Source organism: Calypte anna, chromosome 2 (genome assembly GCF_003957555.1).
Source record: "Calypte anna isolate BGI_N300 chromosome 2, bCalAnn1_v1.p, whole genome shotgun sequence".
Taxonomy (NCBI): domain Eukaryota; kingdom Metazoa; phylum Chordata; class Aves; order Apodiformes; family Trochilidae; genus Calypte; species Calypte anna.
Genome location: NC_044245.1, coordinates 101,743,952 through 102,032,309, shown reverse-complemented (window position 1 = coordinate 102,032,309; position 288,358 = coordinate 101,743,952). Strand labels below are relative to the sequence as shown.

General features: G+C 39.2%; 2 protein-coding genes and 1 long non-coding RNA gene across 9 annotated transcripts; 2 read left to right on the top strand and 1 right to left on the bottom strand.

Moving 5' to 3' along the window:
• Positions 1 to 19,900: 19,900 nt before the first annotated feature.
• On the top strand, positions 19,901 to 30,157 carry TGIF1 (TGFB induced factor homeobox 1). 3 transcript variants are annotated; one of them, XM_030446200.1, is made up of 3 exons: positions 19,901 to 19,989; positions 27,536 to 27,762; positions 29,100 to 30,157. In XM_030446200.1, the coding sequence occupies exons 2-3, from the start codon at positions 27,580 to 27,582 to the stop codon at positions 29,664 to 29,666; spliced, it is 750 nt and encodes a 249-aa protein (XP_030302060.1). In that variant the 5' UTR covers positions 19,901 to 19,989; positions 27,536 to 27,579; the 3' UTR covers positions 29,667 to 30,157. The 3 variants fall into 3 exon arrangements, with proteins under 3 accessions (XP_030302060.1, XP_008503757.1, XP_030302059.1); XM_008505535.2 differs by lacking the exon at positions 19,901 to 19,989 and adding an exon at positions 20,292 to 20,751; XM_030446199.1 differs by lacking the exon at positions 19,901 to 19,989 and adding an exon at positions 22,341 to 22,530.
• A 19,017-nt stretch (positions 30,158 to 49,174) lies between these two features.
• Positions 49,175 to 191,515, bottom strand: DLGAP1 (DLG associated protein 1). Of its 4 annotated transcripts, none has more exons than XM_008505530.2 (11): positions 190,562 to 191,515; positions 176,017 to 176,231; positions 146,431 to 146,608; positions 143,394 to 143,634; positions 138,312 to 138,344; positions 79,083 to 79,456; positions 75,755 to 75,846; positions 65,395 to 65,813; positions 56,074 to 56,165; positions 53,439 to 53,591; positions 49,175 to 50,446 (listed from the first exon to the last, which is right to left on the bottom strand). In XM_008505530.2, the coding sequence occupies exons 1-11, from the start codon at positions 191,513 to 191,515 to the stop codon at positions 50,237 to 50,239; spliced, it is 2,961 nt and encodes a 986-aa protein (XP_008503752.1). In that variant the 3' UTR covers positions 49,175 to 50,236. The 4 variants fall into 4 exon arrangements, with proteins under 4 accessions (XP_008503752.1, XP_008503754.1, XP_008503753.1 ...); XM_008505532.2 differs by lacking the exon at positions 190,562 to 191,515 and adding an exon at positions 182,475 to 182,525; XM_008505531.2 differs by lacking the exon at positions 138,312 to 138,344.
• Positions 99,654 to 118,204, top strand: LOC115597931. 2 transcript variants are annotated; one of them, XR_003987266.1, is made up of 4 exons: positions 99,654 to 99,898; positions 113,254 to 113,416; positions 114,338 to 114,454; positions 117,795 to 118,204. It is a non-coding gene; the product is annotated as an uncharacterized LOC115597931 (long non-coding RNA). The 2 variants fall into 2 exon arrangements; XR_003987265.1 differs by lacking the exon at positions 117,795 to 118,204 and adding an exon at positions 117,389 to 117,449.
• Positions 191,516 to 288,358: the final 96,843 nt, after the last annotated feature.

The window sequence follows — 288,358 nt, the reverse complement described above, 5'->3', positions numbered from 1 at the left end:
GAAACAGTGAATTCTTCCTCTGGAAAATATCAAAACCAATCTCATGCAATTTTAGTTCTTCTAAATCATGGCCTTTTGAATGTGATCTCTAGGTCACAGATCAAGGAGAAAATTAAGTCCAGCACAAAGGCATGTCTGACCCAGACCTCTGGATCACTGATTTTAATCAAATGACCTGTGGGAGAGAGCGGATCACAAGGCACCCAAATGGTTCTAAGCACAATGTAAATAGCTTTCTGTAAACAAGCACATGCAGATACAAAGAAATATGAGGGGTAAGGGGTGATAATAAAAATCATTTTAGATGTATTTTTAATGGGGTTGTAAAGGGATAAACCATTTCTAGCAACATTACATGGAACGTGTGAGCCACCAGAGTAAGATCTGATGTGACTCAGCATTCCCTATGCTGTTCCTTCCGTATGTGACAGCCAGGCAGGGGCTGCTGTGCACACTCTCTGGTTTCCCACTTGCTATGAATGAAAGAACAGGACATAGAGTGCAAGCATATAATTGTGTGCATTCATTCCTTAAAGTAAATTTGCCCCAAGCCTTCCTTGGACAGTCAGTATTAGGGATTAAGCCAGGGCTGACTGCCCAGTCAAACAAATGCCATTGACAAAGCTAGACTTTGCACTTCAGTGAATGTGGGGATGTCCAGCACTAAGAATTCAGGTCACTGGTCCCAAAATACTTTTTAAATTGCATAATCAATCATTTTAACAAGATAACTAGATCTAACTGAAACCTTCCCCATTTAATCCACTGTTTTGAAAACAAATGATGCTGGCACCAAAGAAGAAACATCGCAGGTCCAAGTTTTAATTTCTTTAGCAGGGGAGTTCCACCTCAGGATCTTGACCAGTAGCTGAATTATGACACTTTGCAGAGTACTGCAGGAACACAGTATGTGGCTGCTTTTAGTTTATCAAAGGAGACAGTTTACACCTTTTTCCTGGAAGTTCATGCTAACACATTTTACCTTAGGCTTCCTATAGCCTAGGGGCACATATACAGTGGCAGTTACCACAACACAGTTCACACGAAGCAACTTGGCAGAGAAATTCAAATGTGTCACTTGTACCCAGATCTTCAAATTCTCCTCAGAATACTCCTCAGAAAAAGCTAATTAATTATTTTTAGTAAAAATTTTTCCTTTTTATCCTCTCTTACTTTTTTTTCTTTTTTTTTTTTTTTAATAATGAAACAAGTTCATGAAGGAAATACTAATGCTAATCTGTTGCAAACTGGTACATGATCATAGTAGTCTTATTGTAATACTTGAGCACTGCATATACATATGTCTGTGCCTGTTAAAGCATTCTGTTAACTACAGAAAAAGGGAGTGATTCTTAACAAACCTGAATTTTGGCAGCTAATCCACTATCTTTGTAGCACTTACTGAAAAAGCTATGTTTTAACGAAGTTCCAAAAGAATCTCAGTATTTACACTGAGACGTGACACTTCACAGAACAAAGGAAGACTACAACCAATGTCAAGGTCTGCCCACAGAAGGGCAAAAATTGTGTGTAATAATTTCACTGATATAAAAGTTAAACTCACACCAAATACTACCAGATTGGGAACAGTTCCAATGTGTTTGCAGTGCTCATTATGCAGGATACATATGTCAACTTTTTGTAAGGCACTAAGTAAGAACATACAGTACCTAAATACAGGCACTGTAACATTAACATTTGGAGCAAACTCCTCCATAAGCATCTCCATCTTCCATTCTTAAATAGAGATCATGACTTACCCACAATAACAAGGAAATGAGGACTTGAAAAGAACCACAGCATCACACTGTTCTCATTCCATGAATGCAGACAGGCTAGAAATGCCTGAAAGTTTCCATAGAAGACAACAGCAGCAGTTTCTGCAACTTTTCCTCTTCTGAAAATCAAGATTATTCATGGCATTAAGAGCTGCAGGATCAAAGATTGCTATAACTCTTCACTGAAATCTAAGGCTGAGCCCCCAGGGCTGGGATAACAGCTAACCTGCCAGAAGAGTCAGCTGAATTCAAATTTACCTTTACATAGACTTGGTTATTCTTTCTAGTTCTGGATCAGCATTTCTCATACCTAGGCCCAGATTCCTTGTGTAAACCCTTTCCTGAGCCACAGTGCTTCATGACCCAGCTATCTGAGAGCTCTGAACTGCAGCTTTATCTACCCAAGGCTCCCCTTTCCCCTTCACTAATCTTAAAATTTTCTCAGAACTCCTCCTCAATGCTGTAATTCTAGTTTGACACCTCCAGGCACTCTCTCTCACAAAAAAACCTCCAACCCAAACCACATGGTCCTAAGGCTCAGCAAAGGAATTTCTCAACCAGTTGCTTTATTAAGAAGTGCTGCACAGTTCCAGAATTCTGTGAAGTTTGGCCTTGCCTCCCCAGTAGCCCAAGTTGTGCCAGTGTTTCAAGACAAAGTTTTTCCTGTTTCCTCTCTCTCTGAGCTCCCCTGTTCATGGAGAATCCAAGTCTGCCTCCTACCTATCTCTGGCCAAGCAGGTTCTCACTTGGTTTGCTATGTGATCCTGCTGACAAGCAGCAGGTCTGCCAGCCATGCTGGTTGCCTTCTGTAAAAAAAAAAAGCAAAAAAACCCCACCAAAAAACCCCAAACAAATCTAGAGCCCTCCATTTCAAGGGCCTAGACCATCAGTTCTGAGACTGAACTAAAAATTGTCCTACCAAAAAAATTGTCTCTATTTTGGAGAATGCATAATTCTTCAGCAGAATTATGACAGAAATCTGCCAGGCAGATTATGATACTGATGCATAAAATATAAATATTTTTTAAGTACATAAAGATAATTTTATTAATTATCTATGACACTTCTGTACCCCAGTACATACAACTGTATTTGGAGACACAAACATGTTGTTTATACAAATTAGACTCTCTGGGGACAAGTTTATATAAGTTCATACTGCTCATAATACTGAAATAAGAAATGCTAATTAATTAATTGTTCCCAGTAGACAGGCAGCTTTCAAGGGTCCTGTTTGCATGTTGATAAATTAGGTTATGCCCATAAATCAGAAAGCAAATTGACCATTGACAATTGCAGCAAAAGTCCAAGTCTTGTTCCTGATACATTCTTGTACGGTCTGTGAAATGCCTGATGCATGCCTCTTATTTTTCATTCAAAATAAATCACCTATCACCTCAAATAATTTCAGTACAGACCATCAAAAGCTGAATTAAAGTTGAAATGTAAGCTTTCAGGCTCTAAAGGACAAACTGAGATTATCACTTCAGATGCTTTAAAACGTGAATGTAGAATTTGACCTGAACCAAACTTCAAAGTCATTGAAGGCCAAGTGAAGATAAAAAGAAAAATGGAAAATATTTCAGCAATTACTTAGCACTGGTATTTCAGTAGTAGAGAAACAACAGGTACTTGGGTTAGAAGCAGCTTCCATGCCTCTGATAAATAACCTGATACTGAAAAACAAAACAAAAAAGCAACAACAAACTCCCAAACTGTGAGATGTATTACTTTACAATCTAATTCTTTTCATGTCACAGTAATAATAGCAGTAACAACTATGTTTCTTGTAACACAGATGGTCTTCAGATAAATAAAGGCAGGAAGGAAAATGGGCAAGGGAGGGGGAATGGTAGCAAGGGGCCAAAAGAGGAAAAATTATTTTTGCACCCTACCACTAACTTAGAGACCTACTGACCTGTATATATATGGAGCTGGGAGAGGCAATTTCTTTCCTGAATCCATAAAATCTAGCACAATTATCATTATGGGCCCACTTACATGCATCTCTGCAGAATTTTACTACTTTAAAATAGTGTAACATTTCCTAAAAGAAGAATTACCCAAGTGCCTCATGAAAGGCTAGAGAATTCTCCCAAGCCTATCATTTACTGTAACAGCTAGAAGAGCTTGGAAAATACAGCTAAAGATGTAGTGAGACAGGACCAGGTGCCCTGAGTTATTGATGAGTGGGTGTGGGTTCACTTGTGTCTGGCCTCCCTCCTGAGCATGTGCAGGAGCAGGGGGCCAATAAGAGAGCAGCTGACACCCCCGGAGAGGGCTCTCACTCTTCAGTGAGGATGGAGAAGCCCATAGCTTGAGGAGCCCCAGGAGCAGGCAAGAAGGGGTAGATCCCGAGGCCTCAGGAACAGCCCTAGGACATCGTCCAGGAATGGGCTAAACCCCGAGGCCTCAGGAGCAGCCCTAGGAGCAAGAAAGGCTCCTTCCGCTACATAAAGATTTAAGTAGCACATGGAATCCTCGCCAAAATCAGCTTACTGCCTCCCACTCCTTTCTCCTGCCGCAATCTTCACATCTGCACAGGGTTTTTAGATGATCATTCTACAAACAGTTAAAAATTACTTTTAGATTAGATACTGGCAGCAGCATGGTCAAAACACCTGATTCGGTGGTTTTGGCCCAACAAAGGCTCTCCCAGCAAGAGCTGCCCCAGTCTTCTTGCCATGTTCAAGAGAAAATTAACTAGTAAATCTGTTGGCAGATTAGTAATTACAAAGAACTACTTTCAACTAATCATTATTTAATATTAAATGAGCTCATGATCTCAGGATGGTTCTGGCTATCAGGTGACATTACATCATTCACTCTCAATGTTGACACTGGGGCTTTTGGCATTCAGCAGACAGCACCTGCCTTGCTAGAATTCAGATATGTAATTCATTACTAGCTCAGCTCCCCTGATATACTAATGAGGGAAACCACAGCCCAGATAAGGATAGGCTTTTTTTCTGTTTTGGCTAGCACATCCGTATCTGACTCACCAGAGAACTAGATAGCACAATCATAAAAAAAAGTTCTAGTCTTGTCTCTGCAACAGGTTCTGCATTTACTACTACCTGCAAAAGCTTTTGAGTAAATTATAACTTAGTCACATTTGTGAAGGTAAACCAGCAGAGAGATCACTGACTTACAACTGACAATAGGCAGTAAGGTCAGAATCAGATGCACACCCACATCATCTGACCATGCAAAGTAATCTCTCCCGAGTTCATTTCCTAGGGCAAACACAATCTGTACCCACAAACTCTCTGAGGCATTCAGATATATTTTGCCATCTGATATACTTTTCTTTGTAGCCAGTCTGCAAACCACACATCTTGAAACCAAGGACTCATTACTCTTTGCCCCTGTCTTAAAGATATTCTGCACACTGTCTGCTTTTATTCCTGAGGCTGGGTACTGCTACATAGTTTCAGCCTTTAGTCCTTCATTGTCAGCATGAACAGGCCAGGTGGCAAGCAGGCATGCTGTCTACCCAAGGAGGCACTTTCTTCTGTGACCCTTCATAACTACTTGTATGTCTGCAGTAACACACTGAGCACCATTCCATTGCTACAGTGACACTTCAGAGCTGCACAGATGGCCGGGCTGCCATCCTACCAGATTGAAATGCTCAGAAAACATTAAGCATTTATACTAAGTTTACATGAAGGCAAAAGGATGCATACCAAACCAGCACAAAGTACTCATGTGAGCTTGGACATATTTGGAGCAATGCAAACGGCACCATATTAACTGCAGAGAACTTTTTTCTCAATACTTGCCCAGCACTAAGAGCTTTTCTGCTTTTTCAGGTGTGGTAAGACCATTGCTGGTTTCCCATGTGTTACGATCCGAAGCGTTTACATCACCATGTCAAAACCTTCAGTATCAAGACATAAGAGTCAGGCCCCTCTTCTCCTAATTTCCCTGATCTAATGACAGCTATACACCTATCTAAGGTGTATTTCAAATGTTTTGTAAATGACCAAGTGCAAATATTGCAGTTTGACACTGAAAATACCAGACAAAGCCTAAAAAAGGTTAAAATCTGAGGTCTGGGTGCTAGTGGTTATGTCTTGTCTTCATGACTGGAGGTAATTCTTTTTTCAAGCGGTAACTGCTGTGATCATTGCTATTGACAAAACTTGATCATCAACTCTGCAAGCTTTGATAGCCATGCAAGTACAGGTTAGTAACTGGAGATTCAGAGATCAGAACCTGTTCTCTCCTCAGAGTAAGTATATGGAAATTGTGACATCACTGAATTACGTAATGACATCTAAAATAATCCTCCTAGCTTTTGTGAAGCAACATGAGAAATGAAAAGCCAAACTTCCTTGCCAATATTCACTCCTGTTAATTTTAAAAGATACCAAAATCATCTCCATGGCACTCTCAAGAGAAAGAGAATTTTCTCCATTCTCAGCTCCAAAGCAAGAGGCAAACCCACACAGCTCTGGCAGCTCCTCAATTGCCAGCACCAGAGGTTCACAGATAATCTCTGACTTGGACATTAGAGTCTACTTTAAAGTTTCATAACCATATCCTCTTTGATCTGCAAGTCTTTACAGAGACAGTTCTTTGAATTTATAGGCACAGCCACTGCTTCAACTACTTTGAGAGAGAACCAATTTCCATCACTTAGTCAAAATTAAAAGAAAATACTTCCAACAACATAGTTGAAGGCATCATTCTATTATTAGCAAGTGAAATAAAGCCTTGTCATGTTACCCATTGTTTAAATTCCCCTTGTGATCTGGTGTAATTAAAAAGAAGACTGCAACTAAGATACTACTGATTGCTTTATTCTGGACCCTAGAAATTGCACTCTGCCTAGGGACAGACAAGCCAAGCCATTGATTTAACATCTTTATACAAAAACAACTTAATCTAGACAAACATTTCTTTTGGTGTGGTGGAATTACTTTGTTTGGTTGGTTTGCTTAGGGGTTTATTTTGTGGAGAAAAATCAAGTCGATATCAGATTTGCAGTTACTTACTCATCATCTGATCTGTGCAATCACTGTAGTTACGCTTGTGGGTTTGTAACTGTAAGCAACCCAGCTCTGGCTTTATGAACATAAATGATTCATTAAATCTTTAAAAGGCCCAAGCAGTTCCATAGGGAGTGAAATGCTCTTCATGTCTACCTACAGCCTTGTGTCTCATGTTTGCATTATCCCATTTCAGCTAAGATACAAACTCTCATCATTTTTTCTATTGTGCTTGGAACATGCAAATTTGCCCCCTTCTGGGTTTATGACTAAGAATATAACTGAACTCCTGTCAAAGCTTTGCCTTCTGTAGAGAGATTCAGGTCTTCACCCACTCAATCATTTTCATCAAGAATAAAGCATCTTTAAGACTTTTGTATTCCGTAAAAATTATCTGAAAACAGCCTAAAGTTCAATTCAGGTCCACTGGGTGCCCTCCACTGCTTGCTGCCTTGAAGAGAAGCATTCATTTGTTCCCAAGAGGAATCCTCACGCCAAAGCAGCACCAGTCAGCACCAAACCCTGTCCTGATCCTCCTAAGCCTGTCCTGTTTTCTGACTAAGTCTTATGAGCAAAGCTTCCTGACACAGGCTTTTGGTTTCACCTCTATTCAGCTTCCACGAAGCTCATGGATCCTGCTTCTTTCCTAGCTTGGAACAGGAGCAGTATATGATATTAAGGAACAGACATGCAGTCAACCCAGAAGCAGCTCTGGCTGATCGCATCTGTGAGAGCTTTTTTTTTCCTATCCCTCTGCCCCACTTTTATTGAAATCCCCGAGTTCCAACAGCATTAGATAGTGTTTCAAAACAGCATTAGACACACTCGAGGCCCATCCAAAAAAAAAAAAAAAAAAAAGGTACCGTTGTGATGATTTACAATGCATCAAGCAGTGACTCCTCATATAACGGGCTCCCCTAAGAGCTCTTCAAAGTGTGTATGAGTCAACAGCCTGACAGCAAAGCTCAATATGCCATCACCAGGCATCCATGGGCAGCCTCACTGTTCCTTCTGCAACACGTCTCATTCCCCAGTTTCCAGTACGTCTCTTTTCTGTCTCTCTCTGGATCTGTCAAGGTAACTTGCACTTTATTAATTTTCTAATCAGCTCCACTCATATTGCAGAAATTAATAAGAAGTGCAGCATCTTTGAATGCTAGCAGAACTGAAGTCCATGGAAGTTTTTCCATAAATTTGAACTAGGCTAAAGTCTCACTTCCAGACTCTAAGACCATCTAAGCACTAATTGTGGCTGAGTAATGCTGAGGCCCCTCATTCAAAGAAGCTTACTTGTCCATGCAATCTGCAGACTCATGTGTTCTTGTGTTTACCTGTCTGCACCAATACCTGCCTTAAGCTACTTATGTCATTGGGCCACAAAGAAGCCTTATCTTGGTTAGCCTGTATTTTACATTTTTGAAGTATTAATGGGAATTTCTTACAGGGTTGTTTTCATTTCTGCAACAACAATTAACAAGCTGCTAGGACATTACAGGAGAAGTGCATTGCTGAAAATAATCACCAGCATGGCTTTCTTAACAGTTCTCATGAATAACACTGTGTTATGTGGACATAAAATTCTGAAGTTGGCTTTGAGAGTGAAATGCAGTGTGGCTATACCAGTGTGATGTTTCATCAGCACTAAGCCTTGCATCTCAGCTAATCAGTGAAGCAGGAATGCCACAATGACAAGATCATACTGCCACCAGTGCTCTGAAGTAATTTAGCATGACACATATCACTTGGACAGGACTTAAATTTTGGCCAGTCTACAGAGAACTTTTACAGAGGTGTCTCATTGCTCAACAGATGTTGGCAAAACATGCACACAACAGTGATCATTTCTGCTAGGCATTTCATTCTCTAAGCCTTCAAAAACCAATATTGTTACCAAATTTGCAAAATAGCATCTTCCATCTGCACACGTATTATTACTATATTATTATATTTTTACTATTAGTGTACTAAGACAAGGAAAATCGATAAAATGCCATTGTCAAGAGTCAGCTATATAACTAACAGCATTGTGTGCATATTTACAAATGCACAGATATACAGATATATTCAAACAGTGCTTAATGTTCTCTGCTTTGTATTTTCTTCTAAGACTTACACCAACAGTATAGGTCAGGACAGATTACTATAATGTTAACGTGTTTGTAAGGACATATTTGTAAGCCCAGGACAAATCCTTATGTATGGAACAGAACCTCAGTCTTAAGTGCTCCGTAATATGAGGCAGAAACAGAAATCAGATAAATGCATGTTGTGTTATTTGTCTTTTTCTCTTAGACTAATAGAATCTACCCGTGGCATTACATTTTATTAGCAATGTGCATTTTTTCATACCCAGACTGTATATATTTATTAGCTGTATTATTAAGAAATAAAGCAAGAAATAGTAGAGAACTGTATGAAAGCAATGGTTTGCTATCACTGTTTTATCTCCATAACACAGAACAAGCTTTATTTAAACTTCTGCATTTAACAAAATACTGTGCAACACAACGTAATTTAACACCCATATTGGGAATGGTGAATAGCTATCAGAGGTTTAACTGTTATAAAATTTCATGCTATTCCATATCTGAAAACCAAACAATTTGAGAAAACACATTTTGGAAGATAATGCTTACTACCACCAAATTCATAACCAGGCAATGAGTACCATCTTTTACATCATCCTTATCTCTGTCTGAAAGATGTGTCTGTGTGTGTTAAAGAATCAGATAAAAACTTGTTTAAAGGAAAAAAATTAAACAATAAAAAAGGAGGGGAGGGGCCAAATCTATTTCAGCATTTCCAACTTCTGTAAGTGGAACACAGACTTTAAGCCTATGCATTGCATAAACTTTCTCTTTTCCCCCAAAATCTTTCAAACTCACAGTGAGGGTTAAGTATTTAATGCCACTTTGGCCCTACATTTCATATCCATTTCAGTGCTGTACATCATTTACACTGTAGTGTGTACTCCATTATCACTGCTAGCTAAAAGGCTCTTTATTCTAGAATGAGCACTAAGATTCAGCAGAAGCAGCTATTGCTCTTCTGCCCTCCTGACCAGCACTGCTCATGGCAACTTGGCTTCTGCTAACCACATAACACAACCACACACAGCTGGGCATTTCTGTATTTTAGCATGAGTTAGGCATGTTAACCATGAACAGGTAAACGTTAGCAATTGGACAGTATGGAGTTATATAGCACTTTGTGTCTGCTACAGTTTACTTCATGTATACATGATCTATCTACCATTAAACAAGGCAAAATCCCCTTTCCAGAGAAATTAGTGAGAATGCATTCATTGCTTTAACATTAGTGTTCAGTAAAAAATAAATATGGGATCTTTGAAACTTTCAACAGTTTTGTTTCACATTTCAGGCTAAAATGTTGTCTTCTAAGGGGAAGTTAGTCTTAAACTGCCATGATTTCAGAACAGAAATGCAAGCCAGGACCTAGCTAGACACAGCTTGCTGAGATTTTGTCACTGCTGGCACACTTGCAAGAGGTTGAAACAGATGTCAATCATCTGCCTTAACAGCACACAGGTAAAACAGACAATTAGCACCTTGTAAAGTTGTAAAAAAAACTCAAAACAAAGACTGAAAGTAATTCGAGCTTGGTGTAGGCTTCTGTTACACTTTTCAGGACTAACCAGTTAATCAAAATGCTCCACACCTGAGGTTTCATCTCTGAACAGCTGATGTCAGATCCTCAGCCATTTGAAGATACTACATAAGACTGTTAGCATCCAGGTGATTCAATTTCAGCTCTTCAGGAGACTAATGACCTTACTCAGGCTTGTCAGGCTTTGTTATGCCTCATAAAGAGTACAAAGGTGAGGTAGGCATAAGAGATTCTGGAGTTTTCTGGTATTAGAATGTGTAGCTCTTACTATGCCTCTTAACTGCAAGGGGAGGAAAGACATAAATTTTAGCATTTTAATAGCTAACTGATCAACATACGTTGACAACACAACCACTTTGTAAATTGGTTGTAAAGAGCATTTCCTCCATAAGGATAGCTTGTTCATTTAGCTTCACTTGATCATAAAGTGTCCCAAGACACGTTTTTATAAGAATATAAAATCTCCACTCCATAATTTTAGTATCCAATCCAAGGTTGCTTTCAGTTAGACTGATAATGTACCCACTTTACACTGAAGATCCAGGCAAAACTACTTCAATGCTTTATAATACATTACTATAATATCCCTGAGCTCCTAGGGCAGTCATCCCCCACTCGTCCCAAAGAACAATGTGGCTCTGCATACTTGAGGACAAAGAACAATTAGCTAGATTCTTCTCACCTAGCTAATCATGTAGGCCACAGAGCACCCATTAAGTACTGGCAATGTCCCCAAGATTTCTAGCTGTTAGACTATGTCTTAAGACTCAGGAGAAAGAGCAGAATCACGAAGACTACCACAAAAATATTTCCATGAAGGATGGTTTGATCATTTACTCAAAAAAACAAACCACTGAAATGCCCACATTTTACAAAAGCAAATGCATAGAATACGTGTGATTTTAGGGAGCATCATTCAAAATGTCATCCACAAAAGTTAAGGTTTCTCACACTATTTAAACAGCAGTGTTGTCACATTTCCCATACTGTCTCCAAGATGGATATCCATGGAGTCACTGCATTTTGAAATCCATGAGGCATCATGTTAATTTTCTGACATTCTGAAAGATTATTTGGTGAGAGTAAGCAAGTAACTACTTGGTAACAGAAGGCCTTTACAAAACAAGCTAATGTTCTTAAGACGTTCATGGACTGCCTGGAATACTTGTATCTTTAAATGGCAAGTTCCAAAAACCCAGTTCTGGAGGTGCTCCTAGGTTATAATTCACACTTCACCAACAAGTCATAGTTTAAAAGGCAAACAAACAAACTGAAAATTACAGTTATGCAGGGCTGCATCATTCTACTTCAGCATTCCCAAAGAATAGGCTGATGTAAACAAAACAGGATTTATATAAAAAGCTCTCTCATTTTTCTCATGATAAGTTCTTGTTTTCTTTTTTTTTTTTTCCGTTTTTTTTTGTCTAAACTGGTTCCTTTTTTTCAGTGAGCAATAGCCATTTCCCTACATCAGGCTAGACCCATCCAAAGTCTGTCCAAATTATGGGCTTGAAGACCTTGTGCAGAAAGACCATGCTATATAGAGAACAGAAAACCTCCTGCACAAACCTCAGCATTACCAAAGCACAGAGAATATGTACTCCTGTTTCTCTCCTCTAACTTATCCTCCTTTATCTGCAGACCTTTAGGATATGGGTTTTAAAATCAGTCACAGAAATCTGACCTATTTTCCCTAGTACTGGGGCTGAGTAGAAAGAGTAGAAGCCCTCACCTAATTGTTGTGTGATCCTTCCCAAAAAAATCAACACAACTGTGTTTGCCTCCTGGTATTTACACTCTGATGGGCCACATGCAGGATTAGTGACCTAAAATCATAGGTGCCTTCAGTCCCCTAAATCATAACTGTATACAGGCACAGTCCCAAATCATTACAGCATGTGTTTGCCTTAAGAAGATGAAGGCCTCAGGCTGTATCTGTGATTTTTATAGAAAGGTAGCCAACACCCACTACCTGTCTCTTTAAAAACCTTACATATCTTTTACAACAGTGAAAACTTAACACTTTTTTTTCAGTCAAACATTTTTCATGGCTACACCCAGATGAAAAGAACAGTTCACTGGTAAAATGGGAGATTAACAAAACAATCACAGCAGCAAAAATAATTAAATGGATACAATACCTATAAAAGTACAAAGTTGACAACTTAAAATAAAGCTCCCAACATATATTCAGAGCAGGTACAGCACAGACAGCAGTGAAAGCTTTTTGGAATTCAATATGCAATATTTAATTGCAGCCTGTCATAAACTCTCACTATTTTTAAAATTAGCCTGCATCCTTTTCAATCTTCGTTGAACACAAGGTTATTACCTGAATAGTTTCTGCTATACTATTATACCTAACAAATAATATCCACATCTATAAAAATACATGAAAAAATCTTCAGTGCCTGAAGACATTCTTATTTTTGAAGTCTTCCATCCTAAATAAAGGGAATGGCAACAGTGTATCTTCAGCAAGAACTTTCTTTTCCCCCAAATATTAAGTAAGCTTGCAAGGAGTCAACCTTCTGAGCCTTTTCATCCCTAATAATTGTCTTTGCTTTTATTGGTTTGTGCTACCACCACTTCCTTAGTTCACAAGTCCAAACTAGAATTCCAAGTTAGGTTTTTCTTTTAAAGAAAACTAATCATTATTTATTGTTAGACCAAATAATATTTATCATAATAATAATATATAATACATTACACTCATTATGACTGAATTTCTTTATCCTTCTGCAAGTGTAACATAACTTTGTCTTGTACAGACAAAAATAACTTGAAACTGTTCCTGAAATATAATTCTTAAAAACACAAAACATACTCTTAGCGTAGACTCAACCACACAAACACTTGTGTGACCATTACTTTACTTTGAGTATACTACACTAAACAGAATAAAAGTGTCCAGATAGAGTTAAGACAGTTTCTTAATTTTAAATTAACATTATGCCCTGAAAAAAAATACCAGCTATCAGGTGTAGACATCTCTTAGGCTTTGTTTTTGTTGCTTTACAGGGTGATTTTTGTACAATTACATATACTTTGCTTATGCAAAACCTCTAGTAGAGATAGTCATTCCATTATTTAGACAGATAAGGTCAGCTAAGCAAGGCCACTCTTGCTCTGACCACCTCACAGTAAGCCTCCTGCCTCATCTTCAGGCTAACCTGGCTGTGGTAAAAGCAATTTAGTCACCCCACAATTAAAACAGAACACACACCCCCCTCAACCCACATTTATTTATTTTTTTGGTCAACTATACCTGCTTTACTTGCTTAACTTCTTACAGATAAACAAAAACTGATTACATAAATTGCAAAACTGCCCCCATAGTTTCATATTTCAGGAAAAGGGGATCTCTTTCCTTGCACTCCCCAAGTTGAAGAGGAGACTCAGGGGAGACCTTATCACTCTCTACAACCACCTGAAGGGACATCATAGTCAGGTGGGGTTGGACTCTTCTCCCAGGCAATTAGTCACAGGACGAGAGTACACAGCCCGAAGCTGTGCCAGGGGAAGTTTAGGTTGGATATCAGAAAGTACTTCCTCTTGGAGAGGGTGATCAGACATTGGAAAGCCACTGCCCAGGGAAGGGTGGAGTCACTGTCCCTGGGGGTGTATGTGGCACTTAGTGCTGTGGTCTAGATGATGTGGTGGTGGTAAGTCATAGGCTGGACTTGATGGTCTCAGAGGTCTTTTCCAGCCTCAATAATTCTGTGACTCTTGAGCTAAGCACAGGTTATCAAGGACTGTGTCATTTATCATACTGATTTTTATATGCTCACCAATGTGCCACAAAACAAAAACCAACCAATCAACCAACCAAAGCAAACAAACAAACAAAAAAAAAAACCCAAAAACCCACCAACCATATTCAAACAACAGAGCTAGAGCACCACAGCAGGGTAAAGCAATCACAAGATGCACCTGTGGTAGACAAAAAAAAATAATTTCTGCTTAACTGGATGGCATACATGAGGTCTGTTACTTGTCAAACTTTTACTTTTATTTAAGGTTAAAACCTGAAAGGGAACACAAACACTCCAAGCAAGATTAAACCTATAATTCACTTATAAAAAAATTTTAACTTTACAATGTGGTCTGGCTTCAAACCATAGAGAAGAAATTGCTTTTACGTTAATGCATGTTTCATAAACCGCTCTTCAGAGTATCTGCACAGCTTTAAGTCTCAGAGCATGTGATTACACCACTTATGAAGTTTTTCATTGTCTTATAATCATAACTAACATTATAGCATATAATTAAGTTTCCCCTATAGTAATCATAACATTCTTTTCCCATATGCTTATGTACTGAGGCACAGACACGGGGAATAATCATGTGGAAGTGAGGGAGCAAGGGAAGAGTTGAAGAAGGCCCCAGAGAGACTCAGTGTTAGAATCTGCTTAAAGCAGCCACTGCTCCCATTCACCAGTAAATATGTGGAAACCCCGGCGGCAAGCACAAATCACTTCCATGGCTGATCCTCACTCACCAGTTATAACTACTGCCCATTGCCTTGAGCCTGTACTACAGTCCATGATGAGAACCAAAATCCTGCAAGCTGATGCTGTACCAGTCAAAAGTCAGCGTGATTCTACCATAGGGAATTCCTGGGGCTATTGTTCTCATCTGATCTTTGATAACCACAAGAATGTCCACATAAAAAAGTGAAAAGCATTATCAAGTTGCAGAATCTATTATGCAGAAGTTCTGAAATCTTAGGATACTCTTCACAACTTTGATATACCCTTTTTGCCCTTGCACAAAGGAGTTTTAACTTTAGTTAAATTAGTGAGCTCTAATTATGGGAGCACAGCTGGTTGGCATAATTTTAGATTTCCAAAAGGGTTTCTGACAAGGTTCCATACAAGGAGCTACTGGAGAAACTAAGATGCTAAGGGAAAAATAGGAAGTGATTATCATGAATTAATATCAGGTGCAGCACAAGAATCAAAGTGTTAGATTAAATGGTTGGGTTTTATTATGACAAAAGGAAAACAGCAAGGTGCTTCTGGGTTCTATGCTCACTTTAGTGTTCTTTCATATATTAAACTTAGACCAATGAGAGATGGAGAAATAGAGACAGCTGAGGTGCTAGAGTCCACAGCTATGACAGATACATTTGGGAAAAGGGAGAATTTTGAGTACCAGCAGTGTGATATCTGTTACATGAATGAACAATGCAATGACAAAAGAAATTCAGCACTGTGAACAATATGAAACTTCAAACAAGCTATATAGCCTCTAAAGTTGATAGAGCCCCATGCTCAGTATGTAGCAGCAGACAGATATAAAACCTAACATGATGAATTCAGTAAGAAATAGGTCAGGAAGTAATATAAAATACATATATATATGTATTTTATACATATATAGGTATAACAAGGCATAACCTTGCTTAGAATACTGTATACAGCATAAGTCACCTTTACTGAAAAGATGGAATATTGCAGGACTAAAAACACTTCGGAAAGAACACAGACAATGATCAAATGCTGGGAGTAAAAGAGACTGAGTGAAAAAAAAAAATCTCAGAAAGCAAACACCATGAAAGTGTTTAAATAATGAAGGGTACAAAGGAGGCATAAACCAGGAATTTTTTGTTTTATTGCCTCAAAGCACAGGATGATTTTTAATGAAATAGGTAAGGAAAATATAAAAAGAAATGTGTTGTTTATGTAATTCAGAACTCAACATGCCACTCTGCTACTGACTGTATCACAGAGTTCTCATACTATTTAGATATTTAGCTTTATATCAGTATAAATACCACTAAACTATCTCAATAACAAATGTTGATGTCGTATTCAACTACTGCTTGCATCAAACTACTAAAGGGTTTTTTTTGACATTTGTGGGAAAATATTACCTCGCATTTGCCTTCTGTAGCCTCTTCTTTTCCTCTGATACAACTCAGACTAGTCAAAACCATGAAAAGGTGAAGAAAAAGGGGAAGAATGGGTGTGATCCCACAGTAGTGATTCCTGTTCTTCCATGGATAGAACAGATTTATTAACTGAAAGAATAGTTGTTACATAGCTTTATTCTCATTGCTGAAGGTATCTCCTATTTAGCTTACTGCGTGCTACTCAATTCTGTTCTGAAGAGAAAGGAATAAATTTTCTCACAAACACTTCAATGACATCTGAGCATTCCAGAAAGATCAATCGGTTTATTTTCAGAACATTCTATAAAGTGGGGAAAAAAATATACTCTCCAGTTTAATGGGAAACTGGAACAAACAGACTAAGATAACAATCATCCACAAATCTGAGATGATCCTAGGTCCTGATTTACCTGAGTACTTCCTTTAGGAGTTTCTTCTGTGCCTCAAGCATGGCCTTGGATACTCTAGCAGTAGTTTGGCAAACAGTCCCAGAATCTCAAAGCAAAGTGCACTTGTAAAGCAAGAAACGTATGATTTGTCCCACAAGACATCACGCGTGGCAGTGTGACAGATGAGAACCAATGAATATTGATAACCCTATGACAATCACCGAGCAATTAAAAATGAAGCCCCTCCAGTTTCATTTCTCTCCCTTCTTGGAATCCAGCTTTACAAATACTTACAGCATGTCTATGCAGATGGGCCCTGACAGAGCTGAACTTGCTCTGACTAAAGCAAGCTGTTCAAACCTGTTGGCACAGATGTATCTTGATGCACGTGTAAGCCACTACTTACCCAAGGAGCTGCAAAGTTGCCAAAGTTGCCCAATGAGCAGTAAGAAATGCTTGTGAGACAATGGTTATTAGTGCTGATGCAGCTCCAGCAGATTAAGTAACAGTAAAAACCACAGCATTGCCAACACGCAAAGGGTAAAGAAAAACTGTGGAAAGTTACAGATTACCTTCCATACCACCTACTTTTGCCTGCAAGTGGCAGCCAATACCAACACCCATCCTCAGTTTATGGGTCACTAGGTTACGGCACAATTTGTAAAATCAAGTTGTTCTGTTCCTTAATTTGAGCTCAAGACAGGTGAGAAAAATCGCCTGCCCTCTATCAAGAGACAACCTTATTTCAGGAATGTGGAGGTTTCACGCCATACATCCACGGAGTAACATGGTTAAAAAAACACCCGCCTCTCTGCATTTTGTACCCAGGGAGTTAGGAACGAGTGGACGACTGGTCTGCTCCTACTAGCATTAGAGCTGTCACATTAAATTAAAAACTAATCTTCTGCTACCATCGCTTGAGAAAATTCCTAGGAACCCACGGTCCAGCAGAATTTAAAAGGCTGTTTCTAACAATCTTAAAAGTGAGCCTGAACTCAGTGTGAAAATAAATTTTTTATCTCTCATATGCTACCTAAAGAATCATCGAAAACCAAGCATGCAAACAAAAGAAAAAAACAAACAAAAAATACCCGCACCAACCAACCAAGCCAAACAAACCTAAAAAAAAAAAAAAAAAAAAAAAAAAAAAGTTTTTTTCACAAATTTGCCAGCAGTCTCAAGGACAATAAGCAAGCGTTGGGCGTCTTGGGCGGTGTGGAGAAAGGGAAACCTCTTCAAATCCTTGACGTGTCCTTTGTTAACTTCCCGTAATTACTTTTTTTGGCGTGACCCATCCCTGGACGCTCAAAACACCAGTTTGAAGAGTCAGCCCTCTCAGCTGGCAAACAGGGCTTTCAGCAACAGAAACAACACAGAAAAGCAACAGCAAAAAACAAAACAAGAAAAAAACCCAAAACCCAAAACAAACTGCGGCGTGCGTGCACACCCCCCCCACCCTTGAGTCACCAGCGCCTTGGAGACACAGCTCACTACTTGTCACATTAAACGCCACATGCCCTTGAGCGAGCCCCCGTCCTCCCGAGCTGTCGCCGTAGGGCGGAGCAGCACCGAACTCCCTCACCCGTGCCCGGCGGGCGAACCGAACCGGACTCAACCGAGGGGTGACACCCGCACGGCGGGGGGAATCACAGAATTACCCGGGTTGGAAGGGACCTCAGAGATCATCTAGTCCAACCCTTGACCCACTGGAGCAGTTGCTAGACCATGGCACTGAGTGCCACATCCAGTCTTTTTTTAAATGTCTCCAGGGACGGAGAATCTACCACCTCACCGGGCAGTCCATTCCATAGCCTAATCACCCTCTCCGTGAAGAAATTCTTTCTAATATCTAACCTAGACCTCCCCTGGCACAACTTAAGACTGTGTCCTCTTGTCTTGTTGAAGGTCGTCTGTGAAAAGAGTCCAGTTCCCACCTCGCTACAGCCTCCTTTCAGGTAGTTGTAGACAGCAAGGCGGTTACTCCCCTGCCCTCCCCCCCCCCCCCCCCTACACACACACACACCGGCCGGCGGTTGGAGGGCGGTTGGCCGGCGGGTAACGGGCCCGGCTCCCGCCGCCGCCGGCGGGCGCTCAGTCAGCGCCGCGCAGCTCAACCGCCCTCCTGACTTCAGTCCTGGCTTCACTGCGGTGGCGTGAGTCACTGCCTCCGGTTCGGTTCGGCCCAGCCCCCTGCCCTACAGCCGGGCACGCCGGGACCAGCCACCAACCTAAACAGCCGACACCACTGCTTTGTTAACTGACATGAGTCACCAGCCGCCCTCCCCAACCCCCCAGCAGACGTCTCCCCCCTTCAGGATGTAGCAGCTGTTTTATCTCCAGCAAGGTCGCTGTAATTACGCCACATAAAAATAGTTACAAGGTACTTGGGGAGGATTTGCTGTTAAAGCGCTGGTGCTTTCCCTTCGGCTGTGAATGCGCGTTTGTGTGAATGTGCGTTTGTGTGAATGTCCGCGCCGCCGAGCAGGAAGGGGGGGGAAGGAAGGAGCCGGAGGAATTCATTATTTCATCAGCCGTTTTTAAAGCGCTTGCTTCTCAACCTCCGGCGCTTGCCCCCGCGCCTTCCTCGTCCACTAACAGCCCAGCATGTGGTGGTGCAGTACTATCAATACACACGCTCCCGTGCGTAAGAAAAAAAAACACAAAACACACCGCATCCTTGTGTGTGTTTCGAGGCAAGGCGGCTCATTTTAACTTTCCACGCCAAAGCCTTGACGCGTGAAATCTCAGCCCGCAGCTCAGCGTTGAGGACTGTGAAGTAAACACCCGGCGCCGCGGGGCACCGGGATTTAACAGGGACCGGAGATCGGGGGTGGGGGGGGAAGAGTCGGGACCTAGCGGCTGCCCTCCCGTTCCAGGGGGACTTTCCCCGCCTCACGGTGGGAAGCTAGGCCGAGCCCCCTGCCAAGGGTCGGCTTCCCAGTCCCGCGTTTCTCATCCCGGAGGAAAATAAACTGTTGCTGCACCACGTGGTCGCCTAAGAGGGATGAGTCAAGCTGTGAGACTTCTCTTTTACAGCTATAAGCATGTGCCGTAGCCAAATACACCGGGCTGGGGGAAGGAAAACAACCTTTACGAACTCAAGTAAAAATAACCCCAGAAACGGGGCTCGCCTTCTCCCGCGGGCGAGGCTGCCCAGCGACAGCAGACGGGGCTCTTTTGCTGCCACCGGGAAAGGCTGGGAGGGGAGAGCAGAAGGCAAATCAGCCCTCACCGGGGGAGGAGAGGGGGCCTCCAAGGGAGGCGAGACCCGGCCTACTGCTTTTTGGAGGGCTACTTCTGCCGTACGTACTCTCTTTTCTTTGCCTCTATTCACACGAAGGAGTGGGTGGTTCATCCGGCAGCAACAGGAGGAGGCTAGTCAAGGACAGCTGTCAAAATCCTTTCCCCCCTCCCCCGTCCCCTTCTTCCAGTTTAATGATCAAACGCCTCCCTAGAAGAAAGGCGAGGGAGCGGGGGACACGGAGGACTCCCCCCGCCGCCGCTGTGGTGTGTGCATGAGCGAGTGGATACGGGCCGACACCCCCCACCCCCTCGCCTCTGGCCCGTCCCACCCCTTCTGTCTGACAGAGCCGGAGCAGCCCGAGAGGGGAGGAGAGAGGAGGAGGAGGCAGTGCGGCAGCCGCGAGTGCCAGAGCAGCGCTCGGTTACTCTCCCGTACTCACTGCGGGGAGGAGGGGGAGGGTGGGCGCTGTGTACCTTTTCCTCCCGTGCCTTTCCTCACTTTAGCGAGCCAGGGCCAATCGCCGGCAAAAAGGAACAAAGGGAAGGGGGGAGGGAAGCCCACCCCGGCAGCGGCTGTACTAGAATCCCCCCTACCCCGGGATACAGAGCGTTGCGGCTCACGCTGACAGCAGCGCGGCACTGGACTAGGTGCCTGGCTCTACGGCGGTGTTTCTACTTCGTCGTCGCCTCCCTTCTCCTCCTCGTCGAGTTTCAAGGGGGAGCAGCGTCTCCGGCAAAGGGAGAGAAACTTGGGTCTGTGTGCGGGGTGTCCGGCGGCAGTGGCGCCTCGGTGCTGGCGATCAAGATGAAAAGTAAAAAAGGTAGTTGTAATGGGACGTGCTCACTGTTGGGAGAAAGCGGGGTGCCCTGTGCTGCTCCTCTCCCCAGGGGAATGGTTGGAGGGGTTACGGGGAGTGGGGGTGTGCTTTTGTTAAGCCAGAGACTGTTTTCCTTCTCGGCCGCTTTCTCCTTACTGCCCCCCCCGGCCGAGCTCTCGTTGAAGATGGCAGTGGATGCTCCGCTCCCAGACAAAACATGCGGGTTTGTTGTTTGGAGGCGGCTGCCTCTTCACGCCGCTGGCTCCCTGTCAAAAACGTCCAGCCACCCGCTTTGTGCCTCCGCGAAGTTTTGTTTTCTCTCCCTCCGCCAACCCTCTTGCCCCTAACCTCTGCTAAAAAGCTTTTTAAAATTTTGTTGGTTTTTAGCTTTTCAGTACGGAGTCCCGCCGTCCCGGTAACGGGGGCGGGGGGGCTAGGGTCCGGGTCGTCTTCCCAACTTGGGGCCAGGGAAGTGAGGTTGCCAGCGGCTCCGAGCGTCGCGACTCTTTGTTCGCGGCGGCGAGGGGGGAGCGGGCACGGCAGCCTGGGGCTGGGGGGGCTGGGGGGGGAGCTCGACGAGAGGGTCTCAGACCCTGTCGGCGCCCTTGGCTGCGTTGGTTCGTGAAAGTTGATGCTTTCCCTTTCCCTTTTGTCCCATAAAACAAGGAGAGGGGGGGAAAAGTAGAAAAGTTTCGACACAGGGTTAAAAGGAGGAAGACTTTTTTTTTTTTTCCTTTCCCTCACTGAAAAATAAGACTCTTTGAGTTTTCTTTGTGTTAGTATACAAACTTTCTAGTTAGATGATTGTTACTCTGCGCTTGTGGCGCTTTTAAGTGCCTTTAAATTAGAGCTTGGCCACAAAGACGCGGAGCATGCTTTCAGGTTTAACACATCTGCGGGAGGAAGGCTGAAAAGAAGTTTATAGCAAAGCAGTATCTTTTCACTTGGGATTTACCAACAGTCGGTGGCGCGGATGATGGTGTTTTGCACTGAAAGACCCATTAAACTGCCCAAAGTGGAGGGTTAGTGGGGAACAGTGCGCATGTTCAGTACTCCAGAGTTGTGCTGTTTTTCCCCTAGTACACATTCCTGCAGCTCTAGTAGAGCAACCTCGCTCATTGTTAATATCCTTGGAGCAATTAATGCATATGTAGTTCGTGAAATCATTGGGCTGCTGGAAACGTCATGTACTAGTATGGTTTGTAGCCCTCGTAAGGAGCTTGGGACGTGCAACTCGTCTAAGAAGAGCAAACACACAAAGGGAATTAAGCCACAAAGACGAAGTTTAAAGAGCAGGCAGGGTGGTGTTTAGCAAGGAAGCATTTCGAGTTCCCGTAGGAGAACGCGGCGCGTTTCAGCCTGCGAGCAAACTGCACGGATTTTTAGATTACAACATGTGCTGCATACCAAGCTCGGCCATCTGTGCCTAGAGACAGTGACAGCATTGACTTTAAAATGTTTCGGTCGTCTTAGGTAGGCTGAGATTCTTAACCTCATTGCAGGCAGGGTTGGTTAGTTATTGGTTTGGATTTTTCCCCCCTTTCTTCTTTTTTATGGTTTCACTGAATTAATTTAGCCCAGTTATTTTTAGGACATTCCTATGCTCCCTATTTGCACAGCAGTGGTGAGCTGGTTTCCTGTCTGCTGTTGCTTCCATTGTTCAGACTTCTCTCCCCGAGGGCAGCTGCTGGTTGGTGAAATACCAAACTCCCCGCACTTTCAACTGTTGTTCTTGCCACCCCCGAAATAAATGCGTGTGAAGAACGCTGACGTAGTTTCTAGGTATGCATGTGTAGGGCTTTGTCTCTGTGTGTAGATGTGTGAGGGAAGGGGGAAAAGATCTGCTTTGAGGATTGCAAGTCCTGGGCTGAAACAATGGAAACAATGAAAGGTGACAGGCGGGAGGGAGAACTTTTGAGAGGGGCCATGGGCCTGGGGTTTTCGTGGCAGAAATTAAAAAGTGTCAGGGACAAAGGGAGAAACTTCAAAAAAGGATGTTAAGGCTAGGGTGCATTTGTTTTATTAAAGGTTGGGCTTGTAGTTATTTGTTACCTTCCGGCATTTGAGGCTCCTTCAAGAAGTCTCAAAGAGTGACTTTGTTACTTATACTCCTAGAAAAATACCGTTTTAATAAAAATAAAAAAAAGAGTATAATACAGCCAAGTCAGGTCGTTTTAGAAGTGATAGATCACAAGCTGTAAAATGCAGAGGAAAAGAAACTGGTTCCTCAATTATTAAACTTTTTTCTGAGGAAAAAAATGTCGTGTTTTTCTGTGGAAATTCCCTTCTACGTTCTTGTAGCTCTTGTTGACTTATTAATAATTTTAAAGATTTATTTTTGTTGATGTTTTTTAAAGTAAAATTTAAGTTAGGTTTCTTTGTGTGTTGGACTGGGGGGGAGGGCAGTAGGGTGTTTTTGAGTGTGTGGTTTTTTTTTTTTTCTTTTGCTTAATCTGTGCATTAAACCCCCGAGGAACTCCTCTGTGGATAGTTTCATTTACAAAAAATAAGGTGATAGCAATCACACTGAACATATTCAGCTTGTTAATTAGCTGATTTAGAATACAATCTCGCAAAGACTCAGGCATGTGCTCAAGTTTATACATGTGAGGAATCTTACTGAACTTGGTTACAACAAGATCGGGGCCGTGTACGGGAACTGGTTCTGTTTATCTGTGCTCATAAAAAGAATCCAGCTTAAGAAATTCAGAGAACCCTAAGGGGGTGAGAGGTTTTCTGTAAGGTGATTTTTGTCTGTCTCCTCTCTGGAGGGCAGAGATTGTTCCTTGTGGTATACTTTGTCCTGTTTTGAATAACAATTGCCACTTCTGCCACTTCCTCTGTGAAGCCTTTCCTCGACACAATGGGATGGTTGTTGGTGTGGGCTGTTTTTGTTTGCTTTTTTTTTCCTTTTTTCTTGAGACTCAGTTTAAGTTTTCCATTTGCTTAACTTCCATTTAATTTGTATCAGCCTCTCTAAATACTTTCTCCTCCCCTTGAAAGTATTTCAGCATGCTGTCTTAAGTAGCAGTAGTTAATTTTGAAATCGACTTTAGTCATCACTGTACTTCTACTCAAGTTGTTTCAAGCTGTTAATGGTTGGGTGTTGAGCCTAGACTCGAGATCCTAGGTGTAATCTTCCTTGAGCTGATTACATGTGGACTTGTAAAGTCTTCTGGCCTGTGCAACAGTACATTCACTCATGTACATGACTTCAGCTGGGAAGCCACGAGGATAAATTTATAAAGAAGGGATGCTGATCATGTAGCTCTTCAGTGATCATATGTGTGGACTGCTCATCTAAGTGGCGATGGAAGGAGTGAGAACTGAGTTTTTGTTGCATTTTTTTAAATTATTATTATTGTCCCCCAGTCTTCTCTGGAGATGAATTTGGGCTGCTTTAATTTAGTCCTGTAAAACAATTTTTCTGTTTAGATTAAACCTATTTAGGAGGAGACATAAAATAACCTGGCGCTAGCCTGCTTCCAAGACAAAATAAATTAGTAGGTCAGCTGGGGCTACTCGCGTCCACAAGCCTTTATTCTGGGTGTAAAGAGCAGTAAGCCAATGGTCCAGTCGTGGAGCCCAGCCAGAAGCCTTTTCAGTTGGGCCCTGTTAAAACAGGAAACCAGCAGCGAATAGCCTGATTACTAACAAGACGGAAAAACAAAGCAGGGTTGTAATCAGCAGGAATGCTTTAATGAAAACAGAGCCCTGACAGCAACAACGTGGCTCCTGCTCTAGTAAAAAAATATCAGCTGGGGTAGTGCGAGATTTCTAGCCCTGACTTCCTGTTGCTGCTCGCTCTGTACAGGCGAGGGAGAGACCTTCCACAAGTTCAGAGGGCTGATCGTCTATTTAAATGAGCTCATTTAGATGAGGAGAAGTTGTACTACGCTGGGTTTCCTGCTTAACCAAAACCTGCTTTGTGTCACTTACTGTGTCAATTAATATGACACACTAAGGGAGCGGGTCAAAGGGCAGGCTCAGATATTGACTCATTTCTTGCTAGGTAGGTTATGGTTAGTCAGATGGCAACTTTTACTTTAGCAGAATAACTTGTCTGCAAAATAGAGAAACGTTTTTGTGCTGCTGGCTTTCAGACAGAATTTTGTCACTTTTTTTGAAGGGGGATGTGAAAAAGTGCAACAGTTCTAGAAGTTTTCCTTCCAATCAGTTTTCTCAAGTTCAGAGAGGCTCCTGTGGAATCTTTTAGCTGTGTGTTAGTTGTTGGAGAGGTTACTCCAGATGGGGAGGAGGGGTGTGTTTGTCTGGAGGATTTCTTGTTATGCCACATAAATCTGGATTGCAAACCATTAGACACCCAACTTTCTCACAGGAGTAGGTTTTTTTTTTTTTTTTTGGCTTCTCTTCCCTCTTGTTTCCAGCCCTCACTGCCTCTCCCTGTTTTCTTAAGTCCCGTTTTGTTGCCTATTATATTTAAAAACAAACAAAAAAACCCCAACCCACTGAAGTGCTGCAACACTTCTGGTTTCTGACAAACAAGAACAGCTCACTTGAAAACATTGTCTGAATAGCGTGGGCTAGTTTTAGCTAGTTTTAAAATTAAGTTTAAAAGGGGTGAGCTGCTTTGTAGAGCCATCGTGTTGTCTGTGCAGGATCTTTGTTCCAAGAAGTGCTCCTCGTGGCTGCAGGAGCCCATTGTGCAAGGCATGTTCTCAGGTTGGGTTGCAAGCATGACAGCACTTTCCGTGAAGCATTGATAAATACAAAGCAGTTTTCTCGGAATCATTTTAAAGCAAACTTGACATACTTTCTACATGAAATAAGAACCTGTTTACATAATTTGAAGTTTGTCTGGTGTTGGCTATTTAAATATTGTCCTATTGTTCCTGTTCTATGACTGGATAATTTATGTAGCTAATCATCACAGGAAAAATTTGATATGTCAGTTTGGTGTGTGTTGGTTACATAAATCAGCAATTGGGAGAATGAAAACAATACGAAGTAAGTTACTGAAGTAACTATGCCAGACAAATAGGAGATTGATCATCCTACTGGGAATGCTTGCATATCAAAAATAGGCATTGAAATTTGGACAGCTTAAGCTAAAGTAAGAATGTTTGAGCTATTCATAAATAGAGGAAGGCAAGAATAATTTACCATATCAGCTTTGGATGAAGTTTGAAAGTATGGTCCCCTTCTGATACCTCCTTCCTCAGTATTAAGGAAAACTTGCACACACATTTTTTTTCTTTCTGTGTTGTGGGTCTTTGGTTTCGTTGTTTGTTTTCAAATGGCATTAATTCTGTCTTTACTTAGGCATATAACTGTAGTTTTATATAGTTCTGTACTTTCATGGGCATACTTGTATATTAGGGCTGACTTTGTTTCCTTAAACAGAATTTTTGAATTCTGGGTGATTGCCCACATAAAAAATTTACGTTTGACATTTTACTTGGTTTTACTGTTGAGATTTTTAGTTTTTATATTAGGAATGAGCAAACTTCTACTTCCACCTCCCCCCCATCTAAGTTCAAAGCATAGATAAATTAAGAGCTTGTTTTGCCTCTGTAGTTTATAGCAAATACTTCTGAAAACCTGTATAATTTTCCTGGAAAAAATATTTTTAAATACTACTATTTGAAAATGGGTGGCATCTTACTGGAATTTATACATAGTTTGTAAGATTGCTAAAATTGCTGGTGAGGTAAACACCTGGTAAGTATTTAAAGCATGATTTTCTTCGTCTTTGCAGTACTATTTGTTTCCTCAGTGATGTATATACTCTACAAAAGAAGTATAATTTTGTAGTCTTCCTAACAATAGAATACTTGTTTTTGTTCTACTTGTGTCCCATATCTTGTCACTAGTAGTGTGGTATGTATATATAAGAAGGGATAATCAAACTTTGAAATCTGCTCCTTCCTTGGTATGGAAGGAAAAAGGTTTGCAGCTAACTTGTAAATCTTGAACCTTTGTTGTAACTGTAGGACAAAGCACACATTTCCACATATTAAAATATGAGATGAAAATAATTAAAAATCAGGATGCAAAGTAGCGCATTTAAAACAAACAAACAAACAAGCCTAGCCAAACATGAAGTGATTGTGGTTCTTTGATGCAGAAGTGTAATTAAATTACAGCAGTCTATCTCCTGATAAACTGGTAGACTCTTACATGACTGAAACACCTGGTTCTTTCACCTTCTTGCAATTTTTTTCCCTTCCTAAGTAAAAATCTACTCAACGGTGGGAGCAGATGCATTTCCCCCCTTTTTTCTTACTCCATTAATTCTTCTTACTAGACCTAGGATGAACTTTCAATTTAGAAAATCCACAAGCTCTCTTTCCCAGAAGGGGTGCATCAGCATGTAAGTAAATAACCCATTGCTTGGGGTGTTTTTAACTTAACCAGTGGCTTTTGCCCAGCCACTGGATAGTCAGTTATCCTTGCCACTGGATAGTTATCCTTCAAGAAAAGTGTTGGGTGCATATAATAGAAAGCAAATTTTAACAATATTGGTATTAGATAGAAGCTGTCTGGTAACATGCAGCAGAGAAAAGGTTGCCAGGGGAACAAGTAAAAGAGGGTTTGAAGAGAAGAATTACCCTAGGAACAGCTCATTGGTGCTACTTCTTGTTCAGCTGACAGAAAAGCTACAGCTTGATAAGTTAACACTTCAGGACACATCTCCTGTATGGGAGGCCATACTGTGATTCATAGTAAAGACAGTTAATGTAATAAAAAGGAAACTGTAGAATGCTGGAGCTGAGTAGTTTATGGATATAGGAGGCTGATTGTTCTTGTCTTCTTATAATTGTAGGTGTAGTTGCAATATCAGGCAGTGAAACAGAGGATGACGACACTATGGATGTCCCACTGGATCTTTCCTCATCTGCTGGCTCAGGCAAACGGAGGAGACGTGGCAACCTTCCCAAGGAATCCGTGCAGATTCTTCGGGACTGGCTATATGAGCACCGATACAATGCTTATCCTTCAGAGCAAGAAAAAGCGCTGTTATCCCGACAGACACACCTTTCCACACTACAGGTATTAAAAAAACTAGTTCTTGCATCAAAAGAAGCTGTTTTCTTGTTCATTTATCTGTGTTTAAGTCACTGATACAAATGTTTACACTGCATGTTGAGATTCCTTTTTTATTGTTACTCCTCTTCTGATGGTACTTGTAAGGAAAAATACAAATGAATTATGTGTTACGATTGTCTTTGTTCATTGGGAATAAAAATTCTTCTCTAGGAGAACAGATAGCTGTGAATTTGAGGATGCATGTTAAGCTTCAGAATCGAGATCCAAAAGACATAAAGTATCTGTATAGGGTAATTTACTATGACAAAAAGACTTTATGGTCTGCAGAGATTTTATGGTGATCGATACACAGCTTAACATGTAATTCTTCACTTCTAAAACTGCAACTTAAGGCTCATTCTTGTAGAACATGCACATAAATGATTATGTTTATGGTCACTTTCATTAAGATCAGTGGAACAACCTATATGGGATAGAGCTACTCAAGTGTGTTAGTGTGGGCATGATGAGACTTTTTCTGTGGTTAGTATCAAATCTCATCTTGGGATACTGTTTGCTGCTGTGCAGTCCCTTGGATACATAGTTCTTCTCTTCTGTGATACTCTTTGGTGGAATAGTTGCCCACAGTTGCTGCTTTCCACCCTGGGGACAGGTGGCTTCATAAGAACTTGGATAAACCCAGGTTTGGTTTTGAGAGATGTTAAATATAGAGCACTCCATTCCTCTTCTGGGCTTTTTTTTTTCAGGTTAATTCGTTAGTACAAATTTCATAATTGGCTGTACAGTGAAATTTCCTCACTGTAACATCATAAAGAAAATCTTTATGTAGTAAACAGAAAAAAACCCATGTTAAACTATAAACTATCCTGTATCGCCCAGGAAACTGGTTTGATATTTAAACAAGGACAAACTTAAATGAGGTAATTCATGTTATGTCTGTCGACACAGTCAGTTGAACAAGGAAAATCAGTAACTATTTGTGGGAGGAGTGGCTCTTTTCAGAGAGAAAAGGTTTTCCTGTTGTTAATTAACCTAAGCTAGGGAACAATAGCTAATAGGTTAATGTGTGTGCACAGAGTTAAAAGCTAAACCCCTCTGTTGGAGCTAGCAGTCTTGAGACTTATCCCGGGGCTTTCTGTAACAGGAGTGGGGAGCTGGGGGTAGAGCCTGGAGGAGGGAAGGGCCCTTGCCAGGCATGTCACAACTTGTCAGTAGGTCTCTCTTTTGTTCTGCAGTTAAGGAAACTGCTTGGAGGGATTCATTAATCTAACTCAACGACTCTAATGGCACATAGTTGGAAATGAATGAACGCAGAAATTAAGATGTCATTATATTCCCAGGTCTGCAACTGGTTTATCAATGCACGCCGCAGGCTTTTACCTGACATGCTGAGGAAGGATGGCAAAGACCCGAATCAATTCACTATCTCACGGCGAGGGACCAAGCTTCCTGAGAGCAGCCTGGTGGAGTCTTCCATCAGCACAAAGAACTACATTCCCTTGCTGGAGGAGACTGCCTTCCTTCCCACAGCTGCACCACTCGGCAAGACTGTGCCCTCTTCCAAGCCGGCTTCCCCGGGATCTGTCCTGGCTCGGCCATCAGTGATTTGCCACACGACTGTGACTGCATTGAAGGACGCCCCTTTCCACTTTTGCCAGCCAGCTGATGTAGGCCTGACCACGGACCTGCAGCAGCCCCCAGCCAACAGCTTCACAGATAACTCCCTGCCCTACCATGAGGATGCATCTAAACTGGGACCTGGTGCAAATACACAGAGCGGGCTCTTCAACACTCCTCCTCCAACCCCACCAGACCTTAACCAGGATTTTAGTGGTTTTCAGCTACTGGTGGATGTTGCACTCAAAAGGGCGGCAGAGATGGAGTTGCAGGCAAAACTTATGGCCTAAGTCCCTTTCCTTCTCCTTCCCCGTTTGTTTTTCCAGGCAGGGATCTAACAGCTTGTGTGGTTATTGCCACCCACACGATATCAAGAGACTTCACTGCATTATTATTATTTTTTTTTTATTAATCTTATTTGCACAAGGGATTGCTGAAATGAAGCTTCCTGTCACTGAGATGGTCTTCAGTGGAATATGGTCATTCCAAGAATTATGAACTTAAAGCTACTGTAGAAAGAAAGGATTGTGTGTTGGTTGGTTTTTTTTTTTATGTTTTCTTTGTAGGTTTTTCATAATGTGAGATGGTTCCCAAGATCATGTGATTTGTTTTTGTTTCTTTCAGACTGTGCAATATCTAGTAATGATATAGAGTCTTCTTATCATTCCCAAGCGGAACAGAATATACCGACACGCTGTCTAAAATAAATTTTCAATTTTTTTAACAATATGAACTTTGGATGATTATGCTTTTTTCCCATAATGTAATAAAATATTTTCTTTAAAAATGGATGCATACAGAGTATTTTGTTGAATACAAGCTTTGCAGAATACATAGCTCTGCTCTTAAAATAAAGGGAAGTGAGAAATTTTGGTTTAGAGTGCTATGCTAGCAGTTGTTAACTAGATGTTTAAAGGAATGCTGAAAAGTGGGCCAGAAGTACCTAACCATGTCCTGCTATGTTGAAATGTTTTTAAAGGGGCTAAAGGAAGCCATGTGGGCAACTCTGAATTTCAGAGGAATATCTTAAATCCCCCTAAGAATTCTAGTGACTGCCTCCTAGAAATACTTCAGTGCTGGGAAATGTGATGGCCCATGGGCAAATTCTCCTGCAGATGAAATGAGAAGACCAGATGAGTGTTCTTTGCAGGTGTTTGTGATACAGCTCCTAGACATCACTGGTGACAAATTTTGAGGGGGTAGGACAAGGACACCCACTCCTTACCCTTCTTGGACTAGCAGTGACAAGATTTTGACTCTAAGTCTAGTAGACTGAAATAGAAGAGGTTACATTGGGTTGAAATCCGAGTTCTGGGAGCTAGGTCTTCATAAGATGCTTCAACAGGTGGTTGAATTAAGATTTAGAAGAGATCCCTGAGTGTATTCTGGAAAAGAGAATCTAAGTTACCTTTCAGCAAAGAACTTTGTTATCAAAATAACTTAGTACTAAAAAGTCAGCTCGCATTTCAGTTTACTTGAATGTCAGTAACCCACCATTACCCTTCCAACAGCATGGAAATAAGAGACCTCTGGGAAAAAAAAATAGGTCCAGCTAATCCTTAAAAACAAAACCAGTTGTCAGTTTGGGAGGCTTGGGGAGGAGAGGACTTTGTGGTGAAGAAAAGCTGAGTAATTTGGGGATATCCTGCAAGACTCGGACTGCAATGTGTATGTATTTTGTTTGCTGTGACATTTTTCTTTAGTATCAGAAATAATTTGTTTTCTGGAGTACTCTGGAATTCAGCTGAACTCCTGCCTTTAACCTTCAGGTTTAAAATCTATTTTTTTAAAGGCAAGTATTAAACACTGTGGCTTACTCATGTCTGCATCAGCATCAGTAACAGTCATCCTAATATACTGTATGAATATAGACTTTTTTAAAAAAATACTTTGCATTGAAATTTAGCAAAAATAATTTTGCACATAGCCAGAATTGGCTGTATAATTTGTCTTCAAGGAATAGCATGTAAACCCAGAAAGACCATTATGCTGTACTTCTAGGCTTTTTTCCTGGGATACTCGTATACTGGGTTTTTTTCTTAGTTGTTTGTTTTTTAATGGCTAACTTTAAAATAAAAGGCAAGTACGCGCTTGCGTAACTGTGAGATCAGTGTTGGAGGGAAAAGTCGGTCAATAGACCTCCTTTTGTGGCATGAACAAGTGGGTGCTAGACACTTGAAGAGGAGTATAGTCTTTGGTAATGGTTTAGAAAGTATTTCCTTGTCTGCAGGCAGGAGGGAACTTTATTGCAACAGTCCTTACACCTGTGCCTCAAGCACTGATGAAAGAAAGACAAAAGACAACCTCATGCAAATATGTTTGCATTTTTCCTTTTTTTTTTTTTTTTTTTTTTTTTTTTTTTGCAGGTGGTCAGCAAGTTTATGGAAAAAAAAAACCCTGAGCTTTGCTTGCTGAGCTGACCAGTTCTATAATTCCACTACAACAGCTGCAGTAATGAAAATGAAAAAAGGATGAGGAAGAAAGCTGTTGCCATTCAGGTTAACAGTTTTCATTGAAAGTAAAAGCCTGTGGTCTCTGTGCTGTTTTCATTTACCATTATGCCACACAAAGTGGCATTAGTGTAACTCGGCACCAAAGTCCTGCCCCTGTGATGAGCACTGCATTTCCATTTTGCTGACTTACTTACCCTGGGGACTTGTGACCAGTTTTGCTTAAGGCCAATTATTTAATTTTTTCTAATTATTACTTGTGTTCAGGTTACACCTAGAAGTTCAGCAGTAGTCATAATCCAAACACCTTTGGCTGAGTAGCACCTGGCACACAGTGTAAAAGCTTTTCCCTACCCTGAGGTGTTATTTAACTTGGAGGAAGAAAATGACTCGTATTGAGTACCCACTAAAATAGTATCAAAAGGGAGTTTCTGCTTTCCTGTGATCTAGCACTGGCAGTCTTGGTGCAGACTATTGAAATTTGCCTGTAGCTATTATTTCAGATCAGAAACTTTAAGTAACTCCAGGTAGTTATCAAAGGCAGGTAGGTGTAGGGCATCACATGGAGCTAGGATGCAGATCTGAGGAGTAGTCCAAGTAACAAAGTAAAGGCTTCATGTGTTGGCCACTCATCTCTGCTAGGGTGAAGAAATTGTTCACTTCCAGAAACTTGTTTCACTGTGGAATGAGTTAAAAAAAAAAAAAAAAAAAAAAAGGGAATAGAAATAAACAATGAGAGAACAGGGGCAGTTCTGCTGTTCTTGCTTCAGTGATAAACCTAATTGCATGGCAGCTGTGTCAAAATCCATCTCCTGACTGAAAACACACACTTAAGCCGACTGTGAAGATGAAGGGAAGGCATTGCCGTGTGTGACTGTAGACCACACGGCCAGCCAGGCCATAAATGAGCTCAGAGGTATGACAAATCTGTGCCAGGGAAAACAGCTCACGCAGACTTCGTCAACCTTGTTTTCATGGCTTTTGTGTCTTGTAAACAACTTGTGGCAGCTGCATGTGATAAATCTGTGCAGAGCAAAAATAATTACAATAGGGAGGGGAATCTTGAGGCTGGTGTCACTGCCTGTGTGCATAGAGAGGGGGTGTCTTGGTGCCTCTCTGGGGAGAGGGGGAGCCTGTGGTATCCCACAGGTCTTCTGGCTTCTGCCATGAGGTCAGTGCACACGTCTGTAAGACCAATGAAGCTGTAACAGCTGTTCTCATGTGCTAAGGGGGAGAAAAGGGGCACAAGGAGAACACAAAACCAGGATAACTGGCTTTGGGAGGGCAGGACAGCCAAGTCTGTGAGCTCCTGTGTGGTTCTGGCTCTGTGGCCAGAAAGATGCTGCTGCCTGAGTAAAGCAGTGTAGGGCAACACCCTACTGGAAAAGGGGTGGCAGGAGCAAGTGAGCAGAAACTGGGCAGAGGGAGTCTCTGATGCTGGGGAACAGTTACATTTTTCCTGTTGGAGAAAATGAAAGCCTGCAACAGGAAAGCCAGCCAGGAGAAGGTGCAGTGCAGCTGGATACCCAGGTGCACCATGACCCTGTTAAGTGTCACTTCTGTACCGGTGGTATTTAGGCCATTTGCAGTTATCTGTGTGCTGCCTGTCAAAGTCTGTTTCCATTCATCATTTTCCTCTCAGTGCATATGCAGGTTTTTGTGTGTGTGTTGTTTGTTTTTTTTGTTTTTTTTTCCTTTTACGCTTAAAACATTCCTGGAGTACTTTATAGTTCTTTTAAAGTTCATTTGGGTTTTTTTGTTTTTTTTTTTCTTCTTCTTGGCATCTTGCAGTTGTCAACTTCCCTCCTGGCTTTTGCCAAACAGGGATTACTGGCAAGAATACAGCACATGTTCTCTTTTCAGGACATTACTTGTTTCGAGTCTCTTGTTCACCAACTGCCGGAGTTGTTACATCTCTATCCTGTTTTGCTGGTTCAGTGGGCTCTTCTCCTGTAAACTGCAGTGTTCAGACTGAAGGAAAAGAGATTAAATTAGCCACTCTCTGTAGCAAAACCTCACTTAAAGCTGTTCCAGACATCATAATTACATCCACGTGTTCTGTATGTGGTTCAGTGTCTATTCTGGTCCCTATCATGATAATGAGTGCCTGGAGTTCCGTGCACACAGAAAAATCACACAATCAAAACTCAGACTACCTTTTCCATCTATAAAATTTGCATGCATTCCTTCTGACACCTCAAAGCTGTGGCATTTAGCCATTTTGCTCACCTTTCTCTTCAAAACTGGCTTAACTTGCCTTAAAAGTTCTTTCTGAAGCCTTCTAACGCCTTCAGCTCTGGGGCGTCGGGTCTGGGACTAAAACTGGCAAGTATCACCAGTCCTGCTACACAGGCTTGCAGACTTGGGTAGCTTCCAACAAGAGAGAAACTTCACAGCCCTTTGTAATACTGCAATGCTGCCTTGCTGCATAACGTGAATCACTGTTCCTGAAGCTGATGCAGACATGAATAAGTCACATCTGCCACCCAGCTAATTCCTGTTTCAATGAAGAGCAGCATTTCTGCCAAATTCCATGTGCTTTCACTGACAAACAAACTGTTGATCTTTCAGCTGCTTGCTCCAATGTGTAATAAACATGAGAAGATGCACACAGGTAGCAGTGCTTTGAACTAGGGGTGTGGGGAAGGGTTGCAGGCAGCAGCTTGTTGAATGAGGTAAGTTGAATGAGTGCAGCTGACAACTATTTAACCCTGTTTATTGGACAACTTCTTGGGGACTACAGGCCAGGTTGTGGCTGCTATCTCTAACTGCAGCCTAGTCAGTTCTTATCCTGGGCAATGAGCCCTACCTGTAGGTGTGTAACAACGTGACCTTCTCTCAGCAAAGAACCCTTGTCTGGGCACATGTAAACCAAGCACGTGGTTTTTGCAGTGAGCCTTTCATCAAATCATTCAGCTGATGATGGATCAGCCTGACTGCAGCAGGTGCAGGTCAAGCCCCGTGCTGTGGGTTTTGCAGTAGATGTACGTTTGCCTGGCTCCTCTGAGTTGGGCCCTCTCTGCAGCACTGCCATGCTCCTGGGGGAAACATCACTCTGGCAAGTGCTCCTGGAGCTCCTCCATCAGTGGCATTTCATGGTCTGGCGGAACTGAGATGCTTTTTGAGAATATGGTATTTAGCTGTAGTAAAGAAAGAATCCCAATTGTGAGGCCTCTAAGATTTAGCAGTACAGTATTTAATAAATACAGAGAAAACGTTTAGCCTCATGTCTGAAGTCTCTACAATCTAAGAACTTTTTGGGAAATTTGTCATATGCTTCAGACTTGCTGGTGGTTCCTGCTGAATAAACAAACACTTGAGGCCAGAGTGGCTTATATTACAGATAAAATCTTCAGTTTCTTTAACTGATGTGTCCTATCTAGCTTCAGCATAAAACCGAGCATTTATTTCTTTTGCCTCCAGTGTCCTAAGTTGTTTGCAGGAGCAACATTTTTTTGTTGTTTGGTGAACAGATTTTAGTGTTTGGCTGGGGGCTTTTGGCCTTTTGACCACTCCTTTAGAAGCTATTGATGAAAAAGACAATCTTGATTATAAATGACAATCAATTTATAGATTATACTAGTACACTATATATACATATACACTATATATGTATATTTGTGTATATATATTGTAGTAAGGATACTGTATATATATATATGGTCCTTGTAGTTTTATATATATGTGTATGTCTGAAGAACAAAAATCACTTGATCGGCTGTGGGAAGAACATGATGTCCTCCAGCTTGTGTTAATGAATTTGTGTAGCTTGTCTTGGATGTAGTTCTGGATAGCAGACTCATAACTGATGGTCAGGATCACAACAGTTTTGTAATTTTCCTGAGTAAGGGTTCAGCTGTTTTGCCAGAGCTTGTAATTTCACTTCCTTTTCTAGCCTGCGATATTCTGATTCCTTGACCTTGCTACGAGTGTTTTCTATTGTTTTCTTTTGTACTTTTAGTCTCATTCCTTGTTTGAACTCTCCCTCTATGTAAGAGTGCTTACATAATATCATGCATAGTACATTTAACTAGGTTAGAGATTATTTTGACTAGTTTTGTCTTGTTTTGAAAGTCATCTGATCCTTCTTACCCTGCTAAACTAACCACAACAGCAAATCTTGCCCTAATGCAAACAAATCAGCTTCTGTTCAGGAGAGAAAGCATATCTTCCTTGTGTAGATAGCCTAGCTTTTTTCTAACTTCTGCTTTCCGTGTTGTGACAGGGGTGAGCCAAAGACAGAAGCAATTAATAATAAAATCCATGAGGAATTTTCAAAAAATTCTGTTTTCAGTTTGAGTCGGTGGCATTTCTGGTTTCAGCATGCATTTCTGGCTCTGCTGCCTTCCCAGGTGGATGCCCCACCAGGTGAGGTGTGAAGCAGACATTCCTCTGCCAGCCTTGACTAAAAGGTTAGTTCAGGTTATCATATTAAATACTACTCAGGCAGTTAGTTGCTGCCGTAACTCATTCTTCATGTTAAGTTCAGCTGGCTTGCGTTCAGCCAAGGTATTTTCAGTGATGTGCTGCCAACTTTCTCCAAGGGCTTCCTCAAAAGTCTTTTTTCCTTAGCTGGTGATACATGGAAAAAATCTCCTGCAAATACCTCCTTTTAGTGTGTTGATTTACATCTGCAAAGCACATACCATTGTAAAACTACCAGTCTGTCCACCTCCCTTTCTCTAACAAGCTCCATCTCCTTGATCCTCTGTTTCCTCTGTCCTGCCACAAGCAGCTTCAGCCAACTTCATCTCCTTGCTTGCTGGGACTTGTTACCATATCAGTTGCCCTGGCAGCTGTCTCTGAGTTTCTGGAGGCTGCTCAGATGAGGAAGGCCTCCTTCGTTTCCTGGTTGGTAAAATCATAGAAATGCTCTGGGTGTTTGAGAGACACCTCGTCTCCTTTCTCATCTACTGTGTCCATGGCACATGGGGCAGGGGAATATATCCCAGTCACCCTCTGAAAAGAGAGCAGCATCCCTCTTCGGACCCTAGGAGTAGGTGGTGGGAACCTGGGCATACAGATCTCTTTGAGCTGGAGTTCCTACTCAGTCTTGCAACACCTTACTCCTTTATCTGGGTGTAAGTGTGAGAGCTGTGGAAGGAATGCAGGTCCTGAGGCCAGAAGGATGCTGGTGGTCTCTGGGAGGGCAGGACACAAAGTCCAGCTGGGGAATGTTCCAACAGCCAGCACCACTCTCTGAGCTTCCTCTGATGTGCCAGCATTGGATTTAAATAAGCAGCATTCATGAAGGTTTGTGGGGAGGGGCATAATTTTCCCTCCTATTTACATTGATAAACAACAGGTATTTCCACCATGAGAAACTTCATTTCCTTTCAAAGACAGCGATACAGAAGTCCAGGTTTCCTTTGACAGGGCTGGAGGAACAAGGAAGGGAGCGTGGAACAGTGGATGCCTGTGTAACCAAACTCTTCACTGTGGCAAAGCAACTCATTGGTTGCATGAGCCAGCCCTCCATGATACTCACTGGACACAGAGGGAGCTTGATTTCAGATCTTCTCCTTCCCTGAAGATTTTCCTTTCATCCTTGCCTTACCTCAGCCTTCTTCTGCATTTGCTATCCAGTCTGGGCTGTGGCAGGCTGCCCCAGGCACCTTCTCCAGAGCTGGGCAGGGTGCAGAGAGATGCCATAGCTGAGCTGGAACTGCTCCCCCTGCCTGGGGCTCATTACATGCCACCTCCTCTCCAGGTGGGAAAATCACAGGAGAGGTGCTTGCAAAAGCCACAAGCTGGTCCTTGGGGCCTTGGCCCTTTCTGTCATTGCTGTCTGAGCCTTCTTATCCACCAGATACTCCTCCTATCTCAAAATGCCCAGCTGCAAGGTTGCATGGCAGACCCGGTGTGGGGATTTTAAGTGCTGGCTTGGTACAGGATGAGGACTACAGCTTTTGAGAAAGCCCTAATAAACTATCTGATTATGGATAAGAGAAAATAAATAATGCTTCTCACTTCTCAGCTAAGTGGTTTGCCTCAACTTAGTTCCCTGGCATGCATCAGGATCTTTTAAGGAACTGTATCTAAAGAGCCCATGTGTAATACCTCAACTGTTCTGGTGATAGGATCGTAATCTGCCTTTGATCCCGTAAATTGTTGAACTGTAACTCTATCTGTTGCCCAAGGACTACAGGAAGTGTAGAGAGGCTTATGCAAATTTTCAGGACAGGGAATATTTTGCAGGGCTGGGAGCTTGGGGGATAAGATGGCTTCTGCTGCTACTGGATTGCAGCTGAGTAGTTCAGCAGTCCTGACGTGCTCCTGTGTCACACTCCTGCCAGTTCCCACGGCTTCTACCCCTTGCTGCTTGCAGCCCAGTTGTGCAAGCCTGGAGCAGCAAGATTTTTCTGGAGCTCTTCTCATGTACACCGGTGGCATTTACATGAAGAGTCTGTGAGCTGGGTCCTTTGGCTGCCTTTTTTTTTAAGACAGCCACAGCAACTGCAATGTTCGTGTTTCACCTCTAAATACCCGTGACTTTTGCCAGTTGGGGGATATTTGCATGGGAATCTAATGGTACGAGACAAAACAATTTCTTTGGGAACCTTGAGGGGAGCCAAGGCTGTGCTGAAGCGTGACCAAGGCAGGACGCAGCAACAACACAGTGGGGGCACAGCCCACAGCTGGGGACCTGTAAGGCAAGACTTGAATTTTGTATAAAATAGGAATTTTCCTCTTTCCCAGACTTGTAAAAGAATATTCAAACCCTTGCAAAGAGGAAGGATGGAGACTATAGTGTGGGAGTATGTCCATCACTGCATTTCAAACAACCCTGCTTTACCCTGCTCAGGTTAGCAGATGTGGCTAAAAATAAAAATACAGATCCCTTCACTGTTGTTTTTTTGTTTGTTTGTTTTGGGCTTTTTTTTTGTATGTAAGCCAAGTGACATGACACTGGACTTTGGTACTTCACCTGATTTACTTTAATTTGCATGTTGAAGAAAGCTGTCAAAAGGGCAGGGATGAGGCCTCCATCACTCAGCCACTCTGGCAGGGCTTCCCTGGCAGCTGTGCCGTGGTGCCGTACTGTGCCAGGGGGGACCACGTTGCATCCAGAAGATGGCACAGCATTTTTTTCTAAGCTGTGTGTGTTGCCCAGGTGCTGGGCTGTGCACACCAGAATGTGGGGCAGCACTGCCTCAACTGGGCATGAGTTTATTTTGCTGCTTCTGTTTGGTTTTTTCACCTCGGTGATAACTCTTACCCAATGCGCGATCTCTGCTCTGTGTACTTTACTACTCTTTGTGATAATCAAAATCCGGCCCTGAACTTTTTCACTACAAAGGAAACACGAACTTTGTCCCTTTGGACAAAGCCTTTTCTCACATGAAAAAAAACCAACCCCAAAGTGTGTGGAAATCAAGGTTGCACTGATGTCAGACTGCTTACAGTTTTTTCACCGAGGCGGCTGCAGATTGGCTTTGACACTACACGACACAAGGTTTCTGGTGTCAACCTCCTCTTAAGAAAAAGACAAGGTACCCAACCAGTCGAAACAAACCAACAAACACCAGGCTCGCCAATAACATACCGTATGCAGCTCAAAGTGCAACCTGTGATGGTCAAGTGCTAAAATATTAACCAGACCTTGGGACACTGTCTGTAGTCACTGCCCGGTGCCCACGCCGACACTGCTGGGAGCGTGGAACAAGCGCGGCACTGTTGCTGCTCTCTGTGGAGTCGGGGCACAGACACTGTTTGCACAGCGTGGATGGAAGTGCTGGCGGTGGCCCCGAGGCATCGTGCTTGTGGTAGGGGCAGCAATAAAAAAAAAGGTATGAGCTTCCCCTTGCGGGGCAGTGTGAGAGCCTAGGTCTTGGTTTCTGACTCTCATGGAAGCCCTGTCGCAGGAGATATGATAGAGGTGGTGGCTTGAGGCCATCCTTCCACATATGCTCCCATGTTAGCAGGTGTAACCTTGCCTGAGGGTGAGACCCCCAAACCTTCCCTGGCTCCAAACGAGGTAAGGGTTGTGGGAAGAACAGGAATTATTTATGGAATCGCAGGCTGCAAGGGAATAGGGGAATGCTGGAGATGCTTCTGGACTCGCACCTCAGATGTTTTGGATCTGGGTGGTGTTTTGGTTTTTTTTTAACACTAAAGAGCTGTCCCAGAGATCAGACGAGGAGATATGAGGAACCAGAAAGCGTTTCTGGGCGCGTGAGTGTTGTAATCACATTACTGCTCCCTGAGCTCAGCTGACACAGGAGACTGGTAAACATCTCCCACTGCCTGGGTAGGTGACAGTACATAAATCTTCAGAGCACCCTTAGGAATAACAAGTCTTTTGCAACTTTGCCTTTGAACTCTGAAGGAGTTATTCTGGCATGATGGATGGCGGCAGTGCCTGGCTGTACTCTGAGTTGCAGCACGGCTCCTGACTCCCTTGCAGAGGTTTTATTCTCACCTGGAGCAAGGTTATATCCAGGCTGTGTGCCGGTGCTGACACTCGCAGCTGTGGAGATTGCCATTTCCTTTCCAAACACCGGCACCCTCAGCAAGACCCTCGCAGCTGCCTTGCATGCTTGGAGTCAGGCCAAAAGCCATTCCTTTAGTGTCTGCTCATATATGTGTTATGTTAACTTACCTGATTCCTGCTGTGGGTTTCTCCGTAGCCACTTAGCTGTGTCTTATCAGTGGGGCAGTTTGGGGAGCAGCCTCTTCCGCTAAGGCTTAGCAGGAGTGAGTTTACCTGACAGTGTGTCCCCACACCAGAGCATCAAAGCAATTCCTTGCCCTGCTTGTGCTGAATCACAGTTACCTGGCAGAGGCTTGAGCACCATGAGATAATTTTTTTTGTTGTAGTGTGTTACAGCTTCAGAAAAAGTACTGGATTTTGGGTTTATACCAAAAGACTAGTTCTTAGTTGGGGTAATAAAGTCTTTAGGTATAGGACTTTGCCTTCACAGCTCTTCATAAAATAATTGCTCTCCTAGTAGTGGCAAAAGAAAGTACATGCTCAATTATGATGCTTTATATTATACAATTCCTTTCCAAAGGCAAATAACAAAATCATAGCAGAGAGCTCTGGCACAGTGCTCCTTGGGCTGTAAACACTGCAAGACAGAAACCATCAATATTTGCACAGTTTTCAGCCCAGCCCAGCACAATGTCTCTAGTTCAGGCTTTGGAGGTGTGCTAATAGGGATATCAAATCTCACTGAATACCTTCTTTAGTTATTTGCAGTTTAACAATAACCATGGATGTGTGTGTGCAGGACTGTGAGTTGTGACTATGAAACACCAGAACCAGAAAACACAATGGCTTGGGGCCCTTTCAGGTGCTGTCCATGTTCATCAGAAGCAACTTTTCTTGGAAGGAACAATGTGAGAGTAACTCTGTTACTGTGTGAGCTGTCACCAGATGTGCCAAGGGCTGTGTATTGAGAAGACAGTGGGAAAAAAAAAAAAAGCAGCATTAAAAATACCATGTTGCCCTCTGGGCTTACACAAATGTGACACAGAGAAGAATTAGACTTTTGCAGTTTCACATTTCTTTGACCTTTTGAGAGAGGAAGGAAAAAACGGATCCAACTTCTGCCTCCATTTATAATGCTGAAAGTTCAGAGCAAATATAACACACTGGCTCCTATGGTATGAAACCAGGGCTTCATATTGTGTCTATTGAAAAATCAGAGAGAGCTAGCTGAAGGGTAAAGACATTTGACCAAAGGCCAAGTTGAAAGCTAAACATCTGTCCCATGTAAGTGTATTTATTGGTAGTTAAGAAGATTCGTTCACCCAGCTCTGGTGGCATTTCTGACTTTGCATCAGTGCAGGGTAAAGCAGAAAACATATGGCTCCTACAGCACAGTCCTCTTACTGTGTGAGTGAAGGACATGCCATGAAGGAAGGGATGTTCCCAGACAGCAGCATCTCAGCTGACAGACCGTGGCAGTGGCAGCTACGGCTAATGCGTGTGCCATGGATGCTGTGACAGCACACACCTTGTGCTCACTTGACACTTAGGAAAGACTTGGACCATCACTTTTAACCTCTCACGTGCTACTCGACATGAAAACATTTCCACTTAAAAGTAATTTCAGAATATTGCTATATCAACTCATGCAACTGTTGAAAAGCAAAATTTGCTTGGATTACACTTTAATGACAAATGCTGCGTGCTTCGACAGGTTTTCTTTGTTTTGGCTTGCTTTCCTGATTTTGTTCCCCACCATCTACTAAGAAATATTTTCTCTCCAAGAGGACAAATGCAGAGGGTGGGCTGCCTCCTATCTGAAATCTCAGCATTGCCTGGGAGAAGCTGATCAACACGGCTCATTGCAATGAAACGCGGTACTGCAAACAAGTAGCATTTTCCCACTTTTGTGTACAAGCACGAGGCTATTAAGCAAAGGACGAGAAACGCGTGGAGAACAGTGCAGTTTGCTAGTGCATGGCTGAGTTCCCAGGTCCATGTGCATTCTTGCAGACAGGCTGCAGTTGTCATGATGCTATTGCCAGGAAAGTTGTAAACAAAAGGAAACCTCTTGTCAGTTGAAGAGTTAGGTTAGTAATACAAAAGAGTACTTCACAGTCTTTCGCATTGATACACGCTACCTCTTTATCAAAGATGTTATTTGTTACATGTAGTAATGCAGATTTATTGATGGAAGTCACTGTTTTTTACATTTTTTAAAATCACAGCAGCATTTACTATGTGGTGAATCAGGGCAGTGAGCAAGGTCATAGGATACTCTTGCATAGGATTATAACTTAAAATTCAGGTGTTTTAGGCATAGCTCTCCTGGGTTCACTCAGAGTTTGACAAATGGACATGTTCCCACTGAGGCTGCTGAAGGTTCATATTTATGCCTTAGCTGAATTTCACAGTTGGCAATTAGCCTGAGGTGAAGATCTCCTTTCTCTCCCCACACTGCAAATGCAACTGAAAAGAAATCAAACACTGGTGTTTACGCTGGATTAAAACAGTTGCTGGTGAGATGACAACAGGACTCACCCTTTCAAACTCTTCTTTCCCACCATGACAGCTTAGTTTATGGAAGTAACAGCCATAAACTGACCTGGGTTACTTTTGGGCCTCATTCTTTGTGTTAAATCCATGCTACATTCCCCCAGAGTTGGCATAATTTCAGAAATGCATGACAAAAGCCCTGCCCTGTGCAAGCCCCGGTAGCTGCCCAGGGCCTTGGCGTCTCCTCTGCCCTCAGCTGGGTCACAGGGGCTCCTCAAGAGCACATCTGAAGCTTGTAAATATCACAATGGAAATTGTGGTTATGGTGTCACTGATGCAGTGGGATGGGTTGTAGGAAATTTAGACATGAAGCGATGCTCCAAGATGGGAAGGAATTTCCCCCTTCAGCTGTTGCTATAGATTGTGACAGCAAATGCTTTGGCTGCAGATGAACTTGGTTGCATACAGGCTTTTCTGCCAAGTCCTTCTTCCTCTTGCTTTCCTCCTTCCGTAGGGCCACTGGTGGCACTCCCTGTTTCTGCTCTTGTTACCGTGTCCCCTGTTCTCAGTGCTCATTTCACTCCAGTACCATACCATGGCAAAATACCATAGCAGTTTTGGTGCATCATCTGTGAGCTGCCTGACCAGTACCAGTTTTTTTAACTTTCACTGTCAGTTTTTGTGTGGAGAGATGAAGAATGCACTCTGAAGTGCATCAGTTATTTCAGTTCCCCACCCCCTTTTAGTTTCAGGTGGTAGGAAAGTTTTCTTCCCAAGACCAGCAAAATAGTGAGTTATTGTGACAAATTTTAAAAACCCTGAACATATGATGAATAGCATAGCCCAACTCATGTAGTGCTCATACATCTCAGTGCTACGTACTTTCTGGAGTGCACACAACAAAAGCAGGGATGATCATAACTGTGGTTCAAGGATTTCAGCAATTCATTGATGAACATATGCTTGCAAAGTGATTCCAGATTGCAGTTTTGAGCACTGATAAGCAGTACAATAAGAAAAAAAAAGCCATATTATTTTATGAACAAAAAACATTTAAGGAGAGTCATTATCAAATGACTTTGATAAGTTAATAGCCAGGGAAAAGTGATGGGCTGGACACTCCTGCTGGGTAAATAAGTTAGTTAGATCAAAGGAATTACGTTTACTTCTTTGACATTTTGCCTGCCATCTTACCGTCTCCAAACAAAAAAGTTTGTCTCAGCACATGGGTGTTTACCCAAGTGACTTACCTTACCTGGGTGAGACATTTGATACCTGTAAAACACCCTTCACACTCTGTCCTACTGCTTTTCTTTAACTCCAGGCAAGGCCCATCCCTTTGCCTGAACTTTTGACAGCTCTGAAATGTGGCAGAGCACTGTTGTTGTCAATGTAGCTCTGGGGCTGTACCGTGTTTGCCTTCTTCAGCAGCTCTGCACTGCTCCAGTATTTCTCCTCTTTGAATAGAGCTGGCAAAATCCATAATTGCTTCCATTCTGCTTGGCTATAAATGAGGAAAAACCCGGCACTCTGCCACGGTGATTGTTCAGCACGGAGTCAATACGATGAAGGCCTCTTCACCCAGAGTTGCCCATAATAGGTGGTGGTAATGTCACGGCTCAACTTGTTTTTTAATATCTCTGGTTTTTTTTTTTCTTTCTTCCTTTCAAGTGCTGTTTTTCTTTCCCCCCTGGGTGGAGCACAACCAGGGAGGTGATGACTTACCTGCCACAGCTCAGTAGATTGCAATCTGGAACTGGCAGAGTGTTAACACAATGCCCCAGCAGAGCTTTTCTGTCTCTAATTTCTATGATTATGTTGTTACTGGATCAGTGAAAAGAACCATGAAAAACACAATTACCAGGAAGCCCTGTTCCTTCCCTTGTCCCTTTGTCTTGCTGTGGATCAGGTGTGTGACTCACAGAGCAACAGAGGACCCGCTGTATTCTCCTGCACTACTGAAAAGGGTGCTGCCCACCGGTGGGACCCAAGCGTGGGAAAGCCTGGCTGCTGGCTGGGAAGTGCAGTCACGTCATGTTTTGCAGCAGGCATCCAAATGCATCTTGATGAATGGAGTGATAGCAGCTACCTGCTCCTGCTGCAACAGTGCCCGAGCAGCAGTGCAGGAGAGGGGCTGCATGAACCTCCCCACCGTGTATGAAAGCACAGGGAAAGGAAGGTGGTTGTGAAGGAGCTTGTTGTGGCAGTACAGCAATTTTCTTTTTTTTTTTTTTTTTTGATCACTGGCATAGCATCAGATTAAAGGGAAGAGGGATAAGTATGTTTCAGCAGTGGATGGGTGCTGATATCAGGTTTGCTCAGTGGAAGCCCATCTATGCATCACACATATGTGTGTCACACATAGCAGGAAAGAGCTTCCCTTACTGATTGCACTTAAGATTCTTAAGAAACTTAAGATTCCAATGACTAATGCCAATAGCAGCAGAGTAACCAAAATTTTTGTCATTAATTGCTATAAAAAAATGTCAGCTCAAAATCAACACCAACTCTCAACAGCTCTAATAGGTGAGCATGCTCCAAACCAGTGGTTGAAATGTATTATTTGCCTGTTACGTGCTACAAAAATAAGTGTCTTGCAGGAGAGAACAGACTTTGGCAAACCAACTGACAAGCAGCTGTGCTTGTGGGGAAGGCAAATTATTTGATCTGTAAGGGAACGTTTAGTATGAGTAGGGATAAAGTTTACCTTAAGCATGCATGAAAGGCAGGGCTGAGCCATGGTTTGGACTTCTTCGTTCTTCTGCTGGAGAACGTCTTGAAACATTAGCTGCTATTTTACACCCTCTGATCTGTTCTCATTACAAAAAGATACCAGTCACCTCAGAAAGGTTTTTATATATAAAATATTTTTTTTCCTGTCCCTAGTGTATCAGTTTATCAGTGACCAAAGAGAACATAAATACCATCAGATGAAGAGAAATCCCTTCATCTCGGTGCTAGTAAGCCTTTAGGCAGAATTTTCCCTGGCAGTAGATCACTGGCACAAATCTTTCTGATCTGCCTGTGCTGAGGATCTAAAGTTGGGCAAACGGCACATGGTGGAGCACTGGCAACTGTTAGATTCTATAGACTGAATCAGAATTTGTTTAAATGCTGGTATGTCCATGAACACCATCATCTGGGACATACCTCTCTGAGATCTGGTGACCATCTTTATTTCATGTATGGGGAAAACCCTGTCTGGACGCAAGACTCCAGTGAAGGGAAAGTCATCTATCCCTGCCAGGGACCCTTACACCCCCAGCGTTTCAGCCACCACTGGAGGTAAGTGCAAGATGAAGGGAACGAGTGAGAGGAAAAGAAGAGACAGGCTGGGTGTTCCTTGCTGCTTCTTTTGAAGTCACCAGCCTAACTCCTGACATCTTCAGCAGGGTTTGGCTGGCTCCGTGGACAACTGCCTTTGAAGATTTTGCTAAGGCTCAAGGCCTTGATCACGGCAACATTTGTGCCTGTGAGTAACTCTGTGCAGATGAGCACTTCCAGGGTGCTCAGCAGGACTCTTCGGATGAGACTTTGCAGGATCGCTCTTAAGCAATGAGCGCTTAAGAGAAACATTCTGCTTGTCGCGCTTTTATCCTTGACCACATCAAATGAAACGCTTTTTGCAGCTCTGGAAGAAGGAATTTGTATTGAAAACCCACAGCTCTTACAAGCAGTGCATTAATTATTTTATTAATTTGCTCTTTTTACATTATGGGAAACATTCATCTATTTACATTTTCCTGTCCACACACAAACTAGATAGATAACCCTATGGAAACCCAAATCGTTAATCCATAAAAACACTCTCCTCTGCCTAAAGGCTTTCGAATTTGTGTCTTTTGTTTCAAATCAAAAACATTTCTAAAATCACACTTGGGAATGCAGGTAGGCCAGTGATTTACATTGCAGTTACTTAAAATATGCATGTAACCACTTTCCTAAAAAAACCCCAAAAAACAAACCAAAAAACCAATAAATTCACAAAGATACAGTTTAAAGTAAAGTGATAGTGCACATCTAAGCATCAAGGGAACATCAATAAATAAACTGAAATATATTACAAATAAATTATTTCTATTTATCTTTTGAAATATTAAAAATCTTTAATCCATTTCTTCATCTTTCTTTACAAAAAGATTATGATAATTTTATGGAAACATCTGCAAAAAATATAATAAATACTTCTTTTTTTTCTTTTTTTTTTTTTTAAACTTTTGGAGCAGGAGACAAAAGAACCTTTTCTAAAATTTTTCCCAAGGAAAAAAAAAAAAAGCAATACTTTAGTCCCAAAAGTGAAACAGAATATAGGCATTTTTCATATACACAGGGTAGGTTAGACTAAAACCAAATAATTAAAAATTATGCTAAAACAAATAATAGAGCAAATATATTAGCACTATTGTCAGCACATGAGTCAAGTGGTTAACCAGTGGCATTCTAAGGGCAGAATTATTCTATCTTGTATTTCTTGGTCATGGTTTTACTTTCAATATTTTGCTAAAAAACCTAAGCAAACTTTATAATACTTTCTTCAGGGCCAGATGAACTAACAAGCATTCAGCTAAGAATATATTCATTTAAAATAGATAGGAAAAATATTCTATGATATACAAATACAATAACTCATAATGTACAAGACTAGATAGTCTTTGCTTTTCTGCTTTTTTTTTTTTTTTTTTCTTCTTTTTAAGGGAGGAGAGGGCTGGATATAAATTTCTGTAGCCACTTGTCAACCTAAGTCTTAACTCATCTTCCATGAAACATTCACAAAACTAAATAATTCTGCAACATAGTTGTGAATGTGGACTCTCACCTGGATGCTGCTTTGAATACTTCAGTACAAATGAGTTCCAAAGAATTAATACTTCCTATGACTATATATGCTCAAAAGTGGCAGTTGGCACTATTACATACTGCAAACACGGTGATGTTTCTTTGCTGCTAAAAGTTAAACTCAGTGTTTCAAAACTAGCAAATACACTGGTATTCAAATGCTTACAGGGTCAAACCTTTCAAAGCTCCTGTAACACAAAGCTCTCTAGGGTTACACTGGATTTCTGATTACTCTAGTTAAAAGTCTCTTATATATTAAATTATTAGCCCTTATCTTGTAAACCACAGCAGTAAATATTTGTGCCCTGTTTATAAAGACATAGCTCAGATATCAATGGCTTTGAGAGGTAGCAAATTCTCTAGTGGTTTTAGTATGCTCTCATGAAAATACCTGGTGCCAGAACCTATTACCTCTCCTGTTTTCTTGAATAAAATTAAATTAGCACCTGGCTATGATGTCGTAGGAAAAGAAGCTGTCTAGCATGATCTCAATGAATAGTTTTAGCAAGAGCTTAACTTCTTTTGATGGTGATTTTAAATGCTCTTTGAATGCAAGCTGCAGAATCACGCCACCCGTGCAACGTTGGATCATCCGTAAAAGTTTGACAGCTGTGGGCACAGCCAGACAGAGCTGGCATGGAGCAATGGCTGCACCCTGTGCCCCTCCACGTTGGGGACTGTCCCTGCCCCTGCTCCAGTGTGGAGCAGAAACCAGCCTGCCCTTCTCTCCCACATACCCATGCCCTGGAAGCCAGGGCGAATAGAGCTCGAGGGGAGCAGAGACGGGGTTCAGAAAGCATCACCGTGGGGCCGTGCATGCCCCAGGGGTCACACAGTGCTCCTCTGCCCCGTCCCAGCCCCATCATCCAAACCAGCTCACACTAATTCTGTATTCAGCAGCACATGCCTGCCCAGCACCTGTGTGCATGCACACACACTCACACAACTTTGTTTCAGCAACGTGCCTGATGTAGCTTTCCTAATGTTGGCACAAGAGGTTTGGTAGCAGCGTGGTCAGCATCGTTCCCTGTCAGAGGAGGTGGAGGGCAAGCTCCTGCCTCAGCCTGGGGTGGCTGGGGGGACAGGCACACAAGGGCTGACCTCTCATGCTCCTCTCCATCCCTATTGTCTGCCATTTCTCCCCAGTATTAATGAGCTACTTGGGATGCATATTTTTCGTGGCTGCAAAACAATGGCAGGAGCCAGGTTAGGAAGGCCCGTCATGAAAAAAAGTAAGTTTATATTGATCCCATAACTTGTGAAAAATATTGTATTGTTCCTCTTCATATGGGTATTTTATACTATTAAGAGGAGGCTGAATTAGAAAATTACTCTTAGATATGGACTGTTTGGTGATAAGCAGTCTGAACTGTAGCACACAACTGGCTGTGGATAGAGCAAAGCAAGCCTGGCCTGGAAAAGCATCAGAGGCTCCATGTACAGCAATTCACCTACAGGTGTCTGTGTGTGGCTGCATGGATGTGTGAGATCAGGTGGTCCCACCGAGATTAAGACATCAACAAAACCAGGCTTTTTTTTTTATCTCTCTCTCTCTTTTTTTTTTTTTTTTTTTTTTTTTTTTACCAATATAATCCATACAATACAATACAAGAGGAATTGACAATACAGTACAATTTAAAAAATTCTTAATACTTGGACAAGAAAATCCTTCTTTTATATTATCTCTTCGACTGTCATTGCATCTTATCTCCTTCCTTTTCTCTCTTTTATTGCCTTTCAAAATAGATTATTTCCCTGGAAGATCGAATTTACAATCTTCTGCTGATTGAAATGTTTAAGTAGTGATTGATGAAATAAAAATGAGGCAGTTTGTGCAGCTGCGAGTGTGCAGGTATCTTTCCAAAGGATCTTTTCTATCCCTTACCATCTCACCTGTGGGATATACTTCCATTCTATTACCCCCACAGATCTGTGATTTCTTAATTCCTCCCTCCCCACTCCCTCCCCGACCCCCTCCCCTTGTGTGACTCCTTAAATTGATGTGAGAAGGTGAGATTTGGAGGTTTAGAATAAAGTGCGCCATCTGCTTTAAAAAAAAAATCAGTAATAAAAAGAAGGGAATCCAAGTCATAGCTGCTTTCATCTTTTGTGAGGAAGACGGCAGAGTCCAAAAGGATAACCCTGCGTGACTGAAATTTCCAAAGTCCCCTACAGTTTGATATTGCTGTACACTGGGTAACAGACTATCTTTAGGTCAACTAAAGATCATGAGTAAGTTAATCGGAGCATCTACTGTACAGGTGCGTGGGTGTGTGGAATTCCGAGCGCCGCGTTTATTTGTTTCAAACAGAAAGAAAAAAGGATTGTACTCGTTTACATGAGGCAAAGTGGTAGCATCAGTACATGTGACAAAGCATCGTGATGACATGGGTGAACCTTCAGAAAGCAAGGGTGATTAGAGGACATCTCTCGGAGGACCAACAACTACGCCACGGCAGTGGAGTTCACTGGGAGCATGGGGGTGGCTGTGTATAGAGGGAAGGGAGAGGGAGAGGAGGGAGAGAGAGCGAGAGAGGAGAGGAGGAGGTACAAGTACTTGGTGGTGACCTTGAGCAGGAGCCTAGAGGGGCAGATTATACATGAGGCTTGTCTTGCCAGAGAGAGTCCTCCCGGTTGGATCCCTTCATAGCCTGGTCTGGGCTTCGGGGATGTATATTTCAATGCTTTCGGCGCTCTCAGTAGCTGAGTTCTGTCGGACCGATGCAGCGCGCTTGGCAGCCATCAGCCGTTTCCGGGCCTCCTGACGCTGAGAGCTTTCCAGAGAGCGTTCTCGTATGAGTGGCACCTGACCTTTCGATGGCTTCTTTGGCACTGGAGGAGGGACCCTTCTCTCCTGATCAAAGCAGAAGGTTAATGGCATTATACAGCTTCTCAGGGAAAGGGGGGAAAAACTAGGATACGTCAGTAGTTTAGAACACACATTTTTACCTAAGGTTTGTTAGCTCTTATCTGCCTTTCTGTCTTCAGTGATCTGGCTTTTGTGCTCAGGGGTTCATAAACACAGGGCAAGGGCAAAGGGAAGGGGAGGGCCGGCCGCAGGGCTACTTCTCCTCAGGGATGGTGTGTGTGAAACGCCCGGCGCTACCAGGGCCCAGGCCCCCAACACCAACCGCTTAATGCGGTTCCCTGGGCCTGGGAGGGGGATCCAGGCATCTCCAGGCATCTCTTCCCGGTGCCAGGGACTAGACCGGAGAGCATCTCGGACTCTGCTTCCCGCCGCCAGCCTGCTCGTGTGGCTGGGAAGGAGGGAATGCTGCTCTCAGCAGAGTCACTCTGCGGAGCCCCGGCTCCTGGGACACCCGTGCTCTCCTACCCGTGCTCTGGCCAACACAGACATACTGTGCCCTTGGAGTTCCCAAATGCAGATGGGAAATAGAACTATCCGTCTGTAGCCAGTGCATCAAAAGAAATGGGTTTTTTTTGTTTTTTTTGTTTTTTTTGGTTTTTTTTTTGTAAAAAAACCCACCACCATATATTTAGGTATATTTTTTGTAGTGGCTTAATCGTTGCATGAAAAATCCCAAGCTTTGGGTCTTGCTGTTCAAGTTCATAAAATCTATTATACTGCTAAACAGGCATGACATGCTGTAACCAGCTAAAAATAAGAAAAACAAGGGTAGAAAAAACTTAAAAACCATTAAGAGAACATTAATCATCACAGTGGCACATAGCTCCAGTTACATGATCAGAAAGAAGGACTTTTATGTATATTCTGGTGCATGTACACACACACACACACACACACCCCCCAACAAAAAAAGCCCTCAGAGAAAGATCTCTCCTGAAAAAGAAAAGTGTATTCACGTCTGAATTTCAGGCAACCACAAAGACTTTGTCAAGTTAATTAGATTGTCATTTGAGTTACATCCCCTTCCAACTGTGAACATGGTCTCTGAGCGAAGGGATTTTATCACACTACAAAGGTCCCATTCTGCCCTTTCGTTTTCTCTCATGCTGCTCACAACAGCTTCCATGGCTCGAAATATAAAGGTGCTTAGTTACACTTATTCATACTTTGCTTTTTCTCTCCGTCCAAGGATTAATCTATGCTGTTTAGAAAGGGCCCAGTGGCAAAGGCCAAAGGCAACCGAAAAAATCAATTCCACAGAAAGTTTTTTCATCCTTTTTTTTAAATCCTTTTGGAAAAGATTGTTGGATGATCTGTTTCATCTAAAATTATAGGCAAATGCTGTTGAAAAAAGGTCAGTGTAATGCTTTAAAATCTTTACCTTCCTACTGTAGGTCCCTTTCTTGAGCACTACTTAACTTCCTTTAACCCATTATAGTCTTCTTCTGTTGGAAACTCTTTGAAATGCTTTTCAGAAGCAAAGCAAAGCAAAAAAATTTTTTTTTTTTTTTAAGGAAAGATCTCATATCTTACTGCTGCAATGGCAAACATTCAGTCTACCCGTTTTACTGCAAAACCTAATGAAAGACCATACACCATCATTTCTGTGCAATGCATGTCTGAAGGTTTTAACTTACTTTTCTGACAGATACTGGGAAAAAAATAGAAGATAAGAAAGTTACTTGCCTTCAGTACCTTGGGCTAGGAAAACACATTCCCATTCATTCCCCTACAAAACACAGTAGTTGTGCACAAATGATGTGAACATAGCACTCCTAAGTCAGGAATGAATATTTATTTAGTCTTGATTGGAGGAGAAGAGAGAGAGAGTGCTACCAGCACTGCCTTTGCAAACTTCCTGCTGCAAGATTAAGGGGGTTTGATATTTTTAAAGTTATTTGTCCAAAAGAAAACAATGCTTTGGTCTTTGGCAGCCAGCTGACCGTAAGTTGGGGCAGCCCAGGCTGATGCCTGAGCCAATGTACCTGTAAATCAAGTTCCCCCTTTCTCTGGTGACCCTACCTGTTGTCTCTATTAATTGGTATCAGACCAGCTGCAGTGGAAATTCAGCCAGCAAATTACATACCTATAGAAGTGGGACATTAGACTGTTGATTCCTCTAGGAATGGGTCTGTCTTTTAAGGATTTTGTGAAATATTTGTGTATTTTGGCTCACCCAAGTGCTGTTTGTTTCAACGCAGATGGTAAGGAGAAAAATAAGGCAATGGTGTCAGATGGAAATGGAAAGTGGAATGTGGCTCACATTTAGAGAAGTGGTAGTTTTTCATGGTGACAGAAGACTACATTGAAAGAAAAGTCCAAAGCTCCAGATGATTTTTATGCTGTCTTGGATAAACAACACTACCAGCAAAATGAACCTGGTTATGAAATCACCCATAACCCTCCCTCTCCCCCAAATGAACAAAAAGTCAACCAAACAGACAAAAAAAAAAAAAAAGAAAAAAAGAAAAAAAAAAAAAGAAAAAAAAAGTAGAAGTTCTTTTATGCAACATTTTGGAAGGAATATTTTTGAAATATCTCTATAATCTGGTTACCAAAGCCAGCGATGGTTGCAGTGCTTCCCTAGTTTTTTCAGTAACACAACCTAGAACTCTTGCTATGTGCAATAATATGAACCGTATATGTGATTTATTTAATTTTAAGAATCAATATATAAGGCAGTTCCTTCCAACGATTGATCATCTAATAAGATTAAATGTAAAGCTTAACAAAGTACCACATTCCCATTACCCAATTCACAAAGACAGATTTGGTTTAAAAATATGCCTGAAACATATTACAGATAATATCCCAGATGATTATTATGTAAACATTGTTATTACAACGAAATTAATTTGATATGAGCTTCATTTCACATTTTTTACGTCAACGCTGTATGTAACACAGAGACCTATTTAATCTGTCCAGTATTTGTGCAGGGTTTTAAATGAAGCATACAAAATCTACAATGTTCTACCTTCTTGTCATGAGGATCCATCTGTTTCCAATTATTGGCCTTTAACTGATGAAGTTCATCAAATTTCATACTAATATTTTCTATGGACAACTGCAGCATATCCCAAAACCCTGCTAAATCCTGGGAGGTCGGCCGTGGATGTGCATTAGGATTCTGTACAACAGAAGGAAAAAAAAAACACACATTGGCTTTAGTACTTCTTAATATAAAGCATTTGTGCAAATGGTTATGAATCTTGCCAGCAAAGCACTTTCAGCAGATCCAAGTGACCGGCGAGACACAGGGAGAGAAGCAAAGCAGAGTGTTACTTACTGGTGGGGTTTTTTTTGCAAGGAGTCTGACTCGGAGTCAAGATGCTGTGCCCCTCTGAGCCCTCACTCACTGCAGGCAGCATCTGCCCCCGTGGACCACAGGGAATGGGGAGGTGGAAGATCCCCTGTGGCAGGACCTGCCTAGGGATGTTCCTAGGCACAGCTGGTAAGATCCTAACCCTAACCACACTGAAATTAGTTGACAGCCTCCTCTTCATTTTCGTGAGGAAGGATTCTCTGCCATGCTCACACCTGCAAAGACTGTTACCTGTGCAAGTGTACATTCGCTGCTTGTGCAAGTAATGTTATACTGATGCATGAAATAATGATACTCTGATGCATGAACTATTTTCCACACTTCAAGAATCTAAGGGCTATAAAAAGACATCATTTCAAGTAAAAGTGCCTCTAACACACATCAGGCCAATTTCCTCCTTTTTTTTTTTTTTTTTTTTTTTTTTTACAGTAATAAACTCTGCATGGTGACGAGCTCCTAAGAGAGCATGCAGAAGCCCACTAATACCATTTACTTTATAGTTGCATTTCTGGGAAGACTGAGACTAGGACACAGGTTGGAAGGTTTTCTTTGAATGTGCTAACTCAGATCAGTTTATCACTCCCAGAATATTGCTTGGAAGAGGAGACCCAGACCACTGTCATCTCCAGCACAGTATGGACCAGAAGATGGTCCTGTGTTGTCTTCTGTCCCTTCTGTGCAACCCAGCTCTGAATATTTTGTACATGCAGTGGGTATGAATGAAATGTTCCCAGCTCCACCAGCAAAGATCATTTGAAGGAAAGTTTTCTACAGGTTATGTATCTGTACACTGATTCCCAATTGAAACTCTTCAAATAAAATGAGGGGTTACATATGCTCACTTTGAGCATGTTTTTTTCTTTAATGCAGAGCAGTCCCTGTGGCAATCTGAATCAGAAATGCTTCATGGATTCTGTGGCCTTGTAAGATTATGCTGATATACTTATTCCTGTTCTGTAATCAGGAGGAAAAAGAAATATTTTTAGACCCCTGAATGTTGCTTTACATGGCTCAAGTTCTACTGTGTTTAAGTTTTCTCCCTTACCATAAACTATAAGTACAAAAGTCAGTTGCTTGCCTTAAGAAATTTCTAAGTATTTGTGGTCTTCAAAGCAACACTAACAAATAATTTTGATAGGATGATTATACCACCAAGGCAGCACTTACTGAAAACAATAATGTGTGGATTTTAGAGAACAGAGTTTATACCTGGATTCCTAATTTTTCAGGGCTGGACAAATATTGCCCAGTTGTAAGCTTTTATTTACAAAGATATGCAACCAGAATGTAAAAACTGAAAATGTTTCTATATTAAGAATGGGAGGATTTATACAGACAGAGCCAATTTCTGTTGCATATCTCCACTCAGGCAGATTATAGATTTGGGTCTTGATTTTCTGAGAAGTGGAAGTGAAGTGGAAGATGGTGACCTCACTCCAGTCAGTATCACAGTATTTGTCTTCCCTTCCTTGTTCTATTCTCACACAGCATAATGTCCTATGATTTCTGGGCTTCTAGCAATTTATGCCAAAAAAAAGGTAATTAAATACATTGTATCTACTACGCAAGGATGGATTTAGTGAAAAAATTTGAACACTTTTTCAAGTGCTGGCATTTTTGAAAATACTGCTTAAAATGCATGCTGTGAAATGTATTTTTAATAATCAGGAATATAATTTGGATTCTGTTACTACTAACAGCCTAACAGTAGCAAATAACAGTAACAGTAACAGTGGTAGCACATATAAATTGCATACAATATTAATAGTGATAACATAATGGCTCTTTTCCTCTTTGCCCTTTTAGCTCTCTGGAAAATTATTTTTTTTTTAGTCTTTCACTGCTGTGGTTGTGAAACATGAAGCACCCTCTTCCATTGTTTGATTTCCTGATATTTCAATTTTGTTTAATACAGGCTGCAGGAAGGTTACATGGAAAAGCCCCACTCATGACACTTTTGATCCACCCTGAAAGATGGCAAGGTCTTTTACCCAAACATCTCTGTGTCCATGCAAATTTAACTCAGTGGCACAGGGACAGATCCCTGATGCTCTGAAGTCAGTAGCAGAGCCTCAGGTGTATTTCACCCAAAGCTTTTTGCCTGGCATTATTTTAAGGATGTCAAGCTATTGTAAAAGTCATGCTGACTCCTCCAAGTTTCATAAGGTTACCACCAAATTCTAATCAACGTCTTTACTGGAAAAATTAGCATGTTAGAGAATCTGTCTAGTTTCGGTATGATTATTCACAGGGTCAGTAAAAAGTACACTGCAGAAAAGTTACATACCAGGTTTTCTTCACAAAGCTCTCTGAACTGGTAAAATTTCTGGGCCATGAGAAGCTGTGCACTGCCCACTGCAGTTCGAATTTTCCCTAGAACTGAGAGAAAAAGAAACATAAGTCATGGTGTTTTCTTTGCTGCAGGCAACTAAAAACCTATAAAAAGAGAGGAGAAAGCTGTGCAGTAGTCAGGTCTGGCTTTAACAACAAGCACATTATCTCTCAGTAAAGGATTGGAGACAGGCTGATAAATCTGCACTAGGCAAAAATACTGATCTGTTTCTACATCTTACTCTCATTGCCCCAGTGAGACCTGTTGTAACCAGCAAACAGCACTTTCACGACAGCTTAAGTGTGGCTAAACAAAAGCTTTTGCAACTTGTATAGAAAGCTCCAGAACTTACACCTTTCACTACCACTGTGACCCAGGGTCAGGCTTTGAATGCAAGCCCAGTTCCTGATGCAGGGACATGTGGCTTTCAAACCCTTGAGATGCCCTCTATGCATTTTGGAAAAGACTGCATCTATCAGCATTCATGCCACCTGGCTTAGCATCTCAGTGCTCTGTTTTCAGGTTTAGCTGAGTGTTGCTCGATCTGAGCCCCAGGAAGGGAATCATGATTTTAATGCACACCAATGATCTCATTCGACCCCTCTGAGTATTTTCCCTGCCTACAATTTGAAGTGGTTTCTGCCTTTGAATCCTGATTCCCAGGCATACTTCAGGGAGCAATCACTCCCTGGCCTCTCCTTGCTGGTGACCTGGAGGGAGGCATCAGAGAGTCCCAGCTCAGCTCCTGCAATGTCTGGGGAGTCCTTTGTATAGACAGCTGAGTATTTACAGTCTCTTTAGACAGACTGAGTGCTGCAAAAGAGTGTAGCAAACCAGCCTGTAGCAAATGCCTCTGAATAAAACACAAGCTCATATGGTTTTTGTTGCATTCAACCTCACTGAAGGGGTAGTTTGGGTATATACTACCTGAAAATGAGGCACATATTGGCGCATTCGGAGACCTGCATTTTCCTGGTGCTTTGTTGAGTTCTGGCTGAGGATGGGTGTGTGTGAAAAAAAAACAAAAACAGCAGAAAAAACAAATGTGGTTGTAAGACAGTGAATCCAGAAAAGGGAGTGAGATTTTGGGGACTGCTGATTGAAATAAAATTGATGCTGTGAGCAAGAAAGCAGCTACTGGACTGTTTGACACTTTGAGTGCTCAGGAAAAAATCCCATCAACTATGCTACATGTATGCTCTTCAGATAAATAGGTTGGCATCATGGCTCCATCATTAATTTTTCCTCTCAGTTGAACCAAATCATTATTCTTTGAACTCTGTGGTTACATAGGGATGCAAAAAGAATTTAAATTAATTTTAAAAATTACCACTTCATTAATGAAAACCATGAATGGCAGCTGCTGTGTCACAGTTTTCGCTGTCATTTCTACTCATAGACATTTGCATTTTCACAGCCCTCATACAAACACAGCAACTTTTCCATGACAAATTTACAGTCCAGATACATGAAACAGGTGAGGAAGGAACAAGCAAAACAAACAGATGAAGTGGCCTGTTCAGGGTGAGTGAACTGCTTGGCAGTCTAAAAGAGATACTAGCCCTAAGCTGGCATCTTCTCTACCCTGTCCCTTGGGTACAAACTCTTTTTTCTATACAGCCGCGCACAATATCAGCAGAGCTCCACTGGGAAGCTACTGCTTAGTCTTTTTTTTAGATTTAGATTTACCACAATGAAAAAGAAATAAATAGAAAATGAATAATTAATTAATTAGATAAAACATCAAAAACATTTTTAAGGTCTCACGGTCCTGTGACCTGCTGCAGTGCATGTTGGCAGCTCGCAGTTAGAATGCCATCATGCAGTGCTTGGTAAGAGAAAGGCCTCTCCATGGGATTCACTTGCATGGCCACATGCTAAGCAGCCTCCCACAAACATGCATGATGAGCTGAAACCAGACACACAGTAGTAAAAAAGATGTGTTCTGCTCCTTCAAGGTAAAATGGCTTTTCCTTCAGCTGCCTTAAAGCTTGCTCCTTAAGGCTACTGAAGGAAAAGTGGGATGTGGAGTTCATTTATACTTCAGACATCCAGAGGGAGGGAAAAAAAAAAAAAGAGGAGGGAGGAGGAGAGAGTCTTTTCATTTTTAAACTTTTTAAATTTTTTTTTTTCCCCTCCAGAAATTATAGGAAAAAGCTCTTTGAACACACACAGAGCCCAGACTTTCATTTTGTTCCCAGAACTCAGCTCACCACTGCCAGGAAACAGCCGTGAGCTGGAAGATTCACTAAGCAGAATATTTTCAACATATTGCGCAGGGAGTTTTGCACACAACTCTCATTATTGTTAGCAAGGCTTGCGTGTCTAATTCTATGCGCACAGTGCTGAAAATGGACCCCTTGGTGTGTCTAGTCATTTATGCAACCCGATATGCAAACCACTCAACTGAAAGGACTCTTCAATAGTAGGAGGAGCTACTCCACGAGCTTTCATGTGGTTCCCATTGTTATGAAAACTCTTCCCACTGAGTATATTTGGGAACAGCTGCCTCATCTGGAGCTCGGCCACTCTGATGCTTCCCAAGACTTGAGAAGGAGAGAAAAAAATGGTCTCTCAACTTCTTGGGACAAAAAAAAAAAAAAGAAAAAAAGACAAGGCAAGGTACTTCCTGGAAACCTGCACCACTCGAGTTGGAAATCACATCCCAAGTACATAGAAATGTAAATACACCTTGTTGATGATGGATGGGAATGTGCCCTTTTCTTTGAGGGAAGAAGAGCTTAATATTCAGAGATCTCAGCAGAGGGAAAAGGAAGTCCTTGTCCTCGGCTGCCTAGCGACTGGCTATTTGCCTAAAAACCATCATCCCAGCTGACTGTGGGATGCATGCTGATGCTGTTCTCCATTGTTGCCACTTCTGCTGTAGCTGCGGCTGTATCTAGTCAAGTGTCACTGATTCCTCGCCCCTCAAAAGCAAGCGGTCTGTTAATGTGCAACCCATCAACAACCAACTCTGTCACGGAACTTAAAAAAAAAAAAAGAAAGACAAAGAAGGCAAAAGACTGAAAGGAATCTCTCCAGAAGGCACAAAGCCTTATCAATAGCCTAAGTTTTGTTTCCAAACTCATGTTGCTATTTCTTTTAGTGTTTCAAGACAGAGTACTCATTTTGCTTACTCAGTGAAAACTGGTGCCAAAGAGAAAGTCCAAGGTATAGTAAGGAAACTCAGAAAGTAAAAATAGACTGAGACTTTCTTAGGAGAAAAGCCTGAGAGATTTGAAGCCAAATACTAAGAAAAGAAATAGAATTGCAAAGATAATACTCATAACACATCAGAAAAGAATCAGAGAAATCTTTAACAGCAAGGGAGATGGGGTACAGGAGAAAAACATATAAACATTCAAATTGATGTCTTCAGCTAATAGGATACAAAGAAAATGCATAAACCCAAGGAACAGCAAAAAATAGCACCCCATCAAAATGCAATCATAACAGATTTAAACACCTATATAATGTTATTCATGTCTGCTTTCTATTCCATACTGGGTTACATAGCACACTCAGCACTGCCGGATCTGAATGCCTTCCAGTAATGCATTAAGCAACATTATTAACATCCATCATATGCTTTGCTGTCACCCCTTCCCCAGGGGGAGAAGTGTGTACTGCAGTGTTTTGTTTTTGTAGTTTGATTTTTTCCTTTTTTTTTTTTTTTTTTTTTACCCCTCTCCTTTCTTTGACCTCTCTTCCTTTTAAATCCTCTTCTCTCCTATGATGACTTGTAAGAAATAGACAGTTATATCTATTCTGGAAGAACTGCTTCTGTGTAATTATTTTGATATAATTCAGCTATTGTGGCATGCCTCCTCACCATTATTATTTTTTACTCGGTACAGCAGAAATTTATTCTAGGATTGACATGTGCCAGTTAATTTCCTTGTGTCTTGGCCCCCCCTCCAGCCTCCCTAACCTATTCTCCTTTTAGAATGTTATTAAATATAGACTTGGACTATGTGATAAAGTGAGAAGTTCCTGCTTTTCTTGGTTCTAACTACATAGGACCTACTTTGGGATTGTAGGGCTTTCGTCTCTCTGTCTTCATGCGAAAAAGATGTGAAACAACAAAAAACAATTTGTGAACATAAGCAAAAAATGGTGATATTATCATTTTCTCTACCTTGGAAGGAGACTATGTAATGAGGATAAGAAAATATAAGAAAACAACAACAAAAAACACCTGAACTGATGTGAAAACTCATTGTGTAGAAACAGCAGCATTATTTGACCTTAAAACACCAACTGACCTCTTTGCATTTCAACTTTGACAGGGTCTTTGTTAGACCCCAGGGTCTAACAAGTGACAAAGGAGGCACTTTAGGACTGTAGCTATCAAATGCCCTTAATTAAAAAACACCTGGTTGGTAGGCAGGGCTTAAGCTCGGGAACAGAAAACCAGTGGCTTGCTCATTGCCCCAGGAGCAAGTGTCAGGAACAAAAGCTGAAATTACAGAGACACAGCCTGACATTTGTGTTGCAGATGCTAGATGGGCACTGTGCATATGAAGCAATCCTGCCATAGAGCTGTCACAGTCCATTTCTAAGCCAGGATGGACCAGCATTTTAGCCTGTTCATGATGACAGACATTTAAATAATGCCAAGCATGACAAAACCTGGGAAATTCAAAGTTAAAGCTACAGATAAGGTCTTAAACTTGGCTGTTGAAGAAAAAACAGTCAAATGGAGCAAACTATGGAAGGAGTGTCCTTGTCGAGTCATATATACATATAGAAGTGATGTCATGGAAATTAATAGGGCTGTCTGCTTGAGTAAATGCTGTTCACTGACAGTAAAGCAGTTTCCATGTGTTCTCTGACTTACTTGGCTTTTAATAGCACACTGCATGTTTTTTCCCTGACTGGATTGTTTCCTTGCTTGTGGATTTCCCTTGTTTTCCTTGGTAGCCTTTGGACACTGGTAGGGCTTCCAGCCAGGGGCTGGCTCTCCTTGGAGAAATCCTCGTGTACAGAAAAGTCCCTTCTGGGGAGAAACGAAAACCAGAGCAAGAAAGGGAAGAGTTGGGCACATGGCCAGAGGCACATAGCCAGGGGTATTCCAGCAGGACTCAGCCACGTGCCAGGCTGGTGACCGTCCCCTCTGCAAGGCTGCATCATCCCGCTGTGGGATGAGGCCACCTCGCTCCTCTGAGAGGCAGGGATGAGGATGGCTTGGGGAAGCCCTGCAGAGTACTGGTAAATGTCTTTCCTTGATTGTGGCTGAGTGAACTCATGGAACTCCTTTTCTTTTGCCATGCACAACTATTAAGGAAAATACCTTTTCCTTAACTTTTTGCTCCTGTGTCTAGCCTTAACTCTTCAAGTTTTCCTTTGAAAAAAAATCTAAACAAAAGAAAAGAGCAGAAGGTGTGCAAGCATTGCATCATTTTTCAAAATTGGATGGATGCATTTGCAGACTCTGGTCCTAAGCAGCTAGATTGCTGCAGATTTGAGGTCAACCCTTGTTCATGGACTAGCCCGGAGGAGTATAATATACACACAAGACAGTTATTATGACATGCCTTGTCAGAGCTTTGGTTTCCTAATTTTGTTTTTATTTGATTGGCCTGACTTGTCTTTCCACTAAACCCACATTACACCTGACTTGTGGTTAGCCAGGCCCACTGCTTGCTTCTGGTGGTTATCTCCACGCTGAAGCCACATTACAACCCCACATGAAAGAGAAACAGTGCTGAAGAGGGGGCTAAATTAAGCCCTCTGTTTCTCCCAGATATGTTAATGTCCTGTGTGAAATAAAAACAACAGCATAAAGTCCATCACAAGCCAGGCTGAAGCTGTATGTGTACGTTGCTGTGTCCACCACCGTGGGGAAGAAACGCTGTCAGAGGCTGCTCAGTAGCAGTGCTGCATGGGGACCCAAGGCTGTTACTGATAATTCTGTGTGTAAATGTGTTACTCCAGAGGCCACAGCCAAAGGTCAGCAGCATCAGTAGTAAAGGGGTGAGGATATGAAATTTTGCTGGGAATTGGTATGAGGAGATGGTAAAGGGTTCAGGATAAACAAACAAGCAAACAAAAGTTGAAGTATTTCACTTGAAGTTTGTTCCAAAGCAGCAATCAGTTTTCAGGTGTTTAGCCTTTTTTTTATTTTTATTTTTTTTATGAGAGCCCTAGAGTTTGTAGCCAATGTCTCTGTAACAGGAAAACACATGGAAACCATATCAAGTACCCAAGCTTAAAGTCTGAGTGCTATTCATCTGCCTGTTACACACAGCGGCTTTATCAGAAGATGATTTGAGATAAAACCAGAATATACTATACAATAAATAATTCATGGCGGAAGGGGAGCCACATTTCTCTCTATATTGGCATTTCATCGTGCAGCCACTGAACCACAGCTTGTTTTTATACACAGCAGCAGACTCCATTTCCCAGCTAGAAGCATTCAATCCCATCTGGTAGATTCATTCCCAGCTAGATAATACCCAACGTATCTATGTAACATACAAGCTACTGTCAAACAGCAGCGAGCCGTCTCCCCGAGACAGCTGTTTCGCACAAGGGCCGCATTGTCTGGAGGAAGCAGGGATCGTTTTACGCGCAGCGCCGGGGGGATGAGCCCTCTGTCAGCTGCCATGGCATCGAGAAAACCTCGCTCATCACACGTTCTCTTTATTTTGTTATCTGGCCAAACACACGCTGGGGATGTCAGGTTGAAAACAAACGGGTGCGTTGCCCGTTCTGGTTGCGTTTCATTAGGAAAAGCAAAGTGCGCACGCACCTCTTCTGACCCTTTCCTCCCTCTCTTCAAAGTTTATAGATGCATGAAAAAGATGTATTTTGGGGCAGGGTTTGTAACAGCCAGGCTTTTGTTTCTGGCACTGCTGAGCGGGCAGAGTGGCCCTGACCATATGTTTCTCCTTGGCACCAGGTAGAACGGGGCGTGCTGAGCCACGGCAGAAAGCTCTGCGCAGCCTCCGTGGGAGGCAGCTGCTCTGTTCTGGAGTAGCTGATGGCATCACACCAAAATCAGTACCCCACCAGTGATCACAAAATCTTAGTGACCCCTTTCTTCCTCCTTCTGTTTCCAGAGATCATGAGAAGTGATGGTAGAGAAAACTGAAGAGGAGGAATAATCTGCAAGACGTGTAATTTATGCTGTAAGGAGGCATTGGAATAGCCTGCCTAACCATTCCTTTATCTTCCCCATAATTGACTTCTCCCATTGATTGCTCAAAGAGCCCTTTAAAACTATCACATATCAAATATAGCAAGACACTGGGAGAAAATTCTATACACGGGTACACACGTTCTGTGTAACAGCCTTGTAAAATTCACTTCATGTTCTTTTCCCAAAGTGAATAACTACTTTGGTGCACAAATAAAATATTTGTAGGATTTGTGGGGTTTTTGTTTTTGTTTGTTTTGTTTTTTCATTATTCATAGGAATAGAATAATAGAAAAGGTTTGAGTTGTAAGAGACCTCGAAAATCATCTAGTCACAACCTCCCTGACGTGGGAAGGACACCTCCCACTAAACCCAAAGCACCATCCAACCTAGCCTTGAACAGTTTGAGGGATGCAGCATCCATGGTTTCTCTGGGCAATCTGTTCAAGGCTCTCACCACCCTCATCATAGAAAATGTCTTCCTTATGTCCAACCCAAGTTATTGTGGCAAAGAGAAACCAAGTGGGTTTTGTGGCTTGGACTTAAAAATATATATTTCCTATTTGTTAAGTATTCCCACTTACTTTTCAGTCTCAAGTGTCTTAGTTCATGGGGCTTATTTCCTGCATACTAACAACAGGAAAGTTTTATATATTGATACGTGTTCAAAGATAATTTTGAATGTATTGATGTTGTAAATTAAAGATGAGTTTCAAATACTCCAAAACTTGGGTAACCTGGATCTGCTTTGAAGGATAATCCTTCCATAGTTTTCCCTCAGAAGAAATCATTAGCCTATGATATGGCATAAATTTTGTAGAAATAGAAAACCTAACATTCCCTAATACTAAGTTTATCTCATACTTTCCATTAGAAGTCAATTTCCAGTTTTTACAGTGGTGTTTAAATTTAACTATCTAGCTCAAACTTCTCTATGGCTATTTGTTTCAATGGGCTGAATGGAAAGTTCCAGCAGGAACAGCTTATGTGTTTCGAAGAATTTTATTTATTTTATTATTTTACTTTATTTTATTATATTTTAAAATTTTTTTTGCAAGGAATTATCCTTGCCTTTCATAAATGAAAACCTTCACATCTCAGAAGAATTCTCCCTTCTTGAGATGAAGGATTAGAAATCTGGAAGAAGCAATCCTGGACCTGAAGCTGTCCTTGCTTTGTCAGAAGCTAATTTGGGGGTTGGAAAACTGTTATTTGAATATCCAGGAAAATACACTCAGGTGTTCCTAAATTATACAATATTTATGCCTCTATACACAGCTGCTCCTTAGTGTAGAATTGCTCCTTGATAGAATTTAAAAAAGCTTCATTCAGAGGGAGTGTGCTCCGACGTTCACAGGTGTACATACATGCAACAATAGAAGGAACTGGAAAAAAGCTTCCATTTTTACTGAGAGAAAAATTCTGGACAGGGAGGTACATATTCAGCTCTTCTTCCCAAATTAGAATGAACAAATAAGACGTCAGCTACCCATATTTTCCTACTAATGAGGGCTTACCGGATAGTGCCATTACCTTAGAGGTGGAGTAACACTTCTGGCAGTGGTGACAACTGAGATGCAGTTTACATGTATGGTTTTATCACAGCATATAGAAAGTTTGTTTTACCAGAAAGATCAAAAAGGAATGAGAACTGCAAGGGAGATGAAGGGAGGCTGAAGAGAGAAAGAGGGAGAACTGAAATCTCTTTCAGTTGGGAAAAGCACCTGAAGACTGAGGCCAATCCCCATTTAAAAAGGCAACTAAAATATTAATGAAATGAAAAGTTAATAAAAATCTGTTCAATTATATTCTAAGATTATGAGAAATGATTTCAAACCAAGGAGTTAAGAAGCATTTATACTACAGGGTCCCTAGCCATAATCTCCTAGTTATCTGTTGAACTATGCAACCCCAAATGCTAATATCCCTGGAGTTCCAGAAGTGCCAAGCATTTGCATTACCTGTCAACTTCAATAAGGATTATTATATAGATACATACAGTCATTTTGAGAATTACAACCAAAGCTCCATTAGCTAAATCAGAAAGGGCACAATACAGAAATCACTGGGGTAAATTTGACCTATAGCAAAACTTTTTTGTAGTTGAAATATAATTGGATGCAGTTACTTACTGTCCTCAGGTAAGTTGTTTTCCCGCTCTTCTCTCTCCATCTGTTGGCACCAACCCTCCATACGATCTCTTTCTGCCTGAAGTAGCTTCAGAAACCAGTGGCCATCTCGTGGGCACACTGATCTTTGAACAGCTTCCAGAGTATCTTCGGTGATAGAGTCAATCCAGGGGTCAGGAGGAGGTAAAATTGATGGATCAAAATCTGTATCAAAGTCATCATCCACTGCACATGCATGGTAATGGTTTCCTGACCCTTGTATGCTAACGGTGGAGGTGCTTGCATCTCGGGAAAATTGTCTTGATATTTGTCCTGAACACAGATTGTCCTCTTGAGGGTCAATTATTTCAAAGTTCTCATGGAAGTCCAAGTCCGCTTGCACAGCTGTTGTTACACTATTAGATCGTGTAAACCTGCGAAAGCTTTGGAGAGCACAAATAGAAGGTTTAGAAAGATTTTTCTAGGTAAGAGAGGCCTTCTAAGATTCTGCCATGAACCCTAAGACTGGCAGTCAAGGTTCTCAGTGTTACACTCTGGTGCTTATTCTTGAAATGACCAGGATAACCTTCTTTTCTCATTGCAAGGCAACAAACAAACCTCTCTCTTTTTATTCCATGCAAGTTCACTGTTTATTGAGGCAGGTCCCCCTAACTGTTGTGTAGTTTAACAAAGCCAGAGGCTAGCTCAGGAGACAGCTCATAGTGTCAATACTTCAGGATTTTAGGTTATCAATTAACAAAAAGTTAAAGGGGCCCAATTTTAAGAAGCAGCTTACCTTTCAACTCTTAAAACTCAAATCCTTTTAATTTACACACTCAAACTCAGAAGCCACATTTAAAAATCACACATGCAACATTGATAAGATAGTAACACCAGTGAGTCCACTATCTATGTAATGTTATAGATTCCATTTATAAAGAGCATAAGCATTTTGTATTGCATCTTGTAACTATGTCCCTGCTAATACTTAGAATTCCATGCCATGTACCTGCCATGACTTAGAATTTTAGTGTCCCTTCCCAGTGTTCAGACATTTTGGTTTTTACATTCAGCATTCAGTTTCAAAATGGTCTTCTCTTTTTCACAAAATATAGCATTTTCAAACTGCTGTCTATATTACCCTCATCGTGATGGCTCCTAACTTGTAGGTATCTTCCTTTCATCATCCCTGTGATTTCCCTGTGATGGAGCCTCTGAGGACAGAGACCAAACCCTGAGGGTAAAGGCAAAAGCAGGGGAGGGAGAAGGTTTGGGGTTTGAGGTTTTGGGTTTGTGTGGCTTTTTTTTACATGAACATCATTCCAAGTTCTGAGGCATCTGAGGTAAAGAGGCTGATAGAGAAGGAGGAGAGGGAAGTGTAAAGAGTAAGACACCTAATGCTGCTGTAGGAGGTGGTAGTGAGAACAGATATGGCAAACAGTAAATTGTGGAGGAAATGAGTGGAAAATCTGCAGGCAAATCATTACAAAATCAGGGTAATTCTAGAAGCTGGTGCATTGAGGAACACAAGAAAATAAGCAGAGTATATATCTGTCTTGACTCATGATGAAACCACAAAATAACCAAAGTAGATGGCACCTAAATTAGTAGTATTTAGGGTTCAGAATTAAAATTTTGAATTAAATATGGACAGAATTCCACCCCTTCTTCTTTGTAATCCAGGATGCCTGTGCATTCGTGCAGCTGCTGCTTCATTTCTACTTTGCAATCTCACCTTTACTCTTGAAACCAGTGTTAGGTAGGACCCATTTCCCTGTGATATTTTTGTTGTTTTGCCCTTACCTGTTCTATTATTAGTCTGAGCTCAAGCAGCAATGAAAATGCTGAAGAGCTGGATGCTGAGCATCATTCCACTTCATTTAATTTCATTTCTATTCTACCTTCCATTAAGTAACCAATAGCTGATTGATATCCCATTGACAGCAAAACTTTGTCAGAGGTATTTAGCCTGCAGCTGGAGAGTGAGCAGTTGGAAGGATGTTGAGGGAGCATTTTATGTCCTATATACCTGATACATACAGATACCTCAGGAGGACTGCACCAGACTTCAGGGAGGACTGTATCAAGTCCTACTTATAGAGGGAACTATTGCTGGTTGTTGCTCTGCGGCTTCAAGAGGAGCACAGCAAAGCAAAACAGGAGTTGACAAGGGCTCTCCAACTTGAAAAAAAGGCCAATTGCTCTGCGGCTCAAGTTCACTTCTCAGCCACACCAATTCCAGGAAAACTTTAATAACAGAATGTGTCTATATTTTTTCATAATGGCCTAGAATACAAATATTTTAATGTAGTACCTACTGCTTGCAGTTCTTTTGAAACTAAACATATAGTTTTCCATGATATGCACCAGCAAACTGAAAAATATGGAGTGAGCAGGACTCTTCATCTCAGTAGTATTTAATCTTAGACAAGCAGAGCAAAGCGTTTTGCTACAGACTGATATAGCAGAAAAAGTTCAAAAAGAGAGGACAAGGATCATTGGAGATATTGTGTGGCTTCTATAGGAGGAAAGACATGTCTTGGTTTAGAAAACAGATGGATGAGAAGAGGTATGAGAGACCTATGAAATCCCAACTAGGTGATGCTTCACCATCTCTCAGAGTGCAAGAACTGTGGGGATGAAGGCAGAGAGTTGCAAGGCATAGAGGTCTAAAGATCTACATCCAGCAAAAGGAAGTGTTTCTTCACACAATGTGTAATTAAACTGCCACAGGATCATGGAAAAACCAAAGGTAAAAATAGGTTCAAAGAGGACCTGATCAAATTCACAGGAGATGGGTACAGGAAGGGCTATTACACAGATGTCATATTTGGCTTAGGAAGTCCCTGAACAACAGACTGCTAAATTGGGAAGGTCTACTGGGAGAAGTAGTGCTTTATACACACTCTTTATATTTTTCCTAAGTATCTGCTACTGGTCCCTGGCAGATAAAAGCAATTAGACTGGTATTAGTGATTAGAAAGACTTTCTCTTTATACTTACATTATAATGAAAATATTTTGGTCCAATCTATGCTAGTTTTTGGGTTTTTTTAAGAAAAGCTTTCAATTGGCCACCAACCTGACAAATCCCTTATCTGCACTGAAAGGCATGCACACACACAGACACAAAAGTATGTGTGCTCTTACAGGCACACACGAAGGATTTCTTTGCAGGGATTTAGGCAGAGCTCACTGAGGGCTAAAGCATTATTAGTACTCAGTGTACTTTTCCACACCTTCCATGATACTGGAGAGAAAAGCAAAAGCCTTAATCTAGGTTCCTTCTTTGTGCCCCTACCTCCACATCACAGCTGCCTTCTGCTTTCCCCAGTGCCTTAGACACCGATATCCTTCTGTTTCAAATGACCATTTGTATTTTCAGTTAACACCTTGGCTTTTCAGTGAACACCAAATCCCAAATGTGAACACATCAAGGTCTACTTGCCAAGAGGATGTATTGCTGGAGGCTCTACATTTCAAAGCTTTCAGAAGTGTACTCTTACTGGGTTCAATCTGAGGTAGTACCACCAAAAAACAGACTCTGCTTGACAAATAAAATAGAATGACCTACTTTTTTTGCCTTTGTTTTATCTATATAATAGTATGCTACAAGCTGGCTTGACAGATTCTTGGCACCGGATTGTGTAACCTATCTGTCTTCAAAAGAAAAACAACTTGGCAATAGAATATAGCATCGGTTTAAAATTAAAAAAATATTCCCAAGGAAATGTACGCTGAGTGAAATGGAAATGCAGGAAGGCACCCACTATCTGCCTGCCTCTACCACATCTTTATAAAATGCCTAGTAGGTGGTAATTTTAGTCTCTGACATAGCTTCCATACTCGCTTCCTGGATGTTTTATTCATACAAAATACCATTTGTGTCCCTTTCTTTTCTCTCAGTTAAAACTCCACACCACAGGAGAGCTGCTAAAGCAAATGCCTAAGTTTCCACTATTTCTACACATCCAAAACATTCGCAGGTTTATCTTAAAAAAAAAAAAAAAAAGGTTTTCATAAATTGCAGGTAACTGTTAAAAAGAAAGATTTGCTTCTTCCTATGCTTTCAGGCCTGGCCCTTTTGTACTCATTCATGCCCTGCAGGCACAAGGTGTAATAATTACAGCTTCAGAGAACTGCAGCAGATGCCTGGCCTAAGGTGCAGAAAGCCATGAAACCTCAGACTGGATAAACCAGTACGGAGCACAACAGCAGGATGTTTTTTTGAACAGCAACAACAGGGTCACTTGTTAGCATTCACTAACTCTCCATTCTAAGTCTTCTTTTGCTCTCTTGAAAAACATGTTTACGTTTCAAGTTGGAGAAATTCTTTCTTTCCTAAAACAAAACAAAACAAAACAAACCCAAAATAAAACAAAAAAAACCCCAGAAGAAACCAACTGGTGCATGGTGAATCTCAGATACACACATTAAATTCAGCCCGCCTCACTTTACCCACTGGCTGTATTCTTTCTCTTCTGTGGGCTTCTGTGCCAAGGTTGCAGCTGTTGTCAGCAGAACAAAATAAACCACAGAGGAGTGAGCAGATCTAGTACCATGTCTTCTAGTGTCAGGATCTTTAGTCATACATCTTCAGGCTACACCATCTTGTGTGCTTTGCTCTGTCCTGATTCCTTTTCCCATTCACATGGTCTATTTTCATCACTAAGAGTCTTAGAAAGGAAACTCTAATCCTTTATTGCAAATGTCTATTCCAGACTGTTTTAGTTGGAAGGGACCTAGAATGATCATCTAGTCTGACTGCTTGACCAATTCAGGGCTGACCAACAGCTAAAGCATGTAAGTAAGGGCATTTTCCAAATGCCTTTTTAACATTAACAGACCTAGGGCATTGACCATCTCTCTAGGAAATCTGTTCCAGTGTTTCACCACCCTCCTGGTAGGGAAATGCTTCCTAATGTCCAATCTGATCCCCTGTCATTACTTTGAACTATACCACACATCCTGTCACCTGATCCCAGGAGGAGAGGTCAGAAATTTACAGAAAATTCTGAAGATGCCATGTTTGGAGCCACCAGTAGGTTGAGAGCTCCCAGGGCTGTAAAGGTTTGCTCTGATCATGAGCAGCCATGACTGGGGAAGAAAATACACCGTGTCAGAGCCAGTGGCTGCTTCACCCTCTGCTGATCAGAGTTGCAGTTACTCCCCCAAGCACACATGGGACAGTGGAGGGTGTGGAGAGTGGACCGGGCAGTGGCAGAGCATCCTCAGCCCAGATCACCCTGCTCTTCCTAGGCAGAGGAAGACACCAGATGCTCCTCATCCAAAGGGACCTGCAGTCAGCCATGCACTTGAGTCACCATCACAACAGATTGCTGATGTTAGCTGCCACTGCCTCACTGACTATTGTCCCCCACCCCATAAAATGGGAGTCCTGGCCACCACTCATCAAGCTGTGGTGATGCCTGCAGTGCCAGCAATGGGAGCAGAGGAACTTCAGGCAGTGATTGCCTGATTGCCAGCCTCTGGAGTCCCAGGGAAGCTGACAAAAGTAGTTGAAAGGCAAGTAGAAGAATGGCCAAATGAAAGGGGACAGCTAGGGATTCTGGTTGGTGATCCAAAACTGCAGAGGATGGCATGGAGCCAATTGAGGTTGACCCACTGGAATATCATGTGGAACCTATGGAGGTCAATCCAATTCCAGCAGAACTAGCTGGGTACTGCAATGCTGATCCCAGGCTATACTTGAAGAAGGGAGCCTGTTGTGCTGAGAAGGCCTGGACCCACCCAAGACCATTGGCATGGGCCTAGGTCCTCAGCAGCTGCCAGGCATGCAGTGGGAAGCTGAGGCCTTAGTGCAGCCATGCACATGTCTCCCAGGCATAACTTATTGATTAATCTCCATCCATCACTCTGTCCTGAAAACAGGGTGAAGCTTGAAGTGCTGCTTGGATTCTTCCTTCCCATCCCACACTGCCCTCCAGATGTCCCTAGGTCATCTACCCTGCCCTTTCCAGAGTGTGAGTAGCATCACGGTACAGGGAGGAAAGAGATCTCACTACAAAGATCATCCTTGATAAATACAAACTCTGTGCAGGGCATGTCTCACCAGCAGAGTTTGCAGAAGATGGAGGATCAAAGTGTTCCTGGGATTGATCATTCTCAAACAAACCTGTTGTTTTTGCCTTGTGACAATTTCTGGGCAGCACTGGGTAGGATAGCTGGAACAAGATGGGGCAATACTTTGTTGAAGCCTAACACACAAGATCAGGTCTGGGCCCTTAACTTTAAACAGGGAACATTATTAAACTTTGCTTTTGGGGCTGCTTCTTTTTTCTTCTGAAAAGCAGCTCAGTCACTCACATCCATATTAGAATCATAGAATAGTTTGGGTTGAAAGGGATCTTTAAAGGTCACCTACTCCAAACCCCTGCAGTGACCAGGGACATCCTCAACTTAATCAGATTGCTCAGAGCCCCATCCAACCTGACCTCAAATGTTTCCAGGGATGGGGAAACCAGCTTCAGAATTTCTCAGTGGAATAGCTTCCACTGTGGAGAACACAGATAGCCAGAAAATGCTGCAGACAAAAGCCAAGAAAATATTAGTCCCATCTCAGCTTAATCAAAATAGGTTTCTCCTTCTCTGAAGATATTCAGAACCCTCCTGGACATGATCCTGTGCCACCCGTGCCACACTCTAGGTGAACTTGCTTTAGCAGGGGAGTTGGAAAAATGACACCCACTTCCAACCCCTACCCCTTTTGTGACCCTGTGATTGTTTCAAGATACAGATTTGAAAGTCCTGTCCTAAAGACTAGAGAGTTGAGAAGTTTGACTTAGAGTGTAGTGTTGAGCTGCTGTTCAGGGAAAACCCTAAAACCTGAGTATTATTTGTCAAAACAGTAAGTGATTAAGCCGAAAAACCTAAGTGAAAAATAGACAAATCCATGGCTTTATATAGCAACAAAAGTCAAGGATATGGTTGTCTTTTTTTTTTTTAAGTTACTCCATAATAATTTCAAATAATTTCACTTTATGAAACACCAAGAGATATGGCATGGTAAGCAATACTTTGTACCAAACCAAGAGTTGGGGATACCTTTGCTGACCTCACAGAAGCCAGAGAAAATGTAGAAGGGCCATCTGTCTGTGGTCTTCGTCTCCTATGGCAGTGTTCTTAATTCAGAAACTACCATAGTTTCAGCATTCCTAAATTCTTGTGATGGCAAATCAAGTGCACTTACCAGCTGCTGGTATAACTAGAAGCAATGAGTAAGACAATTTTGGGGGAGAGGATGTAATGGGAGAAGATCTTGGGGAAGACAAGGTAAAATGCAAGGGAAACTAAGTGATTAGAGAGCTATGGGACTGAGAGCCCAATGTTTGATGGGGTTGTGTGCTAATTGGCCTGGCATTAGATAAGGCTTCCTTTCTGGTTCAGTAGAACTGGTTGAATTCCAACAACTCAATTATCTTCTGTAAATAAAGGTGGTCCCTTGAGGTCATGAAGAAGCTGGAAGCAGAGAGAAAGGGCAAACAGAGGTGGACAGAAATGGAAGTGCCCTGAGGATCAGAGTCATTAGATACACATTTAAAAAGTGCACTGGAAGGAGTGGATCATGTGAGGAAAGGGGAGGAACACTTTGGATGGGATTTTGCTGGCATCATGGGGGAGATCATGGGAGATCAGGTGACATAAAAGAGTAACAGCAGGAAGATCATGAGGTTGAAAGAAATGCATATCAGTTCTTTTCCATGAGAAGGACTGGACAGAGCTACTGTATAAATGACAGAAATCACTGGGGAGTGGGTACCACAAAGCTTGAGTTCAGGCAGCATACAGAACTGAGAACAAGCTGAATAGTGGTGATGGATCCAGTTGTAATATGGTCAAGTAGCAGTAAAGCACATTTATCTTTTGAGCAAGACAAGAGGAGGAAGATTCAAAGTCATTTGTCTTGGCAAGAAGCCCAGGTAACAGTAATGAAAGGTCTGAGTTGAGATAGAAGATGGAATGGATAGAGCTGTCCTCTGAAGGTGCTCTGGTTTTGAGCTTCTTAGATCAAGAAACAGAGGCAAAATCTTTTGCTTATTTGGTTCGAGCACAGAAGCAGGAATATTTAGAAGTACACAGGGAGGTAAAACTCCTTAGTGTGAGAATGACTGCCATATGAGGTGAGGGAAAGGGGGAGGAAAGAGTAGGAAGCAAAGAGGAATGAAACTAGTTTTGTATGGTAGGCTTTTGGCCTGTTAAGCAAAGAGTTTTCTTGTTTTACAACAGTGCACCTGATAGCTTAGACTGGCAAGGAAATATGGTAAATTTACTGTATTTATTCTCTTTGATCTTTCATTCTTCTCAATTAATTTTTACTTAATATTTCTAAAGCATGGAATATTTTAAAACCATTGATTTGTCAAATGCTTTTTGGGCTTTTCTGAGGGTCTGCAGATGTTACAGTGCAGGGGCAGGGAAGAATGCACTGTATTTACAATTCTATTCCTTTAACAGATAATCAATACATTGTGCTCTGCTGTTAAGAAAAAAAAAAAAAAAAAAGGAATATGAGTGCCAAACTGTGATGATAAGCCCTTTGTGTCTTGAGTGCACTCATTTTCTAAGGATTAGGGGCTCTCTTTATCAGCTAGTTCACTTCTGAAAGTCCATGATAGATTGCTGCTTGCCTCTCTGCTCCAAACAGCAGCAACCTCAACTTTATCAGCAAGGAAACCTCCAAACACAGCTGTCAGTAGGCAATGCAGAAATATTGCTTTCTTGGGGCAGACCCTCACATGCAAATCTTAACCTTTTTCCTCTGGAGCAATAAAAACTGCAATAGAAAGAGGACTTTGGAAGTAAGGTATTTGCAAACAGCTACTTAATTTTTTCTTTGTTTTTCTAGAGGTTTCTGGTGGTAGTGGTTTTTTTTGTTTGTTTTGATTTTTTTTTACTTTCTTTTTTGTTTTTTTGTTTTTTTTTTTGAGGGGCTGGGGGAGGGTTGGGCTTTTGGGGTGGTTATTTCCTTTGTGCTCAGTCTGAAGGGAAATTGTCCTTCAACATCTATTCTAATGTGCTCATTTATCTAGTGCTGGAAGAGTTGTGGGTAAATGGGGCTAAGGTCTAACACATAAAGAAATGTCTGCAAGCAAGAGATGTTTTAGCAGGTTAATGAGGAACTTGGTAACAGCCTAACAGGGTCATTGCAAAATCACATTTCTATTTGCTGAAATCACTTTAGCCTTTTAAAACCACAGGAAAATACTCTGCTACTTTACAGGGAGATCTTGTTGGATCGAAATGGTGTGGATAACATGTTATTTTTGAGTATTTTTAGCAGAGGGAGGAAAACAGTGTGAAAATGGACATTTCCTCTGCTTGCTACCGCAGACAGCAGACCAGAGGAAAGCAGAGGGCCCTAATTTTGTCAGCTTGGATTTGCTGCACCCACGTTTTCTCCAGAGAGACTGCAAGGGCAACACTTCCCTCACTGACAAGTGATACTGCCCTGAGGCTTCTCCTATGATACAGTACAGTGAATTATCAGACAAGTGTCTCCAGGACTCCAAAAAGTGTTGCTATGCTGTGCCCAAGTGGCTTGCGAAAAATGAATAAAGCCTTGGGTGAGTGCCTGCGGCTGCAAGCATCACTGGGCAGGCCCTGCAGGCTCAAAAGTGAGAGGAGAGTTTGCCTTTTCTTCAGCCACTGAGTCCAGTTTTGGGCAGGAATTAAGATTTGCAGTTGTGGTTGAACACCCAGAAACTTTGTGTCTGGAAAGAGCTATGCACACACAGTGCCCTGCCATGTAACTGCAACTTGTCATCAAAAAGAAACATAACCCTTAAAGACAACAACTTTTATGTATGTATGTATGTATGTATGTATTTGTATTGAAGAAAAATTGTTTATTAATTCAGGTTACACTGCGTATTGGAGAGAGAACTGAGTTTTCAGGATTTTTTTAAGGAAGCAGTTGAATGCAGAGATGTCTAGGTGAGATACCTGAGCAAAAGCAATCAGTTTGGCACTGTCACTGCACTGCTCCACGTGGCTGAAATTATTCTGCTGTAAAACAAGGTAAACTTTCCCATTAACTCTATGCTGCTACAGCCATCTGAAGACTAATATTCCAGCTGCATTGCCTTCCACTGTTTAGGTATATGTTCTCAGGAAAAAGAGCTTGTTAAAAGTATATTGACTTTCAAAATGTAACACTTTTTTTCCAGTTCTCCCACTGGTCCTAAAAAATCCCCTCTGAGAAGTAAGAGCTACAGCATCTTATAAAACTCAGCTTTTCAGATGTGTGATTAAAAGTTTGTCCAGGAAGCAGGTTTATATGGCCATGTGTTCAGGAACTAGGGGTCTTAAAAATTAGTTGTGGCATAATTATTTACTTTGGAAAAACTGTATTAACTTTTACTCACCACTTCTCTTCCTCTACTTGAACTCCTATTGACTGGAACTTACTGGTTGCTTTATTTTCACCTGGTTTAGCGGATTCTTCAGCACCATCAACCTTAAAAAAAACCCAATTAACCAGCTAATTAGAAAGTATGTTAGCAGAGACAGCACCAAGCTACTTACAATTTCTATGCAGGATAGCTACTGCCTGGACACATAGCTTAATACTATAAGTACCTTTATCTAGTCAGATAGTTTATCTGTGGTGTGCCCATTTCTGATGTTATTAGTGCATATTCATCATTCTTGTTAATCTGCACTTCTGGTAAAACAACATTTGGATTGCAGAAAGCAGATGGAGTTTATCCAGTATTTTATGGAGGCTGCCTGCTCACATTTGCCAGACCAAATCTCTGAGCAGCTGTAACACCACTGTGCTCCATCATTTGCTTGATTTGACCTGCTAGTCTCTATGTGAATGCATATATGTGAACTCATTTCAAAATCAGTGCTTATTTTGTTAAATGCTAGTGTCCTGAATCAGAGCACTGTACAGATAAGATTTAAAGAAAGCAGATGTTGCTTTTGGCTGCATTTCTTTTTTTTTTTTTTTTTTTTTTTTGGTGCTGCATCATGCAAATAGGTGGTCCCCAGGAGCACAGGCAGGAACTTTATACTACCTCTCCATCTCCATGATGAGATTTATACCAATGGTATAAAGTGAAAATTTAACCACAGATGTGCCTTTAAGCAAACCCACAAACTTTTGGGTCCAATCAGGGTAGCTGTTAGATTCAAATACTATACATGACACTCTTAGCCATACATGAAAAAATATAATAGTTTTTGGCACGGAGAATTTTTTTACTATGCAGTGTTACCAAAGTGACCTGTGGATCCTGGGTGTACAAGATTTTCCACTGTAGTTAGCATCTGTGTCACCAGTAAATAATCTTGTTGTTGAGAGACAAATAAAAAGCCTATGGAGGAAAAGCACTCAAGGAGGGATGGTAGTTACAGAGCTGTTCAGTGAAGTGCAGCATTTACCTGATACTGAGGCTTTTGGGGAGAAAACTACACCTTAAATCCCATAACTGACAGAGAGAAGCAACCTCTTTATTGCAGGGTTTTTCTTTGCTTTGCTTGTTTGCTAAACAGATTTACAGCAAAATCTTGAAGTATCCTGAAAGTGACTGAGGGATGCAGATGACAGGCATGGAGGTTCATCACAAGTGTATATTAGTTTTTTTTTGTTAGAGGAGGAAGCAAACCAAGAATATACCTCTGGCTAAAGCAGCTTGCCCTGGTCTATAGAGATGGGCCAGACTGTAAGTAAGGTGTATGCCTGGTCTGGGTTCAGTCTCAGCCTTAACAAGGCTCCTTTTACAGTCAGTGGAGAGAGACTGACTTCAGAGAGACTGACTTTAAGATGGCTGACAGCCTACCTACCTACCTATTTCAGGGCAGCTGTTTCTAAGAGAAGTAATTTCTGGCAGCAACAACTATCTTACAGTATTTCCACTCCCACTCTACCCCTTTAGCTGCACCAGCATGACTGCTTGTGCAATGATGCTGCAAAAGAGACCAGACAGCAGAGTGGAAAAGTAATTTTCTTTTATTTTTGAAGCCTGTCTGAGTCTAAAAGTCTCATTGATGGGCACAATTGGGAGGGTAGCACACTGCATGGGTAGGAATCCTGTAAGCATGTATCAGTGCTGGAGGTTTCACTTCATGTAATCCCAGCTGTAGGCATCTCCTTTGGTTTGTACACAAAACCTACCCTGGCAGACCCTCACATGCCATCCCCAGGCAGCTTTCACATATGATTATTTTGGTCATTTGTATTTTTCCAAGCTTTAGAGGGGTATTTTCAAAGGCTTGAGCAGCATTTGGGGATCTATTTTGCTCAGATCTCAGGAAACTGAGGCTCCTGTATCTCTCAAAAGCAGCATTTGTTAGAGCACCACTACCTTAAGCAGAATCATCAGGCAGATGGTGTCTCAAGAGCCACCATTCACATCACTGTTGCTTGTTCTGGCTTCTGCACATGTGGAAATGATTTCTTTCTACTCATTATTTTGCATGGGCCTTTCCTGCTAAGTAGTCTGTGTTGCTTTAATCAGTGAAATGAGGGATTACAGCTGTAAAATGGCACCTTACTCTTCGCTGAGTATTGGAATAAGTAAAAGAAGAGTTTTACTCTATTCTTGTCCCACCTGGATCTTGCTCCCATGTTTAACACTGAACATGGATCTCTTTCCAAAATGTACCCAAAACAAATGGCTGTGAAGAACAAAAAGGCTACAACAAAAGGCAGTGTACTGAACCCACAGGCAATAGCAGTTATTGCCCTTCCAAGAAGAAGTAAGAGAAAAGCCACAGCTTCTCCAGGAGCTGCCCCTGGGATGGCACACTTCTACACAGCACCTCGCATCAGGCTGATGCAGAGATTTCATGGTTAATTCTTAGGCTTTGCTAATCAGATAAGCTTGAACAGGCACATAGTGGTTGTGCTTACAACCTCCATCTGCAAGAAAAAAAATCATGTCTTCTTGTGAAGGCAGATGAGCTGTGGATTGCTGTTCTGTTTGCTTGGGATTCATCTCCCCTCAAAACCTGTCTTGATTCTCAGTTGATTGTAAATTCAAGTACTTCGCTGCAAAAATTAATCCTGCAAGCAGATAGTTGGAGTCTATGCACATTCTTCTGGGGGGGTGGGTATGGGAAAGACTAATTAAGAAAGCAGCTTAAATTGGTCTACTATATTTGCTCTTCTCCTTTCTGTAAATAAGAGTGAACTTTGGTAGTGTTAGTTTTCTTGTTTATTTCCACTAGAGGTAGCAAAATGTAATTCTCTTTAACAAGAGCAAAGCAGAAGGAACTTACTCTCTGCTCTTGAGGCTGAGATAGGAACAATGCTGCCTCATTCAAGTGGCTACCACTCATTATGAAATGCATGAATAAGCATTGACAATTAATTCAGTGAGGCTGGACGAAAATATTTTTTGGGTAATGTAAATCATTGTTTTACACATTCCCTTTCAATGATTTAATTCATGCCTTTCTGACCCCCGCTGTGTTATGATTCATAGATTAGTGCTCATGTGTGCAATTTAACAGGGCTGAATAACAAGCAGCAAGGAGACTTAAACAAATCCTCGCCTCTGATGTTTTTGTGATAAATTAGGAAAACATCATTAGTACCACGCAGAATGATTACATTGCTGCAATTTCTACACGGGTATCTGTCAGGAGAAGAAGAAAAATATACAAAACATTGCATAACAAGCAGTAAAACAGATGTAGAAATCTAAACAATGGCAGCCAGATGATGCATGTCCTGTGCTGTACCTGTATTCCAATAGATAAGCATCTGTTTTTCTTGAAGTGGTCCTTCTTTCTGTCTTCTACTGCAACGGTGGCAATGGTTGTGGTGGTAGTGACAGTGGCAGTATTGTTCCCTACGTGTTGACTTGCAGGGCCATGGATCTGTGCATTGGCAGCTTCAATAGCAGCTGTTAGTGCCTTCATACTGTCCAAGCTCTCAGTGGAGTTGCTAAGTCCAGACTGACTGATGATATCTCCTCTCTGTCCGTGCCCATCCATATATGCATCCTGGGCAGACTCCGTGCTGCTCTGGGCTGTGATGGAAATAAAAGGTTTGGTGGTAGTTCTTGGTGGAACTGGAGGTGGTGTCTTCTTATAGGTGGTAATGCAAGATGACACTGGAAAAAACATACAAGAGTTTTTGATTTGTTGATAATGCACCGAAAATGTATGCCAATAAGGTCTTGAAGCATCAGTGAGCATGGATAGAGCAGATTTAAGGAGGACGCTGTTAGTCAAAGTGTCCCCAAGAGCTCCAGTGTTAAGTGCTGTGGAAATACCTCTGTTATCAGTGTCTGTTACTCCTAATGTGAGTCATGGAGTTGCCAGTAGAAGGAAAGAAATTATCTACTTGCCAATTTCCTCTTAATTTTTTTTTTTTAGGATTGTTTTCTACAGTGTATTTTCTACTAATTGTTCTAAGTCCCACGGGAACATGTCCTTCCATGGAAATTTTTGTTCTGGTCATGGCTTCCAAACAAGATTCAGAAGGATGATGAGTCTCCAACCACTTACCCTATCTAAACAGTACTTCATGCAGTTCTATTGCAATTTTTTTCTGTCTCTCTACCCTGTCCTATTGTAATGTAGCCTATGAAATATTTTAAAACTAAATTTTTTCTGATCAGAGAGAGATCCCCAAACCATCCGAGGTCAAAGTCTGTTAACACTTACCATGCTTAGACTTGTGTATTTCTTGCTACAAAGCATTTCATTTGTTGCAGACTTCTCAAATAAAATGCTTTGTAAGCTGCTGAGGACATATTTAAAACAACACTTTACCATATCTAAATTTCTCATCACAAATATAATGTATCAGCTCTGTATTGCTTTATTTTACACATAGGAAGTTAGCATATTGAGGTCAAAGACTGAAAACCTGTCAGTGAAGCTACTTAAAAGAAAGTATAAGTACAAACATTTGCAACAACAGAGAGTTCAATAACTTTAAGTTCAGGACTCTTCATATTTTGAAAGCCATGCTCTCTTCATAAGTGCTGCTAGATGGATTTAGAAGCTTAGCTTGAAGTTCCAAGGTTAAAAACCATACCTCTATCTACAGAAATACATGCAGAAAGCACCACGTGGATATAAAACATCTTCCTTTAAGGGATAGTTAGCAGTTCTGTGTTACTGAAGTCTTGGAATACTTTCAAATGAGGAAAGAAAGTCCATTAGGAACAAAACCTGATCACAATTTTCTCTGTTTTAAAGAAAATAAATGCAGGCATGAACCTGTGCAAAGTTCAGACACAAACATGTTATTAACAGTAATCATATGGCAAGAAATTATTAAACAGATCATTTTAATTGGCAGACATGTATGCCACCCACATAAAAGATAACTCTATGACAGCTGTTCTCATCTTTGTTTGCACTGTATTTGCTTGTCAAGCCAGAAGCCATTATGGTATTAATTTGACTAGCTCAGATCCAGATGCCTCATATCACCCAGTAACTGTAGGAATACTTAAAAGGTATTTCCAGGGCATGAAATGACATGAGATTTTTTTTTAAGGACTGTAGTATAAGTTTCTGATAACATGTCTGAGCCTAGGTTAAACATGTTGAATGCTAATGGAAAAAGTGTTTCACTAAGGTAGTGAGAGTTTTGAAACTATGATTCACTTCTGAAGAATCAAACAGAAACCACAGCATCTTTGAGAGAAGTGATGGTTAAAAATGAACCTGTCAAATGTTACCCCTGGGGCAGTGACTAGCTGATAGGGGTTAAACATGTTTTTAAAAGTGCTTACAACAAGACCAATAGCTGAAACTAACTGAAAAGATGACAATTAGACAAAAGGGGTTGTGATTTTTGTGCTGTTCTTCATTGGTTCTCATGCTGCCAAAAAGAATTTCTTGGTGACTGTGGACATTCTGGTAAGTCAGCTGCTGTTGCTGCAGCACAAACATTTACTCCGGGACATAGGGAAAATCGTGGAGGCTGCTGCTTGGGGGATGATCCCCCAGATATGACTCCGATGGTTTGTGCTGTGGTAAATATTCTCTCAGTTGTGGAAATGCAAAGTGAAATTCATCCCTGAAGAATCTGAAGCATATATCCACATGTATATCCAGGTAGCACTTTGGGAAGCTGGTGCCAAACTTGCCTGATAGAGGTAAGTATGTAATGCTTTTGCTTTGCAATTCAGCAAGGTATAAATTTCACCATCTAAAATATGCTAGGCAAGGTCATTGTGGAACTCCTAGGGAGATGCCAACACCTTCGGTACATCCTAGCAAGGCACCTGAGTATAATTTTTCCTACATAACAGATAGGCAATTGATGATTAAATTCACTTGAGAAGTGCTCTTAGGTAGAAGAGAGAGCCTTGAAAATGAAAAGCGCACCTTAACAAGACTGGTCTCTACATCACTGGTCATCTTCCACTAGAAAGAGAGTCAATAGCAACTGTCTATAGACAGCTACTGGGAATTCTGGACACTGCAGTACAAATACAGAAAAACCTGATTAAGATGTCTTTCATTCTGTTGGTAAGTGTACTCAATGAGGAGTTTAATCCACACTGCAATGAAAGATGTTTGCACTCAGCTAATTAAATCTGAAGTTATTCTTAAGAGAGGGAGGGAATTGACAAGTCATATGGTGAAATTGTAAAGAGAAACAGCAAACGTTCTTTTAGCAAGTCAAAACAAATCCACAGTTTCCTGGAGTCATGCAGCACATACTGTACAGCCCTGGAGAAGCAGAGTATGCAAGTCATAAAAGAACCCCAGGCACTTCATTACTGGAAATGATGTAAGCTCCTGCCGCTCCTCTGCAGAAACAACAACAAAACAGTGCTCGGGACGCTGCTGGAGGCAGCTGCACTTTAAATGTCATCGCTGGCTGAGCCCTCCCAATGGCTGAAACACAACCACAAAGGGGATTCAGTGCATCAGATTTTATCCGGGCACTTTCAAGGAGCTGGCAACTCGCAACATAGCAACCTGAAGGATCTGCTGGCTTTTTGAGTGGCAAGGGTGTTTCAAATGCTAAACCGCTTGAAAAACAAAACGAGCACACCCCCCCCCCCGTGAAAAATGAGGAAATTGTGGTAATCTCCTTGTGCTGTCAAGAGAGCCCGAGCATTCAGCTGGTGTGGAAAGAGCAGATTTCTGTGCTTGCTGTCCCTGCAGGCAGAGGTGATGCTCCTTCATCCAGCTCTCCTATCAGCAGAGATGGACTCTCTGCTCTGCTCCCTGTAGGAGGACTCTGAGGGAGAAGATCACAGGATCATGGGACACATGAAAAAAAAGGAGAAATCCTCACTTCACACAGAGGGAACTTTCAAGGGGTTTTGCACATGAAAGATAGTTTAATTCACATCAGGAAGTGAATTTAAAGGGCTGTATAAATTTCCTGATAAATACACTCTTGGATAGGGATCAAGGAGCAAAGTTCTATACAGAAACTGATCTGACTGGAGAGTCAAGTCAAAGTAGCCTCATTTTTCATTAAAATCATTTAGACATCGAGTTAATCAGAAATATCTTTCTTCTGAATAGCAAACATGTATCTGAACCCCCAGTTTGTCCCAATATAGACTACCTTTTCATATGATTTTCTGGAGTACACATGCTACAGGAGCAGGTATACATTCCTCTCTTAGGGCATATGTGAGATTTGATCCAGAAACTAGTTAAGTCATGTGCAAGAATTCTCTGATTTCCAAAGAACCTTTAACCAGGCCCACCATTTCCAGCTGTATCAGTCTGCCAAGTAATGCTCTCTTTTGCCTTTTGATCTTTATCCTATTCCTGTGGCCTGCCTTTGGGTTACAGTTTAATCCCAGATGCCTACTGAAAAAGCACTTTCTCCAGATTAAAAAAAAAAAAAAAAGAATAAAATTCACAATGTTTGTCCTCCTAGCCAGTCTTTCCAAACAACTAGCTCATGGAACAGGAATTTGGAACAGGGAGTGTCAACCACCCAGTTCAGAAGGAAGTCTAATGATAAAAAAAATAATCCCAGATTGCATAATAATAAAGGCTCAAATTTGAATGTTTCATTGTATGAGCACTTCAGTTGTTTAAACATGCTCACTAGGGAGATGAGCCCTCAGGAACAAACATGAGCACACAAACACAGATTTCGAGCTCAGTGAATGGGTGCTCAGGGGAACCCCAAAGCAGTTTGGTATTTGTGAAGAGATCAAATTCATGTAGTCCTTTGAACAGGTCAAGGGAGGAGATAGGTGAGCAATAGCTCTCTAATTTGACAGCCTCATAGAAGCCTGGTCAACAAATACGAGAAGTGCAAAGTTAATAAAAATCACAGTAGTTCTTTTGAGAAAAAGGACTAATTCCACAATTTGAGAGGAGCAGCAAAAGATGAAACTTGAACACAACTAAGTATTAAGGAAAAAAGCAGTTTTCCTTCCACCCTGCACAGGTGGACCTCAGCCTTCTGATTTCCCAGTTACACAGGTGTGTTTCCATCAGTGCCCTTGCACCTCACACAACAACACAAAACAAATCAGCCTGAGCTTCACAACTGCAGCCCCCAAGCTCCCCACACAGAGACTCAGTGCTTCACTTGGCTTGCTAGGCTGAAACATTATTCTGTTTACTGTGCACTTACAAACCTTGCTTTGTTGAGGTTTGTAAAGGAATGCTTGGAAATTATTCCTATTTTTATGTGCAAAAAAAATTGGTGTGAAAACAGATCATGCATTTTCTTAGTAAGAAACTTCTCAGGTAGCAGATGGCTTCTGAGGATTCAGAGATTTACTATTAAAAATTGAAATAAAGCTTTTCATACAAAGTTCTAAACTGCCCAAGGGAACGATACCCAAGTGAGTTATGGATGTCATTATCCCAAATGAGAATTACTGAAATCTCTGTACTGTGCCATCTTTATGGTTCTGCCAAGGCCATGCTTTTTCTGCACCCTTCCCCCCTTGCCCCCTGCCGCAAGCCAGACAATTTATCTGACAAAAGCTACACTGGGGTCAGAAATAAGCATAACTGGTAGCCAAAATCCTGCAGAAATCTGAACAGAGTACCTACACGGTCTTTAATGAACACCACAGTCTTTAATATCCCAGATAGTCTGAGGTCTAAAAGCTGTTGCTGGTGACTTTTTTATAAATCTGGATGTTTTTGCTTGCAAGTAGGGTGCTAACTATCCCAGCTGGATATTGCTGTCCCAGGGAAGCTGAAATAGTGTACAGAGAACAGCTGAGACAGCCAAAGCTGTCTGCTAAATGCAGTTTATCACTAGGGTATCACCACAACTCATGGATGCACAGAAAAAAATTCACAGCATGTAGGTTTCCAGTGAGACCCACTTCGCTCCTTTTACTATATAGCCATGGCTGAACTGCTCAATCCATAAAAATTAACAGCATTCATCTTAAGCAATTCAACTCACTTGGCCTCCAAGCCAAGAAGTCTATAAACAACTGAAGCTCTGGAAAAAAACAAAGATATGATATAAACTGCAAGTCATTACCCAAAGTGGATTATTGCTAGGCTTATAATACTTCAGTGCTAAAAGCTGTGATCTTTACTGGTATCAAGAAACTAGGACTCAGCTTTATCTTATCTGAAGACAGAGAAGAATACAACCATGTGCAAATCCTAGATTTCATTTCAGTTAACATACAAGATCCCTTTTAGATGGAGTGAGCAGCTGGAGGAGACAGCAGCAGCATTTGCTTCTGCCATTCCCTTGCCAGCAGCTGTCTCCATGAGATGGATCTGCAGGGTACCTGTGGAGATCCTGCTTTACTGATGGGTTTGGTCCTGGCCCAGTGGCCCATGGGACATGATGAAGCCATATACCCATGAAAGACATATGAATAATTGCTCAAACTCAAATTCAGCTGGGCTAAGAGGGAAGTCAGAAATGAAATTGTTTTGGCTTCATCCTTAAACTCTGGCTACTGACAAAGCATCTGGAAAAACACCATCAAGAACTGCAGGGGTGATGATGTGAGTCTGTTCCAGACAGATGCTCTTTGAGAGCTTTGAAGATTCAAACAGCTTTAAAACAGTCAGGATAGAAGGAATCTGATACAGAACATCAACATCTACATTCAATGAAGTGTGTGGGAGAAGAGAGAAACAGAAAAGAAAAAAAAATACATCACTGTGGTCTTTTTTAGTTAGCATGTGAATTGTTTACCACCTCATTTCATCTGCATAGCATTTTTTTTCCTCAGAAAATCAGGGAAAGACTGATCTACAGCTTAAACTAAGTCCAATGATCCATTCAGATGCCTTCTGTACTTAAATATTTCACCAAATCTTTCATGCTTCTCATGAAAAAAAAAGGATACTTAAAAATATTTTATGTTTCAAAATCACCATGGTAAGAAATTTGTAAGCTTTCTGAATATCAATACATTAATCTTATAAAAGGCATTTCTGGAAAATAGAGGAAACTTTGTGAAACATGGTAGTTTATCCCACTTAAACCAAGTATGTGGAACAGTAAATAAATGTAATAATATGCAGCTTGATGAAATCAGATCCTTTTCCCATGTATTTTCCAGGAAGTAACTTCACTGACGTTTTGATACAACACTTTGTTATGTGTTACTGCAGCACTCTCAAATTCCAGAATTTGCATCTTTTTCCCTCTGGCTAATACTGCTAATAAAACAAAATAGGCTCTTTTTTTCTTTTTTTTTTAATGTCAAGTTGTACTAACCAGATACAGACACCTATATTGGGCAGCTACTTAAGTAAAAACACAGTGCAAGAACCAAAGGCAGGATTTTCAGAAACACAGGGGGCAGAATTTTTTTGCAGGTGTCTAGCCACCTTAGCTATGAAGACATATTTAAAATGTATCAAATCAAAGCATATTTTGAGAAACTAATGATTTTTCTTTTCTTCTACTGAGGAAGTGTTGAATGTAAAGACTTGAGCTGCAATTGCGCATTACAAGTTCTTGGGGCTAACCACTTGAGAACCTGTCTCTTATTTATATTTCTAAATTGGATCTAGATTCTTGAAAACCTACCTGAACTGTGAATACATAACCCAATTTCAGACTACACCAGCAGCTCTTCCAAAATGCATTTGCACAGTAAGAATGCCAAAGTAGATCCATACTGCTGCTCCATTTGGGCATATTGCTGTATTACTGCAGCTGATACTTCTCCAAATTATCTTGTAAGTCTGTAACTACTGGACATAGTAATATACTCTTGTCTGTATGGTTTCCCTTCAGTTGCAAATGGAATATTTAATACCTGAGCATCAGGTGCAGAGGAGACTTGAATCCTCTCACACCTGGAGATGTACCAGGGCAGGTGTGTGGTCATCACCAAGCCCACGTTAGTCATGAAGCAAGCACTGCAGGTCGTGCCCTCATTCCCAGCTCATTAAGAAGCACTGCATTTTGTCCTTCCTGAGAATCTGCTGCCAATCTCTCATCCTCCCTCAGTGGCAACAGAGATGAGTGATGGTAAGGCAAGGTTAGCAGTCAGTCATTTCAGGATGAGCTTGTCATGAATTTGGTGGAGAAATTGCAGGCTGAAGTTTTACAGCTTTTGCCAAGTAGGAAGTCGGGCTATGGAAGAATTTGGATTGCTGTCTTCTAAATGTGTGAATCCCAGATACTAACATGTGAACCTGGAGGAAGCTTAAGCAAACCAATTATCACTGACTAATCTGATCATGTGTCATTTAATTTGGTAGATATTAACATAGTTGGACATCACTGTTTCCAAAATTACTGCCAGATTTTCTTTTTAAGCTCTTCACTGTAAATAACTTTCAAAAAGCAAAATTTGGTTGTGGCATTAACATTTCAAAGCGTGATTCCTCTGTAAGAAAAAATGACTGTAAAAGTTGCTCCCTCTTCCTCAATTTAGAAACGTGCCACCTTCGTTTGCTGCTGATGTTAGCAAGAAAACAAGCTTCTACTGGTTTTTACTCCCAGTGGTTTTCTCAATACTTAATAAAGTTAAGGTAGGGTAAGCAGAATTCTGTATCGTTGCACACGCTGGCATCAAGCTGGTCTCACAGAATTTGATTAGTAGCACATCTAAATTGGCTTAGAAATCAATTAGCTTAAATTGCTATAAATCCAGCCCTGATCTACATTTAACAGTGGATATGACTGGCGAGGTCTTTAAAAAAAACCAAAACAACTTGAATGAAAAGGAATGAAAATGCTGTGTAAATAAGAGTAATTAATCCAGAGAGTTTATTCCAATTAACTGAATGAGTTCAGTGATTTTAAATTGTTTTCCTTTTATGCCATGGTGTGCAAACTGTTAATTTTTATCAATTACATCCAGTTGAATCCACTGAAAACTGTAGGTACAAATTGACCTGCTGACAACTGGTGAAATTTAAAGGCCTTTTTTAATTTTCTGAGTTAAAACTGGATCTTGGCATTGCTCTATTTGAGATCATTCTTACTTGCATGTTTTGGTTACTTTTACATCTTTGATTTTTTTAAAGCTACAACAAAGCAAAGAACACATTGGACAGCTGTGTTACTTTTCAAAGTTGACACGCAGTGGGTAAGCTCTGCACTATGAGACAGGTACATATATATTTATATATACATATGGGACACTTATATTCCCATAGTCATGAGAGGACTGGTACACATGGCAAATACAGAAATGTAGGTTCAAGAGTTTTTCCTGTTATTCAACACCAGGGCTCCCCTGGCTTTTAAGCAGTCAAGAAAGTAATTGCTCTGACATAGACTATTGAAATGTATTTAATACAATCTATATGACATGGATTTTACTATTTTTGGTACAGTGGCCAGCTATTTTCTTAAGCAAACTACCAAATGATGCCTATAAGCTTTGATGCCTCACAGTAGAAGGCACTTCACCAGCTGATCTGGCAAAAAAATCTTATATGCTCAGTCCCTGATGGCATCAAGGTTTTACTGATCTCACTTGGACTCTGTCTATCTTTCAATTTGTTTTGAGAATCTTGTTTTGTGCTACTTGATACCTAAGGTTATATCAAATAGTTTGGCTAAGAGTTAAAAGTTATTCAAATGATAGCAACGATGAAGGGCTGCTGTGTTTTAGTCAAATATATGTGGGGAAGAAACTGTACAAGTGCCAAAGACAAGAAAATAAAAGCCAATACAAACTAAAAGAAGAATGTGATTGATAAAAGCAACGTGAGCAACTTTTAAGCTACTATGAAGCACCACAAGAACTGATTTATGTAATTTCATTATCTGTTTTGATGTAGCTCACTATAACACAAAAGAGCAATGCAGGTATTACGACACACTGTGTTAACCTCATAGAAAATCACTAATAAACACAAATGTAGAAAGCCAGTATTCAGGAAGGAACGCGTCGTGTAGGTGTTGAGCAAGAACATCTGTTCAGCCAGGGAAGTACTAACTTGTTTTTGCACAGCCAGTACTGCATTCTTCAGCACACTTATCGCTTTTGGGGTGTTCCTATCCAAGTAGGAATTCCTGAAACAAGCAACTTCTGCTCAAGGCTTTCCCAGGAAACCAAAACCAAACCAAAACCAAAAGCAAGAGGTGCTTGCAGCAGGAAGCAGGAAGAGAAGAGGGCAAAATACCACAAAATCCATGCTCTGGGCTGAACAGGGACTTGTCACCTGAGAGAATTATGACCCAGATCACAAGTCCTGCCTCCCCTGATAAGGTTATCAGATGACCTGCCATAAGCCACCTGTTGGGACAGATTCTCCAGTGCCGTGGGGTAAAATTCAATCCCTTCTCAGATGACGAGGAAATGTAGGCAAGGGGTTTACACAAGTAATTACTCTTATCTTTGGCCAAATTTCAGGTAAAACAGCAAAAGTGCTTTGAGCTCGAGGACACTAATAATTTTCAAAACCTATTAAAAATGGAATTGTTTTGTGGACACGGCATATGAAGATTGAATATGAAATATGTATTCTGTGTAGACAGGAATTAAAATTACACCACAAACCGATTTCTATCTTACCATTTCACATATAAATTAGTAAATGATGTCCTTGTTTAGTGACAGGCTTGAGGTCACTGTGACCTCATCCTTTTTTTCTATTTGCTAGCTTTTAAGACAAGAGTCCTAGTTCATAATGCAAGAAATCAGCTGAAAGTACTGGCTTGGCATGAGAAATTCCTAATGATAAGCCTGAGTGTAGTGAGCACAGAAAATATTGTCATCTCATTGAAAGTCACCATACTTTAAAGATAATATAATTTCAATAAATCTGAGCACAAAAATAACTTCTTGTGAGTTCTGAAGTGGCAGAAGGACAGCATGAGCTCCTGGAAGATGTTTAGTCAAAGAAAGGTGGTACACATGGCACACCTGAAAGAGGACAGACTGTTGTGTGTCAATTCTAAACAAAAGTTGAGTGCAAGACATTCTAATTTATTTCCATGTATTTGCCATTTATTAAAGAAATACCTGTGAAGCAGGCCTTGAAGAAATTCAGATTCACAGTTTGTAGATGTCAGACAAAAACTCCTGTAAGATCCTTTGAGATGTCAGCTGCATGTTTGATGATAGTTCAACAGCTTTTTTTCCCTATTTTTAATATTTTTTTTAATTTTCAAAAAGCACCAGCTTAGTAGGCATAGAAATTTTAAAACTTGCCAGCATGATCCTGAAACCTAGATGGATGAATTCATATCAGATCATCCCAGTAGCAAAAATCTGCGTTTTTTATTTTACATAAGTTCCCCAAAGACAAAGAAGTGTTGCCACAGTAAAGAACCAATGTGAGTCAACTTTCTCTCCCAAGCACACAGAGAATTTATCTTTCAGTGACAATTTCCCTTTGTCAGAGATTTCAGAATTAGTACTCATTGTCTCAAGCTGGAATAAACCTCCCTTTTCCCTCACCCTTAGACAGTAAAATAATACCATTTCTTACATTTACATAATTGTAAAAAATGAATGATGCATTTTGTTCTAGTTTAGTTAAAAGGTAAACTCAGATGCTAAGTTAAAAGGTAAACCCAGGCCATCCACTTAATATGTAAAAGCAGAAGTCAAACACGCCCAAAGAAATCAAACACTTCAAAGTATTCAGATGCTTTGGATCTCTAGACTACAGAAATGCTTTCTGAAGATCACAAGGCCAACACAGCATCTTTGCAAATGCCAGCAAAGTGAATACTAAAAATCTGTACAATTTCATATGCACTTAGCAAGTCCTCCACATCTCTAAGTGCATGACATGCAGGAAACATCAAATTTTTAACCAAAGCTCCAATTTTTGAGTTCCTACTATTTTCTGCCTCAGCCAGAAATTCCTCCTACAAACTTGGGATTTCTTTGGGAGTAAAAATCTGTCTCTGAGACTTCATTGTCTCACTGAAGGCTGAACCAGAGGGTTCAGGTAACCCAAACCTCTAATTGAAGATGCCCCAACAGGCAGGATCTGCAAGACAGTGGAAGAATCAGATCTGGATCCTCTTGTCCAAACTGGTCAGTTATTAAAAAAAAAAAAAAAAGAGACAACAATAAATAAACTGAAAGAAATAGCTGTTCATGTTCTATGAAAATAAGGATGCTCAGCAGAGCAACAGGCAAGCTGGTTCAACTCAGGCTGTTCAGGTTGGCTCTGTCCACACTGCTTTGCTTGAAAACCTTTCTATGACCTCGATTTCTGGATGTTTGAAGAATGTCTGCCTTAATACCCGCACTTTTATCTGACTGGCTAACATTGCTGGGAACATGTGGTTATTCATTATTTGTTAGTCTCATCAAATTACGGAGTCTGAGCAGTATCACTGGAAAGTGCCAATCACACAGCACAAAAAGCGAATAATTAGAATGGACAGATGATGAATAATCCACAGGTCAGGGTCTGCTTTTCATAAATTGTCTGCTAACAAATGATAAACAAACACGTGTAATAATGAGGACTGTTTGCAAATGACGTGGGAGCTGGGAAAAATTATAAATTCAAGATAAACATCAATTCCAGGGACTAAATCAATCATCTCTTGTTACCAACAGTATTAATGCAATTTATTTTTTATCATGGGGGATCTAAGAGGATATGCAGGCTGTGTTTAGCTGTAGGTCACTGTAGCACTCACTATCCATGGCTGCACTGCAGCCAGCAGAGCGAAGAGTGTCAGGCTGGTTGGATATTTTCCAGGAGGGCTATTACTTTGGAGTAATTATGCATTTTGCAAGTGGTTTAAACTGAATCACTACACCCCCACTTTTTATTTGGGATTAAGGATAGCCAGACAGAGGGTTAATCTGAAATAACCATGGTATTTTTGGAGAATTTCCAGAGTTTGGGAAGAGAGGAGTGTGGCACACTGACTCTTCCCATGACCTTTGTTTTCTTCACAGCCTGTCAAAGTGCTGGCAGGTCCAAATCCCTTCAGCTTTTAAAGACTAAAAAGGGCAATATTCAAAGTACTTTGGCTGAATAACTTGGGTAAAGAAAACAGCAACAAAGTGTGCACAGCCTGCCTCTATCTAAGATTTCTCCAGGAGCAGACTTCCCTATCAAAAAAATGATTAGAAAAAATGTGAACAAGTAGATTTCACTAATTTTGAAAGCATCTTACTACATTCACAATGTCATTCTTCTGTATATACAATCACTGTTTAATTCATGTACCTCAGGAGTGAAATCAACTCATAAAATAAAAAGGAATTTTCTTAACAGTTTTCCTGAATTTAGTGCTTAGGACTGTGGATAAATCGTATTTTCCTTGTTACACCATTCTGTTGACTTTTCTATACATGTTTTGAATGTGCTATGTATTAACAGCCAAGTGGGCCACCACAACAATATTTTTTGAGATTGGGTTAGGAGCCTGCTGATTTGACCTGTTTATCAAGAGAAAAGTGTCATCTCAACCAGATTGCTTTATATTTTTTCCTTCCTGTTTTCCTATCATGAGTAATTTTTTACCCTCATAAAGCCAAGTAAAAAATGAGTCTGGAGGATTTTCTTTTACTTCTTTTCTAATACTTGTACATCATTCAAAGAATAATAAAAAAGCAGAAACAAATGAAAAAATGAAGAAATATTTCTCTTTATATAAAAATTTACACTGAGAAGTTGGAAAAGCATATGCTTCATGTTCTGTACAGAACGTATTTGTGTCTATTTTTAAGCACATTCAGTGGAATTTAGACTCTAAAAGGGAAAAGAAATACCTATATTAATGAACAACCTCGTAATGATGAAGGGAAAAAAAAAACACTGTTATAGCAAAAATGAGAAGGCAATACTTTCAAACCTTGCCAGGCTCACACAACCAAATGGACTTGAGTTCTGTTGAGTGTTAAGAGTCCTTCAGGATAGAAGGCACCATTCACTGTAATTTAAATTAGTATTATGGTCAAAGAGCTTTCAGTTTTAAAAGTGTCCTAAACTTCTCCAAAATGTTCCAGAGTTTTGGTTTCCTCACTTCCACTGATATAAGTTAAAAGTAAGGCCTCCTAGGCTATTGTATTAGCCTCATTATAGGAGAACTGAGCAAAGGGTACTTTCCCCCTCCCCCATAAATTAGATGTTGTTGAAAGAAAAAAATGGGTTAAAACTACTACTTTTCACATTCTTCAGACTGCTGCATGCCACTTGGTCAAGAACTGAGCTTCCCTTCAGCCTTCTGAGCCTGCCATGTGTGAAATCCATCCTACGTGACAACTTTAACATCAGTTGCATCATTAACACATGTTCCTGTCTGCACAATGTTTTTTTGCACTTTGCCACATGAGGCAGAGGCTAGATGAGTTGTTACTGTGCACATGTGATTTTCTAATAGAAACAATATGGGTATTATTATTCTTGGAAATGCATATGGAAAATCTTACTCCACGTTGTCTAATACTCATTAAGGCGACAGGTAGGCGAGGCTCGGGAAGTGGATGCGGAGTGAGAAAGAGGAGTCCACAAGCACAACAAATACCTCTGTGCATGTTCATGTCTGAACACACAAATAGAACCACCCATACAAAAGTATCTTCATTTTGAACTCTGCCTTTGAATTTTGCTTTTGTTCTCATTCTATATGATGCCACACATTTCAAGGCATACTTTTCTCCTGAGCTTGGATTTGTATCTTTGGTTTCTTAGAGGATGCTCCTTTTGGGTAGCATTCCTAGCTTCCTTGGCATATGGCACTGGGAGGGATTGTTTGGTCTATCCATAGCTTCCATGCAATACATCTTAAATCCTGAAGTATCTTGTAACACTACCCATTCTGACTCAAACCACAAAACATCCCAAAACTAAATAAAACCACACAGAACTTGCAGTTCAAAAACTAAAACCTCAAAAATTAAATGCCAGAGGAAGAGAGCAGAAGAGCTTCAAGGGCTCAGCCAGTGTAATAGGCCCTTCTAGCTGAGGGTGAATCTGCCCAGGTGTCCTGGTTTGGGCCAGGATAAAGGTGATTTTCTGTCTTGTACTTTTGCTTTTAGCCAAGTCTCTTGTAAGTAGTTGCACTTGCTGAAATTAACAGCAAGTTTCTCAGACAGTGTCTGCTTCTAGGATTGATAACACTTGATGTTTATAGTTACTGCTAGAGACTGGCATGCAGAGCCAAGGACACTGCTCAGCTCTGAGGAAAACATTTTACCATCCAGGAGGATAAAGAGGTCCCACCTGAGCCCTCCTTTGGGGAGGAACAGACAAGATAGATGCCAGAATTGACCAAACAGAGTATTCCATCCCATATACGTCACACTCAGTATAAATTTGAGGCATCACGAGGGCCGAGCGAGATCTTTTCCGGATTTCCAGATTTCCAGACTTCTGGATTTCCTGATTTCCCTTCCTCCCTTCCTTCACCCGACATCCTTTCCTACAGGTAAACTATTTTATTTCACAACACAGATTGGAGTTAAGAGGTCGATGTCCCCAGAATTAAGTGGGTTGAGTCCAAACACACCTTAGTTCCTTGCTGGGTCTTCACTTCACAGAATGGTGTATGAAGAAATGCTCAGAAAATCTTTTTTTCTGGAAACAGTTTTCTTCAGCTTTAAGGTAAGTGTATATGCATGTGCATATATTTGTATAAAGGTGTTACTGGGACACAGAGGGAATTATAGTTAATAGCACCAGATGTCCTACGGCTTTGTGTCAGAGACAAAAAGCTGCAGCTCGGTTGCTCACACAACCTGCTTGCTATGGGCTAAAAAAATTTCCTGCTTATGTACAAAATAATACACATTATTTCACTGCTCATTCTAGCACCAACCCTATAATTACTGCATTCTCAAATATCTTCCACATTCCCCTTGAGCTGTGAATTACAAGCTTTCAGCATATTGGATACTAGTACTGTGGCATGATTAGATTACCATTTCCACAGGTTGCCAAAGCAGAAGAATAGCTCATCTAAGTATGAATAGAGTCATTTACTTGAAGAGAATTTTCTTTACCTTTCAGACTAATCATCTGTGTCTAACACAGGGTAAAAAGAACAGCAATTCTTTGCAGGTTAGCTTCTTTTAGAAAACAAAATGAGGTCCCTAGTTTTTATATCTCAGCATTTGAAGGCATGCAGGTTTGGGGGTTTCATCTGGCTGTTCAGAGGAGGGCTGTTGTTTGCAGAATGCAGATACAGACCTGTTTTCTGATGTAGGCTGAATGCATTAGTCACTAAGGAGGCCAGAGCATAATGGAAAGTAGCCATTTTGTGCTCATTTGCTCTCCTTGGAGAGGAGAAACACACATACCACATCTATGTCATTTTTGTTGTGCTGTTGAATAGAATATAGATTATAAATATTTTATTAGTCATTTATGGGTTAAAAAGGTAATCTGCACAGAATAAATATTTCCCTTCGGAATTCACGAAAACATAACAGGTTTGAATTTGAAATAAGGACCAGCTTTTGAGGATATTTGTTATCTGCAGGCTGTTTATATAATGTGGAAGTTTAACTGTGTATGTTCAGAAATACTCAGGTCACCAGCATGCCAGTAACAGCCCTTCCAGTGTCACCAAGGAGCCATAGACCCAGCCCAATGGGCAGCACCTGGCAGATCCACAGCTCTCTTGTGCTGCCAGAACTGCAGGTAAAGCAGGCAGGTGAGTCCACTCTACTGTCATTCAAGCATATAGGTAATGGATCATATGGATCATAGTGGCTTTTTATGTGGAAGCTGATACATTGCACGCAGTGAAGCAAATCCAAAGTGGTCTCAGTGGGTCACCATCTCCACTGGCCCATCAGTGATGGAAAAACTGGTTTTTCTCAAATGCATTCACATCCTTGCCCTACAAAATGGCACAAATCAGACAGCTCCACAAATTTGTCCTCTTAGCCTTTTGCATCTTACAAAAGGTTTTTAGAGGATGCAACAGCCGAGCCATGCAGAACCCTGGAGAAGTTGGTTGAAAACTCCTAAGTCTTTCCATCAGTGTGCAGCCTTTGTGGCCCATTCCTTGTGTTTGTAAATGAAATTCCTGCCACACATTTGTGGCCTGCTCAGCACTCTTATCACCCATGTTTTAACTCTCCAGTTTATGATTTTATTATTTTAATATGGTCTCCAGACCATCTGCAAACCACCTACAGGGCCTGGCAGCTCACACAGTTTGGGAAACATTGCCTTATGATACTCTTCTGTGGTTATTACATTAAAAGCTTGTTAAAAAGGCAAATCTAAACAACTTTGGAGATGTTCAAGGATAACCACAGATTTCTTCCTGACATGCATCATTATGTAGGAAAAGAACATTGGGTGAAACACAAGTGTATTTATTATTCAACAGATTACATTCCATTACAGCTTAAGCAAGTTTTGGAAAAAAAAAAAAGACAAAAAATGACAAAAACCCCCCCCCAAAAACCAAAAAAGACAAAAACAAAGACAAAAAACCCCCAGCATTATTTAATTAACAATGGTTTGCAGATTACATCCAGAGAGAGAATAGCTGTCTTTTCAGTTTCTGTTCATGTGACCACATGAGCCCTGCTCACAGAAATACTACTCCCTTCTCCCTTGCTCACACACAGACACACAAATCATTCTCCTGACTTCGTCCTGATTATTCCTGAATGGTTTTAAATTCAAACAGGCATCTCAGCAAACAAAAAAACAGTGCCTGTAGGAAAAAGAAGCCCTTTACCTTGGGCTCCCACGTCTTTCTCCTTGCAGGACAAACACTCACTGTGTTTTCTGCCCTGACCTCTCTCCAAGCTTTCCACCCCCTCCTCAGCCCTGCCTCACGTTGCAGCCTTTCAGATGCTCTTCCTAAGTCTCACTGGCTCCTGCAGACTCCTGTGACTACAGCCAAATTCCTTCTTGCTTACAGCCCCTCAGGTCACCATATTTCTGCCTGGTAGTTCAATAGCATCAGGCTATTTCTGGCCTCTTGTGCATGCTCTGTTTTGCTTTCTGTAACAACATAGTGCTGCACTCCTCATCCAGGAGAATCAAGCACCTGTGTAAGTGCCTGCTCACTGCATAGTCTATGCACAAAACGCCTGAAGCTTTCCAACATGCTGTTTCTGCCCTGTTGCAGTTCTGTGTTTCTGAAACTCCCAATTCTGACCTGACTTCTCTATGCTGGGTAGTTTCGACCTGGCTAATTTCAGTTCCTTGCTGCTAAAGGAAATCTGAAACAACTGCAAAACATGCTCACAGTCCACTTAGCAGCTATTTCAAGAAAACATAAAAAGGAAAAATCTGGAAGAACCTGTATAGATTGGTATAAATGCCTAGAAAACACAGGCATTTTGGGCAAGTCACTTATTCCACCTTCCTTATGATAGCTATATTTGCAAGGGATGAACTACCCTTCCTCAGTGTTTGCCTCTCTCCCTGTATTAAATGGCAGCCCCAGATGACTAATTTTGCAATGGCCAGCTAGGCATGAGGAATCTCAATGCTAAATAACCCCAGCAAGTTGCTGAACAAAGTTGGCCCTATTTGTATTTTGTCCTTTTCCTCCATTTTTGTTGATTTCGGAGATGAAAATCTGTAGTCAGAGATACTATTCTAGCTGCAGTTTATCTTTTCCAGATACAGTGCTTGTAAATGTGCAGAGGGGCTCTGCTTTGCTGTTTGTGTAGTGCTATGCACTGGAAATCAGCAGTTTGTAGACAGCTCTTTCAAAAATCAGTGAGAACAAACACTCCTTTCTTTTCTCTCTGATTTCCTCCAAGTTAATGACAGATATTGACCTTATGGAATCACTATAGCACATTGTGAATTATGTATGAAACACAATTTCCCTGTCTGCTGTGGACAAGTTTGACTGTATTCTTTGCAGTACCCATCATCATCAGAGGGCTCACCGTATACTCAGAGACAACTCAGCCCATCAAAAATGAACTTCTAATTTTAAATTACCCCCCCTCCTTTTACTTTATTAAAATCCTTCCAGCAAGCAGCTTGTCATAGCTGCTCTACCACCTTATAATGCAGTTTAAAAACATGTTTTGTGTTCTCTCAAGGGTTCAATGTATGCTTAAATGTAAAGTGCAATGTTAAGTAAGTAGAGTAGAGTAGAGTAGAGTAGAGTAGAGTAGAGTAGAGTAAAGTAGAGTGGAGTAGAGTAGAGTAGACTGGAATGTAATGTAATGTAATGGAATGGAATGGAATAGAATAGAATAGAATAGAATAGAATAGAATAGAATAGAATAGAATATGTAAGTGTGAAGGGATCTACAATAATCATCTAGTATAACTGTCTGACCAATTCAGGACTGACCAAAAGCTAAAACATGGTATTAAAGGCATTGTCTAAATGCTTCTTAAGCACTGACAAGCATGGGGCATCAATCACCTCTCTAAGAAGCCTATTAAAAAAAACAACACAAGCCAAGAAAGATTTGAAAGTATGGGCAGATGTGTCTCTGGCAAGCCTAGAGTATAGAGTATATTATTAGAGTATACCTATTATTTCTTTCATCAAGCAAAACTTTATTCAGTAAAGATATCACAGATTGCATCAAATGAGTGACCTCAGATAACAGGTTCTATGTAGAGAAAAACTTTCAAGTGTAACACATCTTGTGCTGTTTCCTTGCTCAGCACCTTTCTTGTGCCCTCCTATTTGATCATCAGAGACATTCTGCAAGGTTTACCCATGTGATTCAGGGACTAATTTAGAATTTGTGCTATCTGGAACGGTGTTCCAGAAGTTTTGCAACTTACTAACAAATAAGTGGAGAACAGATTTTTAAAAGTTCTAATCAACATTTCTCCATAGTTGGAAGTTGGAACATAAGCATACTTTCATGGCATTATTCAATTTTCCTTCCTTTTGTACCATTCAGTTTTAAATCTTCTAATAAGTGTTTTCCCCTCACCCTATTTTTTTTCTCATCCTAAAAATAAAATGCCAACATACTAATGAAAAATGAATCGAACACTTGTTAACACTCATTAAAAATATAGATGAGCTGTAGAAGAAGACTGAATTACTGAAATTATTTTGAGTAAATTTCAAGTAGGTGTTTTTTTTCTCTCTGCTCTTGCACAAGCCCCATTAACAATGTACAGTGCGTACATTACCAATGTACACATGGTCCTGGACGTGTACTAGGATAGGAGTCTAGCAGAAGCTTCCAGCACCATGGGAACAGCATCTGGCTCCCCTGCTAGTTTTCTGAGACTCAGATAATTTTTTTTTTTTTTTTTTTGGGTTACAAACTACATTCACACTTGAGCTAGAAACTTAAGAAAATGTAACCAAGCTGCCTTGACCTGCTGACTGCATGGGCAAATCAGGAAGATACTTAAGAACACCAAGTAGATCTGTATTGCCAGTTCCTTCTGCTGGTGCAAGGGTTATCCTGTAAGCTGCACTCAAAAGCATGCAGAGTTGGTTTGGAATGTGTGCTTCTAGAAATAAATAATAAAATGGTTTACTTTAAAAATACAAATATTGATTTCCTTATGGCATATACAATTTGTACTCACGGAAACTGTAGGAGCTTCCTTTTCTTCTGGTCTCAAGTAATTAAAAGTGAAATGACTCAGTCATTTGCATGCAATGAATTCACTGTTCCCTCAGTGATGTTGCTATGTTCTGTTATACATTACACATCCAAGGCTTCTATATTTTATACACGTAATTGCTTTTGATCCTGTGGTGGAAATAAATTTTATAAGCCAGCCAAACTTCTAACCACGTATACATCTGCTGTCTCCCTGAAGCTTGCTGAGAGTTAATTCCCTACATCTCCTGTAGCTGCACAAGAGGTACTGTTCCCCATGCCCCTGTGAGGTTACAGCCTGCTCCCACTCCACATGACTAAATCAAAGCATTCCAAAAAACCAAAGGGACAGTCAAGTCTCTGGAATTTAAAAGCAAACATTTTTCTGTATGCCTGGTGCTTCAGCTCCTGCCAAGTCATTTCTCCTGGTAATCATGTGTTTTGTTTAGCACACCAGCCCAGTTCCTGACTTCTATTTCACTGACAGAGCAGAGTCTTTGATTCTGGTCTGACATACACCTAGATAAATCCACCAAGGTGAGCAGAACTGCACAGGTATCAACCAAAAAGAAATTGACCCGGATCTGGCTTTGTGTACATGAATAACGTGCAGTAAGAATGCACCATGATTTTTGCAGAAAATTGTTCATCCTGTTCAAGAGTGCACATCCACAGGGACCAGAAGTCATACCAGCTCTCTGTACACAGGTAAGTGCTCTGCTGGGAATGGGAGGTCACTGTGCCAAGACAACAGGAGGCTTGTGAAGGATAATGCACCTCTCTTAACTGAGGACAACTCAGATGAAGATTTTTCAATCAAACAGGCAGTCTGGCCAAAGAATTCTAGAGCTCTAAGCGAATGACAGTCCCATGTAACATCACTTAATCAAAATTTAATGGCTTTAAAATGGAAGACAGCAGATTCAGGTTAGATATTAACAAGACATTCCTAACTGTGAGGGTGGTGAGACTCTGGAACAGGTTGCCTGGGGAAGTTGTGGGTGCCCTTTCCCTGGCAGTGTTCAAAGCCAGGTTGGGTGGGGCTGGAAGGTTGAACAGTAAAGTTTGCCAAAGGGTGAGCTGGGTGGGAGCTGTCAGCAATAAAGAAGAGTAAATGGAGTGATCACAGTCAGTCTCAGGTGCTTCTGAATCAATTACACACTGGGATGGCATTGTCTGTGAGGGGTGTGGGATGAAGATGCATCATCATACTGTTCCCCTACCAGGAGTGATAATACAGCCTACTTCTGTGGACAGTTATCCACATCTGGAGACAGCTAGCAAGAGCTGGAAGCCCTTAATGAACCTGCTCTGATTTTTAACACAATGGCTCTCTGGAACCTCCCTTTGCATTCCCAGGAGAAGGAGACCATTCACCACTCCCCCGGTTCAGCCCAGATTAAAAGCACTCTTTTATTCTCTGCTGGTACTACTCCAAACAAAGGCTTTCAGTTAAGAGTCCCTTTTGTTAACATATGTAAATCTAATAAGCCTCCATAAGAATCAATGCAAGTTTTAAATCTAAGCCTGGAGTCTGCTCATGACAGGTGAGAGAAGTTGAAGAAAAGAAAAAAGGAAGGAAAGCAAACAGGTTTAGACATGACACTGGGCTCCACTCACCACAAAGTGTAAGGACAGGTATAATTCCCCCTGCTTTACTCATCTAAGAAAAAGAAACTTGCTCTCTCACACTCTTTGTTTCTCTTTTCCTAATGCTTTCAGAGACTTCTGCCTTCACTCACTCATCCTTGCTCTAAGTTTCTTTAGACTGCATCTGGATACAGGCTCAGAGGAACTCCTTGTCAGAGGGATTACTGGGGATATTGCCCCTATCTGAGGAAATGGGAGTAGCTAAACTGCCAAAGGAGTGACTGAAGGTATGGTTATTTCTTTGTAGTAGAAATCTCCTCTTACCAGCAACTATTTTCAAAGAACCCTGTAACACAATACAAGTGCTGATACATTCATACTCTTGTATTTTATTTTCTGTCAAATAAGATGCTGAATTTCTGAATAGTGTGATCTCTATGTGTATGTCTCATTGGGAATTTGGACCTTAGCCTGTAGACTTGTTACCCTCAGACACAGAGATCCCAAATGTGTAGGCACTATTTGAACTTATTGCCCATTTAATTTTTTCACTCTCTGTGTGTGTATGTGCCTCTTAGTCACACGCAAAAGCCCTGTGAGTAACACACACACACAGAGACAAACCTGCAGCAAATGTAGAGGGGACTGCTTTATCCCTTTAGGTTTCCAGAGTTTTCTCCCTCTGCCCTGAATCATGTCCCACAGTCTTACTTGCTTTAAGCAGTAACCCTCAAAGTGTTTTTCAGGAACTTGGTTAACCTGGCATTACTTATGTCTCTAATATTCCAAGGAAGACCTTGGATGACATTTAGCTAACAGGCAGTGTGTAGCTATGGACATAATTATTTCTGAGGTAAAGACCTTGAGCTGAATGTGCATATGGTTTAAATTTGATTCTTAAGAGAGGTTCCTAATGAAGCACATTCCCTATCCCACAAGGCATAATAGCCTGCAAAAATGGTAGAGATGAAGTCTACCCATAAATAATTAAATCTTTATTGCTACCACAGTGGTAAGCATTAGGCAATTACTTTTTGTCTTTGGAGCTATTTGTTCAGATAGGTTTGTAAATAAATCCCTGCTTTCATGTGTCTGATATGTTAAAAATAAAAAGAGAAAAATAGCAAGCTGCTCCCTGTTCCAGAAGATGCCAAGGACTGCTGCAAATGTAATGGATTCTGCTCCAACCACCATATATTTTACCTGCATTTTGTCCACAGTCTTTGACAGATGTACCAATAAGCAATAAGCAGTAATGAGAGTATTTCTGAAGAAGTATGTAAATCCTGAGTCAATGCAAGGAGTTGTCAAGGCTACCACTGCCAAACAGATGAAGTGCTCAGGACCGCTGTGACTGAGGAGCATGGTTTGTGTCTCAGCCAGGGCGTTCGTCACCTCTGGTAACACAATCTCTCCAACAACCACCTGCACAACTCAGTGTTGTGACCTGATGCACAAAGGACCCAGACAGAAGAGGCAGAGCTCAGGCACAGGTAGTCTTGAGATGTTCTTCCCGCTCCTACCAAAGGGGACACAATGGATGGAACTTGGTGACTGCTACTGGCCAAGTATCTTCAACAAACTTCTCTCTCGGCCTTCTGATGCTGCCTCTTCTTCCAAGGGCAACATCCTCAGCAAATCTTGCTTCCTGGGACCTGAGGCAAGCTAGGGCTCTATACAGGTGCAAGTTCCATACAGGTGCTTGGACCACATACAGTCTGGACTCATCCTGTCTCAGTGTCCTCCCTGCACCTCCATAACAAAACCCAAGTATGAGAACTTGTAGTTTGAAGATGTGCTGATTTGTTTTTGGTTTTTTTTTTTTTTTTTTTTTTCACCGCAAGTTTTCAGACATCAGTAGCATGTTTGAGCTGCTGCTGCTTTTTCCTTTTTGGTTTGCTCTTAAAAGCACATTTTTGTGGTAAGGAAGAATGAGGATGGCTTTCTGTTTTGGAATGTGGATGGCTATGATTGTGTCAGTGAAACTATATTAGGAAGAAGCTTGGGAAAGAGTGTTCATAAGCAGTAATGAATCTAGCCACCCCTTTTCTTATTCACAGAGCTTGCAAAAAGTCTTTTGATATTTTTGGCTACGCGACATCATGCTGTAACAGCTCTTATAGAACTAGGTGAGCTTTTAACACTTATTTATAAACAGCTCACTTCAACTATACCTTGTCATACTCAGTGTTCATGGTGTGTGGCTGAGCAATTTTCACCACACCTGACTCCTACTCTTCTCTGTTTGCTAATGGACACTTTTGTAAAGGGCAGAAAGATTGCCAACTTCAAAATGCCTGTGAGAACAATCTGAGCATCTGAGCAATAAAGAGTGGTCTTTGAACTTTTCATGAAAAACACCCAGAAAGAGCAAAGAATATTGTTCCAAGAGACTTCACATTACTTTTCAGACAAAAATGTATAGAAGGGAGTTGGGGCTAAAAGTCCCTATCGCCATGTCAGCATTTAAAAAATTGAGGTCTGCAGTACTTATTCCTAAACCAAACATTATACCAGGTGGAATTCAACAGCAAAGTTAAATATAAAATAAATCCAACAAGATTATAGAAGGGCACCGTAACCCTGTCCCTGCAGTGACCCATGTAATGGCTCTATGCTGGTGCTTGTGATGACATGTCAGCAATCCCACGTTAAATGTGCTTTAAAGGCACATTAGCTTCTCCTTTCTGCTTCTAGAGGTTTCCTTCACTCCTTTATGAACAAATTTCAGTGCCTTCTGCCTTATTCTCTATCCCCTTGCTATCTGCAAACATCATTATGCTGTTCTCTTTTGACCTTCCTATTCAGCTGATTGCTGCAGTGAGGAAAGTATTTCAAGATACCAGCTCATTTTTTTTCCCTCTTCTGTTTTTAGCAAAAAATTCCTTCACAGCAGCTTGTTCAAAATAGCTGATGTACAAGTGCTTTTGCAGCCACATTTGCTTTAATGCTGGCAAACAGCTAACAATGCTTTCATGAGACAGGGATGTAAAAGAGGCAGATGCAGCCCTAGAGCAGCAGCATCAGGCACAGAGATGAGTCAAGGAACAAGCAGCAGGTCTATGTACCAGGCAAATATTATCTGAGGTAAGGGACAGCAAATATTCTTGACAGACTAGGAGATAGATAGATAGATGACAGATAGTCAGACAGAGATAGAGGGGGGTGGATATTTAACTTGTGAGGTTACATGTTAGACAGCATTTAATATAGGTTATTGTCACTTGATTTCAATTAGCTCTTTCAGAAGATTAGCCCTAAAAATTGTTAGTTTGGGAGAGCTTATAGTACTACAGCTGTTCCACAGATGTTGTGGGTAGGCAGGGGGAGCTTGCCTGAATGAAAAACCACAGACTTCTTATTTTGAGCCCATAATTACAACCTCCAAGTTTGAAGACTGGCAATGCTGGGGACAATTTTTCCATAAGAAACAGAACAGATGAAGCCTGTTTTCCTCTCGATTATTTCTTTCTCAATTCAGCTCCTTCCTCTCTCCATACATCCACCTCCCCTTTGCTAAGTGCCCTGTTGTTTCACCCCTTTTCAGCACCTCCAGGTCCCTCACCCTGGGCCCCTGGTTCCACCGAACAGAACAAGCAGCACCCACCTGCTCTCTTGCTTTGGGGCTGCCAGGGAGGAGCACTCAGGCTCAGCAGCAAGGATGTAAATCCTAGGTGCTCTTTCCTACCCCACCACTGATTTTCACAAATCCCACCAGAACATAAGCACTCCTGGGAGATTCTCCTCACTTAAATTTGGATGAAATGGATGGATGAGTTGAAAAATTATTCATGGAAGAATACAGGTTTAGGAAGCCTAATTTTTTTTTTAATAAAATAAAAGAAAAAAGGCAGAGTGCTTTTAAAAAAAACAAGGACAAATTTTGTTCAGAAGGAGCTGATGCTTCATTTTGCTGTGAGGTGTCAATGATGGGAAGCTTGAAACATGTGTAATGTGTAATTCTGGGCATGGACAGTTCTGGAAGTATCCACTACTAATGAACTGCCATCTCCAAACTTCTAAGCTGTCTTTGGTTGTACATTGTCAGAAACTCCTTCTCTATTCAAGCAGTATGCCTTGTAACAGCAGTCAGGACAGACATCTTTTTAATTAATGAGACCATGAGGATGTATTCCTGCTTTTAGTGCAAAACTCAGTGCTAGGAATTGCATGTGTCACCTGAGGCTAACATTTTAATGAACATTAGCAAATATCACCATTTGCTGCTGTTTGGATCTGGCAGCAAAATGTGGCTGATTATACAGGTCGGATGTAGGAACTTTATTAAAAACCATCAGCTCATACTATGTGCAAATAATAATAATAATAATAATAAAGCTATATTCCACTTACATGTATACCTAGTTTTTCTGTGCATATATTTTTATCTACACATAACTTTTTCTACACTTATTTTTCTTGCTGAAAAATAACACAAAGTTATTCCTTGTGCCAGATGCATTATTCCCTTTCCCCACATGCTAGTATATATGATGGTAAAAGGGCCATGGCCTTGTAGAAAGCAGTAATAGAAATTACCCAAGTTCCCAGGTAGTCCTATTTCTACTGAGCATTGCCAAATCTTGACATTTAATCAGAACATGTTTTGTTAAAATACATTTCTAAAAGCCCTGGTTCTCAAATTAGGTTAATGATCCCATAATAAATCAGTTTCATCTGAACAGTTTGGAAATCAGAATACAAGCTGGAAGACATTGCTTTTTTTTACATCTCATTATTTTTAGGTAGTCATCATACTTCAAGATTTGGAAATGCTGCCGCATATAAATGACAGTAAATGGTTTGTGATATTTTAGACCAGGGAAAACCTCATAACTAATGTACAGAAGTTAAAAGGAATCCTTCTAGAAATCATATATGGTAATTTTATGGGAGTATCTATGGGTAGGGAGACTAGAATTTACACAGTTCCTCCTTTCCTCTCCTTTTTTTTTCCCCTTCATGTTTTAAAATCAGAACCTTTCAAATCACATCTCTGCTTCAAGCTACCAAAGTCAACTAGAACAATTTAGAAGAAAAAAATTCTATATATTATATATTTTATATAGTTTTACATATTTTATATATTTTTATATATCTTTATATATTTTTATACATATATTATACTGCATTTTTCTCATTCAAAAGATAAAAGATGTGGCCCTCCAATATCTCACGCTGTGATAGTACTTGGAGTTTTGTATCGGGTACCACAGAAATATAATTCATAAAGGCAAGCTGAAATGAGAAATGAACAGCCTCACCATCCTGAAGAGTTCACTGAATATTTTTTCAGAGAAGGGAAGCTTTCAAGCTCCCACACGATCAGGCAGAGGCCTACACCTGGTATTACAGAGACTAATATTACTTTTGGGAGGCTCTGCTTAGCATAGTTTGTGTGGGAGTTTTCTGAAAGTTTGCCTCAATAAATGATTTACCAGGACAATAAAAAGATCAAGAAGATCAAGGCACTGAGCCAGCCTATCAAGACAAATTCCACTCTTAACTCACCCTTTGAAATCCTTTAAAAACTTCTTGTAATGATTAATTTTCCAGAATTTAAAAATCTGTTGAAGATCAGGTCCCATAACTACCACAAATATCTCCTGGGATAAAGATATGGCCTGGTCTTGGATCGAATCCCATCTGGTGCATCCACACTTTTGCTTCGGGTATCCATTTATTTTACCCGTTGCCTGAGCTTTCCTGCATCATTAAGGTTTCAATATTTTATAATGCCACACATTTTTCTACTAAACAAAACACAAGAGAGTGGTTTGCTCCCCTTTTTAATATTCATTTTGTCAAAATAATTTGTTTCTGGCATAGTAAAGACAAAACCAGACTCGCAGGGAGGAAGGAAGAGGCAAGTGGCAAGATTTCAATAAAGGCAGAGAAGAGAGATAAGGGAGAGAGAGAGAGAGATAGAAAGAAATGACAGCAGGTACTCGGGGGGCTCCCCTGCCTTTCCACAATACTGATGCCTCACTGGGACCCCTGAGGAGTTTTGCAGTGCACATAATAAAGAAATGGTGGTAGGAGACACGTGGAGAAGAACAATTAAGAACAACAATGAGAAAAAAAAAATTACAAGCATAATTGTTCCTCATTAGAGGTACTTTATGATAATAAACAATGATATGTATTTCTAGTGCTAATAAACCAGCAGTTCTCCCTCTCCACTTATTCTAATTCGCCACTGCAGTCTAATATAGTATATTTGTGTGAAAGCTGAACTAGAAAATTAGATTCCATTATAACAGCATCAGGTATAATATGCAAAGCTATGGAAAATAACCTCTCTTCCTTTACTTCTTCTACATCTGTCATTTCCAGTGGTTTCCACCACCGACCCATGGACAATAAACATTTTGCAAGCATCACTAAGTCTCATATTCTCCTCTTACTGCAGGAGAAACTGAGGCATAGAACAGCTTGCCCACAGACCCAGACCTACCAAGCAGCTGCACTAGGCACCAGGCCAGTCCACAACTGCATGCTTTAAAGGTTTCTGATTTTTCTGTACAGAATATTATTAATTACTGACAATTTTAGTAGGCAAATTCATATGAATGCCTTATTGAAGTTTGCAAAGGCAGCGAGAAAAGGTTCCGCTCCCCAGTGGTGCTCCCAAAGTCATGCAGTTTTAATGGCACATAGAAACTCACATTTGAAACAAAGATCTTTTAAAACATTGCTCCCATAGTAATTTTAATTATGGCATATTATTAGTCAACAAACCCATGCTTGGGGACTGCTTATTGATCAAGGAAAACCTCATATCCACAGTTGTGATTGCAAGCTGGAGTGCCTCGCGGTGCTAACAAAAGCAATTGCAGAAATATTTTCAAGACCCTTAGCAGAACCAGGCAGGACACTTTAGTCACCTACGACTACTAGTCTGATCGACTTGCAAAACCAGGGAGGAGAAAATGTGATGCAGACACTGCCTGGGAGGCAGCCAAAAGTCAGGGGTTTGTCTCCTTTTTAGCAGTAATTTGGTACCTAAAGACTGCGTGTACCTTTGAAGTGTAGTGCAGTTATTTTTGAAGGCCCATCATGTAACTGCAGCAGACATGGTACTGTAATAGCAGCCATAACGTTCTTCTTGCAGAGTCTGCAGTTCTCCTACACATCTGCTTGACTCTCATTTCACAGCAGACAAACCTCCTGGCAAGAACCAGTTAACAGGGATGGTGACCAGCAGTACTGACAAGCAGCAGCTCTGGAGGAAAGCAGTCATGTATTTAAAAAGGGAAAACCACCACCAAGGAGCCCACAAAAAAGCCACATTATTTATTTTTCTGGGAGGTGAGTGGGAAGACTTTCAAAGCATGGCTGTTATGCTCTTCTTGGCACAAAAAGTACTTTTCCAAATTGAAATCTTCCATTGAGCTGGCTTGGAAAACGGTATGTGGTTTATAACCATGGCTTGTTCCTTTTGGCTTTGCCTTCTCTTCCAGGTTAAAGTCAGCATCTGGGAGCATCTCTGGGAGTAGGGAGGAGGGTGTAAGAAACATAGCATTCCCAGCACCTTTCTGCTGTCTGTCCCAGGGATCTGCAGGTAGTAAACATGAGTGTTCTCCCTAAAAGGATCTTGCTTGGCAGGGCAGTGAGGGATAAAAATGAGACTATTGCTGATGTGAGGAGCAAAAAGCAGTTGTTACTTGCTGGCAACGGGGAAAGGAACGGACAATGCTGAAAGGGTACTGGGCAGCTGCTTTTCCGGGCAGCTCTGTGAGCCAAGGGAAGAGCCTTTGATCTGCTGAGCAGGCCTGGGCTTGTTGCCAGGACCTATATCCTTTCTCCAGCACTGACAGCAGGCTTCCTCGGTAGTTCCTCTCTGCTTGCAGAGTCAAAAAAACAAGTGACGTAACTCATGTAGGGACCTTACCGAAATGTTTCTATTGTCACCAGTTCTGCGGAAAACATATGCCACAGACACCTCATTCTGAAATTATCTTTTTGTCTGAGGCAGAGAAAACCCAAAAAGACTATAGAAACCACGAGGTCCTCTGGATTACATCTTGCAAAGCCTCATAAAAACCTTTCTGGCATAACAGTGCATTAAGCAAATCCATTGGTTCTACAACTGTCTGCAAAGCACCTCGGCCAAGCAAACACTACCCCAAATTGTAATGTGCTCTTACCTGCTGTGACTGGGAGATTCAAATAGGAATATGGCTTCCAGACCTGTGTCTCAAATGACGTCATCAAGATAATACTAAAGAATGAGCTGTTTCAAAATAATTGCCAACAATTTTTAGTATAGAGTGATATGAATACCAGCCTCCTGGAGTCATGGTGTTGCCCAAGAAATGGGAAAACGAAGGCAGCTGTGCTTCTCAGCTTTCAGACCAGAACAGCCAGAGTATATAGAATTTCCTCTAGCACCAGCATGACTTTAGTACTTACCACCATAACATGCTGTTGCCATTACTGCAGGTAAATTCTGCTTGGGTGCAATCCAACCTTACCTCTTACCCCAGAATCAGCAAGTATTTTATAGTGTCACCATTTGAAGCATAGAAACTTGCTCACTTCTATTTCTAATGAAGCTGACTCACACATTTTGCATTACATAACTAAAAAGATTCACTTTACCTTCTTTACAGCAAAACACCTTTTGCACTGTCAACTCCCCTTCCTTTTGATGCTCACAATCACTACTGAGAATGCAACTTAAAATGCTGGGAATACTGGCTCAGGATTTTGGATAGTCCCATAAAGTTAACTCAGCCAAGAACTTCTTTTGCCTCAATAATGCTTCCATCTTGGTATCAGGTACTTGCTACTCTGTATTAATGTTACCCACAGAGCAGTGGCAGCTTCTCTCAGGCAGGGTCCCCTGCAGGACCCACTGGATGGCTCTGTATTAGCTCTCTTTCTCTTTCTCAGCTCTCTTTCTTGACCAAGCTCAAGCTCCACTGAACTCATCTGGAGCCTTGATATTTGGGTCAGGTTCTGTCTCCAGCCAGTATCATGCTGACTTCAATTTGCTCTTGATGAAAATCAGTCCCTGTTGCCACATGGGGCACCAGTTTCAATTTGTGATGCTGTTTGCTGCTTTTTTTGTGGACAGAACTTGCTAAGATTTTGTGCATTTTTCCCCTCCAGCTGCTAAGTTATACTAAACCTATCAGACATTGCTACACATGGGAAAATATTTTTAACATGAGCTCATTTATGAAGTTAGGAATTGGCAGTATTAAACACCAGCCAGGCAGGCTGGCAGCAAAGTCTTGTGGCCTTTTGTTTTTTTTTTTAAATTGGTTGGAAACAGAAGTGTTGAGGTACTAACAGGCTGACTCCTGTTCTTACCTCTGCTGTCAGAATGGTTCCAAAGAATGTTATCAATATGGTGACAGGAACTTCATATATATATATATATATATATAAAGGTGTATAATGACAAGAATAAACCACAGAATAGAATCAACGAATTTTTTTATTATTGACTAAATTTTGCCTTCCAGCACATACAATCAGCTCATGAAAAGTTCTTTTTGAACCTATGCAACTGAAAAGTGAAACATTTTCTCAGTTGTGTGCAATTACTTGAAAATAAGGCAACATACACCAGTGGAACTGATCCCCCTCAATGGCAAGGTCACCCACTTAGTGGGTTATAGAAAAGGTGTGGATGTTATGTATCTAGATTTTAGTAAAGCCTTTGACACTGTTTCCCACAGTTTTCTCTAGGAGAAATTGCTCATAATTTAGCCAGGTGTATTCTTTGGTGGATAAAAAAATGGCTGGGTGGCCAGTGCCAAGGAGTTGTGGTGAATGGATTTAAAACCTGTTGGGTGCCAGTCACAAGCAGTGTTCCACAGGGCTCACAGGTGGGGATAGATCTCTTGAGTATCTTTATCAATGACTTGGACAAGGAGATTGTAGTGAGGTAGGGGTTGGGTCTCTTCTGTCAAGTATCAAGTGACAGGACAAGAGGAAATGGCTGCAAGTTGTGCCAAGGAAGGTTAAGATTGGATGTTGGGAAAAAAGGGACATTTCCTGACATTAGAAAAGGGTTGTCAGGCACAGGAACCAGGGAAGTGGTTGAGCTGCCATTCCTGGAGGCATTTTAAAACCACGCAGGTATGGTGCTGAGGGACATGGCTTAGTGGTGGACTTGGCAATTCTGGTTGGACTTCATGATCTTAAAGGTTTCATGATCTTTCCAAGCGAAACAATTCTACAATTATAACTCTAAGCTGGCATAAACTCATGTAGGCATTTAGGATTTCTATCCATTTTAGGAAGTTGTTTTTGCTCACTGCAATGCAGTCAAACCTCCACTTTGTTATGGTGGTCTCAGACAGTGGCTGAGGCAGGATGCTCCAGACAAGAGCATGGCAAGTATGTTCTTTCTCTGCCAGTCACTCTCCCAACTCCAGTTACTTGCAGTTCAGTGATTTCCCTAGTCTGATGTGGTATCCTTCACAATTATAGCCCTTGTGTGGATTTAATTTAATTTATTTGTTGTTTCTTGAACCCATGTATTAACAACAAAATGTCTAAATAGTTTTCCACATTTCATAAACTCAGTGAACTTTCTTTCTTAGCTGTGTGCAGTTCAACTTCTTTTTAGCACACTCGTGTGAATATACCACATAAGCAACTGCCTAGTTGTTTTTTTCTACCTGTATTTGTTCCTCTTCCTGCTGATGACATTGGTTGGTGCAAAGACAAAGGTGTAAACAGAAAGTGAACCCTTACAGATGTGGAGACTGTAAATGCCTGTCAAAATGGAAAATGTCTGTTAAATGGAAAAGGACAACATTGATCAGGAAAGAAATTATGTTTTCTATCTTCCAACTGTGCATATTGCAAAAGATGCAAAGTTTGTTAAAAGGACAGCTTAAAAAAAGTAGACATTCTAATTTTTAAGAGAACTGAACTATGCTATTTTCTGCTGCGTAAATGCTTGAAACTTCATTTTTAATTTGTCATCAGTCATAAACACAGAAGCTGAAGAAATTTCAGTGAGATTTATAGGAACTTAACACTAAGATAACTAGAGATAACTTTGCAAAACAACTGGAAGCACACAGCAGCAAAATCCCTTCATTTTCTGTGCACAGCTGCATAGAGGTAAAGCTGTGACAAGACAGTTGAAGGCCTTGTCAGAATTGTTATATGGCAATGTATTAACATGCTGAAATTTGGCCTAAAGAGAGGATGCAAAGAACATTTTGCCATGACAGATTTTTCTTGCCATTAATTTTTGGAAGCCAAAAGTCCATGATGACTTTGTTTTCCCTGTGGCTGACAAGTAGGTGGCCATGGTCACTACCTGCCACAACCCTGATGCAGCTTCAGCATTAACTATGAGACCCTTCCATCTGGAGCTCAATGCCAAACAGATCAAATTTGGAAATCAAAAGGGAGACCTAATGCCAGTAATTTGTCAGCTAGTAGCTTCTCTTCCTATCCTTTTCCCAAGCCTGTGACTCTGGCAAATGACTCAGTCCCTTAAAGGGCATCACATACTTAGAGCAATTCCTAAATTAGTACCAGTCAGATCTTACTTAGCATAGAAGGCTCTTGGGATGTAGAGCTGGGACTAAGGCTGTTGGAAAACCAGCTCAGGCTATATGCTTTTGCAATCTGATGCTAATAAAAACCAGCAGCATATCCCCTAAGCCTCTTCTTCAGACTGCTGACAGTTCCATGTGTCTTGTATATAGCTGGCATCAGACAAAGGGAGGTAAGCCTATGGAGTCAGAAATAAAAACCTCAGTAAACCAGATGTATTGCAACTATCATAGTTTCCACTTATTTTTGCACATCTTTAATAACTGCCAAAGTGACATGGGATCAGCTGACTGGCTGGGATATATAACAAATGTGTTCATGTTTATATATGTCCCTAGTTTCCTTTCCCACATGTACACATTTCAAAAGCCTCATGTTTTGCAGCCCTCACCCAAACATCTGCAATCATTTATGGAATAAGACAGTCTGCCATCTCAGCCTAGGTTTTTCAGTGCACACTACAGCTGATGTCATTTTGGTATTTTGGGCTTTCAAAAGAATCAAATAGGTTTCCAGGCAAACCACATCACAGAACATGTCATGGTTATCAGTTCAAAGAGCCTTACTGGCTCAGCAGCTAGGGCTGTGTTTCATCACATCTTCCTGAGGTCAGGCAAGGAAATGCTAACCCAGGAATACACATCTGTGTGTATACAAACAGCTTCAGATTTCTGTTGTTCTCTCCCTGCCTGCCCCCTGAAGTAATCCCCTGCAAAGCACAAGAACTGTCAAGTACAGGCTTGGCTAAAGATAGACTTTAAAATGAATCATGCTACATTCTGGAGCATGGGTGTTTTGTATGTCATTTGTAGGGGTGAAGGTAAACTGAGTGACTGAAACTGAGATTGTTACTGCACTGTCCCACCACCTCACTATGAAAAGGACTCTCAAACTTATTTACAAAAGTATATTCGGCTTATGTGTTGCCTCTCCTCTAGCCCACACCAGAGGGAGGGTGAGAAATAAACTTAACAATCCCAGGGCATGGAAGTAAGACTGGATTCAGGATGGACTGTCTAGACCTTCGCTTCTCCAATGTGGACAAAGAAGCTAGATGTATTTTTGGTTTCCCAGGAGGACCCAGCATGGATCCAGGTTCCAGTAAGTGACAGATTAGACCAGACATAGCAGAGGCAAAGCAGAAATGCCTCTGGGGCTGCTCCCAGCTAAGCTTGACATGTTTTCAGCTGGTAGCCTCAGGCAAATCCTGGGCTGATGTCTATGCAACTTTTCTGAAGCAAAATGTGCTGTGTAAATGAAAAAAAGGTGTTGTAGGAAGGGGGATGAGAGCATGCTAACAGCACAACATTGGTTGGTATTGATTAAACACTTTGCTAACTAATCCTGACAGGCTACCAGTGATAAAATTACATCAGACTCTAAAGACATCTGGTAAACTTTCTGACCTAATGTCTTTTAGATAAAATTAGAGGAATAAACTGGTCAAGGGACTCAAAGGAATACCAAATACTTATTAATATGCGAACGCTTTGGAAAAAGACACTATGCTAACCTGGTAAATGGGTGTGAACCTAGGTGAGTTGGGGAAAATACAGTGTAGAAGACACTGTACTTTAGGTAGATGAAGTGTATTTCTGGAACAGCTACAGTTTCAGAAGACCATAAGTGGCAAATTAAGTGTCCCAATACTTTGATGTAAAAACATAATTAGAAATGAAGGAAATGTAAAAGTTGGCTGTAGAGAAAGACACATCTGACTCATGAGCTTCACCTCCGGGAATCAATCTCTGTGTTGTCTCTGGAACTACAGTCCAGTGCTTCTTGTCCCTGTTTGCAGCCTGACATATGCAGGCACATACTGCTGTGGCTAATATTAATTTCTTGTAGGTTATAAGTCCTCATGAAAGGTGCCCCAAAAGGTGAGTGGTGTTCAAAGTAGGCCCTCAGAAGTACAGTTTTTTAAAAATATATTATTAAAGAGGAACTCTGTAAGCTTTGCAAGCCATATCTTCCAAAGGGCAACCTGACCTTTTTTTCCTTGTTTTTATCCCTGAAATGCAGGATTTCTTTTCACAGGCACATATCTGGAAACTTACTATTGAGAAATGATTCTTCACATTACAAATGCCTCCTGTGCTGTCCGTATGTGCTGCCTGGCAAAATCTTCTGAGCTTTAAGGTAACATAAAAATTATTACTTCTGAATATAAGTCATGCTTGGCATTGCAAATTTTAACTGTTTATAGTGCTCCTTTTTCACAAGTGCAATTGCTCCAACAGTTTCAGAGGACTTGTCCTTTCCACAGGCATACTTATCTGATGAATAAATTTAATATTCATAAGTCTGTGGCCTTGCTATACTTTTTTTTTTTACTTGAGATTTTTACTTGAGTAAATTTTGGATTAGATGGTTGCTCTTGCTAGGAAAGCACTGTAGTGATGGAGTAAGCATCAATCTGGGAATCTTTGTAAACAGAGAATAAAGGGAGCCTGACTTCCTTCAGCCCTGGAAGAATCAGAGACACAGATTTCTGTCTCGCAAGTCTAAGCTGCTATCAGCACTTACTTTACAGCTTTTAACAAAAATAGTCACCACATATTCCCACCCACCCTCAGTGTCATGCCCTAAGCTCTTCTGTGCTATATCTAGCATTTTTTGTGTACCTGTGTGAGTTTCTGTGGTTTCTGTCATGCACAGTCAGTACAGCTCAATGAATCAATGCTTCAGCTCCCATGTTTGCTATTAGGCTTTGGCCTTAAGAGATAATCACCATGATTTTATGTATCAGGTGAAGACAACATTTGGCTTGAGGTCTATAAACCAGCTTGTTTTGGATAACTGTGCTCAATGGAGGGCAGCTGCTAGACTCACAACCTTCTGTGAAAATTCTCCCCGTTCCCCATCAAGCCAAAGTTCTCAATAACCAGCAGAATTCATTATCAAAGCTACTTAACTTTTTTTCCCCTTTACTGCAACACCATAATACTGTTGCAGAAGAAACACCAGCACTATTCAGGAGCTGTGAGCAAGTCACACAGAAATGTTTTAGCCTCACATAGAAATGTTACAAGGAATTGTGTAAAAGTCTGTAAAAAGAATGTCCCAAATGAGTGGATTATTTACAAGAGATCATTTCAGCTCCTTTCAGAGCATGTGTAAAGATCAAGCATTGATGGTATTTATCCTCAGTGGTAGTACATGCAGATCCCTTTGCCATTCCTGCTACTTCTCCCTCCCTTTTTTCTTCTTTTATTTTTTTTTTCCCAGAAAGTCAGATTCACAGCACAGCTCCATGAAACAGCCATATTAGCAGTGTTGGGGGGAGCATGAAACTGTGATGTAGTGACAGACATACTGTATGACAGTGCTGGTTATGAAGACACTGCTATCACTACAACCTAACTTTAGGTGCATGGAAGAGCCCCTGTCTCCACTATGAGGTCAGGCCAGGGAGCTGTATTTCCTTAGCTGAAGTTGGTCTTCATATATAACCTTTACTTCTTTCCATCTTGTAGGAAGATACACATTTGTACACTGTTTTTTACCAGTGTAAAAGTAAAAGTAGAAGCAATATATTACCTTGCAACCAGGGTTTCAGATCTGAAGTCATAGAGATACTGATATTTAAAGAGATTTACAAAACCAAGCCTACTTAAACATTTGTTCTGCATAGTGATTTCTGTGAATTTTGCCAAGCACTTATCCATGTCATTAAACACCTAAATGTATTTCTCCTCCTTTACAATTACGCCTGTGTGATTATGATGAAAGTTTTATTCTAGTTCCCTCAGGTTTCTTTTTTACCTATTGGAAGAAAAAGGTTTATTCCCTGGATAATTTTTGTATGGTTCTGACTTAATGAATCAACAATTAAACACCCACCTCCTAGTAACACCCATATCTTTAAAAAGCTCTCCACAATGGAAGTCATCCACCTGAATGTATGAAATCACTTCTATGTTCACCATTATAACAACACAAAGATCCACTTTTTGTGATGGTGAGCTCTGTAAAGCTGACACACCTAAGAAAAGAATAGGCTCATTCCCATTAGGTCTTACACACCTGCAATAAAACTATTAAAAATAAAAAAAGCAGCTTTGTTGCAGAATCCCTCACCTTGGAAGCATTGTGAATGCTAAGGGTGTACAATTTAACATCGGGTACATCCTGGAATTACTTTGATGTTCATTAATGAAAGGATGATCTTTATGGGAAACCCTTTTGAGAACAGAAGAGAACTTTGAAGCCTTCCACTGAAAAGACATCAGGATTGTGCAATGAGCAGATCTGCACTTCATATTCCACAGGTGAACCGTAGTGTAACAGATGTAGAAAGGTAAGCACCATGTAAGTAACAGAAGCTAAAGGCAGCCAGTGCAGAAGCATTAATTACATGTGGGGAATAAGCAGAGAGTGAGTCTCTGCTTCAGACCATTGTCTTCCAAGTTCAGCAGTAAACTGGAGAAGCTTCCCACCTGCCCCAGCTTTTGTGTGAACTGTGATCAGTTTGAGTCAGTTTGATGTGTTTTCTAAAAAAACACTGGCACGGGTTCACCTTGGCACTCTCTGTGTGTTTTCTTTCAATCAGTTATTGAAAATTGAGCAGTAGCAAGAGCCTCTATAAGGAGAGTCCAGGGGATTAATTTTTCCTGGTCCAGCTGAGACTTTGTGGGCAGAAGGACAGACTTCCAGAAGGCAGATACAGGTACAGATGCTGAAAGAGCAGAGCCACAGCCATGGTGGCCTGAATCACAGGGCACTTTGAAGATCATTTTAGGCTCACAGATCTCAGCTGGCACTGTGCCTTTCAGGTCAAGAGTATGTGGTGTACATGAGTTAGGAACCTTTTTACTTACAGGACAAAGTTACAGAAGCAGAACAGTGGTGTTCCTCAGGTATTTGAGATCTAGCTGTGAAACACAGACCTGTGATGTATTATTGCAGAGAATGTCTCCACAACTTTATATCATCTGTGTTTCTCTAAGTAGAAATAGATAGGATCCTGGACAGAAATATAGAGGATCGTATGAAAGTTGTCAAAACCTACGTATGTAGGTAATATGCTTGTTTCCTTCCTGTGTTCCCCACTTTGTTTCAATGAAAAACCAGGACACCTGAGGAGATGGTTGCATCCTAGTCCTTTTCCACCATGCTACACTCTGAAGGTCCATGGACACCAGCTCAGACAGAGATAAAATGTGTGTGGATAGAATGAGAAGAAAGACTCATTTAATAAAGAAATGAAAATATTTTGTTCTTAATTCCTACTCATCTGGCTCTGGAGACTGAGCTGTAAGGCTCTAGTACAGCAGAGAGATATTAATTAAGAGTTATGTGGGTGCTAGACCTTATGTGGGTGTTATTCAGCAGCTTCTTGGTACAAAGAATCAGTATACTGGAGTCAGCATTGAAAAACGATGATGAATGCAAAATCCTCCAAACATGGCTAGAATAAATGGTTCCACCATTTACATTTTTGTAGAGTCATGTCATCTGAGTTTCTGTCTTTGTTTAGAAAACTCAGTCACGCTATTTCCAAGCACCGTACCCCGAGGCTTGCCTTTCCTACATCTCCAGTAGAACAATAACTCCCTCTGGTGTTTGCCTGCTATTGTTACTGCCTCAGTCACAGCCCTCGGAAACCCTGCCAGAGAGATGTGCTTACTCTAAACCCTCTTTCATTCGAGGATGGTATTTGACGCTTTGGACAGGCAGAACGGCGCCCCTCAGGGCCACCCGGCCCCGGAGGAACCCGTGTCTGCAGGGGAACATCCCTGCATCGTGACAAGGGTTTTGCCAAACTGTGTCTGCCAAGTGGTTCACAGTGCCAAAGGCTCATTAACATGCTGCCTGCATTTATTTCATTGCACAAACAGTAAGCTTATTGCAATTTGTCTGGATGCTTTATCTGATGAATACTGGAACTTAGCAAGCCAGTCCCGAGAGGGTCAGGAGACACAGGGATGTGTCAAGTGGCTGGCTGATAGTTCAGAGTTAATGAACTGCTGTGCTCTCCTCTTGGGACAGACAATGAGGAAATGTCATTCAGCTGCAAACTTATTTACAGGAATGCTGTCACAGCTTCAGGGCTCAAAATCTGATCTACAAGCAAGTTTCAAGCCATATATTCGGGCTAAGGAAGCAAAATAGGATGCAAGGGAGTTAACCTCCTGTCCTTAGAGCTAGACCTTACCTACCTATTGCCATAGTAGTGCTGATTGTCAGTTTTTAAAATGAAAAATTTACAAAATATATAACTTTTTTTTTTGATTGTTTAAAATGTATCACACAATAAATTACAAGTAAACACCCAATATTTTTTTTCCAGATTTTTGCTCTAATCAGTTGATGAAAACAAATCTGCAAGACAAGATGAAGGAAACTCAGTGTTTGAGATACGCCTTTTGCCAAAGAGAAAGGCTGTTTTGCTGGGCAGCTAAATGGAAATTCCATCTGAAGGAGCATGTGATCATTCCACAGGGTGCTCTCTCCAACCAGCCCACAGGCTTTTTGTATTTGACCTAAATGTCAGGATTTTTTTTTTCTTCATCGTATCACAGGAAGCTGTAAGCTGATTATTGTTGCTTTTACTTGACTTCTCTGAATGCAAACATCTTTGCATATTTCAAACACTAGCATCTAGAGCTGAAATCAGAAAAGTTAGAAGAGCATGAAAGCTTGTACTAAATCCTGACTGTCTGGCTTCCTCATCCTTGTTACAAACAGTCCTGTGTTCTACCACAGGAGCCTTCTAGAGCTCCCTGGCCAATGTCTTGTATTATACAGTGTGTAACCATACTACACCTCTGATGTAAAACAACTCCCTTTAATGTGCTGTAATCTCTTATCCCCTTTGTCTCTCAGATAATAATCCCCTTGTGCATGGTAATCCTCAAAATCACATATGTTCTTGAAATCTTTTCTTTTGGAAATTATTCATATCAATTTCCTGGGCACTAGGAAACTAAATATTATAGGAAACCTGCTTCTTCTGGTCTTGATCAAGACAGTGATTACTATTATTTTTTTTAGATGCTACACTATTTTAGCATACCTACTTTTTGTTTGGTCAAGACAAAAGGCACTGGAACTGCTAGCAGGAAACAACAGAAATTACATTTTCTATTTGGGTTGTAGGACGGAGAATTAGAAAAGAAAGACTTAATTTTCTAGAATGGTTGAAAAATACCTTCTTCTGGACTACTAAAACAAACTAGAAAAAGAAAAATTCCCTCCTCAGCAGTAAGAATCAGGTTCCCTAGCACTGGCCCCTTGATATTTACAAGCATGCTACTGGCTACTCAAAGTTTCATTATTGCAAGATTAAATGGTTTTTGATATTGCCACCTTAAGTCAGAGGTAGAGGTTGAGACTGGAATTACTTCATTGGATCAGCATGTTTATTTAAATGATCTAATCATGACAATAGGTGATGATGGTTATAATGTGAGTCTCATCAGGTCAGGTGCAAGATCCTAAATGACATAAACTGCATTAACTGCAGGGTATGATAAAAATTAGTCTTAAGAGTTTTTAAATATCTTTTTATTTGCTGACAAACCTGCATGTTGCCATAAGAAATTTGTAGCAAGCTAGGAGGAGTGTTGAGGTATGGCTTGGAATGATATAAGAGCACAACCTGCTGATCACACCATCTCATCTTGTCTGTCCAAGCCCTGCCAGCTTGCCTTGTTCACTCTCCAAAACACCAAACACAGACATTTCTCCAGGTTTGCTTTTTATGGAAGGAAGGGTTGGCTGCCATCAGTACAGACCCTGCTTGTACTGCTGAGGTCTCGAGGCATTTTATTCCTTTTGCACTTGCTGGGAGGCAGTCCCCATCATCCTTGGGCTTGGGCATCATCCATCTGTGATCCCTTTGTGTTGGTCTGTCCTACACAGCCACATCACCCTCCTCTCTCCTGGGCCAGTGGGCAGAGCAAGTGTTCAGCTGTGGGCTGTGGGTCAGCTGCTGGCTCACAGCAGCTGCCCTGGGGATGACAGGTAATTACATCTAAGCTAAATAGCACAGCTCTCTGGCATCCTGATTTAATGTCTTAGCTTTTGTCATTTAATCTTGTGAGTACATGAGGCTTGAAGTTTTTTTCCTGAAGTTCTGTGAACTCACATCCTCGCACAAAACTGCAATTAGCTTGTATTTGCTTCATTCAGATTATAACCTATTCCTCACCAATCACAAGCCTGAATGCAAACTTTTCAGCACCAAGAATTAGTGGGAAGGGGTCTTGGTGGTCTCTTAGGCTAAGTGGCTTTAAACTTTAAACTCTTGGAGATTTAGAGCTGCCCCACAGACCTGCAGGTTCTTCTTTGCAGTGAACTGTGGTAGCACAGAGACTGCCACCCAGGCATGAATGAGAACAATAAATAGTACTGATAAACACTCCAAGCTGAAGAGGGCTGCACGTGGGAATCAGGCTGTACTATTTCTAAAAGAAAGGCAGGAAATTAGGGTCTCTTATGCCATTTCCAATGTTTACAGTAAATCAGCAAAATGAATGGTTCTAGCAGAGAGAAACTCTACTTTCACTGAAAAATTCACTGTACTCCAAGCAAACTAGCCAAATATTAATTTCCTTACAGCTGTTTTTGCCATTTAATTCCTTGATTTGCCAAAATTAAGTCAGCTGAATTTTCTCATGAGTGCAAACATTTGTGTTGCAAAAAATAAGAAACTCAAGCATTTAATCCATTTTTAGGAAATAAAGTTAACTTATCAGTGATAAATGCTAATCTTCCCATCTTAGATGAAAGTCCAGAAACTCCAGATGGTGCATAAAGTTTAGATGTTTAAATGTTTAGTCAGACACCTGTCAAAATGAACCAGTTTTCATTTTGTGAGAAGAACAAAGTGAGGTAAAGCACTAAGGTTACAGCAAGACTCCTAGAAACAATCTAAACAATTTTTCATGTAGATGCATCAACATCAAATGCAGATGCATTTATATATATATAAAAATAAGCACATCTCATCCCTTCCTCTCTGTAAGGAGAATTGCAAATTTAGCTGTAATGGAGGGCACGTTTATTCCCTTTAGTCCTCATTTAATTGATGAAAAACAACTCTAGTTTTCTAAAGCTTAATTAAGTACTCACTTTTCCAAACCTTGTTGGTAGTGTGTTGATTAGAAAAACACAACTTTTAAATGATGAAATACCTTGTCCCATTCAGTTTTTGAATTTTTAAAATCAGCATAATTACTCTTAAATCACTATTTTAATGTTTGTTGATTGAAAAACAAATACTTGAGGTAAGAGCTAACAGTTATAATTAACACTATCTTTCATCTTAATTCTTTTTTGAAGTGAGACTGAGGAAGAATTAAAATAAACCCAATAAAAATCCTCTGCTTATGTTATTGCTATGAGGAGAAGAAAACTTCAGTATTGAAATGAGAAGCTAAGTGTTATCAGCACTTACAAGACTGGAGTCAGAATGTCCAGATTAAAATCCAGGCTCTAATTCCTCTTTTATCTCAGTTTTCTTATCAGTGAGAAAAGCTAATAATCCTTACTTCATGGATTTTTTTAAGGATATAATGTCAGTGTTGAGTATTACAATAATTATTTTTAAAAGTATGAATTAAATCATGAAGATGATATAGCATAAAAGTGAAGAAATAGAGTATTTGAAACAAGAATTGCACAACACTAAATTAATCAGGAAATAATAGCAGTCTGAAAAAAAGAAATTTATTCTTTTTTCTTTGCTGGCAAGGAAACAAAAAATTCAGAAATCACCATATGACTTTTTTTTCACATATTTCCCACTCAAGAGGTCCATTCTGAAAAACTTTATAGAGTAATTTTTGAGAGTTAAATATGGTGCAACTATCTTTTGATATATGTTTGGCTAGAGTCTTTAGAGAAGAGTGGTTGTACAAAGAACAGGAGCAGTTTACTGACTTCCAGTACTAGTTTACAACTAGAAAATGTTGTAATTAAACGGGTTTCAAAACACCTAGTGATACATATAAAAGAAACTACAAAGCCCTATTTAATTACTTAACTGTATTAGAAAAATCCCAACTCCTCCCACTCTAAGAAGTTTATGGAGAACAGAAATGGCATAATGTCTTAACTAACTACAGAAGGAAAGAAAAACTCCTTGAAATATTAAAATTAATGCCAGCAAAAATAATCCATCACAGGTTAAGTGATGACACACATGACAAGTATAATCGGCTTATTATTTTCCCAAGGCATCAGTAGAACATGATGAATGACAGAAATTACAAGCTACAGCAATTTATCATTTGCTTGTAAACTAGTTTAGCTACACTGCTTTAAGAAGTGTATTGCTATATATACCAGGTTAATTCAATTCCTTTTTGACATCAGGGACACGACCTGGTTACCTCTACTGTGGATTTTCTGGACTAACTCTACTGATAAACATGGGAGTGAAATGCTTTGGCAAATTTGGTACTTTATCTTTCTTCTGTTCTCAGTAAAACTTTCCACCAACAAGCATCTGTTAATCATTCAAAACAGTGACACAGTGGCCATTAGTGGGCTCCCTCTCTGAAAAGACAATCAAACCCCAAATCTTATTTACATTTTTGGCCAAAACACAGAAATTCTTACCCTCTTCACACCTCCAGGTATTTCTAAATCAGTATGAAGGCTTAAGTTCCAGTGGGATTTTCAGTAAAAATTCATCCATTTGGGTTGCAGAACACAGAACTGATTTAGTTATTCTTTTAAAGGCAGACTCAGAGTCATCTTATATATACCTTTCAAAAAAACCTTTAGGCTCAGTCAAGGGAATCAGAGTTACAACCTGTGTATATATGCAAACATATATAACCTATGGCAAGGTGTATGCAAAGATCTACCTCTCCACAGTGGTATTTGCCATCAAGACATCACGGTGCTTTTTATGACTTGAGGATCCATCTGTATATTGAGGATGAGACCCAAATGACAGACTTTGCAAAGCAACTGTAAAACTGTAAGATTTTTTGTTCTGACACACTTAATTGTGTGGTGCTAAACTGTTCTGTCCTGTGTGAATAAAATCTGAAATAATTTTAAAATGAATCAACATGGTATCAAAAGCACAACACTATGACACCATCAGTGTGTTTTGTTTTGTTTGTTGTAGAAAATGAATACTTCCTCAATAGCATTCATGGTTAATATGACTGTTATCTGAAGAAAAATATTTTAATGATAGGCACTGGACTAGATACTCAGTTTCCACAGGAAAACAAGGAAGATTGTATGATACTATTTGGCTGTCATAAAATCCATGAAGATGTCATCCTTTGTCATTTCAAAGTAGCTCAAAACCCTTTAGTTAAGACATGCAAGTCTATCATTATGTCAGATCCCCAGCTTTTAACACCAAACACACGATTAGTGTTGTCAGATCTGTCAAAACTCAACAACTTCAGCAGATACTAAAAGCACTGACTTGGGTACTGGCAGCTGGTCGGCTCTAGCAGTGCTTGTTGCTGGACCAGATTGAGATGCTCCTGGCAGCCCCCTGGGGTGACCCTTTGGGCTTTCACCTTCTCTAAAAGACCCTGGGCAAGCCTGAGACCAGGGTGAGCTTTCTCAGCACTGGAGGGACAGTGAAAGGATTTAACAGGTGGCTGGTTGCTTGACTTTCTGTTTAATTGACCATCTTAATGCTGCTGAGATCAAATTATAGTGTTTATAGTGCCTTATGAAACTCTACTTTCGATGGGGTATTTTTTGATATTATTGAAATCAAGTAATTGAAGGCAAAAGCCAGCTATTCAAGAAACATATTTTTTAGCCAACACCTATATGTACTGTATTACATTATACTACCAAAAGCACTGAAAGACTGTCAGATGGTGTAAGTTTTCACTGGCCAAAATCTTCTGTAGCTGCATCTTTCCCGAATGTTATGAGAACAACTTATATTCTGAGAACAACTGAAAAATAGAGTTTCAGTTTTCAAAGAATGATTTAGTGTATAGTCGTTATGTTCCCAAATCTATATGGCTCAAGCTTTGAAAGCATAAAACTAAGTATATGTATAAAACTTATGACAGCTTTTCATGCCAGAAATTGATAATTTCAACTTTGATACATCACGTCCTTACAGGATTTGAAAGAAGCAGCTGCACAGAACAATTAGGCAGCTGGAGATCAACCCTCTGCAGCGATATAAAGCTCCAATTTCTGAGCCTGCAGGGATGTGAGAGATCAGATTTGAAGTAGTGACGTCTGAACATGCAGAAGAGCTGTCACTGCTGTTTTTGGTTTCAAGACGGGAAATTATTTCTGAGGGTAAAGATGAATTTAAAGAGGAAACATTTTAGTGCTGTACTAAGGCAAAGCTGGAAACGGACTAAAATTACAAGTATATTTGAAACAGTGTAGTTTAAGCCTTCCTTTTGAACATAATCTCTAGCTACATTTCCCTTTCCTGATGTTTAGTCTTGTTTACAATATGTTCTAGTGTATTTGTGTGCCATAACTCTCACAAACCAAAGGAAAATGGTAACAGCCTGTGGGATCACTTTGTTCCAGTGTCTCTCAGCCTCAGCCAACACATTTTTAATATTTTTTTTTTTTTTATATTTAGACATTTATTTGTATGATTCATCACACCCATAGACCCTTAAATTCACATGCACAGAAAGCATGTAGAAATGCTTTATATTTGCAGACACTGAATTCTGCAAGCATTCAGAAACTGTGGGGGCTTCTCTCAGAGCTAGATGGTTGCTATAGGATCCCCAGCAGTGCTTAACTCCATTTGCATCTTTTGGCAATAAATTAACTTCATATGATACTTGATATTACTTAGAGTATAAACATCAACCTTCAATATGAATATGAGTGATTATGAAACTTATGTACTGGAGGTTCCAAGTGAAAATGCACATACAGGAGCAGATGCTACAATTGAAATTAAATTCAAGTTAGGGAGAAAACAGAGTAGCTTCCCATGGGTATGACTGTGAGACCATTCTTTTCATCACTGAAGTTCCCTGGTCTTATTTGAAACACATCTGGTTTCTGCAGAAAATTAATCTTGGCCTCAGAGGAGTTTTTAAATTAATTTTAAAATTATATTTAACAATTATTTCAAACAATTAATAATATTATAGTATTATTATTAAGAGTTTATATATCAATAAGTAATAAATAATCAATTAGTATAACACTATTTTCAATAATTAATAATTAACACTATTTTAATAATTAATTACTTGCAATAATTATTTTAATTTAAAGATTATTTCTTTTTTATTTATATACTGTATTTTAAAATTTCTATTCTGCTTTGTTGAGTCACTTTGACTTCTCTGTATCTTAGAGACAATCTGCTTCGGTTATAACCTGGAAAAAACTAACTTTTTGGTTTTAGAAGTTTTTCTGGCTCTTTTTGTTCTCACTATGAGGAATAGGTTGAGGCTATCTACCTCAAAAAATCAACAGCCATTCTGCCTTGCTGATCACCAACCTCCTATCTCTTAGTCCCAGGTTTACTGTCGTGCCATTCTGTCTCCTCATACATCAGAGAATCATCATCAGTTTGTATGTATCCTATGAGGCAACTGCTGTTTTCTCTTCCAGACATGATGCTCTTGTAGCTCACCAGGAGAGATTGCTTGGCCCTTGGGTTGAATATCTGTCTTCCAAGTTTTGAGGTGAAAATCTCAACATAGGCTTTTTTTCTTTAAACAAAGTACATCAGCATGGTGTGGGGTTTGATTTTTTTTCCTCAGCACTAGAAAGAAAACCATCTTCTTGAAAAGTTGTGTATTATATTTCTTTTTTACAGGTGCCCATGGAAGACAGTAAATGTGTGCTTTAGTCTCTTCACTAGGAAGCAATACTTGCTGCAGAATGACTTTTAGGGAACCAGACATCCATACATTAAGTGAAAACCTCTAGAAGCAATAATCAGCGCTTTTTTGCAATCCTCTTTGTTCCAATACTTTATACATAAGCAAAACCAGTTGTCCTCAGGTCTTGTAAAAGTGATCTCCATCTTCAGCAATGGGAAGGGTCAGAGAGCTGCTGCACTGCTTGGTACAGCTTCCTGCTGCTGGAGAACAACCATGTTGGAGGACGAAGGAGTCACGCACGGGTCTTTAGATCTGAAGTCACCTCCACAAAATTCTCATTTACTCATTTTCTTTTGAAATTATCTTTGTCACGACCACAAGCGTGTGTACTTTAGGGGAATATTAATTGAGACTGGATCTTTCTGCCTGGAGACAATTTGTACCCCAAATTAGGGGTAGAAGCAATGAAATTGATTGATGCAAGTCATGTAATTAGGAAGATCCACGAAAAATTCCTTCAAGATTGAAGAAAGTTGAGAAACTAAAAAAATAACAAAATTGAAGCACAACAACAGCTTTCAAGAAAAAAAGGATCATTTAGTAGTAAACTTGCAAGCTTCTGCAATAGAAAGGGAACATTTCACACAGAGCACCTGTTGAAATATTTCATTAGCCTTCCAAATAGAAAAAACATCATTTCACATTCTTTGTTTCCAGGATCAGATGTCAGTCTCCCTGGAAGCAGGAGCTGCAGCAGATCATGGCCTCTGCTACACTTTACACTTTGGTAGTTGTTACTTTCTGTTTTTTATTAAATGTTGTGAGAATAGTTTTCATTTTTGCAAATGATAGGATTGATGGTATTGCAGCAACTGCACAATATCCAGAAAAGTGGAAGACTAAGGGCACGCTGGTGAGATTCGTGCTGGGCTGCAGTTCACACTCAGATGAACTTTACTCCCTGGGACAGTCTGTCCTCAGCACTTGCCACAGCTGTGAAATTCAGAGCTGCATCTTGGCTGCTGCTCCCTACATCATGGCAGTCACACATCACAGCCTGTCAAGCTCTCAGGCTATGAAGGAATTGGTGGTAAACACACCTGCATGATTTTGTTGTGATTTCACAGATGTCCTATGCTGCTCAGCTTCCAAAGATATGAAATAATGGATTTACTTCTGATACCCAAAGACATTTTTATTTCAGGGCAAAATTCACTTTAGCCATGGCAAAAGTGTTGCCTTCAGTGTTTAATAAGATTTTTTTTTAACATTTCAGTTAGAATAAATAAATAAAAAAAAAAAAGGTTAGCTCAACTTTTCAGACATCAGAACTAGACTTGATTCCTGCTACTGTTCTTATTATCAACCTAATTTTTGTAAAGGGAATTGTATTTAGTTTAAACCTAGTTAACAGTTTTGTGTCTTTTGCTGCAATAGATCCTTACAGCCAATTCTGACCCATTTATGAGATGAGGGCTCCCTGAAGGCATCAAATCAGATACATGAGCACTCTCATAAAGAGTTAGTGAAAAACTTGACCCTGTGCCACATAGTCTGTGCATCTGAACAAACTTACAGACCTTACTTGTGCCCATAAATGTTACATTTTTAAATCTATAAGTTGAAAGAACACAATATACTGTAATTGTACTGTATTTTTAACAACTTGTTCAAAGAGAGATTTTTGTGAAAGAACAATCATGAAGTGGAATCGAGCCAGTCAGATTATTGGCAAAGCTTCCTGCTGAATATGATTAGATAAAGGAAAACGGAGACTGGAGAAAATTGATCCTCTCAGCAGAATTTGCCATAATTACATGCAGAATGAGGAATTAGCTATTATTCTACTGTGAAATTCCTCAAGTGGCCAAAAGGAACACTCTTGCACAATCTGCTTTTTCAATCTATTCTATGCAAAATGAAGATCCTGTTAAAAGAAATGGAGATGTCAGAGATTACATTCTATAAACCTGGTAATTTTTCTCCCTAAAGGTTAGGCAGGGGAAGGATGTATTGGAATTGCCTTACCAGCACTTCTCCAGTAGCCCACAAACTTCTGTTTAACAGAAGTTTTCATTTCAAGAAGAACAATCACCAAATTCCACACATGCATTCATCCCTGGCGAGCTGCAATGCAAGAAGCAGCTAAATCTCCAACGCTGTTCTTGTAAGGAGGCCTTTTTGTGATGGTTCATTGCCAGCATGACCTGAACTCTGCCCTGTTGCAAGAGCAGTCACATTGTTGTGAATCAAATTCTTGAGTTTTCATTAACAAAACAGGTGTGTCTGTTAATGCAAAGAACTCATGGGTTATATTTATAATTATATTTATATTTATATATTTATATATATAAAGCGCCTATCACCATATTGATAAACATTCTTTGGAACCACTCTGACAGCAGAAGTTAAGAACAGGAGTCAGCCTGTTAGTACCTCAACACTTCTGTTTCCAACCAATTAAAAAAAAACCAAAACAAAAAGCCACAAGATTTTGCTGCCAGCCTGCCCATGCTACTCATGGGCTGGAGCACAGTTTTCTCATCGCTACCTAATTCAAGTGGAGATAGTACTAATAAGATGAAATATAATTCTGTGGTGATACAAATGACTCAACACAAACAAGGAACAGGCTATGGGGAACAGGGATTGGCTTTAATGTTACCAAGTGCAAGGAAATAGTGACAACGAGACTGTGACAGGCTGAGATTGCTGGCCCAGGGGCCAACAGCTGAGTGAGGCAACAGAGGAATGGAGGAACTGTGAGCACAGCTCCGGGACTGAAAAACTCCTCTGCATTCCTCCTTTCCAAACATCAGAAACTGTTACATAATTATTCAAATCAGCAATGTGAAACAGGATCAAAGAGAAAAGAAACAAATGCAGGAAGCTATGAAAAGGGGAAACTTGTCTGAAAGATAATTACATGCAGTCAAAAAGAGTAAGAAAATAAAAAGGCTGTGTTTTGTATGTCTCTACATGAGCATTACTCCTCCCTTAAATTCAGTCTGCTCTTGTAATTTTCCCGATTTCTTTTATTATAGATGTTGCAGACTCGATGATTTTATAGTTAATGATGAGTGGGCAATCTTTGCTGCAATACACCTACAAGCCACCCATATCCAGTCTGCTGAGATGGACTTACTGTAATTCTAACCACTAAAATAATCAACAATTCAAACTTACAAAGGAAAAGAAGGAAAAAAAAAATCTGTATTACTAGTAGAGGCCCAGAAAAATCTCTCAGGTTATCAGAACTGTAACACTGTCATCTCTGTTCTGCTTCCTGCAGCCTTCCATCCCAAGGATCCAGCAATGATCCTTGTCTGCTGGAACAGCCCAGTTCGCCCAACACTTGACTGTGAATGCTGACCAGAGGAGTGCCAATGGGAGAAACCAGAAAATTAACATACAGGGAAAATTGAAAAGAAATGACTGCTACAGCAATGAGTGATTAATATGTATGTACACAGATAGGAAAGTTGCAGCCCAGTAACATTATGATACAATAATGCATTTAGCAGACATAAAATAGAACTTTAATGGATATAATTCCAGAGAAAGCAGCTGTATTCAAGAGGGACCTATAGAGGTGGAAGTTGAATTAAAGATCTTATAACAACAACATCTCTACTTATATGACATAACTGATGGGTGAAGGGCATCTGGGACACTGTCTGGGACTTGTTTCTTGGGCAAGTCTTGTTTATTATGCACCTACCACCAAAGCAGATGCAGCAAAGAATTTTATGTCATATAATTTTTAGATATTCTAATTTAAGATGGAAGCAGATTAGCAGCACATCTTTAGAGTTTGTCTCAGAATACATAGTTATGCACTACTGGATGGTGGTCCCTCTGTTTTTGTGAAAATGCCAATCACATCGTGTTGGTTCAAAAAAACCCTGTTGTTTGGTGGTGTTTGAAGGTGTTGCTGCCTGAGAAACTAAAAGACAGCTGCATTTTTCCTAGGTAGCTAAAGGTGAAAGATAAAAGGCTATGTGATAAGTATGAAGGTATCATTGGTTCTCTCCAAAGCAGTATTATAGAATTGCTGGAGAACAATTATCTGCAAAAATAAGAATAAAAGGCTGAGGAAAAATGGTGACTAACACAAGTGTGATGAGATGATCAGATACAGTTTACTAAGCAGCAGTTTTTATTGAGTAAATGAGCTAGCCCATTAGCTTCCACTTGGCCCCAAACAGATCTTCACTAAATAACCACTTTTGCCAAGCATGGCAAACAGCTCAGGCTTCATTATTGAGGGGAGCTGTCAGGGACTGAGCCAGAAATCACAATATAAATACAAGTCTAGGAGAAGGCATGCCAGTTGCCTTCAATATCAGCCAAGTATTAAAACATGGATTCAATGGAGATAGAACTGGAAACCTGCGGTGAGAGTAAAGATGATTCAAAGCGCCTGAAATTCAAGGTTCTTTTCAAAAACACATTTTAAGCAGAAAATCTGATAAGAATCAGCAAAGCAGCTGAAGTGAATAGCAGAAAGCTGACTGGCAGACAACTTTTGCAATGGCAGCACATGAAGCATTTGCAGACCTCCAGTCTACAAAATTATTTGACATTACAGCTTTTTTCACGTGAGCTTCTTTTCACTGAGGCATATTTGAGAAATGCAACATATTTCTCCAATTTGATGAAAGCCATGACTTTTCACTCATGACTTACTGCACTTTGAGAAACATCTATGATAACTCAGATTTTGCAAAATTTCTCCAAACTGTCCCAGAAGAAATATATCCACTTCTTCCTGCTACTTTATCAAAAAGAAAACATGCACCAGTTTTATTTTACAAGTGAAATGTTCTTCATAACAATATGAATGAGCTAGGTATTGCTGACACCTTGAATTAATAATTTCCCTGGGCTTCTTTCTCTCTTTTAGGAAACGTAATGTCATGCTCCAATAACAATACAGATTTTTTCAGGAGAAAAAAATTAAATGTAAATGAAGATGCAAGATGATACCAATTCACCCACTGCAGTGCAGCATCAGAACCTGACAATGCCTCAAGACACAGATAAGTTAATATCATACTGAAGGTGAGAAAAAGAAAAGTGGTTTTGAAAGAGCAAGTCTAGAGCAGGGAGGTATGCATAATTCTGCACCCATAATTAACGTCACATATCTTGAATTACAACAGTGATGTTGGACAACCACACTGTTTATTTTTGGACATTAATGATAGTAATTGGCAACACTACAATTATACAGGTTCTGGCCTGGGATAAAAAGACCTTCTTCCCTGTGTTTCTGCATAGGTTTTGGCCAGAATGCCACTCAAAAAGAGGCCCTGACTCCTCCTGATGTGTGCTGGAGAGGCAGATGGCTGACAGGGGAGCAGAGATTCCTTTCCTTGTCAGCAGGAACTGAGCAAGTTAGTTTTGTCCCAATTCAGTTCTTCAAAGGTGACACAAAGAACAGGCGTGTACTAAACTTAATGAGTTGAGGAGGAGAAAACAGATGGTTAGCAGGAAGGGCACATGATTGCAGTTCAAATAGGAATAATTTCTTTAATGAAGACATGTTAGTTTTTTAATGGGTGGTCTTTTAATGTCATCATTTGGGATGTGCCTATGAAATATGCTGGCTGTGGTCAGTTCAACATACAATGTTATGGACAAGAGATTCAAGGCACCTGGGATTGTTCCAGCTTCTTTTCCTGAGCATGATCTCTTTGCTAACTGTGGATGTAGCAAGTAAGATACAACCACCCCTTCTCTGTCATCTATTTATGAATGGGACACAAACAGTCTTAATGTTGCATAAAAATAAAGTTTTCTTGTGCTGCAAATTGGTCTGCTACTACAAGACAGAGAAAGTAAAAACAGTTCATTAATATTTCCTAGGATCTTATCTTTTGTAGCAGCATAATGGAAGAAACTCACAGCATTTGAAAAGAATGCCCAGAAATTATGCTTTCCAAACCATTTCTGTATTATTCCTTAGGATCTGGTTGCAGAACTAAAGCTTTTGACAGAAAAAGGATGAGAAAGCTTAAATATATATCTCGTAAAACAACATCATAAACTTGATTCCAACAGATTCATGCTCCTAACCCAGACTCTTCTGGTTGTAAAGCACCTGCAGTGAAACAGATGAACCAGATTTCTGTGACACCAGGCATATGGAAAATTATGAGCTGATTCTCTGATGCTGGCAGCTGAGGAGACTCAGCACCTTGTACAATTAGACTGTCAAAGAGGAAAGTTTCCTGGAAAAGAAAGATCTGTCTCACTTTAGCAACTTAACAGACTGCTCTGATCTACAATGTTGCACTTAAAATATTAAAAAAAATGTATTTGCAAAACAGATGAGCGAGTTATCTTTCACTGGATGAAATTCCAGCACTGCTGCTGTGATTCCACAACTTCCCAGATCTATTTAAGCTTCCTATCCAGTGCCTAATTTTCCCTGTCATGTTCATTATTCTCCACTCACTAGTTTTGCCAGCCTTTTCAATGCAATAAAAGGATTCTGGATGCCATTAATTTGATGGCCATCTATTACACCTCTATAACTTCTGCCCACAGGGGACCTAAAAACTCATCACAACCTGAAAACATATTCTACAGTAAGTGTCAAAACTGGCTGTGCTGAGGAATCGAACAGCATCAACATCTAGACATTTAGAAAAACCTCAGGTTAAAAGCTCTATGCATCTATTTCTCACCAACAACTATTTACACAGAAAAAGCTGTTACTGATCATTTGCTTTGCTGAAATTAATGATTTTTGAAGTGCAGGACACATTTCTCACTTACGGACCTATTATAGGCCCACTATGCTACTCAAAAAGAGTATGCAGCATGGCAGAACTTCCAAAGCAGGCACAATACTTCCCCTTGCCCAACCTCTACATCTCTGAGTATCTTCTTCCCCAGCTTCCTTAATTTCTTTTTTTTTTTTTTTTTTTTTTTTTTTTTTTTTTTTTATATAAAGGCAAATGGTCGAATATCACATGAGAGTTCAGGGAACTGTGTGAGTTAAGACAATGTTGGGCCACAGCACCAGGTGACAGCTAATTCTGTCACTTGGGTGTAAATTACCCTTCACTCAAGGCAGGCAGTTTGGGACTTGTAGTTCATGGATAGGTCGGGTTTTACTCACAGCTTATTTATTTTTGGTCTACTAAGACCCTGGCCTTTTTCCACCACAGGTGTACATAATTTTATTTGACTGTTAGCAAAGTTAAGGAGAACAGAGCTAAAAGAAATAGAAAGCGTGGAATTTAAGAAGAGAAATAGCCTGCTTTGTTTAAATGAAGAGTCTGACAGCATTTATTTTGTTATACTATTGCAATGTTATGACTTCCATCTAAACCTTCCCAGAGGGATACAGATCTACATTTTACTTTGGGTAAAGACAGAATTAATTTGAAAAATCATTGCAGCAAAAAGAACAGTTATCAAGCCACCCTCAACTTGACTGTTCATAGACAAAAAGGAGATGTCTAGCAGGAGATCTGTCAAAGTAGAGGGTTCTGGGATCTTATTTTACTGCTTTTTTTTTTTTTTTTTTAAATCTTTTCTGATAGTTAAAATCCTTGATCACAGCAACTAAGAACTGTTCTGCTCAGAAGCCTTACTGCATTGCATATTAAGGGTAATGCAATTTAGCACTCTCCCATCTGACCAAAGACAAATTCAGGAAGGGAAAACAATTTCCAAAGATCAACACATCCATTTCCCCCCTTGAGAGGCCAGACAAAGGTTGTGGCATTAGAAGAGATTACCAGCATTTGCCTGCAGTGTGCCTTTGATAAAAGAGAGTATTAGGCTGTAATGGCAGCTAGACTGTCCCTCTTTGCAAACCCACATTAGGCATTTTCCAGATCCCAGTACTGGAATTGCAGTGTGCTTTGTTCCTGAGCATTGTAGGAAGCGGGGCATTATTAGCAAGAAATAAAAAAGAGTAAATCATATCTCTGTGTAAACTTCAGAGCTTCTGGAGGCTTTTTGTTTGTTTGTTTTAATGCACAGATTTCTTTGCTGCCACATTTCCTTTGGGTTTATCTGTGGTATTACTAAAGAAAAAAGCAGTCTCTGTTTCAAAAAGTGGTTAGTAATATACACACCCCATAGTTCACCATAGCTTCAAAGAGCCAATTACTGTGAGACTATTGCATAAACACATATTTAAAAAGCATAAAATGTGTAATTATTTACTGGATCCTGTACCTAATGCATCATATCTAAGCTCTGAAATGGGAATTGCTAACGCGATGAAATAAAACAGCTCCAAATCAACTGCTGTAGTACAAGAGGGGCCCTGCAGAGCTGTACTCATTAAACCCATTTATTAAAAATTCTAACAGTTTTCTGAAAATCCCAAATCACTCTGTCACTTTAAAAAAATCCATCATCAACAAATATCATGTCTGTAACCTCTTGGAATATGCTGTGTCTCAAAAGAATTTTGTAATTATATCTGAGGACAACCAAAATATTCAGGTTTGTCTTACAGGGTTCAGGTGGAACTTACTGGAAGACTGGGCAGTGGCAAACACTAAAAAGAGGAACCTGAGTAATTTTTATGAACTGGATGTATTAATTAAGCATAGCACCTTCAGGGAAGAGGCTTAAGTCTTGCTTCCCAATAGACAGCTTTAGTTAAAAGTGATCACACTTGTCTATTTTGGGAAAATGGCAGGAATTATTTCTGAAAATGTGATTGTATTATACAAATTGGGGCATGTCTTCAGTTTACTGATTCAGCTCATTTCTCTCACTGCCATCACAAAAATACTGCATTGAAAATAAGCCAGAACAAAAGGAAGATTCAGGTCTTTGTTTTATTTCTCCATAAAGTGAAAACTGAATTTGACCTTCTTTTGTTAATGGCATCCCAGTTAAGGACAATGGATCCTTAATGCTCAGAGTTCTGTTGTTTCAGAGCAATGACCAGTTCCTGAGAACAAAATTTTGTATAAAGGTTATACTGTCCTCCCACAACACATCAGTGGAAACGAATGGTGGGTTTACTTTATATTTTGCTGCACATTCTGCTCATTAGTTTGCAATTAAGCAGGCACTGCTATGGGAAACCTGCTTCCTTGTGATGTAATATCAGATATATTTCAAAGGAGGTTGGTTCCTACTATTGCATGCAAGTCAGAAAACATTGTCCCCAGAACCACAGATACACAAGGCTGCTGAGTCAGAATCACCCTGGTCCTGCACTTGAGCTCCCTGCTAGGACACCAGGTCTGAGCTGAACTGCTGCATCTACCTGAGGCACACCAGTCAGCCTTGATGTCACAGGGTAGACAGCAATAAGCAGAAGAGATGGTTGATTTACCCACCATTTCCTGCATGGTGGCAAAATCACTGAGGTTTCATGTTTATTTATAGGCTTATAAAACAGCTTATTCTCAGCTAATGAGACTTGAGGCATTCAGTGCTCAGTCAGCACAGCAATCTTCAAATGACTACTTTGCTTGTAACACCCTCCTGTTTATTTTTTAAAGTGAATCAAGTGGTATTCTGTTTCACCTAGATGGACATTCAGGTGCTTTAGTATACCCTGACAAGCATGACTGCAGGTCCCATCAGGAGTACTTATACAAAGTACATGATCACTAGAAGGAGTGAGATGCACAACCATGGGATCACTGCAGGAGAACACCAGGGGGTCTCCATCTAACCAGGGCTCTGGACACTCCTACAATGTTCTCCAGTTAGTTGTGCATTTGGTACCACACATACCTAGCCTCATGCAAAAGTATAGTTTATATATTTAGGCACATTCCATATAGATCTATACAAAGGGCTTCCATGTAATTTTTCATCACTGTAAAGAAATTAAGAAGAGATTGGAAAATAACAAAACACGACATTTTATGTAACTACCAACCACAATCTCTTTTTGCTGCTACTAGATAAACAATCTCCTTAGAAGGTCTTTTTGTAGATTTCTTTTAAAGATGTACGCCTGGAAAATCATACTTTTTCCTGTTTCATTTGAGACTGTCAAATCTACAGGTCTGATGGCCATCCTGTTCCTAGCATCATAAAGGCCCATGGGGTCCTGCAGACAGACAGCAGGCTGAATATAAGTCACCAGCATATTCTTGCACTAAGGCTGGTTGAATGCATGCCAGGCAGTCTTTGTCAAAGCACAGCTGGCACTATGGGGGAGATGTAGTGCTGCTGAGACCACGTCTCCAGTCTGTGACCAGTGTGCCATTCCCCAAAATTAGATGCGCACGGACATTGACAGAATTAGTGAGGCTGGAGCGTGATGTACTCATTTTCAGCCTTGAAGATGTCCAAGTTTTTTGGGTAACTGGAGAAGACAACCACACAAGTGCTACCTGAAGAAAATAGTGGAGTTGTTCTGTGCTTCTGGAAATGTTCACAAAGACAACATATTCCTTTAAGGCATTTCATGATCCCAGTTTTGAGTGATTAAGAGCTTTCTCATATTCTTACTTGACTAAGAACTTTAGCCTAGAAGTTTAGAAGCATATCAAGCAAACAAAGAGCAAGAATAGTAATCAAAGACTGAATACCAAAGGGTACTACAATTATTTAGTTTCCTGCATTTGAAACACATTCATAACTCCAAAGACAACTTTTAACTCCTCTTCTAAGCTTTATGTTTTCAGAGGTGGAAAAAATAAATAGGCAAACCCTACAAAATTAAATCCTCCTCTCACCTGTTTTTTTAGGAAATTTTGAGCTTTTGCTGTGCCTTTATGCTCACTGATTCACCTTGAGCCATACCTGAAACTGCAAGGATTGAGGACTTTCCAGAAGTCCTATGAAGTAGAGTGGACTTGTCATAAAGAAACCAGAACCACCAAGCTCCTGGGTGAATTCCACAGGTTGTTTCTCTCCAGATCTGGGCAGTGCCTCAAAACAGGATTGAACAGTTTAAATTCAGTACTCATATTTACAGAGAAAAGAGGCAGAACCCAGGAGGATGACAAAAAAATGAAGCAATACATTCCATTACAAGAAAACACTTAAATTGCAAACCAGCTGTAACTATGAAATATTCTTAGAGACCCGTGTATTATTTATTCCAGTAATTCCTATCTTTTGGGCCACAAATTTCCATGTATCTTCAGGACATACAGACTTTACATCCAAAAGGTAAAATGGAATTTATCAAACTTGTTTCCATTCCTCTTCTCAGTGGCCATAAAAATACACCACATGCAAACTATCATGGTGCAACCCACCAAAATTTTGGGCAGCCTTTCCATGTCTGACTCTCTCATGGCTCGGTGCTGCTTCTGCTCAGGCACTTATTACCAGAGCAATTTCCATAAGTGCCTTGCATCATGATTTAAGGCAGTTAGAAATGTTACAGCAAGATCTCTGTTCTGAGTTTCTCTCCTTAAAACTTTCACTGGCTTCAGAAAAATGTGGGGTTTTTTGGTGTAGTGTGGAACTTAACATTCATAAAGCTGCCTTCTCTAATAGACAAGACAAAACTTGTTCCAGCTACAGTCAGATGCTTCTGAAACTAGAAATAGTTTTCTGTTCCAAGGTCAGGTCCTCATTAGTGAAGGAAAACATTTTTAAGAGCTGGTTTAAGCAATTTCATACCATACCCAAAAGCAGACTGCATTTCAGGATTACCCAAGGAAACAGAGGAAATGAACCATATAAATTCTTTGTCAAACAGTTTTCTACACACTTCAAATCTATTTTAAGTTTCAACATCTGCATGAAGGCCTTTACTTAGTTATATTTCTTCAGACCTCTTGCAGAAATACATTAATTTTGGTACAGATCCAGAAACCAATCTTAGCATCAACTAGAAATCAAATTTCAAATCCTAGTTCCTTGTTTCTTTTGGGGTAGAACAATCTCTGAAAGGACAGCTCTGAGTTCAAAAGAGCTTGGACACAGCTGGCATATATTCAGTTACAGCTTCCTTCTTCACAGGATTTGATTTTATTTTTGAATTCTGCCTGGCACAAGTCTATTTTTAAAGTTGCTTGCACTTTTCTTTCTCTCTCTCTCATTTTTTTTTTTTAATTGGCTAGGCAGCCCCTCTGAGATTTTCTACAAAATATCTGACCCCTCTTGGTCAAATGTTCTAACAAACGGAAGGAAAGCAGCTTGCTCAGCTGAAGCACCATAATTAGCATGTGATGTGCTAACTCTCAGTCCTTCTCTAACCTGCTGGCTACACAGCATGGTTTCCCTGGGATTTTTGTTTTTCTTTTAAGTAGAAGTGCAATATTATTTAGAATCACCAGATGGCATTGCTGCAGACAACTTTAATACTCCTGTGTACCTGACTACACGGGTTAGATATTGAGAAAATATTTATTGTTACCTAGTGCAGAGTTTTTGCTGATGTTACTGCTCCAGCTCCATTACAGAGGCATCATTTTCATCTTACTAATCTCAATTATATATTTGTAGCCACATTGCCTGAGCTCTTGCAATGTCCCAAGATTTGCTGGCAGCAAAGGAACATGCACGGCCGCACAGGAATGATTTAGAAACACAGACACAAGAAATGCAGGTGAAAGATGTCCTTTAGACCTCTTTAAAATTTCTTTACTTCTTAACTATTGAATTCTTTAAGCTCATTGAAATGATTTACAGACTTAAAATTGCTAAAATGTTACCTATTTAGTGACTGAATCTGTTGGCTGAAGAGTTTCAGCTACAATGGTTGCATCTGCAAATAACCCAGGATCAAATTATCTCGTAACTCACACCTCATTAAATTCCTCTGAAGGGACCAAATTATATGCGCTGTAATTTTTAGTACAGTTTATGGTGAATAACATACATCAGCATCTCAGAGCTGCTGTAGCCCCCTGTCTGCACAGCTCTGCTCAGGGACAGACACAGCTGGTGCAGGGTGCAGCTGACTCCATGGGTCTTACCCACACCGAGTGAACAAATTCAGGGGTGGATGGACCTTGTCAACAGCTTGGCTTTCAAGGCATGATGAAGTGTACCTGTACTCTTTAATATTTTTATCAATCACGTAGAAAGCAGGATCAACTACACCTTCAGTGAGTTTTCAGAGGACACCAAGCTGAGTGATGCTGTTGATAAGGCTGGGGATGGGATGTCATCCAGAAGGAGCTGGACTAACTGGAGAGGTGAGCCCAGGTGAACCTCGTGAGGTTCAAGAAGAACAATTGCAGGGTCCTGCAGCTGGGTTGGAACAATCCACATTATCAGTTCAGGCTTGGGGAGGAGGTTTTAGAAAGGAGCCCTGCAGAAAAGGACTTTGGGATTCTGGTGGACAAAAAGCTGGACATGAGCCAACAGTGTGAGCCTGCAGCCCAGAAGGCCAATAGCATCCTGGGCTGCATCAAAAGAAGTGTGGCCAGCAGATGGAGAGGGGTGATTCTGCCAATTTGCTCTGGTAAAGCCTCACCTGGAGACCTCAAGACAGAAAGGACATGGACCTGATGGAGAGGGTCCAGAGGAGGGCTATGAAAATTATCAGGAGGCTGGATCACCTCTCCTGTGAAAACAGGCTGCGGGCTGGGTTGTTCAGCCTGGAGAAAAGACGGCTCAGGGGAGACCTAACAGTGACCTTCCAGTGTCTGAAGGGGGCTACAGGAAGGATGGAGATGGACTGTTTGAAGGGCCTGTAGTGATAGGACAAGGGACAATGATTTAAAATTAGAGAAGAGTAGATTTAGATTGGATGTTAAGAAAAAGTTATTTACCATGAGTGTATTAGCAAAATGGAACAGGCTGCTCAGGGAGATAGTCGAGGCCTCATGCCTGGAGAAGTTTAAGGTGAGTCTTGACGAGGCTCTGAGCAACCTCATCAGCTAGAGGGTGTCTCTGCTTACTGCAGGTGGGTTGGACTAGATGAACTTTGTAGGTCCTTTCCAAACCAAATTATTCTATGGTTCTATGACTCTATGATGTTGTGATGTGGCACTTATTTCCCAAATGTCTCTGTTTCCATATAAAGTGGTAAGATTGTATTTTCTCTTCTTCATGTCAAAATCTTTCATTAAAAAAAAAAAGGATAAAAACTCCTTTGATTCACAAGTCTGCTGCATGAACAAAGTACTCACCCTCCAGATACATGCAGAAATTTGACTTGGCGAGGTTAGGATTTTTTTTCCCACTCACAGTATAGCATGTCATCCTGTTGATGACAACAGCTTTGTGCCTACTGTCCCTTTTTCACACTCTGTCATTGCTGTGAGAGCCCTAAGACCAGAGCAAGCTGCAGAGGATACCAGTTTGCCAGGCAACTGTAGATGAACTCTGTGTCACAACCAGAACATTAACACCGTGTTTGTAGATAGATTGAGCGCATCCTCCAGCACTGCTCAGCTACACCAGTAAGAGGTATATTCCTAATTTCAGAACCAAACCTCCAGCAATATATGGCAAAAGGAAACAAAAACCTAAGGCTGCAACCACCATAGAATAGGCTAACAGGCAGAGGAGGTTGTAACCGGGTGGACGTTGGTCTCTTGCCAGATGACTTTCAACAAGACAAGAGGACATGGTTTTAAGTTGTGCCAGGGGAGGTTTAGGTTAGATATTAGAAAGAATTTCTTTACGGAGAGAGTGATCAGGCATTGGAATGGGCTGCCCAGGGAAGTAGTGGACTCTCCGTCCCTGGAGATATTTAAAAAGAGACTGGATGTGGCACTCAGTGCCATGGGCTAGGAACCGCAACGGTGGTTCAAGGGTTGGACTTGATGATCTCTGAGGTCCCTTCCAACCCAGCCAATTCTATGATTCTATGATTCTATGATATATGTGCGATTTTTGTCCACAGTGCTTATTTAACATTTTAATCCAGATGTTCTGTAAAGCCATCTGGAGGAATTAATCTGGAGGAATAATTTTGAATCAAATGGAGAGGCAGCTCTCTTCTCTTTTCCATCATCATCAAGTTGGTATTTCCTGGGCTTCCAGCAAAGATATTCCTAGTATCAGTGTGTGGCCACAGTTTTGTGTGCTAATGATTGAAATGCCAGGTCCCTTAGAGAACTGACAAAATTAATGAAAGGCAATTCAATTGGTAGAACAGGTTGAAGAGGTTTTGGGGCAGGAGAAGAGCTCTCTCATTTGGGCATGTTGAATCTGTAGTTTAGATCATAGCCACCCTTAAGTCTCCCACAAAAGCATTTGAAACCACTTCAGTGTAGCTAACTCTGAGATACAGTTCTCCTTTTGTCACATCTGCATAGCTGTTGTACAAATTCCTATTTTATTGAAGCAGATATTAATAGGAACTACCAAAGACAATTTTCATGTTATTTCTCTTATGTGAGCCAGCCACAGGCAAGGAAGTCAATATAGATGTTTTAGTAAGGAATTAATTTAGTCCTAATCCCCATTAAACCAGTATTAGTATATAGGTCAGGTAGCAGAAGAGACAAGTTCTCTGTAATACTACCAGTGCAAGGGATGACCCTTTGGGAGCCCAAGAATCAAAAAATGACAATGATATCTCAGTGAAATTCCCACAGCAGAAAATGAGTACCTACAGTAGTCTTTAAATGCTTCTATGGATGGCCAAAGAAAGAGCTGCGAATTGCCCTTCTCTGGATATTTTAAGGGGCTGACTATAGAAGCAGTAACCCAAGACAGACCCACTGGGTTACGTTTTTCAGTAACATAGCTTTGTTCACGTGATTTTTTGGTAAAGCCATCTACTCAAAGAACAGACCAGAACTCTTAACATGGCTGTACTAGAAACAAGGAGCATAAACAAGGGACAGTTTAGAACAACTATTTTCCTTGGAAAAAATTACAATCTCTTTTGAGTTTTCAATTCTTTTTTTTGGGAGGTGACACAGCCAGCCTTCTCCATTTATACACCATCATCCCCAAACACAGGCACCAAGTGACAGAAACAATCTCTTGTATAGACATAGTTAAAAATTTAAAAATAGTTACTCTTTTTTAAAATAAGGATCACAGTTATATTTTATACAGAAAAAGTGTTCAAAAAGCAATTCTCAAGGAACTGACAAGACACTGGGTCACCAAAGTGATATAATTAAGGCAAATGCACACTGAAACCCCCCTGAAAACTGTCCTTCAGTTTTTGTCTCAGAATACATTAAATACAAGGTAATACTCTACAATGAAGAAACATATGCCTTAAGGTGGTAAGATGCAAGCTGTGTAAGCATGCAAGAACTACTTTTATAGCAGAAATTTTGTCACATGAATACCATTTCCTTTGATGACATAAACCAATTGAGAGGCAGCTTTAATTTGTCACATGAATACCATTTCCTTTGATGACATAAACCAATTGAGAGGCAGCTTTAAAAAAGACTGGAGTGAGAGACAAGGAACTGACAAGGTAGGGATAACTGCACCTATGAGATAGCACCCCAAAAGACAAAAGTTTGAAGTGCAGAAAATAGAAAATAAAGAATTGTGAAAAGAAATAGTAGGAATAATGAAATACTTATAATAGTCAGTATTAGTTATGAATACAACGAGTACATGAATTGTAAATTAAGCTTGTGTAAAGCACTGGAACAGATGCAGAGAAGTCAAAAGAAAGAGGGCCTCTCTCATCCCCTTGTAGGAAAAATCACACACACATAATGGCTCCTGCCTCTTGCTTTCCTGAATGAGGGGGAAAGATTTGGATTTTGGTTTCTGACTCGCTTTTTCTTCCCCTTAAGCACTTATTTTGGTGGCAGAATCTGAAAAGATGGTCATTTCCAAAAGACAAGCAACTTCAAACATTAAAATGAAGGTTTGTTAGCCTCACGTCTCGACAGAAACTCCCTCTCTTGCAAGGCTTTAATAGTCTGAACTGCAGAAGGAATAGCAGTGGGATGTGAACATGCATGTTTTGACCTGCAGGACTCTTTTTCCCTTTGTCATTCACACCTCTGAGATATGGCATAGAGAGCTGTAGCAGTCTCTTTGATACATTAAATGACACATCCAATAACTTGTAACTTACAGAAATGACAAAAATCACCTCATCTTTGGAGAAAAACTCTCTTCTGCTGTTAAGAGCCAGCAGAGCTGCTAACCCAAAGCCTTCTGGTTCAGCCTTGCCAAATTGTGACTGCTCATGTGGGGAGGAGATTGAGAGAAGACATGACCTTGGATTTTCCTTCTGTGTGCTTTTAGGTCAGAATAAATTAGCTCTGATGTAGGAGGCACCACAACTGCATCAGCCTTGATCTGTGCATAGTTTTAGGTTGATTAAACTGTCCAGCTCCCCGGTGTGACACAGACCCTCTGAGGGGCTTGATGTCTGACAGAGGAGAGTACGCGGTTGATCCGATGGAGCTGCACAGAAAGAACACCTTCCCTTTCTGCCACCCCCATGGATATCCCTTTTTGTTACTCACCAGTACTGCTCTGGATTGTCCTCACTGTGGTGGTTGTACGTGGGGGAGACGAGGACCTCAGGGAGATGCACTCATCATCCTGGGAGCAGCCCTTCTCAATGGCTCTGACGTAGCTGTGGCTCCTCATGCGGAAGCAGCCGGGCATGGGCAGGTCCAGTGCCTCCACTGCCTGAGACTCCAGCTCGCTGAACACCGACTCACAGACAGACTCAAACTGGCCATTCACCTCCATCTCACTCACCTGCAGGCAAAGATGGGGCAGGTTCAGTACATCCCACACCCCAGCCTTCCCAGTACAAGAAGTCATAAGCTGCAGCAGCATGATGGCTGATACGTGCTGGAAGATCCCTTGACGCATGAGGAATAGGTGAATGGCATCTAAATGTCTCCCATTTTACAAAGCAACAATTTCTAGGGGAAAAAAAATATATGCACAAAAAGGGAAGACAGAGGCTTTAGGTAGAGATTCTGCAGGGGTGAGGCTTGTGGTTCCTCTTGAGACAGGTTGGAAGCTGAGAGTCCTTATAGCAGTGCCTGGTTAATGTCACCCTGGGCCCACAGCAGAATCTGAACCTCTGACTATTATGACCATTACATTGAAAAACAAAAATCACTCTTTCTTTGGGGAAATGGAGGAAAAAAAAAAGGTCATCTTAATCCTGGTACACAATCACTGCAGCCCAGAGGCAATCACAGAGATAAACCTGCGGGGCTGGGAAACTCGAGAGAAGTAACAAACAGCTGGAAAGGGGAGGCTCATAAGGGAGCCAACTTTTCTGCAGGGGAAAAATAAAAAATAATCTTAAAACTGCATCTTTGGGCTGACTCCTTTGCCTGAGAGCAAGAGATGCAAGGGAATCCTCAGACCCTTTTTGGACCAGACACTAGGTGGTGACAAAGACCTGCACTCACTCAGATTAAAGGACATTGACAAGCATGTGGTCTTGCGGCAGGTTTTACAGACCAGGAAACCATTTACCACAGCTTAGTAAGTAAAGGCTGCTCATGTTTCTAAAATGAGAATGGAGCCCTGAGCTTGGCATTAGAGAACAATAATTATAAGTGTAGGAAACATGCACGTGGAAACCATCACTTGGGGATTTTTATAGTTTTAAAGCATGCAGAAGGACAAGATTACAAGAGAAACTAAGAATGTGCTAAGATGGTGTAAAAAAAAAAAAGGGTATTATTTTCCAGGGTGAATTTTACCAAGAAAAACATTGTGATGAATATTTTTACAAAGAAATAAAAAGGAAAGTCTCAAAGAGTAGAACATTTCTTTTGTTTGTTTGTTTGGTTGGTTGGTTTTGATTTTTTTTTTCTAAGGGAAACTGCTTAAAAGACTAGTGCATAGTCCCTCATATAGAACATTCCTAAAATGCTAAAATGCCAGATTCCCAAATAAATATCTCTGAATTAATGCTTTTTTGAAAAAAAACCCAACTTCATATTGGCAAATAACACTCAGTCTTTGGCAGATAGATTTGTAAAAGTGTTAAGTGTCGAGTTAAATAAATAAATTAAATCTAATGTTCATACAGCCTGAGACATGAATTTCAGTGATGTTTCCTCCTGGATATATCCTGTCTCTCTTTCTAGAGCATACCCTGTGCAAAGTGCCTCATTGTAACATACAACACTGAGGCTGCAACACTCAGCTACAGGATACTGCAGAAATTCAAACTACAGCTCCATTCTGAACAGCATATATATTTATTAAGGCCATAGCTGAATTCCTGGCATCAATGATGTCCGGTGCTTTTTTTTTTTTTTTTGACATTGTAACGGCCTGACATACCAATAATAAGTGGCCAGTATTTGGCACCACATACCCTGTCCTGATGCACTTTTGGTCTAATGTAAGAAAATTCTTTTATCCAAGTTATTTATCAAAAAAATCCACTTAAGCAAACAGCCAAAAATTGTACCAAAGAGCTATAGAATATAGAAGATGAACTACTGGCCCACTGCCCTGTGGACTGCTGGCACTTTTGCATTTCTTTCAGATCTGTCCCTGACCAATTCATCTGTACAAGCATGTTGTATAAAAGACAGGCTATTTTACAATGTTAAAAATCATTCATCAAACTGAATGCATCAAAAAGCCCTTTGGTTTTTTTTTCCAGTCCAGAGTGAGCATGAAGACATCTTCAGGGCAATAATAAATTTGCATTTAATATTTATATGTTAATATACACACTGTGACGTTCGTACTACTTAGGTGAAAATTTCAGAGGTGCACAGGGTTAAGAATGTACACAAAAGTAATAAAGAAAGCTTGAAAAATCCTAATAGAAATCCCCAAAATTGTGAAATACAAAATACTTTCGACTTATGTGAACATGGTTGTTTGGGTTTTTTTAAGCATTCAAAAAATTTTAGGTGCTAAGAACAAGATCCTCAAGAAAACCCTGCACCTTCTTTTCAAAAAGAAAAATAAAAACTTAGACTGCTCCTTCAAATGAATTGCATGTTGTGCCACTCATCCATTTGCAAAGAACAGGCTAAGGCATTGTCATATTTTACCTTCTCAAAACCAAGGCTGTGTGAAAACATTTCTGCATGCTGAAAAACTTTTTGAAAATGTCTGGCATGCAACAGTCTGGTTCCACTTCGAGCAAAATCATAGAATCATAGAATCATAGAATTGGCTGGGTTGGAAGGGACCTCAGAGATCATCAAGTCCAACCCTTGATCCACTCCCGCTGCAGTTCCCAGCCCATGGCACTGAGTGCCACATCCAGGCTCTTTTGAAATATCTCCAGGGATGGAGAATCCATCACTTCCCTGGGCAGCCCATTCCAATGGCTGATCACCCTCTCCAGAAAGAAATTCTTTCTAATATCCAACCTAAACCTCCCCTGGCACAACTTAAGACCATGCCCTCTTGTCTTGTTGAAAGTCGTTTGGCAAAAGAGCCCAACCCCCCCCGGCTCCAACCTCCTTTCAGGGAGTTGTAGTTTCCTCTATTGCAAGGACTGGTGTTCTGCATGGTGGCTCCTCTCTGGGTGACTGTGGGTGCCTGTCACCCACCTACCTGGCTGATGGTGCTCATGGCTCTCATGTAGCTCTCATTGCGGGAGCGGAACTTGGGGGATGTCAGCAGCCCTGCAGGGTCCAGACTATCCAGGCTCCTGTTGATGGAGACTTCACTCACTGCCCTCAGGTAACTGTGGCTCCGGATCTGAAGCTTTGGTGAATGTTCACTGGATATCCTGGGAGGGTTGGGAAAAAGAGAAAAAAAAAATAAATTAGATATTTCATCATTCTGCATCTAGTCCTGCATCACCAGGACTAGAGAGAAGAAAGGAGAGGCACAATAGTAAGACTGGCTATGTATTTCTAAACACAACAGCTGAACATCTACTTCTTTAAATACTGGTTGTAGGACTGTCTTCTAAAGACTTGTTCTTCTGTGAAAACCTAGTGCTGATGAGACCTGCTGGTGCTGTGACTCTGACACCCATCTATGTATCCATATGATGGGGCTGCTTCTTATGAAGCTCTCAAGGCTGTGTGGGCAAATAGGGCAGGCAGATCATACACAACATGCAAATGCACTCAGTACATTTTAACCTGGGAAATAATTCCAGGAACTTGGGACACCTTGTAAGGTCTGATGTGATTTAAATTTTATTTTATTCATGGCTTAAACTGAAAGTCAAGAAAATATAGGCTAGGAAAGTAGCTTTACTTGACTTGATGTCAAATTAGAAGGTTAAAAAACACACTTGTATTCCTGCAGTTATAACATTTTCCAAATCTCCTACAATAGTTACAGGTGAGATACAAAAGTAGTCAGAAACAAAGAAAACATCCCCCATAATTAATGAGCACAAACTACATTATTACTGCCATACGTGCTTACAGTCAACTAGCAAAGGTTATAATGTGGAGCTACAATCCTCCACCTGTGAGACATTTTATCCTCTGAAAATTTCAGCTAAGTTTTGTCTTCCCAATCTGAGGCATCCTATAAAGATGGATCCATATCATGCTTCTGGAGGACGTTTCTTTTTATATAGTTAATCAATGGATGAAATATTGACAGGGTGATTCTTCAATATTTTTACTGGAGTGTCTTCAATATTCTTTATGTGTTATGAAGTAAAAAATTTAAAATATTAACAAGATTTTCCATTTTTAAGTGTAGATCTCACATGGATGTTTGCAGTTTTATGAAAGAAAAATCTGTCACTTAGGCTTAATCTTGGTTCCCTAGTCTTTAGAGATACATATACAGCTGACCTGAAAGAACAGAAGCCATTTAATGTCTCATTCCTCAAGCATTTTTCAGATGTTTTGTATTCAAGTAGCTAATGATGGTAATTAGTATGAGCAATTTCCCAGTGGCATGCACAATTCTGGTAATTGTCAATGTATTTTAGGAGGACAATTCCACTGTGTAATCACACACCGAAGTAGTTCAGAAACTGGGTCTGTTTCTGAACGGTACTATACTGTAATAAAATCTAGGTCATCTCTACAACATTGTATTCTCTGGCTGCTAATAACCTGCCTAATAAAAGTATGTAAACTTATGCCAATTACTCAATATTCTTGCCACGAGATGAAGATGAAGCCTCGGCTTTGCCATTTTTACTGCTTGTGTGGTGCAATACCCACAGCATCCATATTCATATGTTTTGACTCCTTATGACATTTAATACCACAGGACAAAAGTAGAAAGTGTTTTATACATCATAGTTAGTGCCGTTTCAAACTCAAAAAAAGGAAGAGAAAATGATGAAAAAGTGACTCCTACTAGTGGTTAGCTACAACTTCTTGATAACTAACACTAACAACAATGGAACTCTCTGAAAAAAAAAATCTAGTCTGTTATTTGATTAAAAAATAAAGAAATAAAAATTTTAAAAAGATAAGAATAGGATGAATAATTCAACAAAACATTTTTAGATGCATGAGAGCTACTTCACTGCTCTGCAGATCTGTAAACTGATGAGCATTGCCCGAAATACATTTCTTAAATTAATTCAAAATGTATTTTATGCATATGTTGAGAGCAGTTTGCTGCCAATATGTGACATGCAATATTTAAGGATGCTTGATTAGCTGCCAATTAGTCAAATACGTCACCTGAGGCTGCTGCTGTTCACTGATTAGCTGAGCTCACAACAAGACTGCAGCACAACTCCAAACTCAGTGCACAGACATTACCAGGCAGAAATTTGCAAGTGCTGAGGAAGGTGCCCTTTAAAGATTGATATGACAAGATGCAGGTACCCAGAGCAGCAACTCTTTGCTGTGGCAGCCACAGTACAGATCAGATGAGATACTCCAAGTGGCACGGCAAAGCCACCACAAAAGGCATAGAAATTAATTTTCTGTATGCAGTTGCGTAACAGCATCTTTTCAACCCTGCTGGAAACAGGGTCATCCATCCATGAGAGTAAATGTTTCCCTGTTGTTTCAGATGTGGGTGGTCAGCACAGCTGCCTTCTTTTTCTGACCAGTTTTGCTCCTGACTATACAACTGGCCAGTTTGGCACATATCGAGAACTATATTTTACAGGTGGCCACTTATCTTAGCCTGCTCAAACCTCCCATCTGTTGTATAAAATAGACTCGGGTATTGGCAGCTGCTGGAGGACACGGCTCCTTGCTTACTGATTGCTACAATCACTGTTTCACTAGACGTAGTGATGGGGAAAAAAAAAAAAAAAAAAAAAAAGAAAGGAAAAGGATTTACAGCATAGCAAAGCAACATCTAAAGCTCTGCAGTTATAGTGATTACTACTTCTTTTATAGCTGTGTAATAAATCGTCACTATATTCTACAGTACACTTTAATGAACAGCTGAAATACCACTGAAAATTTTCAAAACACTCAATTTAAGCATAAATATGTCTGTGTATGACAGGGGAAGATCTGAGTGTTTAATTTGTCTTCTCAAAGTTACTATTACTGGTAGCCTGTAAATGAAAATACAATTTTCTTCCTTAAGAGATCAACTCCATCTTCTTTCCACAACTAAGTACGACAGACAAGGGACTGAGTCTATGGGGCAGCTCTTTGTCCAAGACGAAGACAATATGTTAGCTCCACTCACTGCATTGGATACATTAATTGGCAGAAGGAGGATGTGAATTATTAAAGATCTTGAACAAGCTCCTCAAGGATGCTGCATCATTTCTGTGCTGCAATGCTTACTGGTGTGACATGGGACAAGTGCTTACTGCTGTAGTAAAAGGGTTTTGCTTGGGAAGCTTCTAGTCCCTTGTGCGTACAGAATGTGATGGTGTTGGTTGAAGCAGCATTCAGGGAGCTTGCAGAGGGCAATGAGGAACCAGGAATGCTGTCCTCTAAGGCAACGTGATGGGACTCAAGGTGGCAGGTCTCCAAACCAGCTTCACCGTCCTTTTTGCCCATACTGCTGCCCTAATCCCATAGCATGGAAGAACAACTGCAACGCCAACATGCTGGCAATGCATGGGGCGGGGAGGAGTAGCACTACTGGATAGCAGGAGACACTGGGAGAAGATGATTGCTTTGGGTTTGTGCTTCTCTGCTGGCTGACGTTGTGGGTGTCCCAAGGGGCTGACCAGCAAATGAGCCAGCCTTGCAATGAAGAGTGTGGAAATAGGGTTCTGATGAGTCCCAGTGGAGAAATAAAGTCTCCAGTGGAGCAAAGGAAGGCAAATGTCTCTGATCCACACTGTGCCTCAGGGAAGATGGAGGTACCCTGCTGGTGAGGGCAAAATGTGACTGAAAGGTTCTGAGAGACAGGGAAGTGTTCATTTCAGCAGAAAACATGTTTTAGTGAAGCATCTAAAATAGAGCATCATGCAGGTATGTAAAGGAAACCTTTAAACTATCTTTGCATGCTGCCCTTTGGTTTCTGCTCTGTACATTTCAGACTTACAGAAGCTGATTCTATTGTTTTCCTTCATATATAGGAATGAAAAGGTTTAAGATGCACAGGTCTAATCACCCCTAACTTTGCTGCAACATACATGTTAATAAAGACTTTGAACCAACTGTTAGCAGAAGTGTTTGTATTTATACAGTCTTAATTAGGACGGAAAATTATTCTGGTTCCTAATTTGCTTAGCTGACTACTTGCTGAGTAAGGTGTTGGTCAGCACAGGTAAGCATGGGAGGACCTAGGCTTAGCTGATTTGCTCTGGTTTGTACAGGGAAGTCTGAGACAGAGGCATGAAACTGTCTTAGCTTAGTGCCCAACTCGAGTGATGGTCCAAGACAAATAGTGGGGGAAGAAAAGCTATACACTCATCATTTCTGATTCATATAAACTGTCCATAATGTAGTTCAAATCCATGGTAAAGAGTTGAAAATGCAGTGTTAGAAGATTAAGAGTGAAATAGGTTCGACTGTTTTCCTGGAGGAGTTCTCTTGAGTTCAAAATGGCTTTCAAATGGCAAAGAGAAGGTAGACAACTGGGATTTACAAGAAGAGGAAAGTTTTGTTTCAAATATTTCCTTTTAATTTAGGAAAATACAATGCACTCTGTTGTATATATACTCTTTATGAAAAACACTTTCATTTGTTACATTTCATTTCTGAATTAAAAAAGGGAGAGACAAGACTGATGATGGCTGCTTTCCCCTTTAGGCCAGACTCAATATAAAATAGCATTACAATGAAAAATAGTCCTAAGACTATTGTCTTCTGCAAACTCAGCATTCCAATTCATAGCACAAAGTGCAGTGTTGTGCCAGATGGATTATGTGCTCTGCCAACAGAAAATGACAGAGCAGAATAAAGTGGAAGTCCAGAAACATGTTCTGAATGCTTCTATAAGTCAGCAGAGAAGTACACTAAAATTTCCCTTCAAAAACCAGAAAGCTCACAACAACAAACGACACACAACCCCAACCCAAGAAAAAATAAACCTCAGAACCACCACTATTGCTAAATATTCCAGCTTTCATCTTTGTAGCCTATGAGAGACAGCTTAGTTCTCCAGGACTTAGTTATCTTAGGCTGAATGTTCCACCTCTGGCATGGCTGGTGGGCACATGCAACATATGTGTCTCTTCTCCATTTTATTTGCATTTTACTGTTGCTAGAAGGTAGAACAATTCAGTGTTGCCTCTGACAGAAGGCAAACACTGAAGGACATCAGGGAGGAACATGTGCAGAACAAAGTCATTCAAGTGCTTCTGTCTGATCCTGGTCATGATATGGGTCATCAGGCTGGGGGTAGTTTCATCATGTTGGCACCTCTGTTCTGTTGATGCTTTTTCAAGTGTAGCAAACACAAATCTGTCACGCTACCAACGGAGACAAGTGCAGCACTTGAACAGTTTTGAGCATTCTTCCTTCTCACCATGGATTTTTTTCAGGTTTTAAAGATGCCATTTTCTGTTTTACCTTTATAATAAAGTGAACTCCCGCATGGGGATTTCCTGCCTTAGAGCTAAATATACATATATATACACACATATGTATATATAAATATAAATACATAATAACATCTTTTATCGAGTCCTTAGTGTGTTGCTAAAGAGCCAAGTGTAAGAAAGAAAAATCTAAAATTTGGAAACAACCAGGAAAAGCTCATCTGCTAAAGAGCAATTCACTGTTATCTGCACGAAACTGGCATCTGCTTCCTTTTTTATTAGAACAAGATTCCACTAATCAGACTAAAATCGACTACCCAACACGTACCACAAAGCCACATGGGATGTACTGGTGTCACAGGGTTGTCACAGGGTGAGAGACGACAGAAATTGCAGTAGAGTGTATTTGTCTCTCTGCCTGATTTTACAGATTCTGTTTGGGCAACAGAGGAGTGCACTTTAAAAAGTAAATCCAGAGGTCCACAAACTTTGCTATCAAGGGACTCTCTAACGTGTCTATCTCCAGCTGTTGTGACTTTTTTGAGTGTACACGGTGTCCTGCCAGAGAACTCTGATAAAGGACAGCAGGAACTCAATCAATATTTCTTTGTAACAAAAGCTTCTAAAAATCCCAGTCCCCTTCTAAAATTCTACATTTGGTTACTGCCAGCTTCAGAACCATCCATGTAACCACTTTTTATTATTTCATTAGAAACCTACTTCCTTCTCAATGGACAAGGATTCATTGGGTTGTTTTATACCTCTTTTGGGGTGTGGGGCTGTTGAGGTTGTGTGATCATGTTTCAGGACCCCATAATGACTGTTAAAATATTAACAAGCAATGCTGACTATTGCATAAAAATGCACATAGGCGTTAAAACAAAATTTCTCATTTTTTTTCAAAATCCTCTCAAGTGCAGTGCAAAATAAATAAATAAATAAAGGCTAATGAATCCAAGCAAACTCCCTCTTGCCATGACATGCTGTATCTTCTCCCTGATTTCTAGCGACAGTGAAAGAACCGAGCACAGCATGGAAGGGGCACATAATGCCATGTATGCAGTTGAATTGGTAAAGAAGCAGATGGAAGATGATGCAGACAGACATACAATTATCTTCTATCAGAAATCTTGTCTACATATTGGTGCTGGTTCCCATGTGGGTGTGTGTGTGGGGGGAATAGTTGTGAGTGCTCTTCTGTTCCACCCCAGAGAGTGAAAAGAGATGCTGAGGCGTAGAAACAGGTCAACTCAAATGAACCATCTCAACCCAGTGATGGCAGAGTAAGCCATTGCTGTATAACCCCACAGAGTATTTAGGAAGAGAAACAAATCCTCCCTTGGGACATCTAGGAGAGTAAGATATAACATAACCATGAGCACCCAGCTTGGGAAAAGTATATTTTCTCTCAGAGAAAAGCTGTAGGCCTTCATGTCCCTTATTGCCAGTCTTGCTGAGTAAATGCTTAAAAGTGTTTGCAGAGATTCCTCCTTGAAGGAAAATGCCTGAACTTAGAACAAATAAACATGTAACACAAGGCTCTTGCCTTTTTCAGCCTGAGTCTCCTTTGGGCTGTCACTAAGGGGACTGAGTACACTCTCAGTAAGTTTGCAGATAACAGCAAGGTGGGTGAGAGTGTTGATATGCCTAAAGGTAGGAAGGCTCTGCAAAGGGATCTGTACAGGCTGGATCAATGTCCAAGGCCAGCTGTAGGAAGTTCAATATATCTAAGTGCCATGTGCTGCTCTTGGGTCACAGAAACCCCATGCAACACTACAGGCTTGGGGAAGACTAGCTGGAAAGCTTCCCAGAAGAAAAAAACTTGGGGGTGCTGGTCAACAGCCAGCTGACTGTGAGCCAGCAGTGTGGCCATCCTGGTGTCCAAGAAGGCCAAGAGAGAGCATCCTGGCTTGTGTGGCCAGCAGGACTTGGGAAGTGATTGCTCCCCTGTACTCTGCACTGGTGAGGCCACCCATCAAATACTGTATTCAGGTATGGGACCTTCACTACAAGAAAGACATTGAGGAGCTGGAGTGTGTCTAAAGAATTCCAATGAAGCTGGTGAAGAGTCTAGAGCACAAGTCTTATGAGGGGTGTCTGAGGGAACTGAGGTTGTTTAGCCTGGAGAAAAGGAGGCTGAGGGGAGACCTTATGGCTCTCTGAAGCTACCTGAAAGAAGGTTGTCATGAGGTGGGAGTTGGTCTCTTCTCCCAGGTAACCAGCAACAGGACAAGAAAAAATAGCCTCAAGTTTTACCAGAAGAGGTTTGATTGGACATTGGGAAGAATGTCTTTACTGAAAGGGTTGTCATGCACTGGGACCCACTGCTCAGGGACCCACTGTCACCTTCCCTGGAGACATTTAGAAGACTTGTAGATGTGGTGCTTAGGGGCATGGCTTAGAGGTGGACTTGACAGTGGTGGGTTATTGATTGGACTTGATGATCTTAAAGGTCTTTCCCAACCTCAGTAACTGTGCCCTCTAGTGATTCTGAAAAGTCATCCACAGTCTACTCAGATTAAACTCTTAGTTTAGTATTTCAAGCATTTTGATGTGCCAGGCAGTCACCTGAAAGCATATGTTTGAAGAGCCCTCCAAAAGAGGGAAGAAAATGCCTCCACTGGACACAGACTGTGTCACTGCCACTTCTGTAATTTCTGCTATTATTGTAAACCAATCAAGTCATGCAATCATTTCCCTCCTCTTAGGCATCTGCTAACACACTTTAAACTTCCCATCACACCCCTGCACATCTGCATTTTCTGATGGATTCATGGCAAGAAGTGAAGTTTGAGTCTCAGTCTGTATTTATATTAGGCTAACTCCTACTCAGAATACTGACAGACAGCTTTTTTTTCTTTTTTTAACCTCCTGGTATCTGGGATCAATCTATTCCCTTCTGCAGCCCTTGTTCTATTCTACAGAAATTGCTGCCTCCACAAGCTCAGACCTCACCCACTTAGTTTAATTTTTCAGGTCTTCCCCATTCATACGTGAAAAGTTTGATTAATTCTGCCAGTGGGAAAACCCAAGACTTACAGGTCTCTGCCAAACCACAGAAGGAAAGCAGTTACTTTTCAGGAATGTCACCCGGCTGTGTGCTGAGCTGGCTGCACAACCAGCTCTCCCTCCTTAGCACTGTGATTTATGCAGCAGCTCTGGCTCCTGCATTAAGTGGGAGTATAACATTCCAGCTCAGCTAAAAGGCATCTTCTGGGCCAGAAAGTCCTATAACTGAAAGTCCTCCTGTGCTACCTCAAGTTACAAGAGTGGCCAGTATTTATCTACAAATCTGTTTCTTTTTTTTTTTTCTAGTAAATACTAAAGTAGTATTTGCTTTTGAATGTCACTGCAGTGTTTATTTTATAAGCATTTTTTCCTAACACACTGCAATGCATTTTCAGTGCTCAGTGTGCTCAGCTCCACATGAACCTGAAACCAGGTGATGATCACTCACACACTGCATGGCCATGAGTCTGCAAGCCCTGCCATGTGCCTGCTTCTGAGTCACCTTGTTCAGAAAGACATTTGCAAACATCCGGGCTAGGTCTGTATAAATCTCCCAGTGAGCTTAGAACACATCTTTGTTTTGCAAGTCAACACAGTTACTCCAAAACCTTCATATAAACAATCAGCCACCTGCATTTTTCGTATGCATTTTCCATATGCAGCATTTTCCCACTTCCTATTTAGTCTTCTTCCATTTAAAAAGTTTAAGATACCTACTAAAAAAAAAAAAAAAATATTCCAGATGAGCTGCACAGATGTGCAACAACAAACCATAGCACTCTGAATAACAAGTACATTTTAAAGTAATGAGGAGGGTAAGCTAGTATATCCATAAGAGAAAAGAGAAAAATCCCAAGTCCACCTAAGTAAAGGGGAGATAAGAGGTCACATTTTTATATCTCTGAGTAACAGCATTGCTTTCAAATGAATGTTTGAGAATGCAAAACTCAATACAGGGCCAGGCATGCTATGTGAAAAATACTTAAGTATCTCACCAGCTGCAGGTGGTTCTTGATAACACCTGCACATTGTTGACCTGGACTGTAATATAATACATGCTGGTGGTGCCTCAGGATTTTCTCTCCTCTTCTATTGTGATGAGTTCATTTTGAAAGATCATATTGCAATCTCATTAAGTGGCTGGTTCATTATCCTCTATTTTATTCAGTTTGTATATGAAGGAAATTAAGAAGTTTAAAGTGCCTGAAAATACTGGTTTTTCTTCTCTAAGCAAGCACTTCTAATTACATATTGGTTCCCCGCAAACATCAGGGTGGTGGTGACTTAAAATGCAAACTAATCCTGTTGTCACAGGGGTTGAAAGGTGGGTGAGAACATAGAGCAGTGACCTCTTGGATAACCCTACAGCCAAGTTCTCAAGCTGTGATTGAATAAGTATAGCTTGGAGCTCAGATATGACTTGCATCTATCCCTTCATGATAGAAAAACCCCAAGCAAGCAATCAAGCAAGTAAAGATTTTTTGGGAAATTGTTCAAATAGAGTTATCACCGACTGAGACAAAACGCTGGAACTTCTCCAGTCATACCAAAGAAGATGGCATTACTAACTTTCCTTCTATAATTTTATTTAAAATAATACCCAGAATATAAGTAAATAAAAGAAATGGTGCTGTGCAGTAGGATTTCTGGCAAATTCTCTACAGATTCTCTGGGCAGCATTCTCTGTTTTTCTGGGAATTTTTTCTTTTATCATTGATACTGCACAGCAAAAGTGATACCTCAGGAGCAGGGAGACTTTTCCTCCATATGACTTTACCAGAGCTATTCTTCAGAAGAAAGAAGCAGATACCTCTTTACCTTCAGGTGCTTTTACATCAAACGAAAGCCTTCATAAGATAATTAAAAAAGCCCAACTGAGAGTTTCATAACTTTCTCTTTCCATTCCAAAGTCTTTCCAGTTTTGTTTTGCAGTGATTACAAAAGCACCTGCCTGCTGAACTGAAATACAACACGATGTAATAGTCTCTTATTTTAGGTAAGTGTGAAATACATTGTGGTCTGAGCAAGCTGGCTTGCCAATGAAATTATAAACAGGGCCAAATAACTGAATACCTCAAGGTGGAAGTCTGCAGATGATTTCTATTATGAAAACTTATCCAATAAATAGAATTTTGCTTAAAGGATGCAAAATTATGCCTAACACACATTACAAATTTCCATTTTTCTTTTCATTTTAAAAAAACCCAGATGTATTCTATGCTACAGGCTATCACTGGACCAAATTTGTACAGAATGCATTCTGTTAAGCAGAAATAATTATTGTAATGGGCAATGATTCAGATAGAGGCAATGAAGATGTAAAAAATATTTCTGAAGAGTGGGTGTTTGTCAGTGTTAAGAATCTTCAAAGGGTCTTATGCTTCATTTTAAAGGAAGAGAGCCTTTAACTTCTGAGAAAGTCAGCTGGCCTCTTGTTCTGTTGATAGTTGGAATTCTTAAGTATTTCCAAATATTTATCTGAATTTAATTATTATATTTAGAATTAAAATATATGCTTTGACTGAACTGGAACACTACTCTTTTCCAGTGAAAAATTAATGGAAAAAAAATCCAGCAAGGTCAAAAAGTGAAAAAAAGTGCTCACAATAGTGTGTGATATATCCTGTATAAATCACAGACCAAGCAACCACCTGTGAATGAGGTAAGAAAAAACCTCTCCTTTTCAAAACATAATGATAGAATACACTGTGAAACTGAAGGTGGTCCTCTATTTTACTTAGAAGATGAAAACACCTGGATATCTATGTTGAGGAAAAAAAAAAAAAAAGAAAAAAAGGAAAGCAAAGATAAACTCTAAAATTTTCTCTGTAAATACCTGCTACTTGGAATTTAAAACTACAGGCACTTGACTGTGGTTCATAGATTTGGATTTCAATATCAATAGAAGTCTTCTGTGTGACTTGGAGGAGAACTCTCAGGCTCAGCAAATAGGTATGTTAATACTTCCCTACAGTGCTTCTGAGGTGGCTTTGTGATGCTGAATTAGTTAGCAAATCTGACTGAGGTTCTTCAATGGAAGAGAACAGGAATGCTGTATTTCTATTGTTACTGGAGGCAGAGATGACAGAATGACTGAACTAATAATATTCAGCCCCAGAGACAGATAATGCATATAAAGCAGAATAGCTGGTTAATGAAGAGTGTTTGGTGTGATGGTCAAAAAGTACTTTAGAAGAAATGTATTTTTTGATTAAAACCATTATTGACTGTGAATGGTGACTTATGATATCGTCTCAAGTCAATGATTTTGCTGAGGTAAGACAGAGCTCCTTGAAAAGATCTTCATCCTAATAAAATTTCAGTGAGCTTTGGAAAAGTTTAATGCCTAAAATGTCAATTTAAGCAAAGTGTAATGAAACCTAAATTACTTGCTTACATTACTAAAATGGCTTCATCAAGGGCAAACTGTGCATGTCAGATTTGGTGGCCTTTTATAATGGGATCACAGGAGGTGATCCCACCTGGAGTACTGTGTCCAGTTATGGGGTCCCCAATGCAGGAAGAACATGAAGCTGTTGGAGTGAGTACAGCCCATAAAGATGATCTGAGGGCCAGAGAACCCCAACTGTGAAGACAGGATGAGAGAGTTGGGATTGTTCAGCCTGGAGCCTGTTGCCCAGGAAGATTTTCCTAGATGCCTCATCCCTAGAAGCATTTAATGCTAGGGTGGATGGGACTTTGAACAGCCTGGTCTAGCAGGGGGTATCCCTGCCCAAGAAGGGGGTTGGAACTAGATAATCTTTAAGGCCCCATCCAACCCAAGCCATTCTATAATTCTACTTTCTCAAGCCTCACAAGTCTTACAATCAGGGCTGCAATTTTGCCCTGAATTATTTGATTCATGTGAGCAAGTAACCTCTTGCCTCTTCCTTAAATGTCTGTTGTACTTACAATAGGTATTTTTGCTGCTCAGATTTTTTGTTAGCTTGATTAGGAAACCAGAAAAATTATGATAATGTATTTCTTACTGTCAGAAACAACAGGGCAGAGACATATCTGATGGTGTTTGAACACCAGCATGTCTTTGCATACATACATGCAGGATGCACAGGGCCACCTTTGAAATTTTGTCCAGCATCCTGGGACTCTGGCTTCTCCTGTGATGTGACAGGTAAGGATCAATTTGTTAACCCACTGAATTTTGTGCCCTCAACTAAGTAGATAGGGATTGCTGCTGTGCAAAATTAAGTGGAACATTCCAATATTCTGGGTCTGCCACCTCTTTACATTTTCCTTATCTATCCTCAAAGGAAAGTGCTTGGTCACAATGACATGAACACATCCAATCTGCCCACTGGTGTGTGGTCATAACCTTATATATTTAGGTAGATGGAGGAAGCACTAATTTCCTGCTCACTGTCCAAAGACACTTGCCAGTATTGCACCCTGACTTGACAAACCAAGCTGCCTCAAATTCACTGCTTTTTTGGTTTAGCATAAATAAGAGATCAGCTGTGCTGAATTAGCTGGATTTGGCTTAAGAGCACTCAAGAGCGGCGGCCTAGAAAAACTGAAAGGCTGGTAAAGGCATGGACATGTGCACAGAGGAACCATTGATTACCAAGCAGGCAGGGAATTGGTAGATGCCAGTCCCCCTAAAAATAAGTTCCCAGTAGCTAAGCTAATGGAGTAATTCCTCAAGATGTTAATAAAGAGTTCCATTTATTCTCACTGGAGCCAGCCAGCCACTAGAGAGAGGAACAATCCAGTGGTGTCAGAGACTGCTATTTATTAGGTTTCTGCAATGCATTATTTTTTTCTTAAAGCTCATCTCACAAGACTTGCAAAACATTTCCAGTTAAAGGATAAAGCCCTTGAGTTTTCTCAGTTGGTGAAGAAAGGAGACAAACACAAAGTTCAAGGACTCAAGAAACAGAAGTGCGTTAAAAAGATGCTTCACATCTATTATATCTTAGAATATATTCTGATTTTTAAAGCCTACATGAATTATGAACCTGATTTCAAATTAATTAGGGCTCATAGGGCAATTTGCTTTTATAGTGTTCAGTGTGTCATTACAAAAATGGTTCAATTTAAAGCTTTTTTAATGTGCTTTTCATGAATGAAGGTATTTTTCTTGGTAACTAGAAAGGGCAGGTCAGGAATTTTCCTTCCATACAGAAACTGGCAACTTGCTAAAAACGTTACTTTCATATTCTTTAACAATAAAGCTATTTGAAAGTAATAGCCAAAGAAAAGCTCAACATGATAATATGCTCTCAATGGCTGTATTACCAGTCTTGCTCCTTTCACTACATATAGCTATGCTAAATATTCATGCAGGAAGGAAGCAATTTGGATATGCAAAGGCAGGTTTTTGTGTGTACAACTATTCACTCAACATTAACCGAGAAGATACTCAGTAACAGGAAAACACTAAATAAAACAAAAAACTTACTTTCATCTCAAGATAACCAGGTGATTAATTAGGTAATTGCGAGAAATTCAGCTGGTCAAATCTTGGAGTTTTGCTCAAGGTCTACCACTTGCAAAGTTTGAGTCACATTTTTTCCTCAAATGAGATAAATTCTGCTTAAGTTAATGAGCCCACTCCTGCCTTTCCAAAGAGGTAAAGAAACAAGCTTAAACTCAGCAGAAGAAAATGAATTGATATTCTTTATAAGAAGGCTGTGGGAATCTCATGGATAATCTCTTTTGTGAGTGCACTAAGGTCTTGGGATATCAGTAAAAGCTCATCTCCAGTAGCTCATGTGGGTTTTACTGTCCCTGGCAGCACCAATCACCAGTGGGTGATTAGGCTGCCATCAGCATGGGACCATTGGTGCTGTTGTCCACCTTCTCCAAAGAAGAGAAATAAGGAGGCACTAACAGAGGCAAACGTTTCTTGCAGCCTTCCAAATGGTTTCACATCAGAAAATTCACAGGTTTTTCAGGAACAGGCATTCACAGAACATACAGTGGGAACCCCCTCAACACAGCCAAACCGTGATTCTCAGTGTGTGTGGTGTGCTTGCTTCTCTGTGCAGCACATACCATGGCTGCTCAGGCTTTGAGATCTATTAAAATATCTTCTCCTAGCTCTGAAGAGCTTCCATATGGGGGGAAAAAACCCAACAACAAAAAACCCCAAGCATTTTAAAATTCCCTTCTGCTAGAGTGTGAAGGATAACAAATATGAAGAAAATTTATAGGGATATGAGTGGGAAACTGTGCATTAGTGTACGGAGGCAGGGCACAGAGGGAAGAGAAGAGGTAGGGCTAGAAAAGAAGCATGCCTATCATTTACCCACTGTGAAAGTATCTCAGTCACTTCTGGGACATATGTTAGCAATGGATGTGGGCTGAATGGCAGTAGGAGAGGAGGGGATGTGTCAAGTTATGAGCAGACAGTACTTAAAAATTTCAACAGACACACCAAAATGCAACCTGAGCTACTCTTACTCCTAGAAGTAGTGTGCTTCTCTTTGGGCTTTCACACATCACGGTTCAGCAACCACGTCCAGAGGGTGGAAAGAGAGGAGAGCATTCTGGCAGCAGGATGCATGTGGGAGGCAGAGTTGAGGAGGAATTACAAGAACCAATCCATTTCTCCCTGGCTGAAGTCTTGCCAGCCTCTACAACTCTTCCTCTGGCAGGGAAGTACAGGTATGATTTATCTTCTTTCCCAGGCTGTGCCTTGCTGCTCATGCAATATGGTGGGGCTCTTCCCAAGCATCTCGGTGAGCAGAAGAAAACACTGCCAAGCTGCCTTGCTTCAGGAGTAGGAAACAGGAGCTAAGAGCAAGGGAGCAATGACTAATGATGACTATATTAGCATTGCTGCAGCCTCTAGAAGGCTCCGTAATTGCTGCATTAACTGTAATGAATCAATCCTTGTGCAGGGGGGAGTGTTATTATCCCTTTTTTTCCCTGAGCTGGAGGCACACCAGTATCTTCAGCTGGCAAGAGGCCAGGAAGGGAGTAGAAGTGGTGGTGTGCCCAGCACTCCTTCCTCAGCCCCTGCTCCTTAGGCCACAGCCTACCTGCCACAGAGGCACAGAAAATAGGTGTGGGGGCCAGGCTCTTTCACCACCCTGGCAGAAAAAGGGCCACTGAGCCTGAGAGTTTTGCAGTTTCAGTCCTTCATTTTAATGGCTCGACAGATCCTCCCCTTTCCTATGGGAACAACGCAAGCCAGGCACTCGTTCCAGGTGCACCCCTCGTGTGTTCTTTTTAGACTTGAGAAACACTGAGCAGCCAAATCATACCTTAGAGTGCTCCTGAACTATAATTAACCTTAGTGTATCATTTTATGGAAGAGAAAGCTGTTAAATTTGTCTGAATTCAAAAGAACTTGGAAGAACAGTGGCAAGATAATGTTTTTAACATGCAGTTTGATTAATTGATGGCAGAGGTTATCATCCCATCGTGGTGGTTTGGAGGCTGACATTTAAAATTTCATATGTGCATTGCCAGGGGGTTGAAAAAACCTCAGTAGCTCAGATTTTAAATGCTACACTTGAGACTTGTAAACAATCCACTGCAGAATCCAGTACAAAGGACCCAGATCCCAATTGCATAATATTCCCAAGGACTTTCAGAGAAATAATTGACAATCATTTTTCTGTTCCTTATTCCTATTAAGTGCATTCCTTAGGGAAAAAACACATGTTGATTTTGAGTAAAGTGCACACCTCCCCATGGAGTGGGTATGCCCTCCCAGTGGGCACTTCAGGCCTGTACTGGGGGCACTGGGTAGCCCAGGAAGCAGGGCAGGAGATTAACGTTCACCTCACACCTAACCTGGATCAGATATAACCCTCCCATTCTGGCTAATAGCAGTGGTGCTTATGATAAAAATACTGAGAGTAGTTGTGAAATCTAAGATTGTAAAATAAAAACTGAGATTCAACTCAAAAGCAAGCTTTTACCTGTTTTTGGTTACAAAAAAGTCTAGTGTTACATTTCCTCTTTAGAAATATGGATATTCTATTTGTCAGAAGGGATTAGATTTTTTTTAAAATACCGATAATTGACAACTTCATAAAACAGGCTTGCAAATAAACATCAAGAAGTTCTAAAAGCAATGTTTTAAGTATTACTTTACATGTCAATCTTATTTGATCTTTTTAAAAAATGTTCCTTAAAATAAAGATGCTTCTTGCATTTGTTTATTTTTGTCTATTACATCATTTAAGGAAGGTACATAAAGCATATAATCTGAAACCATATTAAAAAGATAAAGAATCTTTGCAAAATCAACACCAAACTACAGTCTTTTTTGTTTGTTTGTTTATTTTTTTAGGAGACAGCTGTTCAGGTGCTTTATTGTTTTCAAGAACTTCAAATGGATTATTTTATTATTCTTTGGGCTGTTGCCCTCAAGGGAGCTAGTTACATTAAATAACAAGCTGCCATTATGTGGACATACTGATTGCAAGAAGAGGGGAAAGAAATACATTCATAGAATGCAATTTCAATAGAAAACAAGGGTTTGTCAATCTTCTGCCAGAGGCAAAACACTCAGGCAGATACCAGAGTCATCACAGACACATAATGAATCTGACTAACTTCTCTGGAGAGGGACAATTGGAGCTGACAGGATAAAGCCTCCTTGGGGTTCATGTGTGTTTTCATAGCAATCAGTGTGCAAGAGTTGCCTGACCATGGGTCGGTGGCAAGGGCACCTTGGCTACCAGGCTGCAGTCAAGGACCACTGTGGCAACTTCTGCCTTCAGAACTGGAGCTGGGAACAAACACCATTGCCCAGGTTTTGTGGCTTAAGCCCAGCTGGAAACAAAGCACCACTCACTGTGGGATTTGGAGGAGAAAATCCAACCAAAAAGTTGTGGGTCGAGACAAGGGGGGTGTGTGTTTGTGTTTCACTCAACAATTATGGTCACAGGCTAAACATACTTGACTTAGGTAAAAAAATCAATATAATTTGTCATCAGGTGAATCAGAACAGGACAAAGAAACAAAACTGGATGCTAAAACACCTTCTTCCAACCCTCCCTTCTTCTTGGGCCCAAATTACTCCTGATTCCTCTGTCTCTTCCCCTCCAGCAGAGCAGGGGTAGGGGAATAGTGTTTATGGTCAGTACATGTTTTTTTTGCCTCTTCCTTCTCAGGAGGAAGAACTCCTCACACTCTTCCTCTTCTCCACCATGGGGTCCCTTCCACAGCAGAGAGTCCTCCACTAACCCCTCCAACATGAGTACCTCCCACGAGGTGCAGTCTCTCAGGAACAGACTGCTCCAGCTTGGGCTGCCCACAGAATTGTGTCCTGCTTTGGGAACAGTCACCTCCCCTAGTGTGGGGTCCTCCATGACTGCAAGTTCTTATCTGCCCCACTGTCCTCCTTCACGTGCTGCTCCACCATGCTGCTCTGTGGGCTGCAGGGGAATGAAGCTTCCATCTCACCATGGGCTGCGAGGGAACCTCGGCCCAGGCACCTCCTACTTCTCCTTCTCACTGACCTTGATATCTGCATATGTGTATCTCGCACATCCTCCTCTCCCCTGGAGGCCTGTTAGCATTTTATTTTCCCCCTCTTAAAAATCTTATTGCAGTGGCACATCCATTGTCACTGTTGAGCTTGGCCTCTTCCAGAGGCAGGTCTGGCTTTGGAGCTGGTGGAACTTCCAGCAGTTTCTCACAGAAGCTACCTTTGTGTCCCCTCCTCTGCTACCACAGCCCCACTGCAGAGACCCAACATAGCAGTGAATCACTCCAAAGACAGCTTGAAGTGTGACAAAGTGTAATTAACCACCACATATGTGATGACAGAAATTGATTACTGAACTGAAGAAAGGCATAGCTATCTTCCAACCCAATCTGTAAGCCTCTCTAGCAAGAAAAGGAAGCAAAGTGAGTGATTGAGGAGTCCTAGCAAGAGACCATCTCTCTTTGGGACTAGAAACTGTGGGATAAGAGAGTTGTGAAATGCTCACAAGGATATTAGTAACAGAACCTTACCCTCAGAAGTTTGCTGATAACACCAAGTTGTATGATTGACACATTGGAGTGAAGGGAGGACATCCAGGACCTTTATAGGATTGAGAAGTGGGCCCATGCCAACCCCATAACGTTCAATAAGGCCAAGTGCACATGGGCCAGAGCAATTCCAAGCACAATTACAGGTTGGGCAGAGAATGGACTGAGAACAGCCCTGAGGAAAAAGTCTTGGGGGTGTTGGTTGATGAGAAACTCAACATGAGCCATCAGCTCAGAAAGCCAACTGTACCCTGGGCTGAATTTAAAGAAGTATGGCCAGGAGGCCAAGGGAGGTGATCCTGCCCTTCTCCTCCACTCTCATGAGACTCCACCTGGAGTACTGTGTCCAGTTCTGGAGCCTCCAACAAAGGAAGGACAAGGAGCTGTTGGAGTGACTCCAGGGGAGGGCTGCAAGGATGATCAAAGGGCTGGAGCACCTCTGCTATAAAGACAGACTGAGAGTTGGGGTTGTTCAGCCTGGAGAAGAGAAGGCTCTGGGGAGACCTTATAGGGGCCTTCCAATACTTGAAGAGTTCTGGATGAAAGCTGAAGAGGGACTTTTTACAAGGGTATGTAATGACAGGACAAGGTGGAATGGTTTTAAGCTAGAAGAGGGTAGATTTAGATTAGACATTAGGAAGAAATTTTTTTCTGTGAGTGTGGTGAGACACTGGAATAAGCTGCTCAGGGAAGTTATGGCTGCCCCATCCCTGGAAGTGTTTGAGGCCAGTTTGGATGGAACTTTGAGCAACCTGGTCTAGTGGAAGGTGTTATTGCTCACGCAAGGAAATCTATGGTTTCCTGATTCTAGGACTAGTGAACAAGATTCGTTACTAAAGTACCACTGATGAAAACCTTAGCAGGAGAGTGTTTTAGGATAAGAGTTATAATAAATGAAAGCAGAAGAGAATGGTACACATGCCTTCTTTTCAAAGATGTGAAGTTCACTAGAAAAGGAAAAAATAAGCAGTGTGAAGGTGGAAATATACAAATAGTTGATAGTCAGAAGCTTATTCTGGAAACATACAAGTAGTTGATAGTGAGAAGTTTATTCTGTCACTATCTGAAGACTCCAGATGTGGTGATGACATCTAGTTGACATCTAGATGACTCTAGACGTGGTATTCTTCATGCAAATATTTGGTCTCTTAATAGAGAAAGGATGCTTATTTAAGTACTGAGGATTATTACCTAGCTATATTAAGTAATCACTTGCAAATGAAAAAAGAGAGAGGAAAAAGGAAGGGGCATCTGAAATAGTAACATAGTACCAGCTGCTTTTCATTCCATCCACTTTTGACCTAACATCTTATTTGAATAAGGGATCATCTACTTCCTCAAATTCAAATTTGTTCATCACAGGTAAACAGCAACTGATTTCTGCCCCAAATCAAATGATCTCTAAGTAGGCTTCTGGGAAAAGTAACAGAGAGTCATTGTTCTACCAGAAATGTCATCCTACCCAACAGTAAATGACTGAACAACTGCAGTGGCACAGCCTGACTCAACAGCATTTCAAACAAGTCTGAGCAATGAATCTCTGCCAAAGCCCTGTTGTCTCACAGCTCCTGGAGCTACATGAGTGAGATGAGTCCCAGAGACCCCTCATCAGTCTGAAGTGCATGGCTAGACATTTCAATTGGACCCTATTGACTAGATAGTGCCAGCATTTCTGGGATTTCTAAGTCTGCAGCTTCATGAGGATATGGCTGAATGACATGCTGACTACATCCCACTAGAATAAGGAAAGACACCTTTCCAAAATCAGAAATAGCTGCTGTCTCCCAAAATTCCAGCTTCTATAGATATAATTTCTATCACTGCTAAAACCATAAACATTATGAGATGAATGAGGTGTTCATCATGACAGTTGATACCATTGTCAACATTTAACCCAGAGTGCTTGTAAGCTTTCTGCATTATGTATGTATCCTTGGTTTTGATATTTATGCAAAGTTCAGAACCAAATTATTTCTCTAAATGTGACAAAGTTTTGTAAAACAAAAGAAATAAACAATGTAAGAACCTTGTATTATTTTGCATTCTAGAACATTTTCCAATTTTTGTTATGCAAACAGTAATAAATATTGATTATTACAAGAGGGAGTTTTAATAAACATCAGTATTATGCTTATCTTTGTGTGATAAAGTAATAAATAATAATTGTGAGTGGCTTTATGACTTGTCTAAGGAAGACTACTTTCCTAAAGAAGTTTTTCGAGGTTTTCTTTTCAAGTGTAGAGTAATAAAGGCTTAGCTCAGATTTGCAATAGCAGTTGTCAGATATAAACCAGGAGAGATTTATATATTAGTCCTGAAAGCTCCCAAGCTTGCCTTCAGCATGATACATCACTGTCACAGAGAAGAGCTTCACAGACACAACCTAAGCATGGCTACTATCCGGACATAACTTAAATTTGGGTGCTCTGCATGTGGCTGCTGGCATTTGAGGATGACAAAACCATTTAGTGCTTTCTGTGGTCCCTGGGCTTGCTGCAGGCATAGCTACAAGGCAGCTGGGGTATAGGCTGGCCAAGTAGCACAGCCCTTCTGGAGAGGAATGAGAAATAGCCATGCAATGTGGCTAAAGAAACATCTACAAAATTTTCTCACAGGAACTCAGTGGCTGCTGCAAAGGTCCTTAAAAGAAAAAACATTTTTTCACACCAGCAAATAACACAAGCAGTGATCTTAGATGGTTCCCTATCCTTGTGTTGTACAACAGATTAGAAAGCAGGCACAAGGTAAGAATGCCTTAAAGGATATTTCCTAATTTCTCTCTTCCTGAAAAGATTCATAACTTCATTGGGTGGATAGGAGATTTTAAAAAGTCAAGTGTCTTCAGATGAACTTTCACTCACGTGTCACCAGGAACAGAGTGATACTTGATGCTGTCCTACTTGAGCTCCTTAGCTACCTGGGGGCCACATAGTTTCTTTGCTGCCCCCTGCCTCTAACCTGCACCCAAGCCACCAGAGAACTAATAAAATAAATTTCAAGTTACTCCATCTTAGGAGTAATACAAACACATGAAAATACAAGAAACAAGTGACTGGTAAACAACATGAATTGGATATTAATAGTGTCTTTTATTTATAAGGGCAGAACAATTGTTCATTTTCTCTCTCACCCTAACATGATGAAAATTAACAGAAAATCCCAAAGCATGTTGGCAGAAACACTGCTTGTCCTGTAATTTCACATTAAAAGTAAAGCAAAATACACTATTTTAACTTCTTCCATTTTTAACCTAAAAGGGCTTCAGCACTTCACAGTGAAAGAATATTGCACTTCTAGCTGACTAAAACAGAAAATTATCATGAATAGTTAACTTAATTACTGTTGCCTGTTTGATTATCTTGTTATGTTGGACATTAAGGACTCCAGACCAAATTCTGTGCAAATGCACATCTATCTTTATGACTGAATTTTCTATGTGGCAGATTTAATATCATCAGCTGAGGTCCCTTTAGCAAACTAAACCAGATAGTACAAGATCACATACTGAGAGCCAAGCATGGTATGGCTGGCAGCAGTTGGAACAAAATTTCAAAATGCCAGCAATGAAATAACATTTTAAATACATGAAAAAATTGTGCAGAACTGCCACTGCTTTGGGTGAGGTAGCTATTTTTATGACTCAACAGCAGGCATTCAGGAATAACTTAGTTCTGATGATAATTTCTTTTCTATCTTTAAAAAATAAGTTAAGAAAAGGAAGTAAGAACAGTGATAGTGGGTATATTCAATAGCCTAAGAAAGACAGACAGATAATTGTAAGATAGGTCTGGAGGGGTCTTCATGAGGTCATTTGGTCACTCCTACCCTAGAGCAGGATCAGAAATACATAAATTTGTCCTGACAGACATTTTCTATCCTTTTCTTGAAAATGTGCAGTGAAGTGATTTCTCTTGGCAATCCACTCCCATGCTTAACTATCATTACCATTAGGAAAATTTGCCTAACATATAGCATTTGCATGCCTTTACAGTCTTGGGCAGCATTTCTTCACCTGTTCACACTGGATTGTATTAACTTCATTTCTGAGACAGACTTTAAGCAGGTGGGCAGAAGTAGGGCTGAAAGTAAACAAGACCAGTTTTGCACACAAACATGCAGGTTGGGTGTGTAAAATCTATATCCTGAAAGAGATAATATCTTGGTTCAGTAACTAAAATTGTGTTTCTTAGAGCAAGCCGTAGAAGTGCCCATTTGACCCACAAAGTATGACAGACCTTGCTTTTTAAAACAAATAATTGGATGGACTTGAATTCATCAAAATAACCCCCAGATGAATACATGTTTACAGGATTTAAATGAGAGAAGCTAAAATGTTGGGAGTTCTTGCTTTCATTTGTAGCTGTGTCTAATTTAAAGCTAAATCTTGTGCTAAGTTGAGCCACATGACGAGACACAGGGACAAGGAATTTAATTTCTGCAAGTAGGGCATTCATCCATTTCAGGTGGCAGCTTGTCTTCAATAAATCATTGACTTCCAAACCTCTGATTCAGTATTGACAAAAGATCACATTTTCACCAGCAAAGTTAAAGAGTTTTCTTTCTTCTGATTTTTAGTTTTATGTAAGTTAATGGTAACTGTTTCATTGCCTCGAATTTCAGCGACTAAAGGTAAAAGTACAAGTGAGGCAGCAACTTTAGTATAGCTTACAGATTACAACAAAATTCTGACTTCTCAGAGAAATAACATATTTCTTGAAATAACATATTTCAGGAAGACTGGTGAGGACCTTCACATAAGTAGAGAGAAGGAGTGCCCATCCTACCTACCTGCCTACAAGGCAGTTATTCCCTGTCTCTACTGGGGATTGTACAGTGAGATGAGCTGGTTTGTTTCTGTGCTGTAAAGGCATCCATACATTTGTGTGAGGGCACACAGAAGGAGAGGTACCATGGACCACCAGCTTTCTCACATTCTCATCATTGATTTGAAGCACAAGCCAACAGCATGCTTTACATAGCCATCAGTGGAAAGTTGCAATTGTTTTTTAAAAGTTCCAAGGTCTATGGTATGTCAATAAATCAATAACCTCTGTCCCTTAAACAAAACAGGTATCAGCTGCCCTAGAGAAACCATTGGCTCCAGAGGTATATTCACCTACTACCTCAAAATAATTTTTTCTATTGTCTTGCCTTTCAATTTTTTTTTTCTGAGCTTTATTCCGATCAACAGCTTCTCCCTGGCTTTCAGGGAGAAGAGAGAAAGGATTGCAGTAATATAAATAAAGAGCAAAGTAACATCTACCAACGGGGTGGAAAAGTTACTACTTGGGTCACCAATAGTTTCAGAATACTATTCTTATGGTTACATGTCAAAACCTCAAGGAGAAGCTCCAGGCTCTTTCATAAGAAATCCATAAAAATCCACCTTCAAGCAAACAAATGTAACACCTATAGGAAAATGTAGACAATTCTTTCACTAGCTAAAGGTTTGATGCAAATGAGAGAGACTGCAACAGGAAACAATGAAACATACTGTACTGGAAACATACTGGAAAACACTAGTAAAAGATTAATAAGACTTATTCCTTTTGTATTAATTATGAAAGTCATCATTCCCTAATTGGAAGTCATTTAGTGAAAGAAAACTAAGAATCTTTCCTGAATGTGTCTAAAAATAGTCCCCACATGAAAGATGAAGTATTGTATCACCTTGTATTTTCCCTCTCCTCCTCTCTATCTGTGATCTAGGCCAGTGAAGTTTATAGGGCATTTTCATTGACTTTAATGGAATGAGGACAACACCTTCATTTAAAAAAAAAAAACAAAAACCCAAAAAAACCTATACTTTTGTTTATATGACACCTTTTTCTGGTGATATGTTATAGTAATACACAGCATGTCATAGGAATAGAGAAACACCCAAAATTAAATAGGGACCTCATTCGTAAGACCAAGATGGTTTTCATACCTAAGGATTCATTCTTTTCTGTGTGTTGAAGTTTGCTCAAATGATGGAAGAGCCTAACCAGTGTGTCAGAATGAAAGTATCTGTACATCCCTTGTCACTTCCCTCGGCACAGCCAGTACCCAAGAGCAGCATCTCAGAAAAGCTGAGAAAGTGGGTGAACCATCTCTAGAGTTTATATTGTTTCATAGTTTTCCAAGAGCTGCATATTCCTGTTTGAGAAGCCATAAAGATACCTACATACAAGTGTTGCATCACTATAGGAAAAAAACCACAACTATGAGGACATCCAGCTTTGTGCATAACATTTAACAACATCCTTGAAACATTTAATTTGCTGGGTATTTAGTGTAAAAAAACTGTTGCATGTTTGCTTATCCTAGCATCATGTTTGAAAACAGACATTATGCAATTTCACTATTAATTCACGGATTATAAACTTTGTAGATGATAAACTGTACCTTCCCATCACTCTATACAAATGTGCCCATGAGTGAATATCACCTCCCTATAGAATACCACAAATCACAACCAGACAAAATTGAGATCTTTGCAGATTATAAAACTATTTTGATCATAATTTCTTTGGCTTTTATGAAGATCAGGGTATTTGCTACCCAAAACATCTTATATCGTGCAAAAATGGGTAGGTTGAGGTTTTTTCACAAGTCATCCTAGCAGAGATGGACCTGCAACTGTGACAAGATTTTATTTGTAAAACAGGTTGACCCTAGCTTGAGGGCTTGTCATCCAGGAACTGACCTTATCAGTTCTCAGGTGATGAAAAGTTGAAATTCAGGATGTATAAATCAGATCTACCTCTTTCTTTTTGTTGTTGTAACTTGTTTCAAGTTTGCTACCAGATTTTGCCTCTAGTTGAGCTTGATAGTTTACTGTGATTTTATAGGATAGTAAGAAAACATGGAGGTTTTAAAAATTTTATCTTCAGATTCCTATAAACATGCAAGCAGAAAGTGCTTAACACTATTTGTATTAGAATGTAAAACATATAAGCCTGGGTGCATGCACATATTTTGAGATATTAGAATGCCTCTGCTAAGCTTTAAAATTTGGAATTGGATGGTTTATTCTTATTATCACTCATCTATGCAGTAAATCACAGTAACAGATGCAGCTATGATGGAAGTCACACAGATGAATTACTTACCAAAGGGGAAAAGCTTTTTGCTTACATGCTCACATACTCTTTTCATCAGCAGTGGCACAACTTGGTACCCATGAAGAAGTGTTTGTGGTGTTTATAGTTATGTTTTTCGAAGTCAAAACTGACCAGAAAAATATGATGTGTCTATTGAAATACGTTCAAGTTAAAGGTTTGTTATGAAAAAAACCTAATTTCTGTTCTCCTTTCTTTCCTTTTTACAAAAGTTAGAAAAATGCATCTCTAAAGATCATGGAAACCATTAATACATTGGTGATCAGAGCACAACTGACTCAGGAAAAAAATTCTATGATCAAATATGTGTTCAAACCAACAATTCTGCAACTGTATAGAACCCAAAATCCATGCAAAACATCCACAAATGGATTACCATTAAGTACTGTGATGTTTTAGAAAAGTAACTATATTGAGTTAGGAAGCAGAATCTGAACTCATATTGTAAGCAGTGTGTGTGTGCGCATTGGAGAGGAACAAAGGGGCAGAATTAAGCAGAAAAACTATGACAACAGGATCCATCTCTTAGGTCTTGATCCTCCACAGAGTTTTCCACTCTTCCATATTCCTTGTGTGCTGCCATCAAGTTATACCTGGCACTGAATCAGCAGCTACTTCACGCACAGTTCTTCAAGATATTGTGCAGGATGGCTGCAGATCTTTTTCTTCCTTACAGAGCTACAGATCTTCTTACAGTGTGCTGGAAATTTTTATCTTTCAGACTGCAGTATCTCTAGTAAACTTTTTAAAGTTGGCCAACAGATTAAAAAATTATGGGGAGGTAAAAGTGATGGACAATGTAATAGCATACTTTTTTTCCCATGAAAACCATGCTAAACACAACCAAGATAGTGAAGGAACATGTTCTGAATCAAGCTCAGCTGTCATAGAAGTGCCAGTTATCTGCTGCCTGCATCTCCTTTAGAAGTTAGCTTACCAGTTCATTTTCCATGTGCTGAAAAGTGCAAAATAAACCTTTGCCACTTTTCAGGAATAGGCAAATATAATTTTTTTTCCCCTTATCTGCATCCCTTTATCTAAACTGTGAAAGATTAAACACCAAGAGGATACTGCCAGCAAAGACAGAAAAAGCTGCTTACTGCCTGGTAGGATAATGAGAGTGCAGCAGCGGAGGTGTGCATTTTAAGAGCACAGCAAGCTGTGCTTTATTCAGAATGGTACCACAGCATTTGACACATGTGCTGTAACTGCATAGAAACCATGGGATGGGAGGAATATTGTAGGAGGGGGATTGTAAGGAATAGAAAGAAAAAAAAACTCACAGCAAAACCAGGAAAATAAACTTGTATTACATAAAGGAGATATGACACAGTTGTGCTGTTCAAAATGGATTCCTTATATAAAAAGAAACATTGGTAATAATGAAAACCCTTTCTTAGAAGAGTAGGTGCATGAGCAATGGTAGCTAGGCAGGTGGGAGGAACAGTGTGGGTTGTGAGACCAATATTAGACTTTAAGTACTCAGAGAGGAAAAGTCCCACAAGATGAAAAATCCTTTCAAAAACAACAGTGAAAGCAAAAGGGAACATGTTTTTAAGTTATTTGCTCTGCCAAAGATGAAAGTGAAGCCAGCTAGGCACTGCATGCAGAAAACAGAGAAAGAGAGTAGTAGAAAGAAGCGCAGAAGATCCCCACTGCAGACAATCACCACTGCAGTAATGTTGTTTTTGCATGGTGCCTTGTTCACGACAGAAAAGAAAAAACATAATTAAAAGTGTGAAATACTACTCATCTTTAAGGTGTGAATAATGTTCTTCAAGGTCAGCTAGAAAGTTCACCAGTGTCAGTAAAGGGCTACCTGCTGCCCAGAGTGGCTTTTGGCTCATTTCCATAAAGCTCTAATTCAGGTGCAAACTGAACTCAAGGCAACAGTAAGCCGAAGAAATAACTTGTTATCACACATTACACTATTGTTTGATGACCTATATTCAGTGAGATAGAGGCCCTAATTTAGTCTCTGGCTGACATGCCAGCGAAACTCAATCACAGCTCTCTGAGTAATCAGGGTAGCCCTGAGATGAACAAGCATAGCCAAGGTCATAGCCAAGGTCAAATCATGCTACTAAGAAAGCATGAAGAAATGTGCAAAGACAACATAGCTTAACAGAAGACTTCAATTCCTAGAGCAAGCACTTGGCTAGTTCTCACAAAAAACCCAACCCAAATTATCATGTTCAGCAGAAAGGAATAAAAGCAATGCATTATTATGCGTTATACAATTTGCATCTGAAAGTGGAAAGGTTTCTCAGGAAGAGGTATTTCTATAAAGTATCAGCATAGATTAAAAGCAACAGTTCTACTTCATCCCAATTTATGCTGAAAAGTTATCAAAAATAAATTATTTCATATTTTGTCTTCTTTTTGTTTTACTAACATTGACCATTTTCCCCTTCCTTCCTCTGCTCTGTGTTTTACATCCTACTTCTGCATAGCCCAAATCTACATGAATTTTACAGAGTGCGCTTGAAAATGAAGCACATTCCTGAAAGCTTTCCCTAATAGGGAGGGATTAAAAAAGCACATATGAAATAAATTATTTGTACAAGCACTTTGCTGAACTACAATTACTTCAAAGCTAAACCCAAAAGCTTCTGATGCCCAGCCTTTCTGATCTAACATCTTCTGCGGTGACTCAGTGACATGCAGGACTTGTTATTTTTAATAAGTCCACATTCTTTTGCAAATTTTGTACCTATAGACTACAAAAATGACAAAGAGCAAACACACTCACTGTGATGCCTTGCATTTTGCACATATATTACAGAACTGTAAAATATGTTTCTGAAGTATTAAGGAGTAAAATTCATGCCTGAGAGTGTGGCCGTGAATCAAGTGTGGCTTTGAGGAGTTTGTGGTGGTACATAACATTTTTATTCACCTTACAGAAGTTGTGATAACTGATCTCCAAGGAGGAGCTTTGGCTCAGGAAAGGCTGTGGTAAAGTCTGCTGGATGAGGAGAGGAATCACTGGATCCCTTTAGCAAGTGCCAGGTAGGTTATGAAAATCCCTATGGAAAATGAGATTGCTTTCTCCTTTGGACACTAATGGGCAGGAAGAGCAGAAGCAGTTCTTGGCTTCCCCTGGGACAAAGTCAGGCAGGCTGCTATGGGGAGCTGCCATAAGCATGTTTTTGTTTACTAGTCTATTCATCACGAGTGTCAAGAGCATGACATTCTTAACAAGGATCAAACATTTCTCTCTAAAATCTATTCCCCAATAAAGGTCTCTGGGAAAAAAAATGGGGTAGAGGAGGACAAGGAAGGAGAAGAAAATTAATGAAGGAAATGCAGAAGGAGTCTTCCATCACTAATGATGGGTACTAGAAGAGATACAGCTCCTTTTTTTCTTTTCCATTTTAAAGCTACAGCCTCAGGCAAGTTATACTAAAATTAGGTTATATTTGGTTCAGTGAAATATGATTCAGTGTTATAGCTATGAATTTTTGCTGAAGACAGACAGAAACAATTGTTGATTTAAATCCACACTATTTTCTTTTAAGGATATAATTTATTATCTTGCTTTCGGGAATCTCTCCATTTTAGACTAATTTAAAATAAAGCACTAAAACAAAAAATTATCCATTTTTGCAATTTTCATGAGAATTTAAGTGATTCTTTTAAAAGGCTCAGTTAAAACAAAACCACAAACAGACATTAAAAAACTTAAATTCATTGGTCCTCTCGACTAAAGTTTTCATAAACAATTAAAACAATTTTAATTTTAGTTATATTTCTTCACAAGCTACAGTGCAGTTCTGAGTGAACTAAAGAGTGCAAACCATGGATTTGTCTATTTTCAGATAGTAATTGTTCTTTTTAGTTAAATGTCAGATGTTCTCTAAAGAGATGCAAAGACTAGCTTAGGGCTAATTTAACATTTTGAGTATACACAAATAAACAATTATACACAGCTTTCACAGGCCAAAGCTATAATTCAGCAAAATATTTAAAGAACAGACCTACTGCACATATATGAACACTCACTTAACACTAGCAGGTTGAAATACTTTGCAAATTCAAAGAGCAGGTAGTAGGGTCCCTCTTTGAGATACATTGCAAACCTAACCCTGTTCAGAAAAATGAAAAATAAGCATGGCATAACACAACTGTTTACTTTCTTTAACTGATACCCAGAAGCAAAGAGTAGAAACAGTAACTGGATCTCTTAATGGAGGGCTGTATTTGTGATGTAATAAACCATGGACCTACTTGAGGGTGGTGAGCTCCGTAAGGGATGGTTGAGTTGCCTTGAGATAGCTCTCCCTCCGTGCAGCAATCTTTGGAGATGGCTTCGGACTTGTGTCTGAGTCTCCACTGTCATCATCCCCCATGGCTTTGATGTAACTGCCACTACGCATCCGTCGGCAGGGAATCTCATCATCTTTCCCTCGTGGAGTGTATCCAGTCCATTCATCTTGAGGAACCTGAAGTGATGAACAAAATTCTCTTTTTAATACACTCTTCCCTGATGTAACTGCACCAGCAAGAATTCACTGCACTGAGCCAAAACAGCCATAAGAACTCCCAAGGCCAAGGGCTCACCTCAGACTCATTTGTCTATGGGCTGCTGTTTGCAGTGGATGTCTACTTCTCCCTATAAGTAGTCACAAGCATTTCTGGAGTTGTTATTTTCCACTACTGATCTAGGAAGTTTCTAGCAAACATGCTGACATATAAAACCCAGCTAACTCTAATACTAGGCTGGATAAATCTGGGGGTTTCTTTTTGGTGGTTTTTATTCAAAGCATTTACAAACAAGATCAGGGTATTTTTGGTTCAGTGCAACACTTTTGGGTGCACCTTTTTACCACAATCTTTTAAGAGGCAGTGTGCACTCACCAGGCTGATTTTGGTTCAAGACACATTTCAGATTAGTGGAGCTATGTGCCAATCATCACAAAAGTAGGTTTGCAAGTGTGAAATCATACTACTGTTTCTTCTATAGCATAATTAGAGCAACTGAACGTCCACCAGCTTGCAGAGATCCTCCTTTTCAATTATGTTAGTCCATATAACTCTAGTTCCTTCTTTTTCTTATTGATGTGCATGATTACTCTTGACCTGTAGAAAGTGATGCTACTTGTATTGGAAATCGGGAACACTGGGAATGTGCATTGATGGGATTTTGGGACATAGCAGATGAGAGCCAAAGAGCACAGTGCTCTCACCCACCCACCTATCTCCCTTCCTCTTCTCTTCGGACTTTTGATCATTGTAACCCAACATCCTTCTCTTTCCTGTAATGGTGAAAACAACATGCAAGTAAGCAGGGTCATTGAAGGAGTGGTCCTAAAGGTATTCTGCAGAAATTTGATTTTTATAGCAAAGGTGAAACTGCAAAAGGGCTCTTTAGTTAAGCATATTTTGTGTGAGATTTAATAAAATTAGCTGTGAATTCTTATTTTGCTACTTTTCTGATTATTCATAGTGCATCAACTCTAAAGCATGTTATAGCTATGATGCTCAGAAACCCTTACAAGCCATATTAAACAAGGAGTCTCAAATATGAGTTGCTCAATTTTGTCCTGCAGCTAACGAATACCACTATTTCCCAGGATAATCACCAGGTCTCTCTTTTCTATGGAAAGTTTCTTCTTCAACAACATTTAACTTCTGCTGAGTGTTCTGTCTATCTGTTGCTTCCCAAACTGCAGCCAGAGCATTTACATGCCAGCTTGTTTAGGCAATCAAAACTGAAACACTGGACTGTTTGCTAACAGCTTAGCTTTTGATTCTCACTACAAACATAAGCCAAAGTCCAGAGGCTGTAAGGACATTCAAATGTTTCTGTCAATGTAGGTCAATTTTTTATGGCATTTTATCAATGGATATGAACTGCAATCCAAAAACCACTGTGCTGTACACAGTAGCAAAGATATTTAATGATCCCAAGCATTTGTGGGCTTATTACTAATTAAAATTAATTAACCAAACTATTCATTACCCATGCTATTTCCTTGTTTCCTGCTGATTTCAAACCCAGGACCTTGCCAACTTTCTTCCTTCACTGATTTTTCCTGATACTGACACCCTGTACTTGGCACTGGTAAGGCTGCATCTTTAATACTGTATTAGTTTTGGGCCCACAACTACAGGAAGGACACTGAGGTGCTGGAGTGAGTCCAGAGAAGGGCAATGAAGCTGGTGAAGGGTCTAGAACAGAAGTCTTATGAGGAATGGCTGATGGAACTGGGGTTGTTTAACCTGGAGAAAAGGAGGATGAAGGGAGACCTTATTGCTCTCTACAACTACCTGAAAGGAGGTTGTAGTGAGTTGGGAATTGGTCTCTTCTCCTTAGTGATAAGACAAGAAGAAACAGCCTCAAGTTGTACCAGGGAAGGCTTAGACTGGATTAGGAACAATTTCTTCAGTGAGAAGGTTGTGAGGCACTGAAAGAGGCTGCCCAGGGAAGTGGTGAGTCACAGGCCCTGGAGGAATTTAGAAGATGCGTAGATATGGTGCTGAGGGACATGATTTAATCATGGACTTGGCAGTGCTGGGTTAATGTCTGGACTTGAGCTAAAAGGTGCTTTCCAACCAAATGATTCTATGTTTCTATTCTATGTCTTAGGGCCTCCCTTGAACTTCCAGGCTCAGGCAAGTCCTTCTATCCTCTTGTGTCAGTCTATGCTCTCCCTTTTCTCACAGACTTCTCTTGGTCAGGTCTGGCCTTCATAGACTCACTTGGAGATTTCATATTTTCCTCAGAGGACTGAAATCCTCTGGAAGTGGAAGTCTGTATCTTTATCAACATTTCTTATAATTCAGTCTTCCTTCTAGGGACTCAGACTTCCTTCTCAGTCACTCCATGTTTTATGTAGCAAATTATCTCCTTTTAAAAGTAAACTTACATGTTTCCCTTAAATATTGTTGAGTTAATGACTCTGGTAACTTTATGTCTGTGAAATGTTTAAATTCTTATCTTTCTGCAGCATACCAAGCTTGTTTCTGTTTTCTTTTTTTGTGTGTTTATTTTTGTTGTTTTGTTGTTGGTTTTTTTTTCTTTTCATATTTAACTGGTATTCAAGAATATAAGTTCCTGAAGGCAGAAATACATTTTAAAGTCCTGTTTTCTTATTCAACAACAGCATGCAGAATTGTGTATCAACAGAAGTAATTGAATAAACTCACTTTAAACCACTTAAAATATTCTTCTAGAAAAGGATGAAACTAATAACTGGAGTATTACAGACTGAGAGTACTAAGTGATATACGAGCCCACAACAGGATTGAATGCATTTTCATGTCAAATTAAAAAACCAAAACCAAATCAAAAAACAGAGAAAAAACAATGTTTCAGTTCTGTGGCTTCTAAGTTTATCCCTAGACTCCACATTTGGAAAGCTGATGCTTTCCTGGTATGAATGCATTTGTAAAGTGCAAATGAAGATACTACTTGGTTGTGGTTTTGATTCTGATTTTTGACACAGGAGTATGGAGCATTTTACAGTCTTCTTCCAGGCACTTATTACATTTAGAAGATAATGGTTCTTTTCAGGTCTTATTTTTGCATTGGTTCTAGACCTTTAGCATCATCAAACAATGAAAATACAATCTATATTCATACAATCTTTCACTTGTGTCATGGAACCTACAAGTCCTGCTTGTCAACTGTAAAATCGTGCCTTTTCAAACCACTCAAGTACAAAAAAGAAATTAACATGGGTTTAGTAAAATGAAGCTCTGCAGATATTTTGATGACGTGTTTGGAATTCAATCAGAAGTTTAAAACATGTAATAGTGTATTTCCAGTTAATTTTTAAAACAGATATTAGATATCTGGGTATGGAGAGAATCTGTAAATTCTCAGAGGACTTGAACCTTAATCTGTTTAATATTTTATTTATTATGCTTTAGTCAAAGAACTATGCTTTTTCTCATGAAAATAAATTAACTGCTTTTAAAGTAAGAAATAAAATATGTTGGTATAAGGTTAAGACTGGTGTCCCCAACTGAGAAAAAATCAGGGTAGTTAAAGTTAAAATGCTCATACAGAACCCATAATTCAGGCAAGCTGAACACTTGTAGTTTTATTAAATAATAGACATTCTGTTAAAATTAATGCAGCAGTTTATAGGTGTAATATAAGTGATGAGATATAGTTGCTGAGGGCACCATAACTCTGATATTCTTAACTTCAGTTATCAATAACCTCATATATAAGTACAATACCTTTTACTGTACTTCTAAAAATGATTTAGATATGATGGGACAAGTTCTGAAATCTGCTTGCAATGAATTTACCACAAGACTTCCTATTTACACACACAAACACTGTGTTCTATGATGAGTTTTGAATGCATTGCTCCAGCCCCACAGTTTCCATGATGGATTAGGTGGCAGTTTCCAGTTAGAACTCTCCTCACCCAGTGCAGGTGAGCAACCACTGGAAAACATCACTCTCTGCTTTTTTGAGGGGGATCTTCCTCCTTTTAAACACTCTACTTGCAGAAATAGAAAGCTGAGCTGCTCACATAGCAACTAGGGGCAAAGCAGTCTCAGGGAGTGCCTCAGACCCACTGTCTGGATTCTGTACTTCTTTTGCACAAAAAGCAAAGGAAATGATACAAATGCAACCCAAGTTCCATTGTCACATTAGGGGCTTAAGGGTAAACCCTGCATGTGCCAAAGATAAAAGAATTGAATATGGTTAGGAAAAACATCCAGATTTAGAGAGCAGCCTAAAATATCAACCCAGAGATGCTTGTAATTTCAGTTGACATATTGGGGAAGTTCAAGTATTTGTACAAACTATCTTGCCTGGCTAGACAAAACTGCAGTACAAGAATGTAAATGAATATTTGATTTAAACTCTATTTTCGTTAAGCAGCTTCCTCAGTTTTCTTGGAGATATTTAAGGCTGAGTGGTTTTCTATTTTTGATTTATTTATTTTTTTCTTTCAGTAAGGTTTCAGTATTTCTATGATTTAAGAGAATACTAGGGAAGAAATTTAATTTCAGTTCTCCCATATATTATTTCGGCCTTACAAGAGTCAGAAACCCTAATTTCAGAAGTAGAAGTAGAAGAAAATACTAAGCCATCATGTAACTGGTAGAGAGCACTTGCAGGGTAAAGAAATGCTTTAGATGCAGTAGATTTTTACTTTAACAATTGTAATACTTTTTACATAAGGATCTCAGAGAACTGACTGTGTATAATTTGAGTCGGACAAACAACCCTTAAAGCTCAGCATTTCCTTTCATTGTACCTATTTTTCTGTACCATTGTACCTGTTTAGAAAATACAGGCAAATAGAATAATGTCAACATTTTAATACTTCTCTGCCTATGGTGAAATACCTCAAGCATAACCTACTAAAAGAAGTGACCTGATTTTCAGAGAGATTTCTTTGCTGCCTAAAAGGAATAGCTGTAGCAGCTCATAGCAGACAATGTCATTTACTGTCACAGTTAAGTGCTTCATATCATGAGAAAAAAAACCCAAACATGAAGCTCTTTCAAACTTACAAATTGTGAAAATAAAATTGATCACATCATTTCATGCATTCTCTTCCTCTAGATGTGGTACTACACATTCTGTAGTATGTTTCTTTCTGTTGACCTGGAAAAATGCTGGGAAAATGCCTATGTGATCCTCCAGTTCTTTTACTTTTTTCAGTCAAAGGTTTGCACAGATATTCCCACCAGCTCTTTGAATGGCCAATATTATGCCTTGCAAGGTCAAATCCTTGCTGCACTCAAGTGCCTCTGCATGGTATCTGCTGCCATAGAGGATTAATGGCATTAAGATTGACATACCTGAGATAAAGCTGTTCTGTGCTTTTAAGAAATTTGTATTATCCAATTACCTTGGCAATACCATTTTTTTCAGGATCAGAATATCAAGCAGGAACATCACTTGCATGGTTGTTTTTACTCTCATGAAAAAGGGGGAAGAGCTAAACTCAGATCTAACAAGGAATATAATTGTTTTGTATTAAAATAGAACTATTATTCATGCCATTGAAATAATAGTGATCCTGGAAACATTTCACGCTGCACATGATCTCTAAGAACATGTACAATTCTTTCTTTACGAGTCTCAGAATCAAGAATGCACTCATACAAAAGGCACAGTGAGACAAAACACCATTATTATTTGAAAATAAATACAAAATATTCAGCAAAGACCTCTGAGCCAGGAAACTTACTGAAACTTTGGCACAGACCTAGAAATAAAATATAGTATGAAAGCTAAGCCTAGCTATAGTTTCTTTCTTCAGATTAAATGGAGAGTTATATATATATATGGAGAGATATATAAGAGTTTCATGTAAAAAAGAACAGACTATACAGATAACATGCTGCCACCAGACAACATCTCACCTGGATTCACTACAGATTACCTGTTCTGATCTTTAACTAAATTTATATTGCTCTGGAAGTGTTCACACTAGGTCATTAGCCAGGCTAGACTGACCAGTCTATTCCCTTAATGCATGTTTTTATATGAAGGAACTCGATTTACGAAACCAAACAAAGGAGCATACAGACAACCTCTCCTCCCATTTCCAAACATTCATTTCAAAAGCTCACACATAGTGGTATGTGAAGTAAACCCTGCATGTAAATTAAAAGGTACAGAAAACATATTTTATTTGATGCCTAAACAATAAAATTATAATATCTAATTTCCATCTGTTTCCCCCAAAATATTTTAAACTTACCTTACTGGATGAAATAACAAAGAGGCTTTCTCTATAGCAAATTAAGTTCATTATTGATCTGTAGTTTGGTTTGGTTTATTGCAGCTGAAATCATTAAAGCTTCTCCCTCTGCTTTCCCAAAGCAATGTGGATGACTACAGAAGTAAACACAAGGACTGGAAGGAGTGGCTAACCATTGCTCACAGCAGTAGACTTGTAACTTTAGCTCTCTATTAGTATGCAAATACTTAATGAAATGAAATCACGCAAGTGAAGAACAATGCTTAATGACTGCTCAGTGCAGATTTTCAAATTCATGCAATTTGGTTTTCTTAGCCACTATTATGCCTCTTCTGCATGCCATTAGGGAAGTTTCAGCTGCCATCTTCCACTTGCTAGGCCTATTCCTAGCACTCATAAATATTGAATTAATCAGACCAATAAAGATGAGTAGCATTATTCCATCAATGTGCATGCACTAAGAATCATTGAAGTATGCACAAATACCCAAACAAACCCACAAACCTTTGAAAGCTTCAAGAGAAATATGTTTAGTAAGCCTTGAGAGTTTTTAAAAAAGCAGATTGGAAGATTGCTTCTTTTTAGGACAAACTTAATATGCTCAGTATTGGTAGCAATAGTTGCTTTCACTTGTACTATAAATCAGGTTCTACTATAAATTAATTTAATTTAGCTGACTTATCTACATATTTTTTTCATGAAGAACACTAACAGCCAAGACAAAGACCCTGTAAGAGATGATAGAACATTACTTCTTCAGTCTGAAATGACCATATCCTGCATCAAACCTGAATGAGCAGTGTGAAAAACTGCATCTTCTGTCACATAACAGTGGTTTGCAAAACTTCTAAAATGATATAAATCCTCATAGAGTAAGTCAATAGACAAAATTCTTCCATTACGACTCCAGTTTATAATTTTCTTTCATCAAAAGTCCCTGGACCACTGGCTTGTCAATCTGATTCATATCCTGTTTTGTGAAGAAAAATGTGTGTCTCCTGTACAAAACAACATCCTGATTCCAGATAAATTTTCTTCTCCTGTTTTACCCATAAAAGCTGGTTCTACCCAACCAGCAATGAAGAGGGCCACATAGATATAATTACTCCAGCCAAGGGCTTTGCAACTTTCTGCAGAAAGGAAGCCAAACAGCACCCAACACATCTATTAGATGAAGGAAACATAACCGAAGGTCATATTGCAGACCAGGACCTCAAACTATAAAAGCTGCAGTGATTCTCAAGGATGATTTTCTCTCTGTGGCAGAGGGCAGAAATTCAGTCTCATCTTTCTCAATACCCTTAAAGCTTTCTGTGCAGTTGACTATAATGAGACACAGCTGCTTGCCCAAGTAAGGAAGACAGAATGACTGCTAACATGTCTGCCAGCCCTTGAAAGGACACTTTTAGTGACTTGCAGTGGATAAATCTTTCACTTTTAGATGCCTTCTTTTGGGGAGAATCAGTTCTCTCCTATATACCTTCAGCACTTGCATAGAGTACCTAGTTGGCATCAAATGCCAGTACTGTTAAATGAGACATCATTTTTACCTTTCTTTCACTACATCTGACCACAAGCCCACTATCAAACAACCAGCAGGAAGCTGGCTTGTAGAGGGAGAACACGTAGCTGAATCTGTGCCCTTGGAAGAAAACAGATGTGATGGGGAAAGCATTTTGAGAAACAGCTCTTATGCTGTTTCTGTTGACTGACTGTAACTGGATAATCTCTGGTGGTTTGCTAATGTTGTGCTCACCCAGGCTGCAGCTCTAAGTAACACAGTTAAGCTACCATCTCCAGCTGTTATCAGCGTCTATCACATTTCATTGTATAGTGGGTAGACTGAAGCTGAAGCTTCCACAGTGCTTTCTTTCAGGTTACAGCAATGAAATATACCTGCTTCAGAAGCTTGCATTTGGCTCTAAGGAAACTTTCCTGGTTTCAGAGCATCATAATGTTCTGAAACTAGACACTCCATCACCTCTGCTCTGCAGTAGTATCCCACTGGATATCAAATCAAGGACATGGTCATGGTCTGGACTCTCATCTGCTGAGAACTGAATTGCAAGAGATGAGGAAATCTCAAAGATTTCCCAACAAACTAATTAGCAGGCTGGGGTTATGTCAGTAAAGCAAAATTAGGCACAAACTTATTTGCATAGAAGACTCTTAGAGACAATTTAAAGACTGCTTCTGGAAGCCCAGGCTCATCCAAACTGTCACAGACTTATCCAGTTGTATGGAACTTGGCTTAGCTTTTGATGAGAGAAGTATGTATCTATATTGCTAGACATGGTGATGTTGGAAGTCTTTTCCAACTGTGACAATTCTGTGATTCTATCAGAAGTCCAAGTGGGGAAGTCCATTGCACAGGCTCAGGTTAAGAGGATGAAAGGACAAAAAATACACAATAGATTCTTGTTGCTTAATTCACTGGTGATATAAGATCAGCTGTGCAACAAACACACTGCAAAAACATTTGTAAGACAGAAGAAACTGAGGCCAGACGCCCCCAGCTCATACTTGTGGTACTGTAGCATTTCCCCACTCAAGGTCTGTACTACAAATTCTACAAAAACAACAAAAAAACCCAATAACTGGACCTAGGGGATATATTCCTTATTACTTTGCACTGACTGAGGAAAACATATCACTGCTCAGTGGTTTGTCTCCACCCACTCTCCTGTTTCCACAATAAAATTTAGGACTTAAAATGATGTGCTGTTAGAATGTTGTGACTTTAACAGAATCAATCAACAGCAATTCAAGTTAATCTATAAAAATAAGATTAGTGTAAGCATATACAGCACTAAGAAGTTACATAATGGTGATAAAACTAAATGAGAGAAAATTATTACCTAAGGAACACGGACAGATAAAATTGCAGCTGAATGTGAAGTACTGACACTGCTGTAGAACAGCTCTTAGAACTTACATGGTCCTCATTACTACATTACTATGACACGAGAGGTCTGTCCAGGTTTTAATGAAATGAGTGACTACACAGAAGTTGCTAAGGTAAAATATGAGACAAGATCATTCTCACCAACTCAGCTAACTCTTTTTTTTTTTTTTTTTTTTTTTAATAAAGTAAATCAAGGGACTACAAAGATGAGGAGGATAACTCTACTGAAATACTCTCATACATATTTGTATTATTATATCAAAGACATCTAGGGTAGGCTGACAGGTAGGCTACATAACCAAGATGTAGGAATTACTTTACATTAATATACTTTTAGTAAAAAAGCAATTTTTTATATTTATATAAATATAAATATTTATATATTTATATAAATAAATTTTATTTATATTTTCCAAGTGCTGACAAAGTTCCTAACTTTATTTAGTAATCATATATATTTTATAAAATGAAATAAATCCATTCTCTGTGCATGTTTTTTTCAGTTTTCATATTCTTAGGTACAAGTATATTTTCAAATTAATGAAAATTTAATAATGCCTAAACATTTTCATGATTATTCCATTACCTACAGGCTGGCCTAGAATATATTATAATATTTCGCATTTTATTGCACAATTGTTCAGTAGTTTCCCTAGCTTTACTAAGTAATACGTTTCATATGAGCTCAGTAAAAAAAAAGAATTATAATTCACATATTTTCAGTTCTGACTGGGTTCTGAAGGGTAAATAGTATGTGTGTTATTAATTTTCAATTTAGAAATGAGTAAGAGAGAAAATGGATGATTAGCATTAATGGATATTAAAACACAACTTTTTAGGATATATACACACACAAAGGCATACTGAAAGATTACTTTGAATATGGTATATGAGACAGAAATACAGAACCACCATGAATGACCAAAAAATAGAAGTTAACTGGAAAGGAAGATAGGCTTGTATAGATAAGCCCATTGTAACAACGCCATGAGGATAATCATTTTGTAATTTAACATATTAACAAATCCTATGGTCCTTTTGGATATTGGTTATTTTTAGCACCCTGACCTAGGCCAGCCATGGACACAAGCAACAGAAGGAGGCTGTGATTGACCAGTATCTCTCAAGAAACTGTGAAAATGCCTTGTTCTGAGACTGGGAAACAAGTATTTTTAACTCTAAGTTTCTTAACACCACGCATTTGATAATAATGTACATTACAGGGAATCTTAATAAAGGAAAATGAACACAGTACAAACCAGAGCCCTTTGCCACCAGAAAATGCTAATTACACCTGGAAACTTGGCTTATATTTTTTATAGAATTTCACACAGTCTCTCACCAGAGGACAAGATGCAAACGTGGAACTCTCATGACTGCATTGTTATCCCCAGATACTGCAATTGAGTTTTCAGAAGTAAAATTTCCATCCTCAGCCCCAAGTAACTGAAAAAACTGACTTCAGTCTCATCAGATGCGATCAAAAGAAAATATATGAGTGACCTACATAAGAAGAAAAGAGGAATAATACTTAAAATGTCATTCTTTGTATTTGTCTCTGTCTTTTAACAAATGGACTAAGGACAATGGGAATAGTAATTACAGGGAACATCAAATGGCAGAACTATAATCAGAGGAAAACACTGCAGCATATTTGATACTCTATTAGCTTCAACAATCATGATTTCATGGCAAACAAGAGTATCAAACAAGAGTGTCAAAAATATCTACCCATGTATTTAGGCCCTATTGTTCACAGAAGAAGACTACATTTAATCTTTGATAGTTTTTCTTAATTTTAATTTTTCCAAAGGAGAAGTTATCAGAGAAGCGGATGTTATCCACTGCTTTGTAAATTATTCTCTCAAAGGAAGGAAACCATTTTGAAGAAGAATTTTGAGAAAACATGAACATTTCCTTCTCACCTTTCTTCAAATTAGTCCATCTTTAAACCTAGTTCAAGTAAAAGCACTTCCTCGAGCAAGAAGCAGTTGAAAAAAAGAGGACCTTATGTTTTTTTGCTTTCCATCTCCTCATTCTTGAAAAGAGAAATCATATCATAGAATCATAGGATGGTTTGGATTGGAACAGATCTTAAACCCCACCTAGTTCCAACCTTTCTGAATGGGCAGGGACACCATCCATTAGAGAGAAGAGAAAAAGACTGTTCCATTCCCAAAACACAAGTAAGAGGAAAAGGTTTTCTTGACAGTCTTTAGACTAGTCTGGGAGATAATAACTCTTTCTGAAGATGCATGATATTGAACCAACCCTCCCCTAGACCTGCAAGGACAAACACTGTGCCTCAGCACCCCAGCATGAAGGGGAGCCTGCAGGGGTAAAGAAATACTTTGCAATGAAGGAGGACTCTGCACTCAATACAGATTCCAGATTATGAGAAATAAGCCCATCTGTAGCAAGAACTACTGCCAACTCTTTCCACAGAACATTTATCTGGAAAATACCACACCAAGAGAGAAAATTGTTTGTTCTTTCCGTATCTTTACATTGAGAAGTCATCTAGGTACTTTTCTGATAAAAGTCCTTCGAAGCAAATGCAAAGTCAATGTCATCTGTGATCTCTGATATTTTCAGATCTACTCAGAAAATTATACTGATTACTTGGAGCTGAAAAGAAGTTATTCCTTGAATTCAGATATCACAAGAAGAGTCTGCATGAACAAAATAGTTGCCTGTTTCAAGGATCAGAGAGTTTATGTCCTGAACCAAAATCAACATCTTAAATTACAAGTAAGTTGATAAAAGCATCCATTTAACATTTCATGGGTTAAATAAAGAAAGATGCTTCATAATAGCAAAATTAAATTATCTGAGCTATCCAGTATTGTAATGACTTTTCAGTTTTAATCTCATTTAATTGTAACACAGGACACAATGTGGAACAATGATGAGAAGGTCACCAGGAAAGTAACATAGACAGAATACCTCTGCAGACCAATACTAGAATAATACTCTGCTGCTGTTTATATATATTTATATCGCAGGACAGCCAAAAAGGCCTCAGTTAGGTTCTGAGCCCCTTTGTGCTGGGCACTTTGGAAACACAAAAGGGAACAAAGTCCAAGCCCCAAAGGGCTCCTACTGTAAAAAGATAAGTGATATAGCAAAGAGAAGGGGATGCATTTAAAATAGACCGACTTTTTAATACCTATATCCATTTGTCATCCTTTCAAACTGCCAAGAGAGAAAAATAATCCTGACCTGGTCCTCAAATCTACCATATTCTGAATATTATTTTCAATGTTAATCAAAGCATGGTTAAGATTTTCCTTTTAAAAAAAATAAAAATTAAACCCAGTTATATTTCCCTGGCTTTTACAAAGAAGCATGCAATTAGAAAAAATGAAACAGAATGAAATGAAAACCAAAATAAAACTACCAGTGAGGACAGGAAACACAGTGAGAATTTGGTTATTCTAATTCTTGCCCTTGACAATTGTTGGACATTATTTTCGTGCAGACACAGATAATGTCCTCTAATTCCACTTCAAGAGTCTATTCCTGTCAGTTAAACATTATCTAAAAGTCCCTGTGGAGGTGTTCATTTAAAGCTGATGCTGGCACAGTTTCTTGCTCTTTGCCAGCCATCTGGTCACATACTGAATTGTCAGCTATTTTAACTAAACCTGAGAGAAAGACTGAACGAGTAAACAAAAACATCAACAACAGAAAACTCAGGATGCAAAGTAACCACAACAATTGAACCTAAAGTTACTATTTCTTTTCACTCACAAAATTCAGACAAAAGAGATTTGATACAAAAAAACACCCTCAAAAGGTGGCTACCTGAGGCTATTTTGACTCCCCAGTCCATACGCACAGCTGTAAACACACACTGAGCATTCGCATCACCCCCCAAGCCCCCTCCACACTCTCCTAACAGTCAATAGAAAATATACAGAGCCATTTGTTTACATTAAAACTTAGAATCCCAGAGGCTGATATTCGAAATTATTTTGCGTGCTATTCAATAAAACCTTTTAAGATCAATTTTTAACTGTGGATGCCTCAGTCCTACGCTTTCTATGCATCCTGACTTAAACAACAGAATGTGGAAGCTGACTGTCTCATTAAAGCACCCATATGAGAAAACTCACTACAGTTTCTATACAAACAGCCAAGAGTTCCACTACATTAAAATGAAACCAAATCAAACCTCTTTTTTCCTCATGGTCTTCTCTCTTCTCTGCGCAACGTTGTTCCATCTTACACACACACTTAGATGTGCCATAAGTGCTTTCTTTAAAGTGCATAAAAGCTATCCACAGCTCTCCTAAGAATGAAACAGTTTTAATATTTTCTGATCCATGTTCCTGCCACAAACATTCACCGGCAGTATGATAGCTCCAAGAGCAGACATCTGATTCTTGACATTTAAAGATACAATACTGGTGAAAAATAGTGACGCTGTATTAACTGCAAACAGCTTGTGAGGGAGTAGGTGATGTACTCCTAAAATGTATGATCAGAACAAGCAATAATTTCAACCTTTTGATTTTTTGTATTTGACTCAAAGCCATGAGAAAAAGGAATAGCCAGATAAACAAATCTGGACTTGTTACAATAACTATTTTTGAGAATTTATATTCTATGGCAATGGGGGAAGTAGGTTGTTTTCCTGCTGGAGAAAGTATTAAGGTACCCCAAAGTTTCTCAAAAAGATCTCAAAAGCTTTCATAATAAAATAAGCAGTAAATGAAGGAAAATCTTGAAATTACAGAAATCAAAGAATTTGTATCCTGGTAACATTCGGTTAATTGACACTGTAATGCTAAGTGCAAGCACTACAACATCAAACTCCTTATACCCCTACTGTGACTGCCATATAAATTCAGAAAGTACACAGTAAGGTCGTATTTTCCAACATGAAAAAAATGAAGTCTGTTCCAACATGGACTGTTTCATTGAAATACTGAATGCCGGTGGAAAAAGAAAGGACAGGAAAAGAAAAAAGAAATGAAAAGAAACAAAAAGAAAAAAGAAGAGAAGAAAAGAGAGAAAAGAAAAAGCAGATTTATTTTTAATTTCAGCAGCATTACCCCTTGTTTGGTGACCAGTGACCTCTTGGAAAAGTTGAAATATCAGAGCAAACCTCTGTCCCCCACAAACACTTGACACAAGGCAGAGCACAGTTAACAGCAATCAGTTCTCCACACTGTACCTGGAGGTACTGACAGGACCGTTCCTGTTGACACGTCTCTGCCTTCACCACTGTCTGGTCCATGTTAACTGATGCTTTCTGGTAAACTTCTCGGGCTCTGCTCACGGTTAATGTAGAGGACCAAGAGCTTTTCTTCATTAACTGGGAGTCCAAATTCACAGGCAGGTTTGCACAGGTGGAGCATTTGACGTCATTATTGCTTCTGGATGACTTCACAGTATGTTCGCTAATAGTGTTATAGGCTTCCATAAAGTATTGGGAAGAAGAACGATCAGGGCACCTTCCCATGGTCATGACCCCACTGGGACCATGATAAACGCAAACATCATTGTCCAAGTTGTCATCTGAACTCCACCATCCCGATGCATTGGATCTGGGCTTACCTTCTGATCTCCTTTCTTTACTCTTGCTGCGCTTTCCGTACCTCATTGTCTGCGACTCCTCTGGGCTCGCTTTGCTCCCATTGACGCTTCCCTTGGATGGTCCCTCCAGCGAATGGGACTTGGTAAAGAGCTTTTGGACAGAATGGACCAGATGCCGGATCCTCCCGGGGCTGTCGCTGCGGTGCTCCATGGCAGTCCTCTTGTACTGTAGAGTGTGGTAGCCATCCCGATTCAGAGGCAGCTGCCGCTCAAACTGGTCCAAAAGGTTGGCGGGAATACGGTTGCTCTTGTTGGCAGTTCCGTGGGGAACCAGAGCACACTCATCTTTGAGTTCATGGTGGGAATTGTAATGTCTCCGGGGAAATGTGCTGCTGGCAATCTGATCATTGTAGGGCACCATGCACTCTGCCTGAAAAGAGTTCCTTTGAGTGTAGTAAGGGTGGTCTGCAGGATGGGGGTCCACCGGGTTTAACAAATATGGCTTCCGGTCTGGGTGGTGGGGCAGAGTGTCACACGGAGAGTCACAGGCAACTCCATGATGGTGACTACGGCTGCTGGATAATCCCTTCATTGCTGATGTAAAGCAAGTCCCAAAGTCATCTACTACGTATGGCTATGCAATGGGCAGATCTCAGAGAAAGGCCTAAAAGAATGAAATACAACAGAAGCCGTAAGATATTCAAGCTAAGAGGAAAAAACCAGCATACATTCATTTGCATGCCTTGTTTCTTACTTTAAAAATAATAGGAATAAACATTCTCTAATTCTTTTTGTCTCTTATGTCGAACATGGTGATAGGGGATACCTAAATAACACACATGAAAATGTACCTTGTTCCACCAGCTGGAAAAGAGACAAAAGAACAACTTTCTAATATGAAATTCATTATTCATGAATCCACAGCACAGCAAATGTCACCACCTAGACCCTAAAATCTCAGTTTTGGAAACATTCATGGACACAGGCCTCCCAGAAGGTCTTAATTGCTTATCTGCATGTTTTCAGGGCCAAGTAAACATTTTTTAAAAGATCACATAATTAATAGAGACCTTTATGGGTTGCTTTGGGACAAATTCAAAGAGTGATACAATTACCGGGAAGCTTCTTTGTGTTCATTGCACATCTGTTCATGATTCAAGTGAAGGTTTACTTGATCTCTGTGCTGCCTGCCTAGACTGTGAGCACCTCAAAACAGTATAAACCCATTATTTCTGTAATGTCTTTTCAAATTAAAAATAAAACAATACTAAATTACACTGTCAAAATGATGCAAAATTATATATATATAACCTGTGTATTTAGGGCTGTTGTATTTAGAGTTTACTTGCTCCTATTTAAAAATACTAATCTTATTCTGGTAATGCAAAGCTTGGTTTAATCTTCTATAAATTTTCGAAGTATTATGTATTTAAATATCCCCACCTACTCCATTACAAATATTGGTATAGTCCAAACTTTCACAGTGCTATAAAAGTGTAAGGGATTTCACTGTTTAGTACTTGATTGCAGTTATTTGGCCCTGGAGTGACTCACAGTGTTACAAATTATTGATCAAAAAAGTTAAAAAATCTTCATCACAAGTGATGTAACAACCACTTTATTTAAGGCCATATGTCCTTGTTTCAGCTCTCACCACTGGCAAAATCTCAATGTAACTGCTACTGCAACCTTTGAGCTACTAATGTGTAAATGATGGGGTTTCAGATCTGGCAGAACATTCTCACAGTGCTCTCTAAGCTCCTGATGGGCAGATGACTCCTTAGAGGGTTCCCTCTTATACCACACACAACTGAAATGGAAGTCACTCAGCTACTTTTTTCGTCATGGATAATCAGAGAATACTTTTGGAAATGTCACCCTTCAGAACTTTCTTGGAGTATGGATAGACATAGCAAATATTTTTCCTCTACGTTCCTCTAGTGTTCTCTCTGATTAAGTTCATTTTTTAATAGGGTGTAGACATGGCAAACTGACAACAATGAAGTTTTTAGCCTTAAGTTAATCTCAGTCTGGAAAAGCATGCTCTGTAGTTGATCAGAACATTTTTCATACTTCTGAATCTGTGGTGAGCTCAAAAGGAGGTATTTTTTCAATATGCTTCAAAGCTAGTATGGATATCTTGCATTTCACTCCTCCTCACTGGATCCCTGCAATGCAGAAAATGTTAATTCTCAGAAGACCTTGAATTTCAAAAAAAAAAGAGTTTTCAAAATACATTGAAAGGCACTTGAAATATTCCAATGGATAAGCTCAATGGCTTACCTGAAGAATGGCCAAAGGCATTTTTAAAAGCAGAAAAATAATATATTCAGAGAGCTGGACCTGTTAATTATACTGTAGTGACAATTCTTAGCACTTCTAAAGAGCATTATAGATCGCTACCAACTCCTTTAAAAATGTGATCTATTAGACTGTGTAACAGAGAAAATTCCAAAGGGTTGTACCAGTAGATCCATTAGTTAGATCATTGAAAATGTTACTTCACCATCAAGAAGAATGTTACTGAAGAATATAATGATCAAATAAAAATACTCCAGTCTTTGGTATCTATGAATATCTTTCAAGGCATCAACCAGTTAATCTTTATTTAAATCCATTTATAATCATCTCAGTCCTTGAGATTATTGATAAATCATCTTAAGGGCTAGTAACAGGCCAGTGTACTATATAAGATAAAAAGCATAGAACCTTGCTCCAAAGATATGAGAAAGACACAGAAAAGTTCGGTAACGTGGGACATGCCCAGAACCAGTGATTTATTTGCATTTTTTTCATTAACTGAATGACTACCTGTTATTATAGTAGAGGTGTGCCCTCTGAATTTGTCTGTGGCCTTCCTTTGGACTCATTGCAACAAGTCCATGGAATTATTAAGAATATGTAGTTAATATATTGGTAGAACAGAATGTCTGGAATGAAGAAACATTTGATATGAATTATAGGCTGGGACAGAATAGTATGGGACATCTTGAAGATAAAGATGAGTGGTTTGGATGCACTGGCAATATAGATGTCAAGAAAGACATGCAGGAGGTCTTATAAAAGTGAAAAAGCTTATGAAAAGTATCATTTGTCTGTATAGGGAGAAAAAAAGGTTTCCATAAATTGTGGAGGAAGATTTACTAAGCACTGCTACATGAGCTTGGATGGCAAGTAGGATGTTGGATATGTTTAGGAGAAAAGATAACATTTAATTTTATACACATCTTGATTCTGAGCTGTCAGTGAATCCTCTGTGAGGAAATGCCAGAGAAAAAAGGCAGAAAATAGATAGGATAATCTGCACAAGAGGAATCAGATTAACATAAAATATGCTTGTGAAAGCAAAAGATCACAGAGTAACACAAAAAAGAAAATAAAGATTGAAGGAGCAGCAGATTTAAAAAGAGGAGGGAAAAGAGAAGTAGCAAAGACCAGAGTGATAGAAAAAACAAATCAAAAGGGAGCAACTAACCTGTGTAAAAAAGAATGATGTTAAAGGCTTAAAAAGCTGGGAGAAATTGTATTCCAAGGTAAAAATTGTTTATTCCCAACTTAGACTGGTGTATGTATGAGGACAGCTTTTTCCTGCTGCAACAGCATTGAAAACTTTTATTTTATCATGTGTCAATTGTGATAAAATATGAGTATTAACTAGAATCACAGGATCATAGAATTGTCGGGGTTGGAAGGGACCTCTGAGATCATCAAGTCCAACCCTTGATCCACTACTGCTGTGGTTACCAGACCATGGCACTGAGTGCCACATCCAGTCTCTTTTTAAATATCTCCAGGGATGGAGAATCCACTACTTCCCTGGCAGCCCATTCCAGTGTTTGATCACCCTCTCTGTAAAGAAATAATTTCTAATATCCAACCTAAGAATATAACTTCATTTTACCTTAGCTACTTTACTGTTGCTACAGTATTGCAAGTGTAATGAATTAACAAAAAAACCAAGAAAGTATCATAATAAACCTTCCAGGAAGGAAAGAATACATATAAAATGCTCTGTACTCAAGAAAGGAGTGGTGTTTTTTTCCTAAATATTTAGTGGACAATTCTTCTGCATGGATACACCCACATTCATGCACAAAACGCACAACAGAGTCCTCAACACAATTCCCAAATCACTCTCACACCTCAATCCTGCTTTAATATGTTAATATTTGTCTAGAAAAAAACCCCACAAACAAACCAATGCTACATCCTCTGATTCTATCAGTATTTTTTAAAGCACATGTATCATTTTCTGTAATGGTGTTGGCTGAACCTATCAATCAATGTTTAGTGCAATTAACAGTTGGAAACAGGGCTATCTGATCCTGCCATAAATAGCTGAAAGACAATTAAGATTTTTATTGTATTGCTATTTTTTGCTAAACTAGGAACATTTAATTACTCATGAAATAAGGCAAGAGAACTGATGAACATACTGTGTATTAATAAACAATTGAAATAGCAATTCTATGGACAGCAGACCAAAACAATCTGATGGTATAGGACTAAATGAGATGTTAAATAAATACAGCATTTTAAGGCTGAAGAATACTTATTACTTCCAACTTTCATGTTACATTTGCTTTTGTTTTATCAAGATTGCCCTAGGTAAGAAGGATATGAATATATTCATCTTTGTGGCTAACATGGTGTCCCTAATGCACAATGACTTGTTGGAATAACTTAGTGGCATAATTAATTCTCATGTAATTGAAGTGAAAACACATGAAAAAACCCCAAACCTGAATCCATTAATTATCTACACTTTACAGATTTGATTTAACTCTATTGCCTACTCATGTGTTCCAAATTTAGTCATAAGACACATCTTCAAGAAACATGTTCTCTCCCTTATATATATGTGGAAACTTCTTATAAAAGCTCTACTGCTTTGCCAATCTCATGAAGACCCCAGAATTAAGTTTCTTACATTTTTACAGTAAGTTGTGAAAAACAATCAGGTAGCAAATACTTTCACAATAATGCATACATAGGTATATAGAGAGTAAGTAGATAATATAGGAGAAAGTAGTAGGTAATACAAAAATGATAATTAATAACTCAGAATTATTAATATCAGAAAAAAGGATTTACATCCATTAAAGGTTTACAAAACTTCATAATTGAAATGCATTTTGTAGGATCAGTATGAAGAGTCAACATTTATCTTCTTTCAATAATCTGATTATGTTGTATCAGGTCAAGATTCAGAGCAAGGCAAACTGCCATAGGATCAATATAATGCATAATGTAAAGTTTAAGGGCAGTAAGTGCTAGGATAACTGACAGAATGGCAGTAATGTCTATATCAAGATGGGTAGCTTGACTATATAAACATACAAGTGAAATATAGATGAGAAACAAACATGCTGAATGGGACCTACAGAAAAAAGATGGGGAGGGACTTCTCACAAAGGAGATGTATTGATGGCTTTAACTACTTCAAACTACTGTGGCAAGAATGTTCTGCTCAAACCCAAGGCCAATGAACTACATGGGAGAAAACAGACAATTTGTAGTAGTGTTCCTGTATTATGCTCTGTGGCAAACAAAGAGAGGTTCTCATTTTCATGTTGAACACCAAAGTTTCTCAGCATTTGCTTATTTATTTCCTAACATGCTATGGGATGTTCCCAGGGAAATGTCTTTCCCTGGTTCTGAGACTTTTACAAACATGTGGAGGATACATTTACACTCAGAACCATGCTCCTCGTGCTCCTCATGCAGCACATTGCTCTATCCCAAAGGTCTTGGCATTTTGCATCCTTCCTGTGTGTCCTTTCTGTTATTTTACATCACATTAAGAAAAATACAGACATCAATAAAAGGATACATATTTTAAAATGCATCCGTCCACATATTTTATTAAAGGTGTTCAGAAGAAAATGAGGACTCAAATTATCTTTCTAATCTGTTCTGACAAGTAATATGAAAGATACTGTGCCTTGGGCAGAATACTCAGGAGAATGTCTGGCTTCTGCTTCCATGGCAGCAATCCCACCAAACAAGCAACACATATAATATAATTTAATCCTGAATAGTAGACTGGGACCCATGAAGAAAAATGGTTTGGCCAGTAACATAAGCTCATTCCAAGTTCATGGGCAGATCAATAGGTGGGAGTAACTGGGGAAAAATGTACTTAAATTCTAGCTTATCTGTGAGGAATCCCTTATGAATGGTACACATACAGCTAAACAACAGCAGAAGCATCCCACTAGCATTGTAATAAAAATGGACTTTTTTTGACTTTTTTTCTGTCTTCATTTTACAAACTTTAGTTTGTGTATATTTGTGTTGACAAGTTTCACTTTTACATTTTATGACTGCTTTCATACATGGGCATTTGGTGAGTGACTGTGTTTCAGATTTCTTCATGTCTGTTGCTAATAGCAAGTTGATTCTTCACTAGGAGTGTCACCAGAACTGTAGTCACTATAGGAGCCTAATACATAATTAATCTCTGAATCATATCTAAATACATTACAAGGTTGTCAAGAATTCTAGCAGTAATATGTCAGCAAACTTTAGACACACAGAGTCTGATTTTTTCAGTCCTGTTAGGAGTGAAGCTGGCAGTAGGAAGGATTTCATGCAAAAAGCTACAAGTATTACAAAAATCTACAATTTATTCTACAAGTAGAAGTACTAAATTGTGACCATCTGCTATTCTACTCTCCTCATTTACACACACAATTAACAGTCAACTTTAAAATCCCTCTCTGATCTGCTCCAATGAATAATAATATAATGTGTAATGTGACTGCTTGTGTCTTTTCTGTGGTGTAGGACATGGAATCTCTCTGACTTGACAATATACAGCACGTTGGTTGGAAAGCCTGTAGTGGATGCCACTGCAAATTCAGAATTGCCAATCAACATTTACTCCTCCCAGAAAGAAAATGACAGAAGATTATGTCTGTATAACATGCAGGTAAGATAATACATTAAACAGAGTCATTTGGTAAGCAATATAGGCAGCACTGAAGCATATAGAAGATAAGATGTTACATTAGACACGGTAATGTTTGCTTGAAGTGCAGAAATCTGACTGTATCCTGGGCTGCATCAAAAGAAGGGTGAGTAGCAGGTCGAGGGAGATGATTCCCCACCTCTACTCTGCTCTTGTGAAACCCCATCTGGAGCACTGTGTTCAGTTCTGGAGCCACTAAAACAGTAAGGACATGGCAAAGATGATCAAAGAATGGGAGCACCTCTCCTGTAGACAGGATGAGACAGCAGTGGTTGTTCAGCCTGAAGAACAGAAGGCTCTGAGGATACCTTATAGTGGCCTTACAGTACCTGAAGGAGGATACAGGAGAGATGGGGAGGGACTTTTTTTTAGAGATAGGAGAAAAGGAAATGGCTTTGTACTGTATGAGGGTAGATTTAGGTTAGATAATAGGAAGAAAGTGTTTTCTGTGAGGGTGGTGAGACACTGGCACTTAGAAATTAAGCTAAACATGATGTTAAATATTTATTTATCCACAAAAAAAAAAAAAAAGAAAAAAAAAAGAAAAAAAAAGAAATCACCCAACTCATTTTAATTTAATGAAACATAGTTTTATGAGTCTCTTTCTAAAGCTTCAGACTTACTCACAGACCTTGACCTCATTTAGCAGAAATAAATTTCCTTGAAGAATGTTCTTCCAAGTACACTGTGATCCTTTAAGCAAAAGGGAATGCTACAAAAACATATAAAGCATCAGATTCTCTATGGTTGCAGATGGTCTCTCATCTTGGCTTTCAATTGGTAGCTCTGTTTGAATGGTGTCCCCCATGAAAATCTCTTGTCAGCCCCAGAAACTAATTCAGATGGAGAAAGAAATTTGCAGGTGTCTAAATGGAGAAACTTTATGGAAACCTTACAGGAGCTCTGGGAAGACCAAGGGTAAGAGTTGTGAAGATGTGAGTTTTGACAGAGTTACATTACAGAGTAGCTGGGTAGCCCATGTGCTTCTCCCACTAGCCCACCTGAAAGAAAAAAGCCTGCAAAGCCACAGTGAAAATATCTGATACTCTGACTACCAGTAAAAATATCCTGGGAAATCAACTTCATAGCCACATTGGTATTATAGAGCTTTGACTGGATCAAAAAATGTTGACTGTATCAACCACTGTGATCAACCTGCTCCATCATGGATATGTTTTAGGCCCTGTGTGCTCAAGCTTGGTTTCTCCATTGAGGAAGCAGGAAAAGACACAAGACAAACTGTGGCAAATTCTGCTCAAAATCAAGGCCAATAAACTATACAGGAGAAACAAAAGCCCTCTCTGAATGCATGAGAGAAAAGAGCTCAGCCAGCAAGGTGGAAAGTTCATTGGGTTGGAAGAAAACAGTCCTGCTTAGAGAAAAACATGATCTAATTTTAACTTGTTCCACCTCAATTTAAAAATAAAACCAGCAAATGTAAGCTCGGTCTGGGACTGAATGTGAAACATCTGCTTAAAAGCAGAGAATAACAGGACTATTTTGACTGGTCCCTAAAACAGGTCTGTTATATTGAACTTCCTGAGTTTAAGGATTTCTTATTTTAAAGAAAAAGAACAACAACTAAAATGGAACCAAACCCTCAAAACCCTTAACCAAACCTGTGTTAGTAGCATATACTTTCAAAAAGCTACTGAAGTTTATCAGGTACCTCATAGAGTACAACATGACAGCACAAGTAAGTGCAAAAGAGAAAGCCTGTGGCCAAAATACCCACCCCAAGCATGGCACAGGATAATACCTGCTTTCCCTACAGGAGGCTGTGCTCTCCTTGAGAAGAGGACACAACATCCCAACTTCAGCTTTGAGGCTTCACTCAGTTCCACTTGAACCACAGAACCTTCAGCTACATTTAATCTATATATTTAAAACAGATATAATTTAAAACCTTTTACAAAATAACCATAAGAGTAACTGTGATTTTATATGGATATCATTCTGTCTGAAAACTCACACACATAAAAATAAATATCTGACTTTTCTGCTGTTATTTCAGCACATGTAATTTGTTTCCAATGTTCTCATGCTTCCTCCCCCTAAAGCCCCCTTGCATTTTTCACAAAAATACTTTTAAAGGTTTGCACAAACATAGAGACAAGTAAATTCAAAGATTAAAAAGTATTTTGCAAGGTTTAATCTGAACTGTACTCAGGTATGTTGGGGTATTCAGACAAATGGCATATGACAGGAAGCTGTAGTATTATGCTCATTCTCTTAAGAATCAGAAAATAATTTTACTAATATGCAGGTAGAACCAAAAAAAGCTTAATTACTGAATATAGAACACACTTAATGAACCTCTTCAAGCATGTTAAAACTATTCATACAAATGATTTTTTTTCAGAACAATAACACACATTAAAATTTTCAGAAATGGATTTTAGAATAGCTTTTAAAAAAGGAAGAGGCAAAAATTACTGAAAAAATTACTGACGAAATTACTTGTGTCATTGATGAAATTATTCATGTCTGAGTCTCCTGATAGCCTTCTACAATGGCATGACTGATGGTTGGATGGATGGATGGATAGATGAGGGGAGGGCAGTGGGTGTTGTCTACTTTGACTTCAGTAAGGCTTTTGACACCATCTCCCACAGCATCCTCATAGGCAAGCTTAAGCATGGGTTAGATGAATGGACAGTGGGGTGTCTCAATGATAATGCTCAGAACATTGTGATTAGTGGCACAGAGTCTAGCTGGGGGCCTCTGACAAGTGATGTTCTCCAGAGGTCAGTACTTGGTACAGTTGTGCTCAATATATTCATCAAGTTGGTCACACAGGACCTGCCCTTCCTAAACCTGGGGGTTTGGGACATCTCTCTTATGAGGAAGGGCTGAGGGCCTTAAGTCTCTTTAGTATGGAAAAGGGAAGAAATAGGGAAGATACCAATATTTATAAAAAACAAAAGGGAGGGTGTCAGAAGGATGGGGTTAGTCTTTTTTTGTTTGTGCCCAGTGACAAAACAAGAGGTAAAGGGCACAAACTTGAACACTGAAGGTTCCATCTAAACATGAAGAGGAACTTTGAGGATGGCAGAGCAGGAACAGGCTGCCCAGAGGAGTGGTGGAGTCCATGCCTCTGGAGACTTTCAAAACCCACCTGGACACCATCCTGTGCAACCTGCTCTAAGTGAACCTGTCCTAGGAGGAGGTTTGGACTGGGTGATCTTCCAGTCCCTAACATTCTGTGATTCTGTGATTGTTTGATATTGGATAGCGGAAAAGAAAAAATGAATAAACATGCTGATAGCTCAAATTGCATAGTCATATGCATAATGTCATGGAGTTTGACTCTACTTTATACTTGACTGACTGATTGATATTTACTTCCACAGTTCATGACTAAACTTTTATCAATCTGGTGAGGTTACACAGGATTCATTCAAGGCTTTGATACTGGGAGGAAGAGTGTGGTGGTAGTCTCATGTTAGGTGCCACCTAAACTGCTAGTGCATGTACTTCACATGTGTGTTTATAAGAAACTCAGTTCTGAAGCTGATTTGTTCTTCACTGCACACACCCTGTACAGAAGGTCATCACAAATCACTGTGCTGAGATATGCAAAACAGTAAATGTTGAAGGATGCCTGGCTTCATAAGCACATTAGGGATTCATACACTGCATTTTGTTTTCGGGGCTCAGAGGGAACACTAAAGCACCAGACTGTCTTATACTAGCCTTGACAGAATGTAACACATTGCTGACATTTAAACTTTTCTTTTATGTAGAGTCAGGAAGTAAAAATCAAGTAAAATTCAGTTAAAAATGTTTCAATTTCACTTGAACTTTGCTGTACTAAGGAGCAGGAAACAGGAAAATCAAAGTGATGGAGGGAAAGAGTGGAAATGACTAAATGAAAAGAAGGGAAAAGCAAGTATGAGCTTAATTCTATTTTTGTGTGTTGCTATTTCTAGCAATGCCCTAATTGATATAGCTTCATAGATCTTAGTGGAATTGCTCCCAAGTGAGACCAGTATGAAGTGAATGAAATGAACTTAATCTCTGCTTTTAATACGTTCTAGTTTAAAGTAATAATAAAGAATAAGTATTTTCCATAATATTTAGTAGATACCATTTCAAAACCATTAATAATACACTTTAGAAGAGAATGGTATTAGTAACTCATTATTTCATCACACAGAGTTTCCATAAATTAAATACTCTTCAAAGAGCTCCTGAAATATATTTTACAAATAATTGCAAATTATAAATCACACATATACTGGAATAATATACACTCTAAGGTAAAGAACTTTATTTCTAGGTTCTACTGCAAAGTATCTTGTAAGTATTTTTAAAAAATCACTTAAAAATGTGTTTTAAATTAAATTAAATTAAGTCCTAATATTCTGTAAAATCTGTCTACAGAGTAACACATTAGTGTGCATTAAATATTTCCATACATTGAAAATACTACAGGAAAGGATTCTTTAAAAGAGAAACACCATAAGCAACCTACTCTATTCATACCAAACTGGTGATAAATGCAGAACATCCTGATAATTCTTTGTTACTTCTTCCTCCTAATTTAATTTTGCTTCAGGGTGAAGGGCGAGTGGATTTGTACAAACTACTCTAATTTCTGTACTTAAAAGCCGTACTACTGTAAACCTGGACAAAAATTATATATTATATTATATTATATTATATTATATTATATTATTTTACTTTATTACAACCTAGCTCTTCAGCAGAAATCTCATATTTCCTTTCAAAACATGAGGTTCATCATTTGTTAAAGGTCAACATTACTGTGTAAGCCCAGGAGAAGACACAGTGGCTTCACTGCTTGTCCTCATACATGATATGAGTTATAAAACCCATCCATTACTGCTACTGTGGAACTGCATTTTTTTGTTAGAGTCCAGCTTGTAGAAAGAATTTGAATTTTAAAGATACGATGTAACACTATCTGCCACTTTTCCAAACAAATTTTTTTTGATGATCAACCACTGATACATATCTGAAGCTAAACGTATTTGGTATCATTTTCCCTCTAACAGTTCTGCAGTTCTTTGAATAGACCTTCTCAGAAGACCTAATAATGAGTCAGGTTCCCTCATGATGTTACAATACAGAATTATTTCATGTTCATCTCTGTCATAAATTAAATTGACTGGGTTCTTTCAATATCATTTGAAGGTCAATTTTCAGGCTTCCAGTAGCTCCTGAAGCTGCCTCCCATCCAGCCTCTGCTAATTTAGAAAATAAAATTCTTATCTGAAATGCAATGTTTTGCACTGTATCAGGAAATACAGATTTGTTCTGTACAGAGTCCTCTGTCTACAAAGAATGTGACTGAAAATGTGCAGTGAACTTGGTTCTTTCCTTGCTTTTCCCCTTTAAGATCCTAATTTGCTGTATTGTGTTTACAGTCCAAATTAGGATCTTAAAGGGGAAAACACACAAAATAAGACATGCAAGTAGATCTGTAACCCCTCCCTACATGGAGGTATATGTAGAATGTTAAACAGTGGTGATTTCTTTTTTTAAATTTATTTTTTATGTTTATTTTTAAGGATAGGTACTTTATTGGCTGAGTATAAAGATGAGTTTTGAAGAGGCCTGAACACTTTTAAAAAAGACATTCCTCTCTTTTCCAAATAGAAAGAAACTGGCAGGTAAAGGAACACATAAAGTTCAGAATAAAACCTTGGAAATACCATGAAAAGGTCTGTGAATTCTCCTACGTTAAGTGAACAGAAAAAATGTCAGACCTGCTAGGGCTCTTAACATTGGTTTTTTTCCGGAAGACTGTGATTTTAAAGGGAAGTTTTTATGGTCTAAATACAGCTGTGATCAGCAAAGACTGTGATCTCAGGCAATTATAGTGCATCTTTGAAGTCTACGGGAGAGCTGATGGACAGAAATAAAAATAATATTTGTTAAACACTACTTGCCAGGTTTCCTGCAGTAATAAGGTTTATAGAATCATCCTATCTATGTTCATTCTTCCTCCCACCATCCTGCCTCCTGCCTTGCTTCCCTACTTCAAATTTAAGCTTCCAAGGATTGGAATACAAAATTTGTACACCCCCCCAGATGTTTTGTTAAAGATAGGCAAATCCCACCTATTTCCTGACTGTGGAAAGAACATTTTCTTATAGATGAAAGAATCTGTTATTTTTGAACCTACTATCTAGTGGCACAAGGCACCAGGGGCACCATCCAGAGATAGGATCTTCCCAAGATTCACAGCATAGGAAATGGTGGCATCAGAGATCAGAAAATAAGAGCAAAAGGCACAGAGGGTATTATTCATCCTCCACATCCTCCCCTTTTTTTTTTTTTTTTTTTTTTTTTTTTTCCAGAAAGCACTGGCCTCCCAAGCACACTTCTTGGGAAGATGAGAAAGCCAAGGACCCCACAGATTGATTATTCCTCAGGTTTCCTTCAATCAGCCCTCAAGGTTTGCCTTATGCACAAAGAGCCACCAATCTCAGATGTGGCCAGGTGGTAATTTGCTTTCTTTGGCCCTACAGTTTGAATCCTTTGAGATGACCAAGCATCTCCTGCTGTACTGCCTGCCTGTAGTGTAACGAGGCAACCAGGTGCCACTAATTGCCAGGGAGTGAGCATGAGCTTGTGTCTCAGGCCTCACCTTTTATTGGCCCCCTGGTCCTGCTCATGCGCAGTGGGGGCCCGCCCTAATTGGGCACAGGTGGGCTTGACACAAGCTCATGCCACTCCCTGGCAATTAGTGGCACCTGGTTGCCTTGTTACACTACACCTGCCCATTCTTATAGCAGAGCTGGAGTTTCCTCTATGTGCTCCAGTTGATTTGTCCTCTGTCAGTTCTCACATCACTGGGAACTGTGCAAGAGAACATTTTTTTCCTTTTAGTTTTGAAGGGCTGTGTGACAAGTTGGACTGAAAACACAGCTATATTTTCTGCCATTTTCTCATAAAATTTTGAACTCAAATCTGACTGAGGCAATCATAGCACCTGTAAAAATTATTACATTCTTACAGGTCTCATAAAAAAATAGGAACTCATAAGAAGTCTGAACATTTACAAGTTCGCTTCTCATACCTTTTTATTCCTGTGCCAGATTACTCCAGTTGCACAAAATAGCCTGACTGCTGCTGCCAAAAAAATGGCATGGGAAAAGGCTACATAAGAAATAAGTAAAACACCACCATGGTTCAATGAACTATGCAGTCATTAGACACACATAGCTATGGAAAGCCATGCTTCCCTGCATATTTTATTTGCACAGCTACTTGCTTTATGTTAGTATAATGAAAATATTAGTACAGCACCTTTTATGTTTTTATCTTCTGAACTTCTGAAAGCCTTGAAATCTATTAATATTCAAGTAAAAAGCCAATTTTTTACACAATACAACAGGAAAAAATGAGGAAAAAAATAATTTTATCAGATATTTTAACACTATTTTAAAGTCTGGTTTGGGAAAACTGGCTGAAATGAAGTCTATAAAACTTAATATTTTTAAAAAAATAATGATGGTGCCATACTCACTCCATGACTTACTGCTCCAAAAGATGAAGCAGTCAATTTAAAATGAGCTTGTTCTGCTTCTGTAAATCTAGTGAGGAAACATAGGGCATTCTTGTAAATTAAGTACAGAGACTGATAAATAGAGAATTTGAGTTTAATTTGTACAATTGTAGAAAGTATTATGCCTATTCTTTTTTTCTTGACAGGTCTTTTTATTTCCAAGACAGAAACTAGAATCTGCTGCAGTAGGAAGTTTTTAAGACTTGAGTTCACCAGTAAAGATTTGTTAATGGCTGCTCTAAAACTGAAATGGTACTAACAGAAACACTTCTATTAACCTGAAAAAACCCTTAATTATTATAGCAAGCCTCTCTGTCCCACACTCATGCAGGTAACAAAGCAAAACAGTCCTCTATACCTTCAATTCCATTTCAGTCATATACTCATAAGTAGCTAAAACAACCCACAGTATCAGGAAAAACAAACAAAAATTTATCATTCCTTGTCTCAAACATTTGAAACCTTAAGCAAAAGGAGAAGTTCTGAAGGCTGCAATATTTTCTTGCTGAGATGAGACTCAAGTGACTGTGCTCCAGGTGATGCCCGTGTTTCACAGCATAACCCCAATCCCCCTGGAGGATTTCCCATCCCCTTATCCAGAGGACAGGTTTAATGCAGCATCTTGCTCTGGTTAGTTAGCTGGGACTGCACTCACTCTCTTCAGGCAACCTGTGGAAACCTTAGGCTAGATAATCACGGGCTTCTGCCTATCCCTTCTCAGTCTGCCAATAGACCCAAGTTGTTACCAGACTTTGTGGTCACCGTTTTCCCAAGGCCTAAAGTCCTTGGTAATTGCTTGTCTAATTTTGCTCACAACACCAGTTGTCATGAGAAAACAGGATGGGGGAAAGAAGGTAAAGAAGTTTTGTTAAAAACCAAGTTATATTTATTTCCCTAAGTTGCCATTTTTCATGGCATTGATCGTGAGTAGTACGGCTAAAACCAAAATGTCATGGACAAAATTTACCTAGAATACATTGACATTGCAGAAATATTCAGTGATGGACTTAACCTAAGGCCCCTGTTTCAAAATTCTTCTAATGATTGCCTAGACACCCTCTGTGAAGCTAGAATAATTGCCAAATGAATTACTAATTGTCAGTAACTAAATATTTTTTGTTAAGCACTTAATGATATGACTTCTTCTCAAGTTATCTGCAGTCCTAAATGAACTCCACAGGCAATAAGTCTTTTCTTTTATGATGTAAGGGCTATTATTCTTCCCTTTGCTTTCACAGATAACTTCAGCACACAAATGTTGCTTTGCTTTAAGGAGATTTGCTCTCAGAACTACACACTCGGGGACACATAAAGCAGCATTATGGTTCTAACGAGTAATGTTCTGGTTGAAATAGAATATGTAATGATGTATGATAAGAAACATGAGGAAGAGTGAGAGGAATGTGAAATTCTCCATGGGTGAGAGCCTGATTACCTTAGAGTCTGAGGAGACAATAACAAGCAAAGAAATTGGCTGGTGGTATTAAACTACCAACTGGTGACAACCTCTTTTTCACCTCCTGGCCAGTTACATCTCATGGTACAGCTTTCTTAGCTTCTTGGAGCTCAGGGTATGCTTCTTCTCTGTGAAGCATGAAGAAACAGAATGTACACAGTTTCCCAGAACATCATATGATACCAAAGGGATGAAGTGAAACAGGAATGTTTCAGTGACACCCACAGGAACAGTCACCATTGCCAAACTGTCAGCATGCCTCTGCAATGCCAGACCACAGCGAGCATATGGATGGTTTAGGCTTTCTGCCATTAGACTAGATTAGCAAAGCACATGGATCATGCATATCTAGCTTTGTATTAGTGGAAAAAATATTTCCACTACAAGTAGCCTCCCAGCTTTAAGGAAGAAGAGGTAATTCTAAGACAACTTCCACGGAAAAGCCTGCTGCTGCCTTCTGCACCCTTCAGGTTCTGTGGTACCTCCCCAGAGAAGCCCTTCATGTGATCTGTAATTACACCTCAGAGACCATGAACTGAGGTGTGAAACAGAATACCCTTCCCTTCTGTTGAGTGAACGTGATTGACAGTTCTGCAAAATCCCTTCAACAGATGACACTACTGGGGATTTTCATTCTGTTACATACAACTCATGCAGGCTGTACTGCAGCAGTCTGTGCATGACCTCCTCAGGTGAGAGTTCTTCAGTGAAAGCTACACATTGCCCAGAACCTTTTGTGAAGACATGCTTTGTATAATCTAGAGGAGAAACTTCAAGTCTGGGAGAACTGGATACTTCCAGTTTCATTTTCTTTAGAAAAGAATTAAACCTAATACACAAAAAAATCCACAAGGTGAATAGCACAACATATAACCTAACTTTGGTCTCTCTAGAAGGAGATTCTGATATAGTCTGCCATAATGATGTGTGTTGCAAAATGACTGAGGCATTTAGTACATTTTCATGTATTTTTCTTCTGGAACATTATTCCAGCAGAAATTTAGTGTTAAAATTTGTAGTGTATTGACAAAGATAAGAAAGGCAGAATATACTATCCTGTGTTGCAGCTGACTAAATAGCTAACTTTTATCAGTACTTTTAGTACTGAATGTACTAAAAATACAGTTACAAAAAATGTTTCTCCCTTTGAAGCTGACCGGGTTATTTATATACCAGTAGATAACCCATATTACCACTCTGAGATCTAGAGATGTTTCCAACCTACGGACTTAACAGTGGCAGTCTTCTACCTACACATTTGTTTCATTTCAAACAAGAAGCAGAATATAAAATGGGACAAAAGTTAAGTAGTAAATCAAATATTTTTTAACATGTATATCCATCCTTCTAAAGCCACACACGGTTAGTTATATTAACTTGAATAATCCTATGCAAATTAGTCTTTTTGCAAATAAAAATTCCTAACACTAAATATTTGTGAAAAAGAGGACAAAATGTTCATACCAAACTCACAGTTGCATACGGTGCTTAAAATATTCTATTAGTGTTTGCTTTCCATTTTTTTGGCATACTAATTGAATTTTCTGTTGCAATGGCAGCATACAGGAATGATTTGATCAAGAACTCTTTAAATGTTAAGAAAGAGCTAGAGGAGTCTCAGAGGAAAGAATCTTGTTAATTGAAATGTAAATGCAAACATATGCAATGTTTATTTCTGGCATTTTACTGTTGTAGTCTATCTTACAGGCCAAAACCCATTATTACTCAACTTACTATAGTTAGATGTCTTTTCGATGAATATAGGAAATGTCTTTTTAAAGTCAGTTGTTCATGTCAGGTATCAATATATTTTTTCTTAATAATGAAATGTTCACTAAAACTATAAAAATGAGCTATATAAAATTTCAGTAAAGGAGTGCTTCTAACTACCTCTCTTCCTTCATAAAGGAGAAGAGACTTCGGGGTGGTGATGGACCAGAAGCTTAACAGGAGCCATGAACATGCACTCGCAGCCCAGAAACAAAACCATGTCCTGGGCTGCATCAAAAGAAGCACAGACAGCAGGTCAAAGGAGGTGATTCTCCCCCTCTACCTTGCTCTTGTGAGACCCCACCTGGAGCACTATGTCCAGTTCTGAAGTCCCCAACATAAGAAGGACATAGAGCTCCTTGAGCATGCCCTCAGGAGAGTCACTAAAATGATCAGAGGGCTGGAGCACCTCCCCTGTGAAGAAAGGATGAGGAAGTTGGGGTTGTTTAGCCTGGAGTAGAGGAGGCTCTGAGGTGACCTTATAGTAACCCTCCAATATCTGAAGGGGGGCTACAAGAAAGCTGTAGCTGGGCTCTTTATACAGGTGTGTAGTGAGAGAAGAAAGGGAAATGTTTTAAAACTTAAAGAAGGGAGATTTAGGTTAGACATTAGGAAAAAATTCTTTCCTGTGAGGGTGGTGAGACACTGGCACAGGTTGCCCAAGGAAGTTGTGGCTGCCCCCTCCCTAGAAGTGTTCAAGGACAGGTTGGACGGGGCCTTGAGCAACCTGATCCAGTGGAAAGTATCCCTGCCCATGTAGGGGGGTTGGAGCTGGATGATCTTTAAGGTCCCTTCCAATCCAAATCATTCTATGACTCTATGATAAATTTTAAGCATACAACTTCAGCCAAGAGGTGAATCATAGACCACCCATCACTATATAGGCTCATGCTTTGGCAAAAAAAGGCCATATACAGACTGACCACATTCTTTGCTAAAATTATTATTCAGTGCTGACAACTATGATAAACTTTATATAATACGAATTATTCCAAGTAAATTCTTTATGCTATAATCTGGAAACATTCTCTTTTTTATCTACAAATAAGGAAATAGGCATTCAGAATTTACCATATTAATTATAGGAACCTAACTGTTCTTGAAAGTCTTCACAACCTTCTTGTGTTTTCCTACACATAAAGTTAGTCACTGCTTGCACAAGGATGTATTGGAATGAAGATCACTTCAGACAGGGTGCACAAAAATAAGTATGTTTAAATAGGTCATAGCAAGATGCTGTCAGTAAAGACTGAGCAAACACTTACAAAAACTGGCTTTGAACACACGTATTTTCCTAACAGCTCTTAGCTGAGCATTGTGTTCTGACATAGTTTTACCATTTATAATAAAGTCACTTCCATACAGCTCCACTGATGAAAGCAGACCTTGGAATGAACATGAATTACACTGTCAGCTTCTTTAATATACATTTACTCTAATCTTCAGGTATATTGGATGAAGTTGCAAGCCTATGAAAGGGCATGTCACTGATGCCACTGTCAATCTCATGATGGCTTGAGGTCTTAGGACCATGTATGACACACTGCAAACATTAGAGGTTTTACAGATATTGCAGTTGCTGAGATCTATGAAAATATTCTTGAACATCTAACATCTTAACCATTATCAATGTTACAATGTAGGTGCATACTTATTCCCATGAGGCCATGAGATTTGTGGTTTAGGCATTAGATTATCTTGAAAAAATGTGCTTGCCATATTCATGACAAACACATTCACATCTGTTCTTATTCATCCTCTACATGAATAATCATTTACTCAACTGCTTGGGAAGTACTATTCTTCTAAGTATTAGATAACTGTTCAGAGAATTTTGTATTCTGAAATGCAAATAGTCCTTTTCCCTGGGCAGTTTTCAGTGACCAGAATGTTAGAAACTTGCAATTTAATTCAAGACCACCATAATCTATGCACAAAAAGAATGAAATCAAACTTGAGATCAACATTGTCCTTTTCTTATTCATTATTTACCAATGTATCTTATTCTATGTTTAGGGAAGATTTTTTCCCTAGTAATGACTTATCTCTCAACTAATTTCTGCTCTGAATCTGTAATTATTTATAGAATACAAGATTACTTCACTGTTTTAAGGATACCAAAGGGACTCCTGGGTATTTACAGATAGGACACACTCCAAAAATGGTGATTCAGTTGCTTACACACTGCTCATTGCATTCCTTGCTGTCCATCTGTCCTCCTCTTAACCTTGACATAGCAACTTGCAAACTGCAGTGGTGCAATGCAACCATGAGAAACTCAGCATGGCCTCCTGAGAATCAAATACATCTTGGCACAGGGGAACATCCCCATTAGTAGTAGGTGGCTAATGAAAACTGGTAGCTAGCATTTTGAAAGGCTGCTTTGAAATTTCCATTCCTTGTACAAAAAGGGAAAAACCCTTACTTCTTAAAAGACATATTTTTGGATTATGACTACTTGTTCAGTGAAATGTGCCATTGCCTGTAATTTATTATTGCATTTCAATAGTTGGAATGTGAAACAGCAATGAATTTGCAATACAATAGGTCAGATGTAAAATAAAAGAGGAAAAGAGAATTGCTTTCAGCCCTTTACCACTTCTGGAGATCACATTTAATGTGGTTGTGGCAAGAAATTAATTGAAAAAATTTTTTGTCTATGCAAAAGGAAAAAAAAAAAGAACATCATGCGTCCTATTAAGTGAGGCAACAAAATATATTTACTGCAGAACACTTATATCAGTAAAATATTTGTATCATTGTTATGCAGTTAGGCTAAAAATAAATCTATTCATCGTCTTTTAACACTGAAGAAAAGTATATTTGCATGTACAGTACTGCAACACCCATTCTGACTTATGTTTTCACTCTACAGAAAAAAGCCAGACTTCACAATCATATTTATAATGCCTATAAACAGGATTCAGCATTCAAATTTCTGTGTGTTTAGTTTTGTTCCTGCCCCCATCCCCCCCCAAGTATTTCAGTGAACTCCATGGATTGAAATCAAAGGGCTAAGCAGGCCCAAATCCTCTACTTTACCATCTCATGCTGCAGCTTCAGGTTCTTTTCATTTTGGCCAAATTCATGTGAGCTCCAGAGAACAACTCCTGCAAGCCTGTGCTGCCCTTCAGGTTTTATATTCCAATCAGCAAAACTCATGACTCATGTCTGGTCTTTGGATACATCAAACTTCCCTTTTTTACTTTTTCTTGCAAGTCACCAACAAGGTCCGTTTCCAAGAAGAGGGTAATTTATTTTTATAAAACCCCAAGGACTCACACATATATCAGAATTTAAACACAGCAAAGCAGGATTCACAGATACCACAGAACAACCTATGAGTTGCCATCAGTACTAGCAGTGCCACAGGAAAAGAACTTGATATGCTATCAGCTGCAAGTGAGGAATAAATAAAAAGGATGGAGAAGTGGACTGTGACAGATGATAACAACATGTTGCTGATTTTTTCAGTTTCTTGCAGACTGCTTGTGGGAAGAGTTTGATGCAATGTGCTCTCAGCTGTGCTTTATTTGCAGTGTTTACATTCATGAAGCACTCCCAAATTTACAGAGGTAGAGACACATATTCAAGTTCAGGCTTCACATCCTGTCATTTTTGTCAGATCCCACAGCTATAAATAGTCAGGTAGGTATTAAGAGGGAAGCTACATGATACTTAATACAGTATGAGCCAAATATGCAAATGCTTCTATAGACATGCATCCAAATCTCCTCCAGGAAAATCCACAAATTTCTATTTTGAATTAACTTCTAAAGCCTTAGAAGACTATTTCAAGGTCTTTATCTTGCCAGTATACTTTAATAACAATTTTTATGGTATTGCAAAGATGATCATCAGATGACACAGCCAAATTCTGTTTCTACTCTGTCAACTTCAGCACATAGCTGGTTCTCACAGCATTCAAAATCTTTCCAGAGCTGCTGGTTTTTCCTGCCCTCCTTCTCTACACTCAAACATGTCCTTATAAACTAAAATAAATTTGCAGAATGGTGGCTCAAATGCAGCATTTTTCACAAAGGTGAAATGGATATGGCAGTGAGGAAGAAATATTTTTCTGCAAGAAACATTTGTTGCTCTTTGAAAAGAAGTGAATGTCAGTTTTCTGCTGTCCCTCACTACAAGAAGGGCATTGAGGTGCTGGGCCATGTCCAGAGAAGGGCAATAAAGCTGGTGCAGGGTCAGGAGAACAAGTCTTAAGAAGAGCACCTGAGGGAACTGGGGTTGTTTATCCTGGAGAAAAGGAGGATCAGGAGAGACCTTACTGCTTTTCACAACTACCCAAAAAGAAGGTTGTAGTGAGGTGGGAGTTGGTCTCCCAAGTAACAAGTGATAGGATGAGAGGAAATGGTATCAAGTTGTGCCAGGGTATTAGGAAAAATTTCTTAATTGAGAGAGTTTTGAGGCAGGAACAGGCTGCTCAGGGAAGTGGTGGAGTTGTGGGATATAGAAGATGTGTAGATGCGGTGCTTAGTGGGGAACTTTGAAATGCTGAGTTGATGGTTGGACTCGATCTTAAAGGTTCTTTGCAGCCAAAACAATTCTGTGATTCTATAAATATATTTCAAAACCACAAATTCAGGAAAGCTTTTAGATTTAAAATATTATTTTTTTTTTTTCGTGAAAGGCACCTGTAAGCAAAGGGCTTTATTTTCACCTCTCATTCATCTATTTATTGACATAGTCCTAGCAGTATCTAGTATCCAGGCAAGCATTAAGCTAAAAGAGCCATTGAATTTGGGGGAAGTTCAAATGGGTTCAACTCACCCTGGCTTGCACAAAGCAAAAGAACTTACTTGAAAATATTGTAAAAAATGCAGTGTGAAGTATGGCTGACCTCATTGAGTATGCTGTTATGTCAAACAGTTAGGACTAAAACTCTAAGCATCATGACAGTATTTTGTATATATGAGGCTATTGGCACGATTTATTAGGAAGACTGTTAAATACCTTTTAACACTTCCTTTCCAGTTCCTTATAACCTTAATGCTCTCCGGCCTGGTGAAACTGAGACTGGCTGAGGGGAGACCTTATCACTCTTTACAAATACCTGAAAGAAGGATGTAGTGAGAGTGGGGTTTATCTCTTCTTACTGGTGACAGATGACAGGACAAGGGGAAATGGTTTCAAGTTGCATCAGAGAAGATTTAGTTTGGATATCAGGAGAAAATTCTTTATAGAAAGTGTTGTTAAGCACTGGAAAAGGTTCCCCAGGGTCCCCATCCCTGAATGTGTTTAAAAATCGTCTGGATGTGGTGCCTGGGGGCATAATTTAGTGGTGGGTCATCAGAAACAGGGTAACAGGGTTAGGAAGAGGTTGGACTTGGTGATCTTGAAGGTCTTTTCCAGCCTGAGAAATTCTATGATTCTACGATTCAGTGCATATGGGCTGACATTTGCCTTTGTTGTCTGATTTCCCTTGTTCTGAACATTCTTTGAAAATTTCAGCCAAAATAATATCACTATTTCTGCAAACAAAGCCAGTGAAAAATTAAGTATATCAGCTACCTTGTACTTTAAGACAAGTGTATAAAATTTGCCAGACACTTCTTATCCATTCTTGTCAGTATTTGCCCATACTGAAGACTTTAAAAATCTCAGTGAGACTGAGGTTTTAACTGTTTTTCCACTGTTCCTCAACCCCAGGCTTCACTCACACTTGCAGATGTGATACAGATGTTCTGAGTAGGAGCATACAGACTATTTGATTCTAGCTCTGAAAAATTACATCTTGAAGATTTGAATATATGGGAGAACACTCACATATACAAGTCATCTGATGCTATAACACTTAAAAATTGGGCTATTTAAGCAAATAAAAATGCATCTCAGGTAGACCATGTTGCATTACTAGGAGTAAGAGTTATTTGGCTAGCAGTTTCTTTAAAAAAATGCCATATAAGATACTTCAGAGAAGATGAATGACCCTTATTTTGACACAGCCAAAGAGTGTACATTACTGTGTAACAGCTTCTGGGAAGTATTTGGAAATCAGTCAGCCCTGATAATTCCGTAAAAAGTTTGATGAGTCCACTAGGCATTAGCAATGTTAGGATAAAATGAAAAGCCTAAATTACCAGTGATGGAAAAGTGTTGAACAAGTGTGGTACCTACCACACAGTGGAGAGAGCAATGAGTAAATGTGATGGGTTAACCTTAGTTGACTGTCAGGCACCCACCAAGCTGCTTTCTCCCTTCCCTACATCAACATGACAGGAAACCCACCAATTGCCATCAAAGGCCAAACAGAGCAGAGTTGAGGAAAGTATTTTAATTTATTACTACTTAATAGCAGAGTAGGACAGCGAGAAACCACCTTCTCCCCACTTGTCTTCATCCCAGGCTCAACTTCACTCCTTCCGTCACAGATCTTCTACTTGCTCACCAGTGGCTCTGGGGAAAGTGGAATGGAGCTTCTGGACAATTTGTGGCAGTTTCCTCTGCCATCCTTTCCTCCTCACTCTTAACCTGCTCCTTCCTATGGGCTGAAATTCTACAGAACTGTTGGAATGTGGCTCATTTTTACAGGGTACAGTCCTTCAGGAACAGACTGCTCCAGAAAACCTGCTCCACGGGCTTCTCTCCATGGGGTAGGGCTCCTGCCAGAAGCCTGCTCCAGTGGGGGCTCTCCGCAGAATCACAGAATACTTCTGGTTGGAAAAGACCTTTAAGATCATCATGTCCAACAATTAATCTAGCACACTGCCAAGTCCACCATGTCCCTAAGCACCACACCTACATGTCTCTTAAACACCTTCAGGGATGGTGACTCAATGACCTCCTTGGGCAGCCTGTTTCAATACTTGACAACCCTTTCAGTGAAGATTTTTTCCCCAATATCCAATATATAGCTCCTCTGACTGAATGGAGCATGTCTACATGGGGTGCACCATGGGCTGCAGAGTGGATATCTGCTACACTGTGGTCTTCCATGGGATGCAAAGGGCAATGTGCATCACCATAGCTGTTCACCATGAGCTACAGAGTCTTTTTGTTGTTGTTTGTTTTGTTGGGTTTTTGTTGTTGTTGTTGTTGTTGATTTTCTTTTTTCTTGGAGCATGGAAATGGGAAAGAAAAGTACTTGTGCCTTATTTTTATTTTCTAAGTCAATATGCTCTCAGCCATGATCTACCCAAGAGATGTTTCTAGAGGGCCATACACCCTCTGATTGAGTAGCTATGACTACTGATAGAAAGTACACATGCAAGATTTTGCTTTTGCTTCTTCCTAGCTTGCCCTCTCTTTATGTAGTTCATTAATTTAAATCTAAATTTCCAAGAACCAAGTACTCCCATATTTGTCACTTTTTGAGAGACAAACAGTAAATGAAATAATCAGTCAAAATCCTGCGACACCACCTAATTTTTTTTCCTTCTCTGTATTGAGAATCCCTCTCCCTAGTTTCTCAGTGTCTAACACAACAATCCTTGCAGCCAGATTCTGTTATCCACCGTGCAGATACAACTGAGATCAAGTCTGAATTCAGCTGTATTGGCAACTGTACCTGAACTACTGCGGAGTAATTCAAGCTGTGATGTCAGCAGAACGTTATTGTATTCAACCTCTGTCATGTCCTGTGAAGAAGGAGGGTTTACATAGTTCCTGCAGGTTTTCTAATTATATATCACAAGAACCTCAAATTATCTACTAGCAGAAGGATTTAAGTCTGCCCCTCCTCTTCTTTGCTATAGGACCATGGTTTTTATTAACAAAAGCAGCAGCAACTGCCTGTTCTCTTCTATAGTGAAGATGGTTGTCCTGTGACCAAAATGCTTCCCAGTGCTCTCTTCCCTCCTTTTTATAACTGAATAGATTGTAAAGCTGAGCATTTCACTAAAAAGAGAACTGAATTCCCATTGCAATTGTTCTCTTTTCAATCTTGGCTGGTTTCTCAGCATTTCTCACATACCAACACCCTACGCTCTGTTAGAAAAGTTGTTCTCATTTCTTAGCCACTCCACTGAGGCACTAGGTTGAGAGATTGTTCTAATTACTAGTGGTGAAACTGTCCAAGTGGACTTTGATATATGGAACAGATTCACTCATTTATTCCAGTTCATTCTGATAATGCTTAGATGCTTTAAGTTTCCACTTCTTGCACACATGTAATTGATGGGATTTTCTTTCATATGCTAACAGTCACAAAACCAATGCAAGCACGAATACTTCTAGAAAATGCATTTTTAGAATGTGAGAATATAGGAATAGCATTGAAATTGGTGTATTTTATTCAGCGTTTGAGGGAAAGAAGCACCTGGAACCTCAGCTTATTTTTACCTCAGGGCAACTGAAAGATATTACATTATTACTAAGACCTTGGCCCAAGCTTTATTTTCTCTTCTCTTTAATAGCCAAATGGAACATTGGATAACAATTCATCTCAGTTGTTGCTCTTGGTTTTCTCACCATTTCATGCAAGGGAGTGGGCTGTAATGGGCTCTTAAATTTTCTGTGGTGTTACAAGGTAATGGATATATTTAATGGAATTACACTGTTGGAGCTGATCACTTATAATTTGGCCAGGCACTGATAATGCTGAATGCATTATTGTGGTGGTTTTGGCATGGGGTGGGGAGAAAAGAAGTGGAAAGCAAAGAGGTACCTAAAGCTAAGTTATGATATTACAACACAGCAATCTCCCTCATTACATGGAAATCAGAAATACAGCTTTTGTTCCTAATTTCCTAATGTAGAACACTTTTCCCACAGCCCTACCACAGAGCATTGCTTTCTTTCCTCACAACTGATTTCAGACTTCTAACACAAAAGGTCATAAGGAGCCCATGTATACTGCAGAGAAACTCAAGGACAGGAGCAGAACCTGAAAATAATTTAGCTTTTAAAAAATAATAATAAATTACTAGATCTTAAGTGCTCTGTTACGTCCTTTATTTTGTTGCCAAAGAATTTCTGCAAGGCTACCAATGGGCAGTGCTGCTTTTTTTGCACAATTTCCAAGTTAATTCTTTGCTCTCAAAAAGAAACACTGTTATTTCTTTCCTGTGGGGGGAAAAGGATCACAATACGAGGGGTGAGATGATAGGGATAATTAGACTAAATGGTGGTATTGAACACAATGGGAAAAATATCTTTTATGAAGACCACCTGTCTAGTCATTTTTGTAGACTGAATGATGTTTTGTTTTGTTCAGGGAAACAAATTCACTTAATAAAATTCAAAACACAGATGGCAGCTGCTAGAAAAAACCAATACAAGATTTTGTTGCAAAGAGTATACAAGTGATCTGAGCTCTGAATGGAAAAAAGAAAAATTTCCTCTCTGTCAATGGTGATGTTTTCCAAGAGCCATCTCTCATGCAGTCTGGGATTTAGTTAGAGCAGCAATTCTAATTCTAAATTTTAGAAATAAAGTTTTCTTTCATGTCATACTAAATTGCTTCTTACATATATTCTTTTCATGCACCTTCATTATTTTATTGCAAATTATTTGAAAAATAATGCTTGAATTAACATAGCATTTATTCAGGTTAGTTCAAAATGAGTCAGGAGAAAATTCTTAAATTTCCATTCCTCTTATATATTCAAAAGCATATTTTAATGCAACAATACATAATAGTTTAAAGAAATATACCAGATTCTCTTTTTTGAGATACTACTGTCCTTTATTAGAGTAACACCGTATCTCAGTTTAAATTCAAATCTACAGCAAATGTTGACATCCTTATCGTCCAAAAATATACCATGAGCTATCTGCAAATAAAAGTAGAAGCAAGAATTACTCAGATTATTATTTAAGAAAAAAAACCAATTGCATCTATTCACTGTCTCTTCTTGAGAAGTCCACATAACCACAAAAAAGATTTGTTATTAATTCAATCTAGTTCTACTCAGGAGTTTAGGAAGACAGGGGCTTGACTGAGGACTTGTCTAGATAGTAGGTCAAAAGCACAAGAGGTATCTCAGTCTGATTTCAATCTGGCCTGAGTCCTTCAAACAGTTTTATCTAAATATGCAGCTTAATTGGAAGTACAAAAAACAGGACTCTGAACAGCCAACAAACTTTATAGTTTAGATACCAAAATAATCTTCTCCTAAAGAGAATTATCTTCCAAGGAATGAAAATTTAAGTAACACTGGGGGCCTACTTAATCATTTTGCCTTAGAAGACAAATCTCTCCCATGGGAAGCTTCGGCCCTTAAAGAGGAGAGCAGATGCTTACAACCCTGCTATTCTTTCAGAAAAAGGAGAGCAGATGCTTACAACCCTGCTATTCTTTCAGAAAAGCAGAACCACATCCTGAGAGATCAGATAACGTAGAGTCTAGTGCAGACACCTGGTATCACAGAGTGAAGTTCTCCAGAAGAAAGAAACTGTGTAATAGACTCTGAAGAAATTAACTTTTCTGCAGCCAATCTTTGGACAAGACCAGTGTCTGGCAGATGAATCCTGGTTGACCATCAGAATGGTCAGTACCAATACAGCTTATGGAACTGTTTGGTTTGGAAGATCCAGGTGATTAGAACATTTTCTATTTCTATTCTATATTTTTCTCTTACAAAATCTTTCTCAGGAAAATTTCCACAGAGCTTCGTACCACATTAGCAAAATAAGAATAACATAACAAGTTGCAGATGCAGTTAAATCTCGATTAACTAATTCTGATGGAATCATTATTCTAAGGGCTTGTAACAGCAATTAAATCAGTTGGAATTAAATAAAGGTAGAAACAACCCATGGAACATGCAAAAATCTTGCCACTGAAATCATTTAAAGCACCAGAATGTTTTTCACAACTCAGGGTAGTTGAATTGTAAACTTAACAGGAATAAACTAGGGAAGGTAATAGAAAACTTTTAAATTAAAGAAAATGGACATAAATCATACAAAGCTCATTTATCTTATGCTTGAAAGGTTTTTTATGCTGCTTTGACTGCAGATCCACTGTGGAAACATGAGTGTAGCCTTAATGAGTACAGACTTGACAGATGTCATTGCCAATGTGTGCTCCAATCACACCTATTCCAGGTATTGTGGACCTCACCAATTGGTTTCTGGGAGACAGAAAACAGGTTACAGAAATTGGTATTTCTTTAGGATAGCTTACCTACAAGGAATTTGTAACAGACACGTGGTAAAGTTCATTTTGTCTGACAAATTAAGCAAAGATTTTGAAAATAACCTCCACTGAAACCTGTATGAAAGCTTGAGAAAATATTAAATGATGAATTTTTACAGCCTTCCAAATCATTTGCTGAAAAGCAGAAGTGGACTTTGACCAATTTCTTGAGTTGTGAGTTTTTGTTCTAACTAGGAGAATGTTGATTTTGAAGCTTCTTTTGAAACATTCACTTCCAACTTCTAAACCATGTAAATTTCCTGTGTCTAGAGCATCTACATTAATAGTATGCACTATAAATCTCTCAGCCAATCAAAGAACAGAGATGAAAGTAACTTCCCCACTTAAAGCAATTTCATCTCAACATATACTGCCTACAAATCTTTTCCAATTGCTACACTGCAAGACTAAACCAATTAAATTAGGTAGGTATTCTAATAGGCAGGTGGTATTCTAATGCTAAACATCCTGCTGTCTTACACGCAAGGGCCAAACAAGTCAGTTTTCTCCAGCTTCAGGATCCTGAAGTTACAGGTTTTCTCTCTGTCAGTGATCCAAAGTTTGAAGAAAATCTCAACACACAACTGCTCTCATTAGCAGCATCTGTATGAGAAAACATTACCTGCTTTGAGGTAACAGCAGCAGGTATCTTCTTGTTTGACAACATCTTCACTGAGAGATTTTTATTGCTGAGCATCTCTGATACCACAGCAGGCTGGCCCCTTGCCTTGCATTTCGTTTGTTACCTTGGCAAAGAGAAATGCAGTGCATTTGACTGGGCGAAATCTGAGGTCCGTAATCAGAAAATTACTGACTTAATTTACTATATGTCTTCAGGAAGCAGGCTGCTTTTTCTTCACACAAAATAATGTAATGGGCTGTATGCCATTTTGTAAAATGGAAGTTCACTTACAATGACATTTCACAGAAAATAACTTAGTTTGGGATTCCTCTGTGTTTTAACAATGGATCTTTTTGTCCAGTATGATAACTCCACTGTCACAAAATCAGAAGCACTTTTAGTAGCATGGCTGTTAATTAAGGTATCAATGAAACAAATAGAAAAACTTCAGAAAGATGACTTAGCTGTTTAAACTCATTGCAATTTCATTTCTTAAAAAAGAAATTGTAACACCAGACTCCTAAAGTGAAAGAAGAACAGTGTTCTAAATAACAATGGAGTAAAATTACTACCTTAATACTTTTATGAAGAGTATTTCAGGGAGTTTTAAGGTAATAATAACATGTAATTTAAATATCTTCAGAATTTTCTTACTAGATTGGCATTTTTTGCTGTCAGAGATTATTCACAAGCATATCACCTCTGCCAAAGAACAGTACTAATAACACAGTATTGATAAAATAGAACATTTGCATAGGGACATATACTCTCCCTCTGTATATACATATGTGTGCCTGCACGCAGACACCTGACTATATGAAGCGTCTCCAGCATGATACCTCATGTACATGGGGTTATGGACAAGTAGGTAAGAAATGAATAGAGGAACCACAAGAGGGGTGAAAACCAGCTAACCTGCAGGACTCAAAGGGTGGTGAGTGACGGCTTAAAGTTCACTGGCAGCTTGTGATCACTGGAGTTCCTCAGGTTTGACACTAGATCCAGTACTATTAAATTTCTTTAGAAATTGTCTGCATGACAAGAGTGACTTCACACTTACCAAGTTTGTGGGTGACACCAAAGCAGAAGGAGGGAAAGGTGACCCAGAAAGAAGAGCCACCACACAGAAACATATTAACTGACTGGAAAATTGGGACAAGATTTGTACAAGGTTTAAGAAAGATAAATGTGAACTCCTGCATCCTGAATAACTTTACACAGCAATACGGGCATTAGGAGTATGGGATCTGACTGTGGCATGAGCAGCTCTAGGGAAAAGATTCTGAGGGTTGTGATCCTGTGTACAGCAAGTTGAACATGAACCAGATGGCAAATGTGTCCTAGGCTTCATCAGCAGGAGCACAGCCTGCTGTGGATAGAAGGATGTGGGATGTGTCCCATCTGCCCTACACTTCTTAGGCCAAACCTGAAATCCTGAAACCAGCTCTGCTGTATCAGGTCCCAATCTCCCCAGTTCATCAAAGACATGAAGAGAGTCACCAAAATGATCAGAGAGCTGGAGAAGTTGAAATAGGAATGAAGGTTGCAGGAACTGGCTGTGTTCAGCCCAGAGAAGAGAAGGCTCAGGGGAATCTGACCACAGTCTTGCAATTCCTAAAAGGCAGCCATAGAGAAGATGGAGGCACTCTTTTCACAAGGATGTCCACAAGGATGACAAGACAAAGGGCATTGGGTACAAGTTGCTTTAGGGTAAATTCCATCTCAGAAGATAAATTTGTCACTGCAAGAACAATTAAACACTGGAACAGATTGACCAGAGAAGTGATGAAATCTCCTTCACTTGAAACATTCAAGGAATCTTGACTGGACCTTGGGTAGCCTAATCGAAACCTTGCACTAGGTCCAACCTGCAGATGATCTGCAGATATTCCTTATGATCTTGACTTTTCTGTGATTCTGTCTGTGAATGAAGTAATAGAGTGGTATGAGGATAACAAATGCTCAGTGGTGATTGTGCATTTTTTACTCTGTATGAAGAATTTATTTCAACTTGCCTGTGAGCAAATAAGCCATGTCTGAGATACGCTATATACTCCAGACAAGTGTGGATGAAGCCTCCCAAATTATATTTCAAATGCACAAGTTTGGTGTCATATTTACTGTGAACAGGGGAAAACCTCTGAAATGCTTATGGCATTTTCTAACTTAAAAGATTTTACTGAACTGTTCCTCTATGCATATTTGTAGACTCTGTGTAATGTAAATGTAATTCTGGAGGACTGAGACAGAGGGTGAAGTAGGAATACATAATTTACAAAACAGTCTAAGCAAACCATAATTTAAAGTGACCTATCAGGTACTTCTATGCAGTACTGCAAACGTTTCTGACACTGACTTATCAACAGTGTACTTAACTAAGATGACTACAAGACATTGTCTATTGGTCTGTGACTGAATACTGACTATTTTGGATCCTGGGTTGTAGCAAACTTAGGGAACAAAACAAAGCAAAGCCAGATCTCTAGGAACTGAAAATAATAAATAGCTGCTACCTGACTATGCTCAGACACTTGAGAACATGTAAACAGCTGGATTACAGCTGAAACACAGGGCAACACACTCTTTCCTTTACACACTGTTGCAGCAGATATAATGTGTAATATGAAAAACAGGGCTTTCTATATTAAAATATCCTCAACTGAGCAATGTTATACCACGAGTACTGGGATTAATTGGAGTACTTGACACTTCAAGCAAATCTTTAGTCACAGCCCAGATTTTTCTGTGGTGGCCACCATACCTCCTTTCTGTCTGAGTAGCAAAATAAGTCCCAGTCCTAGTTCTGGTCCCAGTCTTGGTTCAATGGCACCAATATATTTTTTCCCCTGAGGATCAACACTCACTAACAGACTGAAAAAATAAATGCAATTCTGCCACACTGTTACAGATGGACTGCACTACTACTACTCTGTGTTTTCAGTTTTTAAAGGCTTGTGAGAGAAAAGGATTTCCTTATGTTTCAAATCACAAGAGAGCCTACACATTATTCTACTACTATAGGGAAGGGAACAGGTACTTTCATCAAAACCCAAAAAACATTTCTGTGTGTACTTTCCAAAAACGATGCACAGAGGTTTCACTTATGCAAAATAAAATTAAAATGCAGCATCATGAATAAGTCAGTACAAATAGATAGATGTTACTTGAAAACTCCTTAATGAAGTTTCATGTTCCATAAAACTTACTCTCCTGCTGAAATAGCGCCAGCTGCTTCATATTTGAAAGCAGGCAATGAGGCTGCTTGAAGCTATAGATAAATAATTGATGATTTTCTTCCCAATGGAAAAGCAGTTAAAAGCACAGCAAAATGAAGAAAATCTGTGCTAAGAAGTTGAATAGAGCTAGGATTTCACATGAAAAGAAAGTGCTATTCTGTTTAAATTTGTAAATGATCACTGGATTTCTGGGTCAGTGCCCATTCCCAAGTTAGAATAACTTTTGTCAAATTTTAAAGTGTTAATTGCAATATTTCAGAATACAGGAAAAGGAAAGAGTTTTCAATTAAAAAAAACCAAACAACAAATCAACTTTCTCTAGTGTTATGTTAAGCAAAAAGTCCCTGCACATTTGGAATCATAAAGAACATGGTAACTTAATATTAGTAGGCTAGCCTTCATCCCATTACAACGTATTTTATTTCCTAGTTAATTTTTAAACAAAGTCTCAAAGTGCAATGATTGTTCTTCTGAGCTTAGGCAAAAATTTTCTTTCTAAGAATGAGAGAAAAAAAATCTATATTATAATCAGCCTTACAAGGCAATAAATGAGATCCTGAAAAATAGATATCATGAATAAGAGTAATTTTCTGTTTTTCAAGAGTGAAAAGCTAAGAAACAGTTTTTAGTCAAGCAAGGAACGACAAACAATGGATTACAGTTACTCAGCATCTCCTGGACTATAAACCAGAAAGTTGTTTTCATTCCATCACGGTTCTGTTGGGAAAAGCCCAAGTAAAATCCCATAAGTAGAAAGGGAACATTTTGTAAGAAATTATATTTTCTCACAGCAAAGGATCTCTCTTTACGAGCAGAGGATGTTCTCTCTTCACCAAGAATGATAACACAAAGCTGAGAGAGAATAGCAACACCCTGAAAGAACAATTTCCAGAAAGATTTCTGTGCAGATCTTTTAAAACTCCCATTCCCATAATTTCCAAACAGGCAGCCTGCAGTTTGCTTGCAGAGCCTGTACCCATCATATCTCATGTTTTTGAGTATTTTTCTGTGCTTTTGAGAAGTTTTGTCCCAGTCTGAGATTTCACTAGGAAATTTTGTCCCATAAAGTTACCTTAGGGATGTACCTAAGGGAGGCTTAGGGAAGAAACTGCATGATTGCACTCACGTTCTTCACGCTGGTTTGCTCCGTGAGCATGTGTGTGCCCAGGAAAACAACAGGAATATGAAACAATTTCCTGAGTCTCTTCCTACACCTATAAATCCCCTGTTCCCATTCGTATCACACCAACATTGTTGTCTTTACCAGAAGGGGCATAGTTTGGTGGATTTAAATAAGCTTAACAGTTCAAGAGTATTGGAGTTCACCCATACTGTTGACACCATAGGCTGCAGACCCAATTCTGCAGTGGCAACACCACTGAACCTCTGCAGCACAACAAATACTTTAACTCCTGAGTGTGCTCACCTGGGCCAGAATGTCTTTTCTTAGCATATGCTTTCTCATGTCACCTTTAACAACTGACTGGTTTTATGATTTTGTTCAGAAATTATCTTGGCCATTGGTATCTAATGGCATCCAGATAACTATAACTTTCATTTAGATAGTGAAAGCTAAACTGTATTTACAAGTATTAAAAGAGATTTCTTTTCATTGTAAACACTGAAAAAAATTGGGACGCAAACTCCAGAACCTATATTCTGTGTATTCAGTAAATATCCTGGCTATTCCCCTAAATAGTTTCTTTTCTGCTCCCTTCCTCAAAATTTGCATTCTTGATTGCACAGTGGGTCTGTAAGCTGAGCAGAGGGAAAGAGAAGTGCTGGGCAGTTGGGGTACTCGGCACACACAGTGGGGCTGAGGGTATTCCAGAACACATCACTGGAAACAGTTATTTCATTAATTCAAGCTATAAATTTATCAGAAAATGGAAAGCATTTGTAAGTTTGCCGACACATTGAAATGTGTTCATTTAAAGGCAATGTTTCCAACAAGCCAAGTCACAGATACAGATTTTTCATTCTGTAATTAGTAATAAAGGTGCAGTTATAGTTTACAGAGCACAGCTAATGACACATAAAAATACTATGCAGTCTATTTTACTCTTTTACTTCTAACAAATTGGAAAATACATCCTCGTGCCTGAATACTGAACTATGAAATTCAAATTCATCAATAGGAAATTAATCTTTCTTCCTCTGGACAATTTCAGTGGCAGTCACCATTATTAATAATCAAATTATTAATAGTTTCCAATAAAAAGAAAATCCTTTTAGTAAAATAGTGCTTCAGCCAAACTCAAATTACTTCATGCTGAAACATTGCCACAACAGGACTCTGCACTGCAAAACTTATTCCTAAAAAAGTATGGCAAGTCCTTATCCTCATCAAAGAATTATCATAATTAAATCTATGTGCAAGTGAATCACTTTTCAATGTGCAATCAAGAAAATAATCAAAGTTGGAAAAATTAAGAATTGCTGTTTCAGTGTGAAATCTCTATCTTTCTACCCTTCAGCATTCTAGTGGGGGAATTTTTAAAGCAGAAAAACTTTTCTTAAAGATGCAGCAGAAGTGTAACTAATATTCCTGCTCTTCAGGCACCTGAAAAGCCATAGGTTGCAGAACTGCCCACTCAGAGACAAGATTATGCTGTCCACTAGACTGACAAAAAGTTTAACCATGGAGATAAGATGGTGCCGAGGTTTTTTGGACAATTTAGAAGGTTTTCACTTCTTCCAAAGGCTGAGCTAGCCCTCACCCGTGGATGGCCACAGTCTACTTAGGAGCTGACCTAGCACTGATAGAATAGTTGGGAATGTGAAAAAATACTCAGGAGAGAGAGGAGAGATCTTTAAGTACCAGAGCAACCACACCAAAAGAATGCTGTATCCACAAAAGTTTTGAAATGCCTGTAGCTCCTGGGCCAGGTATTTTACTGCTCCAGTGTGTCCAAGTTCTGACATACTTAGGACAGAGAGAAATCTTGCTGTCATTATCAGTTGCTAAACTCTCTTAATCTTTAAATTAGAGACAGAACTGACCAAACCACTCACTGCAAAGCAAACAGCAAGTAAATATATATTCCCTGTCAAAAGCATAAAGATACTCCTCAAGCAAGCTTTTGCTGTGCTCTAATAAGATATATAAGAGAAAATAATGAAATCTGCTAAGGATTAAAATTAAAAGCACTGGCATAGTGAATAACCCTGAGTGACATTATTTTTCTTGCAATGTTGTGAGCAGTGAGTTTGTGTGTCCACTGAGCGCTTGTTGCTCTCTCAAGAAAAAAGCAGGATGAGCCTTTAGCTAAACTATGTTCATGCTGCTAGGAAGCAAACAGCTCCAAAATGAGCTTCTCCACCATTTCCATTCAAGCCATAACTGTAAAAAAGTGACCTGATTCACTCTGCTACTTTTGAAATCCCAGCAAGGGCACTGACCCACTGCACAGCTTTCTCTGCTACATCCTTTCCAGTTCCCACTAGAGATGTGTTGAAAGGAACATTCTTGTCTTCAAAGGATGAATTTACTGAATTCTTTCAAATTTGCAAGAAAGGAGCCCTTTGCTTGAATCTGGAAGAAAATACACTCAAGCAAAAAAAGTGGCATTGCTGCTATGAACCCTCAGTATTCATCTGTACTGATACTTTTTTGCAGCTATTCCTGTTCTCCTGTGAGGTCTGCAGTTTTGGGAAAGACAGGTGACATATGGCAATGAAAAAGTATCCCTAGAAGTCGGTTGCTGTTATGAATGCAACAAGTGTTAGCATTCTGTAGTCCCTAAGGCTGAAAAAAATTATTACTTATAGAATGTAAGACTCAAGTTGACAAGCTCCTCATTTTGAGACTTTGAAAAATCCCAGATCTTGTTTTACATCTGTATGTGTTTCGCTAAGAAAAGAGCAAACAAGTTTAGATTGAAATGTAGGGGGAAATTTCACTTTTGATTTGCAACCAGCCCTTCCTGATGGTGCATGTAAAGTATCAAAAGCCAGTCCTATGGTCAGCTTCAAATAAGCCTGAGAAGATTCCAGCTAAACCAGTCATCATAAAAGGACAAATGAGATGACTATTTCCTTGATGTAACTCAAGTTGTACTTGAAAAGCCATCAGATTTATCCTGCTGTCTGGTCTCTTGAAGTGAAAGGATATTTTGCTGGCAATTTCAGTGGGGTCAGACACTCTATGAAGTGTTTAGCTTGATGACATACTGCATGATTAAAAAGTGTATTGAAAAACTTTTGAGTGGAGCAGGAGAGAGACAACCACTAACATTTAAGAGATTCAAAACATCTTAAGGAATAACCAAATAACACAGTGTTGATTGCAAAAGTGCAGTTTTCTTATCTTTGCAGAAGAGGTTTTATAAAAATTTAAGCAAAAATATGTGCAAGAAGATAAACAACTTGTAATCTAAATTTGTATTTCTTGGCATAACAAGTGACCACTTAGAAAAATAACACTGTTCTGGTCTGGGCTGGAGTTAATTTTCTTCAGAGTATCTTGTGTGGGGCTGTTTTTTGGATTTGTGCTGGAAATTATGCTAAAAATTCAGGGATGTTTTCCTATCTGCTGAGCAGTATTTACACAGAGTCAAGACCTTTTCTGTTTCTCCAACATGTTGGCTGGGGGTGCACAAAAAGTTGAAAGGGGATACAGCTGGGACAGCTGATCCCACCTGACTGAAGCTTCATCATGGGGATGATGCTCAGCATATAAAGTTCACGGAGTTGGCTGAGCACTGGCAGATGCTGCCTGGGGTCTGGCTCTGGGCTTTAGTCAGTAGGTGATGAGCAGCTGCACTATGCATCACTTGGTATGCTGTTGTTTTTATTTTTACCATCATTATCATTATTATTAATTATTTCTTAATTTTCTGCCCTATTAAAGAGTGTTTATCCATGAGCGTTAGGTTCTTTTCCTGATTCTCTTCCCCATCCCACTGGAGTGAGGAGTGAAGAGCTGTGTGGTGCTTAGCTGCCAGCTGGGGTTAAACCACAATAATCACACACAAGTCCAGTAATGCTGCCAACACTGTCCAGTGCATTGAAAAGCATTCCTTGCATATTTGAAATTTTTGTTAAGAATTCAGGAAAAGTCAAGATACTCGGGCTGAAGCATTTAATCTCTCTGAAACAAATGGTAGATTTTTATCAAAGATGCATTTTATTTGGAAACAAACTATTTTCTTTCTTTGCATGAAGTTCTAAGCATATCATCCAGAGTCTTCTGAAAAGCCAGAATGTGATCTAAAGCCTAGGGTTTTTTTTCCCCTCAAGATATATGGTTGATTGGACTCAGACATTTTAGAAACATTGCAAAATTAAGTTTCAGTGAAAAATGCCATTTTTTCCCCCAAAACTATTTTTTTAGGCCAGACACAAAGTTCTTTTCAAAGTCAGGCTGTGCCCAGCACATTATGAATAGCAAAAATGGATGTTATAGTCTTTCCTGTGCTTTGGTACATAAGTTGTGTAAGAATGAATGGAGACTGGATGCCCTTACACTTTTTTAATACTTCTTGTGTCATTCTGCTCCATAAATTTCATGGGTGTTTGTATTTATTAGCCAACTGTACTACCAGCTCTAGATTGAATACCTGTGAAGTGCCTTTACATGAGACCTCTGGAATTCAATGAAGGAAATGAACACTACTCAATAATAATTGTATCAGGGTAAAGATTAGCAGGCAAGGAATTAGACCAAAAATATTCACCAATTTTTTCTTCAAGAGGTACTTGAGCTGACCCCAGGGAAACTCTATAGGTCTGTTCTAGAGAAAGGTGAGTTGGCAGGGAGGATTGAGAAAAAAAAAATCACTAACAGATATGAGATGAAAAAGGTAAAAAAAGACCTTAAGTTTAAAATACTTGGCTTTCTTCCCTGTTTTTAACACAATAATACATAACAATTATCAAAGCAGGAACTATTATTTGAGCAAGATAAAAAATATCTATTGGGGATGTATTATTTGTGCAAATGAACACACCTATATACAGAAAGAAGCTTCACAAGGAAAGATAGTTGCAGCAAAACTTTCCAGAGCTCATTTTCAAAGGCCAAATGATTATCCATGCATTCAACAGTTCTGCATCTAACTGAAAGAAATTTGGCTTGATGAAGAGCATAGGAGTACAACACTGGGGAAGACAAATGATGTCCTGGCCAGCCTAAGGTACAAGAGCTTCTGCTGGCTTCTCTATGATGTGCCCATATTTTGATGAACCAATGGCTGTCCTCTTCCACCAAAAATGGGGCAAAAGATCCTTCTGGGCATAGGGTATGAGAAAGAACAAACACTAGTATCTGTCTTTATTCTGTTTAGACTAAGTTTCATTCTACCAAAATTTAGTATCTGCACTTATGTTTGATTATTTACAAGCTGGCCAATCATTTCAGGGACTGTGAAAAATTGTTATTCTTTGAGAAAATTTTGCCCTGACAGATTTGAGTTTTAACATTAAGAAGAAGATGCAACTAGTCTGGTTATGCATTGGGGAGAATTTATCTGATCTCTTTTCCCCTTTTCACAGTTAAGTAAGGGTTTTTGTAGGCTTAAGGTGACTTTACTGTGCATGATTAGGATTTGCACTCGGCTTCCTCTTCTGAGTTCAGAGAATGGGGACTCACCTCACAGTACCTCTGAAACTCTGCTTGCATTATGAATTCATATAAATTGTGTTTTGCTCTAATTGTGTAAGCTGTGTTTTACCCTCAGGAGCACTTGGGCTACTTCTAGTATTCACTCCTATGACGGTTCTGACAAAAATGTAATTTCTGCTGCTTTCCTATGGAAAAATCCCTACTTTTTTCCTAAAGGGAAAACAGAATTGCTCAGGTCATGCTAATGTTTCTCTGAAAAAAAAAGTGGAAAAAAAATTTTAAAAACTTACCAGCCACCATGTTCTAGACCACTGAGCATCTCAGCTATATGGGAAGTTGACATTCTCCCTTTAGAAACAACTGTTAACCTAGCTGACATTTATTAAATGTTGACATTTGGTGACAGAAGTGTAACCAGCAAAAGCAGTACATGAATAATTCATCAAATGGAGTCATGGGCAAAGAAGCTGAAGCAACTCATATTTAATAACTAGACTATAAGGATGTGTTCTTGGATTTTTTCCTACAGTGATCTTGCCTGACCCTATGCCACTTGTTTTCTGCCTGTGTAAATAAACAGGATACACTACTGCTTTGATTTTAATGATATATAATGCTAGTTCGCTGCTGATTTCTTCCAAAATGAATCTGTGATTTTATCCAATACTTCTGATGAGACTGACTGAGCAAAACAGCTCCTAGAGATAATGGTTGAAAATTTGACAAAACTAAATTTATGATGGAGGACAGAATTTCTGATTGTCAGTTGGTTTATTAATTCAGATTTTCTGAGGAAAATACAAGGATGCTTTGAATATTTGCCATATGTGTCTCTAGCATTTCATGTCATCGGTGATAAAACTAGCTTATTCAAGCTAAATTGTAATATGATCATTGAATAAGTGTACAAATAGTTTTCCTATAAATATTCAAACTTTAAAAAATTAAGGATTCTCTGCATGCCATGTGAAGTTAGATGTGTCCTAAATTAATCTGTTTGTTCTAATGGTGTTTGATATATGCAAAAATAATACTCAAGACAACATCTCCATTTTAAAAGGCTAAAACCAGTTGAATTCAGTCATGAGTTTTCTGATTGATTTTTAAATATATTGCACTACCTGTTCAAGTATTCCTCCTTTGGAGACAGCATCCTAAATTTAGTTAGAAAATTACCAATTTTTCCTGAAAAGCAAACTCAAATGACATTTTTTTCCCATTTCTGTCAGTTGACATGCTACACAAGCTGTCTGTATAAGCAGACACTGCTTAAGAAAGAATACAAGCAACAACAATACAAGCAACATGTTTTGTCACACATGCCTGGGGCTTGGTACCTTCACAAACGCTTTGAAGTATTTCCATATGGACAGATTATACACATGTATACACACTGTATACACACAAAACACATTCAAATCATATCACGTGTTGTCTACGTGTAGACTACCAGACAGCATGCAATAGATATCTAAAAACAAATCTTCTGTCTGTGGAAACTAAACCTTCTGGGAATGTCTTTTATTAGTGAATAACGTCCAATGCAGCTCTTAACTTCCCTGCTGTGTCTTGGAAGGATGCTTTCAAATGAAGAACATACTTTGGTACTTGATACATATCTTGCACAGGAATCAATGTTTTTAATTTTTTTCCCCCAAAGGGAAACTAATTTCTAAAAAAACCAGACTTAGCAGATGTTAAAAACTTTGATGATCTCAGATTAAGCCTACAAGTACAAATTTGGAATCATTATAACCTATTGCAGTCACAAAATTCTGGAGGCCCATAAAAAAAAAACCTCTTGGTGTGTGGAATGTGTCCTAAGTGCATCCATTTATTGCTCTTCGAGTGAACTGGCAGTTTAGTCATCAAAAGAAAAAGCTTTCCTGTATACAGCCCTTGCATGACACACGAATAGTTACACATAGGCTTAGACTCCCACCCACCTGAAGTAGATTTTTTCCTTTTTGCAAAGCAGTACTGATAATTGTTAAACATATATCAACATACATTCTCAGAATGTGACAAGTACAAAATCCAAGTATAGCCTGCTCCCTATTTAGCTGAAAATATTTGTGACCTTTTAGGTTGACAGATCCTGGCCCAATGTGAATCCAGCCTATTCAGCAGAAAGGTCAGCAACTGATGTCTCACTCTCCTCAAAGCCTGAGTCCAATTCTCTTTTAGTCTTTCCTTCCCACTGTTTGCTCTTGAACAGAAAGGATTTTTTTCACTTCATAAGGTGCTTGTTGAAAAAAATTCTCCTCTAAAGTCCTACATGCATGACTGACAGACTGCAAAATAATTTATTTTTTCAGGCTGGCACTTCAGTTACCGCAGATGTACAAAAGGAAAACCAGATACATTATTTAAAACTAGATAAAATTTAGGTTTATTCAGCAAGAGATTGCAAAACTGTGACTATCTAAAAAGAAGGAAAACAAGCTTATTCATAGAAGCATAAGATCATTTAGATTGGAAAAGACCTGCAGAAGCACACAATGAACACCTAGAGCTAATTTTCACACAACTCACCTGCTTTTCCTATTGCAAATGTAGAGAAGGATAATGTAAAGAAGGATGGTATGGAAAACAATGGAAGCCAATTTTCCATTTGGAGAACATAAAGCAGAATCAAAGAGGAGAAACTTATCCGCTCAGTTACCATTGAAGAGATGCAGATGAGACAAATGTCTCCTAGCACCACTTTAACAACTCAGCAAAACTTGTTTAGGGAGATTTACCAATTTAAGCTATCACTTATATATTTAGGCTAAAGCAAATCATGCAGTTTTGCTGGAGTTTTGGGCAATAGCTTGAAATTGTGTTAAATCATTTATTCCCTAAAATTACTTTTCAGGTCCAATAGGGAAAAGCAAGCAGAACTCTTCCTTTCCCTTGATTTCTCCAAGAGGAGATCTTGCTGCTTCTCCTGAAGCTTTCCTTGGGGAAGAGCCACTTCAGGATTTCACAGACTTCCCAAGTCACCATGAATGGCAGAACTGCTGAAAGGAAGCACCGAGTGGCAGCCCCTGCCCTGCTGGTTCCTGGGATTGCAGCTCTTTCTCTGCAGTGTGGAGCTGGTGCCTCTCCAGAGCCTCTTTCTTTCACCGAAGTAGAACAGCACCTTCTTTCCCTTGCAAATAACCACAAGAGCAAAGCCTCTCTGCTGCCAAACCCTTAAAGCTGGGTATTTGTTCTCTAGATAAATGTAGCACTAACCATCTATGCAACAGGAGCAGTTCCTGTGGGTAATTAGTCCTGCTCAAATTGGTTTCTAGAAAACTCTCCCTTCCTATGATAAAGACTGCTCTCTATGAGCAGAAACTCAAAATTTCTTCTCTGATAGACTGCCTTGGGGGGATACAGCTCTACCCAGGGTTTGGACAAGAGTGGTATCCACCTGCTAGCAGCTTTCTACCTGTATCAAGGTAGCCTGATATAGATCGGATGTATATGCATTATGAAAAACTTTCTGTACATTATACTGGGAATCACGGTCAAGGATATCTGTGCCCTGAAATAATGCCCTGTGGTTGGCATATGTGGTTGGCCCTTTATTTCTTTGGCAGATATGTAAAAATGGTTGCCTTCTGCTTACCTTACACCAGCAATGGTGTATTTAGCAAACCTAGTGTACCAACAACTACTCATGAGATTAATATTTAATGAACCTTAGATTATAAATAAATAAATTCACAAGTCCCTCAGTGTTGCTGCACCTAGAAGATCTACTTCTCTAATGTAGTGGTGGAAAACTATGCTTTCTGAAAGCAAGGATATGAAGTTTGCTCCCACAGGTAAGCTACTCAACAAAGCTATTTCACTGATAGTTGATAAATCCATACATTTTTTTTTATAAGGAGTGAGAGTTATGAAATTTCAGGTTTAAAAAATAAATTTAGGATTTGTTTTTTGTTTAGTTTTTTATAAGAAATACTGAAGCTTGACAAAGAAGAAAGCAAGCTAGAAAATGTCTCACAATCTCTGTGTATTCAATATGGTCGTTGCCCCCTTTTTATTATAGATCCTCTTACGGTTTTAGGTGCTATTTATTCCCCTTAGATATAGTCAGATTCTGAATACCAGGAGCCTTTTATTCTCCTCCTCGACTCTCATTTTCATTCACATCTCTGTAAGCATAAAACAAACATCAAGAATTTATCTTTTGTTTTTGTTTGTATGTCAATTCTCAGTTTACTTGCTGAGTAGGTGCTTTCAGTTTGCTTTTTCAATACGTGAACAATTCATTCTCATTCATTTTTCACTCTTCCAAACTACTGTATTTGCAGTTTTATACACTTGCATGTCATGTTTTGAACATGGTCTGCTTGGATTCAAATTTAATTTGACAAAGTGGAGTGATTTATTTTAAAGGACTTGCAATCTTAAATTCACTATCTCAAATCTACATTATATATATTATCTAGGGACTTTTTATTTTGCTTGGATAAGTAAGAACCTGCATTCTAATTAAAAAAAACACAGTAAAAAAGTCAGCTGCAGAGTTGCTCAGTAATCATTATAAAAGCCACAAAAAGCCAAATACTAGATTAATTTTTGTCCTCTATAAATACCTTTCTTTTTTTGATGCTAAGCAAACTCCTACCTTGATATTATTAGATATATATATATGGAGCAACAGGTGTCAACAGCTGGAAGCGCACTCCTTCCAAAACTCAATCTAGTTTCATTAAGAATGCAAGTTTATCTATGAAAACTGTTCCCAAATACTCTACGTGCTGCCAGCTCACTAAATTCATGCTTGGATTGCATAAAGTCAGCAAAATTCAAATAAGATTTGAATAGTCCTTCCTTTCATAAAGTTTTATCATTAATCCCTCTAATGAAAACATGATCACATCCCCTTTATTAGAAACTGTTAAGCAAAGATTATACCTTTGAGTTCCAATGGAGATGCAGTATTCCATATTAAATCTTAGGGATTTAGTATTTTTCCACAAAAAAATATACAGAAGAGATGTATAGTCACTGCTGAATATGACAGCAGTTTGCTGCTACTCCTCTTATAGTTTGGTCACTATTACAAAGGTGATAAGAGACTGAGTGACAAGACTTACAACACTGAATATCAGAAAAATAATATAAATTGGGATGAGCTATTAATCACTCATCTAATATGTGCACATAGAGGTTTATATGAGCATATATTACCATTACACTGTGGAGATGCTGTGATATCTACTGTACAATGCAGTACTGCCATAAAGTCTTTTCTATTCTCCATTTAAATCCCTGCTGCCTCGATACAGTATTTTTTATAGAATGTTCTGCTAGGTGGCCAGTCTATAATACTGTCTAGAATGACAGAGTATTCAAAACTTGTGTAGACAAAGCCACCAAGGAGAACATTATTCTGTCTACTAAGGACAGAAAAATAAGGTTGGCTATGGTAACTCACCTCATCATACTTCTAATAGCATTTATTTTTCATTTCTCAGTTCAACTGAATATTTGTGGTAATCTTTCAATTCAATTAACGTTCAGAAGAAAGCAACTCTGTATGAAACAAGTTCCCTCCTGCATTTCACAAGAGCCTTCCATAGTTTTAAACTGATCTTTTTTTTTTTTTTTTTTTTTTAAACACATTTTATATCTCAAATACATCACAGACCAACCATTACAACAGCTGCAAAGTCTCACTCAGGGAATTGTTCCAAAGCTGATGAGAGGAAAAGAGTGCTGAAAAGTGAAACCATAAAATGCTCTCAAGCTGGGAAGATGTTTCTGCTTCTGAGGACTGGTGGTTTAGCTCCAGGTTTCATCTTGACTATAACATGTGCTTCCCCAAACTTTTGCTGTCTTTTTTCCTTCTTATTTAGGAAGGATAGTCATATATGCCAAGGTAATGAAATGTACCACACTGAGCTACAATGGTGAACTGATAAAACAGGTAATACAACGGGTGGCAAGAGAAACAAACCACCAATTGTATTGCACAAATCTGGGCTTTATGTGCTTTTCCATTCCATCTTGTTACATCTGCTGTTTCCAGTCTGTACTTGAAATATATTTTTCCAGATTAGGCATAGTGAGTACAATGACAAAGCATGGTAAAACAGTTCCAATTCATCTAGGGCTGGACAGACTGGTTACAATTCCTTGATCGTGACTACTGACTATACAGTCAGCAGCAAATCTAGCTTGAAATAATTTTTACAGTATAAAATGAACTGCAGATGAATCCTGCTGCCTGTTAATCCATAGTCACAAAACACTGATCTAACAGCTTCCTGTTTAAAGATCTGGTCATCATATAGTACAGTAGCTACCCTGCAATGATTCTATTCTGTTCCTTATACAGCAGTTCCAAGATTTTAAACTGCATTCTGATTACATAAATGTCCTTTTTCTTTGTCCTAGTGAAAACAACAAAAAACCCAAAACACAGATTTTGTGGTAGCATGTACATATGCCATTTTTAGAGAGCCAGATTCCCCTCATTTACATGAGAAAGAAGACCATGTCTCTTCAAAATAACCAAAACTTGTTTTTAATCAACAGATTTTATAAAGCACCATTGGAAGGATTTGAAAGCATGGTTCAGGAATACAACAAAGAAAATAAGCTGTCCACTTGCCTAATCCACCCAGCAATGCTACAGAGCTTTCTACTCAGAACTCGGTAGTCTCAAAAATCTTGAATTAGCAGCTGGCACTACCCAGTTTTAGAAGAGAGAGAGTGCTGGAGAACACAAAAAATGGTATTTTTTTTTTAAATTGTCTCTTTGTTCAGAACAGGATTTATACTGTACCTGAGCTACAGCTGAGTGGCCTTAGCACCCAGAAAAGCTCACACTAGAGCATGAAGAGGAGAGATGAGAGGACCTGTGGAAGAGCACTTAACAGCAGGCCAATTCCAGGGGAATTAAAGCAGGAGGGAAAAGGTGAGAAAAACCCACCCATTCCCAAAACACCAAGATGATATCTTCAGGTCTGAAATAATCAGCTCATGGGGAAAAGCATGGGCATTTTCATGGGGAATGCCCCAAACTGCAAATGCTAAAGTCTGGAACAGTATAAAGTCCCAAAGCAGACCTAAGGAAACACTTTAGGTACTTTGATGTAGTAATGATACTTTAAAATGCAGTATATATGTTGTTTATGGGGATTGATATTTCCTGATTTGCAGAACTATTTTGTGCATAATTGTTTTGTAACATAAAGCAAAAAAAAAAAGCAAACAGACTGCAGCCAACTTGCCAATTCCTGTAATCTAAGTATAAATTCAGCCTATGAATATCATAAACTTTGAGGCCTCTCCATGTAATGTCTGTCCACCATTACATATTCAGCTCACAAAATATTTGAAATAAAGTATTTTGGACTTTTTATTTACAGCATTTTGTCGTTAATTTTGAAAGATATCAGTTAAAAACTAGGGTTACCACCTTTTCACTGTTTTGAGAAAAATGCCATGAAATGAAAGCAGCCGTTGTTTTTCAATGCATTTTTCATGGATGTAGAAGCATAAACATCTGCTTTTGTGTCTTTTTTTTTTTCCAAGTTTCTCCAGGCTTGAAAAATAGTTATGCACCATAAATATCACTCTGTGAGTCATTTACTTAAGTGAACAGCTGCCTGCTAATTAGCCAAATGCTCTCCATTTTAAATCATACAGTTAAATGAACACACTGCAACAGGCACAAGAATCAAGTGCAGGAACTTCACTAAATTGATGAAATGGCACAAACTTGTTCTTTCTGCAGCAGCAAACCCCAGAGGTAATTTCCTTACTCTGCAGCTATGGACTGAGACACATAATGAACATTTGCAGTAGACTACTTTAGAAAACCAGGCAAACTGCAGAGTCTTGGTTAATATGTGAAATGACACAGCTTTTAGACCATCACTGCTTTCCACAAATTTAATAATGGTAGCTTTGGTTTTTCTCACTGAACTGCTGAGCAGTGCTAACATCTGCAAAGCCAGATTACGAGGCATTAACAAGGATGGCTGTTCATGTTTACTGGAAAACTCTTTGGTTCTGTAGTGATTTAGAAAGCTAATCAAATCTAGATGAAAGAAGAAGCAGACATGCCTTCCTGGAAGCAACCAAACCAAACCAAAGTAAAACAAAACCTCTTTTTCTCAGGACCAGTCTCATCCATCACTCAAATCTTGTGGGGTTTTTTTAATTATTATTATTTTTCATAATTTTTAATTTTTTATTTTAAATTAACATAATTGTTGGCAATAGAACTGTTAGAATAGCAAGGAATTCTCTTTGGGCCTCATATCCTACCTCCCTAAACAGAAACTCTTGCCATCTTAAATACAATAAAACCCCAACACAGATCCAAAGTTCTCAAATGAAACTCAAGCAGCTTGAACCAGCCTTCTGTGTATAATAAGGACAAAGCATCTGATCTATCTGACTGCAATTAATGCTGCACAGGTCCATCCTTGAAGGTCACTATGCTTTTGCAAGTTTCTTCAGGATAGGATTTAAAGAGTTTTTAATCATATATTTGAATCTTTAAACAATTAAGAACACACAGTTGATGTAGGAGCTAAGAAAATAAGACCTGTAAGACCCAAGAAATCAATATTTGAAAACCTTTCTTAACATGTATTTAAGAATTTTCATTAAATTCTCAATTCAGATTTAAGCTGAACAACCAGCATAACAAAGAAACAAAGAAGCCAATTAAAAATGCCCAGGTAATTATTTTTTCCTAAGAAGCTAATTTTTCACAGAAAGCTGACAGAGTTTTAGAGAGAGAGCTGTTGTGCATGGTAAAACACAGACTGCTCTGTTTTTCAGTGGTAAGAATAAACCACTCATTTCTTATTGTTCTCTATTCATTAAAAGTGAAAGATATGCTTAGACAATTAACCAAGCCTACAATATCATTACAACAGTGACCTCCAGTGAAAGAGAACCATAAAACGAATCACTCACTAAGGGGATAGCCTAGAAAAATTGAATTGCTTTATAATATTGGCCATATTTCTATTTTCTTTCAGAAACATGCAGTATAGATAGAAGCTGTAAGTACTTTATGAACAGAGTTTTAGAAGTTGAGTACCCAGCTTCACTTATCAAAATAATTTCTGAAATGGTGTGTGATACATTTAAAATAGAACTGTAAGATGTGATGGTTTGCAATAGAAAAAGCCTTAAAAACTTCCCCAAATCCTTTAAAATCCTGTAGTCATAACAACAATCAAAACAGAAAAAGCCCAAAAGCTACAGGTGCTTTGTGTTATTTTAATACGATCCCTGATAATACTTTTCTACCATTGGTAGACCCTGACCTCTCATTTCAAGTGATCTTATATTACTGTTTTTGTCTTCCTTTTATTTTTTATTTTTTTTTCTCATTATTGTATCAAATTTTGGGACTTAAACTGATGTGCAATTAAGTGCACCTACCTTCCTGATGGTTTATCATTTTTGCAGTTTTCCATCCACTCATCCAGTCCCACAATCCTGTGAAAAGTGTCCCATAAGCCAGAAAAACTAAACCAAAGGATCCACTCTCCACACATACAGGCTGGAAATGAGTGTCACATCTCCTGCTGATTTCTATTTCAAATGGAGTCTAGGAACTTCTGAATTTTGGCTTTACGGTTGCTACTCTGTTCTTTTGTAAGATGTAAATGAATTCTTGAGGCTTGGAGCCTTTGAAAGGAAATGACAAGTGGACAAACAGCTTTTGCTCTAATCTGTGCTGCCACTCAGGAATCAATTATTTTAAGGAAGGTGCTTTGCAACGTGATTCTTTCATTCTGCTTTCCTCCATATTTGCAAAAAGAGTGAATATACTGTACTAGCTAAAAAAAAAAAAAAAGATTTTTATCTCAAAAAATTAATAACTATAAATCAAAAAGCTTTGAACAGAACCATGATTGTTTTACCAAGAAAGTAGAGGGCAAAAATTTATTATTAAAAGATGCAGATGCCATCTGTTCATTGGGAAAATAAACTGCATCATTCACCTAGCATGTCTCTCATTCTTGCCAATCTGCGTGATTCAAAGAGAACTCACATATTTTTGCAAAAATTATTCATATTCCCCATGGAGTAAGACTACTTACTTTTTTAAGCACAAACATCCTCTCTTCCTACCAAGAACCTTCAAGAAGGCCTCCTGCAAGGAAAAATGGCTATATCCTCACAAACCATCTTTCTGAATCAAAACCTCACCTGGCCAGCAATCCCCTTCCTACTCTATTGACAACACTTTGTGCCAAATAGGCAAATTCCTTTAGGAGTGGAACAGCCAGAAGAATAACTGGGGCAGAATTTGAATACTGTTACATAAAGATTAACTATTTGCGCTCTGTCTTATTGTGAAGGGATTAAGCCCCACTGTGAAGAGAACAGTAACAGAAAAGGGCGTAAGGAAAATAAGAAATTTTTCAGAAAAGGGAAGAGTACCCTTGTTTTGGGTTTCAAAGTCAAAAGCAGAATGGATTTGCAGAGGAGATTAAAAATTTTCATATTTATGAAACCCACCTTGATTGTGGATCAAGAGTCTGGGCACAACCAAATGTCTGTTTAGTTTAGTCTGCCTATGACTGTTCTATGTACATAGAAAAGACATACTTATGTCTACAGGGACACACCAAAGCCAAAAGAAGCCAGAACATTTAAAAAAAGTATGCAAGCATCAACATCTGCAGTAATAACTATGAAGAACTGGAAAACATAAGCAGAATTTCTTAGCTTAAACAGTCAATTATTTTAAATCAACTGCTTCTTACACAGAACAAATAACAAGAAACGAAGTAGAAAATTGACTTCAGATGGATAGCTTCATTATTTCTACAAAGTAATGTTGTTATTTTTACCTTAAATATCCTCAAAATGCAGAAATTGGTCTGAGATGCTTCTCTCCACAGGGTTTACTGACAGTTAGATTTGTTCTCCTTGTTCAGAACACTTAAATTGAATCAAAGTCACCTTGAACTTCTGTGAGCTCATTAAGTGCAAAGAAGACATACAGCCCAAAGCAAATGGAAACTCATCCAAGATGTTTGAAAATGCATGCTCTGCAGGTGAGAAATGAAATGAATTTGTATTTCTAGACTAAGGGGCAAAAAAATCAAGTGCAACTTCCCATTCTCTCCTTTACTTTCTCTGCTACCATGTAATGTCTTTTATAGCACAGGACATGCTAACCCCTGCCTTCAACTTACAGTGCTACTTGCTTGGAGTAAGACAGATGTGCATTTTACTCATAACCTCAGATGTAGGTCAGAAGTCTACACATAGCTGTAAGTCTTCCTAGCATGACCAGCATATGACCCCATACACTGTGTACCCACAGACAGATCAGTGCCTAAAGACTTTCCATCTACTTTTACGATGACAAAAGTGAAGTTCACAAACTTCCAGCCTCCAGCTTTCTGCTTCTTCAGAGCTTTTAATATACCCACTGGGTCAGGTGTCACAAAAGGATGTAATTAATTTAAAAGCCTTTATGTATTGTCTCACCACTGCAGGTGAATTAAGCTCTGATGGCAGAGAGCAGTCACCATCCTCAGCTGTTTTCTCTACTCCTTGCCAAAGGTTTATTGTCAACAAGGCACATCACATATGAAGCATATCCTGAAGCCATCATAGTTAACAGCCTGGTGTTTCAGGCAAACCAAAAATTGACTCTGGGCTGTAAATTGCAGCAGGAGGTACTTTATAAAAAGCTCAGGAGTGTACACAGTGTGAGTAGAGCAGATTGCTCAGGAGAGCTGCTTTATCAAATATCTCAAAACACTGTTGCTGCCCAACCAGAGTACTCAGAACCTATCTAAACCACTTGACACCATGCAAATGCAATACCATTTCCTTCTCAGCCAAAAATTTTACATATTTTCTTTTTCATGTAAGGCAGGTAGTTGGTTAATCTCCTTCTGCTTTGCATACGAAAAAAAAAAAAAAAAAAGCTCTGTCAGGGTTGCTTCTATAGGAGCCTACTGAGTGTGCAGCTCCTCCAGGGAGTGTTTTAGTAACTCCAGACAGATGAGACATGGAATTGCTTTCTGAATTCTCACCATTCCTTATTCACAAAGCAAGACTAGGTGATGGTCTTGGTGATGGTGCCAGGCAACACACCTAACTCCCAAACATTCAGTTGTATCTCTCCTATCCTGAGCAAACTTCTGATTCAGGTTTCTCTTTACCATGTATTTCCTCAGTCAGACAAAAAGAAAAGGGAGAAAAAGAAGGGAAAAAAAAAAAAAAAAAAAGAGAGAGAGAGAGAGAGAGAGAGAAAGGCATTTCAGCCACCTTGTACTCTAGATTACAACCTGTCTACTGAATTTTGACATTACAAAGATTTTCCTCCTTTGGTGATATCATATACTCTTAATTACACACCCACTTTCTTCTATGCAAAATAGATCCACTGTTACTATCTATGGAACTTAGAAGAGATCTCCAAGACTGTGAGCAGTAAAAAGAGCTTGCTCTTGCATTTGATAAATGAGTAGATACTATATCAGAACAAAAGGAAATAACATGCTTCTGAAGACACCCTTGGCTTTGCCTTGTCAAATCATCCACGACTCATTTAAATCTCAAGTATTCTCTGTGGGACTGGCAGAATACCATACAAATCTGAGGCTGAGGTAATACTGAAACTTCACAGATAGTCTCTTCATCCTGGGAGTTCTTACTGCTATGCATGTGTTAATTTTTTCCTATGGAGAACAATTTGTGGACTGTTATTAATAACAGGGAAAAAAGTGTGAGCTGAAAGTATCAGCTGAGATGTTAAAAAGCATTTTTTCAATGTCTAGCTTTAATATTTTAAAAAAACTATTGGCTAAATTATTATTTCTAAAAGTAAATATCAATACAGTAAGATGATTTATGTTTGGTGAGGACTTCTATGCATAAATATTTTATGAAAATTCTTTTTCTTAACAAGTAACATTTAAAAAAAGAAGAAGAATCAGCTATTGGAAGTTAAATTAGATAACTGCTGAGACAATCTGAGGCAAGGTTCTTTATTCCTTACCTCCAAATACTTTATGAGGTGACAATATCCTGAGAGCATACTCAGCATGCTATGCATATCTGACAAAATAAAAGCCCTCCTAAGAAAGTTCAGTTTGAAATAAAACTCAAAAAATAAAGAGAACTCTTTTTTCTTCTTCTTTTCCATAATACTATTTTCTTTTAACACTAAAACTTCATGGAGTTATTACCATTTCAAAAAGATATGATGCAGTCTATCTATCACAGAGTCAAAACAAATTTTCTCATGAACTTTACTAGGGCAAGCAAAATAAATTAGAAATATAGGCCGATGAAAAAGAACAAGGAAGATTTGATATTTCATGTAAAAAAAAGTCCCAGAGGGGTTTATGGAAATGACAGATGCACAAAGTAAAATCATATAAATCACTGGAAGAAAAATGATGCTGATTTCTGAAGCTAACAGTAAACTTTGTAAAGTAAATTGATGATGAGTGCAAGCTACATTTGTGCATTCCCTATTATCATTTGAGTTTTAATTCAGCTCACTCTTAATTTATTCAAAATCCTGTAAATATTTATAATGTAAATATATTTCTTCCAGGCTGATTTTTACTTATTTTCAAAATCGTAAAGTATTAGTAATAGAGGCATCTTTAAAGTTTGCATGCTTTTACAGCAGCTTGTACAAATGGGGTCTGACTTATTCAGGCACCTGAGAAATCTGAAAGGAACTAATAGGTATCAATACCACATTCTTAGAAAGGTTCAGATCTTTTAAGAAAAAGAAACTGAGACTAGGTTTTCCTTTTTGGTTTGTGGGTTGTTTTTTTTTTTTTTTTTGCAGACAGTGCATCTGCCTTTTGTGTAAAAATGAATAAGAAAGTTTCTAGACAGATAACATTATATTTTGAAATATTAATTCAATATGAAAGAAAATAATAGCATGTTGCCTCAAACATCCAAAGTATTGGCATTTACTTCATTAAAATCCATGAGAGTTCTTTAAAAGTGCATGGATTTTTTTGATAGATTTTGAGAAATGAAAGTGAAAAATCCATACTAGGTATAAAGAAACACGTAATGTGATTTATGAACAGATTTTCAGTTTAGAGAATGGGGAAAAATAAGAGGACAGGATAAAATTAAATGAGAAAGAGATTTAATTGCACTATAAATGTACAATATTATTGTACTTCTCAGCCTTAAAGTGAGGAAGAGAACAGTCTACCAGAAAACACAGCTTTAACTGTGACAAATTAGGTTTTAAGACACACAAGGGAAAAAAAACCAACAACTTTAAACATACAGCACTTATAAGGGCTTCTTCTTCCTTAATTATAGATATTTGATGTGACATTAAATGAGTAAGAGGACTAGACTGTCATTTTTCATCCGCTGACGTGTAAAAGATTACAACAATTGGCTTTTGAAGAAATTGTGGGGGGGGAGCCATCTTTCTGAGAAATTCCTTGCTATTGTAACATGGAAATTCTTCTCTGACATCCTTTGTAGGTGAGAGAAGTTTAACCCTTCAGTGAGATGAGAAAAGCACCTAGAAAAAGGCAAAGGGGACAGATGAACAAAAAGCAGGCACTGACTCTGGACTTGAGAGGGAAATCCATGGGTCAATATTTCTCATGTAGCTTGTCTCCAGGTATTTTCTGAACTCTCTATTTTCACATCTTGAGTTTGTTCCCTAATCTGTGTCAGAGTCTGGTATCTAAGCAAACTGTGGGTGGATTTCATGAAAAACTGGGATCTAATTTTTTCCTCTCTTTCAGTGCTGTATATCAATGAGGCACTAACAGCCAGTGAGTTGCATGAGGACCGAAGAATAAAGTACTGATGAAACACCTTGAATATGTGAAGTGCAATTTAAAAGCTGAACCAATGGCTGGGCTGGGCCCAAGTAGCTTCAGTGAGCTGGCTTTACAATACTGTCTGACACTTGTGTTACAGACATACATACATACAGCATCAGACAGACATTTCCCATGTGGAAAACACTCTTAAAAACATCATCCCTCCTTTCACACTGAATAATGAAATCTGCACACTTCACTGCTGGACACTCCATTTCTTGATTACACAGTTGGTTCTCAAAATCTATTAATGAGAGGTTCTTTGACACTTCTCTGATTCACCTATTTATACAGAACTGCTTCACAAAAGGTATTCAAATATATTTGCTTGCATTAAGACTTTTTATCTATGTGCCAGTCCTACAAAGTATTGTGGAATCACTCCCATGGATTTTACTCACTGTCAAAGTAGCGACTCAAGAATCAGTTTTGCATTAAGTTCCTTTTTATCTTATTAATGGATTCTTCCAAAGGTAATTTTAAACTTTAGCCTTCTCAATAAAGATGTTCAGGCAGAAAAAATATTCTGCTTCATGCATTAAGTGGCATACCAAATAATTGCTCTAGTTAAAACTTATCCCGTGAAGAAGCTGCAGCATTTTTGTTCACCTGCGGTGCTTGCTCTAGCTGCTTCATTTTTCAGAATTAAAATGATCATGCTGTCAGCTTTGATCACTGCAGATGCTTTCCAGGTTTTGCTCTTCCGTGGAATATAAACTTTAAAGTTAACTTAGATGAATTGCATTTAGTCATAATAACGCCTTGGCAATTTCTCTACTAGACGAAATAGATAATTTAGGCAGCATGTAATATTTAAATCCTCTCTGCTCATTTCACTTTTTCCAAAGGATGTCTAAGGCCTTTCCCTCATTTATTAAAGCAGTCATTTTAAATAGTGTTTCCTAATGAGAAGGCTCTGTGGTAGTAATCTCTGCACTATGGAGAGATGCAATTTTAAGTAAAAAGGGACTACCTGCTGTAGGCTTTGGTCTGAGTGATAAAGATGTTTAGACATTCAAGAAAAAAAGATAATAGCACAGCCTCAGTGTTGTTACCTGTATATCCTAATTTTTTTTTCTTAAAATTAATTACAGATCCCTGTTGCAGTTATGTAATGTCAATTAATTGTTCTGGAGTTTAATAGACTCTCCCAGTCTTAAAACAAGGTGAAAAAAGGCAAACACCCACCTGCTCCAAAAAAACCCAAAGCAAAACCATCACCAAAGCAATCCAAACAAGAAACCACCCCTTGATATTTATCTGGCAGTCTTCTCATTCTCATCCTATTCATAGTCCAAGTAACATCTTACCTCTTGCTGCTTACATCCTTTAAGTTCTACAGTACATTATTGCCTATGCTGATACTTCTATGGACAGCATCAATCCTCATGAGCACAAATGAGATTAAATTCAAAACAGTAGTGCCTCAAAAGAAGATTTGATAGACAGGAAGATTTGCCCATTGTCACCCAGGAAATCTCTTTCAGTGCAAGAAAAGAACTCCCAAACTTCCATCTAACTTCTTGATGGCATTTTGACAATAAAGTGCCCCAAACTAAACACAAGGAATACTGGTTTCATTAGTGCCACAGCTGGAAGACCCCTTGCCCTGAAGCAGCCATGTGAAGTATAAATTCTGCATGCTTTCCTTCTGCTCTTTTGGCTGTGGTTGGGATAGTTTTGATAACTCTGTGTGTAAGCAACCCTGAGCACAAACTATCAGAGCAGTCAATAAGAGTGGCAGGAGAAAGCTGAGAAACAGCATGACTTCTAATTTGTGTAGTAGCTCCATCTAGCTAAGTGGAGTTTCCTTGGAAAGACCTCCTGCCTAGAAAATGTTCTGCACAGTTCTGGAAAACAATATTCAGTGCCTGTGATGAATACTTGTAAGCCAGGAGCTTGTCAGAATCTATGGAAGGAGCATTGCTGAAGGTGAGCTACTGCAGCTTAATGTTATTGTGTGCATCATTATCACCCACACAAACCTTTTGATGGATGGATGAATAATTCCTGTGTGGGGGAAAGTAACACCAAGTGATGGATTTCACCAGCATAAATATCAGCAGCAATTAGTTGGAACAGTTAAAAAAAAAAAAAAAAAAAAAAGGAAAAAAAGGAAAAAAGAAGACTACATACAACACTATGGAAATACATTAATTTAGAAAAGTAATTCTAATAGAGAATTTTATGTACCATGACATGAGAGCCTTCAGAATGGGATGAATTTAGCTCTACTTTTATTATGATTGCAAAAGGGATTCATAAGTGATGATATAGCTTTCAAAGAAGGACAGTCAAGAATATTTTCGGTTTAGTTTTCCATCTGTTTTGCTAATACAGGATATGACTATTTCTGTGTAACATTATCTCTGTATAGGCTGTCCCTCACAAATGATACAATGAAATACTCCATACCCAGTACTTGGCCAGCAAATGTTTAACATTATTATGGATAAACTCAATTTTGCTCAGAACAAATAGAGTAGATAGTAATTATAATATGGAATGGCTCAATACCTGCCAGTCTAATGCAGAAAGCCCAAAGAGCTCTTATTTCAGAAAACTAGCCATTGATATTAAATTATGTCCATTTTTCTTAAAAAATAGAGCTTTTTCAGGAAGACTAAGAAATATACTGCTGCTGTTCTCTGCTAACTCAGGTCACTGAAACTATAATTTTTGATATGTATCACACTTTGTAAGAAAAAACAAATTAATCTATACAGTGCTTCTTAAATTTTGACAATATGGTCCAACTTTTGCTGCATCCTGTAGTACCAAATATGCCTGTAAAATCCCATGTCTGTCTGCCAATAATTGCTCTACTTGTAGTTAGGAGAAAATGACAAAACAAGTGGACAGAAATTGGAAGCAAAAAAACGAAATTACAGATGGAGCATCCCTGTGTCACTGAAGCACAAGAGTGATTTATAAAGACAGAACAGAGAAGAAGCTTCTAAGTCATGAACAATACTGGCAGAAGTCTCCTATAGTGGATGTTAAGTAGGGCCTGTAATCAAGGGCTAAATCATAAAGCATTACAGCAGGCCAAACCAGCTTAAGGAGCACTTATTTAAAGGATGGAACAGCCTGTAAAGACATGCAGTTCTGTATCTCTCTCTATATATATGAGTGATAGAAAGAAAAAACAAAACAAATCTTTGCTTCCTGATGTAAAATTAAAGAAACAGATGTTCCTGAAGCACAGTTCGTCAGCTTTGTGTCTTTTAAAGGTCTTATTTTGGTATGAAATCAGAGTATTGGAACAAAAAATCAAGTCTAACGAAATTAGTAGAATTAAACTGATGTTGTATGGCATGTACTCTTAAATAATTGTTAGAAGCTCGTAAATGAATAAATAAATAGGAGCATTATGGCACTGCTTACGCTGTGCAAGCATTCTGTTCTCCTATTCTATTCTATTCTATTCTGCTCTGCTGTTCTGCTCGGTTCTGTTCTGTTCGGTTCTGTTTTGTTCTTGTTCTGTTCTGTGTAAAAGTTTAAACATTCCCCATTGGTTTCTTGCTTCCTCCAACGTAATCTACGTACTTTTTAAAAAATGTAATCTAGGTCCTTTTTAAAAAATAAAAAAACCACAAACAAAACAATAAAAACCCACAAACAAGAACATTACTGGGGCAGCACCTAGGTTATTTTCTAGCCTGCTACAATGTATGTGTATGCTTCCTTGGTTCTACACAAAGATCAAATGAATTTACTTCACTAACTTAAACTTGGGAACCCAAGAGACACACTGCAAGTTATGAACAGCATTTGGCAGAACACGGGGCCACATAAGAGGGGCTGTACATGCAGCTCTGTAGTGGGCAGATGTCTGTAGTACACTGTCTTCTGCTAAAAGGTGTTTGAAGGTTTTTTTGTTTGGTTTTTTGTTTGTTTTTTTGTTTGTTTTGTTCTGTTTGTTTTGTGTTTTCTTTACCTGAAGGTTGGAATTTTTTTCTTGGTTTGGTTCCTGCAGCTTAAGAGGAATATTCAGATTCTTTCCAAAACTAAAGCCCTACTTCACTTCCTACTCTTTAGATACATCTCTTTTCTATCCTTAAAACTGTGAAGGCCCCTGAGCCCCAGACAGATGGAAAGGCCTGTTTAGTTACCAAATGCTCTTCTGAGCAGACAAATTCATTTAGTGAAGGGAGATTATGTATGGCTAGACCTAAATTTTAACAGGTTACTTACTTCATTGAAATCACTATTTCAAATCATACTTAATAGATGTTCATTTTTTTAAAAGTCCATTATTTGAATCTTTTGCAGCAAAAAGAAAGTAATCTTTAATTATATTATAAATATTACAGCTTGTATTATCTGAAAGAAAGTGGATATATTAAAGAATGATAAATCAAAGTCCCATTTTTTCATTATGGATTAGCAGAACTAATTGTTATAATTGTGCTTTTTGATGCTTCATTTGTAACTCAAAAAGTAGTATGGTATGGAAAATATGTATAAACACACACACATGCTCTCTTCCTCTTTAAATTACATACTTAAACAGCACGTGGAAAGCAGTAGAAGCAATATATAAAGTATGTGGCAAACAACTGAAGCAGATCTTAAGTCTGTTAGCACATAGTCCTGCCACTTGTTTTGAGATTTGTATTCTGATTATTGCTGTTAATTTCCTTTTGACCATTAGGTGTCTTTCTTTCCTTCCTATTAAAGGTTCTCTGCATTTGTGTTCTCTCGTTTCTCTCCTAGGTACAGAAGTACTTTGCTTCCCCTTGCCTGTTTTGAGTCACTTCCCCACAGATATATACACTACTTATCTATTTTTAATGATCTTATCCCTACACTAGCTAAGCTCCAAAATAAAACATCTATGTGTAATATCTTGTAGATCAGAGATTCTTTTCTGTGTCTACACAACAGATTGTTCTAAGCTTCAAAGGCAGGCTGGGGCAGAGCTAATTTTTCTGTTCTTGTAGATCTGGTAAAGGAAGCTGAAAGAGCAGCTACCTATATGGACATTTCTACTGTAGAGTTTAGATTGTTAATTTTGGATACCTGGGATTTCCTATGCGATTTCTCAGACCCAGATATTCAGTATTTCAGACACCAGGCCCCAGATTGAATCTTTTCAAAACTATTATCTTAAATCTGATTGAGCTGATGGAATTGCAAAGTGTGCATGAACTTGCTGTTACCTGTCTTAAAGAGAAAGTTACCTTGCTTTCACTAGAAAAAAAAAGTGTTAATACTAAACCAAAAAGGAGATGATGAGTAATAGTAGGTATGCAGATTCTTAATTAAATTAATGAAATTAGCTTAAAAACAATGCAAGGTGGAGAAAATTTTCTTTCCTTTGGAGACAAAATCTAAATCAAGTTCAGCGTTACACTACATAGTAAAGATAGAAATGTCAATCCACCAGGTTACCACAGATGGTTTGTCCTTCATTTTCCACAGTCTGCTCCCAAGAAAAGAATTGCAGCAAAAAAATGAAACAAAATGTAAGATTATGCATTCTTTTGATAGCAGTACACAGTCAGAATTCCTGCCCCTTCACTCACCTTCCTTGACTGAAAACAACCTGAAGGACAGAGGGGAAGATATTCTGGCATTATCTGCCACCATTTCCCCCTGGTTGCCTCTTTTTGTTTTGGCTTTAAAGAAGCAAATATGATGTTAAATTTCACATCACATATCGACTGAATTGAAAGTCTTAAAAATTAATGAAGAGAATGGAATGTTACTTAAAGAAGTAGAAAAAACAGAAAAGATGGCTGAAGACACAAATCAAGTTGTGACTCCAGTGGGGTAGTAAATGATGCAAATTAGCTTGGTGAAGGATTTGAAAATAGACAATAAATGCTTTGATGTTTTTTAATCACAGTAAACAGTAACTATATCTGAATCTGTACAGTTGCCAGGAAGCCCTGGGGAAATTAGACCACTGGGCCTAACAAAAGCACTGGGCAGAAGAACATTTAAAAATAATTTTTAAAGTATAATTTAAACTACATAAATAGACACCAATAATTTCTTCTGTGTACTTATGTAAAGGCTATACTGACTGAAGTTGCTGATGTTATCTCGTCTGAAAATGACAATATATTCTGCTTTATCACCCTTTTCTCTTGCTTCAGAGGTTGGCAGGCTGACATGTTGACTGCCATTGGCAATTCTACACAAGGAAATTTCTCTGCAATTTCCATATCTCTTCATTCCTTAATAGAGATTTACAACAATTAGGTGGCCTTCCAACACATTTCAGCGCTTCAAATAATGAAGTTCTCCGAACAAAATTCTTTCAGAGGTTACTTTGTTTTCCTGAAGTAACTGTGTCTCTTGTTCCTTCATCCCTCACAAAAATCCTACCTACTGGCATCACTGACATTCTCATCTTAGGCTCTTGAGCTGGTGGCTGAAGGCCAGCTGAAATGTCCTCAGTGAGGATTTAGGATGAGCTATGTGAGCATAGTGGGTTTCCAAGTGCCCTTATGTTTTATTACTCTGTGTCCAAAGGAGCAATCATGTTCTAGACTTCATTACAAAGAAGAAGAAAAAAAAAAGAAAAAAAACCTAAAAAACCCAAACCAACAAAATGCAGCTACTCAACTTAACAAAGCAATGGGATCCATGTAGACCATGCAGTACCCCACACACCTTGGCACATGTGGCAGAGGAATGATGCAGCAGACTAGGTAGGGCTTTTCCAATGCTGCTGATCTTTTGAAGTCGGCTACTTCAGTGACTCAGACCCAAATCTGTCTTTCATTCAGTGAACTACACACTGGTAAAGTTACTGCTCACTTGAGTCAAAAGAGAACCAAAATCAGAGATATGTCAAACGTGAGTACTCTTCAGAGGGAAAAACCACAAATCAGGGCTTCACTCTAGAACTTCTTTATCCATCTCCTATAAATTCTATACAAAGTTTCCTTGAAGACATGTAGAGAATAATCCAATGTATGCCACAGCATCAATATAGAGAATCTTGTAAATGATTTGATACTTCTCTAAGTAGAAAGTAGTACAAGATACTTCTTGAACTGAGAACTATGTTTAGAGAAGGGATATGTTTAAGTAGAAATCCCATACAGCACAGAAGAATTAAAAGATGTAGGGTGTAGTTATTCCTCTGAAGCTTGTCTTTCCATTACGGAGGAGAAAGACTTGTTCTTCCAGTTGATAGTCTCTCAGTGACATATAGTAAGAAGTAAAGCATAATCAGCTGCAGATGACAGTTGAGTCAGTCACCCATTAGAGAAACTGTCCTGATTATCTATATTTGAACCAGAGCATTTTATATCAAAGAAAATTGATCCAAAGTGGAGTGTTGTCATCTCTAAGTGTAATGTGGCTTACACATATCCTAGTATAGTATATCCTTAGGGATTCACTTCCAATACTTTATATGTTGGAGTTGTAATTACATCCCTCTAGTATCTCAGCATGCAAACCTCCCAAGCAAGAGCCTGTAATTGAAATGTTGTGAAACTTCTGCTGTTTAGTACTACTGAAAATTTTGATGTGATTCAGTAGACAAAATCATAGGTACAGCCAAAGGGAAGGAGAAACAAAGGTGTTTTACAGAGTCCTTACATTTTCACCTCTCTCTGTTGCAGACATCCAGTTTCCCTACGCTACTACATAATGATGGCTGCAATAAGCCCATGCAGAAATTACGAGCCAGAGTGAGTCTAAGGCAGCAATTACAGCAATTAATTTTGTGACAGACATGTCACACACAGCTTTATGAATGTTAAGCTTCCTTTGCTATAATGTCTCCAAAACAAAGTTCAAAGTAATCCCTAGCCTAGCAACATCAAGACTACACTTCATTTTGGCAAATGGAATTTTAGCACTTTGATAACGGTGAATATATTAGGGAAGCTTCTACAGATAGAAAAAACTCAGTGAAGGCAAAAGACAGAACAGAAAAAAAAATCACCACTAATAAACACAGAAGTGTTGGGTGGGCAAAGCAAAAACCAAAAGAAAGCTATAGTGCTGTGGTCAAGCTCAGGCTTGTCTAAACTGAAAAAAATAGATCCAGAATTAGGATACAGATTAGGCATTGTATCAAAAGCTGAGGGCATCTTAATTCAAATATGCCAGCTTGAAAAGAAATTGGCTGTCTACAGAAAGCCTTCACAGTGGAAAAAGCCCAGCCTTCCTAACCAAATACACAGTTTGTATTTTTCAGTCCTGAAGGCCTTGCAAGTGCAAGTTGAGCTAGAAACGGGTATTATGTTCAGATGACATTTTAATAGCCTGCCCTAGTTGTGTTTTAATTAAAAGTGGCACTATGTTTAGAACTGTCTTCTCAATGTTCCCCAGCCAGAGAACATGTAGATTCAAAGAAATTTCTGAAAAATCAGAAAAGGCAACATCGGACTAATCTTAGGCAGGTGACAGCATTTCATAGCCCAGTACAAGCATCTTACAAATCTTTCTGAAGTTTGCTTTCTTCCCTGTGAGTGCTGTGGGAACAGAGCAGCATACAAACAATGTTCACGGACTGAAGTCACACAAATTTCCCAATGCTAATACAATCTTCAGTCTGCTAAGTTAGGTAGTACATGCTTTCAACTAATGAGATATAGTCCAAATTCTTAGTAGAGGAAGTTGGAAACTATGTTGGGTTTGACTTTCACTTACTGCCAAGTGCAGTGCTGCTCTCTCACTCCCCCCATCAAAAGGAAAGGGGAAGAAAATAAGATGAAAAATCACTCACCCATTACCCATGGGAAAAACAAGATACAACCTGCAAAACTGACTTAATTTATAGCCAATTAAAACCAAAATAGGATGGTGAGAGACAAAGATAAAGCTAAAAATACTTCCCCCCTAAACTTATTCCCAGGGTCAACTTCATTCTTTCATTCCTAACTCTGCAATCTGCCCATCAGCAGCACATGGGAATGGTGAGTGGGGGTTATGGCCAGTCCATGATGCTTTGTCTCTGCTGCTCCTTCCTCCTCACATTGTTCCCTTGCTCCTGTGTAGGGTCCCTCCACTAAGATAGGTTCCTCTCTACTGGCTTCAGCTCCTGCCAAGAGTCTGCTCCAGCATGGGCTCTCTACTGGCTGCAGCTTTCCTCTGGGCATGGTCATCTGCTCCACTGTGGTCCTCTACGGGCTGCAGTGGGACAGGTGACACAGGTGACAACAAGTTGTCACCTGTGTTACCATGGTCTTTCTCCACGGGCTGCAGGGCAATCTCTGCTCAAGTGCCTGGACCACCTTCTGTCCCTCCTTTTCCTGCAGGGATGCTTCTTTCCCATTTTCCTCACTCCCCTTTCCCACACCTCCTGTGCAGAGATTTTTACCCTTTCTTAAATATGTTATTTTGGGCATGTCACCAGCATTACTGCTGGGCGTAGCTTTGCACTGTTTTGGGTTGGTAGGAGTTGGCTGGAACTGACCATGTCCATCACAGGGCAGCCCTGGCTTCTCCTCACACAAACCACACCTGCAACCTCCCCAGCCAGTGCCTGAGCACAGATACCCAATACAGAGTAAAAAAGAGCAAAGGTAATGAGCTATGATATATAGAAGGCTTTTTATTAAAAAAAAAAAAAAAAACAACAAAACAACAGTATATTTTCTGTTTTCAAAACAATAGTTTGAGAGCTCAGCTCAAAAACACTCATGGTGACTCAAGTGGCTGCTTTACTTCCCTCATTAAAAAAGCCATTTGACTTGGACAGAAAAAACTGGAGATAACTCAGAAAGTGATTCTGAATAATGAATTAAAACAAAGAATTTGAGGGAAACTAGACAGGTTTAAAGTGCACAGTTCAGAGTCTGTACATTCACTGCTCTATGATAAATGGTGTGTTATGATGTCATCCCATTAGACGGTACCATAAGCTCAGAATTTCACTGAAATATCAGAGAAAAAAATGGATTAGGGCATGTAGGTAGACAACATCAAAAAAGTACAAAAAAATGGTAAGCATACACTTGAGTATGAAATTAATTTCATTGTCTTTCAAAGTAAGTTGAAAGCCACAATTAATGTCATCCTTTTTATCAAAAGGTCATTTAATTTATTCTCTCTACTGAGGTCTGTGCTGAATGACTAAAATTAACAAGTATTAAAACATCTGGATAGAACAGAATATTAAAAAAGCGAATTAGCTGCAGGCAAAAGTTATAGATAGCATAACTGGAACATAATCCCAGAAAGTAAAATTAATTTTCTAGTAAGATTACAAGAATTCAGAGAAAGACTGATGTGTCTAGGGCAAAAGCATATTCCTCATGTTAAACATCTTCCTCAGAGTATGGTTTTCACAATGTCAAATAATTTGGTGCCTGTTTTTGTTTTTCTGTTCTTTATTAAAATAGAATTAATGTCAAAGTAACACTCATCTGTCACACTCCGTAGGACAGATTTACATTTGTTTATTTTGTTTATGTGCTATAAAAATATCTTCCTCCTTAGTTTCCTGGCTTTACCATTAGTAATCCTGTTTTGTGTTCCCTACCCTTTCTTACAGTGATGCTGAGATAAATCTTAAAATCCTATTTAAAAATGTGCAAAGCCTTTCTTGATGTTTTAAAGATTTCTGATGTTTTGACAAGTGATACTAATTTATCCACAGTTAGTTTTTATTCTGACTAGGTTTATGAATACATTTCAGTACTGCATTCCTTATTAATTTATAACTCAATAATGTTGCATACAAGACTAAACCACCAGGGGCAAACAGAAAGTGGCATTAATTACCACATGCTATTTGAAAAGTATAGATGGTCTTTTTATACAAATATAGAGGTTGTTTAGAAAATGTGTAAACAATTGGCTTTGTTTCAAGGAGGAAACTCCCTGAGGTCCTCCTAACCTCCTCCTGAGGTTACCTAACACCAACCTAAGAAATATTGTTCAGAAAAATGCAGTGTTTGTATAGATTGGTAAAGCAAAATATTTTAGTGTCTTTTTGTGGTTGTGGGTTTTGGTTTGTTTGTTTGTTGGTTGGTTGGGGATTTTTTTGCTTGTTTGTTTGCTTTGTTTTTTATTGTTTGTTTGTTACCACAATCAGGCCTTTTTTGAGCTACAAAGGAGGAAATAGTTTGATTAAAATTTGCTGTGATCCTTGGCCCACTGCTGTTGAGCCAAGCCATGACTGTACAGTGTAGGATTAAAAGGAAGTGTTATTCCAAAATGCATGGGGTCTTCTGCATTTGCACATCAAAGCCTCCTGTATCTATGATCAGCCAAGTCTGACTATATGTTATGTTACTCAGAAGACAATTTGATTTCCTTCTCCCTGTCCTGTAGCTTGGGTCTTAACTGATACTGCACAAAACTTAAAATACCTCTATGTTCTCCATATTGAGTGCTACCATAATCATTGAACCACAGCATGGTTTGCATGAGAAGATCATCTAGTCCAAGCACAGCCCTGCCATGGGCAGGGACATCTTTCACTAGATCAGGCCTCAAAGCAGAGTCCAAACTGACCTGGAACACTGTCAGTGATGGGGAATCCACAATTTTGCTGGGCAACCTGTTCCAGTGTCTCACCACTGTCACAATAAAAGATTTCTTCTTTATATCCAAACAACATCTACCCTCTTTCAGTTTTAAACCATTGCCTCTTGCCCTGTCACTAAAGTCCTTGGTAAAAAGTCTTTCTCCTTCTTCTTCTAAGTCCCCTTTACACATCAAAAATCTGTGATAACATCTCCTCAGTGCTGAACAACCTCAGCTCTTTCAGACTTTCTTAAAAGCAGAGATGTCCCAGCCTCCTGATCATCATCCTGACTCTCCTCTGTAATTGCTCCAACAGGTCCATGTTTGTCTTATTCTGGAGACACCACACCTGGATGTAGTACTACAGATGGGGTCTCACATTAAATATAACTTGGATCTAATTTGAAAAGTAAACTGAAAAAGAAAAAGACAAACCAAGCCAAACAAAATTTTCTCAAATAGAAAGAAAAAAGAGCAAAAGAGATGCAGTAGATTTTTAAGAATAAGTTTGTCCAGAGATTCTAACTTTTTATTAGACCAGCTGACCGAGTGGATGGAAACCAGGGAAGCTCTCAAGCACAGATCATTTTCAGCTCTGAATGGTTAAATGTCTTTGCACCTATCATAGTCAAAATACACTCTCATTTCTGAAGTAAAAAATAAAATAAAATAAGAAAAAAACCTGAATAACTTTCAACAATACAGCAGTCCAGAGTCTCTGTCAGTAATGCAAACAATGGAAATAAAGCATAGCAGGACTTTGGCCACCACCAAGTGCTACAGAGGTTAAAAATGAAAACCCATTTAAAGGTAATTCTGTGGGTTTTGTCCTAAAAATAATTTAGGAGAAAATGAGAACAGTGAACAACTTGATTAATTTCAATTTATACCCTTTTCAGGTATGACTGAATGTGTGCACTTAAAGAAAATACTGAAAAGTAAAAAGGCAATAGTTCAGCTTCAATTTTAGATACATTGTAGAGCTGGCAGACCTGGAATCTGAAATGCATCATTCTACAAAAAAGATGAAGCAAGGAACATGGATGGTGCAATGCTTACATGGGTAGAGATTTATTTTCTTCAGATCAGAATGACACCATACACTATTTTACATTATGGAAATATTATCTTTGGAAAAAGTCATAAAGCCATTTCCAAATTTTACTTGTTAAAGGCAGAACAGATTCCAAAACGTAAGAATGACATACTGTAATTTATGAACTATTTTGCAGCTGTAAGCAATGTTATGCTTTCAAGTCTATTTTAACAATATTCTGTTATGTATAAGAATGTGGAGCCCCATAATTTATCTCATAAAAAGAGAGAAAAAACAAAAGAAAAAGACCACTAGAGAAAACCACAATCATTTTTCATAGTCAGTTACTATCAGAAGCTATAACTTGATCACATTCCTAACAAGTTCTATGCTTGTCTTACCAGATATCAGGCTAGGTATTCCCTTGCCTTAAAATTAAGTAACCATCCTTGAAAAGCCATAACATTTATCAAGGTGCATGATAAAAGTCCTCAGTCTGGTGGAAAGGCCCAGATCATTTTATCAACCATTTCTATCACTATAGATAATGTCATGTGAAGTGTGTGTGCTGCTAGGAATCAACACACCTGCAACATGCTGCTCTCTGCAAGCATCTGACCCAGCTGCTGGCAGCTCCCCTCATGGCAGGGTTTAATTCACTCCCAAGTCCCTTTCCTAGCCCTGCTCACAATGCCAAGTACAGTATCAGTATCCCATTGATATGCTATTGTCAAGGCTGTCTCCTGCTGAATGATGCCTTACCTCATTTCACCTGCAACTTTCCAATGTGTAGTTCTTGCCTAGGCAGATAGAGAAGGCTGCAAATATTTAATTTGAGAAAGATACTGTCATAATAAAACTACTCTTTTGACAAGTTTTAGCTGGGGAAAAAAAAAAAAAAAGCCAAATGTAAGATCACTCCACTTTCTTCCAGCTGCACTGCTGGGCTTCTGAAACTGAATTTCATTTGTTCAGTTAAATCCATTTTGAAATGTAAAAATAACATTTACTGCAAGAGGGCTGAAGGCTTTCCTTGTTTATCTTGTTTTATTATTTCTCAGTCTTTGGGATAAAAGTAATGAGATTTATCTGAATAAAAAATGCAAAATCACCTGCCCCAGGAAGACAAAAAAGTTATCTGAGTGTCCAGTTTTATCAGGGTATCAATAGTTTATGATAATCTGGGCAGCTCAGGAACTGCTTATCATCCAAGGATATTTACACCATACTGCCTGGGATGAAATTCTCTGCCAAATGCTATATTACAACATTCATGCATTAACCTTCATTCCAGGGCTCCCACATACCATCCCACAGCACTGCAGACTAAAGAAATTTTCACAACTTGTCACATTGCCATCATTGACTTACTCGACACTAGAAAAGATGCTAATGGCTATGTCTAGGGATTTGATGTTTTCACCCCTTAATTATCAAAGGACAAATTAAGTTTGTCTCTCAGCTCTGTGGAAAGCTGGGGGAGGCAGACACTTTTCTCTTGGTCATAGGATGGCAGCCATAATTACAGAATTCAGATTGCAGATACTGCATGACTGCCTAAGAGATGCTAAAGCTGATCCTGCTCAGCTAAAGTGCCTTCATCCACACCTTTCTTCACTGATATCAAGCCATATGCAGCTCCCTCTTTAAAAGGCCTTGCACTGAGCTGAGATTCTAAAAGTTCAAGGATCCATGTTGTAACTCCTCCAAATTCTTACTTGGGGACTACAGTGATCACTAGAAAAAAGGCACTTGGATATGTAGCTTTATGATGCAACTAGAAAGACTACTCTGTTCAGGGATCAGTTCTGCTGGGACACAGTCTACCAGGAGGAAGGTGTTCAGGAGGAAGGTTGCAGTGCACAAAGAGGGATACTTTAGCTAAAGGTGGTTGATTGGTGACTCCCAGCTGCAGTGGGAAGGGCTAAGCCTACTACATGTCTAACTCATCATCACAGAATCATGGAATTGTTTGGGTTGGAAGGGACCTTAAAAGTCACCTAGTTTCAATCCACCTGTCATGGGGAGGGGCACCTTCCAATAGACCACCTTGCTCACAGTCCCATTCAACCTGGTCTTGAACATTTCCTGGGATGCCACAGCTTCTGTGGGCAACCTACTCCAGTGCCTTACTATACTCACAGGAAAGAATTTCTTCCTAATGTCTGATCTAAGTATGCCCTCTTGAAGTTTGAAACAGTTCCTCATCATCCTATAGATAAATGAGCTTGTAAAATGTCCCTCCCCAGCTTTTCTGTAGGCCCCTTCAGGTACTGAAAGACTGCTCTAAGGTGTCCCTGGAGACTTCTTCTCCAGGGTGTTTCAATTCTCAGAAGTTTAAAGGTAAGGCTTCCTTCTCACAGCTCCTGACAGAAAAACTTCATAGCAATCTGCCCAAACAATGAACCTTCAAAAATTATAAATTAATATTGCCATCTTCTGTGGCAGGGAAATATACAACTTGCATATTTCTGAATATATTTTATTTAGTACATGATACTCATTCTACCGATGGGATCTACAATTAGATATTTTCACATTTTTAAAGGGATTTTTTTCCTCCCTCTCCTCCTTGAAGAATGGAGGAAGAAATGTCCTTTCTATAATTAAACTAAGCTGCCATTTTCTTTGGGAAAATAGCAGAGGTTGTTTTCCACCAGCTCTGTGAGCTATCAGTACCCAAGGCAGGCCAGGGATGCCATGTGCTGTAGGAACACAGCATGGGATCAGCATAGGTGCCTTTACTGACTGAGAAAGGACCAGAAACAAGGCAGATGCAAACTGAGCATTGAGGATTTATACCAGAAAGCCTTACAAGAACACAAGCTGCTTCAGAAAGCCCCAGCTTGTTATTTGATGGGACAAACACTCACAGCAGCTTCTGCCTCCTATTACCTATACCAAAAGCACCAGGAGGGTTCTGTACCACCCCGTTATGTGGTACAGTAATGAACTGTTGACCCCTTTTAGAGGTGGGAAGAAGATGAGTTTCAATCCATCTTTCTCTGGGCTGAATTCTGGTTAGGTTCAGTCCTAAATCCTTAAATGGTCTTTAGGCCTTGCACTGTCCCCTGTGGATGCTCTTGTCTCATGCAGGTCTCCTTTCCTTTCACTCATGTACTGCCCAAGACATCCCCAAGATCTGGGCTTACAAAGAAATCTATGGAGAACAACACAGTGGCTCTCTTTCCCTAGCACAGAAAGAAGATCCAGAACCAATCATTTCAAAGAACATATCAGACTAACCTAGACAGTAGGTCAACACTGATCTTGACTTAGCAAACAACCAACCAGTATTTTGCAAATAAGAAGTTGCAGGTAAAAAAAAAAACCCCACACAAAAAAACCCAAATGAGGAAACGTCCAAGTATTCTGCTGAATCTGGATTTTAACAAAATATCTCAATTAATAAACATTTTTCAAAGGAAACGTGAATGTCTACAGTAGTGAGAAAAAAATCTTTTAAAATCTGAAATATTATTTAGGAGTGAATGCTAATTTAAGTGGCATTTCATAAATTAACAAAGCCAGAGTTTATATTTTATATTAATTAAATGCTATCAAATGTAATATAAACAATTTAATGGTTGGCTAGGTTGATTAGAATTTTTCAAAACCTGATAATTAGTATTTTTTTAACCTCAAGGTCACAGATCAGACCTAAGATCTCACTGACAATAATTAGGAGGACAAATACAGCATTTTAATCTGAGAATCTTAATACATTTTACTTCTGCATGTATTTCTTCAAAATACCTTCAAGTTAAGCGACAATTTTTAAGGCTTGTGTTTCAAAGAAATAAGACACTGACAAAAAACTATATTTTCTTCAATCATCATAGTAGAATGAAGGCAAAAAGGTTTTGCACATAGGTTGGTAAACTGTCTTGACAAGTTTGCAAGGCTGATAAAAATATATGTCCCTTTTTATCCTCTTCCAAAATGGAAGTATCACTATTGAGCTGACACAAACGGTGTCAAAAAATACAAAAAAGTACTTTCAATGAAGTTAGCAAGGGTGAAAATACTCAGAATCACTAAGATCGCTGAGCATTTCCTGGACTGAATTAAAACTTGCCTTTACTAGATATTAATATACTAAATAAAAGATTGCTTGTGTACTACTCATCAATATGAAACCAATTTCCATGCTGCCCTGGTTTCAGCTAGTATAGAGCTAATTATTTTCTTCTTAGTAGCTAGAATAGTGTTGCATTTTGGATACAGTGTGGGATTTGGTATGAGAAACAATATACTGCTGTTTTTAGCTGTTGCTAAGAAATCAAGGACTCTTCAACTTCCCATGCTTTGCTAGTGTGCAGGTGCACAAGAAGCTAAGAAGGAGCATAGTCAGGACAGATAACCCCAACCCCAAAGAGATATTTCATACCATATGATGCCATGCTCAGTATATAAAGCTGGGGGAGAAGAAGGAACCAGGAGACATTCAGAGTGATGGCATTTGTCTTCCAAAGTAACCATTACATGTGATGGAGCCCTGCTGTCCTGGAGATGGCTGAACATCTGCCTGCTGAGGGAGAGTGAGGAATGAATTCCTTATTTTGCTTTGTTTGTATGCCTGGTTTTTGCTTTACCTATCAAACAGCCTTTATTGTTACCCATGAACTTTCTCACTTTTACCCTTCCAGTTCTCTTCCCTATCCCACCACAGGACTGGGGAGGGGGCGGGTGGTGAGCTGCTGCATGGTGCAGCTTTCTGGGCTGCACATAACACACAAAAAGAATTAATTTACTGTTCCTAACACCATTAATACTAATTAATACTAATATTAATACTAATACCACACACAACTCTTACACAAGGGTATTGACATTTATAGCTTAGGGCAGTTTAATTCCCAATAGCTTAATCTACAAATATTAGAACTCTTCCAAACTGCTTATCAGCTTTTGACTTAATTTGCTGCTATTTGTACTACTTGGGCACAGGAGATTCCCACTTGAAATCACAGATAAGCTGTGGTAAGTGCTAGCCTGAGATCTTGACACTGGAACCTTGTAGTTGGTCTAGTCAATACAGATGAACAGCAGGAAAAAGAAAATATTTGGTGCTTTTAAGGAACTGGAGCAAACCCACAAACATATGGGAAGAATTTTGCCAGCAGTTCACAGAAAGTCTACTGTGAAAACTCAGTTTGGAGTCTTAGCAACAAGACCCTCCGAGAGGTACAGTAAGAGGCAGGATTCAGGTGCCTAAACATAGGCAGTTTCTGTCACTTTGGATGCCCTAAAGAATCTGCAGTTTCTGAGACATTTTTTGTGAGGCTGGCAGGTACAAACCAGGAGTGAGACCTGAGCTGTGCCCTATTGGAGCAACAGCTTCAAACGAGAGCACTGAAAATGGCAATAGATGATCAGTTCCTTAAACTGGAGTCCAATCTGTATTTTGATCATGCCTGAGACAGAAAACAGTATCCAGTATTTTAAACAGGGAAAGCTAAGGAATATGCATCTTTTGGTTTTGTTTTGGTTTTTTATTTTGAGCTCCACTTGAAAAAGCGGTGGAAAGCTGTTATGCTGTTAGAATCAGGTCATCATTAGGAAATTCTCCTTCTCAAAAAGCTGTAAACATAACACAAAGTTAATGATTCAGGTTCAAATTTTCTGATTTTCTTCTATCATTGGTGACCCATATGATCACCTTCTCCACTCATTATTTTACAACCAAATTATAAGTAAACAGCAGAAAATCATGTCTATTGAAAATTAATACAAAAAAGCAAACTTCTCTTTATTATATGCTTTCATTGGAAAGATGGTTAACTGTACTGCATGGTACATTTTTCAAGTTTATCTCTTTTCTGTGAAAGCAATTAAAAAAAATCTATGAAAGAAAAACAAGTAAATGAGGCATAAACTAATAAGATATCTATGTACTGACTGCTTTTGCCCATGCACCTCTTCTAAATTCCCTTAAGCACACCATGCTCTATACCATATGGGACAGATAACTCTTGCAGTAATTTTCAGATTTCCTTCAGTACTTTCAGAGCATCTAGAAAAGTTTGTTTTCTGTTACAAAGTCCAGGATGCTTCATTATTCTCTGATAATAAGGAACCTACATGAACACTTTACAACATGGAAAAAAAAATCTGTTGATTACAATCATAGGACTAAAAAGAACAAAATCCCATCTTGTCCTAGTTGCCAAAGACTAAAAAGTGCAGCCAGTGCAGTTTTGTACCTCTATATGTGCATACATGTATATCTGTCCCTGTTAGTTTCAGCACTCTGGATCAGAAAAAAATATTTGCAATGGCGCTCAAATCCAAATCTGCCTGTTTAACACTGCAAGATGTTTGGAGAGCAAATCAAAGGCTGCACTGCTTTAGAAAGCAGAGGTATCCTGTGATGAGTCAAGCACACAGACCCTGCTCTTCTGAGCAAAGGCCTTAAATCATCCTTCTGATGACAGGTGTGCTTAGGGAGAAAGAAGAGTTGTTTATCTTATTGTCTTTATGTATTTTCTGCAGCCCATTCACACTAAATGCAACAAAGCACCTCAGAAAACATGCCACTGACGTAATTCTGTGCTCTGGCTGAATAACATTAAACAAAATTTATCTAGCCTTTGAAGTGAAACCTTTTTATTCTGTATTCTAAATGGTAAAATAAGAAAAATCGAGGCTTTCATGTTGGTTATCCCATCCTTATCTCCCTTTTCTCCAGCAAACACGAAGCAAACACAGTGAAAGCTGAACTAGCAATGGGCCAGCAATGTTCTTGTAGGGAATTATACATCTTTTGCAAAATTTGGTGACATAATAAAAAAAAAATAAATTGAAACTTCATACAGCTGTTAGTATAAGGTTAATTACACTTTCATTTTATCTTTTTCATGAATACTATAGGCCAAATTCTGAATCTGTTTACACACATTCTGTGGCAGCCAAGAACATAGAATCCTGCTTCTAAATTCAATTAAGTATTTGGCATCAGATGTCCATGCCTGAACACTGGAAGCATATTCAACTTTTTTTGTAAGCCCTTATCTGTACCCACAGAAGTATGTTGCCATGTCATATTTGAACACAGTGAAGCATTTCTCATAAACGTGTTGAATATTCCTGATTAATACCTCTGTGATGCACTGTAAAGCAGATTTGTAATAGGCTAATAGAGATTAACACAAATGACTCGGTTTTTTTCATTAATATATGCACTAAAAACATGACTAAACACCTGCTGGCTTTCAGACAGCTATTTTTGTCACGTATTTTAAAAGAAATTGTCAAATTCCTTTCAAACAAAAAGATCAAAGTTTCTAAGATGTATTCAAAGGCACCGACTCTCCATACTCAGTTCTCTGCTGCTCAGGAAGCCAAGTTAATGTCTGTACCACAGAGCTGACTACCACAAGAGCAGCAGCATGGTGCTGTGGCTCATGTGATGTGTGCACTTCCCATCCATATTTAGCAAAAAAGCTTTAAGAGCTCAGCATGAGGCAGTGGCCCATGGTGGGCAAGGCAGGGACATGCTGTACAACAGCAGCTCCTTCTTGGCTGCTGTGCAGCTCTGCTCTGCCAAGGGACAGGCAGCTTCAAGGGACAGAGTCACAAGATAATCTAGACTGTCAGGGACTTCTGAAAGTCATCTGGTCCAAACCTTTGGTCCAAGCAAGGGCAACTTCAAAGTTAAATGTGATTTGAAAGTAAGATCAGGATGCTCAGGGCCATGTCCAGTCAAGTTCTGAGTATTTCCAAGGATGGAGATAATAACAGCTTCTGTCAGAGATCTATTTCAGTGCTTGACCATCCGAACTGTAAATTACTTTCCCTAATATTGAACTTGAATTTTTTTGTATGTTTCAACTGGTGTAGTTGAAGACAGCAATATATTCCTTCTCTCTTCTGAGCAGCACAGCTCTCAGCCTCTCCATGTTGCAATCCCCTAATCATCTTGATGGCCCTCCTCACTGTATGATGCCAATTTTACTTGTCTCTTGCTTTGCAGCTTCCTATCTGCAGTGGTGAAGGGCTCTTGTGAAAGTAAAAGGATATTTTGCAATCAGCAACGGCCTGGGCCTCCAGGTGTTTGAAATCTGCCTCTCTCCCTTCTATTTTTCTTGTCTGAATATGGGAAAGTTAGGTTCTAGTAGGGACTCTTGAGGTCTCTGGCTTGAATCAAACCTACTTCAATTTAGTTATCAAGTATGCAGACCCAGTGATTGTCTATATTGATTTCATGAGAAACAGTGGGCAATTGGGCCCCTGAAATGGCCACTTTGGTTAATTATCAAAGGCAGTTTGAAAGAGAGATTAAGGCCTAATGTAATACAAAAAGTGAATTATATTACACTGAGCTAGATCTGTTTAGCTGTGGTGTTACAAATTCCTATGTTATCAATGGCATCTACTTTGAACTTGATTGCTTTTTTGTGTGTGTTTTCATGACAGAGGAGAAAGGCCAAGGCAGAGTCCTTAAAGTGTAAGTCAAGAGTTGGGACAAAATAATTATGAACGCGTCAAAGAAGGTCAAGCCAGATTTCTTTTACCTATCTCCTAATTCTCCACCTCATTTCATTATAGAAGTACAATAATAATAATCATCACTTCGACACTCCCTGCAAAGGCACAGTTGGTTTAATAGGTCTGCTCACCCAGGGACAGTAGCTCTTAGTAGGGATTCAGGATCCCATTGTGTTGGGCCATGAACCCAACAAATGCTAAGGAATGCTGCTGCATGGAAGAGCTAACAAAGCTCTTTGAACAGTGAATGGAATAGAAATTCACCAATCCTCACCTGATAGAGATGCCAAATATCTCTTAGATGAAAAGGGCACTTAAACCCCACTGAGTTGTGCAGTATTCAAACTGGACCTCTAAGGGAATGACTTTATGCATGACTAGAAATAGCTTGAGACATCGCATGTCCTTAAAGACATGTAACTTAGGTTACATCTTTCAGAATGTTCTAAAAGATAAGCTTATTAACTTAAATTTTAACATTTTGGTAGCTTACACCAGCATATGTTCTGCTTACATGAAATGTGCAAAATATCCCATCACAAGATCTGAGTATACACATTTAGATGAATACAAAACTGTTTTCAGAGGAATAGCTTTTCTTAGTTGAAAACATAAAAATGAACATTATCATGCCATCCAAATTCACTTATAAGTGCAAATGTTTTGCAATATAAAAATATTTTTCCATAAGCCAGTTGAAAGACTGGCAAAGCAGTTGAGTCTTGCTGCCAACGTAATAGAAATCTGAAGTCTGTTCCCAGCATTACTTAAAGTGACCTTGATGAAGGTGCCTAATATTTTATTTGTGAAAATGAACCTCTGAAAGATGTCAAAGGTAGATATATGAACCATGTGTAATGTGAAGGAAACAGATATATTAACTGCAATTAGGAGGAGAGTTGGAATTGAAATTTATGGTTTCTGGGCTTCCTATCAAATGTATCTTTTTACATAATAACAGGGATAATAAGAAGGACTGTCTGTGTCTCTTCCAGAGTTGTTCTGCTTCAGATAAAATCATGTGCTCAGGATGCTGTGTTTATTTCACTGCTGTATATGAAACAAATGCAAGCTACTGTGAATATTAAATGACAGAAATCTGAAGGTCCAAGCCAGAATCAGTGGAACATAGATTACTTCATCTCCCTAAAGCAGGATGCTTTGACTTGACCTTCCACAACTACAGAATACTTTCAAGAGCAGAGATTCAAAATACATTTCTGCAGCTTAAAAGTAAATCAGAGTATAATTTCTCTGACTATACTTTTCTAATCTTTTAAATAATCACAAACACTCACAGAAAAACCTATAATCTTTCCTATAGAAATACAGACTTCTCCCTACTCCTAGAAGGGATCTCACCAGAAAAAGGATAAGCAGTAGGCTTCTGCATTGCCTAAATGAGCCATTATTTGTGGAACTGATAACTGGAAAAGGAATAAATGCCACTTGACTCAGGAAATAAAGTAAGGTTGCAACACTCAATTTTGTATTACTTGCAAATTGAAGACTTGAGACACTGATATGGGCCTCTACAAAGATTCTTTTACTGCTATTTTTAGGATAAAGTTATACTTGAAAGTACTCATGTAGACTACTCAAAGTATCAGAATGACAGGTAAAAAATGTTTAGGATCTCTTTCCACCAGAATATGGATCATCTGCAGTTTTTTCCAGCATCTGAACTATATACTTTGTATCAGCATAATTTTTCACTATATGATGTGACTTTAAATCTTACGATACTGAAATGGTTTAAATTCTTACCATGGAACTGCATTTATCAGTAGAGAATTTTATGCTGGTATCGTGCTGATTCTATAATAAGCAATAAGTGTGCTTAAGAGGAAGCCTTACGAGACTCAGCTGGGATGTTTAGTTAAAAGGAACCTCAAGAAATGAAAGTATTAGATTGGACTTTCAGTTGTCATTTTCTGAGGGTAGTTTAAAGAAAGCTAATACACATCAAAATGATCAATCATGTCAGCTCTTGAGTGAAATTCTCCAGGCATCCTTCTTCTGTCAACTTCATGTGCCTTAAGAGTATCATCAGAGATGGTTTATTCTCTCACTTGCAGGAGGTTAAGTCAGAAGCAACTTGCAGGACTGGCAGGAATGACTTTGATATTAAGTAAACAAAAGAAAACTGGATGGAATGTTTGTAAAACCCCCCCCCCCCAACAATGTAATTATTTGTTTGCTTATCTTGGCAGAGAACTAGAGAGACTGCAGAGAAACACTGGACCAATGTCTTCAACAAAACTGGAGAAAATGCAAGGAATTGACTACTCTTTGTAATTCTAGGAGACAGCAGCTCTATTTTTCAGTCTTCTCCTGATATTAAGTCAGGAATCTAATTTTTTCAATTTATGTTTTCCTCAATAACTATTTTCTTCCTGTGATATGAGGGGCTCATGCTGTTGTTTGATGACATGTCAAGACCTCCATTTCTGCCCCCAGGCACATACTATAAGTGCATCTCTATATCCATAAAAAATACCTGCTATCTACACAGATGTGTTCTGGAGTGAAGAATTTCTCCCTTAAGTGATTTCTGAATTGGAAGTTTTTGATTCCTTTTCATTACTGAATTATTCCCCTGCCCAGCCCCCACCCCCCATACCATGTTTAATTTTCTGCTGAACAAATGAGGGATATATTAGCTTTTCTGAAATTTTGATATGACCTTTTTTTTTGTTATTTAGAGAAGGTGGACTCATATAAATTCTTAAAATTGTTTTTTAAGAATTTTTCTGTTTGTTTAGAAGTAAAATCTATGTAGCCTATAAATTTTCTGAAGGACTTCTTTTTCCTGAAGAGCCTTAAAAAAAACCCACCTCTACAAAGGGAAGTAATTAATTCGCCTTTTTAAGAGAAATATCATCCTACATTTACTGCTATTGCATTTGTTGTCTCCCTTTGTGAATCAAGCCATTAGATCCACAACATCTTTGGATGAACAGTAAATTAATCGTATTATGGGATCACATGCAATTTAGTAGACATATATAGCTTCTTAAAGTAGTACCATCTCAACACACTCAGGAAAAAACTCAAGTTTGCATTAGCAATACAGTTATAGTTTATGGTATGTGACAAAGAATGTGGTAAGTTTCTTATCCTCAGCTGTGTGAAAACAACACCCAAGGGAGTCCTTAAAACTTAGGTGCCAGTAGATTAATAAAAAGAAATATAAGTCAAGGATTTGTGGAGCTTGATGGATGCTTTTGAAAATCTGGAGTTGACATTGCTGACTTCATTACACACTTAAACTATGATAGGTCCACCGTGACTATCCTGTGTTCTACCTAAAGCTTACTTAGTTGTTTGGAAAAAATTTGTGCTATGCCCAGGAGTTACCAGTGATAACATATATTTCAACTTTGAGTAGGCAAAACTAAGGTGTATTTTGCCTCCTTAGGTTTTTTGGTAGTAAAAGAACTGTTTTCTCTGGCTCAGACACACTGAGAAGACCTTTACCTTTGCTATTTTATTCTTAATGTTTCTAGTATTCTAATACTCTGCATATTCAGAATGTACAATAGAACAATTACTGTATTGTTGCAAGTAACCAGTGAGCAGCTGTAGTGGTAGGGATTTTTTTTTTTTTTTTTTTTTTTTTTTTTTTTTTTTTTGACAAGCAGTGATATTTGTTGTATTATAAAGTATAATTATCATTATACAAGATAATTATGCAGCACCACTCTGGGCAACCTGTTCCAGTATTTCACCATCCTATGGAGGGTTTTCTCATTGGAGAAAACCATATGTAGACTCTCAAGGACTGTACTTTGGTTCCCCAAAGGGTGATCAAAACAACAGATAAATTTTTTTTTGTCTTCTGTAACATAAGCATGTACACCTCCAACCCCAGCATCAGGAAAGCATCTATAAGCATGGTGTAGACTGAACAGACTGAAAGTTACCCATTTTTAAAGATAGGAGTGAGATATTTTTGTATCAGTAAAGACATACTTCTTATGATGCAAGTTCAAATAAAGTTTTATAAAATCATATGTGCACTAAAAGCAAGTTACACTAAATGCTACAATTTCTTAATGCTTGGTGTTCAGAGATGCTTATGACACCGAGCTCTACTGCTATAAATACACACAGACAACAACACTGAAATATTTCATCTTCGAGTGTGCACAGAAATTTTATCTAAATTAAAACATAATTACTCTTACTGGAAGCAGTTTCACCACTGTTAACACTCAGCAGGTCTCATCTCTTTCTTTCTGGGAAAAAAACCAATGGCTGGAGAGTGCCATACCTTCTGTAACATCTTTCTATAATTATCACAGAGAGTTCTAATATTATGTGCATTTATTTCATAAGTTTGTGGGAAGAAAGTCAACACAATCTCTTTCTGAAAACCCTGCTGTGACAGCATTATTTGTGTTCTAATATTTCTTAACAGCCTCTCCCAGGTATAAATGAGATGTCAAATCTAAATTAACACTGGAAACATGACCTACCCTGCTTTTTTTCTGCAAACTGTCAGCTCAGCTGCATATGTCAAATATGAAGTGCCCTCCCAGCTAACTAGATTGACATATTGCTGACTACAAAGCTTACTAACAAAACATCAACATGAACAATAAGGAACCCCAACCAATTCTACAATCGCTGTTTTTCTTTTCTTTTTTTATTTTTATTTTTATTTTTATTTTTATTTTATATTTTATTAATAACTTCACAGTGTTATTATTAGAAATTAAATTTACTGAGCCTTGCAAAGCTTTCCTGTTTAGCAAAAATATGGCTTTCAAATAAGCCTCCTTCTCAGGGAACTAACTGCTTTTCTCACACCCAGTTCTTACAGGCTGTCATTTGGATTCTTCTCTGCCCCTTTCTTCAGTGTGATCACACATGAAAAAACCCACAACCTGAGATAAACTGCAGATGGTCACTTTATCAACCCTCCTACCAAAACTGAATATATCTATATATTTTTGAATCTTCCTTTCTGCAAAACAAGCCTGTAGGCTTTTGTCATATCCTTTACAGAATTGAAAAATAAACTCCCTTCTTTGCAGTTGCCTCCTGGTTAAGTAAAGGCTATAATATCTTAATTTTTTTTTTTCTTTTCTGGAGCAACCATCGCTAATGGCTGCTTTGCTCCCAAAAATCAGTTTCTTAGACTTCTATAATTTTAGTTGCTCTTTCCTGAGCTTTATGCTACAGGTCCTGATCTTGCCTGAAACACAGGGTCTTGAAGTAGAAACAGGACTTCAGCTGAAATTCCCCAGTGCCCCCTGTTAAAAGTTTTGTGAACAATTCCTTCCAAAATTGCAAATAAATCAAAGCAATTAACATAAAAATAGGTAACATAAGTAGAAGAAAGACATGATAAAACCTGTGTATCTTCCTATACTAAATTTTGCTTCTGTTCAGATCAGCAGAAAAGAGGTTTCTAGTTCACATGGACTAAAAAAGATCTGAGAACCTTGGAAGACTTGTGTTTCATATCAAATGAAAGTAGAGATGAACAACTCCTATGACTTTTTATACAAATAAAAAATAAGCATATTCCCTATTGAATGCAAAAACAACAAGAAGAAGGAGAGCATTTAGGAAAATCACGCCATCAAATCCATAGAAAAATGGAGGAGGTTAAAAAATATTAAAACCTGGCAAGAAAATGAGATGTGATTTTTATTGTGTTGATTTTCATTACCATGTTTGCTAGTGCTGACCCCACTAGTCATGGCTAAACACAGTTTATGTAGTTGCACTAAAATACCTTTACTCTCAAGTATGAGAGACTCACCCCTGGTCTTTCTCATTTGGAAAGGGAATACTTGCTCAGCACCTCAGATTTCAGAACATCTCTAGCCCAGTAGCCTTCATCTTCTTTTGCTCTTTCATTTTACCTTACATCTCTACTTTTCAAAATAAGAATTCTGCCACTGTAGTTCTCTGCTGATCAACATCATTGCTATTTCATGCAGGCAAGTTAACATCATTACTAATTCTCATCCAAAAGTGATCTATTTTACCACAGATTTTGCAGGACATTGCTCTTTGTTCCTGAACTAAACCTGAGTTTAAGAAACAGGAGCAGAAAATGTGGATGAAAATATTCCTCATTCACAGCACAGGGGAATTCCATCCCGACCCGTCTTCCACAGCACGTTTGAGGCTTCTGTAGGAGCTGCCAGAGCCTGGTGAAAGTGGGAGTAGTAGTACACTGGCATATGGTTACACAACAGGTATGTAGAGGAGTCAACACTATTTCTAGGTGAAATGGGGGATTCAGTATTAAATCAAGCATGTTCCACCTCAGGAATTAATACAGATGACAGCTATGTAGGAAGTAGCCATTTCCTGAGCAGCAATTAGGATGCTCTGCAGAATAAACAGGAATGACAGCTAGCCATTAATGTAATTACTCATTTCTGTGTCAGTCACTTTGCCTTCTCAGTGCACATTAACAGACTTTAGAGATGGCAAGCAGAGCTGAACAAACCGCATATTGCACCTAAAATTACTGAAGCACAACAAAAAACGACTCTGCATTGATGGTTCAGGGATGGCAATATGAAATCATTACTGAAAGATAGCAAACTAGATGTTGTCATATGTCAAAGTCTAAGCCATCCTTTGGAAAGATACGCATCTTATATATACAAATGCAGTTATGTGTCTAGATAATAAATCTATCAGCCATAGGGCTTTAAACATCTGGTTTATTTGCAAACAGCTGCATGCCCAACAGCTGACTATATATATATATTCTAGCAAGAACAGAGGTATACAAGAGACTGGATGTGGCACTCAGTGCCATAGTCTAGCAACCGCAACGGTGGTTCAAGGGTTGGACTCGATGATCTCTGAGGTCCCTTCCAACCCAGCCAATTCTATGATTCTGTGATATTTGAACTATTTCAAGTATTCACAATTTCACTATTTATTTTGCATTTTGTATTTCTGTTATGTGTAAGGTTTATTAACAAATACAGAGATGGAAGTTATGTCCATGTTTAAAGTTCTAGAATTTAGCAACTCAGGGGTGTCGGAAAACCACTGCACTACACATTAATGGCACTACTCCAGGAACAGCTTTCAAGTATCTGAGTGACCAGGTGTCTTTACCACAGCTATCTGTCACTCTATGAAAAGCTGATCCCACTTTAAGTCCCTAGAGCCAAGTAGCATTCAAGTTACTTCCATCAAGAAGCTTTCAATCAAAAATTTTTGGGTTTTGTGCATACAAGGTCAACATTACAAGTTAAAGATTTCTTACCATTACAGTATTGAAAGTTTTAGAGCCACTCCCATTACAAGTATATACTTCATCACCTGTAAAAACAGGCTGCTGATAAATGTTAAATTCAAACCTAAGTTACTCTGGTATTTGGACAAAGAGATACAGGCATTCTGGGATATGCGCCTGCATATGTGATATGATTCCACAAAATTATCACACATCAAGGAAGTAAAGCAACAGAAACATTTTTATGACAAAGAAAGGGTCATCATAAATATTTCTCACAAGTCTTTTATCACGTTGCCTTTGACAATATAAGTGCTAAGTGCTTGCATAACATCAGCAGACCTATATAAAACAAACATGTCATGTCAACAAATGACAGCCACCCACCAGCAAACACTGCAGTAGATCAGAAATAATACAAGAGTAGGATGAATCCCTGTGACATTCTCAAATTAAAATCACAAAATATTGACTGGGAGCAATTTGGAACAGCCCTGTGGCCTCACTCTATTATCATTTTAAAATCTGATCACAACTGATCTGAACCAGTGCAATATAAGCTTTGCAGGTGTAGCCAGATCTCATAAATAAATTTGAAAAGATATATTAATTCTTATTGGGGGATTCTGTGGAACTGGGGAAAAATGGCAGTAAAACAGCAAACACATTTTAAATGATCCTTGTCCCTTCTTTTTCCAATAAATTTTTAATATAGTCTTATTTTCGTATGACAATTCACTGTCTAATACATCATGACAGAGTATACACTTTAACATCAGAAAAAAAATATATTAGAGTATAAGCTCAATGTGATTTCCGTTTCTAAAATTTCCTACTCATCTGGAAATGTCTCCTGTAACTTAATTAACTGGAATCTCTTAGACTTGTACTGAAGCCAGTACATGTAATTTGATGCGAGTAATAACGAAAAGTAGAGGAGGAAGGAAATTATTTCCACTTAAAACTACTAGACAATAATTGTTGATTCTTAGTCACAAAAATAAAAAAGACCATCTTTTATTCCAACTGAATTCCTAATGTGGCCTGTCTTCAAAGTCCCACTGACCTCTTACGTCCTGTGCAAGAGAGGAACCCAATATTTCTTTACCTGCCCAAGATGCTGGCTCAATAGCGTGGTAATATCTGAGAACTTTACATCCTCCCTGAACAAGGTATTCATTTGCATTTACCCACATGAAGTCCCACTGGCAGCTGTCTGAGCTCTTGGTAGAAGAGGTCAGAAAAGTGCTCTGAGCACCTTTTTACCGAAACACAGAATTATTGAGGCTGGGAAAGCCCTCTGAGATCATCAAGTCCAGCCTCTGACCCAACATCACCACATGGGCTAGACCACAGCACAAAGCGCAACATTCAGCCTTTCCTCAAACACCTCCAGGAACAGCAACTACACTAGTTCTCTGGGCTGTCCATTCCAGTGTGTGATCACCCTCTTCCATGAGGAAGTTTCCTGATATCCAGCTCAAACTTCCTCTGGCACAGCAGTAGGCCATGTACTCTTGTCCTGCCACTATTTACCCAGAAGAAGAGCCCAACCCCCACCTGACTGCAACCTCTCTTCAGGGAGCTGTAGAGTGTGCTTAGGTCCCCCCTGAATCTCCTCTTCTCCAAGCTGAACAACCTCAGCTTCCTCAGCCTCTCCTTAAAAGAATTTCCCCCTAGTCCCTTCACCAGCCCTGTTGCCCTCCTCTGGACCTGCTCCAGCACTTCAATATCTTTCTTGAAGGAAGGGTCCCAGAACTGTACACAGTGCTTGAGATGAGACCTCACCAGTGCTGAAAACAAGGGCAGAATTACATCTCTAGTCCTGCTGGCCACACTATTCCTGATACAAGCCAGGATTTACCCTTCCAGGCCACGTGGCTACACTGTTGGCTCATGTTCTACTGGTTGTCAACCAGTACTCCCAGGTTGCCCTCTCCTGGGCTGCTCTCCAGCCACTCTTCCCTCAGTCTGTAATGCTGCATGGGGTTAATATGGACAAAAAGTGGGACCCTGCACTTGGTCTTGTTGAACTTCATACCATTGGCCTCGGCCCATAGACCCAGCCTATCCAGGTCCCACTGAAGTATCTTTCTAAAATAAAGGGTCACTCCATTAAGCTCCGTACAGGTCGTGATGCACATTTCCAACAACTGTGCTGGCTAGAGGATGAAGAAGGTGAGATGGTGGCCCTAACCTGCAATAACATTTTTTTTTTCCTCCACAAGGCATTTGGTACATAAGGGAAAAAAAAATCATATAGCAGGAAAATGGGAGCATAAAAAAGTTCTCAGCCTCACTCCCATGTCTACCCAACACTTTCACAGCCTGGAAGAAGAAAGGGATGAAGGGAGAACAAAAGGTCACAGTCTCCTGATGACCAGGCCAAAAATCAATACCAACAATATTGTATCTCATGATGTGTTTAAATTAGATACATGAAAGCATCTTCAAGAAGACAGCTGGTTAAGGTGTTGGTTAATATTTGTAATTTTTCTGAAGTTTTTATTTAGTTACTTAAAATAAACTCCTCCTCATATCTTGCCCAAGCTGCTCTAACAGTGAGGACTGAATACGCCATCAGGTTTTCTCTGCCAGTCAAGAAATTTCTCTGTTAAACCCCCATAGTGGTGTAGAAAAAGGAGCCTGTTCCCAAGTCTTGGAGAGTGGGCACTCTGCTCTCTCTTTACTGCCACAAGCCTTTAAGTTGACACAGTTTTCCTTTTAGAGGTGAAATCATTCCTTCACTAAATGATAGGCTACTAAGCTCACTTAGGGTGCTACAAAGAGCTGACAGGAAAGCCAGGCTTATCAACTGTTTATGTTTTCCCTTTCCAAATTTGCTGTGAATTCACACATTGAACTCTGAATGAAAAGCAGGGAATTTTCAGAACTGCAAAACAACACAGGAAAGAGACCCGAACCCTAGAGATCAATGTACAGACAGCCACAAAATACATTTTAACAATACAACTCTTAACCCTATGTCAAATCCTCTCATTAGCAGTCCAGTGAAGAGTTATTACAGTGCTTCCACTTCATCAAAATTAGTATCTAACTTCATAAATTTGCAGTTTGGACATTTTTAAATGCAGAAGCTAGAGACATTTTATGTGTGGGTGTCCTTTTGACACTGACACTTCTGCTTCATCTCTGCAAAATAGCATCCTGAAGCCTGTATTGGTTTTCATCTTTCTCTTTCTCCTAATGAGTGTTTGTAGCCCATCAACCATATTTTAAGATGAGACATTGCATCTTTTGTTTGAATCAACATTAACTTATGCCTCTTCTTTCTTCTTTGGTTAGGCACTGCCAATTCCAAAGGGGAGTATTCAGAAGCATCTTTTACATATTTAGCTATATTTGTTGATTGCAACATGGAGAAACCATCTCATATACACTGTATGTATCAGTAGATGTTGCTAAACAAAAAGAATTTTCACTATTGAAAACCAGCCATGATCTGTGCAGCTTTTAATTGCCCAAAGGATGTAGCTCAGCTTCAATTTGTTTTTTTTATAATGAAATTGGAGTCATCTCCCTGCTAGATACATCTTTTAATCCAAGTTAGAGGACTGATGCTGACCTATCCCCCAGAGGTCAGTATAATTATAGAAGAAGACATTTCAATCTCTTCCTATTACACTTGTTATCCTGTTTTCATCCTGTACTCCATTCTGTCGCACCATACCAACACATTCTGAGACCTTTTCTGTCAAAACAATCACTTTGAATGTCTATGCTTTCTGGATTGCCTACCTCAAATTTAATTTGAAAACATTTGTTTTCTTCTTTTCTCACCAGAACAAGTGAACAGTCATCTCTCAAGAGCTCATGCTTGATATACAGCAGAATTATTTCTTTATTGGCAGCATTTCCTACAATAGAAAGGGCCAGGACAGGCTTCTTTAGTATTGATAAACCCCCACTCTAATGAAATTCTTCTAGGCAGAATTAAATTGGCAAGTACTGTAAACACAAAGTGAAAGGTACAGTGAAAGCTGCTTCTGTGCTGACACCTCTAACCAGGACATTTGAAAATACAGTGGAATGGAGTGAAAAAAACAACCAACCTGAAGAGTAAAGAAATTTATTTGAGATTAGAAATGTATAAAGACTGTGGCAGAAAAATAAGCTGGTAGCTCACAAAACCCTAGAAATGTTATAGATGAAAAAGCAGGGCATATTTTATATGGGTATATTTTGGAATATATCATGTTGTATTGATATATTCCAACGCATGCTACTGCACCAGGTATGAAGAAAACTACAATGGTACCATAGTGCTGTGAGCTGCAAAGGTAGTTAAGAATCTTAATAATTAAATACCTCGTTCCTCAGATGTCTCCCCCATCAAAAGTAACTAGAGGGAAGCTTCTAGGCACCAAGAACTGATGTCTGAATTAATAATAAGTTAATGTAAAGAAATATGGCTATAACTACGCAGTCACTTTTTTTATTTTTAATGTTATGTACCAGTAGAGAATCTTAAAAAGGCAGTAGTCGAGGCTCCAAACATCAAAAACTAAATTCCACTATGAATTGTGAAACTGCCCTAGTTCTTCACAGTAAGCCAAAACCAGTGTTAAATCAACTTACCCTAAATGGTGAGAACAGCTAAAAATTAATCTCCAGAATTTGTTTTGCTCACAGATACTTTGTAACTCTGCCTAAATACAGTGATTATTTATAAGGATAAGCTCTGTTAAGAATATTGGAGAATAAGAATTACAAAAAATAATGTTAAATTTCTCTCTTGATTTCAAATTTATATGCATAGAGCATACTAGATAGACATCTTGTTCATTTGAATATGATGCAGGATGAGTACACGGTTGTTATTAGTTTAAGCCAGAAAAAGGCAATATGGAGTTACTTGACAGGGACTATTTATTCTAAATGATACTAGACTTTCTCATTAAACATGTTTATATCTTTATGTAGTAAGCTATGTATGATTTGTACTCTTTAATTATTGCCATTTCCTTCTCTTAAATGAACTTCTTTATTTCTTTCATTGTTTGAATCCTGCTAGAGATCATGAAATTCCAGTGCTACAGACTCTAGAATTTTAGTATCATAAATCTCTCAAGACCTAGTTTTGACATCATTATGCCATACTAAAATATTTACCATGTTAATTTCTGTTCTTTCATTAAAAATATTTTGCAGCTTCTAGTCCAACAACATAGAATCTTACTTGTCAGATATGAGACATCAGTTAAAAATCTTCTATCAGCTCTGATGAAGAGCTCACCTTAAAGATCCTAAAATAACAGAAGTAGTGGACTGTCTTACCTGGTTAAATTTAAAACCAAAAGTTCCTGAGACTGAATTCTAAGATCTTTTTGATATCCCATACCATTACACTGGGCAGTACAAGGCTCTAAAACAACACAGAGAACTGACTACAGATGTTATTATCTAAGATCTTATTTTGTGAAATTGAAATTCAAAATCCTTTTGATTTGCTAGGCAGTTCATTCACTGCATCCAGATATTTATCAAACCACTGTCTGTAAGCTGGTGAAAAAACAGTGTTTTCTGAGAACACTTCCTGACTTACGGTTTGTATCAACTGCCGTGACAAACGCATTTATAAAATCCAGGACAGAAGTCTATTTATTATCTCACAATCAAGAAAATCTCTATTAAAATGTATGGGGAGAACAGGAAACAAAAGGAAACAGCTTCCTGCATGAAATCCATTTTGGCTTCAGTCACTTGATATTTGTTTGTTCTCTGTGTGCTGTACAAAATTACTGAAGCACACTGCTATGACACTTTGCCCTTGGGTGCAATGGAATGACAGATTAAATGAGTAAATGGAAGCCTTGGAGCTTCATCCAAAGGGAAAAAAAATAAGCTACTTAAATACTTTCAAAGCCTTTTCAAGTATCAGCTTTTTTTTTTTTTTTTTTTTTTTTTTTGATATTAGGAGAGTAATTATTTAGGGAACCAACTTGAATCTCTTTGAGTCTCTTAAAAAAGTAGAGAGCATTAGGGAAAAGGATAGGACATGGACTTGTTTAATTGACCCACAGCTGTGATCACCTTAATAAACACTTGTTTTTAACCTAAAGCTATGTAAGACTCTTGCTTATGTAAGGAAACACAAGTTTTATAATCAGCTGGTGCATCAGAATGTTTCCTTCTGTTGAATCACAGATATTAAATCACCAATTGTGCTTCATCTCCAGATCTTAAGCAGATTTTGTAATATATTTTGACCTTTCACCATAACTGGTATGGAGCTGCAGATGGTAAGTCAACAGATGCTGATTGGTGAGGCATCACCACCAACTATGAAGTTTCTGGGGACTGAGGGTTTTTCTGGGGGCTAGCAATGATACAGCTGTCATTGCTAAACTGCTTGCAGCTTGGATATAATGGAGATCTATCAAACATGAAACACCATATAGATGACCAATGACAATCATATGATGACTGATTATTGTCTTTTCTGAATAACATGGGATATCCGATTAAAGTAGCTATTTAAAAGCCCATACTTCTTCAATAAGTAACTAGGAACAGTTGCAGAAGAAAGATCCAACACAAATAGCAAGGCTAAGCCACAGTTTGATCAGACTGAGCTGTTCAGCGTCAAACCCAGTTTAAGGGCTAACCAGCTATACCCACCCTATTTGTCTCAGGCCATGTCACAGTGAAGTCAAGTATTTTGCTGACAGTGAAACTGGGTCTGTGTGATGAAGTAGGCATAAATTCCCTTACCAGCTCAGTTATAGAACACCTTGTATTATAAAACCATACCTTCAGAATTCAACAGGAACCAAAAGCTGAAGCCTTGGCTCAGGCAGCAAGGAACTAGAGTAGAAGTATGAACACGTGTCCTTGTACAGAGGTTAAAAACTAAACACATGGTCCAAAGGACAGGCTGAAAAGGCAGCAATGGCACTTCAGGCAAAGAAATTGCCTGCTGTTTGTTCTTCCTGAATTTAGAAAAAACATGATTTCTGTATCCTCTTTGTTAACAAACAGAAGATCATTAAAGAGATAATATTCTCTCATAATCTATTTCACCTCCAAGCAGAACCAGCCTGGCAAGGGTCCAGATGTTGGTCTGAGTAATTCTGCCATAATGCAGCAGACCTTTGCAGACATGAATGATGATTCAGTACAGTGTTCCCTTAGAAGCAAGGCATAAAACAAGAAGAAATTAACAATAATACAGTGATGCAAATAAATAAAAATAACTAAATAATCAGCAGCTTTTTTCTGGTTTTACTCCTCATTTTTATACCTGCAGTTTTCAGTGATCTCAGTGCTTTAAGTCTTTCTTGGAAAAGTACAGCACTTCATATAGTAAATAGCCTGCTGACAAGAAGCTCATTTTTTCCAGTGTTCTTTCCTAGACCTCCTTGCCGTTGCCTATTGATGTGAGCATAAGTCTTGGAAAACAGAAGACTGGTTGATTGGCATCTGTTGGTCAGTGTATTATCAGGGATAGAAAAAAAGCTAATACTAGACAGTTTATCTAAATTTATTTTGCTAAGATTTGGTTCTGTCAGATTCAACCACTGATGGAAAGACCAAAAACACAATTCTTGTTTAATCACAATTATCTAAACAAATGTTTGCTCGTTCATTCACTGATATTTTTCACCTTATAATGAAGTCATCCATTGCTAAAATAGTACACCCAGAAACTTCCTCATGCAATCTGCTATAGAGAAATGCAGAACCCAGGATTGTTTGATTGAACTTTGGTTTTGTGATACTGAAAACTAAAGCACAATAAGGACAACATCAGATTTCCACTCTTAACAAATGATCGTCTAACTAGTCTATAAAATACCTATTTTTAGAAAAAGGTCCCAAGCAAAGATTTAATGTTTCAAAATATTGGTACTTTAGGTCTGATATGCAAAATGTATCCTGTGTATAAATACAAATTGGGTATATTATAATACCACTAAAAATAATAAATTCAAGCATTTCCATCCATAACATATGTATATAACACTCTTGAACACATATATGGTTAAAAGCTTTATGGCAGAGACTTCCAGACTGGGAACTGTTACATGGGGAAAAACATTAAGAACGTACCCCACCTCCGAGCACCACCCTAAACAATAGATTTCAAAATGATAAAAAATAAACACTGTGGGAGGATTATGATGCATCACTTGAGGAGAATAAAAACCATATTAGCTACTGCAAGAAAAAATAATGAAGAATGCAAGGTAATAGCTTGCTTTTGACAACCTTTGTAGTGTGTTCTGTTAGTGGCTTTCTACAAATGCATGACATAGATACACATGTCAGCATGTAAATGACACTAACACAGGTAACACAGAATTTGCCCTCATTCACATCAACATCAGCTTGTGGGGTAAGGGATAGTTCACCAGAAGCAGAGAATCCATCTGATTCATTAAGTAACTTACTGCAACAATAAGAATAAAAGCATTTTTCTTTAATGTTCCAGTAAGTCTGAATATCTAACACAGACACAAGTGTTCTAGGATGTAATTTTTTGTAAGAGCTTAATTTGATTTTCACAGAGGATTTTTCCAGAGAATATAGGGGTCTCCTAGTCCTAACTTGCAGTAAGTAATTTGAGAAGCTTTACTGTTGGGGAAACAGTTCAGAAAAATACAGATTGTGAGCAATCCTGACTTACTTCAGCTTAGGCTACAGTGGGTTCATGGTTATTGAGGCCTAGTTACAGGTTTCTAAAAATGAGCTAACGGGAAAGAGTTAACTAATTGGCAGCAGAAGAGAAAAATAATTATGTGAGAAGAGTGGTTCCATGAGAATGGAATGTGTAATTGGAATACAAAGCCACCTGCATGATATGATTGTGTAAACAAGGCTTCTCTATATAAGTGAGTGTAAATTATTAATAAACGATTTCATACGATCATATTGATGTGTACATGGAATCCCTAAGCCTCCACAGACTTTTTTCCCACACTTTACTATAAAAAAATTAAAATTTTTTTAGTGGAATCTGTTAATCTCTCTTAACAGCGCTGAGTAATTTGTGTATCACTGTAGCTTTCAGTATCTACAGCCATCATAAATCCTTCAACAGATCAACATAAATTATTTTATATTTATTTCTTGTATGTAGTATTATAAAGAGATAAAAAAGGAAAACCATAGCTAGCATAAAGAGAAAAGAAATAAAAGATATATATCATACTGGTGGTACAGGGCATATGTTCAAGGAAAATGGCTTCAAAATACTAGACTGACCCTATTGGTATCATATCATTCATAACAAGGGAAAAGAAAGAATGGGAAGGGATGAAGTGTAGGTCATCAGAGGATCATATGCTGATAGTACCAATATTTTAGAAGCAAAATGAAATTTGTTTACAGCTCCATGTTCATAGAGCTTGATAGAAGGAAATCCAGTTCAGTCTCATAATGAGAACCAGGGGAAATAAAAAGATATTAGCTCTTTATTAAAACCTACAGCTACATAGAGGACCTCTGTCACATCACTTGCACTGTTGATTAGCAGAAATGTACCCTGGCCCAAAGAAAAATACCTCAAAAAATTTTTACGCCACTGTGTGGCAGAAAATTCTTGCAAAGATCCTTCATAGAAAAAATGCTGACAGTAATTTAGGGTAAGTCAGTTTTCTCCCAGCATCATCTGGACTCAGGGTTCAACAGAAAGAGCTGATATGAATGCAAAAAACCCAAAACTCACTCACAAGCAGCAGTAACAAGATACTATAAAAAGACATCTTCTCTTGTCACGCTTGATACACTTTCAGGACAAGTAATGGTGCTGTGTCACAGACACAAGTAGATACTTTTGATGCCAGGACATCCCATATGCTTTCCAGAAAGCTTAGGGTCAGATTAGACTTGGGGTCTGAGGAAACCTTGGGCCTGAAGAGACTTTCTCTGTGCCTCATGCCCTCTCACATTCCAGATGGGGAATACAATCCTCATTTTCAACAAGACACTACCTCAGTAGTCTGTAAGAGCAGTTATGAGAGCTCCTATGGCAGATTTCCCTTAGCCAACCTCCAGGTGTTCACTTCCATGTTACCTGCTGAGAAAAGCAAAGCTGACTTGTCTGGATCTCATCCAGACAAACAAGAGCAGAGCAGCTAACAGGACAGTCTAAGGTGCTTTCTCCCCAAAAGAGTCGAGCTTCAGCCCCCACACAATATTAGTTTTCAGGTGGGTCAGACATATGAGGACAGAAGACAAACCCACAGCTGTGGATGAAGGAAGACAGAAGTCAACCATCACAAGGTGAGATCTGTGTAGATCTGCTAACACAGTATTAATTTTCAGATAGGAAGGATGAGAGGGTGGTGGGATACATCCCCTCAACCCGCCCTGGAACCAGCAGGGCTCCTCATACTGCAGCTCATGAGCACCAGCTGTGTGGCTCTGGTGTCATTATCCTTGCACCATTCACCTAATGTTTGCTAGTATTTATTTCACCATACAGGGGGCTCTAATTTTTTTAATTTACTTAAGAGAAGAAAGGAAATGTGTAAGTAAAAAGCAGTTAACTATAAAAAATTAGCCATCAGAGTATTTTTAAATTTCCACAGAAACTGTGATTTCTTTTTTTTTTTTTGTCTTTGATACCAGAGCAAATGAATTTTAACTGTTTTGTGTTTTAAAACCAAAACACTTAAACCAAGATTTTTCTCTATCATTTTTCTGTTTTTCTACCATTTCTGCTAGCTATACTGGTTAAGCATCCTGAGAGCAAGCACAAAACTACTCTTAGTATTTAAAAAGCTTTCATGATTATTTCTCAAAGTGTTGGTTATTGGAATTAAAATTTATGTCATTAGTGCCAAGCCAACAGTATAACTGCACAGACAAAGAGGGCAAAGGTAGCAGCAGTGCCTGAAGGCTTCATTTTTTTGTTGTTGTTCCCAATGCAGTGCAATATTTAAATTCTATTATACTAAAGAATAGGCAATGTGAAGGACCTGTAAAGGACAGATGGCCATTTTTCATAAATTATAAGATCACAAGGAACATCTAACTCAGGCTCCAGTGGATAGAAACTGAACAGCTTTCACTGCCCTTCCTAACCCATCGAGTCTAAGAAAAAACAAATTATGGTTGAGGATTCTGCCAAAGCATTTTTTTTTATTTTTTTTTCTAAAGTTTCACAGCCTTCAATCTTGACGCATAATAAAAAAAATTTTAAAAATCTTTCTGTAAGTGCAAATGACCACTGAATTGGCTCACTCTAGCACTTTTCCAAAATTCTGCCTCTAAAACCACACATAAGAAGAGAGAGAAGTCAGTGATTGCTTATAGGAGCTTTTTTTTTTTTAAACATTTGCAAAAACTCCCTGTATGGTACTCAGGGGAGCTAAACTCACATGACTTCCTGCCTTTCCACATCTTCTTCACTGGACCTACATCACCTCCACTCCACAGTTAAAGCTCCACTCCTGAAACTTAAATGAAAGGAGTAGTCGAAGGATCTGTGCTATTCAAACAGGAGTGATGATACACCTGCAATCTGTGAATGTTTAAACTGAAGGAAACAGTAACAGTATAAGTGCATTTCACAGAAACTGAAGATACGATTTTTCAAAAATACTCAATATTGAGTTTGTAGAATTCTTAGAGCATTGCCCCAGACCTTCCCTATATTGCCAAACATACCATTACCAACAGCTAAGTTCAGTCACTTTTGTGACTGTGTATGATGGAACACAGAAGAGAAGAGAGCATATGACTGCCCTTAAAAACTACAGACTTAGTAAGAGCACCAGACAACGTAATAAGGGAAAATAAGATGGTCTCTTCATAGAGAGTTAGCACATATAAACTGCTCTGCTGACAATCAGTGATAGCATAGCAACTACCTATGTTTTATGTGGTAGAAGTTATATATCTATTTTATGACAGAAGGAGTGATGGAAAGAAGGATAGGATGCTCGGCTAAAACATAGCATTCATTACCTTCTACAAACCCATCATCTAACAGCAACTCCTCTTTTAAACTGCAGAATAGTACAGTTTAATAGAATACAAGAAACCTCTTACATCAGTATAAATGAACATTTACTGAAGCATGCATAAAAGGCACTGAGAAGTTAGACCATGCTTGACTTCATTTATGGCAGAAGCAAATAAGAAGACTAGGAAAAAAATATAGAGTCAGAATGAGAAACAAGACAAAATTTCCATGATCTGAAAGGAGTGTATGATCTTGACAAATGAAAAACAAGAGACTTGATTGCCTTTTAAAATTTTCGTATCACTAACTGTGTATTTTGGCCCCATGTAGATTGAGAGGATTTGAAATGCATAACATCCGTTTGCAACCTCGCTCTCGTTAGGACACACTCCAGCACCTCAAAGACTTTCTTATGCAGGATGTAAGACTTCCCAATAGCACAGCAAACATCTGACAATCTTCAAAGCTTAAATTTAAGGTCCTGACTACAAATATAACTACTAAAAATTATACATGGGTTAAAAGTGTTGCCATTTTATCAGTTGTTTTTCAAATAAAAAAGATGCAAAACCTATTTGCACTATTCTTCAATCATTTCACTGCACATTTAAGATTTAAATCAAAGTTATTTTTATGTATTTCTGTGAGAAAATATGTTTGCTTGGTTGGTTGGTTCTTTTTCTGGGGCAGACTCCATAGGTTTCCAGATCAAGCCTGGTAGTTAATCCAGATGAGTACACAAAATACAAGTATGTAAATGAGAAAAATGCATTTACCTATGGTAAGTTTTATAAAGTGTTTCTTTCTTTTCTTCCTTACCTTGCTAGCTCTTAGTCAGAAAGAAACATGTATCCTAGTGTCACAGGGATCCCTTTTTAAGCAACAATGTGGAAAAGTTAAGATTGCTAAGATACCTGAAATTTCTTACACATCTAGTGTCTCTGTTCCTCCTTTCTGGCATCCACTTATTTTCCTCCCAGGAAACATCAAAGATGCACAAAATTTATCATGGTCTCCACTTATGCTGTGATTTCAGTCCATTCAAGTATAGAAAAAAAGTGTACTGACATGGAACGACATCCATGCTTTAGTGGAGTGTCAGCACAGGGCTTTTATAATGCCTAAGAAAGAGGGATTGCTACTTAAGAACAAATTTGCTTCATTCAGTGGCAATGAAAGTACTAAACTCTGGAGACCAACTATTTCAATAAACTCTCCTGACAAGAACTTGCATCAATCAAAGTTCAGGCCACATTACACTTCATGTCATCCTGCCATTCTCCTTTTACATGGTGAGCTGGGGTTGTTTCTCATTATTCCAGGTATTAGGATAACTTTTGCATTTCTTTAGGAAATGGTCTCTCTCAATCTGTATTTACTATGCAAAATGAGTTACCAAGGAAAAAACACTATTTAGATATAGCCACCTATGTTGTATTAACATGTACCTTTAAAATAAACTTATTTCATCCTTACACACTGATTGACTCCAAATGATTTGCTCTGTCTATATTTTATTATGATCTACATATCAAGACTGTTAAACAAGGTACCTCTCACAAAAATGGAAGTTGAGTGTCTACTGAGGGGAAAAAATTCTAAACAAATTGTTAACGAGTCAAGAAATTTTATTTTCTATTTTTTTAGCTTTGCTACCTCACCAGACCTTTCCCAGTTTTCAGTCTATAGCAGCATGGTATCACTCCCTAAATCTATTTTCCTTGATTGGGTGTTCCAGATTATGTTTTCCTTCGCAGAGTAATTTGAAGTTGTGGAGTAACGTTATTAATTAATAATTACCCATCTTAGAAGTTATTATCTAATACTTTCATAATTGATTAATCACAACATAAGTTCTCCTGTGAAGTGGAAACAAAGCAGCTGTGGCTTGAAAAAGGTCTCTGATTACATCCGTATAAAACAAGACCATCTTTGTGTGTATAATCTTTCCTGCTTTCTAACTATCATGACACATGCAGAAGCATCCTTGGTCTGTATGATTCAGTGACTCTGAATTTAATAGTCACTCCAGGTCAAACCACTGTGGAGACACTTATTTAAGAAGCCAAATAAGCCCGTGAATTTGAGGGATTAGAGCTGATACTCATACTGAAAGATTTTCTCAGATACAGGCAATGTATCAAGACTGCCTTCATTCAATCAAGAATGAATTACTGATACGAAGTCTTCAAAACATCTCCCAAAAATTAAAACTGTTATTATAAAATAACCATTAAAATATTTGGTGATTTTGAAGATCACTGGCAAAACAACAGCAACTTACTTAGAATTTACATTTACAGTTAGAAAGCTCTACCTTGATAGGAAATGTTATCAAGCTAATTAACTCCTTAATTAACTCCCGATGAACTCCTTAAAGATCATCAAATAGTATCATGAAACAGCTAATAGTAGATTCTCATCTTCACTGGAAATGGAGCAGTCAAACAATAAAGGTCATATATTTAATCACTAATCTGACAGAAAGTCGGTGTCAAAAGTCTCTGTGGCTCTGTGTGACTCCTCATTCAGTCTATTCACTGTACTTACCCAGAAATTTCACTTGATTTTTTGTTTTTTTTTAATAAACACACTTTTAAAATATGCATTTATCTTGGGACTTGTGAAAGGGCTAAATATAGTAGGAGGCATGTTGCCTGCTTGCATGTTGCAGAAGTGTGACATTCAGTGTAAAAGCTGTGATAATGTGGAAAATAGGGAGGAGAGAATGGATTAGAAAGGATTAGGAACTGCAGCTGATATAGGACACTATACATAATATACCTGTATACAACATAGCTATACCTTTTATAATACCAGCAAATTCTTTCTCATTGTCTTGCTGCCAGTTAGGAGTTACAAAACTAATCTGTTTGAGTTGTTCTTAGAAAATAGATACAAACAAAATAAATACCAAGTTAAAAATTAAAAAGTAGGATTCCTTATTTAGGTACAAATTATTAAGTTGGGATGGATGGCAAAGAATTAGAGGAGTTATTAAGTGTGGACACAAACTGCTGATCTGTCCTGGTTCTAGGCACAAATAAGTTTTTCTGTTTTGAGTAAGGTTACATGACAACTTTAATATGTTATCATGTAGGTTTTGCTGGATAATGGAAACAGAAGAAGCACCAATAAAAAAAACGTGAATATAAAACATAAATAATAAAATCCTAACTCTACAGAATGTATTTTCTAGGACATAGGTAAATTTCTCCGAGGCAGTGGTAC

Excerpts from the sequence above, each read along its gene's own strand:
- TGIF1 (XM_008505535.2), top strand. Across the intron at positions 27,763-29,099 it reads CACACCTTTCCACACTACAG|GTCTGCAACTGGTTTATCAA; the intron begins GTATTAAAAAAA and ends TTATATTCCCAG.
- DLGAP1 (XM_008505530.2), bottom strand. The coding sequence starts at position 191,515 with ATGAAGGGATTATCCAGCAGCCGTAGTCACCATCATGGAGTTGCCTGT. Across the intron at positions 79,457-138,311 it reads GTCTGCAGCAATGCCATCTG|TGTCATCTTGCATTACCACC; the intron begins GTGATTCTAAAT and ends TGTTTTTTCCAG. Across the intron at positions 75,847-79,082 it reads GCTTATCTATTGGAATACAG|GTTGATGGTGCTGAAGAATC; the intron begins GTACAGCACAGG and ends GTTTTTTTTAAG.